The following is a 237,514-nucleotide window of genomic DNA, read 5'->3' as shown; positions in this document are numbered from 1 at the left end:
TGCCCATAGCCAACCTTGTCTTCATTTTCTGCTGTGGTTTAGGAGTCGGTATAGTAAGTTAAGGGTTGTTGGAAGTGCATTTTCACAGCTCCCGACTTCCACTTAAGAATAGATAATACAGGGGACTTTGCGAGCTGGTTTCTTTCCCTCTCACTTTCAGAAGGGCTTCGAGGTAGCCACCACTGAATTAGTTGAGAGACAAGGTACCCCTCCTGAGGAAATCTCAATTGCACAACCCCTACTATGCCCCAACTGAGCAGGAAGCAGTTAGAGCAGTGGTCAAACCTCCCTAACAGCACTTGGGTTTTCCTGTTGAGAGAGGGGACTGAGAGCCAGGACTAGTTGGATTTCCTAGGCTGACTAAGAATGCCTAAGCCTAGCTGGGAAGATGAGCGCATCCACCTTTAAACACGGAGTTTGCAACTTAGCTTACACCCGACCAATCAGGTAGTAAAGAGAGCTCACTAAAATGCTAATTAGGCAAAAACAGGAGGTAAAGAAATAGCCAATCATCTGTCGCCTGAGAGCACAACAGGAGGGACAATGATCAGGATATAAACCTATAGGCATTCGAACGAGCAACAGCTACCCTCTTTGGGTCCCCTCCCTTTGTAAGGGAGCTCTGTTTTCATTCTTAAATCTTGCAACTGCACACACTTCTGGTCAGTGTTTGTTACCGCTCAAGCTGAGCTTTCGCTCGCCGTCCACCACTGCTGTTTGCTGCTGTCGCAGACCAGCAGCTGACTGCCATCCCTCTGGATCCAGCAGGGCGTCCACTGTGCTCCTGATACAGCGAGGCACCCATTGCCGCTCCTGATCAGGCTAAAGGCTTGCCATTGTTCCTGCACAGCTAAGTGCCCAGGTTCGTCCTAATTGAGCTAAACACTAGTCACTGGGTTCCATGGTTCTCTTCCATGACTCACAGCTTCTAATAGAGCTATAACTCTCACCACATGGTCGAAGATTCCATTCCTTGGAATCTGTGAGGCCAAGAGCTCCAGGTCAGAGAACACAAGACTTGCCACCTTGGAAGTGGCCCACCACCATCTTGGGAACTCGGGGAGCAAGGACCTCCCAGTAACAGAGTGACCAGGGGGAGATTCTTCCTCTCAACAGCTAATGCACCAGGATCTCTTACACCCTACACTCCCTCACCTTGCTCTTCACGGTAGAACACATACCATATCTTAGCTGTACTCTATCAATTGCACATCTGAAGTAAATAGTGAAGTCTCCTTTGTTTCCAGTCATGGAGCAACAACTTGCTATGATACTGGCCTTCTGTAGCAGACTCTTCTTTATCTACCCAGGCACTCTAATGGAACTTTAATTCTAGCTAAAGTTATTTTCTCAGACTCTCTTGAAGCAAGGCGCAGCCATTTGACACACTTCTAGCCAGTGAGTTGAATGTTGAACTTACTGCTGAGGCTTCTAGGAAAGCGCTTAGATGGAAGGGCTCTGCGAATCAGAGCTCATCTTTGCCCTATACCTGTCTTGAAGAGCTACAGCACTGATAGTTCACTCATGAAACAACAAACAATGGCCTGCATGCCAAGGATGGCAGAGCAGAAAAGTGTAAAGAGGCTGGGCATTTAATGCCATTGTTGTGCCACCAGACAAGCCCTAGGCTACCTTCCCTAAGACTTCTTGTTTTGGGTCAAATTCCTGTTTAAGCCAGAAAGTTTTCACAACCTTCACCACCCATTCCTGCAGCTGTTGTCTCATGCTTGTGACTCAGACTTCCAGGAATCCTTTAGAAGTGATGTGGTGATCTCGTTTGGCACTATGCAATGTACATTATTAATGAAGCTACCCTAATAAATATTAAGACAGAATGTGCATTTCACAGTGATTCAAATACTCTTTAACACTCTAAAACAGAGTCCATCAGCGGTTTGCTAACACAGAGAAAAACATTTAAAATTGTAATAAAGGCTGGGCGCAATGGCTTGCCTCTAATCCCAGAACTTCGGGAGGCCAAGGCAGGTAGATTGCTTGAGCTCAGGACTTCAAGACCAGCCTGAGCAACATGGAGAAACCCCATCTCTACAAAAAATTCAAAAATCAGCCGGGTGTGGTGGTGCACGCCTGTGTTCCCAGCTACTCTGAAGGCTGAGGTGGGAGGATTGCTTGAACCCAGAAGGCAGAGGTTGCAGTGAGCTGAGACTGCATCCAGCCTGGGTCATAGAGTGAGACTCTGTCTCAAAAAAGAATAAAAAGTAAAAATAAAATTGTAATGAACATTGAAGAAATTGAAATATATGGGTACAAAGATGTTATAGTATCAGAAAAAATGACTTTTTTTTAACTTTATAGCCACTTGAATTAAGTTCCTAAAAATGCTTTTGATGCTGTTGAGCTTGGCCATGATAACAGTATGTAAATATCCCACTGTTGTTAAAATATGTATAAACAGGTATGTGTCCAGAGCAGTGTATGAAAGGGTGGTTCCCAGAATATTGATAGTGTTTAATGTGGAATTTGGGCTAGGAAAAATAATTACCAATGAGGAGATACAAGATAGCAGCAGTTAGGGAGAGGCCGTCCATGGAGCTGCTGATTTAAATCACCGTCCATTTTAGCAGATAAGAACTGGAAATGTCAAAGAATAATTGCCAGCTCAGTTACCATCTGTTACTAAAGATAGCCCCAGCCAGGTGCGATGGCTCACACCTGTAATCCCAACCCTTTGGGAGGCTGAGGCAAGTGGATCACCTGAGGTCAGAAATTTGAGACCAGCCTGGCCAACATGGTGAAACCTCATCTCTACTAAAAATACAAAAACTGAGCTAGGTGTGGTGGTGCATTCCTGTAATCCCAGCCACTAGGGAGACTGAGGCAGGAGAATTGCTTGAACCCGGGAGGCAGAGGTTGCAGTGAGCTGAGATTGTGCCACTGCACTCCAGCCTGGTCGACAAAGCAAGACTCAGCCTCAAAAAAAAAAAAAAAAAAAAAAAAAGGCCCGTAATGAGAACTCTCAAGAGTACCATGGTAATATAATATGGTAATAGATAATAAAACAGTCATGATCATTAATAATAAATAGAATACTTCTACTTCAACTGAGGAATGGAAAACTAAACATCATATGTTCTCATACATCCCTAAGCTATGAGGATGCAAAGGCATAAGAATGATACAATGGACTTTGGGGACTTGCAGGGAAAGGGTGAGAAGGGTGTAAGGGATAAAAGACTACAAATTGGGTTCAGTGTATACTGCTCAGGTGATGGGTGCACCAAAATCTTACAAATCACCGAAGAACTTATGTAACTAAATACCACCTGTTCCCCAAAAAACTATGGAAATTAAAAATTAAAAAATAAGTATAGTACTTCTCTGCTTTAGCCATATTAACTATTCAGCACACGTAAGTAAGCTTAGCAATTCAGTGATTTCTGACTGTTGGGTAGCTCTCTTTGTTAACAAATAAAATATAAATTTGAAGAAAGTTATTTGTAAATAATAATAATGGATTTCTGTGAATTAATGGGATGTTTGTTTACTTCCACTTCTTTGAGGTGTAAAAGAGAACAGCTAGAAAACACATATTGTGGCTGGGCATGGTGGCTCACACCTGTAATCCTAGCACTTTGGGAGGCTGAGGTGAGCAGATCACCTGAGGTCAGGAGTTCGAGACCAGCCTGGCCAACATGATGAAACCCCATCACTACTAAAAATACAAAAGTTAGCTGGGCATGGTGGCACGCACCTGTAGTCCCAGCTATTCAGGAGGCTGAGGCAGGAGAATCGCTTGAACCCAAGAGGCAGATGTGGCAGTGAGCCAAGATCACACCACTGTACTCCAGCTTGAGTGACAGAGTGACACCTCCGTCTTGGGGGGAAAAAAAACACACACACACATTGATTCATTCAGTGAGATTACAGGTTCCTTTAAAAATTCAAAGAAAGTGCTTGTCACTGAGCTTTTCTTACTGAAATTTGGAGTGCCTTCCAGGAAGCTAAAATACTTTTATGATGTTGAGTAGCATAGTTTGAGTTTGTTTGATAGCTCTCTTGGAAGGAAAGACTTCAAGTGATGATCTTGCAGTTTCAAGTTTCAGAGATGATGTTGGCCATCTGGCTTCTGATTCCATTCATTTCTACTTTCACCATACTTGTCATATTTTAAAAAGACTGTGTCACAAAGCATCTAATCAAATCTTAATCAAGTTTATTGTTTTTAAAAAATGAAAACCTACACTGGAAGCCTAAGAAAATTAGCTCATTTCAACACTCCACTTTAAAAATCATAAATGGTCCCAGATGTTTGATCACAAGCCATCTTGTAGGAAATGAAACAAAACCACTCATTAAATGCCAAATGGGTGTTTTGAATTATATGTCATCTAATGAATTCTTAGAACAGTCTTGAGAGATAGTGAGGACACTGAAGCTCAGAAAGGGTAAGTATCCTGCCCAAAATCACACAGTAAGTTCCAAATAGAGTTCTGTCTCCACTGTAATGCACACACTTTCCACTACACTGAACTTTATTACTTAAAGATAATCATGGGTAACAAGACATATTCAGGAGGAAAAGGCTTTCAGGAACATCTTAGAGGTTACCTAGATCAGTCTTCTAGGTACCTCCAGAATGAATCAGTCTTACCACATCTCTGAAGGGTGATTAGCCAATTGACTTAGCTCTTTCTAGAGAGATGGATCACCATAGTTTTTACTGCAACATGACAGGTTTTAAACAGCCATGGTAATTATAACTGAATTGAAATTTGCATTCCTATAATTTGTCATTGGGCCTACAATGATCAATCCAAAATGTGTTTACTGTTATTCCACATACCAGCCCTTCAAATAGACAACCATAAAATGCTCTTTATATCTTCTGCAGACTAAATAGCCTTAGATCCTTCAACAATTCTTTAGTTTCCAGATCTCTCAGACTAGTGACTCACCTTTGAACATACTAGTTTGGAAATTCCCCCATAAATTATGAACACAGTAAGCACAGTAGTTCATACATATTGTGATTTCTCTGTAATAGTCTTCATAAAGACACATCTATATTTCTATTAGTTTGTTAATAGAAATCTACCTAATCTGGTTTAGCAGTTGAGTTTCCTGCTTTTCAGGAACTCTATGTCTAGTCAGTATTTACAGTGAACATTTGGCTAAGGAAGAAACCTCTTGTTTCTCTGATGATTCAGTCTAATGACTTATTTAGGATAAAAATTGGAGAATATTGTAGCTAAATACCATCTCACTGAGGCTCTTTTAGGTGACCAGAGAAGTAGTAGGGGAAAGAGGGAAAATCATTTACATTGTTCACCCTTTGAGAATTTTTACCTAAGTGTATGTGTTAGTTGTCTATTGCTGTAAAACAAATTGCCTCCAAAACTGTGGGTCAGAAATTTGGGAGCAGCTTAACTGGGAGTTCTGGTTTGAGGCTCTCATGGCATTGTAGTCAAGATTTCAGGTGGCATTCAGTCATCTGAAGACTTGATTGGGACTGGAAGATCTACTTTCCAGACGTCTCACTCATAAGGCTGGCATGCTGGTGCTGGTTACTAGTGTGAAGTCTCAGTTCCTCCCCATGTGGGCCTCTCTGTAGAACTGCCTGAGCATCCTCAAAACATGGCAGCTGGATTCCCCCAGAATGAGAGAGCCAAAAGACCAATGCTTTTCATGACTTAATCTTGGAAATTACATGAATACTGTCACCTGCATTGTGTTCTTTAGTCACATAGACCAGCCCTGAGTCAGTTTGGGAGGAGAGTAAATATGGGCATGAATACTTGGAGATAAGGACTATTAGTCTCATATTGGAGGCCAACTAACCAAATGTACTTTATCAAAGCATGGCAGGTCTAATAGATATCTCTTTCCTTCCATATACTACTATCCAATTCCAAATCCCAATACCAGTGTTGCGATTGTTTCACATCTGCTTGCCCATCCACTGGCATTCAGCCTCTCTCTTTCTAAAGGCGTTTCACCAATTTCCTCCTCCAAATTTAGAACTATCTTAACATTATTCCATATTTCTCACATGTTTGTTGTTATTGCTAAAAAGGAAATATAGTTTAACAGTTTGGAAAAACATTTCCTACTACATTCAAATAAAGTTAAGAAAATATCACTAAATTGAAATGAACCTGGAGAAGAGTCATTGGCCTACCCCAGGGGTTCTTCATCTGGGTTCAGAGATAGATGGCCAACATGTGTATACCCCTGTACTGTCTATAGTACTGTGTGCATGTGTACACATGGCATTGATCTAAAGGAGAGCCCATAGCTTTTATCAGCTTCTCAAAGAGGCCATTCGTAATGCCTTTCAGAACCCCAATGAAATTCAGTCCTCACTGTGAGGTTTTTCCAGTTAAAGGAAATGTATTACATGAGCCAATTACCAGATTATGCCCTCAAGGCTCCAAATATACCCATCATTGTCTGCTTTGTGATAATATAGATAAGTCATAAAAAATTCTTTTCTGGCAGGCATGACATTAAGCTTTGTTAGTAGAGAACATTTGAGGGGACGCTAGAAAAAGGAATTTCTCTATCTGTACAGTGTAGTGTGCTTCTTTAGGCAGGTTCTTACAGTGCATGTGGCTTCTGTAGCACCCAGTTCCAGCAGAGACCAGTGGCCAACAGTGTGTAGCACCTCCCATGAACAACTGCTCCAGGAACCCTCTCAGGTAACTTTTCAGGCAACTGCTATGAAGAGCTTTCCCTTGGCACCCTTCAAGTGGCTTTGCAGTGGAGTTCCACTAGTACCACTAGTACCACTGGTATAACACCCTCCATTGAATGGCTTCCCCTCACACTCCTTGGCCAGCTTTGCATCCTCAGCAAATTCTCTGACATTCAATGAGCCTGAATCACTGAACTTTGTCAATGAGAGCCTCTCATCCCTAAGGGCAGTGGCTGATCCCTATATCTGCTATTCCTATGTTCTTTAGAATTTGCTTTCCTTCTCACTAGCCATCTCCTCCTTATTACTGTGTTCTCTGTTTTGTGATAATTCTTTTTTTTTTTTTTTTTTTTTTTTTTGAGACGGAGTCCTGTCACCCCCTGGCTGGAGTGCAGTGGCATGATCTCGGCTCACTGCAGCCTCTGCCTTCCAGGCTCCAGCGATTCTCCTGCCTCAGCCTCCGGGTAGCTGGGATTATAGGCACATGCCACCATGCCTGGCTAACTTTTGTATTTTTTAATAGAGACGTGGTTTCACCATGTTGGCCAGGCTGTCTCAAACTCCTGACCTCAAGTGATCCACCTGCCTCAGCATCCCAAAGCGCTGGGATTACAAGCATAAGCCACTGCGCCCAGCCTGTAAGTGATAATTCTTTATACTTAACCTTCCATGTTCAAAACGTGGTGTGGTTTCTCTTTTCTCTCTCTTAGTTGGACCCTGGTTGATACAGCATTGGTATCAGAGGTGGTCCCAGGAGATGGACAGTGAAGATAAAATTTAAGAATTGGTTTGGTCATTCCCTTTGGCTGAGCTCTTCCTCAGAGGGAAATTAGATGCTAGAAATCCATGGCATGCAGGGGCATTACAATTGATCAGACTACCATCTGTGGTTGATTGTGATGACATGCCAACTGAAGCAAGTGACTGCCTCAGCAGTTGATGCATTTCACAATTAGGGCAATGAAGATGATAATAAGGACAGTGATATGGGATAGATCCTTCTGAGTGCCCTTAAGCACTTGTAGATAGAAAATGAAATGTCTTTCAACTCTCAGCTCAAGTCACAGACTACGACCAGCACTACAAAGAACCTTTTAGTTCTTGCAAGCATAGGGGTGATACTGTTGAAAATCAAGCACCGAATTTCATTTTAAGGGTTGCTGAATTATAGTAACAGTTAAATTCACAGTCACATCACTATGTATGTGTATATGTATATGTAATATACACGTATACACATATGTGTATATATATTATAAGTCACTGATTGGAAAAGAATGGAGACCTGAAAATTGGAATGGGGCTATCTCCTTAGGCCCAGATGATGCTAACAATCTTGAAACTCCAAGTCACTCTAAGCTTTGCCTATTCGTGAAAGTAGCTTGCCCTCTGGAGGCTAACCTTTCTTTACCTGAAAACTCTGTGATAACCTCACTTGGGGCAGAGTCCTTAAAAGAGGATGTTCCTTCTCAAGACCTATCATAACCACTCGCTATCGCCGCTAGACCTATAACTACAGCTACATCTCAGCATGCCCCACAGGGACAGGTACACTCTCTGACCCAGGAAGAACTAGCTGACACTCCAAAAGAATTGTAAGACTTTGCTAATATATATTGGCAGAAATCCGGGGAATATGTGTGAGAGTGTATCCTAAGGGTGTTAGACCAAGGAAGGTAAAATATAGAGCCAGCTTGCTATGCTTGTACTTGCTAGAGATTCCAGATTTCATGTGTTAGCTCATGCAGCTGAAGGTGGCTCTTACAATTTATTGGTGTATTGACTGAAACTTGGACTCAAAGACAGCCTACATTTAATACAGCTGAGATGCCAGAGCTTTCCTGGCATCATGTGGAGAAAGCAATCCAAGGACTTAGGGAGATAGGAATGTTAAACTGTATCATGTGCTACCAGCACACCCTTCCCCCTCCACCATTCCATGAGAAGGCCCATAAGACACTCTCTTCACTAAGGTATTGAGAAGGCCATTAGTAAGGCGGAGCACCTGAATTTTTGTAAAGCTCTGTGGTTGCCCTTTGTAGACCAGGTGGGGTATAGGGATGCCATTTAAATGAACCTCCTAGTTGTGCCACTTGAGAGACAGCATTATGGAAGGCTGGGGATATGTTTTACAGGATGAAGTATATTCTTTGAATTCAAGACCATTGTATGCAGAGAGGCGTGCAGATTCAAGCTCGACTGCAAAAATTTTTAATGTCCATTATTTACATTAATATTTGTCTCAGTCACTATTATAGAGGACACGAAGGATAGCGAGATATACTTGCCTTCAACAAGTTTGCAATCTAGTAGGAGAAAATAAGACACACATGCAAGTGACTATAAAACAAAATAGAGTAAAGGAGGTATCCCAGGCCTTTGTGTACATCAGCCACCTTATGTCTCAGCCAAAAGTGGAAGAGGGAAGTAAGGAAAGGGTGTACAAGATTCTTCCTTTCCTCAGTCTTTTCCAACTTTTCCTCACATTTTCCCAGAGTATGCCTTCCTTAAAAACCTCATCTACTTTTTTTTTTTTTTTTGAGATGGAATCTTGCACTGTTGCCCAGGCTGGAGTGCAGTGGCGCTATCTCGGCTCACTGTAACCTCTGCCTCCCAGGTTCAAGTGTCTCCTTCCCTCAGTCTCCCAAGTAGCTTGGATTACAGGTGCCCGCCACCACACCTGGCTAAATTTTTTTTTTTTTTTTTTTTGTATTTTTAGTAAAGACAGGGTTTCACTATGTTGGTCAGGCTGGTCTTGAACTCCTGACCTCATGATCCGCCTGCCTTGGCCCCCAAAAGTGCTGGGATTACAGGCGTGAGCCACCACACCTGGCCAAAACCTCATCTACTGCCCTTCCTCAGGCCCAGCTGAGACTCCTTCAGTTTGGCCACCGGGAAAAGAGACCCAGCTGTGCCCCAGGAAATAAGATGGACCCCATATGACCAGGCGTACATATCTACCTCCTCTATATCAATGTCTGTGTCCCCACTGCCATTATTAACAACAACCTCATTCTTTTTCATCACACTCTGCACTGTCTTCTCCCATGTCACTTCCAGTATCTACAGCAACTTCTTTAAGTTGGTAGTGCCTTCCTAATTAATTTTGTTAAAGTTCTGAGACCAGATCTAGGATCAGCAGAATAACTGGTTAATTTGACTGACAAGGGTAAGGAATGGGTAATGACAGCTAAGTCAAGTACTTCAAATACTACATGCTAGAAACCCGTTTCATTCATTCATTCTAAGGATTTAGCACTCCAGAGTTACAAACTTTTATACTTCCTGTCTTATCTTGAAAAATTTCCAAAAACATGCATAACACATTTTAAATAGTTACATATTTGGTCAAGAGAAAAGGTCAAAGTTCTTGAGAAAAATCTTGGCTGAGTTCGCATTTTTTCTCCATCTTAGTTTTTTTGTGTATTTCCCTTCATGACTCCCTAGGGTTTGTAAAGTAGGTTGAATCTTTGAAAAAGCAAGCTAGCTTTGACTAAGAAAACTTGTTAAATTTCAGGCTTTAGAAAGTAATGGGACAGCTTCCTGAGTATAATGTTGGTAACATTCATTTTTAAAGAATGCAGGAGTTTATCTCCCTGAAGGGATTTATGTTTTACAACTTTGATATTGTCCAGTAGTAAAAATGCTCAGTTCTGTTGCAAGAATGTGTAATTAGGATAAAACAACTTAACATTAGTGGAGTTCCTATTACAGATGTGGAGTGTGCTAGGTGTTTTATGATGATCTCTTTGAATTCCTTTAAGATAAGCTCTGAGCCACCACTTTCAAACTTGTCCTATTCTGTCCTTAGACACTGTCTCTGTGCTTCCGTGTGAAATCTAATAATGCATTTACTATATTTTAATGACTTTTTTTTTTTTTTCGAGATTGAGTCTTGCTCTCTTGCCCAGGTTGGAGTGCAGTGGCATGATCTCGGCTCACTGCAACCTCCACCTCCCGGGTTCAAGCGATTCTCCTGCCTCAGTCTCCCAAGTAGCTGGGACTATAGGCATGTGCCACCACACCCAGCTACTTTTTGTATTTTTTTTAGAGATACGGTTTTGCCATTTTGGCCAGGCTAGTCTCAAACCCCTGATCTCAGGTGATCTGCCTGCCTTGGCCTCCCAAAGTGCTGGGATTACAGGGGTGAGCCACCACACCTGGCTTGTAATGACTTAAATCTGTCTCCCTCACTAGACTATGTGCTCCCTGAGGCTAGATATTGTGCCTCAGCCATTTCAACATCATTGTTGCCTAGCACAATCCTTTTTGCAGAGTAACAGTAAATATTACGGACTAAATTATAATACTTATTTTGCAGAGAGAAATGAGCTATAGGGAAGTTATCTGCCTAAGTTCTCCAGTTAGTAATCGATAGAGCTGTTGATACAAAAGCCCTTGACTTTTTCTTTCTTTCTTTTTTTTTTTTTTTTTTTTTTTTTTTTTTTTGAGACAAGGTCTCCCTCTGTCACTCAGGCTGGAGTGCAGTGGCGCGATCTCAGCTCATTTCAACTCCGCCTCCCGGGTTTAAGCAATTCTTGTGTCTCAGCCTCCCATCACAGCTGTGCACCACCACGCCTGGCTTTTTTTTTTTTTTTTTTTTGTAATTTTAGTAGAGATGGGGTTTCACCATTTGGCCAGCTGGTCTCAAACTCCTGGCCTCAAGCAGTCCACCCGCCTTGGCCTTCCAAAGTGCTGGGATTACAGACGTATAAGCTACCGCACCCGGCTGCCCTTGACTTTTATTGGCAGTGTTTCTATTTAACACCATCCTAGCTGCAGTTCTGTAGGATTTTGTGTGGTCACATCCTCTATCTTGTGAGCAATAATAGTAGTATGTCTGGGAGAGTCTGAGCCACATTGAGGAGATTTGGCAAAAAGAGTTAAGGAAAAAGCCACAGAAGCATCATGGATACAAAGTTTAGAAGTGATGGGGGGGACATCGGTCTTTACACATCTGTTAGGAATCTCATGCAGCTAAAAGCAGCATCCCTGATAAACTTGTTTGTTATCTACTCAGCAAAACAGAGAAAACCCATAGGAATTTCAGCATTGTACCTGTCTTATCTCTTGTACACATTCCTCTCTCATTTAATGATTGGCCGTACCAGAGGCCATTTTCCTGCTAACTCCTTCTCCGCCAAACTAAGTATTTTAATGTATTAGTTGTTGTTGCACATATGACTAAAATCTCCTATAATTATTATATATTTGTAGCTTTTCTCTTGTGTCTATGAAAGTCATTCTTTGGTTAACATAACCATCTTTTATTCACTTTCACCCAAAATTACAGTTCATAGCATACTTCAGGAAGGGAAAATGTTGAGGCATCCTCTTTATAAACCACCTAAATTTCTAAGGATGCCAGGGAATCAATGGTGGTAAATAAGCTTAAAGAAAGAAAAAAAGTCTCAGCTTAACTTGAGACTCAATTTTGCTCAGATTCATCTGAGAGATGACACTTTTTGATTCCCACCATTTATATATATTAGTTTCTTTTTCCCTTTCACTCTTCTCATTTTGTTTTGTTTTGTTTCTTTTGTGAGATGGAGTCTCATTCTGTCACCCAGGCTGGAGTGCAGTGTCGTGATCACAGCTTACTGCAGTCTCATCCTTCTGGGCTCAAGTGATCCTCCCACCTCAGCCTCCTGAGTAGCTGGGACTACAGGCACATGCCCCCACGCCCAGCTAATTTTTTTGTATTTTTTGAATTTTTTGTAGAGATGGGGTTTTGTCCTGTTGCCAAGGCTGGTCTTGAACTCCTGGGCTCAAGCCATCCACCCACCTCAGACCACAAAATGCTGGGTTACAGGCATAAGCCACCACACCCAGCCTAGTTTCCGGTCTTTTCATATTTCCTTTAGAAATCTCCATTTTTTATACATAATCTCATTTTTACTTATCATGAACAAAAACAAAAACCATTTTTAGATGACTGTTTTATAGGCTTTTAAAAATCAGCTATGGGCCAGGTGCAGTGGCTCACACTTGTAATCCCAGCACTTTGGGAGGCCAAGGCCAGCGGATCACCTGAGGTTGGGAGTTTGAGTCCAGCCTAACCAATATGGAGAAACCCCATCTCTACTAAAAATACAAAATTAGCCAGTTGTGGTGGCACATGCATGTAATCCCAGCTACTTGAGAGGCTGAGGAAGGAGAATCACTTGAACCCAGGAGGCGGAGGTTGCAGTGAGCTGAGATCATGCCATGGCACTCCAGCCTGGGCAACAAGAGCAAAACTCCATCTCAAATAAATAAATAAATAAATAAGAAATAAAATAAAGTCAGCTATGTAGTGCTTGCAGGAATGTAAATGAATACATTTCTGGGGAATAATTTGATAGACATATCAAACTCCTAAAAGAGGACTGTAATAAGAAGGGATGGGATGCATTCTGGAGTACCAATAATGTTCTGTTTCTTGACATGGTGGCTACATGGTTTTTCGCGTTATAACTGTTAAAAAGCATATATGTAAGTTCTATGTACTTTTCTGTATGTTATGTTGTATTTCACAATTCAAGAATTATTTTAAAATGTACATATGGTTATTCATTTTAAATAATTCTTCCTACATTTAAAAAGAGTGTAAGTGGCTATTTCAAAGCATTGATTATAATAGCAAATACAACAGCAAGGGTTTGGTTAAATAAACCATAGCATATCCAGATGATAGAATACTATGCATCTTTTTTTAAATGACATATAGATAAATATATGCTGAGATACAGGCTGTTCATAGCACAAAGGGGAAAAACAAATTGCACAAACTCTGTTCAGTAAGATCTTTTACTTAAAAAATTATACAATCGGCCATGTACTGTGGCTTACGCCTGTAATCCCACCGCTTTGGAAGGCCGAGGTGGGTGGATCACCTGAGGTCGGGAGTTCAAGACCAGCCTGACCAACATGGAGAAACCCTGTCTCTACTAAAAATACAAAATTAGCCGGGCGTGGTGGTGCATGCCTGTAATCCCAGCTACTCAGGAGGCCGAGGCAGGAGAATCACTTGAAGCCAGGAGGTGGAGGTTGCGGTGAGCCATGATCACACCATTGCACTCCAGCCTGGGCAACAAGAGCAAAACTCCATCTCAAAAAAAAAAAAAATACATATATATATATATATATATGTATTTTCCGTGCATTAAGAAGAATTTCTAGAACTATATAAACCAAAGTATGGAGTGAATTGTAGTGGGCATTTTATTTCCTTTTGTTTATATTTTCTACTTTTTCTAAGTGAACTCATTTTGCTATTTTGATAAGAAAAAAGCTATTTAAAAGAAATTTTAAGTTCATTTATTCCTTCATTCAGTAGCAAGTCTTGGGTGAAGTCAGGGAAACATTTTCAAGTTTAAATTTCAAGTTTCAAGTGTTAATTTCTATATAAAATCCTTTCCTAAATCAAAATTTGTTCTTCAATAAAAGGGATCTACCTTTATGTTTTGAAAAATTATGATTTTTAAAAATAAGTTAGGCAAGATTGAATATTTTTCTTTTATTGTATTTTTAAATGTTGCTTATTCACAAATCCTTCCATCCTTTAGATTAAGGCCTAATTTGTGAGTAATATTCAAGTCATTAATTTCACAATTACTATTACATTATTAAATTTCTATTTAGAGGTACTTAGCGCCATATTTTCAAAAGGAAATAGATACATCTAAAACAGGAAACGGAGGAAACGCAGCGTGAAATGTACCATTGCTGTGATTAACCACAGTAGCCACTGGGTGTCTCCACTGCTTCACACCAGTCACTATCTCTGATGGAAGTTTCCAACGAAAACAGGAGATGAAGAGCAAAGCTTTATTTACAGAATTCTTAATTAGGAACTGATGCAGCATTTACATGCCAGACATTTTATTTAGAAACATTTCTGCTCGTGTAGGCAATATTTTCTTGCGTTCTTTGATAACTGAGCATTTGATTTGCCAAGGAGAGGAAGGGAAACATTTATTATTTTTCTTAACATCCTATCATTTCCTATTCCAATTTTTCCTTTAAAAATTAAAGGAAACAAAAATTCTTCATTTGTGACATCTTGGCTATTTTCATAGCTACCATTTTCAGAGTTCTGTAATGAAATAACTTCAGTAAAACCAAGAAAATTTACCACTAGACAGGAATATGGTATGTTTTCCTTTTGGAAAAGTAGGAAACTACATTGCTGGTAGCTTTCTACCTCTGAGAAATGTCACTGTGTCCCAAAAGGGCTAGCGAATAGAAGAAAAAGACAGGAATCAGCTACAGAGTAGTAGAACTGGCCTCTGGGTAGGTAATCTTTAAAGTTAACTCTCCACCAGGCAGGGTGACTCATGCCTGTAATCCCAACATTTTGGGAGGCTGAGGTGTGCAGATAACTTGAGCTCAGGAGTTCCAGACCAGCCTGGGCAACATGTGAAACCCCATCTCTACTAAAAATACAAAAATGAGCCAGGTGCGGTGGTGCACACCTATAGTCCCAGCTATTCAAGAGGCTGAGGTGGGAGAATTGCTTGAGCCCAAGAGGTTGAAGTTGCAGTGATCATGCCACTGCACACCAGCCTGAGCGACAAAGCTTGTCTCAAAAAAAAAAAAAAAAAAAAAAAAAAAAAAAAAAAAAAAAAAAAAAAAAAAGCTAACCCTTCCTGGGATTGCAGATCTAAACCTTGGGACTGACTATAATTTAGAAACTTAACCTTAGTTTATATTTCTAGATGCCATTAAATTTGCAATTTGTTCATTTAGGGTATATTTTTTTCTTCATCTTGACTTCTTTTAGTTTAATTTTTCCACTCCAAACCTACTGCTTTCTTCTGTGTTCTCAGTTTCTTCTGCCATCTACCATTCTCACTTTTATCTTTTCTTTGCTGCCCCTTTTCGTTTGCTTGGTTGAGTAGATAACTCTTTTGAATGAAAGTCATTGTTTTTAAAAAATCCTACCTTAGCCCCAAATCATTCCATCAGAAGAGAGGAATTCTAGAAATTTAATATAAATTGTTCAAAGTTTAAGATGCTCCCTAAACACAAATACAATTGCATACTTCAGCTAGTATTCACTGTGATATAATAAATTAGCTATATAACTGATTTACTTATCTGCTTAAGGAAACTAATGAATGGTGGAATCAGAAGAAAAAACTTTGAATTCAAACAGCAGCGAAATTAGAGAGGACATATTTTTGATTCTACAAACTACAAATAGAGTAACTAAACACAGAACTTGGTGTAGGTGACAGAACTTCAAGTCGGAAAGTAGAATTTAAATATCAAGTTCACCTTATCAGGAAAACATATAGTCATGAGTTAAAGAATACACTGTTTTAAATAGTCAAATAAATGAGAAGGAATAAGTAATATAAGATTATGGATCCGAGATTTGACATTAATTTCATATCACGTACTTAATTCGCAGAGTTCTCTGCAGAAGGGGAAAGGATTAAGGAATCCCCTAGGTGATCAGGAAGAGAGTGGATCTCAGCTATCTTCTACCAAGTGAACACAGATCCACACAAAACCCTACATAGCCTTCTGCAATTTGTTATTTTTACCTAACATTTTGTTTTTAAGATTAAATGCTACATTTATTTTTTAAAATCTAGTAATGCTACATTTACCATCAGTTTTCATTCGCTTTAATTTAGACCCGAAGCTCAGTTTTCCCTACTTTTGCTTGTTCACTGGACAGTCTGGCCACATAAAAATTTACATCTACTGGAGAAAATGAAAGATTGCAGACAATTTCTTGAAATGCAGCTATGATTTTAATCTCATCTGTTTAGCATGAAGAAACAGATTACGAAAAAAGGCATATTTTCAGAATTTATTATATAGTTTTGAAAAATAAAGACATATGTATATTTATGTTCATTGCAACACTATTCACAATAGCAAAGACACGGAATCAACCTAAATGCCCGTCAACGGTAGACTCGATAAATAAAATGTGGTACATATACACTATGGAATCCTATGCAGCCATAAAAAAGAATGAGATCATATCTTTTGCAAGGATATGGATGGAGCTGGAGGCCATTATCTTAAGTAAACTAACACAGAACAAAACGCCAAATACACAGTGTTCCCACTTATAAGTGGGAGCTAAACAATAAGAACACATGGATACTAGGAAGGGAACAACAGACACTGGGGCCTACTTGACGGGGAAGTGGGGAGGAGGGAGAGAATCACAAAAGAATACTGATCAGGTACTATGTTTATTACCCAAGTGACAAAATTATTTGTACAAAAACCCCCCGTGACACACAGTCTACCTAGACAACAAACTTGCACATGTATCCCTGAACCTAAAATATAAGTTAAAAAAGAAAAAGCAAAATAGAAATAATCTAAGCTATTCAAGTAATGACCCAAAAGTTCTTCCATATGTTATGAAGACCAGTAAATGCATTACTAAGCAGTTAGGCTGAGATAAGGGTGAGAGAGAGAGAGGTTTGTTGCTAGGATTTAGTGGTCCTGTAGTCTAGTCCTGACTCTGCTGTCACAGTTCATTTAACTTCTTTGGGCTCTCAATTTTCTCATCTATAACATTAATCAGTTGGCCGGGCTCAGTGGCTAACGTCTTTAATCCCAGCACTTTGGGAGTCCGAGCGGGAGGTGGATCACCTAAGGTCAGGAGATCAAGACCAGCCTGGCCAACATGGTGAAACCCCATCTCAACCAAAACTACAAAAATTAGCCGGGCGTGGTGGCATGCGCCTGTAATCCCAGCTACTCAGGAGGCTGAGACAGGAGAATCGCTCGAACGTAGGAAGCGGAAGTTGCAGTGAGCCAGGATCACGCCACTGCACTCCAGCCTGGCAACAGAGTGAGAATCTGTCTCAATAAATAAAATAAAATAAAATAAATCGGTTGGACCAGATGTCCTTGATGCTAATTTTCAATGATCTGTGACCTCATACAATAAAAACTATAAAGACCAAAAATTTATTCTAGCTCACATGCTTTCATTTTCTGTATGAAACAAATTTTCACTATGATATGTTGGTGAAAAAAGTACATCGTGTATGAGTACCCATTTCTCAGGACATAGAGTATATTTAACTATTTAGCTTATATAGTCATGTAATTTTGCCTACATTGCACACTTTGTTCACATCTATAATTTATTTACTTCTGAGTCCTTGCTGATAGGCCCCTCCCCTGATTATGATATTGCTTTTGGGGTGAAATAGGATCCACTTCCATGATCTGTGCCATGGAGATTCAGGAGCACATTGTAGAAACTTCTCTATGTAGGTGAACGATAAGGACTACTGATGTAGGCATACTGTGTTAGAATCACCTGCAGATTATTTGGCAGTTTTAAAAATTATTCCTGGATCCTTCTGTTATAAGGATAGGGCCCTTTACTAAAGCTGCAAGCTGCAGAATCCTCCTCAATCTTTTAATTTTTTTAGCTTTTATTTTTTTAAGCTACTCGTGCTGGAATGGGAACCTCCTCAATCTTCGTCAGAAAAACAACAACAACAATTGAATTGTAGAGGTTTTTTAAATTCCTGATCACAGATACAAATAATTAGTGGTCTGGAAAGTAGTTAAGTGTAATAAAAAATATAATGTCCCTTATAACATTGAGAGCTTTATAGTAGCACAAAGGATGCCACACCCAACCCACCTCCCTCATCCTCCCACTATTACCAACCCTGGTCCACAATTTCAAAAGAGACGGCCTAAAATTCTTTTTAAGCCATCATTTACATTGAAGCCAATTTAAAAGTGTGATCAGGGATATAGACAACACATGTGCTAGAGCTATAAAATAAATTTTGGTGATTGCCCAGTCATTTAATATCTTTTTTTAACCAATATTCCCTTTCTAAAAACATAAATTTATATGAATAATGGATTATTTATAATGATTTGCCTGTGAATAACCCATTTCCCCTTCTTTGTCATGGAGGGAATAATCCTAATTTATTGCTGGGGGAGTTGTGGTATACTGTCTTATTTCAAAAAGAAACAATCTACTTTTGTGAAAAACCATCCTAGCATGTAACATTTTAGCACACTGTTACTCAAGATGTTTGCACTCATAGACACTAATTGTATGATGTCTTTGGGATGTGATAAAATTATGTTTAAAATTCATGTTAAAGCTATAGGTTTTTTTTTCTTTTCTGATCTACATATCAGCCTTACCTCCATGGACTTCACTAATTATATTTAAGGAATTAGAAAACTTCCTTCCTTAATTTTATTCTCATTAATTTTTCTAGGACATTTATCTATTAAATAAAATGGGTTGTTAAAGTATGTTAAGTGTGTAAGGCATGTAACCAGTCAAATGTCAAGGTTCTGAGTAGGTTGGATTTCACGATCAAGGATAATCTCTTAATATTCACAATCTCATTCTTACATATTCCCATCCCCCCAAAGTCTTTCATTTCACTTCTATTCATTCTTACTTACTCCTACTAATATCTCCATTTAGATTCTCTCATCTGATCTTTCCCATACCTCTTGCTCCACAGTAAGTTTTATTTTCCCCACTTACATTAATCACATCTACTCTGATCTGTGGGCATTTTTCACCTAAAACCCAGCAAAGGAAACATTGTCAACCTGTCAAAAAAAAAAAAAAAAAAAAAAGTGCTGTGATTGTGGAGGACAGATAAGCAGGTGGTAATAAAAGCATTCTAGTGAATCTGAACCAGGGAACCTGCTGGGCTGGCCTGACTCAGAGGTGGTAAGAGAAGGCAACAGGAGGCAGGAGGCAGCCCCATCACTGTCCGTTCCGAGAGCAGAAATGAGGTGGGTGCTCCCTACCTCAAGGTAGCAAGGGGGAAAATTCTCTAAGGAAGAGTCCCAGCAAGATCAAGTATCAGTGCCATGTCCAAGGGGTCAGAGAAATAACCAAAGTCAGTGTGGTAGGGCCATGAGTTTACCTTGTGGTTTGGCTTTATGTGGGTATATGGAAGTGCCAGCAGCTGAGCTGAGAACTGTCAAGAGAGGCAGAAAGCAGATGTGTCAGAGATTTAGGGCCTTAATGGAAGTGAAATGTGATGGCAGAAGACACCACAAGAGTTGCTGAGGCGTCAGTTAGGAAGTGAACTGCAGAACTGGCAGAGGCTGCTGGGCCTGTTGAGGCACCAGGAGTGACAAAGAAGACTGGCAGCTGTAGAGCATAGATCAGATTGGCCAGTACAACAGCAGAGGGCCATGCTGGGCTTTGACTTAGGAATCCTGGTGGAGGCAATGATGAGAGAGAAAAGATGAGACCAGTAGGTAAGCCAAGGTAGTTGTCAGGATAGGAGACAGGCAGGCCAGATGGCTGTTAACCATGTGGTGTGTCCCGACTTTCCAGCATCAATTTAATGGCCAAATTAAAATGTTTAAGTCAACTTAAGCCAAGGTCAATTTTAATCCTATGCTTTGCTGGTGACACAGAATCATTAACTGTATCAATAATGCCCACATTCAACTCATTCTACAATGGGGGCAATTGTAATTTTGGTCTGGTTATGTTTAACAAAATGGAAAGGAAGAAGGCACAACCAAGGAACTTTTTTTTTTCTTTTTTTTTTTTTTTTTTTTTTGATGGAGTCTCACTCTGTCGCCCAGGCTGGAGTACAGTGGTGAGATCTCGGCTCACTGCAGCCTCCACCTCCTGGGTTCAAGCAATTCTTCTGCCTCAGCCTTCCGAGTAGCTGGGATTACAGGTACGTGCTGCCACGTCCTGCTAATTTTTGTATTTTTAGTAGAGATGGGGTTTTATCATGTTGGCCAAGATGGTCTTGATCTCCTGACCTCAGGTGATCCGCCTGCCTCGGCATCCCAAAGTGTTGGAATTATAGGCGTGAGCCACCACGCCCAGCTGGAACTACTTTTTTAAATCGATGCACATTAATAAGATTTAGAAAGTCTTGCGATTTAACAGACAGTGTTGAGATTCATGTAACTTTATGTTGAGAATTCTCTTTCCAGGAATTATTTATTTCAATTAGTCACATTTTTATCTTCTACTGAAGTGTAAACTTAATTTAGTGTAAATAACTACCATTTGAATAGTAACATAATCTTTTTCTTTGTATAAAAAATACAAAAAGATTGTTTATGTGTGTGTACACATACGTGTCAAGACTAAAAATTAAGCACGGGGTAAAGGTCTTTGGCAAAGGACAAACAGTTGGCAAGTTCACAAATTAGAACTTAGAATTCCATCATGAAGTTGACTAAATTGTTAGTTTAAAGAAGATTGTGAGTGTCAGCACATAAAAAGGTAATCCTGTCTCAATTGTAGCTACAGATTGCAAGTCCTGTGTCAATTCAAATTTTTGCCAACAGATACTAATTACTTCACTGAAAGCAGATGTTTAGAAATGAAAGTGTAAACACAACCCCGGTTGATTAATATGCTTATTGTATTTCCTTGTTGTAAGTCTAGTGAATATTTGATTATCTTTAAACTGATCCATAGTATATTCAATAGTCTCATGAGAACATAATTTTTGTTGATGATTTGTCCAAAGTTTCCATCAATCCATCCTAGCAGCAGAGCCAAGTGTTAGAGTTATTGCTGCCTGAGTTATAACAGCTGCCCTGGGAATCTTGTCTGAACAACAAGTTAACTGCTGTTCCCAGTTATATCTGGTCTTTCCCACCCCCAAACATACACAAAAGATTTTTGTCATTCTTGGCATTGGACAGCAGAAGTGGTAAGACATGCCAGCAGAACTCTAAAGGCAGAATGTCCTTCCACCTGTTTTATGCTGTAAGACAAACTTCCAAGTGCGAGGCAGTGTGGAGGACTGTTTCCTTGAATGGCAACTGAATGCACCAGCGGGATCCTTGGCAGCAATGCCCAGGCACTGAAGCCGGGCATTCAGGAGAGCTAAATGGAGAAAAAAAACTTGAGCAAACTGCTTCCTGGAACACTGAGAACCTGAATGGGAAATTAAGAAGAACCAGATTCTTTCTATTCTTCCACCAGCCAAGGTCAGATTTCCAAACTCCTATTGATTCTAATCTTTCCCAAACAGTGCTGTGGCAATGTATGAAAGTAATAAAAATAATCCTTTTTCTGTTAAAAAAAAAATTGCTGTTACTTGCTGTTTTGTTATACTTTTGCTCGAGAACATTTCCCCCCATCTTAAAGCAGCAACTTCAGGATGGGGGAATCAAGCAAAACCATGGTGAAGAGATTTAAAGAGGACAAGTGACTTATTCTACATCTCAGGAGACAGTTCCTTAAGGTGAGAGGTGTTGGCTATGCCAGCTTGCTTATGGCCTCTTTTGATGTTATCTTAGCAAAAAGCTGGGGTGAATCTTCCCTAGTTTGGGAGACTTTGAGGCAGGGATAACTGCCACAGTAAAAGACCCATTAACAGTAAGGAGGATAAATGGATAGCAAAAAACCTAGGAGAATCCACAGGCCTTTGTTAATTTTACCCTATCTGCCTGGTGTTTCTGGAACTCTAGTTTCAAACTTAGAATACCCAGAATCCCAACAGCTGAGGAAAGTAATAACCAGTGTCTGGGGGCGAGGGTGGGGAGGGAAGCAAGGGTAGAAAGAGGATGAGAATTCTTCTAGTTATTTTCAGTTTTTACTGAAACTGAAACTTTAAGTTTTAGGAAACTTAAAGATAATTGTTTGTTTACTTAAAATACAACCTCAAGGATACTTTTAGTTAAAAAAAAATTTCTTGACTCCTTGATTTCCTCTTGGGAAGATTATTATTTAACAAAAATATGTAATATGTATTTATAAACAAAATCTTTCAGAACAGGATTCTGTGGAGGAAATAGTCTTAAAAGGACTTTTCAGCAGTGATAAGAAACACTGCTCTAAAGAAAATTGTTGGCTGGGCGCAGTGGCTCATGTCTGTAATCCCAGCACTCTGGGAGGCCGAGGAGGGTGGATCACCTGAGGTCAGGAGTTCGAGACCAGCTTGGCCAACATGGTGAAACCCTGTGTTTACTAAATACAAAAAAAGAAAAAAAATTAGCCGGGCATGATGGTGCATGCCTGTAATCCCGGCTACTTGGGAGGCTGAGGCAGGAGAATCACTTGAACCCGGGAGGCAGAGGTTGCAGTGAGCCAAGATCACACCATTGCACTCCAGCCTGGGCAACAGAAGCAAAACTGCATCTCAAAGATAAATAAATAAATAAATAAATTAATTAAATTGTTTAAGGGGTGTCATTTTCCAAATTGTTTTTATGAAAAATTTACAAACAGTGGCTAGTGTCCCACTGTACTATATATCTAATTCAATAAAAGTACTGAAGATTCAAAAAGATTGTTAGAGTGGTTGTGGGAAATTCCACAGTTGCTGTCACCAGCAGAGCCTTCCTTTACAGAGTGTCTCAGTGCCAGTATAACAAATCCCAGACACTGACTTTATTGGCCAGTGGTGCGAGGAAATAATAAACATTCAATAAAAATATTGCTTGAACCAGGAAGCCTCTTCATAGAGTTGTGGACTCTTCAGAGAGGTTTTACCAAAGTAGGGGCAGAATGTGCATACTGTCTTTCAGGGATTCAAGAAACATAGGCACCAATGTCTATTATTAGCCCTCCTGTCCTTCCATGAGCAAAACCAAAATTACTTATTTTTAATTGGCACAAAAGCACATTCAATCATTACATTATCAGACATTGCTCATGTACCTATCGTATGCCAGGCTGTGTGCTAAGAGCTGGGGATCTGAAGATGAATAAAACGTACACTGCCACAATCAGGATTGGCAACAACTGACCTAGGATTGGCAACAACTGACCTAGGTGGCTCACCTGCATTGCCTGCATAATAAGCCCGTTGGCACCTGAGGCCCCCAACCTTGTCCCCACAGGAGGGGTTCGCCCAAACTGCTCATGAGACCAGTTTCTCCCTTCCATGGATCCCAGTGCCTTCAGGTGCTGAACAGTTGACTTTCCCAGGCAACTCAGAGAGCCAGTGTCTAACCCCACACCTATGTTACTCAAGAAGTCTGATTATCCTCCCACTCACTAGGTTGTTCTCACTCTTGCCCTATAAGAAGGAGAGCAGCAAGGGGACAAGGAATGTCCACCCATGGTGTGTCCAACAGATAACTTTGGCCCATCTCTTATCTTTATTTGTTAATTCTTGCTTTGTCATTTTCCCCCAATAGAGTCCATGAGATTTCATGGAAATCATCACAAAATAACAAACCTTTTTGTGTGACAGGTGGTGATCATAAAAGGATCCATCTTATACAGTGCTTGCCATCTTCCACAATACTACTCACCACAATGCTGAAATCACCTGTTCCAGAACCAATCCTGTCCTTTGACAAGAAGAATTTAATTATCAGTTCTGGTGGGGACCGGCTGGAGAGGGAAAACACTTCAAGGACTCTGCCACCATTCCCAGATGGAGAGTGCAGAGTTTGTACCATGGAACTCCTTCTCTAACAGTTACTCTGTGGCAGTGCCTATTTTGAACCTCCCTTAACTTCTGATTGTATAGATGTTTGTTTCATTTGTTCATCTGTTTGTTCACTTAATCAGAGCTGTCTTAAGCCTTAAGAGAGATAGTGGACTAGAAAGTGCCTTGGAAAGGTACAAAGCTCAATCCAAGTAACATAACTTGAATATCAAAGATGTATTTACTATAGGTTACCAGTTCCGCTCTTGTTTGTTTGTTTGTTTTTAAACTAGGAACTTATGAAGCCTAAAATATAAAATGTATATACATGGATATGCTCTGAAGTGAGGTAGAGGGGTAGAAATCAACATTGTGATACTGTACTATAGCTTTGCAAGATGTTACCACTGGGGGAAAATGCTTGAAGCACACACAGGATATCTCTGTCTTATTTCTTACAACTGCATGTGAATCTACAGTTATCTCAAAATAAAAATTTAATTAACAATTAATTAACAAGTAACAGCATGAATTTCTTATCCTGTCATTTTCTTCCTGAAATTGCAGAATAGCCAAACAGAAACCTACCCATGACCATCATCTGAGGCTCTTTGGTGCCCATATTAGTGGACATAGGCAGGTGAATCAGGAGGCCTCCAGTTATGCATAATGGAAGATACTGACTCAACTGATATAAGCAAAGGAAAATACAGAGTATTATATAATGAGACATCTTGAGTAGGGTAGTCCTAGAGTCAGTTAATTCAGCAGCTTGATTCATAATCAAAGGCCCAAATTCTTTCCCACTTTCTACCCTGCCATCCTCAGCCTATCAGTTTCGTCCTCCAGCTGGCTCAAAGGTAGCTGCAAGGTGGCTGCTATCATGCCATGCAAAATGCAAATGCAAAAAGTATGCAGACACAAAACGTATCTCTTTTCATAAGTCTCATTTTAAGGGGAAGGAAACACCTGCAGGCCTTTCTGCCAGTCTCTTGACCCACTTACTTAATTGTAGAACAAGTCACAAACACCTCTTTAAGTGGATCACTTGGCCAGGAGGGAGAGATTGCCATTATTCTTAGATGGAGGAGAATGGGGGTGGGGGTTGTTATGCCTGAACATAATCAGTGCTCTGCTGGTGAGTAAGAGCAGAGATGGGGTGATTAATAGGCAACTCCTCCCCAAGGAGCCATGGTGAAGCTTCAGGCCAGCTCAGAAGGTGATGAAGATGGAAAGGCTCCACAGCAACCAGAACGACCAGAAGGAACACACTTTTAGAACTTGCTTCTGATTCCACACCACGAGGTCAATGGGTCCAGCATGCCACACTGGTGCAGGAACTTAGAACTAAGTAAGAAACAAGGGAGAGAGGCTGCTATAGCCGAAACCCAGAGAATGAACTTTCTCCCAGGAGGTTGCAAGGGCTGTCCTTGTAAAAGATCCTGTCCTGGGTTTAAAGGTTAGCAAATTTTCTGTTTTGTTTTGCTTTGACTGCATGAGGGTTGAGTTAAAGCGAAATAATGTTTAAGGGTTATTTTTTAAATACGATATTTTAAGTTTGTTTGTTTGTTTTTTCCTGATCGGTAGAGACAGGGTCTCACTGTGTTGCCCAGGCTGGTTTTGAACACCTGGGCTCCCAATCCTCCTGCCTCAGCCTCCCAAAGGGCTGGCATCACAGGCATGTGCCACCACACCCAACCCCTTAAAAGTCTTCTTACAAATAAGAACATGAACAGTTGCCTTTCAGATTATTTATTTCCTGGTCATCACAGATTTCTCTCTTTATTTACACAAAGGGGACAGGGGTCAGTCTGTGTTTTGGAAGATGTGCCCATATTTGGTCACATATTGGAGGAGTACAAAACTGCCCAAATAAGGGATATTTATTGCCTTCCTGACTGCAGACTCAAGGAGGCAGGAACTTTGATATTTTCTGCAATGCCTATCTGTATCCACATTGCCTGTAACATAGTATATGCTCAATAAATACGGATTGAACTAATTAAAAAATTTCATTCTCTACTCCTAAACTATAAAAACCTGGAAGGGTATATTCTTGCTGGATGGGAGCCTAAAGAAGACAGGAAGGGAGTTAAAGATCTCTCTCTCAGTCATTCTCTGTGTCCTTCATATGCCCACATGTATAGTCCTAAATGCCACTGTCTCTCAGTTGGCTTCTATCAGGACCCAAGCCCTGTAGAGACAGCAGCTTGCAGAGTCTCAATCCCAGGCAAGCAACGGGTGGGTCAGATGGAATCCCCCAGCACAGGGAAGGTCTTCCCCATCCATGTATTTGAGGAAGGAGAAAGTGGGACAGTCATTCACCAGTCTAAATCTTACTGCTAAAATTCGACCGAGTGCTACATCTCCAAACCTGGAGGGCCAAGATATCTGTCACACAGGCAGGCCAAAAATTGTTCTTCCAAGGGTGTGGACAGTGGAAGCCATATAAACACTGACCAATTAGTTCATCTACATTTTTAAAAGGTGCAGAAAATTGTTGTTCCTTTCCCCTGGAGGAACCTTACAAATGACCTTGACAAAAACCTCTCAAAACCTATAGAACCAAATTTTATTACAACGTTCTTTTTATTCCCTTGCTTCTATTTCCTCTTTTCTCTTCTTTTTCTATTTCTTTTCTCCCTTTCTTTTTCTTTCTCTTTCTTTACGTTTCTCCCTCTTTCTTCCTGCTTGTCGAGCTTTTCTTCCTCTTCCCCCTTTAAGGTGATACTTTGGAACTTGAAGTATATTATAATAATTATCTAAAGCAGTTGTTTTTTTGTTCATGGCTCCCTGACCCTTCACAAAAAAATAATTCTTCCATCCTAAATTGACTTTTATGATAGTTATCCAAAGATTTCAAGATCCAAATATGTACAAATCAAATACAATAAAAGGAAAAAATAATCATTTAAAGACTAACATTTAAGCATTTCAGCCTCTACTATTTTAAAATTAGAGTTCAACTTGATGCCATTTATATTTGAACTCCTAAAATTACAACCATCATCTGTGTTTTACAGGCTTCCTCTATCTATGCAGACATTTCCTGTTCTGTCTTCTCTTTCCCCAGAGACCCATTACAACTTGCTTATTGTTGGTTAGAGGTTATATATAGGGAAGAGGGGATCAAGGAGAAGTGGAGGAAAGGAGGAAGGCATGAGATATTGGCCCTAACCTAGATTGGTATGTTTATTCTCATCCAACTGGGTTGACTTTAGAATGAAAATATCTTCCCACTTAATTAATTTAAAATTAGTTATACAAATACGTTTTTCAAAACTCAGTACAATTATGTATGTCACACTTTTGCAGAACATCACCAATTCTCAAACCCCAGATCCACAGATCTGAGGTCAGCAATTCCAGCTAACCCTTATACAGTGCTTCCCATGTGTCAGACACTGTGCAAAGCTCTTCATGTGTATCGACTCATTTCATCCTTCAACAGCCCTACAAGGCAGGTATCTTAGTCAGCTTGGGCTGCCATAACAAAACACCATGGACTAGGTGGCTTAAACAACAATCATTTATTTTCTTACAGTTCCAGAGACTGGAAGTTCAAGACCAAGGTATAGTAGAGCTGGTGTCTGGTGAGGGCTCTCCTCATAGGTGGCAGACAGCTGCCTTCTCACTGTGTGCTCACCTGGCCTTTCCTCTGTGTTCCTCAGAGTGAGTGAGCTCTCTGGTGTCTCTTCTTATGAAGATACTAATTTATGGGATCAGGGCTCCATCTTTAACACCTCATTCAACCTTAATTACTTTCTTAGAGCCACCATATCCAAATACAGCTACACTGGGGGTTAGGGGTTCAACATATGCATTTTGGGGGACACAAACATTCAGTCCACAATGGTAGGTAATATTGGTCTCCCCATATTTCAGGTTAGGAAACTGAGGCCAGACTGGTTGAGTTTTGCCCAATGTCACACAAATAATAAGTGGCAACACTGGGACTTGAACTCCAGCATCCATACTCTTAACCACTATGCTGTGCTCTCTCTCATCACGAGTCATGACGATGATCATGTTTGATCATGTTAGATGATGTTAGATCATAACTCATCAACATCATCAACATCTAACAAATCCAACGCTTTGAGCCCATTATAGAATCATCAGAGCTTTGCCATGCTTTTTAGAAAAAATTTCCCTACAAGAATACAGTATCTCACTATTATTATATTAGAAATAGATTTCTATATTATCAAATTTAGAGAAAATAACTTATATTTACTATCAACTAGCTCTTAAAATGATTATACATCTTGATTAGTAAACAGACCTCCTTTATTTCTCTCTATATTTAAACTATTAAAACTCAACAATAAGAAAACAACTCCTTTGAATAGTGGGCCAAAGAGCTTGACAAGACACATCATCAAAGAAGATACGTAGATAGCAAATAAGCATATGAAAAGATGCTTCACATCATCTGTCATCAGGAAAATGTCAATTAAAACAACAATGAGATACCATTACACACACCTATAGGAATGGCCAAAATCCAGAATATGACAATCCCAAATGCTGCCAAGGGTGAGGAGCAACAGGAATTCTCATTCATTGCTGGTGGGAATGCAAAATGATACAGCCACTTTGGAAGACAGGTTGGCAGTTACTTATAAAACTAAGTTTCCATATCATAACACAAGTAGATATAAATATAACCAGTGGTAGGGTTTTTTTAGAGGCTGTGTTATCTTTTAAGAATTTAAAGCTTTTAACCCAAATTTCTACTCAGAAAGATGGAACATTGTAATTTGATGAGATTACCCTTAGAATTCTTGCCAGTCAATGACTGCTTTTACACCAACTTACAGATTGCGCTGTGTTCAAATACGTACTGACGGGAATTTGATGAACTGACTGGCAAAAGTCTTAGAATTTTTAATTAAAGGAGATGAAGGGAACAGTGCATCAGATAACAGCAAAAGTCTCAGCATCTGGATATCCAGGTCTGAATCTTGGCTCTGCTGTGTCCTTGAGCGAGCTGCTCAACCTGTCTACACCTCAGTTTCCTCATTCATAAAATGAAGCTATGGTAGCTTCTACCTTATGTGACAATTGACTGAGAGGCTCCATGTTGAGTATAAATTAAACAGTGCCTGGATAAGTACTCACTAAAGAATCGTGTTGGTTTTTTTTTTTTTTAAATTGTAAATTTCCAAAGAGAATGTGTGTGTGTATATATATATATATATATATATATATTTTTTTTTTTTTTTTTTTTTTGAGACCGAGTCTCGCTCTGTCACCCAGGCTGGAGCGCAGTGGCGCAATCTCCACTCACTGCAAGCTCCGCCTCCCGGGTGTACGCCATTCTCCTGCCTCAGCCTCCCAAGTAGCTGGGACTACAGGCGCCCGCCACCTCGCCCAGCTAATTTTTGTATTTTTAGTAGAGACGGGGTTTCACCGTGTTAGCCGGGATGGTCTTGATCTCCTGATCTTGTGATCTGCCCGTCTTGGCCTCCCAAAGTGCTGGGATTACAGGCGTGAGCCACCGCACCTGGCCTATGTTTTATATTTTTTTTAAAGTATTTTTATTCCCCAAAGCCCCTAACAGGAAGTGACACCATCATTGTTAAATGAGAAAATGATAAATGTTTTGAGAGGTCACCGTCCCACCCCAACTCATTATCAGTATTACTATTTTCACCAGGAAACAGTAGAAGTGACAGGAGGTGGACAGAGAAGTGTTGGGTAGAGAAGGGCAGAATTCCTGGCGAGGGCTCCACCCTCAGGCTTGTGCCCACAGACCTAAGTGAGAACAGGCACCCCGTTTTCATGCCCAAATGTTGCATTTTCCAAGACCACTCTGGCCCGCCACACCCCCATCCTGTGCCCATAAAATCCCCGAGACCCTAGTGGGCATGGACACAAGCAGTTGGATGTTGAGATGAGCAGAGGTGCAGAAGAGCACACCGACAGTCACCAGCAGACAACAGCAGGCCCTTAAGACAAGATGAGGCAGAAAATTCGGTCGGGGCAGTCAGAGGAGAGTCTGGCCGCTGGACAGCCTGACTCCAGGGGAAGACCACCTTCCCACTCCAACCCCCTTCTGGCTCCCCATCCACCTTGCTGAGAGCAACCTCCACCACTCAATAAAACCTTGCACCCATCTTCCAAAGCTTACGTGTTATCCGATTCTTTCTGGTACACTAGGGCAAGAACTGAGGATACAGAAAGCCCTCTGTCCTTTTGATAAGGCAGAGGGTCTAATTGAGCTGATTAACACCAGTTGGCCTGCAGATGACAAAACTGAAAGAGCACACAGTAATACACGCCCACTGGGGCTTCGGGAGCTGTAAAGACAACCCTAGGCACTGCTGTTAGGTCGGAACTCCATGGGTACCTTTTAACTAAAAGTTTCAGCATTTCTTTTCAGGGAGAACTCATGGCTGGAAATATGGAAGATGAACCAAGGTCTCGTCTTTAACACTCCACGCTCCTCTACTAAAGACGGAGAAAAATGTCAGTTGTTCGGAGCTCCCCACGACCTGCCTGTCTGCACGCTCCCCCTAGTGGTTTGAGCAGTGGAACACTGAACAGGCGAACCGCACATCTGTCGCATGTCCTGCGAGGGGGCTAAGGAAACTTTCTGTTTCAGAAGTTCTACTTTGAGGCAAAACCAGGCCTCACATGTGCAAGAACATTGCTAGACCTCAGGCCTTGTTCGTAAACCACAGCTACGTACCCCAGCCCTGCACGGGAAGTGGGGAGGAGCTCTTGTTTCTTCCCACAACAAACAGGTTCTTACCCGTTGGCAGCTCCTGTGAATTACATGACATCAACGTGTATGTAGGTTCTGTCTTTTGGGGAAAGACATTGTAACGTGGAGCTTTTCTCTTCAGAATCTACTTAAAACCAGATATTTCAGTTATTAGAGTGAATTAAAACTATTAAGTAGCATATAAAATATATTTTGACCAGTCGAACCTAATTGTAGACTGTTAGCATAGACACCCATCAGCACACTTACATGCTCGCAGACACAAGAGTATCTGTTTGTCTCTGTTGATATGGTTGGGAAGTTTTGCTTTGTGACCTGGGGAGTAGAACCAAGTGTTGCTGAGACAGCTGAGAACCAAGAGGAGGAGGTTGGAAGGATGGTATGGATTCTCTTCCTTCCTAGCTCTTTGGATTTGGTTTTAGACCCCAATGGTTAGATGCATACGAGCCAGAAAGTAGGGAAACTGTCCACAAAAAACCCTTTATGGTTCTCTGTTCCAAGCATCATTGCTTCAGCTCCCAGGTGACAAAGCGTAGCTCAGAGCTGAGAAGAGAGGCCATTTTCCCTGCTTGTGCATAAAACCCCCTCTGCTCTGACAACCTGAGGACTGGCTGGACTGGCAGGCCACTGCAAGATGCATGGCACTAGCTTCCTTTTCTTAGGTGAGAGTCACCTGGGGTATGGACAGTGGGTCCAGCACTGGGGAAAGCATGGCAACTGCCCTAACACACTCCTCCCAGAATCTACACACACTTCCAATGGACCGGCTTCCCCTCACCCCCACCAGGCAGCACAGGGCAGCACTGTGTTTTGAGCTTAATCAGCACTGCTTTCATGATGGGCTGTGACAGCACTGAGGATTTCCATGTGGCCCTGCAGAAAGGAGACCTGGAGGAACCAGAGCAGGAGAGAAAGGACCAGGTGGATTCATGCGGTTATGGCAGCTGGTTTATAAGCATGAATGACACACCCCATTGGAGACGCCTCCATAGCTGGAGGACACTGAGGTCAAGCTAAGAGCATGTTGTTACCTTTGTAATTTGGACATCAAAAGGAAATGTAACCTGATTTTATATGGTCTGGAGAGACCTAGACATGCTGTAATTAAACTATAATTGCAATTAATGGGCTACTTTATAAGTAATCTAATCTCATGAAAAAAATTGGTGGCTTACAATAAAATAAGGAGATTGGTGAAAATAAGGAGATTAATAAAAAAAGGGGATGACAGCCATAGCCAAAACATCTATAAATTTGTTAAACCGAGACTCAAGCAAAAAACATTTGAATTGAATTACGCAAAAAAGAGGAAAAATACAAGCTCTGGAAGAATGAAACCTGTGCCATGAGTACCTTTTAACCACAAGTTTCAGCATTTCTTTTCAAGGAGAACTTATGGCTGGAAATATGGATGGAAGATGAACCGAGGACTCATCCTGAACATTGTATGCTACTATGCTAAAGACTGAGAGAAGTGTCAGTTGCTCCTATCAAAGGAAGAGGGGGTTGATAGACATCAGCACCTTTGGCATCATTGTTGATTCCAGAGTGTCCTTAGCTTTTGAGCCACCTTCAAACGGCCTTGTCAACCACTGCAAGATGCATGCCACTGGCTTCCTCTTCTCAGGCGAGAGCCACCCGGGGTGCAGACAGTGAGTCCAGCATTGTGGGAGGCATGGCGACGGCCCTGACAGACTCCTCCCAGAATTTACACACACTTCCAATGGACTGGCGACCCCCACACCTCCACCAGTTTCCAATGAGAAACACCTTCTAAAGAACTCTCTCTTGTTAGAACAGCTTCCCTGAGCATAGGAACCAGGGAAGCAATCAACATCAGCTCAGCTTGACTGTCCCCCACTGCCTGTGCGTGTCTCTCCAGTAACTAAGCTGTTTTTACTCAGTTTTGGGTGTTAGCTGGTGAGTCATGGCCTCAAGGAAGCCTATACTGCCTAGATTAGGCCTGGTGTTGCCTTCTTTACTTCTTCATAATGAATAAAGGTTGACACAAATTGTGTATTTAATTACTGCAGATAACACAGGAGGGATCATGCCCATATTGTTCACTGATAGCCCTTCAAGGCCTAGCATAGTGCCTGGAACACAGTAAATAGTAACATTTATGAATGTCAGCAGCTCTGCAGAGCTTTCCCTACATGGCTTACAGCTTAGGCTAAAGCACTTAATATATTCCCCACTTCTGCTGTTAATATTTTTAACTAGTTATTTTTCATATTATATAAACAACATGTGAATACAAGTTCATTGTAAAAAACTCAAACTCATATAAAAGCTACAGTCTTTTACATGTAAATGATGCCACAATAAAGCTACTTTTTAAAAAGCCATGGTCCCCCTTCACAACTCCACACCAGCCCAGTCCCATTCCTTTCCCAGACATACGCTCCGCTCTTAACAGTTTCATGTGTAAACTTCTAGATCTTCTCCTGTGTGTTTTCATACATGTATATATCTTCATACATTATGTGCTTTCATACATGTGTATTCAGATGAATACTCAAGTATTTGTGGTTTTGTGCATATACATTTAGAGTGTTTTAGTCAGAGTGCAATCAGAAGGCAGAGCTGTGCTAGATATGACATTGCAAACAGAGGGAATTTAACACAGATGGTGGGGGAGTTCAGTGGCCAGAGAACAGCAGGAAGCCACTATCAACCCTTGGGCTGGAGGGACAGAGGGAGGAAGCGGAGTGACCAGAGCCCAGGAGCTTGGGTCAACTGGAAGAATCTGGGACCATGGCAACACTTCCAGCTAAATCGGGAGCAGTGGAGGAAGAGGCTATCTGGCAGTAGGTGGAGACATGGACGAGACCTATCAGACATCATGTAAAGCAGGGAGAAAGGGAGACATAACCTGGCTTCTTCTCACCCTCATTCTCCAGTGTCTGTCACTGGCTCTCTTTAGCCGGTCTGGAAATGAGCCTGGAAAAAGTAGTTCCCAAGGATACAAAGCCCAGATAGAGGATGGTCTGGAATGGATTTGAGAGCAAGCAGACAAAAGGCCGGCATATGAAGTTTAAAATAAAACACATAAATAGCATCACGGTATATGTAATGTTCTAAATTTATCACTTACCATTTTTACAGAGATAAAATCTGGTTAAAATGGCCATTGAGAGCAGGCTTGATCCACAGAACGAAAGGTACAGCAGGAGAGCACACAGGCAGATAGCAAGGAAAGACATACTACAGAAGGGCAGCCCCAGGGGCTGGGATGGGTGCAGGTCTTATTCCTTGGGAACCAGGCCTGATCTGCTCTGCAGAGTGGGAGGAGGGCAGGAGTATGAGCTGACCATTGCCCAGCAGTAGAATCAAAGACTCAGAGAGTTTAGAGTCTGAAGGAAACTTATGTCTCCCATTTCAACTCATGACTTCTATAGAATAAGGAAATGAAATGCCGAAAGTGATGGGCCTGGCAACCCAAAGGTATCTCAGCTAGTTTTTTTTGTGATTTTTGGTTTTTTGGTGCATGGTGGAGGAGGTGTTAGGGGACAGTTTAGCACCAATGCCTCCTCTTCCTGCTGTGAGTCACCGAGCAGCCTAGCAGAAAAGCTGTGAGGAGAAATGAGGAGCTCAAGCTCATCTATCCTGCTGGGGGTGGGGGCAGTGTTAGACACCTGACATGTCTTAAAAGTGGAGTCACCAAAGGACATCTTTTTCTTAGAAACTCCCCTAGCCTCCAGAGTCTGGTTTTAACTGTCTGCGGCATAATCTCAGAGCCTCCAGTAGGTCTCAGGGACTGTGCTCGATACAAAGATGAATGAGATAAGATAATGAACAAGAGATATGTTTCCAGGAGCTCTGAGCCTCACAGGGAATCAGAAGTGAATACAAGGAAGCATGATGTAACATGATAAATATAATAATACTTTGCACAGAAGAGGGGTGGATGATTGTGGGGGAGGCGAGAGCAGGGAACTGGGAAAAGAAAGTTTCACAAAGGTAACAGCAGGGAAGGTGTTGAAGGAGAAATAGGAACTTTTCAGAACACTAACCCTAATGTTAATAACTGAATTAGACCAACCTTCCCCAAAGACCACTATTATTCCTCAAGGATTTACACAGAAACTGTTCTTATCCCATTTACCTCTCATTACATAATGGGACTCCCCCACCCACCCACACACACACACACATATTTGAAAGTATATGATAGAGGAAATGAGTTCACTGCGCTATCAGCCATGATCAGCAGGGCCAGATTAAGACCTTCAGAGACTCTGGGCACTGCAAAGTTGATGGTGCTTCCATATGTAATTTAATGTAGGAAACAATGCCATCATGCACATGCCTATAAGGAAGTCCAGCAAAGTTCTGGTTTTTCCTACAAGGACACATTTTAGATGTTTTTGAAAATATCAAATAGCCAACTATTACCCACATAATGTTACTCTGATTCTTTTGGTGCCCCTGCTCTGCCAGTGCCCATGCCTGCTTATGGGTGACCCTGCACTGATGAGGCAGCCCCTTCCCACATCAGAAACCCCAGGTGAGGTTGGCCTCATAAGTTCATATTCCTATTCTTAACCAAATGGACTAAAGTTGTTCTTTCACTTCCCCATATATCACATGCATTATGACTTTGTTCTTTACCCCTTTCTGTCAACAAACACTCAACCTGCAACCCAGGAAGGCCATCTGAAGCTCTAGTGGTCTGGTTAACCATAAAGAAAGACTGGTGTGAGAAATGCTATTTTCTTATACTAAGCTCAGCTGCTTGTAGCAAGAGGAAGACAACATGACAGTGAGGTGATTATAAGCACAGATTTTAAAAACAGCCATGGCTTGGCCGGGCACAGTGGCTCACGCGTGTAATCCCAGCACTTTGGGAGGCTGAGGTGGGCAGATCATGAGGTCAGGAGTTCGAGTCCAGCCTGACCAACATGGTGAAACCCCATCTCTACTAAAAAAAAAATATGATAATTAGCCAGGCATGGTGGCATGCGCCTGTAATCCCAGCTACTCAGGAGGCTGAGGCAGGAGAATCTCTTGAAACCTGGGAGGCAGAGGTTGCAGTGAGCTGAGATTGCACCACTGCACTCCAGCCTGGGCGACAGAACAAAAGTCCGTCAAAAAAAAAAAAAAAAGAAAAAAAAACAGCCATGGCTGGGTTCAACATTTGCTCTTTCACTTAACCATACAATCTTGGGCAAGTTACTTTACACCTGTAAGTCCAAATTTTATCATCTACAAAATGTGCTTAATAATAGCACTGGCTGGGCACAGTGGATCACACCGGTAGTCCCAGCACTTTGGGAGGCCAAGGCAGGCGGATCACCTGAGGTCAGGAGTTCGAGACCAGCCTGGCCAACATGGTGAAACCTCATCTCTACTAAAAATACAAAAATTAGCCAGGGGTGGGGGCGGGTGCCTGTAATCCCAGCTATTCGGGAGGCCGAAGCAAGAGAATCACTGAACCCGGGAGGTAGAGGTTGCAGTGAGCCAAGATCACACCACTGCACTCCTGTCTGGGTGACAAAAGTGAAACTCTGTCTCAAAACAAAAAAACAAACAAACAAAAAAACATAAAACAGCACCTATCTCCCTACCTCATGGAGTCATTTGTTGAACAAATATTTAGTATACTCTTACTATGTGCCAGGCACTATCCTTGAACAGGGGATACAGCAGTGAGCAAATAAAATCTTTGCCCTAGAGCTTTCGTTCCAGTGGAAGAAGATAGACAACAAAAATAAATAGATATCATATATATATTTAATTATATATAATTATATATCATGTTACAAGGAAAGAGCTCGGCAGCATTGGGGAGGACTTTTATTTTAGATGGAGTGACCAACAGCCTGAGTGAGAAGGTGACTCTATGGACATGAAAGTGACAGGTAGACACCAGGCGGACAGCCTTCCAGGCAGAGGGAACAGTCTGCACAGAGGCCCTGAGGCAGAAGCAAACCTGAATGTTTGAGGAACAGTGAGTGTGGCTGGAGCCAACCGAAGGTGGAGCACAGTGGAGGGAAATGAGGTCAGAGAGTAGGAGACTGGCGGGTTTTGAGCACAGGAGTGGCATGGCATGACATACACTTTAATAGAATCTCTCTGGCTGCTGGGTTGAGAATACGCTTAGGAAGGTAAGGGTGGAAACAAAGAAACCAGTTAAGAAACGACTACCATGATCCAGGTGAGAGATGATGCGTGTGATGTCCTTATCTTGGCACCTGACATGAAACCAACTCTGGATAAGGATTCTCATTAGTGTTCTATTGTGACCTGAATCCACACATGCATAGCTAGCAAAGGAAGATCTCAGATTTGTTTTCTTTTCTGCATCTTTCTCAACCATCCATCTACTACCATCATCATCATTTTCCCTAATCTTCTTAAACCCCATCCTTAATATTCTTCCCCCTTTCTTCTCTCTCTGCCTCCTTCTCACTCTGTTGTCTTCCTTTTATTACTATAATGTTTTTAGAAGGGCACAGTTTTGAAGGTTTGTTTTGAATCTTGAAGAGACAGCAGCAAGCCTTTTGGCCTATGGATTCCAAGAGTCACATTCCAACAGATGATATCAGAAGGACAAGGAAGCAGGGAGGGATGACTTGCAGAAGGTGCCCAGTGAGATGTCTCTGCCATGAAGATTGTGCTGATACCACAAGCAAAGCATTTGTACCCCTCTCATCCACAAGAGGAGTCCCTCCAGGTATTTCAGATGATACCTGAAAGGATGATAAGGCAGGGAATCAGAGGCTGACTCCGCTAGTGGATGGACTGGGGGAGTGAAGATCAAAAGGCATTTTCAAGAAAAAAAATAAATTAGGAAGTACAGGGATAAGAGAGAAGCCACTACCAATAACTCCACACCTACAGCTCCAAAGCATGTGATTCAGAAGGATCCTTGTTGATAATGGCCATCACCTTGTGTCACAATATCAGGTGAGTTGTCACAGCGGAAAGCAGGGTTATGCCCAGAAGCCATTCTGACAATGGGACTACTAGAAATAACTATACACAGAAGTGTCTATGAACCACATAAATATATCCCACAAAAGTCAAACTAAATATGTCTCCAACTCAACTTCCCCTTGGCCAAAGCCCCAGGATACCCTTGGCCACTCTAATCCCCCTGACAAGATGATGAAAGGAAAGTCAGAGGCCTCGAGTAATTGTGATTTAAAATCCCTTTTGCCAATTTTACAAAAACCATCTGACCCAGTGTACACATTGCAAAGGCCCGTCCCAGGGCCTGGGAAGGGGTTCTGCAAAGGAGAACTGCAGAAACTTAACCTTCTCATAGAAAATCAGCCTTTGCCTAGAACAGAAGTAATTTACCTTCATGACCAGAGAGCTGATTCTATTATAGGAAGGGGATTTATTAGCCATTGTTTGTAGCAATAATGTTTTATTCAGCTAAGAACTTGCTAATAATATTACTAGATGATTAATTAATACAGTTTGAATTACTAGATAATAAGCCACTTTTTGTAACATTGACACTCTCGCTTCTGATTAACTCCCTTTTAGATCAGTCAGTCCCAAGCTTATTCATCCAACAAAAATTTATTGAAGGCATACTTTCTGCAGCCACTGTGCTAAACTCAAATGGTGGGGAAAGTAAACACAGATCCTGCCTCCATGAGACCCTCAGGGAGGAGATACATAAACAAATAATCAGACAAGTATATAGCCACTGGGCTAGACAGGAAAAGTTCAGGGTCCTATGACAGTAGGACAGGGGGTCCTAATCTAGTGGGGGTGACAGGAAAGACTGAGATCTGAAGGATTCATTTCTTCAACAATTATTTTTGAGTGCCTACCATTTGTCCAAACAGTGCTAAGGCCTGGAATAAGGTAAGCAAAAGCTGCAGAGTTCCTGTCTTCTGTCTTCCTAGAACCGGAGGAGACATTGTCAGAGAATCCGATTGCATCTATCTGTAAATTACAACCTAATAATGGCCTCCATGAAGAGGGATGCAGGTGCATATGTGAGGATATGTAAGGAGGGTTGGCACAGCAGGGACAGGCTTTCTAAAGGGGGCCACAGGGTTCTGAGAGCCACAGACAGAGTTAAATGGATGGGAAGAAGGTGGGAGGGCGTCTGGGAGCATTCCAAGCAAAAGGATCTGTGAGCAAGGGCCCGGGAGTGGGAGAGAGCGCGTAGGAGGAAGAAAAAGACAAAAAGAGCCCTGCGTGGCTGAGGTGGCTCCAGGTGAAAGTACAACTACATGGAGCTGGATAAATAAGAATGGGCTGGTGTGCCTCAAACTGATGGGAGCACCAGAAAGGTTCAGAGCAGTGGAGAGACATGGCCCAACTGGCATTTAAAGGGAACACTCTGGCTGCAGCAAGAATATTGGATTACAAGGGTTGCTTTGGCAGTAACTGCATCCTAATTACTTCCCTCTTTCTCACTTTCTTTTCCAGTGGCCACAGAGATTTAAATAAATGCATCCCAGATACAGAGTTAAAAGCATGCCAACAATGAGGGCTGTGTGGTTTGGAGAAGAGCGTAAGAGCACACTGCTTTCAGTCAGGCAGAGGCAGATTAGATTGCCTGCCACCTCCAGTGGGCTGGTGGCTCCAGACAGGTCACTCACCTTCTGTAAAACCCGTCTCCACCTAGTCTATAAAATGCAGAGAACGATGCCTACTCCACTGAATTGTATGAGCATTAGAAAGGGTGTGTGCAAATTACCTGACATTTGGCAGAATTCATTACCTGCCAGCTGTTATTGAAAGTAATTGCAATGTTGTCAAGCTAGTCAGAGGAAGATTTCTAACCAAAAGCTATACTAGCAAAAGCACTGAGAATAGAGTGCAATATCTCCTATTAAAAAACATATACGTGTGTATAATACATGTATGTAAATACTCAATATTTTTATAGATAGTGGTCTAATGAGATCTTCCAAATGCTAGTATTAGAAAACAACTTTATATTACTTATATGATTAAAATATATACATACACACAATAAAGTAGAAAAGTTTTCTCAATAAATTTTATGGTACAGGAATTGCCTTAGATTTGGGCTTTTCCTGTATGCTATCATGCCCTGGAGGAACTGAATTCATATCTTAGCCTGTCTATCTATCTCCAATATTAACTTCTCAAGAATGATTTTATGTATCTCTTTCTCCAGAGCCTACTATGGAGCCTGGCACTCAGTAGTAGATGCTCAGTAAATACTTGCAGAATGGAAAAATAGCTAAAGAACAAATGAATAAATTTATTAATCTGTCAACTGTATTTTATGAACCCAAATCAAGATACATCGTCTGTTATACTGAATATGAGTGTCTTAGAGGGAATTTGGCATGAAATATTTGAAATTCAGACTGTCCTAGAAAATTAGGACATACGATCAGCATACATCCTCAAATAGCTGAACATCTTTTAAAGGAGTTGCAACAAATAGCTATAACAGGTTCTACTGTGGGCTTGTGTTACACTTATTTTTGAACATAAGAATTGTTCCAAGTCCTATGTTCGTGGTGGAAGCAACAACCTAGAAGATTTTAAAGGAGTTCTGTTTAACCATGACACAAGGGCTCAGGATCAGCTTTTCTCTTATCTTGCTCACTACAATTAGTTGCCTTGATCAAACCTCTACTGGCACAAAAAGAGCAAGTGAAACAGCCATACATTTTGTTTGTTAAGCACAGCTGAGGCTAGCTCAACAGAGTGTCAATTCAAGGGAATAAAATATGCAGCAAAGTTGGGAGAATGGGAACAAAGAATCCAGTATGACAATTTACAGGAGGGCTAAACAAGCTTTCAAAACAGCATCACAAAGGTAAAAAGCCTCAATAATGTAGAAAAGAGATAAATTGGATAAGAAAGCTTGAGAGAAGTTGGAAGGACTAATTTAAAATCAATGAAGAAATTTAAGACTTTGTTTTAAAGGAACATTTTTTAAAGTCGGGTTTATTGAAATACAATTTATATACAACAAAATGTACCCTTTTAGTGCTATGAGTTTTGACCATTGCATACAGTTGCATAGTTGCCATCACAGTCAAGACACAGGAGAGTATACGTTTTCTAAAACTATATATGTGTATATTATCAGAATGTTTGATAATGAGATTATGTTACTTTTTAACTAGAAAAAATACTTACACTCTTATAAATACGTACTAAATACATACACACAAGGTCTGATTCCAAAGCCCATTCTCTTTGCTGAGCAAAGAGGAGGAAAGGTAGGGGACACAGTTTAGAAGGAAATAAAAGAAAGGCTCCTCTTAGCAACTGGGATCCATTCAGAAATGAGAAACCATGAATCAAATTTACCAAAAGACCCAGAGCACAGCCCTGCTGTCTCTAGAACTCATCACAGTCTAACATCTCAACCTTCAAATGGTTGTCGAGCACAGATATTCTTCCAAAGTGCTGAAGATGAGCCCTGGAGGCCTATCAAGCCCATTGAGACCACTCCAGACCCACAGACCATCCACATAAGCATCTTCCTGTCTCTTCCCACATCTCCAGAAAATCAGATAGGAACAAGCTAATCATTATTATGGGCAAGTGAGCGCATGGCAGTCTTTCACTGTACTGAGGAGGCAGGAACATGAATAATGAGGCCAAAGCCAAAGGGAACACAGATCAAAATACAGGTCACATTTGAATACAGAAGCAATCCATAGACAGAGATAAAATATTTGCAAATCATATGACAAAGAATTCATATATAGGATATGTAAAGGGCTCCTATATCTCAAAATTAACCAAAAAAAAAAAAAAATCAACCTGGATTGACTTTAACAAACGGTTCATTAAGGAAGATACATAAATGACCCATAACCACTTTAAAAGATGCTCAACATTGTTAATCATTAGGTAAATGCAAATTAAAGCCACAACATGATAACTACTGCCCACATGAATGGCTAAAATAAAGAAAACAACTGCACTAAATGTTGAGACAACACAGGACAACCTGAACTCTCATACACTGTTGGTGGTGCAACCACTTTGTGAAGAAGTCTGACAATTTCTTACGTGACTAAACACATACCTGCCCTGTGACCCAGCAATTCCTCTCCTAGGTAGATAGCCAAGAGTTACAAAAGCATTTCCACAAAGAGACTTACACAAAAACCATCATAGCAGGTTTAATTGCAAAACAAACTAAGGAATACTCATTTAATAGACTACTACTCAACAATATAAAGAAACAAATTCCGGTACATGTAATAGCGTGGATGAATCTTTAAAACATGCTGAGTGGAAGAAGGCATATAAAAGCATATACTGTGTGTAGGCCATGAGTGGTGGCTCATGCCTGTAATCCCAGCACTTTGGGAGGCCAAAGTGGGTGTATCACTTGAGGCTAGGAGTTCAAGACCAGCCTGGCCAACATGGCGAAACCCCATCTCTACTAAAAATACAAAAATTAGCCTGGTGTGGTGGCACATGCCAATAACCCCAGCTACACAGGAGGCTGAGGCAGGAGAATCTCTTCAACCTGGGAAGCAGAGGTTGCAGTGAGCCGAGTTCGCGCCACTGCACTCTAGCCTGGGTGACAGAGCAAGACTCTATCTCAAAAAAACAAAACAAAACAAAACAAACAAAACAAAAATACATATAGTGTGTGATTTCATTTATATTAAGTGCTAAAACTGGCAAAACTAATTTATGGTGGGGAAAAAATCAGAACAGTAGTTGCCTCTGAGATTATAGGGATGAGAGAAGGGACATGAGGAAACTTTCTGGAATGATAGTAATATTTATTCTATGTCCTGATGAAGATTTGTGTTACACAAATATTTCCATTAATCAAAAAAAAAATCATTGAATGGTACACTTAAGGTATGTGTACTTTGCTGTATGTCAGTTTTACCTCACTAAACAAAAAAGAACTGTACATAACCAAATATTGAACTCCGGTTAATAATATGCACACTAAAATGTTTAGGGGTGAAGTATATAGATGTTTGCTGCTCCCTTTGAAATATATTTTTAAAAAATAAGATGGGGCTGGGCACGGTGGCTCATGCCTTTAGTCTCAGCACTTTGGGAGGCTGAGGCAGGCAGATCACTTGAGGTCAGGAGTTCAAGATCAGCCTGGCCAACATGGTGAAACCCCATCTCTACCAAAAACACAAAAATTACCTGAGTGTGGTGGCAGACGCCTGTAATCCCAGCTACTTGGGAGGCTGAGGTAGGAGAATTGCTTGAACCTAGGAGGTGGAGGTTGCAGTGAGCCGAGATCGTGCCACTACACTCCAGCCTGGGCAACAGAGCAAGACTGCATCTCAAAAAAAGAAATAAAATAAGATAGGTTGATGATTGAAAAGAGGGATGGCTACATGGATAGTTATGTGAGAAAGCAAGTACAGAGAAAGGTTAATTGTAGAGACAGATGGTGGATATATGGGTTTTAACTATGAAATCATTTTATCTTTTCTGGATATTTAAAAAATTTATTTAAAAATGTTGGGAAAGATAGGTTAAGAGTTAGAAGAAAAGGAAAATGAAGATCAGATTTAAAAGGATGAAGCTGATATTATAACATAATGAAGAACTACAGATCTGCCTTTGAGTTTCCTAAGAGCCAAACAAAAAGGGGGCAGAGGAGGACAGAAGAGGAAGATGAAGAGAGAGGGGAGAGAGAGGAGGGAGAGAGAGTTCAGTTACATAATTAGCAATGCTCATGTGATTTTTAAAGTTGTTCTAGTGAAGCACCACTTTTCCTGATACTAAGTTTTCATGAAGAGGAGACTGGACATTGCCATTCTATTAAGAGACTTTACACATTAAACTAGCAAGAAATTAATTTTCTCTCTCACATAATGGACCACATTATGAGAAATGCAAATTAAAGCCACAATATGATACTACTGCCCACGTGAATGGCTAAAATAAAGGAAAGGCTGACAACACTAAATGTTGAGAGAACACAGAACAACCTGAACTCTGATACACTGTTGGTGGTGCAGCCACTTTGTAAAAATGTCTGACAATTTTTTATGTGACTTGAGGTAGTGCTCGGGATGGCACTGTGGCTCTGTTTAAGGGACCACAAGGGAAACAAGGTGATTGGAGCTCTAAAATTCCACAACATAAAAAATGCCTGGATGATTTTATCCAGGAAGAAAAAATTATATAAAAAGATAGAAAGAGCCTTAAAAATCTCTAAGAAACATATTCTATCCCTATCTCATTCATCTATGCCAATGTATCCTGCTAAATTCATTCCTCTCTGAACATATGCCATATGCTAGATACCATAGGGAATGATAATAATAGATTTTTATACAATATTTCAACAATTCTAAGATGTACGATTTTTTTTGCACATTTTGATATTTCTGAAATTGGGATAGGTCTTAAATCAATGACATGTCATAACTGGTAGAATTTTTTCCTTCTTAACGGTACATAAAATAATTGCACTTCTTAAAATCAATGATATCTTAGATTTATTAAAACACAATCTTTAGTGCTTCATAGTTCAAAGTATTTTCATCTTATTTGATCCTCAAAACAACATGCTTTGGTGACATGGGTAGTTACTCCTACTCTAAATCTAAAAATCGAAATTCAGAGAGACTAAGTGACCTCTCTGAGGTCCTCCTTAGAGACTTTATGATGAAGCCATAACTCTAATCTAAATCTACTGTTTTCTCCCAATATCCCACTGAAAACTCCATGGAAAAAAACACTTGTTTCATTCACTTCTGTGACATCAGAACATAGAACATTGCTTGGCATATGGTAGATATTTGATAAATATTTATTGAATCGATGTATTACATTATAGAGGTGAATGAAAGTCAGAAGGGAGAGCACTCTGTGGGTAGTAGTGAGCTGCGAAATTTATACAGAGGGTGAGTATCCCTCCATCTTTTCTCCGCTTTGATGAACATCTCATTTATTACTCAAATATCTTCTGTTCCATGATGCCTTCCTCAGGTTAAGCCAAACGTATTTGTTTCCTAATGACTTGAGAGGCAACCTAGTATAGTACGAAGCATACTGGTTTTTGCCTCAGAAGAAGTGGGTTTAGATTCCTTCTGACTTTAACCACCTACTAGCATAATACTTTGGAAGAGATTGGATAACTTTCCTGAGCCTCAATTTACTTATCTGCAAAATTGAGAATAAAATATAGCAGATTATATCATTGTGAGGCTTAAATGAGACCAGATATATGAACGCACCTGGCACACAGTAGGAGCTCAATAATATTGGTTCCTTTCTCTCCCCTCTGCCATGCTCCACTTGGACTTGGTAAACACTTCAACACATTTTTTCCCCAAGAGACTGCAAGTTTCTAAAAGAACTCTATGCAGATGAGGGTACTTAGTGAAAATAAATAAATAATGAAAGAACTCTGTTTGGTTCATATGCACCATTCCAGAGCTTAGGAGAGTGCCTGACACATTCTAAGTGCCCTTAAATATTTTCAGAGTTCATTCATTCACTTATTTCATCTTTATGTATCATGTGCCTACTACGTGCCAGGACCTCTCCCGGTTGCTGAGGATATTGCAATGAATAAAGCTAACAAAAAGCCTTGCCCCTCATGGAGACAGATGAACAAGACATGAATAAATAAACAATGTATAATGATAAGTGACATGGAGGAAAATAAAACAGGGAATGGAGATAGGAGGTATAGAGGCAGGCAGGGGTGACTTGTTGCAATATTAATTTGGATGTTAAAGAAAAGCCTCACTCGTGGTGACATTTGAGCAGAAATTTCAAGGAAGATTAGGGGAAAGCCATACAGATACAGATACATGGGTTAAATTTGAAGAGCAATTTAAATATTATAGAAAAAGCAATGAGAAAAAGGTAAATGGAACATTCCAAAACACGGGAACATTTGACCAAAACCTGATGGAATTATGTAGAAGGCTGACTTCGGCAATATTAAATGAAACAGTCTAGCTGGAGTGTCAGGACTTAGAATATCAGGAAGATATTTACATTTCATGTTATAGACAATGGTGAATCATTGAAGACTTTTGAGCAAGATGACGTGACAGGAAGCTTCATCTGGTAGAACAACGCATGCAAGAAGTATTAAAGGAAAAAGATAGCAGTTCTGTTTAAGAGATCTTGAATTTGACATCATAGTACATACACCATGGAATACTACTCAGCCATAAAATGGAATGAAATAACGACCTTCACAGCAACTTGGATGAAACTGGAGGCCATTATTCTAAGTGAAGTAACTCAGAAATGAAAAACAAAATATCTTATATTCTCACTTATAAGTGGCAGCTAAACTGTAAGGATGTAAAGGCATAAGAAAGATACAATGGACTTTGGGGACTCAGAGGAAGAGTTGGGGGGTAAGGGATAAAAGACCATATATTGGGTACAGTGTACACTGCTCAGGTGATGGGCAACCAAAATATCAGAAATCACCACTAAAGAACTTATACAAGTAACCAAAAATCACCTGTACCCCCAAACCTATTGAAATTTTTAAAAATATGCATATTTATTTATTTACTTATTTTCAAGATGGAGTTTTGCTCTTGTTGCCCAGACTGTATTGCAATGGTGCAATCTTGGCTCACTGCAACTTCCGCCTCCTGGGTTCAAGCAATTCTCGTGCCTCAGCCTCCCGAGTAGCTGGGATTATAGGCATGTGCCACCACGCCAGGCTAATTTTGTATTTTTAGTAGAGACGGGGTTTCACCATGTTGGTCAGGCCGGTCTTGAACTCCTGACCTTAGGTGATCCACCCGCCTCTCCCTCCCAAAGTGTTGGTATTACAGGTGTAAGCCACCGTGCTCTGCCAAGTATGCATATTTAAAAAATAAAAAAAGAACTGGGCAGACTTGCCTACCTGGTCACACAGCGTGCTGAATGCTTGCTGGCTTCCCCATGGAGCCTGCCCCAGGAAAAACGAAAATAAAAAATAACATAACCTGTTTGTCAGACAGAAATACAGGCCTAGAGTTAAGAGAGAGATGAGGGCTTGAGATTTGAGAAGCATAGCCCACCTAACTCCTGACAGATGATTACAGTCATCTTCTAAGGATTGCACTCTGTCTGTGAACAACAGACCTTGCTAGAATTTCATTTCTGGCCTAAGAACTCGTAGAGCATTCCCCTTAGGAATTTTCCAAGCTCAGGCCAAGACTAGACAATCAAAGTCAGCAGTAATGAGAATGATATGCAGGACCTGACAGGGAGATATGCCAGCAAATTAAGTCCTGTGTAGGAAAAATACCTTGAAAGGTGGGGCACAATGTATCTTGGGAAGCATAGGCTCAGGAGAAATCGGGAAGAACATATATCATGACAGATGCTTCAGCCTCGTGGGAGGGCTTTTGTTTAAAAGTGTGCTATGTAAAATGATATAGACATTCTACAAAAAGCAACATGCCAATGATTTATCTTGTCTACAAAAACATACAGACCCTCACATTTGATTTTCAATCCAACACTAATTGAAGTTATCAAAAAAAGAAACAAAATTATCTCTGTCATTTGGAATGACTTTTCATTTACCCACCAACAAGCAGGAAGGGGGTCTGTGAGTGCTCCAAAACTGAGTAGCGGGGTTTGTAAGCTGCAGGGAGAAAGGTTGCAGAAGCCAGATGCATCTTTATATAAGATTTTGGAGTCCTACTGATGTGTTTGTGACTTTATGACAGTGGAAATCTACCACTGAGAAAAGAGAAAAGAAAATGCCATTGAAATAAACTTGGTTCTCACCAACAAAGCCTGGAATTCCAGCCAGGTGTATTGTGTGCCTATAATTAGCTGTTGGCTCTTGGGAAGGAAAGGAACTAAAGGGATACAAAAAGAGAGGGCCTCCTTTACTTGAAATATCTTAGTACAAGGATCTTCAAATATTTTGCTTACATAACCCCCAAAAGAATGTTGTAAAGCGATGTAACTCCTCACATTTTTTAAGTTGACATCTAGCATTTTTCATCATAAGATAAAAATAAGATGATAGACTGCAATTGGGATAAATATTTCATGAAAGTATTTGATAAAAGACATTTTAACTTCACAATAAATAAAATACCCCAAATCTGAAGGAAATCATGTAAAAATTTTATGAGCCAGTTTTATCCAATGTTTCTCAAAAAACTTGCTTGTGTTGTAAGACATTCCAGTTGACTTTAAGAGAATCAGCATCACTAATTCATATTGTTCAGCTGTTCCAAATTCAGAGCTTTCCCCACAAAGACCAATTATTTCATTTCTAATGACAAGCTTCACCTGTAACAGAAATATGTATAGGTCAGGCAAATAAAGCAAGACCCATGGATGTAAGGCAACTTGATTAATAATAACTGAAGATGTCTCCATCAAACCAATATTTTGTGCTTGGTTTTTTTTTACTTCTATATGTATCCACAAAAAATAAAAACCTTTTCCTAAATAGCCCAAATAACACTGCCACACAACAAAAATATCTAATCCATATTAAAATGTCTCACATGTCCTTCATGGCTGGTTTTTCTAACCCAGGATAAATCCTGGGCCATATACTGCATCTGGTTGTTATATCCCATAAGTCTCTTTTAATCTAGAACATGCATTCTTAATGCGGGGTGGGGGGGGGGCGGTAATATTATCCCCCAGGGAGTGAAAACTGGTTCTTGAGGAATGAAAAAAAATGCACCCTTTTTTATGTACAAAGCACAGATATATGCATAGTACATAACCTGTATGTTTACAGTATACACACATACACCAATGGTATTTTCATGAATAATTAAGGGAAAAATGTCTAAAAAGATTCCTTTTAAATGTGTGGGGTGCAATAATGAAGAGAGGTTGAGAAACACTGGACTAGAAGAATCCCATCTTTCATGACACTTATGGATTGATGAGGCCCCCAAATCAACATTTCAATATATCCACTTGTTTGGTTTAAAGGGAAGTTTTCATAGCTTGGGGCAATATTCCTTTGTAAGATTTGGGATGAGAGAGGTGGCAGATGTGGAAATGTGCTGCTCAGTTCCCCCTGCAAGAAAGGCTCGCTCCTCAGCTGGGAGGAGTGTGGCTAGCGGACACCCTCCAGCTGTTACATTCCTCAGGATCTGCCTCAGCTTTCCAGCCAAGGCCATGCTCTTCTTGAGGCAGCCCCAGCCAATAACTAAAGGAAGCTGGTTACGTGGGCTTGGCCATTTCCACCCAACATGAGAACTTCTAAGAGGCAGTCTTGGCTCTGGAGCTCCTCCACTGAGCTGGCCGACTTTGTGGGGTCTGCATTACAGTCAGACGACCCTAGCTGCTTAACTCTGCTCTTTCCCTCATTTCCCAGATGTTACTCCCCAATAAAACACTGCGTTCCTAACTCTCTCTCTCTCAGCATCTTTTTCCTGGAGAACCAAACTGGTACAGTGAGGGCAAACATGGGCTTATAAGCCAGTGTTAGGAAACAGTAGACAGGAGACAGAAGATCTAGGAAATGATCTCCTTAAAATTATCTGTAGTCTTTAAGTCTTCACTTACCAAAAGTGTAGGGGATCAGTCAAGGTTCAATTAGAGAAGTAGAATACTAGGAGATAGATAGGTAGGTAGGTAGGTAGGTAGGTAGATAGATAGATAGATAGATAGATAGATAGATAGATAGATAGACAGATAGATAGACAGACAGACAGATAGACAGGTAGATATATATAGTAGGGTATTTATTATAGGGATTTGATCTTTTACTTAGTCCATGTGAGGCCATTGCATCTGTGTTTGGTGCTGAAGCCTGAAATCCTCAGATAAGGCATTTAGGAAAGAGAGATGTCTGTGAAGTTGGGGAAACAAAGGCAAACTGGAACCCACGAGGAGGGACTGGAATCTGCATTCGTATCCTACTGCCTTCAAGCTGCCAACTTCAATGGTCAGGTACTCTGTAGGAGAAGCTGGTGTCCTTCATCATGGAGCTAAGGACATGTTGGGTCTGGAAGTCAGAGAGGCTGGAGAAGCTGCAGGCGTGGCTACTGTTCCACATCACAACGCAAGTCAACAGGTAAGGAACAACATGAATGAGATGCAACAGCACCTGTGACCTGCACCAACCTTTCAGGTGTAAAAAATGTCTGTCTGCTACTTCGCTGCTTTAATTTTGGTTTCTAAATCTCACACAAGCCTGGGTATGGTGGCTCACGCCTATAATCTCAGCACTTCAGAAGCGTGAGGCAGAGAAGGGAATTTTGGGTGCCATAGTTTTAGTATAGCTGAGTTGATACACAAATCCACCCAACAGGGGTTTCTATATCCTGTTTAAGAATCACTGACTTGAATAACAAAGGGCTAGAGAGCCCTTCTGAAAGTTGTGCTTGGGAGTTTAGGATTAAATATATAGCCTTGTTGCATATCCTGAGAGTAAAGCCTTCAGTCTTACAGGTCTAGATTTGAGGGGCTGATGGCTGCTAACCTCTCTGAATTTCAAGGTCTTCATTCATAAAGGGGCTGATAATACCTACTGTGCAGGATTCTGTGAGGATTACATTGTGGCAGCACACGCAAAGTCCAGATACACAGTGCTTCTTAATAAATGGCAACTATTATTTCAAGGGTGTCTTAGAGCTTCCAGGTTAATGCAATCATGTTGAGAGTTCAGATCTGCTGAACTTTTAGAGGCTTATACAAGCCAAAGACTGGCTAAGCCAGAGGTTAGAACTCACAGAACCATCAGCTTACACCCCCTAAAACCAGAGTTCTCCATGTCCTTGAGTTGTGCCAGTAGGAGGAAAAGTCTGATAGTCCCAATTGGTTAGCCTTTGATTGATCAATGACATCAATAGCTGCAGGCCAAAGGCAGCAGTCAATAGGAAACCATGCCTTATGTTGCTATTGCAGTTCAGCATTTCCTAAAGGCAGATGCCTCCTTCCTGGTCCTTCATGCCTCAAAGAGTTGGAATCGACCTGATAATCACGGAGGCAAATAAAGTTGTGAAGGATGGATAAAGGCCATTTCTGTCCTGTCATAATTTGATTCTCTCCACCCCCTGCTCTCTTACTCCAATATGTAACTTAAGGGCCACAAATATATTTCATGGTTAAGAATGCACGTGGTCCTGAATTAGTCAAGACTATGGTTGCAAGAAACAGAAACCCAAGTTGAACCAGTTATAAACAAAGAAACAAATAAAGAAAGAAGTAGAAGGAAGGAAGGAAGGAGTAAGATTATGATTTTTTAAATATTTAAGTATTTATATTTTAATTTTGTTTTTTATTGATATATAACATGTACATATTTTGGGGGTACTATGACAATTTAAAACATTCATATGCCTTGTAAAGATAAAATCAGTGTAATTAAGATTCCCACCACCTTAAATATTTGTATTTTCTATGCTAGAAACATTCTAATTCTTCTCTTCTAGCTATATTGAAATATACAATAGATTATTGTAAACTATAGTCATACTACTGATCTGTCAAATACTAGGTCTTATTTCTTCTATCATACTGTATATACATACCCATTAATCAACCTCTCTTCACCCCTCTCCCCACTAAGGTTATGATTTGTTGTATATTTGGCACAAGTAATGGGTAGTTGTAGTTTAGGGGAAGTAGATCTTGTAGACCTTGGTAGGGATTGCAGGGACTTAGCAGTACAGTCAGATCTCTTTCTCTCTCTCTCTCTCTCTCTCTCATTCTCTCCTCTGCTTTTCTCTGGGCAGGGATGTATTCCTACATTCTTTCCTACTACAGATGAGCTTGCTCATCTTGCTATGGAGAGGAAGCGGAGCATGGTCCAGACAAGCACTGGTTTTGTCATCGCTATCTGGTAACATCAGAGAAGAAAGATTCCTTTTCCCAAAGTCTACATATAAATTCCCAGGGAAAGGCTCTTATTGGCTCAGTTTGATGTAGCCAAGTGGGTGGTGACTATGGTTAGTCAAGCCTGGATCTTGTACTTACCCCGTAGACTGAAGACTGGTTTGGCAGTCCACTAAAACCTCAAGGAGAAGAGGTAGAACCTTTCTCTCCAATGAAATAAGCTGTTGTGCTGGAAGACAGGTGGGAGAGGAGCTGCTGAACAGACACCATTGATAGGTGTCCATTACAGATCCTTCATGTCTCAAGATTTCGTTTTGTTTTCAACAGAAGTCTCTGAAAACAGAGGACTTTTACAATTGCAAAAGAAAAACTCTTTGTTGACAGAAAGAGGAGAACGTGTACAGATGACAGGAGCTGCGTAAATAGACTGTCATCAAAGTCTCTTGGAGAGTGCATCATCTCCTCGTGACTTCAGGTATTTAATCTCCATATGACTCTCATATATACTTCTCCCAGCCTCTAACCCTCAGGGGATAAGAGTAGCACCGACCTCACAGGGCTTCTGTGAGAACTATTTGAGTGAATGCAAGTAAAACACACAGTACAGAGCCTGATGCATAGAAAGCTTTTTTAAAATAAATATAAATAATTGTGTATATTCATGTACTACGCCAATCCTCAGGACACACGGAGGGCTATTTGCTGCAAATACCTGCAACACTCTGCCTAGGGTTATTTTTCTGGCACAGGGAGACCCATTTGGAGAGTTAGTGCCCCTCAAATAAATTCTCAATTGACAAGAATTAGTGGATAAATACTTCAACTTCCTGATCCCTAGGCGGGACTATTTTGAGATATCTTCTCTACTCTCTTCCAGTGTCTCCAGCATGACTGCTCTCCAACTCATTCCTTTGAGAACATGCCCTTTATTTTTTTGGTTTCCTTTCTTTTCCTGTCTTACTGCCCCACTCTCCTACCGGTGTTTCCTGAAATCACTTCCTCAATAAGTGGTGTGCACTTAAATCCTCATCGCAGGATCTGCCTATAGGGAACCTTAAACTAGGACAATAAAATATATGAAAGAATGTGCACTAGATTGCCTGCCAACATTATCCTATGACTGGTAGGATTGTAAGTTATTATCCTTTTTGTTATCTGTATTTTAAGCATTTCCACAACGAACACAGATACGAACTAATTGATTATTGAAACAATCTAAAATCTTAAACCGGATTTTTAATCTCTGCAGGACCCGACCAACTTTTTCTTCTACCTACTTCTAACTCTGTATTCACAACAAACAAGTCTTCTTACTTTTGGACCAAAAAAGTCCATTCCTATCTCCAGGCCTCTACACATACTTGACCTAGCATTTTCTATTACTTTTATCTCTTCCACAAGGCCTCCCCTGACTCACTCAGCCCATGATGCCAGTTTACGTTCATTTCTTCTACATATCATTTAATCAGAATTATCAGTTCTTCCCATACCCTGCACTACTTTAAAGAGATGTGTGTAAAGTACTTCTTTGCCATATGGGTCTCTCAAGTTTCTAGAATATTTGGATCAGCCATAGAAACACTTTCCACGTGAAAATGGCGTTACACCAATTCAAGATAAAATGCTCCCCCCAAAATTATTCAAGATAATATCTGAGCGGCATCTGCTGTTTCAGTCTGTAACAAAGAGTCTTTTTACAGGACAGCAGCAGTGGGGAGGAGAAATGGAGAGAAACAGAAGCTGCCTCTGATGCACTGATCCCACCACCCATAAATGATCTTTTCATGAGCCAATAAGGAGAGAAGGAAAGACAAAAAGCATTCTTGACTTAGGAATGGAATAGTTGCTCCTCCTCGGTGCCTGATTCAGTTATTTAGAATGGCTTTCTTATGGCTCGGCCTCTTGTGAATTATGAGTCTCTCTCTCTCTGTCTTCCCCCCCAGGCTTCATATTAAAGACAAGACACAGCTGCCAGGGCCTCCAGAGATTTCCCAGCAGTCTACTATGGTGAAATAAAATACCATGTTATGCTGGAAAACTAGCCTGTCCTTTCTGCACCATGGGCTGTGCTATTTTCATGGCCAAGATAAAAGATCCCAGGCCCTGGACACTTACTGCTTCTCTTGAGATTTGTGGCTTGATCTTCTAGATAGTACTCGATTTCGTGTGTGTATTCCAGCTTCCCTGCATGATATTGATAACTATCTTCTAAAGGGATTGGATATGTTTGCATAATATATGTATACTCTTCCTTCTTGAAATACTGTCTTGAAGGAGGGCATTTGGTTACCATTAAAGCAACTATTTTGCTTCCAAGTGGTGAGAAGTTCTGTGGCCCTGGTGCCACAGATGACTTGGGACTTTGACCGGGTTGTGATCATCCCTATAGGCATGTTTTGTGTCATTACTACCAGAAGGATTGCATTATACAAGTGGGCTGAGGTTTGTACATAATGATTGGTTGAACTGCTTCTGATGTTGCAATCTCAGCTTTATCTGCCTCAGAGTAAATGGAGCCAGCTGAAATAGCTCTGTAACCCTGCATGGAGATTTGGAGTATACTAGTGAAATGTTGGGAAGGTGTCAAATTGGAGACTATCTTTATTTATTTATTTATTTATTTATTTTTTTGAGACGGAGTCTCGCTCTGTCGCCCAGGCTGGAGTGCAGTGGCGCGATCTCCACTCACTGCAAGCTCCGCCTCCCGGGTTCACGCCATTCTCCTGCCTCAGCCTCCCGTGTAGCTTGGAGTACAGGCGCCCGCAACCGCGCCCGGCTAATTTTTTTTTTTTTTTTTTTTTTTTTTTTTTTTTGTATTTTTAGTAGAGACGGGGTTTCACAGTGTTAGCCAGGATGGTCTCGATTTCCTGACCTCATGATCCGCCCGTCTCGGCCTCCCAAAGTGCTGGGATTATAGGTGTGAGCCACCGCGCCCGGCCAAAATTGGAGACTTTTTTTAGTCAAATGGTTTACACCCTAGTAGAGATCAAGACAGAAGGCACACATGATGCTCCATCCTCATATTTTGATTTCAGTCTTCAAATAATAGGATAAATTTCAAATCCCAGCAGTCTTACATGAGCCTATAGTAAAGGAGAAGAAGAATCTCAGAAATTAAAAAGTTCTTCATACTGATGACAGGAGCTCTCCAAGTGTTAACAGACAGCCCTCCCCACATATTCCTTTCTTCCTCTCCCATTTTATCCTAATTATAAGCTAGCATATAGGATAAAGGAAGATACCTCTCCCTATTGGATATACCTGTGTCCAGAGATCTTTACTAAACTAAAATCATCAGAAACCAATTTCTAAGAATCCAATTTCTTTCTAACCTAACTATCTGCATGCTGTAAATGGGAGGGTAGGTAAGGATCTAATTAGTGATACAAATGTCATTTGTATATTCCATCAGAGAAACAGATCCCTTTGGGAGTACACAAATAAAATCCCAAAGAGTAGAATTTACCAACTGAAGGACAAAAAGAGTCTTGTTTACTTTGCTATTATGCAATAGGTAGGTGCTCAGTAAATATAGTTGGGTTGGATTATTAAATTGAAAACATCCATGCCCACTTTGAAGAAAATAATCTGAAAGGGAATTATCAAATGCCATGAATACGTAAATTATACCTTGAATGACTTATCTGCTTCTCAATTGTGAGGCCAAAATGCTTCCCAAGTATAACTCACTAATTTTTACAAGTTGTAATAGTCCCTGAAGGAAGAGAAATAGCAATTGCCATTATCCCATTTTACAGATATGAGAACTAAAGTACAAGCTGCTCAGCCAGGGATGGTGACTCTGTGAGTAAGAGTCAGAGTAGAATGATATAAGACTGGGACAGAGGGAGCAGAAATGCTGCCTAAATTTACTCTGGGGCTCGTATTCTATCTCCTTGCCTCCTTTGACCAGATAACAACTTAGGAACTCCTGGCATTGCACTCTCATACACCAGGAGAAGCTTCCCCTGCCCATCACAAGGGCAGCGGAAACAGCCAAATTGCAGGACTCATGTAGAGCAGGGACTCTGTTTTGTTTACCATGGTGGGCCTACCTTCACCCTCATTCCCCAGTGCCTACCTAATTCAGCACTTGCATTGGCCCTAGCAAACAAGGATCAAATGACAGGATGAATCAATGAAAGCCTTGTGACTCCCATTTTTGGTGTTCAACCCATTAAATCAATATTTCTTAAAACAAGCTGGTCATGGTGGCTCATGCCTATAATCCCAGGGACTCAGGAGGCTGAAGCAAGAGGATAGCTTGAGGCCAGGAGTTCGAGACCAGCCTCAGCAACATAGAGAGACCCTGTCTCTACAAAAATTAAAAAGAAAAACATCAGTCAATATAGTAGTCCCAGCTCCTCTGGAGGTTGAGTCAGGAGGATTGCTTGGGCCCAGGTGTTTGAGGCTGCCTTGAGTTATGATTGCTGCCCCACACTCCAGCCTGGGTGACAGAGGGAGAGGAAAGAAAGGAAGAAAGAAGGAAAGAAAGAAAGAGAGAGAGAGAGAGAAAGAAAGAGAAAAAAAATTTTAAAGACATTACAGTCTACCCCTTTAGAAGAGAAAATGTCCCACAGCATCACCTACCTGCAATCATTCCTGCAGAAATAGCAGAAAGACTCCATATTTCAAGGAATCACATGCATCTGGTTCTAGTGATGCTCCTTCCCAATAAAACAAATACTCCCTAAGTAGATAAATAAATAATCAAACACAAATAAATACCATATATGAGGAAAGGTCTTCCATATGTTTTGAAATAAGGAAGTTATAAAACAGCATGTTCTCTGGGCTAAGGGCTGTTAAATGTACTATCTCATTTGATCCTCATAAAAACCTTGTGAGGTAGATATTCTTTTTATTCCTTCTGTTTTTGAGGCGGGGTCTTGCTCTGTTGCCCAGGCTAGAGTGCAGTGGTGTGATCTTGGTTCACTGTAGCCTCGAACTCCTGAGCTCAAGCAATTCTCCCACCTCAGCCTCCTGAGTAGCTGGAACCAGTGGTGCACACCCGGCTTATTTTCGCATTTTTTCTGCAGAGATAGAATTTTGCCATGTTGCCCAGGGTGGTCTTGAACTCCTGAGCTCAAACAATCTACCCACCTCCGCCTCCCAAAGTGCTTGGATTATAGCCATAAGCCACTGCACCCGGCCTCTTTTTATTCTTATTTTACAGATAAGGAAACTGAGACTTAGGTTAAGTAACTTGCCTAGAATCACACAGCTTGAAAAATATTTAAAATGAAATCTGTTTGAATTCAGAACATGGTATTTTACTCTTCTCTCTGGTTCTTGCTCCCACTCTGGCTTCTTGTCTCCTTTCCCCTCCTCTCTTCCTTCTCCTTTTCCTCAATTTCTGTATCTCTCTATCTCTCCCCCTCTTTCCCCTTCTCTCTCTCTCCTTTACCATATAAGTTTATCTATGCATAGCTTTCTTCACATTCTCCCGGGTTTCCATAACCCACAAAACCTTCATTTCCAGGAAGCTTTGCCAATCCCAGACTCAAAGGCCAAGCAGGGTGTCTGATATTCCAGTTATGAGGCTATTGACTAAGGTCACTGCCCCACTACTGGGCATGTCCCACACTCACACATTCTGCCAAGTTGGGACTGTAAATGCATTTCATCACTTGGATATGAAAATGGCAATTACAAAAGCAGTATTTAGAAATGGTTTCCACTTAGATTTTGGTCAACTAGTTTGTATAAACATGTGCTATCAATATAAATAATTTGCATCAGAGAGGTACATGGCTTCTTCTGTAGAAACATTCTTCATGCTCCAGAAATTGTGTCATCAAAACATTATCCAGGTAGCAGTTGAACTTCCTTTGATTCAACATGTAGATATATACCTCATAACTAACATTTTGAGTAATGACTGTACAAGCATATGCCCAGTGGTTCACATCCATAATCTCATTTAACCAAGGCTTACAGGGTTAAATAACAGCCCAATTGTCACTTACTAAGTTGCAGAGCCAGTTCTCCAATAAAAGTGGGCCTCCTGTCAGGATCTAAGTTCTCAAACCTTCTGCTCTCAGTGACAAATATAGGGCCATCCCCGTGGAAGATAAAAATGAAATGGCTCAGTCAAGCAACATAGAATCCATTAGCAAACATTTTTTAAAAAGTTTTACAAACATAATGGTAAAGGATAGAATACAACCTAATAGTACCTTCTCATCCAACCAACAGATAAGAAGTAGTAATGATATCTTAGAGAGAGCAGACCTTTAATTTGTGAGGGATGCTTTTTAAGAGAACTTAGAGAAAAGAGGAAACCACAGAGCATATTCAGAGGCAGTCAACTCTCCAAACAATTACTTCTGTAGAGTCCAGTCAAGACTGAGTTGAGACTGATGGGGTAAAAGTCCAGAAAGTCAGTGGTGGGGGTGGGTTTAAAACTTGTATGTGCATCTGGAGATAAAGAGGTCAGAAGGGCTGAGGAAAGATTAGAGTTAATGACCCACATGAACTAGAAATCCTCTGTCAGTAAATAACCCCTGACACCAGGGGGTGGCTGCTACAATCAGAACAGCACAGACACTGAGAAGTCAAAAACTAACCATTAGTAAATACGATAGGGCTTTTGAAGGCCAAGACTCCTCCCTGCTGTATTTATTTATTTATTTATTTATTTATTGCTATAGATAATTTCCTTAATATATGATTGTTCTTAGGATAGTACACACTATTAACTTATAATCATTATTAGTTTGAGAGAGAAAAACACAAATTAAACATCACACATAAATTAAAGTCTGTTCTCTTTAAGAAATCATTACTACTCCTTATCTGTTGGCCTGAGAATGTAATATTAGGTTGTATTCTGTCCCTTATTCTTATATTTGTAAAATTTGTATACAAAAAGAGAAGATTCTCCCAAACTGTTTTCTTTAGACACACAACTGGAGGAGCGGGAAAGGAGTCAATGCCAGTAATTGATTGCCAATTTTTTTTTTTTTTAGACAGAGTCTCATTCTGTCATGCAATGGTGTAGTCTCAGCTCACTGCAACCTCTGCCTCCCAGGTTCCAGCAATTCTCCTGCCTCAGTCTCCCAAGTAGCTGGGATTACAGGCAGGCACCACTTCGCCTGGCTAATTTTTTAATTTTTCATAGACATGGGTTTCATTATGTTGGCCAGGCTGGTCTCGAACTCCTGACCTCAGGTGATCCACCCACCTTGGCCTCCCAAAGTACTGGGATTACAGGTGTTAGCCACCATGCCTGGCCTTGGTTGCCATTTTTGAAGGGTTGAAATCACTCTATCATGATCTAATCTCCAACAGTTTTTAAATGACCACAAACTCCAGTCACACTGGTGATGGAGAGGTCTCTCCACCAAAATTCTAATTTTAATAAATGTCTATCCATCTTTACTTTCAAACATTTTAAAAATGTGGGGGCCGAGCGTGGTGGCTCACGCCTGTAATCCCAACATTTTGGGAGGCCGAGGCAGGTGGATCACAAGGTCAGGAGTTCAAGACCAGCCTGGCCAAGACGGTGAAACCCCGTCTCTACTAAAAATACAAAAGTTAGCCTGTTATGGTGGCAGGCACCTATAATCCAGCTACTCAGGAGGCTGAGGCAGAGAACTGCTTGAACCCAGGAGGCAGAGGTTGCAGTGAGCCGAGATCGCGTCACTGCACTCTATTCTGGGCAACAGAGTGAGACTCCATCTCAAAAAAAAGAAAAAAAAAAGAAAAGAAAAGAAAAGAAAAAAAAATGGAAGAATGCAGAACCGGGGGTTCCGCAGCTTGGTGGAACAGTTGTAAGGCTTGACTCCTTTCGATAAGTGTTCATCAAACACTGATTTTTCCAAATGAGGAGACTTATTCTGCTCATTTGCTGCCTGCAGTCACATCTCCTAGGTGGGGTGCTGAATGGAATGATAAAAGCTATAATGCAAATATTTCTCAGAAAAAGAAGTTCATTTGTACTCTATTTGCCCTTTAAGGGTTATCTGATTTCAATCATCTTTTTCCAAAAAATCTTACTAGAACTTGCAAAGTTCTAATAGAAATTGGTATGGAGCAGTCAGGCAATGGTAAGTACAAGAGGGAAAAAATGAAGAGTCTTGACTTTGAGAAGTATTTACATACATTCCAGAGCATTCTAAACACATGAAGAATAAACTTAGCAGGGAAAGGCATTCCATGCCTAAAATTGTGTCTTTGAAACCAGGATCTGAGTGGAAGAAATAAGTTATGTTATTAATATATGGTGAGGAACAGAACAGAAATTGAAGGCTCAAATTAAGTGCTCATGGAAGATTCGTGAGAGAGAAGGGCAAATATACACCAAGTAGATACTTCTCCTAGGGACATGCTTTGCAATTTGAGCATTTTTGAGCTTGCAATGGAATTTTAAAGCCATCCAGAAACAACAGATGTTTGAACCCAAATGATCCAATGTCTTGATGCCAAAATTAGGGCTCTGATGAGGAACATTAGAGTTGGAGCATATGAAGGATAACTTCAGTAACTCCTCTAGGGCAACAGTTGAAAGATTTATTCTATGGCTTGGTGACCTACCCTTTTATCTGTGCCCATTTATATATGAAGTGATAAAAATCTCTGTCAAATGGGAGTATTAACAATCAAAATTCGAGTCTCTTTTCTAGGTCTGACTTCAATCTCTTCTCTCTCCTCTCTGAGCATTCAATCTCTAAACCGAATTATGAAATCAGAAGGAGGGTCCTTCTGAACATTATTTATTCCCAAACTTTTGCATATGAAAACCAATAATAGACCAATAATAGATTATGGCTGTACCTACCCAGCACAGAATTAACTAGCTAATTTAATAGTTGTAAGCAGCCAAGCTAGGTATTGTGAGCCAGCAAACAAAAACCAATCAACACCAACTCCCAACAACAATGAATAACCAAACTGCATTTTGCAAGCTACTTTTTTTTCCAGATTAAATCAGTAACTGATAAATGCTAAATCTCTGCTTTACTTGATTTTTTAATTTTTATTTTGAGACAGGGTCATGCTCTGTTAGCCAGGCTGAAGTGCAGTGGCATGATCATGGCTGACTGCAGCTTCTACCTCCTAGGCTCAAGCAATTCTACCACCTCAGCCTTCCAAATAGCTGGGACCACAGGTGTGTGCCACCATGCTTGGCCAATTTTTGTATTTTTTTTGTAGAGACAGGGTCTCCCTATGTTGCCCAGGCTGGTCTTGAACTCCTGGGCTCAAGCAATCTTCCTGCTTTGACCTCCCAAAGTGCTGGGATTACCGGTGTGAGCCACCATGTCTGGATTGCTTCACTTGATTTAAAATGACATGTCACTTAATCCTAAAACAAGAATGTTGTTTTTTCATTAGTTTGTTGGGTTTTTTTTTTCCTCCTGCCTCTCTGTTAAATAAGGAAATGCCATTTAGATACCAAATCGCTTTACTCAGTTTCCAAAGAAACTTCTTATATATCTCATTTACCATATAAACTTCCCTTCCTATGGCCAGGCACAGTGCCTCACACCTGTAATCCCAGCACTTTGAGAGGCCGAGGTAGAAGGATTGCTTGAGCCCAGGAGTTGAGGACCAGCCTGGGTAATATAGTGAGACCTCATCTCTAAAAATAAATAAATAAACACCAATGAAACTTCCCAGCCAGGTAGCAAGGTTTATTTGTTTCCAGAAAAATGAAAGCGTAAAGATATTTCTTAACTCAGCCACTCAAATGCTGTAAAATAGCACCTTTGAGGAGAAAGTGGCAGTATGATCGTGGTTCTAAAAGGCAGCCAGGAACTCAAATTGTAACTGCATTTTAAAAATAGCGTCGCAGCTATGATTACAATTTAGCTCCATAGCACGTAAGCGTGGTATGAACAGGAAATGGGAGTACATCTTCAGAGCCTGATAAGATTCACTAATGTAAGACATATGCTCCGTTTCTCAGCTTGCAAGCTAGGCCCAGCCAGAAAGAAGGAAAGCATATATGTTTATCTTTAACCTAACGATCAAATTTAAAAACCTTGGAAGATTTTTTGAATTGCTATTGAATTAAGCGATGAACTCGAGAAATGTGCAGCATAGATTCAATTGTGAATTTGAAAAATAAAGATTTGAAGTAACTTCCAAAGGAAAATTAATTGTTAGCTATGCATCACAAGCCTGGGTTATCTCAGGGCAGCCTCAACAAGGCAGAACTTGTCCTTAGAGAAATCACTGCTAATCAAGGGGACATTCCTAACAAAAGTATCTCCATTATCTATAAAAGGCCAAAGTTGAGTTCACCAAGGATGGTATGTTTTAAGAACATTCTACAGCATCAATAATTATTCAGAATTCTACTTAGAACAAGTAGAAATATGTCAGGATGCCTTTAATATGACTCATATTTTAGGAGGGAACTGATGGTTTATATGCCTCCAGATTTGTTTTAGAAAAAGTAGAAGATAGTGCAATGCGGTTCAACAGTGGACACACAGCAGTACGTTTATGCACAAACTAATCAAATCACCCAATTTTACAGTCCACATTAAAGACAACGGAAAGGAGCTAAATATCAGTGTCTATCATCAAATACAAATTGGATTTATAATCCTTTGATATAGATAATGGTAAAGAAAAGTTGACACATTTGGAAAATAACACCCCTCCCCCACTGCCCCCCACCAAAAGTATTATGATTTAGATTTCTAGTTTCTATTTCTTAGCCAAAAAAGTCTAGGTTTTTCTCGTTATTCAGAATAAGAATAAATTCACTCATTCCACAAATGTTTATTGAGGGTTTCCCTTGCATGAAGCACTGTTGTAATTGCCAGAGATATAGCAGTGGGAAAGACAGATAAGAAGCTTACATGCTAGTAGGAGAAGTCAGCTAATAAATAAATAAATAAGAGTTCTTCAAGGGTAATTAGTGCTGTGAAGGGAATGAAAGAGTGATGTGTAGAGAAAGACAGAAAAGGTGGGGACTATTTTAAATAGGATGGTCAAGGAAAGGCTTGTTTGAGCTGAGACCTGAAGAGAAAGAAGCCAAGTAAGTGAATATACCGGGGAATGCTCTGGAGTAGAGGCAAGAACTAGTGCAAAGTTCCTGAGGCAGTAACAGGCTTGACTTCTTCAAGGAACAAAAAAAAAAAAGGCAGCAAGGTGATAATTAATGAGGAGAGGGGAAAAGATCAGCTTGGAAAGGCAGGCAGGTACCAGATCACATGTGACCTGTTGTACCTTGATAACAGGTCAGGACTTTATACGAACAATAAAAAGCCATTGAAGAATTTATCAGTGAGGAACTTTGATCTGATTGATATATTATAATTAAAATAAAAATAATTTATTTTAATTACACATTTTTTTCAGGCATCTAAGAACTTATAGACAACAAGAAAAGGGATACCTTAAATTAGATTCGGTTAAAATCCCCATGGTACTCTTCTCAGTCCTATTCCCCTCCCTCTTTAAATGTATCTGCCTTTATGCTTGTAATTTTCTTGCATGTTTTTGTGCTTTTACCACATATATTCATACATATCTATAAACAATATGTAGCACTGCCTTGCATGTTTTTAAACTTTATATGAATGGTACCATACTGTGCATATTCTTCTGTACTTGCTTTTTTACCTTCAGTATTATGTTGCTGAGATTTATCCATGCTCATTAATCCTTAGCAACTATTTAGCATTTTCTTGGATTAACATGTCATGATTTCTCCATTCCTTGGTTGAAGGTCATTTATGTTGTTTTCAATGTTTTTGTTCATATCTCCTTGGGCAGGCAATGGAAAATAGACAAGAGTAGAAACACATAAGCCAGTTGGAAGACTATTCAGTAGCCCAGCAGAAAGCCAGTGGAGGCTAGGATTAAGAGAATAGCAATCGAGATGAAAAGAAATGGAGAAACTTGGTATATGTTTTGGAGATGCAGCTGATTGGACTTGCTGATGAATTTGATAGGCAGGAGGGCTTGCTGAGAGGTGAAAAATCAAGGATGAATACTAATTTTTGGCCTTGAGCAATTTTAAAGCCATCTAAAGGCTGAAATCTAGAACTCGAAAAGGTCTTTTATGATGTGGTATTTTAATTACTTAAGGTTAGTGAAAATCTTATCTTACTTATACTTGTGTCTCCTCTAGTGCTTTGCAATGTATAATATTAGGTACCCCATAAAATTTGTTGAACAAATAAGTGATTGAATTAATAATAGACTTTACAATTGGTTATCTACGGTGCATAGGAATTATATTTAGATTTAGTCATATGACAATCTTGAATATTATCAGAAGAAAATGAAATGATGCTAGATTTTATTAAAATAATGCAGGAATAAATCCATTTACCTTTGGGAGTTATTAATAAAGCAAGATTGGCTATATGTTAAACATTTTTGAAGCTGAGTAGTATATGAGAGTTGACTTTTTGTGAATGTTGGAAAATTACATGATAAAAAGTTTAAAAAGGCTGGGTGCGGTAGCTCATGCCTGTAATCCCAGCACTTCGAGAGACCGAGGTGGGTGGATTGCCTGAGCTCAGGAGTTCAAGACCACCCTGGGCAACATGGTGAAACCCCGTCTCTACTAAAATACAAAAAATTCTCTGGGTGCAGTGGTTGGTGCCTGTAGTCCCAGCTACTCGGGAAGCTGAGGCAGGAGGATCGCTTGAATTCAGGAGGTGGAGGTTGCAGTGAGCCAAGATTGTGCCACTGCACTCCAGCCTGGGCAACAGAGTGAGACTCCAGCTCAAAAAAAAAAGTTTAAAAAGAGATTTTAAAAAATTTAGCCATTTCCCCATCGAGAAGAGAACTGTCCCCTATTTGTCACTTCAAATATTAGGTTGGTGCAAATGTAATTGCAGTTTCTACCATTAAAAGTAATGTAAACATCCAAATAATAACCACTCTAAGGAAGCAGCTTTTCAGAGAATTTAGGAATTCCAGCCAAGTTCTTAACTTCTTGGGGCTTATAAACCCCTGAGAAAACATGATGAAACATATGAACACTGTTCCCGGAAAAAAAGCATGTATATACAAATTTGCATAAATATAGCCAGGTGTTTTTGACATTCTTTGAAGCTAGTGCCATAGACCAGATTAAGAAAAGAAGGTCAGTTAAAGACCTGCATAGAAGTTCTGATACTATTATATGAGTTCTTAGGTAATTTGTTAATGTGAAATTTTGTCACATTACTTTTTAAATTGTTTGATATTCTACTCCACAGTTGGTACTTACATTCCTACCCAGAGTTCGCAGTCAGACGATTGGGGTTTGAGCATTCCTTTTGCCACTTTTAAGCTATATGATCTTGGAAAGTCACTTAACCTTTCTGAGTCTCAGCTTCTTTGTCTGTAAGTTTGAAATAGTAATAAATACACTAAGTGCTATTGTGTGATTAAAATGAGCTAATATAGTTGAAAGTCCTTCACAAGATTTAAAGAGCACTGTAAATTGGTAGTCATATTTTATACCATTATGTGCCAGAAATTCTTCTAAACTTTATTTTTTGAGATGGAGTTTTGCTATTTTTTTTAACGAAAAAGTATTTTATTATTTTGCTGCAAAGCTGTTGCTTCACATGTAAAAATAGCACCAACAAATGCAGTATATTGCAAAATTAAGATAGTGTTGTTCTTCATCTGACACTGTACAAGCAACAAAAACTTTTTCACTCCCTGTTATTTCCAATGGAAAGATCATTAAGTATTTCAACCCAAATCCAGGTACGGATATACACAAGTTACAATATTATAGAAGGCTTAAGAATAACGATGTTATTTTTGAATTTTGTAATTTTTTTTAATACTTTAAGTTCTGGGATACATGTGCAGAACTTGCAGATTTGTTACATAGGTATACACGTACCATGGTGGTTTGCTGCACCCATCAACCCGACATCTACATTAGGTATTTCTCCTAATGCTACCCCTCCCCTAGGTCCCCACCCCAGGACAGACCCTGGTGTGTGATATTCCCCTCCCTGTGTCCATGTGTTCTCATTGTTTAACTCCCACTTATAAGTGAGAACATGCGGTGTTTGGTTTTCTGTTCCTGTGTTAGTTTGCTGAGAATATGGTTTCCAGCTTCATCCATGTCCCTGCAAAGGACATGAACTCATCACTTTTTATGGCTGCATAGCATTCCATGGTGTATATATGCCACATTTTCTTTATCCAGTCTATCATTGATGGGGATTTGCATTAGTTTCAAGTCTTTGCTATTGTGAACAGTGCTGCAATAAACATACATGTGCATGTGTCTCTATAGTAGAATGATTTATAAGTCTTTGGGTATATACCCAGTAATGGGATTGCTGGGTCAAATAGTATTTCTGGTTCTACATCCTTGAGGAATTGCCACACTGTCTTCCACAATGGTTTAACTAATTTACACTCTCACCAACAGTGTAAAAGCATTCCTGTTTCTCCACATCCTCTCCAGCATCTGTTGTTTCCTGACTTTTTAATGATTGCCTTTCTAACTGTCGTGAGATGGTATCTCCTTGTGGTTTTGATTTGCATTTCTCTAATAACCAGTGATGATGAGCTTTTTTTCATATGTTTGTTGGCCACATAAATGTCTTCTTTTGAGACGTGTCTGTTCATATCCTGTTTCCACTTTTTGATGGGGTTGTTTTTTTCTTGTAAATTTGTTTAAGTTCCTTGTAGATTCTGGACATTAGCCCTTTGTCAGATGGATAGATTGTAAATATTTTTTCCCATTCTGTAGGTTGCCTATGCACTTGGATGATAGTTTCTTTTGCTGTGCAGAAGCTCTTTAGTTTAATTAGATACCACTTGTCAATTTTGGCTTTTGTTACCATTGCTTTTGGTGTTTTAGTCATGAAGTCTTTGCCCATGCCTATGTCCTGAATGGTATTGCCTAGGTTTTTTCCAGGGTTTTTATGATTTTAGGTCTTATGTTTAAGTCTTGAATTAAATTTTGTATAAGGTATAAGGAAGGGGTCCAGTTTCAGTTTCCTGCATATGGCTAGCCAGTTTTCCCAGATCATTTATTAAACAGGGAATCCTTTCCCCATTTCTTGTTTTTGTCAGGTTTGTCAAAGATCAGATGGTAGTAGATGTGTGGTGTTATTTCTGAGGCCTCTGTTCTGTTCCATTGGTCTATATATCTGTTTTGGTACCAGTACCATGCGGTTTTGGTTACTGTAGCCTTGTAGTATAGTTTGAAGTCAGGTAGCATGATGCCTCCAGCTTTGTTCTTTTGGCTTAGGATTTTCTTGGCTATATGGGCTCTTTTTTTGGTTCCATATGAAATTTAAACTAGTTTTTTTCTAATTCTGTGGAGAAAGTCAACGGTAGCTTCATGGGGATAGCATTGAGCCTATAAATTACTTTGGGCAGTATGACCTTTTTCATAACATTGATTCTTCCTATTCATGAGCATGGAATGTTTTTCCATTTGTTTCTGTTCTCTCTGATTTCCTTGAGTAGTGGTTTCTAGTTCTTCTTGAAGCGGTTCTTCACATCCCTTGTAAGTTGTATTCCTAGGTATTTCAATCTCTTTGTAGCAATTGTGAATGGGAGTTCACTCATGATTTGGCTCTCTGTTTGTCTATTATTGGTGTATAGGAATGTTTGCAATTTTTGCACATTGATTTTGTATCCTGAGAATTTGCCGAAGTTGCTTATCAGCTTAAGGACATTTTGGACTGAGATAATGGGGTTTTCTAAATATACAATCATGCCATCTGCAAACATTATATAATTTTTATACCTAGTTTTTACCATGGATAATTTAATGAATTCTGAATACTAGAGCCTAGTATACAAAATCATAAGGTATTGTAAAAAAAGAATAATATTATGTTTATCTATAATCATTTGAAAGATAAAGGGCATTTTCTTTCATTACAAAATCATAAGGTATTGTAAAAAAAGAAGAATATTATGTTTATCTATAATCATTTGAAAGATAAAGGGCATTTTCTTTCATTAGTGTTAACAGTATTCTCCCATCGGTAATGCTAAAAGTTGCCAATTTAAGACAATTCTGCTGGGTTGCATAATTTATACTAGTTTATTTAGGGGTTCCATTATCACTCCTCAGTAGATTTCATGTATTCCTCATACACTTCTTCACTCATGAGTTCATCTAGTTCTGAAGAGTTACTCAGTGTCATCTTGATCAGCCAACCATCTTCATAACAAGATTTGTTGACAAGTCCTGGATTTTCTGCAAGAGCTTCATTAATTTAAGTTACTTCTCCTGAATAAAGAGAATAGATTTCACTAGCAGCTTTCACACTTTCCAAAGCACCAAACTCATCTTGTTTGTTCAATTTTGTCCCAACTTCAGGCAGACTACAGTAAACAACATCTCCCAAAGCTTCTTGTGCAAAATTATTGATTCCCACTGTTCCAATACCATTTTCTGTTGTTATCCATTAATGCTTCTCTGTGAATTCAGGAACCCAGAGCAGAACAGGTCCAGTGCGCAGCGTCCAGATGGCGCCCGCCCCCAGCTGCCAGGGCCTTGGCAGGCAGGGCGCGGCAGATGCCCTGAGCGCGTGCAGGCTGCAGAGCACAGCCCTCATGCTCCGTGCCGCTCATAGCGCCACGTTCACAGGAGTTTCACTCTTGGCGCCCAGGCTGGTGCAATAGCGCGATCTTAGCTCTCTGTAACCTCCGGCTCCCGGTTCAAGCGATTCTCCTGCCTCAGCCTCCCACGTAGCTGGGATTACAGGTGCCCGCCACCACGCCCAGCTAATTTTTGTATTTTTAGTAGAGATGGGGTTTCACCATGTTGGTCGGCTGGTCTCGAACTCTTGACCTCAGGTGATCCACCCGCCTCGGCCTCCCAAAGTGGTGAGATTACAAGCGTGAGCCACCGCGCCCGTCCTAAACTAAGTACTGTCATTAACTTCATTTTTACCCATTAGAAAATTGAGGTTGGGAGAAGTCAAGTAACTTGCTTGGTGTCACACAGCTAGTAAGTGGTGGAATTAGGATTTTAGCCCAAACATTCTGACTCTAGATTGTCTGCTCTTAATTCTTATGCTGTGAATTACATTATTATTCACTCAAAATATAACATCCCTCCACTGCCCCATGATATAATGTTTTGATCATCTGATTAATTCTACTAACCTAGCACAGTGAGGAAAACTTTAATTCAAGTGGCAGTCAAATTCTAAGAAAAAAAGGTATGCCACTTTCATCTGTTAAACCTTGTCTTGGTTTTTAAAACAATTTTTAATTAAAGTGTTTTACATTTAAATGTCATATTCTTAATATTTTTTCTTTCTTTTTTTTCTTTTCTTTGAGAGAGAGTCTTGCTGTGTCACCCAGGCTGGAGTGCAGTGGCACAATCTTGGCTTACTGCAACCTCTGCCTCCCAGGTTCAAGCAGTTCTCCTGCCTCAGCCTCCTGACTAGCTGGGATTATAGCTAATTAGACCACCAGCTAATTTTTGTATTTTTATTTTTATTTATTATTTGTTTTTTGAGATGGAGTCTCACTCTGTTGCCCAGGTTAGAGTGCAGTGGCACAGTCTCTGTTCACTCCAACCTCTGCCTCTCAAGTTTAAGAGATTCTCTTGCCTCAGCCTCCTGGGATTACATCACACCACCATTCCCTGCTAAGTTCAGAATTTTTAATAAAGACAAGGTTTTACCATGTTGGCCAGGCTGGTCTTGAACTCCTGACTTCAGGTGATCCAGCTGCCTCAGGCTCCCAAAGTGCTGGGATTACAGGTGTGAGCCACTGTGCCCAGCCTAGTTTTTGTATTTTTAGTAGAGATGGGGTTTTGCCATAATGGCTAGGCTGATCTTGAACTCCTGGCCTCAAGTGATCCTCCGGCCTCAGCCTCCCAAAGTTCTGGGATTACAGGTGTGAGCCACCATGCTCAGCCCTGTTTAACTTTTATATTGCAAAATTTTACTTTATTTAGGACTTTCTTTGGAGAAGTGCTTGTAGAGGCTGGGGCAGGGAAAACACAAGGTGAGTATGAGGCATCACGTGGTGCCAAAAAGTAAGAAGTGCTCAAAAAATAATGGGGGCATGTCAGGAAGACATAGGGGCCAACCAGAAAGAGCTCCCACTGGCCACAGCTGAAGCAATTTGAGCAAAAAGTAAATAACAATAGCATTGGATTATAATTCACATAATAAATATTTATGAATTCATACTGACATTAACAAATAATTGAATTTCTAAAAACTAATGGGACAAAAGAGACAGCCTACATAAAATTCCAATTAATAAATATTAATTGGAAAAAAATGAGGGAAATAGAAAATTAAAAACAGAACACCACACTAATATTTGTTGTTGCAGGCAAGATCCATTAATGAATGCTTAAAATCAGTGGAATAGAAGCAGGATATTTTCAATTTCAACATATCTTCCCCAAGATATTTATTAGTGATAAAGGTAAAAATAGTAACTTTGTAGTGGAGAAACCTGGCAAATAGCACCTTAACCAAGTGAAGGAGACTAGCATTACTGTAATAAGACATATTGGTATCATGAATCCCCGATCATGATGTTGTGAGAAGGGCCCATCATTTCTGTGTATGCTTGTCAAAAAAGGCATAAACTTGATTTAATCATGAGAAAACATCAGACACAGAAAACTGAAGAGCATTCTACAAAAACCTGACCAGTACTCTTCGAAAATGTGAAAGTCATGAATGTCAAAGAGACACCAAGTCTACATAGAGTCATAGTTGACAATACATAGTTGGCAACTAAAAGGACATAACAACTAAATGCAATGTGGGGCCGGGTGCAGTGGCTCATGCTTGTAATCCCAGCACTTTGGGAGTCCAAGGCAGGAGGATCACTTGAGGTCAGGGTTTGAGACCAGCCTGACTAACACGGCGAAACCCCGTCTCTACTAAAAATACAAAAATTGGCCAGGTGTGGTGGCGTGGGCCTGTAATCCAAGCTACTTGGGAGGCGGAGGTAGGAGAATCACTTGAACCCAGGAGGTGGAGGTTGCAGTGACCCAAGATCATGCAACTGCATTCCAGCCTGTGCGACAGAGAGAGACTCCATCTCAAAAATAAAAAAAGAAAGAAAAGAAAAACCAAAAATAAGTAAATAAATGAACACAATGTGGGATCCCAAACTGGATCCCAGAAAAGAAAAATGATGTTGGGAAAACCAGGGCAATACAAATAAAGTCTGTAGTTTAACTAATAATAGTATTATACCAATTTTAATTCATTAGTTTTGACAATTGTAATATGACAATTGTAAATGTAACATAAAATGTTAACATTACGGGAAGCTGGATGAAGTGTACATGGGAATTCTTAGTTCTATTTTTGTAACTTTTCTGTAAGTCTAAAATTATGTCAAAATAAAATGCTAAGAAGAAAAGTAAGCCCAGACCCTGCATTGTTTTAAAAAACTGTTTAAACAATCTAGTCCAATATTTTCCCAAACTCAGTCATTTGAATATAAATTTCAGGATTTTTGACAATCTATGTAATAATAGTAATATCAACAACAATCAACGTGTATTGAATTATCACAATATTTGACAAGGGAGGAAAATGAGGCACAAAAAAGTAAGCAACTTATTCAAGGTCACAGAACTAATAGGTGGTAGGACTAGGATTCAACCTTAGGTAATTTGATGTAGCATTCATCTTCATTTCTCCTCTATAGTATCTCTCACCTGTATCCTATGCCGCTACGATATGTATCATTATTTACTTGCTAACTTAAAATTAAACCCATTTTTAAACTTAAAAAACAATAATTAAGCAAAATAATAAGCTATGTTACAGGGTCCTCAGGACAGGAGTTTTTGTTTTATCCACTAATATTTTATTCACAAGTTCGTTGAACAGTGCCTGGCACACAGAAGGTACTCAACAAATATTTGTTGAGTGAATAAGTGAATAAATAACTTTATATCACACCTATAAGTAGCAAACCAGCATCATTTGCCAGAAATAGAAAGTTATCTTCTAAGTAAATATGATGAAAATAATATAATATTATTAAATGCAATTGCTTCCTGAAGGCTCTGGACCTGAGCCCAGTATCTCTATATTTAAAAAGTAATGTAAGTGTTAGAAGATATCAAAAGAGGTTACCAGTTCCAAACAGATGGATTCAAAGAGAACAATTTTCTGAGTAAACCAATTTTATTTGAAGTCATATCAGTATGCCACCTAAAATCATCATACAGAAGACTAGGGTAAGGCCCTATTCTTTAGGAAAGATGGCCTTCTTCTAAAGGGACCAGTTGAGTCAGGGTTCATATAATATTAGACAATTCAGTCTCTCTCAATCTTTTTCACTCCTCCTTAAATATCATCTTGTCTGTAATATCGTACTTCCTCGTTTTTACCTCTCTATTCCTACCACCAATCTCCTAGATAATTATTTGTCTCTGTTACACTCTTTGTGCATTTCTCTTTAATAGCACTTAAAACATAAATTTGTAAATTCATAATTATCTTTTCCTAAGTCTGTCTCCTTCACTTAAATTATAATTATATTGGGCATCAGAGAGTGTGTCATAGCATGTTTACATCTCCAGAGCTCATACCAGTATCTAACAAGATGAAAGGCCCATAATAAACTGTTGATTTATTAAATTAAGGAAATTACAGGAAAAGAGAGAACTGTGCAGTTTTCTTCTATCCTTGAAGCCATGATTTTGTCATTGCCTGCATTTGAGATGCTTATTCTTGAGATCATTCATAAGATCTTCCCAATACACATGAAGGTTCTACATGAAGATGAAAAGTACACACTGATCCTTTCCTTCAAAATACTTCAGAATTAATTTACTTCCTAGGGCAATTATAATACAGTATCTTTCTCCCTTTGGTAGAATAAATGCTTCGCCCAGGATGGGCACCTCCTTTGTAGATGTGACTGCAGCATTTTTGCAGCTTGCCGATAAAGCGGGATAGTGCTAAGCTCACTTTTTTATACCTGGGTGATGATCTCTGCTCTCCATAGAAAAAAATGATGGAACAATACAGGTCCTAGCTGACACGAGTAAGAAAGGTACAAGATAGTAAAGGAAACACATCACAGATCAACATTTTTACTAGAAACCAGAGCTGCAACCTTCCTCAGACATCTCTTAAGATGGCTAGTAACAGTTTCTTGGAAACAGTTTCTTGGAAAATAACCAATAACTATTGCATTTGAGAACAGGATTCAATATATGAATACAAGCCCTAATATAGAGGCACATGGCAAGCATCCCTAAGATACTGAGCTGAAATCATCTCCATATTGTGAAATTATTATTCAGAAAGCAATAGCTTTCATATATATATATAATATATATAAATATATTTATATAATATATAATTAAAAATATATATTTTTATATACATTTATATATACATTATATATATAAAATATAATATATAAATACCTAGAAAAATAGAATGGAAAAGAGTCTATTTATAATAAGTGTTAATAAATATAAAATACTTCATCTTCATTCATAATCAGAGAAATGTTATCAAAATTGTAAAACCACACAGATAACTAGTTTTCTTCTATCAGACAGGTGAAAATCTAAAAGTTTTACAACATGCCCTATTGGCAAAGCTGTCAAGAAACAGGCACTCTTATGCATGCAGCATAAACTGGCAAGATTCTTATGGAAGGTAATTTGGTAATAATATCAAAATTACAAATGCATTTACACTTTAACCTGCCAACGTCACTTCTGGGAATTTATCCTTTACACCTGCAACATGTGAAATTACATGTATACACTGTTATTTATTGCCTCACTGTTTGTAATAGCAAAGGATTGGGGAAAAAAGCCAAACATCCATCAAAAGGGCTTTTTTTGTACAAAATATATTTGTACAAAAATAAATTAGGCAGGCCTCAGTGGCTCACGCCTGTAATCCCAGCACTTTAGGAGGCTGAGGCAAGCGGATCGCCTGAGGTCAAGAGTTCGAGACCAGTCTGGCCAACATGGTGAAACCCCGTCTCTACAAAAATTACAAAAATTAGCTGGGCATGGTGGTGCATGCCTGTAGTCCCAGCTACTTGGGAGGCTGAGGCACAAGAATTGCTTGAACCTGGGAGGCAGAGGTTGTAGTCAGATAAGATTGTGCCACTGCATTCCACCCTGGGCGATAGAACAAGAATCTGTCTCAAACAAAAACAAAAACAAAAATAAATAAATAAAATAAATTGTATAAATCTCAGTTGAGAGAAACTTTACAAAATGTCTGACCAGTACTCCTCAAAACTGTCAAGGTCATCAAAAACAAGAAACTTCCACAGCCAAGAGGAATCTGAGACACGATGACTAAACATAGTATAATATTATGAAACAGGAAAAGATAAAACTAAGGATATCTGAATAAAGTATACACTTTAGGTAGTAATAATAAATCATTATTGGCTCAATAATTGTAACAAGTGTACCATACTAAAGTAAGATGTTAATAATAGGGGAATCTGTCTGCCTGGTGTATGAGAATTCTCTGTACTATCTTCACAATATTTTTGCAAATATAAAACTGCTCTTAAAAATGAAGGTTAGTAGGCCGGGCGCGGTGGCTCACGCCGGTAATCCCAACACTTTGGGAAGCCGAGGAGGATGGATCACCTGAGGTCAGGGGTTTGAGACTAGCCTGACCAATATGGTGAAACCCCATCTCTACTAAAAACACAAAAATTAGATGGTCATAGTGGCAGGCGCCTGTAGTCCCAGCTACTCTGGAGGCTGAGACAGGAGAATCGCTTGAACCCGGGAGGCAGAGGTTGGAGTGAGCCGAGATCGCGCCACTGCCCTCCAGCCTGGTGGACAGAGCAAGACTCTGCCAAAAAAAAAAATAAATAAAAAGGGTTATTAATAAAAATATATAAATTACAGGATAGCCATATAATAGAACAGTTCTATACAATACTCAAGAAAGAACAAAGAGGCTCTGAAGTAACAACAACAACAAAAAATCTTCAATGTTGTTAACTGAAAAAAACAGTTGTGTAAGGACTTTTATTTGTCTAAGGAAACCCTGAGGTCGGGTGCGGTGGCTCACGGCTGTAATCCCAACACTTTGGGAGGCCGAGGTGGGCGGATCATTTGAAGTTAGGAATTCTAGACCACCCTGGCCAACATGATGGAGCCCCTTCACTACTAAAAATACAAAAATTAGCAGGGCGTTGTGGTGGGAGCCTGCAATCCCAGCTACTCGGGGAGGCTGAGACAGGAGAATCATTTGAACCCGGGAGGTGGAGGTTGCAGTGAGCAGAGATGGTGCCAGTAGACTTTAGCCTGGGCTACAGAGCAAGACTCCGTCTCAAAAAAAAAAGAAAGAAAGAAAGAAAGAAACCCTGCAACCCTACATGCACACACACGCATCTAATAACAGTGGCCATCTGTTGAGGTAGAGTGATGAAGCAAAGTGGATGGAACACAGGGTGAGAAAACACACACACACACACACACTAACCGTGTAAATGCAATACCTATTTAATTAATTTTGTTAACTCTTGTCTATATGACTGTATAAATAAGCAGTGAGATGGACCCTGGGTAAAACGAGATCATAGTTGAGAAGCAAGCCTTTTCCTCAAATGCTACATCTTCCACTCTTGTATCTCTATGTATTCTTTTCTTTTCTTTCTTTCTTTTTTTTTTTTTTTTTTGGAGACAGAGTCTGGCTCTGTAGCCCAGGCTGGAATGCAGTGGCGCGATCTCGACCTCGGCTCACTGCAAGCTCCGCCTCCCGGGTTCACGCCATTCTCCTGCCTGAGACTCCAGAGTCGCTGGGACCGCAGGCGCCCGCCATCGCGCCCGGCTAATTTTTTGTATTTTTAGTAGAGACGGGGTTTCACCGTGGTCTCGATCTCCTGACCTTGTGACCCGCCCGCCTCGGCCTCCCAAAGTGCTGGGATTACAAGCGTGAGCCACCGCGCCCGGCTTTTTTTTTTTTTTTTTTAAGTGTAAAATGATTTGAGCCTGGCAAACCTGTATGAACTAATCTCCTACAACCAAAACTCCTAACTGCCTAAAAGATCATGCTACCCTTCCACAGTATCCTGTTTCCTTTTATGTAAAGTGAGGGTGGGCATAAATACAATTTTCTGTTCTGAAAAGCTCTTATTATCAAAGAAAGAGAGATAATTTATGGATAGAAAAAACAGGAGAGTAAGTACAGAATGGCAGATCTATAAGAAATTGTTCCAAATGAAAAGAAAGCTAAGAAAATTTGTATTTGAAAAAGATTAACAAAGTCAATCTCTGTCCTACCTCTACTGCAGTATTCCTCCCCTGAATATTTTAACAACAGATATATAACAGGGACAGAATAATTTGAAATCAGAAGTTACTCATTTAAAAAAAAACTAGTGATTTAAAGAGTAAAATTCATTTTGCCTTGATTCCAAAGAGCTGTTAGAAACACAACTCTCATGGAAGGACATTTAATTACATGAGCTTCACAATAACATGATCTTCAAATCAGGCCTACCTGCTAACTTTTGAGGGATCTGAGTCAAAAGCACATATTGAAGTCAACATCTCATGTTGACTTTAAAACTCTAAGTATTTTAAAGTTACAAACAAAGCAAAATAAACTGTTACATAAATACTTAAATCCTCCTGCCTGGACACCTTTATAAAACCCTGAAAGATTAGGTTTTAATTTAGATTTCTCAAACTCTTCAAAGTTCCATACCCTCTTATTCCCCAGTCCATGGCTATCTACCCTTGGGAGGGTGGAGGTGCAGAAGAAGTCATGGAAGTTGCTTGGGCCGTGTGAGCTGGGAATTCCTCCATCCTGGCTACCCCAAATGTGGTCTGATGAGGGCATACAGACTCTCTGAGTGAGTACCTCCCTTTAGCAACACAGACACCTTACCCCATGAAGAGGGGCAGGGCCCAAGAAAGGACCGAGTGGAAACCTCAAATGTTTGGGGTTCAGGCTCAGGGGACATTCTCACTCTGGCCTAAGGATTATACTGCTTCAGATACTTCTTGGTGATGAATCATTAGATGAGGGAATAGAGAGTAAAGCTTTCATTCTTCTGGATCTTTTGGAATATTACTTTTAAATGTAGATTTTTATTATGACATTAGTTGACAAATCAAAAGCTGTAATGATTTGTCTTTTGGATCGCCTCTCAGCCTTCTGGCTAAGATCAAGCGTGATTTGTCTTTTGGCATCATGCAGCATTAGAATTTTCTGAAATTCAAGGTCATATACAAAGTGAAGTGGAGTTGGTTGATTCTTATGATTATTTTGTGTGGTTTTTACATAATGTGCAATCCAAAAGATAATCTCTAGGGAGGAGTAATAGGAGTAGAGACAATGGAAAAGCAGACTTTTACCCTTCAGTTGATACCATTCTGAACTGTGGGATTTTCTTTATCATTTGGATATATCACACTTACATTAACACGACAAAAAATTAAAGATCTTTTAATAGTCCCTTATGCAAATATAGAAGTTTGAATGCTGAATTTAATGATTAGGCATAGGTCTTTTGGTCTCCAGATGAAACACTGCCAACTCAACATATTAGGTAATGTGATAAATACAGAAATGCTATTTTTTCTTAATGGCAACATTCACATTTGAAGCAAGCTGTCAGTAGCAAACAGCTTTGCTCGAGTTGCCTGGTTTAGCAGATGTCTTTGTTAGGAATGTGACAATTACCACCATTGTTTATTTCACTGAATATCAAGTAGTACAGAGGGAAGCCAAGTCCTCATCAATAGTGCACATGGTTAATTGCATCATGATAACTTCTCACATGCCTTACTCTTTGTTACTTGCTCTTGAAATTATGAAAAGACATATCTGATTCTGACTAAAAAGGTGAATGCAGTTCAAAGTCAATATCAGCTGAAACACAAAAATATGTAAACTACATGGGAATAAGCAAATTATTTTTTTCCAGCTACTTTACTTGCTGTATCAAAATAAGAGGTAACATTTACTGAGCATCGACTTTGTACCAGATAATTAGGAAACACTTTACATACATGATCTCTTTCAATTATAATCAGAAGCTTCCCTGATATTTGCATATATTCTTTCACATGCACTGTGTCTTCCTTTTAGCATGTTATTATTTGCTAGATTGCCAATGGCTTGTTTTGATATGATGAATATCATGACTTTTTGTCCACTAAATAATTCCTATTATGGAAGTTCCATTATAAGGAGAAAATATATTATAATAAAGACTACATTATTAAGGAAAACAAAATAAAAATCTTGCTCTCCAAAATAAGCTAAATTGATTCTTAATTCTATAAATTAAATCAAGTCAAAGCTTGATATAGAATTCAACAATTCAATAAACAATGAGACACCTACTGTGGGAGTGCTTCACATTCATTGGGTTGGATACAAAAATGAATTAGGCTGTGTCCCTCTCTTCCAAGATGTATGCTTTAATGGAGAAGAGAAACACACATGTGGGTGCCAAAACAGATTGTACTCAGTTCTGTGTTCCAGATATTAACCAAGCATTTGATAATGCAGGGTGACTCTTGTTCTGACTTTGGTGATGGAGACAGAGCATTTTGAAAGAGAATGATTTGAATGACGTCCCTGACCATGGGCCCTGAATTTTTCAGGGCCCCACTCTGGCCTTCTGGGGGTCTACAAAAGCTGATCTAGGAGGAAGGCCACCAGACAGAGGTAATAGTCTAAGAAAAGGCAACTGAGACCCTGGTCTGTTTGAGAGACTTGCCACAGACCAGGCTGCAAGAATGGAGTGGAGATAAGACGAGAGAGATGGATTCAGACCAAATCATGGAGATCTTTGACTACAGAGGAAAGGGGTAGGATATAAAAGTCTTTGAATTGGAAGTGTGACTTGGTCATATCTGAACCTTAGGAAGATGACACTAGCAGCAGTGTTCAAAAATGTGACATTCGAGGTGACAGAGAAAGATAACTACGTAAGCCAAAGAAAGACAGTTCCCTTTCTCTCTCTCTGTCTCTGTCTCTGTCTCTCTCTCTCTCTCTCTCTCTCTCTCTATCTCTCTCTTTGACAGAGTCTTGCTCTGTCACCCAGGCTGGAGTACTGTGGTGTGATCTCAGCTCACTGCAACCCGCCTCCCGGGTTCAAGCGATTCTCCTGTCTCAGCCTCCCGAGTAGCTGGGACTACAGGTGCATGCCACCACACCTGGTTAATTTTTGTATTTTTAGTAGAGATGGGGGTTTCACCATATTGGTGACGCTGGTCTCGAACTCCTGACCTTAGGTGATCTGCCCACCTCAGCCTCCCAAAGTGCTGGGATTACAGGTGTGGTGCACCGTGCCCGGCCAAGAAAGAGCTTTCTATAATATGAAGAAATCACTGTGAATGGTACAGTTATTTTGCTATTTTTTGCTAACTCGAGGAAGACAAACTGAAACCAGAGAGACTTTTTTAACATGCTATTGCAATAGTCCACAGAAGAGTTAATGAGTTTCTGAAGAAGGGAGTGAACAGAGAAGATGGATTTGAAAAATAATCGTGGAAGGAGATGCCATTGGATTTATTAGCCAAGATCAAAAACACACCAGTAAAAAGTGATGAATTGAATTTAGATCAGTTTAAAGTGTCTGCAATGCATCAACATGGAATGCTCAGCATCCAGTTAGAAATAAGGGTCTGATTAGAGGAAGACAGATGAGGGCTAAAGGGACAGAAGTAGGAGTCATTCTCACAAAGGTAAGAGGTAGAGCAATTGAACAATTGAGTCATAAGATAGGATGAGGTTACCAAGGGACTATTGAGAGTTAAAAGAGAGGACTGAACACTGAATCTTCAGAAAGCTTATATTTAACGGGCCTATTCTAAAGGGGGAGAAGAGGAATCCTGAAAGGAAACTACACAGAAGCAGTTCACGAAGCAGTAGGAGAAGAGAATGCAACATGAATTCCAGTGAAGATGAGGGTTCTAGTGAGAAAAGGGTGGTCCATGTTGTCAAATTCTGCTGAAAACAGAATTTGAGCAGAAGGTCTAAGAGGTTTTTGGCTCTTGAACTTTTCAGGGGCTGAAGGTGCTTAGGATTAAGTGGGAGAAGAAACCAAGATGGATGAAGTTTGTGGATAAAGAAGAAGGAGAGAGACAGAAATGCAAAGAATGGAAATTAGAGTCCAGGGAGAGTCTCCTTAGGGCAGGAGAGAAACAGTTTGCAGGTATTAAGGGGAGGACTGGAAGAGAGCAAGGCCTAGAAAATGTAAGGGGAAGAGATGATTGATAGAGCAAAGTCAAAGAGTACATGGGAAGGGAAGAGAGTAAAAGGGTAGATGAAAACACTGGCTTTAGAAGAAAATCACAGAAATTCTTCAGAAACTGGGGGAAGATAAAGTCAGCAGGTAATAATTTGGACAAAATGATATTTATAAGTTATTCTTATCAGATGACCTCCAGATTCTGATAAATTAGGTGGCAAAAGAGGTTAGAAGTAGATGTAGAAATCTGATGAGACTGCAGAGGAGTGAAACAACAGATAGAACTATTTTAAGAGTGAATGAATGAGAGGTGAGAAAAGGAATGTCCAGTGTTGTTGAGTTCCAAGACAAACTGGATAGTACAACTTTTAGAGCAGTCAGTCAGTCTGGTTATGGTATGTTCTCCAGAAATGTTCAGCTGCCAAGAAAAGGGTAAAGAAGATACAGATGGTTTCCTTAACTAGGGCTGGAAATTGGCAGAACAGGTATGACAGAACAACAGTGAGATGAGTCATTAGAATGCTGGCGAGGGCAAAGTGAGAAAAGTTGTCCTAGGGACTCATGAGGTGCCTTATGATGTCCTGTGAAATCAGGAAGACTAGCGGATGGGGAAGAGCAAAGGGACTGTATCTAAGGATGTGAAGAATGGGTCAGAAGGTATGAAGTTATAGGAGAGATAGAAAGATAGGGAGTGGTCAGAGGAAACTTTTCATGTTTGACAGTCTCAGATGTGGAGAAGTTGAGGGTGATGGTGAAAACTAAGGTATGGCTGGCTACACCAAAGAGGATCTGAGGCAGAATGAAAGTCACAAAGATCAAGTTAAGGAGCCAATAGTTCAGAAAGTTAGAAAGATTATCAACATGGATTTTGAATCCCCCAAAATACTGTAGTTGGTAGCTGAGATTTCTTTAATGTGATGAAAGCCACACATTAATATGATATTAAAACATGAGTCACTAGAAAAGTATCTGGAAGGGGGTCACTCAGCCTTGCTCCTTCAACAAATATATATCAGGTAATACAATGGGCTTAACATGAAACTACATTCAACAAGCATGATATGATGCATATGTTTTTAAACAATGGTTTAATTAATGTTTAGAGTTTAGTTCCCACTGTCAGAGTACAACTTAGCACCTCGTGGATGACTTTGCACTAAAAGTAGAAAATACAAATCAGTTACTATGAAGAAGGAAAGAAAAGGTAGAGAAGCTAAATCCAGTAATTAAGAAACATCACCATATATTTAAATAAATGGTTGGACCAAGTAAATAATAATAATGTTCAAGAAATTACTTGTATTCATCATGAAACTGCTAATTATTCCCTAATGTTTTGCCCTAAGACTATACATTTTCACACTCAAAGATTCTTTTTACAAACAGTCAATGAACCCAGAAATGCAAGCTTTCTCACCAACTTGCCTTCTAGATTGTCATAAGACTAGCTTGGTGGTGGCACATCTGGAGCCATCAAATGCAGGAACCACAACAAATGGGACTCACTGGTTCTTTGTACCACAGATGGGAACACAGACACAATTTTCTAAAGTTCTGAAAATAAATAAATTGTTTTTTTAGAGACAAGTACAGTGACTCTATTATATACACTCATCAGGAGATTGTGCAGAGTTTGGGATGTTGTAATCACTTAACTCAAAGAGGAATTGTTAGCCAGATGTCGAAAAATACATGTAAATGGGCTCTGGGAGTACATGTTATCTCTAAATTTTCCCAAAGAATGTTGACCTAGTTCTAGAACATTTATTTACATATGCTTTTCAAAGAATCCTCAAAGTAAACTGAGAAGCCCTATTTTGCATTACTTTGGTTAGTCCAATACAGATAAAACATTGATAAGTGTTGAAGCTGTGTGGTGGATATGAGGGTTTATTATACTCTTCTCTCTTTTGTATATGTTTGAAATGTTTCATAATAAAAGGTAAAAAATATATATAAAATGAGAGAGGAGACCGTCACCTTATGGGGCTTGTATAGCTGGTGGTAAATGAGACCCTTCTTTTCTTCTTCCTGTTGACACACTGTAACCTGTGAGAAGCTGCTTACTCAAGTTCCATTTCAAACAGAACAAATTAGAATGCACTGACCCTAAGATATGGATGGTATAACATCATTATTTTTCCTCATATTCCTTCATGCTTCATAAAATTCTTCCACGTGCTGTCATTTCATTTGCTCCCAAGGAACTTCTGTATTCACAGGCTTCTCCCAAATAGTTGTCCAACATCCATCCTGAATGCAACAGGTTTTAATCATTCATGAACCAATCTTTATTGAACGCCTAGTAAGTGCCATTATTTTAACATTATTTTATAAATTCCATGGCTAATTATTTTTGTATGACAAAAATATCATCTAACAGAAAGCATTTATTTCCTCAATAAACATCTATTAAGCACCTACTATCTGCAAAGTAGAAATCAAGGCCTTGGTTATAAAGCTTACTGGAAATTTCTGCAAGGAAGCAAAAATGGTTGAAGATTAGTGAGGTGAGGGCCTGGTACAGTGACTCATGCCTGTAATCCCAGCACTTTGGGAGGCCAAGGTGGGTGGATCATGAGTCAGGAGATTAAGACCATCCTGGTTAACACGGTGAAACCCCCGTCTCTACTAAAAATATAAAAAATTAGCCAGGCGTGGTGGCATGCACCTGTAGTCCCAGCTATTCAGGAGGCTGAGGGAGGAGAATCACTTGAACCCAGGAGGCGGAGGTTGCAGAGCCTGCCACTGCACTCCAGCCTGAGTGACAGAGATTCTGTCTCAAAAAAAAAAAAAAAGATTAATGAGGTGGCCCTTCTAGTGAATAAATGGGAGTATTTAAAAATGCACATCCCCATGCTGTTTTGCTTACTGTGGTCTTGTAGTATAGTTTGAAGTCAGGTAGCGTGATGCCTCCAGCTTTGTTCTTTATTGTCTTGGCAATGTGGGCTCTTTTTTGGTTCCATATGAACTTTAAAGTAGTTTTTTCCCATTCTGTGAAGAAAGTCATTGGTAGCTTGATGGGGATGCCACTGAATCTATAAATTACCTTGGGCAGTATGGCCATTTTCACAATATTGATTCTTCCTATCCAGGAGCATGGAATATTCTTCCATTTGTTTGTGTTCTCTTTTATTTCGTTGAGCAGTGGTTTGTAGTTCTCCTTGAAGAGGTCCTTCACATCCCTTGTAAGCTGGATTCCTAGGTATTTTATTCTCTTTGAAGCAATTGTGAATGGGAGTTCACTCGTGATTTGGCTCTCTGTTTGTCTGTTATTGGTGCATAGGAATGCTTGTGATTTTTGCACATTGATTTTGTATCCTGAGACTTTGCTAAAGTTGCTTATCAGCTTAAGGAGATTTTGGGCTGAGATGATGGCATTTTCTAAATATACCGTCGTGTCGTCTGCAAACAGAGAAAATTTGACTTCCTCATTTCCTAATCGAAAACCCTTTATTTCTTTCTCCTGCCTGATTGCCCTGGCCAGAACTTCCAACACTATGTTGAATAGGAGTAGTGAGAGAGGGCATCCCTGTCTTGTGCCAGTTTTCAAATTGAATGCTTCCAGTTTTTGCCCATTCAGTATGATATTGGCTGTGGGTTTGTCATAAATAGCTGTTATTATTTTGAGATTAGAAAGGTGATCATAAAAAGTCAAGAAACAACAGGTGCTGGAGAGGATGTGGAGAAATAGGAACACTTTTACAGTTAGTGGGAGTGTAAACTAGTTCAACCATTGTGGAATACAGTGTGGTGATTCCTCAAGGATCTAGAACTAGAAATACCATTTGACCCAGTGATCCCATTACTGGGTATATACCCAAAGGATTATAAGTCATGCTATATAAAGACATGTGCACATGTGTATTTATTGTGGCACTATTCACAATAGAAAAGACTTGGAACCAACCCAAATGTCCATCAATGATAGACTGGATTAAGAAAATGTGGCACATATACACCATGGAATACTATGCAGCCATAAAAAAGGATGAGTTCATGTCCTTTGTAGGGACATGGATGAAGCTGGAAACCATCATTCTGAGCAAACTATTGCAAGGACAGAAAACCAAACGCATGTTCTCACTTATAGGTGGGAAGTGAACAATGAGAACACTTGGACACAGGGTGGGGAACATCACACACTGGAGCCTGTGGTGGGGTAGGGGGAGGGGGGAGGGATAGCATTAGGAGAAATGCCTCATGTAAATGACGAGTTAATGGGTGCAGCACACCCACATGGCACATGTGCACATATGTATCAAGCCTGCACGTTGTGCCCATGTACCCAAGAACTTAAAGTATAATAAAAAAAAATTGTTTTCATTGTGTGAGGGATAAAATACTACAAATTGGGTTCAGTGTATATTGCTTGGGTGATGGGTGCACCAAAATCTCACAAATCACCACTAAAGAACTTACCATGTAACTCAATACCATCTGTTCCCCCAAAAACGTATGGAAATAAAATTTTTTTACAAATGCAGATTCCCAGGTCCTGCCAACAGAGATTTAAATTTGAGGTAGTCCCAGAAAAGGCTGAGAACCACTGGTCTAAGTCACTAAGTCTAAGGTGCCCAAGAGACTCTAGTCTGACTTAAGCTGGCCTTCAACTTGGAGTGTAGTTGGCAGGTGTAAGCAGGCAGGATATTTGTCTGAAGCTGCATCCTGGTGCCGGAAGGAATCTGAAAACAGGGTCCAAACCTAGAGAAAGAACTCAGCAGGATTTAGGCAAGGGGTCAGGACTCAGAGCTGCCAGGGTTTAGGTTTAAGGCAATGCTTTGGTTCTGGTGCAGTACTAAGCAAGGATCCTGAAAAGATCTGCTGTATATTTTGTCCCAGTTGTGTAGCAGGCACTGTGCAAAGCTCTTACTCACGTCATCTCATTGAATCCTTAAAATTAGCCCTGTGAGACAGGTTGATTTGCCCAAAGTCAAACAGCCAGTAAGAGGCTGAGTTGTGATTTGAGCTTAACTCTATTCTAACTGCAAAGCCCCTCTCTTTTTGCCCCTTCATGGTGCCTACAAGGACTGGGGCAAAGGGTCGTCAGGCTCACCCAGGACAATAGCAAGGGAGACCATTCGAGTATAAGGGGCTCTGCTCATGTAAGCCTTCAGGCCTCTGGCTATTTCCACACTCCCCTCACTAGTGGGTGAAATAAACTCCCAGTGACTGATAGGGTTCTCTTGATTTCCAGCATTATGTCTCAGGCAACATAAGAAAATTGGCAGGTTTCTCTTTGTGCCCACAGCCTTCCTGATTATACCTGTTTCTTCTCCAGTCCCTTAGGAGGGGCCTACTATCCTCATGCTCTTCACCTCCATTCTCATTCAGGAATACATGTCTGATGACAGATGAAAACATTGTGCTTTTGGGACCTATTGAGTTTGAACAAAGATGAGGTACTTACAAGAAAAAAAGTGATATCAAGAGCTGGAGATAGGAAAGATTTGGAAGATAAACTTAATTCCCAGACATCACACTTATAAACAGGCTATAGCACATTCAAACTGCTCCTATTGCTATCTGAAGAGAAATGATAAGATTTTGGGAGATGAGCTGATCAAGAGTTCTGCTGCTTCAGAGATTCTCTAGAAGTACTTTTCATACCACTGTACAGGCCTATGTATACAAAGTCCTCATTTTTCACAGGGAACAATAAGTATGTGTACACTTTTCACAAAGACAGTCATGAGTGCTCACAACCCATCAAAGCCTCTTTCTTTTGATAACTGAAGTGATAGACCCAGTCACTGCTTTATTAGTATTCCAAATACCAGCACCACCCTACCCTACAATAAACAGAGTCAACAAGAGTGGCTCTCCTGGTACTCTTCACCTCACCAACAATGAGAGCTCAAGACCATGGAATTTTCTTCTGCTTACCAGTGTATCACTTGTGAGTTCAAAATTGTCCTAGCAAATACTTCTGACTAATGGCTACCAGACACATTAATATATATTTTAAAAGTTACCAGTGGTAGTTTATTTGCTGAGGGAATACAGTAATGAACTTTGAATGATATAATAAGATAATGTCAAACTGGATGACAATTTTTCTTTCTTTTTTGAAATGGAGTCTTGCTCTATCACCCTGGAGTGCAGTGGCGTGATCTCAGCTCACTGCAACATCTGCCTCCCAGGTTCAAGTGATTCTCCTGCCTCCCAAGTAGTTGGGATTACAGGCACCCACCACTGCGCGGGGCTAATTTTTGTATTTTTAGTAGAGACAGGGTTTCACTATCTTGCCCAGGCTGGTGTTGAACTTCTGACCTCAAGATTCTGCCTGCCTTGGTCTCCCAAAGTGCTGGGATTACAGGTGTGAGCCATGGCACCTGGCCACGATATAATTTTTAAACATGAATTCAGACTATATACAGCTTTCTACAACTTGAGGTTTTTGACTTACCATGGACATCTTTTCAGGCCTGGTGTTATTTATATGATTGGACTGCAATTTATGATACAACTGTCCTATTAACAGACAATTAGGTTATTTACTATTTTTGCTGTTTCAATCAGTGCTATAGTCAGCATCCTTACATAAATATCTTTTGACGCCTGGCGCGGTGGTTCACACCAGTAATCCCAGCACTTTGGGAGACAGAGGTGGGCGGATCACTTGAGGTCAGGAGTTTGAGACCAGCCTGGACAACATGGTGACAACTCTATCTCTACTGAAAAAAAAAAAAAATACAAGAATTAGCTGGGCGCAGTGGCGGGGGCCTGTAATCCCATCTACTTGGGAGGCTGAGGCAGGAGAATTGCTTGAATCCAGGAGCGGAGGTTGCATGAGCCAAGATCGTGCCATTGTACTCCAGCCTGGGCAACAGAGCAAGGCTCCATCTCAAAAAACCAAAACATAACAAAAAAATCTTTTGATATATGTACTAGTTATTTTTCTAGGACAAACACCTAAAACAGGAATTGCTGAATCAAAAGGTATACATATTAACTAGACTTTGGTAGCTTGCATGGAGAATGGTATGGGATGAACTACATCCCTCAAAAATTTATATGTTGAAGTCCTAACCCCTAGTCCTCAAAATGGAACTGTATTTGTAGAGATAAGGCCTTTGAAAGGTAAATCAAAATGAAGCTGTTACGGTGTGCCCTAGTCCAATCTGACTGGTGTCTTAATAAGAAGGAATTTGGACACACAGAGGTACACACACAGTGGGAAGACTACGTGAGGACACAGTGACAAGGTGACCATCTGCAAGCCAAGGAGAGGGGCCTCAGGAGAAACTTAATTTGCTAACACCTCGATCCTGGACTTTTAGCCTCCAGAACTGTGAGAAAATTAATTTCTGGCATTTAAGCCACCCAGTTTGTGGTATTTTGTTATGACAGCCTGAGAAGACTAATAGAGGAATCACTATAAAGACCTGGGTCGACCCCCAGGTGATCCGCCCGCCTCAGCCTCTCAAAGTGCTGGGATTACAGGCGCGAGCCACTGGACTCGGCCTGGATGAAAATTTTTCTATATCCTGTATACACAACAGGATAAAGTAATTTATTTCTATATCGTATACACAATAGGAGAAAGGTAGCATGATAAGGCAGACCAAGTATCGGGCTTTGTTGCTTATTAGCTGTGCAACTTTTGCAAATTACTTAACTTCTCTGAGCTTTGTTTTCTACCATGAGAAAACAAAAGAGTAATACTTGCCCTGAGAAGTTTTTGTGAGGATAGGGCATAACATATGTGAATGTCTAACAATATCTGGGATTTAGAGAGTTGATGTGGGGCCCCTGTGGTGTGAGTGAGCTGTTCTAGACACTTGCTCTCTCCACTCGTGTCCTTTGTCCCTTCCTTCACTTCCCTCATCGCCCTTACCCTCCTTGTTTGTTGCAATTTCTTTAACACAGTGTTTATTATAAACCTTGAGGAATTTCAAGGATCTTTGGAGGTTTGTGAACGATTTGTTTTTTGATGTATCTTATTCTCGCATGGCAAGGCATTAAGATTACAGGAAGAAGTTATTAAGGTATTTTCCCATTCACTTATCCCCACTTGTCGTGATATAAACTATAAAACAATGAGAAGAAAATCAAGAATATCTTTCCCTTATTTCTTTCTTTGATTGATGGGAGTAAATAGCTCACCTTTAGTAGGTCATTTTAAGTATATTAGTCTTTAGATTAAGACAATTAAATCACCCTAGATCAACCTAGTGGCTAGGGTAAGTTAACACAGCCTTTGCAACTGAGCCTTAACATATTCCCTCTTCCTGACCCTGCCTCCTCCCTCAACTTTCACCATATCTGATGCATGTGCTTTTTTTGAGAAAAAGGTAGGCAGGAAACTTGAAATGACTTGAGGATCTACATACATTCCATTCTGCAGCCATCCTCAATTACCTTCACATACTTGATATCCTTTCGATTTACCAAAGAAATTATATACCTAAAATGGCACAGCTACAGTAGCTGGAATGATTGGTGTCAAGGTATAATATTGTTTTCTTCCTTCAGCAAATCATTTTTTTTATTATTACACTTTAAGTTCTAAGGTACATGTGCACAACGTGCAGGCTTGATACATAGGTATACATGTGCCATGTGGGTGTACTGCATCCATTAACTCATTTACATGAGGTATTTCTCCTAATGCTATCCCTCCCCCCACCCCTTCCCCACCACAGGCTCCAGTGTGTGATGTTCCCCACCCTGTGTCCAAGTGTTCTCATTGTTCACTTCCCACCTATAAGTGAGAACATGCGGTGTTTGGTTTTCTGTCCTTGTGATAGTTTGCTCAGAATGATGGTTTCCAGCTTCATCCATGTCCCTACAAAGGACATGAACTCATCCTTTTTTATGGCTGCATAGTATTCCATGGTGTATATGTGCCACATTTTCTTAATCCAGTCTATCACTGATGGACATTTGGGTTGGTTCCAAGTCTTTTCTATTGTGAATAGTGCCACAATAAACATACGTGTACATGTGTTCTTATAGTAGAATGATTTATAATCCTTTGGGTATATACCCAGTAATGGGATTGCTGGGTCAAATGGTAATTCTGATTCTAGATCCTTGAGGAATCACCACACTGTCTTCCACAATGGTTGTGCCAATTTACACTCTCACCAACAGTGTAAAAGCATTCCTATTTCTCCACATCCTCTCCAGCATCTGTTGTTTCCTGACTTTTTAATGATTGCCATTTTAACTGGCGTGAGATGGTATCTCATCGTGGTCTTGATTTGCATTTCTCTGATGACCAGTGATGATGAGCATTTTTTCATGTGTCTGCTGGCTGCATAGATGTCTTCTTTTGAGAAGTGTCTGTTCATATCCTTTGTCCACTTTTTGGTGGGGTTGTTTTTTTCTTGTAAATTTGTTAAAGTTCCTTGTAGATTCTGGATATTAGGCCTTTGTCAGATGGGTAGATTGCAAAAGTTTTCTCCCATTCTATAGGTTGCCTGTTTACTCTCATGGTAGTTTCTTTTGCCATGCAGAAGCTCTTTAGTTTAATTAGATCCCATTTGTCTATTTTGGCTTTTATTGCCATTGCTTTTAGTGTTTTAGTCATGAAGCCCTTGCCCTTGCCTATGTCCTGAATGGTATTGCCTAGGTTTTTTCTAGGGTTTTATCGTTTTAGGTCTAACATTTAAGTCTTCAATCCACCTTGAATTAATTTTTGTATAAGGTGTAAGGAAGGGATCCAGTTTCAGCTTTCTACATATGGCTAGCCAGTTTTCCCAGCACCATTTATGAAACAGGGAATCCTTTCCTTTCCCCATTTCTTGTTTTTGTCAGGTTTGTCAAAGATCAGATGGTTGTAGATGTGTGGTGTTATTTCTGAGGCCTCTGTTCTGTTCCATTGGTCTATATATCTGTTTTAGTGCCAGTACCATGCTGTTTTGATTACTGTAGCTTTGCAGTACAGTTTGAAGTCAGGTAGCATGACATCTCCAGCTTTGTTCTTTTTGCCTAGGATTGTCTTGGCAACGTGGGCTCTTTTTTGGTTCCATATGAACTTTAAAGTAGTTTTTTCCCATTCTGTGAAGAAAGTCATTGGTAGCTTGATGGGGATGCCACTGAATCTATAAATTACTTTGGGCAGTATGGCCATTTTCACAATATTGATTATTTGTATCCATGAGCGTGGAATATTCTTCCATTTGTTTGTGTCCTCTTTTTTTTTTTGTTGAGCAGTGGTTTGTAGTTCTCCTTGAAGAGGTCCTTCACATCCCTTGTAAGCTGGATTCCTAGGTATTTTATTCTCTTTGTAGCAATTGTGAATGGGAGTTCACTCGTGATTTGGCTGTTAGTCTGTTGATGGTGTATAGGAATGCTTGTGATTTTTGCACATTGATTTTGTATCCTGAGACTTTGCTGAAGTTGCTTATCAGCTTAAGGAGATTTTGGGCTGAGATGATGGGGTTTTCTAAAGATACAATCATGTCATATGCAAACAGAGACAATTTGACTTCCTCATTTCCTAATTGAATACCCTTTATTTCTTTCTCTTGCCTGACTGCCCTGGCCAGAACTTCCAATACTATATTGAATAGGAGTGGTGAGAGAGGGCATCCTTGTCTTGTGCTGATTTTCAAAGGGAATGCTTCCAGTGTCTGCCCATTCATTATGATATTGGCTGTGGGTTTGTCATAAATAGCTCTTATTATTTTGAGATACATTCCATCAATACCTAGTTTATTGAGAGTTCTTAGCATGAAGCACTGTTGAATTTTGTCGAAGGCCTTTTTTGCATCTATTGACATAATCATGTGTGCTGTTTATGTGATGGATTACGTTTATTGATTCCTTCATCAAATCATTTTACATGTAAAGTGAAAGATTGCTTTGCTGGAGATTGTTGTGTATTGGTGACAAAAGGAGAGAGGAAGAGAGAGAGTATCTGCCAGTGACTGAAGAGAAGGTTTTACTTTCATCATCTTTTCCTTCTCTTTTTTTCTTTTCAGAGTTCACCTTGATTGATTAAGCACCATAGGGGGCTGGGTGTGGTAGCTCACGCCTGTAATCCCAGCACTTTGGGAGGCCAAGGTGGGCGGATTGCCTGAGATCAGGAGTTCAAGACCACCCTGGGCAACATGGTGAAACTCCGTCTCCACTAAAAATACTAAAATTAGCCAGGTGTGGTGGTGGGCGCCTATAATCCCAGTTACTCGGGAGGCTGAGAATGGAGAATTGCTTGAACCTGGGAGGTGGAGGTTGCAGTGAGCCAGGATCACGTCACTGCACTTCAGCCTGGGTGACAGAGGAAGACTGTCTCAAAAAAAGAAATTGGAAAAAAAAAAAAAAAAAAGCGCACCATATGTCTGGGAAGGCTTGTGCATACTTTTCACTAATAGGTTAGTACCTATCTTGGGAAGCTAAGAGTCAGGCCTGCCTTTTGTCTAGAACTGATCAGAAGGGAGAGGGGCTAGAAGCAGCTGAACGGAAGCAAGAAAAGTAAAAAGTAAAGAGGGATTTGTTCTCTTGACCCAACCTGGCCAATGGCAGAGTTAGCCAAGCCTTTCATTTGTCTGTCATGCAGATGCTAAAAACAGAGAAGTCTCTGCCAGATTTGAAATCTGGGGGGAAATTGTGTAGGAACTGTTGTTTTTCCTTTTTTCTCACTGTGTTTGTGTGTGCATGCAATGGGAGCTGGAGATAAATTAAGGAGCAACTATGAAGATAATATAACAATTTCTTCCTATTTGCAATACTTAAGTTCCACTTTTTTTACTTTTTTTTGGTCCCTTTTTGGTGCTGTTTTTTCTACTCTATTTTCTAAACCACATATAAGCCTCCAAAATATATGCAATTATTTCCAATAAATATTTGAGTGCCTACTATGTGCAAGATATTATGCTAGGTTCTGCTTCGGAGAGCTAAGATTTAGTCTACTCCATGGTCTGCAGTCTCATAGCAAAAGTAACCCATGGTCATGCTTGCTCATAGATTTGCAAAAACAGCTAGATTTTACAAGAGAAAACATTTTAGTTGTCAGCATTCATTGATAGCATCTGCATGTCATGGACATTTAGCTCAAAGCAAAAATGTATTTTGAAATAATGAACAATTAAATGAACACTTTTATCAGAAACAAAAATTTCAGAAGAGTTTGCTCACTTGTGTGTCATAAATCGTGAAAGGGAAAGGGAATTATGTCCACACCATATGTGAACCACAGTTAGGCAGTAATATTATATCATCTGCAGTACAGCTGCTTCATTTAAATTCAAACTCTAACATTTATAGTTTCAATAGTTGTTATTGTGGGCTGTATACATGACATTAAAAAATCATATTTGAGGAAGTTCTTGAATTTGGTAGCTGATTTAGAATTATAAGGTCTCTTCCAACTCTAAGACATTAGAGTCTATTAGGACACAAATGTAGTCTTGGGAATAAGAACCTGAAGGGGAAATATCCAGAGTTCAACATCAGTGTTTAATGCTGCATTGCTACCATTTTGGATAATAAAAATGACAATTATTTTGGTTTTATAAAATCTGTTTATCTGTTTATAGTGTTTGGCTGGCAAGATGCTATCACTTACTGCCAAATTTCTAAAAGAAAATAAAAGAAAAAGGAGTATCAACCAAAACTCATAAATACATCATAATCATGATTCCGCGCATGAAAAAGAACACATCATGGATAACAATCACAAACACCATCATTTGCTCTTTTTTTAAAAAATGGATGCTTCAGTACCTCCCTAAAATAGGATCCAATCAATATCAAATGATTAGAGATACAGTACAGGAAAGAATTTCTGAGTTGTTGGGAGCCTCACGAAGGAGGGGAGTAATGACACATTATAATATTTTAATTATTGCTAAGCATTTGTCCTCTACCAGTCAGTCTCCACGGCAATCCAATGCAACTGCTTTGCTTAAAGCAAGGCACAGGCTAATTTGCTTCCTCTCCAAATTTCCTGTTTTCCTGGATATGAGGTCTCTGAAGTGCATCTTCAGGAAACAGTCACTCATCAGAGGTACGCTAGAAAGGACAACTTGGAGAGAGCAGGTTCTTATTGCTTGCTGAAATCATAGCCTGGTTCTAACCTCACGTTTCATCTACATAAAATTACTAAAGTTCAATTCAGTTCACTTTCAGGAGTCTCTTCTAGTGCAGGAGGCATTCAATTATTGCCAAAGTCAATATACTAAGTCTGGTTGTTGAAGGCAGCTGGTTTCCCGTAGAACCATGTGTCCCTGTTTCCTATTTCAGTTAGTTTCTGAGTCAATGGTAGGAAAATGCCAAAGGGAGTTGGCAACAATGGCCTTTTCCACTTATAATAGATTTTCTTTGATGTATTTTGGATTTTTCTCCAGTATTGTGTTTAGCGGTATTTCTACTGTGTAATCAGATTGGATAGCTCTACAACAAGGCACTGATTGGCAAGAGAATACCGAGGTAAATGGTTTCGTCTCTTCCTTTGGTCCCTGAGGCAACCGTGCTGCCAGTCTATTACCAGTGATACGGAGTCTTCAGAGGGAAGTGAGGCTCTTATCTGCATTAGAACTAAGGTTCCAGAAGAGCCCTGGAATTTGAAAATTCCTTGAGCCTCCAGTGATAAATTGAGATAAATCTGGCCCCCTGGGGCAGTCTGGATTCAAACATCCTATTTCTGCACTGCTTCCTCCTCCTTCCCTCCTTGGCTGGTGGGAAAAAGAAAAACTCTTCCTGAGGTGACTAATTTAAGAATGGGAGTTATTTGCTCTGCTTTTTTGCTGTTTGTTTAAATCTCTCGGGCTTCAAGCTGCATGATTCTCTCATTTTATTTTCTTTTGTTTTGTTATTATTACTATGTCTTTTGGCTTTTCTTCCTTTGTGGGGTGAAGTTTGATTTTTAAAAAGAAAAAGAAAGCTATGAGGCTTTATTTAAAAAAAAAAACAAAACTTTGTTCATTAGTTCTATAGCCTTGCAAGTGTCACTTGACTTCCTGTACCTTACAGATTCTTAATCTATAAAAGGGCATGTCAATATTCCCTTGAATTTACAGAACATTAACATTGTCAATTATTTTAGATTCTTTGATCTCAAGAGAACTTTCCTCTAATAACTATGCTATTTAATCATGAACTTAACATTAGAATGTACAATTTTCAAATATTCCAAAGTTAAATATAAAAATATTTAAACCATACCTACCTTGATTCCTGGTGTATTTCATGACACTTAAACAAGATTTTGTGAATGGCAGAATATTTCTCTTGTGTAATAGTTGTCTCTCAGTATCAGAGGGAGATTGGTTCCAGGACCTCCCATGAATGACAAAATCCTTGGATGCCCAACTCTATGAAATGGTGTAGTACTTGCATATAACTTATACACAACCTCTCTTACACTTTAAATCATCTCTAGATTACTTACAATACCTAATAAAATGTAAGTGCTATGTAAATGGCTGTTATACTATATTGTTTAAGGAACAATGAGAAGAATACGTCTGTACACGTTCGGTACAGACACAATTAAAAAAATTTTTTTCTGTGGTTGGTTGAATCCATGGGTGTGGAACCCACAGATACGGAGGGCTGGCTATATCTTGAATGAAGAGTTTTCATATTTTAAATCTGATTTTAAAAAATTAATTCATATGGAACTAAATTAGTTTCAACTTTTTTTTTTTTTTTTTTTTGAGACGGAGTCTTTCTCTGTCACCCAGACTGGAGTGCAGTGGCACAATCGGCTCACTGCAACCTCCGCCTCCTGGGTTCAAGCCATTTTCCTGCCTCAGCCTCTCCAGTAGCGGGATTATAGGCATGCACCACCACGCCCAGCTAATTTTTGCATTTCAGTAGAGACGGGGTTTCACCATGTTGGCCAGGCTGGTCTCAAACTCCTGAGCTCGTGATCCACCCGCCTCAGCCTCCAAAAGTGCTGGGATCACAGGCGTGAGCCACTGTGCCCAGCCCTAGTTGCAGCTTTTATGAACAAGTTACATATCTTTAATTTTCACGAGAAAAAAGTTTTAGTTAATGGCTCTTTCTTTTCCACATAATTTCTCAATCGTCTTCCAATATCTTTCAAAGGAGGAATATAAAGCACTCAAGGGCTTTTTGGATACTTGGATATTACTGTTAATAGCAAAATATTGTAGATTGCCTAACCTGGTTCATAAAACACACACCTGAAGTCTCAAGCTTCACCTCCACCACTCAACCTGACCATGTGTGCTAATTTTTGGTAATGTAGAAAACAGGACAGATCTGTTCTCTGAGAGGTGCCATCTCATTTTTACTGTTATGTTCTGAGTAGGCCCTCAAATTGAACCTTCATATAGACCTAATATCATTCCCTGGTCCTTCTTCTTGCATCAAAGGTAAAAAAGTACCTGAAAATTGTAACAACTATCTTACCCTCTCACCAGACTAATGTCCAGCAAATAAAGGATAGGATTCAGGACAATAGGGAAATAAATCTCTTCACCTGAGATCTCATGTATTGGAAAAGTATGAGTTCTCTGAACCTTGTCTCAGAGCCTTATAAAATGTTAAGACCTAAAAGGAAATAATTTCATTTCTTTGAACTTTGCTTTACTCAATTAAAAAGTGGGTTTAATACCTATTTCATAAAATTGTTATATGGATGAAATGAAATTAATGTTTGAAATGGCTGGCTATAAAAATTCTCAGCTTCAGGTTATTATAGGCAATCCTGGTTCTACTACCAGCTAGAATGTTGGTCCATATTTATCATAGATAATTACTAAAACAAGAATATTTGCATAACACTCCATAGTTGACAAAGCACATTGACCTCAAGAATACTTTCACTTTGCATATTCAAATATTAAATCTGGGCAATATTTTTACCTGTTCAGATATGAAGTCTGGGCATTTGGGAGGTACTTTTATTAAGAAACATTAAGCAGCTGTGTGCCGGAGTTTTGGCAAACTGACATTCACTAATTATTTAACACGTCTACATTGAGCTCACATATGTGCTAGTGCAGCAGTTCTCAAACTTTTGGTCTCAGTACTCCTTTACATTCTCAAACATTATCGAGAACCCCAAAGAGTGTTTCTTCATGTGAAATATATCTATTGATATTTACTGTATTAAAAATTAAAACTGTTTTAAAATATTACTTCATTAAAAAACCAATTCATTAAAATTCATCAAATAGCAATAAACCATTACATGATAATGTAAAAAATATATTTTGATGAAAAATAACTGTATCTTCCAAAACAACAACAAAGAAACCGTTTGGAGTGTCATTGCTTTACATTTTTGCAAACCCCTTTAATGTCTAGCTTAATAGAAGGTAGCTGGATTATTTTGTTTTTGCATTCAAGCTGTTGCAGTATCACACTTTGCAGTCTCTGGAAAATGACAGTGTGCTCACAAAAGAATGGGAACGAAAAAGGTAAAAAATACGTCTTATTTTTGTAATTAAGACATTGACCCCTTGGCATGTCTCAAGAGAATCCCTCTTGAGGTTTCCCCATTCCACACTTTAACCACTGTGCTAGTGCCTAGTATCCAATTATTACTCAAGAAGCAATTGTTGAATAAAGTAATGAATACTATATCCTGGGCCAGGTGCTGAGGTTACAGAAATGGACAAGACAAGAGATCCTGACTTTAAGGAGTTTAGACTTAGACTTGTCTCTCTTAAATGGAAGAGAGACAAGTATTTACAAACTCTGCTACTAGAACCACCATAGGAGTAAACACAAGATACTATGGGAGGTGAGAGGGTGCCTAGCCTAGTTTTTAGTGATCAAGGAAGACTTTTAGAGAAAATGGTGGTTAAGCTGAGACTTAAAGGAAAAGCCAGGTAAGGAATGAAAGTGTAAAAAGGAGCGTGAAGTGGGAGCAGTAGGGCTTACTAGGATTTAGAGTGAGCAAGGTATAGCAGATTAGCCAGAAATGAGGGAATGTGTCATGCAAGTTTCCTCAGGGAAAATTTTAAGACTTTAAACAGGGGACTGACATAGTTAAAGTTTAGAAAGGTCACTCTGGGTACAATGTGAAGGATGAGTTGCAGTATAACAGGCCAGAAAAGCTACTGCAAGGAGTTGAGGCAGGAGATAATATTGGCTTAAATAGAATAGTAATGAAGCGGAGAGAAATGGAAAATTAGAGTTGAGAAGGAAAAACTGATAGGACTTTCTAATGGCTGTAGGAGGTAAGAGAGAGAAAGGGGCTGAGTATTATACCCATATTTCTGGTTTACAAAATTGGGTTGATGATACCACTTAGAGATTAGAAACATAAAAGCTGGTAAAATAAAGAGTTTAGTTTGGGATATTTGAGATACCTTGGAACATCAGGACATATTTTGAAGGCAGTAAGACATGTAGATTTGCAGTCAGAAGAGAGAACTGGACTAGAAATTTGCATTAGGAGTTACTAGTATATATATGGTGGCTGAAGCCAGGGAGGTGAATGAAACCACATAAAGGAGAATGTAAAAAGTGAGACAGAAACAAACTGCACACAACTTTGGGGTTCATGGATATCTGACAGCCAGAAGGGGGTCCTGAAAGGTAAAATAAAGACACAGAGATCTAGGAGAAAAACTAGGAAAGTGTGGTTTCACAAATCAAGGCATATGAATGCAGAAGGCCAAGGGTTCTAGTATCAAATGCTGCAGAAAGGTCAAGGAAAATAAGACAAAGGGTCTACTAGATTGAACACAGAGGTTCTTGGTGACCTTGTTGAGAATTTCAGTGGAGTGGTAGTTGCAGAATCCAGAAGCTTGTTGAATAAAGAACCCATTGACTGCAATTCCTGGAAAGGCAGAAGGAGTGAGAATCTAGAGAATGAGCACAAAGAGATGGAATACAGGGAACTGGCAGAGATATGTGCCTCAGACAGGGGGGTACCTAATCTATTGTGACACTTGAAAGAATGAGTATGGAGGCATAAAGTTGTTGGAGTTCCTTTTTTTTTTTTTTTTCTGAGACGGAGCCTGGTTCTGTCACCTAGGCTGGAGCGCAGTGGCGCGATCTTGGCTCACTGCAACCTCCGCCTCCCTGGTTCAAGCAATTCTCTTGCCTCAGCCTCCTTAGTAGCTGGGATTACAGGCACCCACCACATCTGACTAATTTTTGTATTTTTAGTAGAGATGGGGTTTCATCATGTTGGCCAGACTGGTGTCGAACTCCTGACTTCAGGTGATGTGCCCACCTTGGCCCTTCCAAAGTTCTGGGCTTACAGGCATGAGCCATCATGCTCAGCCTGAGTTCCTCTTTGATGGTTTCTATTTTCTTCTATTCTCTTATTTGAGAATAAGTGAGGGGAATGGTTTGAAAAATAAGGAGAAAATCAGAAGTGGCTGTTGTGGAAAACAAGAGAGACACAACTAGGGGAACAAGCATTGCTTGGTAAAGTTGAAGGCCCACCTGAGTTTGGACACCGTAAACATGTGGTGGAAACCATCTATATGGTCTGTCCAGAATTCAGATCAGTTTTTTAAAACCAGTTTCTGAATCAGTAGGTTAAAGTCTAGGCTGTATTTTATTAACAAATATAGTAAACAGTGCAATAAAGAGATCATAAAATCAATACAATTATCTTTCCTCATGCACCACGTATAATTTCCATAACACACACGCGTATATACATTATAGAACACTGGCTATTAAACCTCCCAACAAAGAAAGTTCCTCAGAATATCATTATTTCATTGCCTGTAACACTCTGTATAATTTTCTTTTTTTTCTTTTCTTTTTTTTTTTTTTTAAGAGTTGCTCTTGTAGCCCAGGCTGGAGTGCAGTGGTGCTATCTGGGCTCACTGCAACCTTCGCCTCCTCGGTTCAAGTGATCCTCCTGCCTCAGCCTCCCGAGTAGCTGGGATTACAAGTATGTGCCACCACACCTGGCTAATTTTTTGTATTTTTAGTAGATGCGGGGTTTCACCATGTTAGCCAGGCTGGTCTCAAACTCCTGACCTCACGTGATCCGCCCACCTCGTCCTCCCAAAGTTCTGGGATTACAGGCGTGAGCCACCGCGCCTGGCCACTCCATGTAATTTTCGGTGAAAAACAGTGAAGCTATCATAGTGTGGGGTGGAGTTTGTAGGAGACCATGAACAAACCTCAGGCAAGGAATTTAATATTATTTATATTAAGAATTTATCCATTTTCATAGCACAAAATAACACAATTCACCTCTTTCATACCCATTAAGAGATCTTCCTCAAAGAAATATTATCAATAGAGATGGGAGGCAAAGATTTACTTCCTTTAAACTATTAGGTTATATTAATAAAAGTATTTGCTTTAATTTTATATTTTAAAATAATCTATATTTAGGCAATATTTACTAAGCATTGACTGAGCACCGTGTTCATGTATTAGTCTATTTAACTCTTATCAAAATCCTGTTAGATAAGTATTATCTCCCTTTACAGACAAGGAAACTGGATCACAGAAAAGTTTAAGTAACTTGTTCTTGGTTGCAAGCCTAATAAGTAGAGAGCTGGGATTTGAACTCAGGCAGTCTGACTCCGGGTTACCCTCCTTGCTACACTGCTTTCTTTCAAAAATAGAAATTTAACAACATTTCCCAAAGTAAAAGTTCATTTTAAGTTTCAGAAACTTAAAGCAATGATTGAACAGATAAGTTGCAACAGACTTCATAACCAGTTCAGTAAAAATGTAGACTTACGAAATGGCATAAATAACAAGATACAAATAAGTTGCTTCTGTAAGTTTCTTTTCTTAAAAAAAACTACTCGGAAATATTTCAAGTATATAGAACAGTAAAGGAAATAATTACAAGTGAACACCCATGTGCCCTCTACTTAGCTTAATGTTTTGCCACATTTTCAAGATACTTCTGGTAGAAAATAAACGTTACAGATACAAATGAACCCTTCTTGTTACATTCCCTTCTGTTCCTCTCTGGAAGTAACTAGTATTCTGAATTTGTTATCTATCATTTCCTTATACGATTTTTAGTTTGATCTTACCTTTTTGTAATTATTAAACTTTTATTTATGGTATGTCATATATACATCTTCCTGCAACTTGCCTTTTCCTTTCTTCCTCAATATTGGGTTAATGACTCTATCCATATGAAAAACGGTAGCTTTAGTTCACTGATTTTTTGTTTAGTTTATGTTCAATTCGTTCAACAATGACACTTATTCATCCATTCTATTAGTAGACATTTATTGTTCCACTAATATAAGCTATTCTGCTCTGAACTTTCTTGCACGTGCTCACAACTTAGAAATACACATACTTTTTTTTTTTTTAACATGCAGTTAAACAGGAACATACACATTTCTTTAACGTGTACTTAAACAGGAAAAGTAACACATGTGCATGAAGAATACAACCGAGAGCCATTACATTCAAGAAACGTACAAAAGACCACAGGTTATTCCGAGTGAAGAAAGGCTTTCACTAGAAGGCACTTGGGGGAAGGTTCCAATGACAGCGACATTCATCGCTACAGTAGAAACTCACACAATCGTAGCCCTTTATTACTCTTTTCTTATCCAGTAGTTTCCTGCGTCCGTTCATTTTCTCAACTGGAGCGTGAGCTCCAAGAGGACTGAATCGGGCCCCAACAAGGTGAGCCAATACGAAGGTGGCAGCAGAGTCCGCAATGGGGGCTACAGCGGCCGACCTCTGAGGCTGTGCCAGGCCACCAGAGTGACAGCGAGAGGGAAGGGTCGGGGAAACAGGGCCTAACCTCACTTTTCACACCGAAAGTCAAGGTAGCCGAGGAAACAGGGATGAATGGGGGCACAGACACCTGCCTCGAAATGTCTCCTCACTTTCACTCACAAAGCCGTCGGGTCAGTAGCTACAAGCCGAGGGGCGGATGCGGCCCCCGCCCTGTGGCACTTTCTCAGTCTGGTTCTTCCAGCCGCGCCTCTTTGCCTTACGCCAATTCCGTAAGGAGGGGCTGAGGCCAACCCGGCGGCTCCCGCAGCTCCAAAACTTGACGTGAAACAGCGCGGGGCAGAACTGACTGCGGCCATCTTTAATTCGGGCAAGACCCCACCCTCGCACCCCACCGACTAGTCCTTTTCAGCGTTACCAGGATTTTCGGCAACAAATGTAACGCGGTTAACCTTAGAAGCAGTGTTGAAGAAACACGCAAAGAGGCCTGAGTATCCATGACCTCAGTCGTGCGAAATCCGGCCAATTTAAACATGGCGGCTAAACCCGAACAGCTAAACGTTGCTGACGCCAATGAAGTCATGCTCGAAATGGAGCGAAGCGGCGGAGCTGGGGAGCGGGTAATCTCGCGAGATGGAAGCCAGCCTCCGCTCGGCCCGGAAGCCTCGTCTGAGGGGGCGGGGGACGGAGGAGGGAGCGGGAGTCGGGCGAGAGCCAGTGGAGGAGTCCGCCTCCTGTAGCGTGCGTAAGCAGGGCAGCGACGCCGGGCAGCTACGCCGCGAAATCGGCGTAGGCGCCTTTGGAGAATCGGCGGGCTGCGCTGCGCCGGGGCTGGTCGCGGAGGGGGGAGGGGATGTCGGTCAGTGCGAGATCCGCTGCTGCTGAGGAGAGGAGCGTCAACAGCAGCACCATGGGTGAGTCTCAGCTTCGGGCTGCCGCGACTCGGGGTCATCGGCTCGGAATGCCGGGAAGCCTTGCGGCCGCTGGACCGAGCTGGGGAACGCCCTGAGGCGAGGAGGAGGCAGCGGCGAGGGGAGCCGTGGTGGGGGCGACGGCGGGCCCGGGGCGCGGCAGCGGCGGGATCGGGGGGAGGGGAGGCGGCGGCGGTGACAGTTTGAATTGAACGTGAGGAGAGCCGAGGCGGCGGCATTTCCTGTGCCGCGGCGGGCCGGCCCCCTGGCCGGGGTGGAGAGCCGCGGCCTCCGCGGCCGGAGCAGCCTGAGCGCGGTGGTCTCAGCTCTGCCCTTGCTTCTCTCCGTCCCTTCGCCTTCCCTCAGCCTCCTCCCGTGCCCGCCGGCGCCCGCGGCCCCGCTCCTCCCGTCCCCGGCCGCATCCCCCTCGGCAGAAGTCCCCTCGTGGGGCAGTGGGCCTGGCGAGGAGGGTGGGGACGAATGTGAGCGCTCGGGCAAGGGTGCTGTGTGGGCCAGCCCGTGAGGGCGGCGGCGGGGAGGAAGAAGGATGCACCAGGCTGAGGCTGCGGTGGAGGCGGCGGCGGCGGCGGCTACAGCAGCAACTCCAGTGACCGCGTCGCCTCCCCGCTCCTCCTCCCGCCTCTCGGGGTTGCCTCTCTCCAGGCGCAGCCCGGAAGGCCGGTGGATGGCGGGCGAGTCTTGAGAACGGAGAATCGGTAGTTTGGTTTGGTACTTGGGCTTAATTTTTAGCAGTAGGGGAAAGAACGCCTGGGAAGGGCGCCCCCCGGAGGAGATAGAAAGGGTGGGAAGGGTCCCTGGAAAAGGGAGGGAGCGGAGATGTGGAGTGGCGAAGTTGAGGGAAATTAATTTTTGAAAATATTTCAGTATTCTCAGTTATTCTTTTAAGGAGCCCTTTCATTTCCTTTCCTCCCCCACATATTGGAAAAAGAACAGGCCATTTCATTCACATTTTCCACTCCTGAGTTCCATTTCAGCTGTCTGTATAGTAAGAAATAAGCAACCGAGATTTTTCTAGGACATTTCCATTTGCTAAGTTACTTTTGAAGAGTACACTGTTTCAGATTTGGGTTTTTACAGTCCTAGGAAAGAATTCGTGACGTCCAGGTGTTTTCTTAGTTACTGAAATAATAACTTACTACAATTCTTGAGAGTTTATTGCTAAATAGTTCAGCTTTAAGAATTCTTTCTTCTGGCTTTATTTTGATGAAAGAGAGTATCTTTCTTAGTGTCCCTGAGAATCTAAATGAACAGGTAATCTAAATCCCTAAGCATTTAACCTGTTTTACATATTTATGCACATGCAGGTGATGAGTATAGTCAGTTTTTCCCCCTAAAGTTTATGTGCAAACTTGGGGAGGAGAGTATTTTAGACTTCAGGTGTACAGGTAGGGATGAAATTTCTGGAATCCTGATAGACTGAAGGGAGGATATAAACAATGACCAAGTCAGTTATTGCTGCTTGGATTCTTTATTTCTTCAGACTGCAAGGGAATGAGTGAGGGGTGTTTGGGTGGTGGTTGGGGAGAGGGGGATTACAGCGGCAGGAGAGCAGTAAACAATCTTTCATCCCATTCAGCTCTTCAGTGGGTGGGACTAAAGGAGATAGAGTTGAGTGAAGCTATGAAATAAATGTGGAAGCTACATAGGTGATTTGCATGGTAGCATTGTCTTATTTTGTGATGGGACAACATGATGGAACCAGGTCTTCATAATACAATTATTAAAAATACCACATATTATACTACATCTTAGGCTTACAGAATTCAAGTTCACAACAAATAACAGCAAGTTATGTTAAGTTGGTTTTAATTAGTTCTTATCCTTTAGAAAGAAAGGATATTGTCTTTTTCTAATGTAGCTTAACAATTTTTGTTGCAGGCTGTGATTTGGAGATACTTGATGCATACATAATACATGAAAGATAGTGTTAAAAGATTATATTTCAAAAGTTTGTGGTAAAATTGGTTGTTCAGATTTGCACATTTTCCCATAGAAGTAATTTTAAGTAAATCCATGCCAGAAGTTCTGAACAAGTCTAAGGCAAGTTAGGAATCCTTACAGACCCTAGGAGAATTTAGAGGAATATGCTAGAGCAACAACAACAACAATAATAACAAAGCTTTGGGGAGAAGAGGAAGGAAGAAGAGTTACATCTCTGTCTTCTAAGGTCTCAGTAATGGAGAGTGATCAGATGAGGGGACCAGTCAGAATAAGGATAGTGGTAGAGCAGATTAGTTGCAGACTTTTAAAATTTGATGATATACATATTCATTGTAGACTGTATTCTGGAAATTGCCGATAGTGAATTCCTACCTGACTAAATTGCCTGCTGAGAAATGTGTTTCACATTTTGACTTCATAGGCTATCTTCAATTTTTGATTAGAAGTTGAGCATTTTAAATTAATGATTTATGTCTTTTACTAAGTTTTGAGAAAAAACTTTTTGTGTATTTCTTTTTCTGTACTAAGTTTGCATTGTAAAGACAAACTTTATTGTATAATAGAAACAATAAAAATTATGTTTTAAGGAGTAGAATTTTAAGGTAGTTTGATTATGGGTTTAGTTCGCTGGATGAGAGCATGCTGTTAAATGTAGACCATTGAACTCTACAGCAGTGTTTTGAAGACTGCAGGTTGTGACCCATTAGTGGACATTGCACTTAATATTTAGAGGGAGGTTACATTTTTTTCAGGTATTGTGTACTGGGTGGGCATCGTGGTCAAAATGTACAGTATGGATGAGTCAAATGTAAGGTCTTCGAACCTTATGTTAGAGGTTGGAGGTCTTGGTGTGAGGACTTTAAAATTAGAGACTGTTAGTCCGTGTGGCTTTTTCTTATTTTGGATTCATTTATCCTGTACTCCATGTAGCTAGCATGGTTAGAGAGATCTGAGGCCTACTTCTGTTTGAGAGGATGTTATCCCCCATAGCCAGAAACTATGGTGGCTTCCAAAAGAAAAGAGTAGCATTTAGTGACTCTGCTTTAGGCCTTGAGGATGAATCTTTTCTTTGTTTTTGTCTTCATGTGTCCTTTTGCATCATCGGAGATCAGGAGACTAAACTTTAAGCATGGGCTTGGGGAAGAGGGGCCAAAGAGACAACTTGGCTGGCATTGAGTGTTGAAGGCCGTAGGCCAGACACACACTAAATCCTTGTGACTTACTCTTGGTGCAGTCCAGCTATCCAGATGTAGGGATTACACACTGGGGTTTGAGTTCAAAATCTTAATAATGATTTAGAACATAGGCTTTGATGTTAGATATGGATGCAAATCTTGGCTTTGCTACTCACTAGATATATCAGTCAGAGTAGGTTAGATTATAATTTTAAAAACTACAGTTAGGCATTGTTAACAATAGGGTACATTGAGAAATCATAGAGTATACCTACACAAACCTAGATGGTAGAGCCTACTATACACCTGGGCTGTATCCTGTTGCTTCTAGGCTATGAGCTTGTACAGCTTGTTATTGTACTGACTACTGTAGACAATTATGACACATGGTAAGTGTTGTTTTTTTTTTTCTTTGAGACGGAATTTCGCTCTTGCTGCCCAGGCTGGAGTACAATGGCACAATCTTGGCTCACCGCAACCTGGGTTCAAGCAGTTCTCCTATCTCAGCCTCCTGAGTAGCTGGGATTACAGGTGCTTACCTGCCTCAGCCTCCCAAGTAGCAGGGGTTACAGGCACTTGCCACCAGGCTCAGCTAATTTTTGTATTTTTAGTAGAGATGGGGTTTTACCATGTTGGCCAGGCTGATCTGGAACTCTTGACCTCAAGTGATCCTCCTGCCTCGGCCTCCCAAAGTGCTGGGATTATAGGCGAGCCATCACGCCCGGCCAAATGTTTGTGCTTCTGAGCCTAGAAAAAAAGATATGCTGTACTATGAACTTATGACTGCTATGTCATCACAGGTGATACGATTTTTTTAAGCTCCGTTGTAATCTTATGGGACCACTGTCATACATGTTGTCCACTGTTGACCAAAACATTTTTAATGCAGTGCATGACTATACTGCAGATAAGAAAAGTGGAAATGGAATAAGAAAGATAAACTATAAGCCCCAATTTTTTATTACTAGTTTCAACAGACGTAAAATTATTCTGCTATTAAAATTTCCATTTTTATGCTCTAAATTTCTGTGTTTCTCTGACATAAACTGATAATTCACAGACTGCTCACTGGTCCACTTTACATAGCACTAGGTTAAACTATGCTGCAGCAACAGACTGTCATATTAAAGTTCATGTGCAGTATTATATTTTAGGCCAGTGTTAACTTTAAAAGATGCTATACTTTGAAAGCTGATAATTCGTAAGTATCCCCTGTGATTGGGGGAATTGCCTAAAGCTGCTCCTGCTTACATTATTTTGAAGTTTTCTAAGTCTTAGGTATTCATGTGTCATTTGCATTTTATTCAATGTTTATTTGCCTTATGTAAAATATAAAGATGATATTCTTCCTCCTTCCCCACTGACCTGGAGGTAAAAAATGGACTTTCCTAAAGTTATAACATGTTAATTCTGTTGTTTTGTTTAACTCTGGGTCACAACTGACTACTTCTGGTAGCTTTATTGGAGGTGAGGCTCCAGGTCAGAGTTTCTCATTTGAGGTTTTATCATTATTTGGGGGAGGGAAGGGCTGTCTTGTGCATGTACAGTATTTAGCAGCATCCCTCCTGTCATCATGCTAAGATGCCAGCAGCACATGCTCTCTCCGGTTGTGAAATGAAAAAAATGTCTACAAACATTGCCAAATGACACGTGGGGGAGCAGAATCATACTTGGTTGAGAACCACTGTACTGGAAGGAACAAGCTTCCTTAACTGTCTTACTTTTTACGTCTTCTTCCTGGAACTCCTGCCACTTAGCATTCTTAGTATTTCCTAAACTTGGGAATCAAAATTACCTAGAGTTTTTTTGTATTAAAAGTTTATCATTAATTTATATATTTTTGCAAAGCATGATCAGTAATTACTGGACATAGAACATTATGCTAGGTCACTGTTTTCCAAAGTATGATTGAAGGGCCAACCATGGCCTGGAGTTAAAAATGCAGATTAACTGGTTCCCACTAAAAGACCCACTGATTAGCAATCTCTGGGAGAGGGACCCAGGAATCTACATTTCCAAATGCTTTCCAACTTATCAAGTAACTTTATTATTGTATGCTTTCATAGAATAAAATACATGGATTTTAAGTATTTAGTTGAATGAATTGCTGATGTGCATACACACATCTTGTAGCCTTTATTCTAATCAAGATATAGAATATTTCCACCATCCCAGAGTTTCTTGTTCCTTGTTGGAGTTCTTCTTCTATTGCCCCAGGTAACCACTGATAGGATTTCTAATAGCCATGAATTTGTTGGTTTTTTTTTTTTTTTTTTTTTTTAACAGCTTTAGTGATATATGTATACAGTTGATTCATTTAAAGTGTTTTTTTCTGGGTAACTTTCTAAAGTCTCCCCATCCCCATAACTTCTTTATTATATAAGATTTCAAATAAAATTATCATCGTGGTGTTTTTCAAAGAATACAGATTCTCGTGGTGTTTCACACTGTGATAAACAGTAGGCCTGGGATGGGGCCCTGAAAATCTTTGGCTCTGATGACTATTTTCAGGAAAATCAAAACCATTTTCCACTAGTTTTGCTATTCTTTATAAAATATATTTGAAATATTCCTGCAGTGGTAATTTGAAACTTTTGTAAACTGTCCATTGATTTAACAAATATTTGACTCCAAAAAAGTATCGGACACTTTGACACCATGGCAATCAAGAAAGCTATGGTCATGGATGTTATGATGTTTCTGTTTTCATTTCTGAAATTGCTTTTTTTAAAAAAAAATTTTTTTTCTTGAAACGGAGTTTTGCTTTTGTTGCACAGGCTGGAGTGCAATGGCACGATCTCAGCCACCGCAGCCTCCGCCTCCCCGGTTCAAGTGATTCTCCTGCCTCAGCCTCCCGAGTAGCTGGGGTTACAGGCATGCGCCACCATGCCCAGCTAATTTTTTTTTTTTTTGAGATGGAGTCTCTGTCCCCCAGGCAGGAGTGCAGTGGTGCGATCTCGGCTCGCTCTAAGCTCTGCCTCCCGGGTTCATACCATTCTCCTGCTCAACCTCCCAGGTAGCTGCGACTACAGGCATCTGCCACCACGCCCGGCTAATTTTTTGTATTTTTAGTAGAGACAGGGTTTCACCGTGTTAGCCAGGATGGTCTGGATCTCCTGACCTAATGGTCCGCTCGCCTTGGCCTCCCAAAGTGCTGGGATTACAGGCGTGAGCCACTATGCCTGGTTGCTTTTTAAAAATTTTATTGGGAGTTTTTTGTTGTTTTGTTTTTTTGAGACGGAGTCTTGCTCTGTCACCCAGGCTAGTAGCATCATCCCGGCTCACTGCAACCTCTGCCTCCTGGGTTCAAGCGATTCTCCTTCTTCAGCCTCTTGAGTAGCTGGGATTACAGGCGCGTGCCACCACGCCTGGGTAATTTTTGTATTTTTAGCAGAGATGGGGTTTCACCATGTTGGTCAAGCTGGTCTCTCCTGACCTCGTGATCTGCCTGCCTTGGCTTCCAAAGTGCTGGGATTACAGGCGTGAGCCACCGCACCTGGCCTGGGTTTTTTTTTTTTTTTTTCCCAATAGATAGCATAATCACTTGGTTCAAAATTTAAAAGGTTAAACAGAGAGATACAGTGAAGTCTCTCCTTCTTTCTTTTACCCCCAGGTCACCCAGTTTCCTACTCCTCAGGCATTCTGTGTTAACAGTTTCTTGTATGTTCTTCCAAAGGTGTTTTTTGCATATGGAAGTTAAAAACATATATCCTTCCTGCCCCCACCCTTGGTAGCATAAGACACATTATTTCCCACGTTTCTTTCCAATTAGTGTAATTTGGGTTATTCCATGCAGTACATAAAGAGCATTCTTATTCTTTTATACAGCTATATAACTGTTATATGATATTCTGTTTGTGCTGCTCCAACAAAATACCTGTGACTGGGTAATTTATAAGGAACAGAAATCTATTTCTTACCATTCAGGAAGCTAGGAAGTCCAAGATCACAGTGCCCTCAGGTTTGGTGTTTCTGCTTCCAAGATGGCACCTTAAATGCTACTTCCTTTGGAGGGAACAAATGCTGTGCCCTAACATAGCAGAAGGAGCAAAAAGGTCAAGCAGCTCCCTTGCATCTCTTTTATAAGGTCATTCATCCTATTAATACGGTTACTAGTGATTAAGTATCAACATACAAATTTTGGGACAACACACCAAGACCATAGCATATGGATAGACCGTGATATGGGATATATTATGATTTGTTTAACATGTCTGACTCTGATAGACATTAATTTCCAGTGTTTTGGTATTACCAACTATGACATGATGAGTCACTTGGGATATTGATCTTTTCACATTTGTTAGTGTATCTAACAAATACACTAACAGTGTTAGTTTTTGAACTCTTTGAAGCAGGAGACTACCACTTAAAGGTTGTAGTATTGACATTGTCATTATATACATAACGTATTGATATTATATTACCATAACATTGATGTTAAATATTGGTAATATTGCTGTTAAGTCATTGGTTTAGAACGTCAATAATCAAGTTCATTCATTTAACAAATACACGTTTTGTACTTGCTCTGTGTTGGCCACTGGGGAAACTGAATTAAATGCTGTGGCAGTAGAAATAGAGGCATGGTGATTAAGAGTTTCGGGTCTAGAGTCAGACTTGGATTCATATCTCAATTCTAAAGCTTAACTGAACCTTTGGTAAATAACAGAACTTTTGTTTTTCCTTCTCTGTAAAGTGGGAATCATAAGGGTATCGGAGAAGTAAATGATATAGTATTTGAAAAAAAGCATGATGCCTGGCATATAATAAACACTGAGGTGTTAGTTTAAAGAAAGTTATCAGACTATATTGCAGTTGACTTTATTTTTCTGCCTCCACTGTGCTTAAAGTCTAGGACTGTGTTTTGTTCACCTTTGTATCCCTATAACTGGCTTGCATTTAGTAAAAAATTTGTGATATGATATAAAGGTATGTAGAACATACAGTGAAAGTTCAAAGCAGGATACCTTTTCCATGCTGGAGAAGGTGAATTTTTAAAAGTTGGTAGGAGTGATTAGGTAAAGGTGGTGAAGGAGTGAAGATAATTCTCACTTAAGAGTGAGAAATCCTGTTAGTATCAGGTTATGAAGTTAGAAAAGGTAAGTAGGCAACTGGTATTGCTGTGCTGAGAATTTAAAAATCTTTATTGAAGACTTTAAAAGAAAAGTAATCATAAGAATTGCAATGATAATTATCTCTGTTGAGAGTTGACAGGGCACCAGGTTGGAGCCATTAAATTGCGGGAGTTTAATCTAGCAGTTTAGGACTAAAAATCGGTCAGAAGCAGAGCAGTGGGAAAAGACATGAGGGGGGATGGTTGTGAGGTATTAGGGAAGATGTGGGTGGTGAGAAATGAGTCCAGAATATTTGAGCTTTCTGACTTGAGTGAATGGGTAGATGAGTAGATGCTATTTCTTGAAATAGGTAATTTGAAACATGAAATTGAGAGGCCTGGGGGACATCCAAGTGGACTTGTCTTGTAGGGTCTCAGTACTAGGAAGACATTTAGGATAGAAAATAAGCATTTTCCGATAATTGTAAATGTATTCATTTGTGCTTTGAATTTTTATGTTTAGTAAGTGAATTTGTGAACAGAGTTGAAGGAAACTAGAATAAAGTGATTTGTGTGAAATTTCCTTGTCCTTTAAAGTTAGACAGACTGAGGTCTCCAGTTTCTTAGGTAGTACTAAAATGTTTCCTTTTTTTTTTTTGAGACGGAGTCTTGCTCTGTCATCCAGGCTAGAGTGCAGTGGCGAGATCTCAGCTTATTATTGCCAGCTCCGCCTCGCGGCTTCACGCCATTCTCCTGCCTCAGTCTCCTGAGTAGCTAGGCCTACAGGCGCCTGCCACCACGCCCAGCTAATTTTTTGTATTTTTAGTAGAGACAGGGATGATCTTGATCTCCTGACCTTATGATCCACCTGCCTCAGCCTCCGAAAGTGCTGGGATTGCAGGCGTGAGCCACGGCACCTGGCCAAATGTTTACTTATTTAAAATTTCTTCTGGTACATTTCACAGCAGCAGTTGTTTCAGACTCAGGATTATGCTAGTGTTTTTTTGCAGGAGTGACATTTTGTATCCTTGTATATTCTTATTGTCCATTCAAATTGTAATGAGTTAATGAGTTCTTTTTTTTTTTTTTTTTTTTTTTTTGAGACAGAGGCTTGCTCTGTCACCCAGGCTGGAGTACAGTGGTGAGACCTCGGCTCACTGCAACCTCCACCTCCCTGGTTCAAGCAATTCTTCTGCCTCAGCCTCCTGAGTAGCTGGGATTACAGGCGCACGCCACCACGCCTGGATAATTTTTTTGTATTTTTAGTAGAGACGAGGTTTCTCCATGTTGGCCAGACTGGTCTCAAACTTCTGACCTGAGGCAATCTGCCCACCTTGGCCTCCCAAAGTGCTGGGATTACAGGCGAGAGCCACTTGCCCAGCCGAGTTCTTTCTTTTGAGGAAGATTTTTAGTATGTATTGTCCTTCAATTTTAGAGACTACAGTAATATTTTGAGTGAGATCATTATCTATGTAAGAGGAAGCAAAATTCTCATAGTAATTTTATCTTAGTTCTTTTCATTTATATATATATTTTTTAAAATAAAGAGAGTACCACCTTATTTAGTACATGTAGCATTTTGGGGTATGAAGTGATCTATACAAGGAAAAATTTTCCAGGAACTAATGTACTCTCAAATATTAACATTTAAAAATATTTCTAATAATAAAAGTTTATTATATAAACTTGGTTTCTTTTATGATTAATTTAAACAAATTAACCACGAGGGGAAAAATAAATTATTTCAGTCATTTGTATTCTTTCTAAATATATATACATATATATTTTAAGGTTATAATTAGGGGTGTGTTAGTGCTCCTAAACCCTGAACCATTATTGGAAACGTTTCTAATGCTTAACGCTTTTGGAGACTCTGTAACTCGCTAGGTGGGAGGTGGGGCTTAGAAGCTTGCTTATTAAGAGGCGGGCATGGTGGCAATGGTTCACATCTGTAGTCCCAGCACTCTGGGAGGTTGAGGCGGGCAGATCACTTGAGGTCAGGAGTTTGAGAGCAGCCTGGCCAACATGGTGAAACCCTGTTTCTACTAAAAATACAGAAATTAAGGCCGTGCACGGTGGCTCATGCCTGTAATCCCAGCACTTCAGGAGGCCGAGGTGGGTGGATCATGAGGTCAGGAGTTCAAGACCAGCCTGGCCAAGATTGTGAAACCCTGTCTCTACTAAAAATACAAAAATTAGCCTGGCGTGGTGGCGGGTGCCTATAATCCCAGCTACTCGGGAGGCTAAGGCAGGAGAATCGCTTGAATATCTCAAAAATAAACAAAAAACAAACAAAAAAATTAGCCAGACATGGTGGTTGGTGTCTGTAATCCCAGTTACTCAGGAGGCTGAGGCAGGAGAATTGCTTGAACCTAGGAGGCAGAGGTTACCGTGAGCCAGGGTAAAGCCACTGCACTCCAGCCTGGGTGACAGAATGAGACTCTGTCTCCAAAAAAAAAAAAAAAAATGTTTAGGGAGATGGCTAACTCAACTTCAACTATGGGTGAAAAAGATAACTAGAATGACTTAGCTGGCAAGTAGACCCACCAAAAATACTTAAGTTTGTGTTAGTGCATGGTGCTGTGCTGTTAGAGAGGTAATTACATAGACATAGGCCCCACGTCCCTTTCTCCCCATTTTTTTTGAAATTTTGGAATAGTTTTGGATTTGCTGAAAAGTTGAAATCCCTTTCTTTTTGAAAGCTAAACATTTGGTCAACACAGAGGAAATGCAGAGATAATACTACAGACATGCAAATATAGCAAGATATATGATATAAACGCACCATCAACATTAGTACTCGCCAGGGTTAAAGGAAATGTCAAAGGTATGGGGGTTTTATGCTTAATGGAAACATCTTTTATTTGAATCTGTGTTGAAAGTTTTGGGAGGCTCCATTGCTTTTTAATTGAAGGATGTGTATTATAGTTCTGGTTGGTTGGTAGTGGATTTCATTTAACAATTAGAATCTAGCTAAGGTGAACAAAGGACCTTTTTTTCCCCCATAGGGTAGTTTCCTCATTGTTCTTATGGCTTCCAGTCTCTTCCCACTTCATTTAATAAATAAATATTTTAAAATTACTATACCTAAAATACTACTTTTACAAAATAACTTACCTATTATAGTAAAATAAATATCTGTCTATTATTTATAGTATTGGCTTCTAGAGCTCTTGTTAAAAGTATTATTTCTTGGGCTCTGTTAGCAAGATTCTAATTCCCTACTTCTAGACTGAGGCGCAGATTTTTACTTTTTTTTTTTTTTGAGACGGAGTCTTGCTCTGTCAGCCAGGCTAGAGTGCAGTGGCCGGATCTCAGCTCACTGCAAGCTCCGCCTCCCGGGTTTATGCCATTCTCCTGCCTCAGCCTCCCGAAGAGCTGGGACTATAGGCGCCTGCCACCTCGCCTGGCTAGTTATTTTTTGTATTTTTTAGTAGAGACGGGGTTTCACCGTGTTAGCCAGGATGGTCTCGATCTCCTGACCTCGTGATCCGTCCGTCTCGGCCTCCCAAAGTGCTGGGATTACAGGCTTGAGCCACTGCGCCCGGCCTAGATTTCTATTTTTAATCAAAAGCTCCCCATATTCTTCTGATTATAGCCAGGTTTGGGAATGACTTTTCTGCCAGATATAAGTCCAGAGGCCTTAATAATAACTATCATCTGTAGCACAATCACTGTAACAACTGTAATTTATTGTACTTACTGTATGTGACGTGCCAAACCCTTTATATTGTTTTATATATACCTTACAACATTATCCCAATCTAAGGCTCAAAGGTTATGTAATTTACCCACCAGAACACAATTCTCAGAAAGGTTGTGTAATTTACCCACCAGAACACAAATAAGTTACAGCGGATACTGGAATTTAGATTTCTAGCTAGCTGCGCGTATACTGCCTTATGAATCTTTTTTACTTTTAGGCTATCATTTTAGCACCTCCTTGGTTTGACCTTTTCCTGCTTATAATGAGTAATGTTCAGTATTCCTTTTTTTTTTTTGGAAAGAGTCTCGCTCTGTCACCCATGCTGGAGTGCAGTGGCATGATCTCGGCTCGCTGTTGCAACCACCACCTCCTGGGTTCAAACAATTCTCATTCTCTCCTGGGTTCAGCTACTGGCCTCCCCAGTAACTGGGATTACAGGCGTGTGCCACCACACCTAGCTAATTTTTTTGTATTTTTGTAGGGATGGGGTTTTGTCATGTTGACCAAGCTGGTCTCAGACTCCTGAGCTCAGGTGATCTGCCTGCCTCAGCCTCCCAAAGTTCTGAGATTACGGGAGTGAGCCACTGCACTCGGTCAGTATTAGTATTCTTGCTTCTGCTTATGATGTTTGTACCTGCCTTGAAGTCCTATCATATGTTAAGGAAGGCCCATATCAAAACTACCTATTCTGAGAAGCTTTTACCAATCGTGACATGATGAGTAACTTGGGATATTGATCATTTCACATTTGGTAGTGTATCGGTGCTTTTGAACTCTTTGAAATAAGACACTACCAGTTAAAGTTGTAGTATTGACATTAAGTTCATTACATCAGTAATGTATTGATAATTATATTACTGTAACATTGATGTTAACTATTGGTAGTATTGCTGTTAAGTCATTAGTTTAGAACTTCAGCAATCAAGTTCTTTCATTTAACAAGTATGTGTTTTGTACCTGCTGTGTGCTGGTCACTGGGGAAACTGTTAAAAGTTGGAGAGTATTTTCTTTCATGCCTTTTCTGTAAACTTTAAAAAAAAAGCTGTAATGATAGTGGCACAACGTTTCATTTCTCTTTGGTAAATACTTGGGGTAAGTAATATAGTAGGTGTATGTTTAATTTTTACATTGCAAAATTATTTTACAATATATTATTAACATTTTACATTTTCACCCCCGGTGAATAAGAATTCAAGTTGTTCCACATGCTCACCAACACTTGGAATGGTCACTGCTTTTAATTTTACTCATTCTTATAGATTTGTAGTGATAACTTACTGTAATTTTAATTTGTATTTTCCTAATGACCAATGATGTTGAGGATCTCCTGTGCTTATTTGCCATCTGTTTGTCACCTTTGGTGGTCCATTGAAATCTTTGGTCCATTTTTAAATTGGGTTATTTGTCTTAATGAATTGTAAGGGTTCTTTTTATATTTAGGTACTAGTTTTTTGTTGGACTGTACAATTTCTCATTATACTTTTACCCACTAACTTTAGTATCTTGTCAATGATTCTTGCCTATGGCAGTTTTACTGTGCTGTTTGTGTTACTGGTGATTTTCTTTTTACATCATGCTACATTTTAAAGCTGGGATTCTATTGTGGTAAGGAAGAGCTGTTTTATTTATTCATCAGTTCAGTTATATATTAATTTTTTCATTGTTTTATTGTTCAATTGTCCATTGAGAGTCCTTTCAGGTGGCTCTCGTTTACCCTTTCAGTATGTCCCCATCATTTTTAGGGGTACTTCTTTACTTTCTAGTTTATCTTGTATTTTTTCTGCCTAAGCCTTGGAAGCAATCACTGTCCAAGGAGTCCAGCAGCCTTTTCTTGAGAATAATAATTAGAAAACAAGATCTGTGTGCCAGAGGTGCTCATTGCTATTGGAGTGTCCCTGCTTCTAGTAGATGTTTTGAGCAGACAGAGGTAGGCAGTGTATGAATTTATATATATACATCTGTATTTCTGTGTATGTGTGTAAAAATATATGCATATGTATACTAAAAGCCATGAATTTATACTGGTACATTGATTCCAGTCTATTAATGCGGAGTTCATTCTAGCTTTTCTCTTTTCCTTGTAACTCCTTTCTTCAACATTGAGAAACCTGGCTTTCATCTGCAATTTATTTACATACTTGGAAAAATCTATTGTACACATAGCTGTAACTTCAGAACTATGTAATATGCTTACTTGCTAGAGTATAATATTTGTGTGTGCTTTTTTGTCTAGCTTTATGCAATACCAATACTGTTAGTTAATATACTATACTAATATCTTACACTAATCAAAATACTTTTTTCCAAAGTTAGTTATGTTCTTTTCTGCTCCATCCCCTTCAGTGTCTTCATGTTATTCTTCTGAAATTGTTAGTTTTATTTGTTACTATTTCTTTTCACATCCTGACTGATTTTGTTTTTTTAATGGGGATACATGGAAAATTACCATGATGTTAATAGACTTAGTATTCCTCCCACCTTTCTTTTACCCTGTTCTCATTCTACTTTTTTTCTACCACTTCCCTACACATTGATAGAGGTGATGGATCTCATGAGTTTCTGATTGATTTTTTGTGAGTATTTTTTTGCACATATGAGAAGATATGTGTGAGAAAGGAGATGTAACAATTTATATGTGAAAGGTAGTGTACAGTACGTGCTTGTTTTTATCACAGATTTATTGAGATAATTTGCATGCCGTAAAATATACCCCTTGAAAGTGTGTAATTTTGTGGGTTTTCGTGTATTCAGGGTTGTGCAACCATTGTCACTGTCTACTTTTAGGACATTTTCATCAGGCCCAAATGAAACCTTGGAGCCATTAATGATCAGTCCCCATCCCTCCTCTTCTCTTGTCCTGGCAACCACTAATTTACTTTCCATTTCTATGGATTTGTCTGTCTTGTACATTTTATATAACTGGAATCATATAATGTGACTTTTGTGACTGGCATATTTCACTTAGCAGTGTTTTCAAGTTTTGTCTGTGTTGTAGCATGTCTCAGTAGTACTTCATTCCATTTTATTGCTGGATATTATTCTGTTGTATATATACTACCATATTTCATTTATCCATTCATTAGTTGATATTTGGGTTGTTTCTACTTTTTTACTATTATGGATAATGCTGCTGTGAATGTTTTGAGTACAAGCTTTTGTGTGGACCTATAGTTTTCAATTCTCTTGGATATATACCTAAGGATAGAATTGCTGGATCATAGTGTAACTCTAGTTTAACTCTATGAAGAACTGCCAAACTGCTGAAGCAGCTGCCCTATTTTGCATTTCTACCAGCAGTGTATGAGAGTTCCAATTTTTCCACATTCTTGTCCACACTTGTTATTGTTTGTCTTTTAAGACGATCCTACTGGGTGTGAGCTGGTATCATTGTGGTTTTAATTTGCATTTCCCTAATGATGTTGAACATCTTTTCATGTGCTTATTGGCAATTTGTACACCTTCTTTGCAGGAATGTCTGTTAAAATACTTTGCTGAGTTTTTAATGAAGTTGTCTTATTACTGTTCAGTTGTAAGAATTCTTTGTAGATTCTGGATATAAGTCCTTTATCATATAGAAGACTTGCAGGTAGTTCCTACAATTCCACATGTGTTTTTTTTCACTTTCCTGATAGTGTTCTGTGAAGTATAGGCATTTTTAATTTTGATGAAGTCCAATTTATCTACTTACTGCATGTGCTTTTCATGTCATAGTCAAGAAAGCATTTGTAATCCAAGGTCATGAAAATTTACCCCTATGTTTTCTAAGAGCTTTATAGTTTTAGACCTTTATGTTTCGCTTGTTGATCCATTTTGAGTTAACTTTTGTGTATGGTGTGAGATAGGAATCATTCTTTTGTATGTGGCTATCCAGTAGTTTCACTACTTATTGTTGAAAAAACTAGTCTTTTTCCGTTGTGTCGTCTTGACAACTTTCTGTGAAAACAATTGGCTATAGATGTAAGGGTGTTTTTGTGGATTCTCATTTGTTTCTTATTAATCTGTATACTCTTAATGGCAGTACCACACCGTTTTGATGACTAACTTTGCAGTAAGTTTTGAAATTAGGGAGTGTGAGTCTTTCAACTTTGTTCTGTTTCAAAATTGTTTTGGTTATCCTGGTTCCCTTGAATGTCCATCTGAACTATATGGTTAGTTTGCTAATTTCTACAAGTAGGCCAGCAAGGATATTGATAGCCATGGTGTTGAACTTGTATATCAGTTTGAAGAGTATTGCCGTCTTAACAATATTAAGTCTTCCACTCCATTAATGCAAAATATCTTCTGTTTATTTAGGTCTTCAGTTTTTGTGAACAACATTTTTATAGTTCTCATGTGTAAGACTTACATTTCCTTTTGTTAAATTTATTTATAGGTATTTTATTCTTGATGCTATCGCAAATGGAATTTTTTCTTAATTTTTTTATAGAAATGCAATTGATTTTTGTATATTGATCTTATATCATGCAACTTTATTATTTCCTGTAGTTTTTTTTGTGTGTGTGTGGATTCTTTTGGATTTTTTATTTATAAGATCATATCACCTGCAAATACTACTTACATTACTTTACAATCTAGATACACTCTATTTCTTTATTTTACCAAATGCCTTTTCTGGAAATTCCAGAACTGTGTTGATTAGAAGTGGCAATGATAGACATCTTTTGTCTTGTTCTTGATTTTAGAGTGAAAGCATTCAGTCTTTCATCATTATGGGTTTTCTGAGATGTGCTTTATGAGGTTGAGGTTCCCTTGTATGTCTAGTGTGTTAAGTGTGTTTATTGTTGAAAGATTGTTGAATTTTTATCAATTGTGTTTTCTGTGTCTACTGAGATGATTATGTGTTTGTTGTGTGTGGGTTTTAATTTAGTGTATTACATTGATTAATTTTCATATGTAAAACCAACATATTCATTCTGGGATATATCCCATTGGTTATGGTGTATAATCCCTTTTTATTGCTGGATTTGGTTTGCTAGTACTTTGTTGATTTTTTTTGCATCCATGTAAGATGTTGGTTGGTTGTTTTTACTTGATGTGTTTGGTTTTGGTATCAGAGTAAAACTGGCCTCATAAAATGAGTTGGGAAGTATTTCATCCTCTTCTATTTCTTCGACTAGTTTTTGAAGGATTGTACAACCTTTAAACATTTGGTAGAATTTACCAGTGAAGACATCTGGGCATGGGCTTTGTGGAAAGTTGTGTTTTTGCTTTTTTGGGGGGTGTGTGTATTAGTTATTTTTTATTACTAATCTGTTATAGGACTATTCAGATTTTCTGTTTCTTCTTAAGTCAGTTTTGGTAGTTTATGTCTTTGTAGAGATTTTTGCATTTCCTCTAGGTTATAATCTGATTTGTTGTCAGCATGGAATTAATTGTTCATAGGTTCCTTTTTATTTCTGAAAGATTGGTAGTGATTTCCCTTCTTTCATTTCTGATTTCAGTAATTTGAGTGTTCTGTTTTTTTTTTTTTTTCTTGGTCAGTTTAGCTAAGGTTTTGTCAATTTTGTTGATCTTTTCAGTGAACCAACTGTGATTTCATTAATGTTTCTATTGTGTATTTCATTTATTTCTGCTCAAATAATCATTTCCTTATTTTGTTTTCCCTGTTCTGGGTTTAATTTGTTCTTTTTCTAGTTTCTTGAGATGGAAGGTTATGATATGAAATCTTTCTTTTTAATATAGGCATTTACAGCTGTAAATTTCCTTCTAAGCACTGATTTAGCTGCATTCAATACATTTTGGTATGTCGTGTTTTTTGGTTTCCTTCGTCTCAAAGTATTTTCCAGTATCCCTTGTGGTTTAGTTTTTGACCTATTGATTATTAAAGAGTATAGTGTTTAATTTTAACAAACGTGTGAATTTTCCAAATTTCTCTCTGCAGTTGATTTCTGACTTCATTCTGTAGTGGATGAAGAATATACTTTGTATTTTTCAACCCATTTAAATTGAGACTTGTTTTGTGATCTATTCTGGAGAATATTCCATGTGCACTTGAGAAGAATGTGTTTTGCTGTTTTTGGGTGGAATGTTGTATAGCTATGTGTTAGGTCTAGTAGTTTTGTAGTGTTGTTGAGTCTTCTGCTTCTTTATCATCTGTCTAGTTGTTTTACCCATTATTGAAAGTAGGGTGTTGAAGGTCAGCTATTACTATTCAATTGTTTTATTTCTACCTTTCATTTTCTTAGCTTTGTGCAATTTGGGGACTCCTTTTTTAGATACATATATGCTTAATATTGTTCTATCTTCTCAATGGATTGGTCCTTCAATCAGTATAAAATATCCTTCTTTGTGGTAACAAGATTTGTCTTTTAAGTCTGTGTTTTCTGATATTAGTGTAGCTACTTCAGCTCTCTCTTGTTGTTTTCTGTCCTTTTTTTTCAACCTGTTTGTGTTTGTGATTCTAAAACATGTCTTAGGTAGGTACCATATAGTTGGGTCTTACTTTTAAAAATCCACGTAGCCATTCTTTACCTTTTGATTGGAGTCCTGTTATACCTGAAACAGCAAAATGCATTAATCTAGTTACATTTAATCTAAGTAGTGATATGATTTACACCTGTGATTTTGCTGTTTTCTACATCTCTTTTAAGACAGGGTCTCACTCTGTCAATCAGGCTGGAGTGCAGTGGCACCATCATAGCTCACTTGGTTGACAGTCTTTTTCTCTCAACATTTGGAATATGTTATCCTTTTGCTTTCTGGCCTCCATGGTTTCTGATAGGATGTCAGCTATTATTCTTATTTACAGTCTCTTATACATATAGTTGCTTCTCATAAGCTGCTTTCAGTATTCTATGTTTTTGGTTTTTGACAGTTTGATTATGATGTGCGGGTCTCTTTGATTTTGTCTTATTCAGTTTGTTGAGCTTTTGATGTTGAGACTAATGTTTTTCTTCAGATTTGGGAAGTTTTCAGTTCTGTTTCTTCAGATATACATTCTGCCCCTTCCTTCCTACACCCACCCCTTTTTTCCTTCCCTCCCCTACTTCATGTTTGATTTTGTTCTGTAGGTCTCTGGCTCTGTTCATTTTTCTTTCTTTACTTAAATTGGTTAATGTTATTTAACCTGTTTTCAGGTTTGGTGATTCTTTTTTCTGCAAGCTCCAATCTTTTGTTGAGCTTCTCTAGTGAATACTTTCATTTATTGTATTTTTCAACTCCAGGATTAAAAAAATTTTTTTGATATTCTCTATTTGATGAACATTGTTTTCATACTTGATAGTTTATTAGACTTTTCTTTAGTTCTTTGAATATATCTAAAATAGCAGGTTTAAAGTATTTGTTTAATGTCTGGGCTTTCTCAAGGACTGTTGCTTTTTTCTCCTGTATGTGGGCCATGCACTTTTGAGGTTTTTTTGCAAGGCTCATAATTTTCTCTTGAATACTAGACATTTTAAATATTTCAAATAATACAGTGTGGCAGCTCTGGAAATCAGATTCTCCCTTCCCTGCAGGGTTTGTTGTTGTTGCTCTTTGTTACTCTTTGTTATTTGCTTAGTTGCTTTTTGAACTAATTCTGTGAAGTTAATTTTTGCCATATGTTGTCACTGAAGTCTCTGCTTGGTTATCTTAGTAGTCACTTGTGAGTAGGCCTTTAGGAACTACCAGATACATCAAATAATGATAGCGCTTTGAAAGCGAGGCTATGAAGGCATTCCATGATTGTTCTGTTTTTTTTCCAGTTGCCACTAGTCTGCTGGTTTTTACTGTGATGGTGTGCTGTTGGTTTTCAAGGCTAGTGTAGAGGTAGAGAGATGAGAATGGGCAAGTTAAAATGCAAGAGCTGCTGTTTTTACCAAGGCTCAGTCCCTTTTCTTGAATAAGCATTACATGGAGACCTGCAAGCTTTTATTTAATTTCCAGAATTTTAAGTAAGTTGAGTTGAACAGTTTGTGTCATTTTTCTCCTTGCATTTAATGCAGCAGAATTTTCTCGAGTATTTACTCCACCAACTTTATTGATGTTCTCCTGTGACAAGTGTTTAAGAATGTTTTTCTAGTCAATATATCATTATCTGTCCATGCATATTTTTCTAAAATCTTACTTTTAATGGCTGCCTGGTATTTTAATACATGGAGGTACTGTAATATAATTTTAGTTTCACTTGTCTTTAGAACTCATCAAAAATTGTTACAATTTTTTACTATTATGAGCAGTGCTTTGTTGAATATTATTTTATCTTAATCATGTATGATTCTCAAGACTATCCATTTCTGGAAGTGGAATTTGTTGAATTTAAGAGAATAAAAACTTCAGTGTTTGGTCCACATGGTTAAATTGCTCTTTAGGTAAGTGGTTTAAGTTTATATTCTAAGTCTTGTAGGAGAGTGTTTCTTTTTCCACATTGTCACCCAGTACTGGGCACTAATACTCACGTTATTAATTTTATTTTTATTTTGAAATGGAGTCTCACTCTATCACCCAGGCTGGAGTGCAGTGGCACGATCTCAGCTCACTGCAGCCTCCACCTCCGGGGTTTAGATGATTCTCCTGCCTCAGCCTCCTGAGTAGCTGGGATTACAGTTGCGTGCCACCATGCCCAGCTAATTTTTGTATTTTTAGTAGAGACGGGGTTTCACCATGTTGGCCAGGATGGTCTCGAACTCCTGACTGACCTCAGATGATCCACCTGCCTCTTGGCCTCCCAAAGTGCTGGGATTACAGGCATGAGCTACCATGCCTGGCCTCATTTTATTTTTTTAATTTTTGGTGACAGCATCTCGCGCTGTTGCCCAGGCTGGAGTGCTGTAGCACTGTCCTGGCTCACTGCAACCTCTGCCTCCCAAGTTCAACCAATTCTTGTGCCTCAGCTTCCTGAGGAGCTGGGACTACCCGGCTAATTTTTTGTACTTTAGTAGAGACAGGATTTCACCATGTTACTCAGGGTAGTCTTGAACTCCTGAGCTCAGGCAGTCCTCCCACATCAGCCTCCCAAAGTGCTAGGATTACAGGAGTGAGCCAGCACACTCAGCCTAATATTCATTTTATTTTATTTTATTTTTTTAAGAGATGGGATTCTATCTAGAGGTGATGGGAGACAGTGACAGATCATCAGGCATTAGATTCTCATAAGGATTGTGCAACCTAGATCCCTTCAATGAACAGTTCACAATAGGGTTCACTCTCCAATGAGAATTTAATGCCGCCGCTGATCTGACAGGTGCCAGAGCTCAGGCGGTAATACAAGAGGCTGGAGATATAGATAAAGCTTCACTTGACTTGCCCGCCACTTACCTCTTCTTGTGCAGCCCAGTTCCTAACAGGCCACGGACTGCTACCAGTTGGGGTAGCAGTTGGGGACCCCTGTAGTACGATATTTATAATTACATGTGTGGTTACCTGATATTTCCATAATACAGCACTGGTCTAGACTGTAGGCCATTCTCCTTTAAAAAGAACCCTGCTTCCTTACAATTTTACTGTTTAGCAGCCGTGTTTTCTACCCCTTCTTAAAATTTTCAGCTACCACACCCCTGTTTTGTTCTAATATTAAAGATGACATCTAACACTCAATTTTTCAATTCTGTTCTAAGCTCCATCATCATTCTGGGACATTTTTAGGCCCATGTGTAAGACACATTCAATAAGTTAGCTTCAGTTTCTTGACTATTCTTGAGATATCCTTTTTTTTCTCTCTCTGTCTCATCTGAGAGCCATCCTTTTAATAGCCCTGTGGGGGAATGAGTGAGAAGAAAAAAATTTAAAAGTAAAGAAAAAATTAAAAAAAAAAAGAAGTAATAATCCTGTGGGGCTATCATCTGCAACTTACATTCCACTTCTAAAATCTTAATTGTATAGCCCATTGTAACCACAACTTACATATATTTATTTATTTTTTTGAGGTGGAGTTTTGCTCTTGTTGCCCAGGCTGGAGGGCAATGGCGTGGTCTTGGCTCACTGCAATCTCTGCCTCCCAGGTTCGAGGGATTCTCCTGCTTCAGCCTCCCAAGTAGCTGGGATTTCAGGCATGCCCCACCACGACTGGCTAATTTTGTGTTTTTAGTAGAGGTAGGGTTTCTCCATGTTGGTCAGGCTGATCTCGAACTCCTGACCTCAGGTGATCTGCCCACCTCGGCCTCCCAAAGTGCTGGGATTACAGGCACGAGCCACCGCGCCTAGCAACTTATTTTTTTTTACTATCTTCTGCACTTCCTGCCTTCCATCCTTGTTCCTCTCCATTTTCATTCACTGAATTGCTTCAACTGTATTTGTCAGCTCTCTTGATCTTGTACTTTTGTGTACCGTTCCTGCAAAGCAAGTTTCAAATGACTCCTACAGCTAATTTTATTTTACGCAAGTTATGGATTGCTGCTGGAGGAAAAGATCACATGGCTTCAGGGATACAGTCAAAGATTTGTGGTCTTCAGCCTTAACTAGGTGGACAAAATTGCTTGGATGGCTGCTATGTATTCCTAGTCTCTCTCTCTATTCTTAGGTTGCTGTTTCACATCTTTACCTCTTAAAATCCCCTACTTTCTTTTCTTTTTTTGGAATTTTCAAGTTGTTTTATCTCTGGTACTTAGGGAAAATCCTGTCCATCATTCCATAAATGTTATCTGTGTCCTACTTAACTTTGTCTACTACTTGGTGTTTTATATTACCATTCACACAAGTAGAACTATCTGCCTTTTTTTTTTTTTTAAAGTGCTTAAAACTCTTGACCTTGTATTTTCTGGCTTCTATCCTATTGTTCTTCTCTTCAAAGATAAGCATTAAAAAATAATTGCTTATACTCACTTCCTGTAGTTTTTTTTTCTGCTTATTTATTTCCAGTCTGCCTTCTTCCCCTATCTTTCCATTGATACAGCTTTGACAGTGGTTTCCAGTAACCATAAGTAGATTTTTCTGTATCCTTTGATTGACCACTCCAGAGCATTTCGTGTAGTTAACCACTTCTTGAGGGGGCTGCTGCAGTTGACCTCCTTTGAAATGCTTCTGTGAGCTCTTTGATTCTTTTCTCTCAGCTTTTCCTAGATTTGTTTAGGTGATTATGATGGGATGTTGGTGTTGCTTCTTGGCCTGCTTCCTACTCTGTATGCTGTATTTGGATTCATATCCATGGCCTTGATACCATTTAAATGTTGATTACTTAAGATATTAATTATCTGTCTAACCTTGATGTTTCTAGCATTTCTAACTTTTATATATACAACTACCTACTAGACCTTATCTTCCCAAAGTCCAGTTAGCACCTTAACTCAGGTGATTTCTACTTTTAACAATTGGTACTCACCATTCATCTTAATTGCTCAAGCCTAAATTAAGAAATCCAAATTTTATCACCGTTCTACAAGTTAGTTACAGAGATCTGTCATTTCATCTCTTTAATATCTAACCTAGCATTGTCCAATAGCAATTTGTTGCAAGCCATATATGTAATTAAGCTTTCATAATAGCCACATTTAAAAAGTAAAAATAAACAGGTGAAACTAACTTTAGTTTTATAGTTTATGTAATTGGTGTATCTAAAATTTTATTTCAACGTGCAATCAGTATAAAATTATTAATAAGATGTTTTTGATTCTTATTCTCATACTGTCTTTAAAATATGATATTTTGTACTTATAGCACGTCTTAATTCAGACTAGCTACATTTCAAGTACTCAGTAGCCACATGTAGCTAGTGGCTACCTTAATGGCTAATAGAGTTCTAACCTATATTTCTCTTTATCCTTACTGCCTCTTTCTTGGTTCAAGTCTTTATTTTTCCCCTGGGCAGCTGGAGCAGCTCTTGGGATTACTACCATTTTCTCCTCTAGTTCATCGTGAATATTCTTGTCAGTAGTAATTTTCTAAAGTATGAATGTGACTCTGCATGTGAATTGATGTGATTGTGCATTCCTCTTTGTATCTTTAATGCTCTTCCTAAGCTTTCAAGATGAAGTCTAAGTTCCTAAGTATGGCCAACAAAGTCCTTCCTCATCTGGCTTTTGCTTAACTTCCCTAAGCTGTAGCTCCTTGATCCTAAAAATGAGTTGTATTGAACTATTTGTAGTTCCTATAAGGAACCATACTCTCTTCTTGCTTTTGGGCCTTTGCAGTTAATAACTCAACTGACTGAGACCCATATTCTGCAGCTCCCACCCTCATCTCTCATCAAATTAAGGTCTACTAGTCAGCCCTTCAGTATCTAAAGGATCTGATCCCAAGATAGGATGAAACATCCTTCCTTGTTTGCTCTCATGTATCCTTCTGTGCTTTCCTATATGAGAGCATTTGTCACTGAATTATTTTAATTGTCCTCTAGCTTACCTCACCTCCCTATTAGATTCTTAGCTTCTTGAGCAGGGACCTTGTTTTTATTAGCTTTTATATTCCTAATTACTAGAACACACATACATGTCTGACTTATTTTAAGTATGTTGAATGAATGAGTGAAGGAATAAGGTCAGTAAGTCTAGGAAGTTAAGATCAGAGCAAAGAAAACTTGATTTAAATTTTAAGTTATCTCATTCTTGTATGTATTCATAGAGTTAAATATTAGAATCTTTTTAGCAGATTAACTGAGAATCCAGAATAGGATTAAGAAAATAAAAGTTGGTTCTGTCAGTACCCATTTGTTCATATCAGTAAAAAGAAGAGAGCTGGGGGCATGCTAAATAGGTAATGAACCTTTAAAATAGTTGAGGGATGAGGAACATAAAAACTGATATTTAGGACATGCCTATGTAATCTTGTAATATTTCAGTTTTCATTTTATATTAAATCTAGAATCTAGGCATTTTTAGACCAGTTATACTTAAAATATTTAAAACATTTAAATGGCAAATGAAGTTCTTTAACTTTTCCCTTAGGCTGTATGAGAGATGGTAGGAATTTGACTAAGCAAGTACCAGACACTTAATCTGTGTATGATAGAAGGCTTTTGTTAGGAATACTAAGGAGTTGAGAAGTAAACTTCTGCATTAATATCTTTTCCTTTTGTAGTCTGTAGTTGTTTTTCATATTTAGAATTACATACACTTTAGGAGAAACATACTTCATAAAACAATATGCTATATATATGTATATTTGTATATATATTATATATATAAATATATATATTTGTGTATATATATTTTATATATTTTAAAATCCAAAGGGAGGCGGATTGAACTTGAAGTTATTTAGAAAAGATAAATGGTAATTTTTGAAATGTAAAGTTCCTAATGTAAACCTTGGGTATTTGTAGCCTGATGTTTAAACTGCACATACTAAAAGGAGAAATAGAATTTGGGTGTATTAAGATAATTTGAGGTGTATTAAGATAATTTGAGGTGTACATTATAATCCCTAATCATTTTAGTTTTTTATTAAACATCTCATTTTGTAATGGTAGTGGGAAGTTGAAGGTTTATAGTTCCTTCTAGGATTGTGTTTTTCTTGAATTCTGATTTTTATTAGGCTTCCATTCTGTTACAACTCCCCTTGATCAATTTTTTGTTGTTACTAAAAAGCGTATTTAATAGTTTTCAAAATAAGTTGCTGCTTTTTTCTATTGGAAAATTTTTATCTATTGGTTTGTTGAAAATTAGCATTCAGAGCTTTAAAAATGGTAATGGGATTTTAGATAGCAAGATTTGGGTAACTTTGGAACAGGAACAAATGGCAAGAGAACGTAAAGAATTCTAAGAGTTTCAATAATCTATCTATTAGAACTTGTTTGAAACGTAGTGTTATTTGAATACATTTGTGCTGAACTTATTTAACCTTAGAAGGAAGTTACTGGATATTGTATTTAAGTTGATTTTTTTCATCAAACAGTGGAGTTACTGTAGTTTGATTTTTCTTAACTATGCTTTTAACATACAGATTTAACATCTAAAAGATTTTGTAAAGCATATCTAGCAGATATGCTTTTAGAAAAGATTATTTGATAAATGTTGCTTCTTACATGACTAATGTTTGAGATCAAGGAATACTTTAAAGACCCAGGGGTATTTTTGTAGAAGCTTGGATGAATATACTTTTATTTATATGTACTTAAAAATGCCACAATTGTATCGCTCACATCTATAATTAATATTTCCTTATCCAGAGATATTTCACACTGGCACTGTGAACATTTGTGCAGGAAAAGAATCAGTGGGTGATTAAGTCTTTTGAATTACAGACTATGGTTGATTTTAGAATGTAGGGTATGGAAAAATTCTTATAAGATAGGAAAAGTCTATATGTTTTAATCAACCAGTATTTATTTATTTATTTATTTATTTATTTATTTATTTATTTAGAGACAGTCTTGCTCTGTCGTCCAAGTTGGAGTGCAGTGGTGCTATCTTGGCTCACTGCAACCTTTGCCTCCCAGGTTCAAGCGATTCTCCTGCCTCAGCCTCCAGAGTAGCTGGGACAACAGGTGTGCGCCTCCATGCCTGGCTAATTTTTGTATTTTTAGTAGAGACAGGGTTTCACTATGTTGGCCAGGCAGGTCTCGAACTCCTGACTTCAAGAGACCTACCCGCCTTGGCCTCCCAAAATGCTGGGATTACAGGCGAGAGCCACCATGCCTGGCCAAATTATTAGTATATTTTCTGAATAGTATTTGTGCTAGGTAGCTTCAGAGCCGTATTTTTGTATCTGATAGGATACTTTTATACGAATTTTGGGATGATTTGTTTTTAGCAGTGCCAAACCAATGTTTTATCTTTGTACAGCATTTCTTCCTCAGAAGATGTTTTCCTGAAAGAGTAGTCATTCAGATTTTTAAAATATGTACTGTGTGTCATCACCTTGCTAAGAACATAGAGATGAATATGACATGGTTCTCTCCCTCTGGGAAATCAGTCATATGGGGGAGCTGACAAAGTGTTTAAAATAATTTTATTTAAAAAGTTAAAGTTATTTATTATGATAATTACATGCAAATAATTGTCTACTGTAAATCATCCTAGTTACTCCTCTTTGTCACCATGTTACGGAGACAACTTTTATTTTTTAAGTTACCAGTGACCTTATTTCCAAATTTTATCAGTATGTTTGTTTCTATTCTGGTATCTTTCTCTGTAGCATTCAGCATAGTTGAATGAATCCTCCATCCCTGAGATGATCTTGATTTTCTTCCTGTCTCCACTGGCTGATCTTTCTCTACCTAACCTCTCAATGTTAGAGCGCTCAGGGCTTTGTCTCGACCCCCCTTCCTTTTTTTTTTTTTTTTTTCTTTAAAGACTGGAGTTTCTCTCTTGTTGCCCAGGCTGGAGTGCAGTGGCACGATCTTGGCTCACTGCAACCTCTGCCTCCCAGGTTCAAGCGATTCTTGTGCCTCAGCCTCCCGAGTAGCTGGGACTACAGGCATGCACCACCAAGTCCAGCCCATTTTTGTATTTTTAGTAGAGAAGGGGTTTCACCATGTTGGCCAAGATGTTCTCGATCTCCTGACCTTGTGATCCACCCGCCTCGGTCTCCCAAAGTGCTGGGATTACAGGCATAAGCCACTGTGCCCGGCCGACCCCCTTCTTTTTATCTTCTTTCATCTGTCTTTGGGAATCCAATCCTTTTTCAATAGTATCTGTATGGCGATGATTCCTAAATCTATATTTTCAGCACCAACCAACCATGAGATTTCTCACTCTGTTGCCCAGGCTGGAGTGTAGTGCCATGATCACAGCTCACTGAGGCCTTAACCTCCTGGGCTAAAGCAGTCCTCTCGCCTTGGCCTCCCAAAGTTTGGAATTACAAGCATGAACCACTCTGGATGGCCGAGAACTATCTTTAAAACAATAATCAGGTCACTTGCCTGTGAAAAATCCTCCAGTGGCTTCTTATCATGCCTAAAATAACATCCATATACTTCCTACTTTGGCTAAGTCCCAAATGATCTGGCCCCTACTTCCCTCCCTGACCTCATTTCCTGTCACTCATCCCCTTGTCCACTACTTCACTTCGTTATAGTTAACGGAACTTCTTTTTTTTTTGGAGACAAAGTCTCGCTCTGTCGCCCAGGCTCGAGTGCAGTGGCACAATCTCGGCTCACTGCAACTTCCACCCCGCAGGTTCAGGCCATTCTCCTGCCTCAGCCTCCAGAGTAGCTGGGACTACAGGCATACGCTGCCATGCCCTGCTAATTTTTTGTAGTTTTTAGTAGAGGTGGAGTTTCACTGTGTTGCCCAGGCTGATCTCAAACTCCTGAGCTCAGGCAATCCGCCTACCTTGGCTTTCTTTTTACTCTTGGAAATACCAAGTTCATCCCCACTTTAGGGCCTACCCCTTTGCCTGGAATGGTTTCCCGCTTTTCACAATTTTAAAATAGTACTGTGTGCCAAAGACTGTTCTCGTTGCTGAGGATAAAGCAGTGAATAAGAGACAAGGGCAGACCCTGAGGCATTTTTGTTATACCTCTTATCTGATGGGTTCCTTGAAGGTGCAGTCTAAAATTCTGTATTCTTTGAAACTACTTCAGCTTGCTCTCAGTAGCTTCCTTTTTTGATGTACAATTTATGTAATTCATTCAATCTCTGCCTTGATGGAGCTTACATTGCGGGCAGGATGGAGGTCACAGTAAACAAGATGGGTAAAATGTGTGTTGGATGGTGGCAAGAGCTAAGGAGAAGCATACAGCAAGCAGCAATGTGCTGAGGAGTGGGGTCGTAATTTTAAATAAGGTGATTAGGGCAGGCCTCTTTGAAGGTGACATTTGAGTAATAAAAATAATCTGTGGCTGGGGCTCGGTGACTTACGCCTGTCATCCCAGCACTTTGGGAGGCCAAGGCGGGTGGATCATGAGGTCAGGAGTTCAAGACCAGTCTGGCCAAGATGGTGAAACTCCATCTCTACTAAAAATACAAAAATACAAAAATTAGCCAGGTGTGGTGGCACATGCCTGTAATCCCAGCTAGTTGGGAGGCTGAGGCAGGGAATTGCTTGAACCTGGAAGGCAGAGGTTGCAGTGAGCTGAGATCACGCCACTGCCTGCCAGCCTGGGTGACAGTGAAATTCCGTCTCAAAAAAAAAAACCAAAACTATTCCAAGTAAAAAAAGCAACAAGTACAAAAGCCATGAAATGAAAGTATGCAGTGTATGTTTGGGGAATAGTTAGGGATTCAGTGCTGGGGAAAGCGACGTGAGCAAGGGGAGGAAGAGTTGCAGGAGATGAGACCAGAAGTAAGAGTAGAGCCAGATCTTGCTAGACTTTGTTGGCTAGCGGCTTTCAGCATTCGTGCACGTTGGAACTACATGAGGAGCTTTAAAAAATACTCATGGATGGGTCTCACTTGCAGAGATTAATTTAATTGATCTGGAGGTGCAGCTGGGACATTCGGATTTTATAAAAGCTCCCCCACGTGATTCTAAGATGCTGTTAAGGTGGAAAAACACTGTAGACCATTATTGGGACTTCGGCTTTTACTTTTGAGGAGGTTTGGAAGTCATTGGATGGTTTTGTCATGGAATAATTTTGTAATTAACTTTAAAACTGGGGTTTTGTTTATGCTTTTATTTAACTATAAAACTGACTCCAATTGTTTGAAGTGGTTTGTGATATAACTCAGATTTGTCTCAGTATAAAAAGATACACTTTTCACAGTTTGGCCAAGGATTATCTATTTTATTTTCTATACTATTAGTTGCCTTTCAGTTTGCACAGTTCACATTTGTCTCCTCTTTCCATCTGTTTCTGCTTATCATCTTTAGCGTCCTTCCTTTTCCTATATCTAACTGTCTACATTTCTTTAAATTCTGGACTTCAGTTTAATTAATAGAACTTGAAATACAGCATTGTATAAAAAGATTTTAACCAAAACATTTGCATTTGTCTTATCTGAGCTGTCTTAATCCGGTGACTGACAAAGCAAAGTTGCGTGAAATTAACATTTTTTTCCTTCTTGTAATTTAAAACTTGGTTCCTGTATACCTTCCTGGAACTTTATACTTTTATATCTTTTCTACCATTTCTGTAAAACCTCAACTGCAGGGTGCAATAATGGACCTTATTTTCTATATTTCAGCAGGACAGCTGCTGAAAGTGGGTTTAAACTCACTGGCATTATATCCCACACAAAAAGTACTACTTTTTGACATGTTTAGAAAAAAGTCTGCCTTTAATTTCTTTGTAATTTACCTCTAATTTGTTGAGTTACATGTAAGTAACTTTTTTTTTTCCCCCCTGTCTTTTGCTGTGTTTCAATGGATTTGCCTCTCCTGTTTGGACCGAATATGTCATTACAATTCTTGGAATTCTTTGTTTACTGTGCCTCTGTGGATTTCTTCTGTTGGAATCTGGAACACTGGAATGATGGAAATGTGTTCTTTACAAAGTAGCTGTGAGTATACTACATAATTTATACAGAGATTTTTTTCAGTCTCAGTTAAATTTAACTTACAGTTGGATGAAATATGAGCCAAGGAAACCTTAGGTTTAATACATATTTCTAACTCCACTCATAGCAGACTTTCAGATATTTGACTTAAAGATATTAGATTCTGATTAGTCTCTTAATTATTATGTTTACAGTTAGCTCTTCATTTTAATGGGCTTAGTTTTTAAAATTTGGCTTAAGAATTAGTTTTATTAAATAAAAGCCAAATATTATGGATGGAATGTTTATCTACATGACTAGTAAACATTGTAGACTGCTGTTCTTTGTTAAATCCAAATGTATTGCATTGATGTTTTGATCTCATGAGTGCTTTTTAAATGAGAATTAAACGTGGCAGAAACTTTTAAGAGAATGTGTGCCTCTTTTTGCTATTGTTTTTTATGTTGAGATAAGACTACCTCCAAAGTAAAATTAACCAATAAGACTCTGCTTATTCAGATAGTCTTAACTATGGACAGTATTTCTCACATGTGGGTAAGTTAGAAGTCAGAGTTATTTACTACACCAATTTGGAAGTAGATTTCTTTGAATTACTCATGAAACTATTGTTGAGGTCATCTAGGAATAAAAAACCAATAGAAAAAATGAAGTTATAATTTACTTTAAAACTTGGATAAACCTGAAGATAAAGGCAGCAGGATCATGTGAAACCTTGAAGTGACAAAATTGGACCTGGCATAACAGCGTGAATGATACTGTAGCTGGTTGGCACTGATCACAAGAGCCTTCAAGAATTTATTTTTAAAAATTGCTTTAAATTCAACACTTTGATTTCATTTCATGAATAAGAAGACAAATTTCAAGAATCTCATACCTGTGGTAATTAGTGTGATCAAAGGAGATAATTAAAAAGGATTCTTAATATTGTATGAAGGGGATTTGAATTTTTTGGTTGTGAAAAATCCTGTGTTATTTTGCTTTTTTAGTTGGTTGGTCAGTCATCTTGTTACTAACTGCTGTCAATTAAAATCTTTGCTCTGAGGCAGGTTTTCTAAATTTTTATTTCATTCCCTTGGATTTTTGTAATTAACCATTATATTGTCAATCAACTCATGCTCAAATAATTTTGTCCATTTAAGAATTGATAGTTTTATTGATAATGCCATGGAATTAGTTTGATTTGCTGTGAATAATAGTATAATTTTCTAAAATAGGTTCATGAAGGGAATTTGAAATGTGTGACAGAATAGTATTGTTGATACATGAATAACTTGGCCCTTTTTGCTTTTGTCAGCAACAGAAGAACCTTGAAGGCTATGTGGGATTTGCCAATCTCCCAAATCAAGTATACAGAAAATCAGTGAAGAGAGGTTTTGAATTCACGCTTATGGTAGTGGGTAAGATATGATTCCTTATTAAAATGGAACTTTGGTTTAAGTTTTAAACCGTTAGTCAACTCTGAATGAATTTAAGAAAATACTAGCACAGATATCTATAGTGATCATATCTTTGTTATATTTTCTCTTAGGTGCATACATTTTAAAATTTAACTCGGTGGCATAATGGGATTTATGTCGTCTTGCCTCTTTTTTAAAGGTAGAAACTAAAAGTTGAGAAATGGTGGGTGATAGTGTTGGAGTGAAACTCTAGAGAAGTTATCTTCAATTGGTAGTGCTACAAAAGAAAATAGCATCTGGTGGTTATTACTCCCGGATAGTTTTGTTTTCTGGTTTATGTGCTATAGTGGAGTATCATGTAAGCATTTAACTTAATGTGCTCTGAATTTTGAAAAGTAAGGTAGGATAGAGGATCATAATAATGTAGTTGATTACCCTTGGAATTCGTTAATTGAATGTAAGCACTGGAATGAGTAAAATATGACTCTCCTCATCCTCTAATTCAGTTTCAGTTTTCTTTTGTGTTTCATTCCACGAACCACCTTACCCTGCCTGTATAGTCCATTTGAAAATACTGTTCAGGATAATTTTGACTGTAGGTTGGTAACATCATTATTATATATGAAGAAACATACTGTGCCTTTCCCATCTGTAAGATTAGTCATCTTCAATGACAATCTTATTCTTTTTTTTTTTTTAAATGACTACACAGTATTTTCACCTCATATAGGCTGACTTTAGAACCCAAGTTATGAATATTGTATAGTGTAACTTTGTTGTATTTATTTCTCTTATTTGTTTTAAGAAGGTGAATTGCAGGTTAGTGGATTAGCTATCCTTAACAAAGAAAATTGAGTTGATGCTAGACTTTTTAGGTAGTATACACTTTTGTTAATTATATTTCAACTCTAATATTTTGATGCTGAATTAGGTTAATTGAACTAGCTGTGAAATACTCCTTTATTGGGAGGTAGAATATTTTATGTACTGACCGCAATATTTTACCTGTTGGTCAGTTTTTGGCTCTTTGGAAGTTGTATACATTGTAAGAGTTCACAGTTAAAACATGGTACAAAATTTGCAAATTTGATACTTTATAGCATTGGTTACCTTGTCTATGTATCTCTTGTTGAGTAGAAGTGTAATATATCTAGCTTGCAAACTGCTGCTGTGGAATAGAGGTCGGTCTAGATAGAGGGATAAAATAATGCAGCGCGTACCTTTTCTTCAGCAGGTTGGTAACATCATCATTATATGAGAAACACTGTCTCTTACCTCTACATGTGTAATATTAATAATCTTAAGTGACAAACTGTAGACAAATAGAATTTTTTCACTTATGAGAAAACCTCCTAGGTCCATTAGGAGAACTGTAACAATTTAAAAATTTTTCCTTTGACATTAGAATTTTAGTTTAAAGAATAACTTTTCTAATCATACTTAGTAGGATAATGTCTGGTGATCAAGGCCAGAGAGTTGATTTAAAATCTCTGTGGCATTTTTCCAAATGAAAAAAATCAAATAGTCATCTGATGTTGATTTTTAGAGGAGATATTCAGTCTCTAGATGTATATTACTTATTAGCTTTTCTAATTAATCCCTTTGTGATTGCAGCTTTTCTTTTTTCTCTTCCTAATGATAAGACGTCAACTGAGGCCAAAAAAAAAATGGGTGTTAATATCCTTATTTTCAAGTGTTAATATCTTTACTCTGTTTTCCCACTGAGCCTTGAACATTGTTTAATTAACTACATTTGAATAGATATGTTGAGTGCAGGTATTAAATATTTTCATCTATATAGGTGTAGTGCCTAATACGTAGTCACTTACTAAGTATCTAATCACTTAGTATCTAATATGTTGATTTATTTTTCACATTTTAGGCTGACTCTAACAGCATCATTTGCAAATCATAGAAAGCTAAAACCAACCTTGCTTTAATATTCTTGACTTAAAAACTTTCAGCTATTCCTTATGAGCTAAATCCTCATTTTTGGGATCTAAACTCAGAATAAATTTGGCTCCCACATTACAACTCTTCGTTTACAACTTACACACTGATATCAACTGAGAATCTGTAACAGATTTTTTTATTGAACTCTTTGTACTTTGTCGGAAAACCTTTAATAATCTTGCTTCATAAGCAATGTTTATTGAGTTCTTGCTTGAGTGACTTATTTGTATCAAAGAAGCATGCTGTGTATTCCCATATTTTCTCTCTTAAAGGAGCTTCTGATTTATATGACAAGATAAACCACATAAAAATGGGGTCAGTAGAATCATACAAAAGTTTAAGGGTATAGAGCCATAGAAATTTAAGGGTGTAGGAGAGTTTGCCTTGGTTGGAGATTATTATTGCCTTCTTTTGAAAAGGGAGGCATTAGGACAAATTTTTGAAGGATAGAATTGGGGCCAAGATTGAGGAAGCAGTCCTGTTGGGGGAAATAATAGCCATCATTTACATAACTTTTTTACGTGTGAGGCAATGTTTTAAGTACTTTATGGACATTATCTACTAACTCACAATTCTTAGAACAGCCCTATGAAGTAGATATTGTTATCCCATTTTGGAGATGAAGAAACTGAGGCATAGAGAGATTAGGTTACTTGCCCATGGTTACATTGCTAGCAGATGGCAGAACCAAACCCATTCTACTGCTCAGTTAGTCTGATGTGTTCTTAACCACCATGCAGTGGCTTATCTGGGGATACTGGGTATAGTGCAGTGTTTATAAGAGTACATCCAATATGCCTTGAACTGAGATGAATTCAGTGAAAGAGAGGATGAATGAGAATGAGAAGTAGAGAACTTAAATAGTACAAGTAATTTTTCCTGTTATTCCACTAGAATGAGCGTCTGGCCTAGAGTGGGTGTGAAATGGGGGAGGTGCATTTGCTATTTTCCTAGTCATTATCAGCTTCCACATAGTTTGATAGTGTGAACTTCTCAGTTTGCTGAATGTTATAGTCTAGTGACAACAGGGCACCTAAATACAAATCGGTCACTTTTTATGTGCTCAAAGAAAGTTACCTATTTTAGTGGAGGAGGAAGATAGGTTGTTAGCTTATATGTAATTGTGCTTTATGGATGATATAAGGAATTTTTCAAGATTTTTTTCACAGCACACTGACTTTAGGATCTGACCCCTAAGATGTAACTTTATAATTAGAAATAAAGCTGGAAAGGTAGACTAGCCAGGATTTTGGAAACCCTGATTGGCAATTTGATGGGGAGATTAGAATTCTTGATTTTGAATCTTGAAAAATTTAGGCATATCAAATAATGAAGACATGTAGATCTCTATTCATTGAAGTTGTCTAACCTGTTTGGCTTAGAACTTGACTGTCATTAGTGTGCTCCCTAATTAGACTTAACTGTGATAGAGAATAAATTTTTAATTGTAATATCCTGTTTTTGCTAGAATTCTTCAAGGAGGCAGAACTCAGAAGACTGTAGTTTGCTTTATTTAACTTGAAATAGTTTTTAAAACAGGTGGTATTAAACCTATTATTCTGAATCCTAGGAAGATAGAATCCAAAATTCAGTCATTTCTGAACTTTGCAAAATTTTTGTGATTACAGAATTTTAAAAATTTAATGATATGTCAATAATGTGTTTGACCTATGCTATATGTCTTTTAGTGGCAGGTTGGCATTTCCATTTTTTTTTTCCAGCGGGAGAGAGCTTAGAACATGTTGGCTTAGCCATTTTTTGGGATTCAGAGTTTATCATAATTTTTTTCTTTGTATATGCCTTATCAGAGAAAGTTTACGAGTTATTTAGTTAGCGATAGGATATACAATGACTATCCTAGTTGTCATTTTCCTCCACTACCTGTTGATGTTTGAGTTGACAGAATAACATTTATATCAGTTTATCAGTTATTTGAAAAAATGGAAAGATAATATTGACTCAAAATTTTGTATCTAGGCTGTTGAGTATTTTGTGGTATTTTTAAGATATGTTAGCTCCTTGAAATGCTTTGAGTTATGATTTTAAGGTTTTTCCTTGAGCTCTGTATTTTTATTTTGCTTTTATTAATAGAAGTAACTTAACCGATAATGACTTCACAACATTGAGAATATCCTAAAATCCATTGATTTATACACTTTAAAATGGTGAATTTTATCTTAGAAAAAGTAATTCAAAGAGAAAGTTTAGAAGAAAAAAAATCACGTAATTCCACATGTCCACTATTTTAATTTTGTACATTCCTTCTAGCTGGTAAATCTGAATATTTTTAAAGCACTTAAAAATGAAGTTAATATATTTCATTGCAGAAATTGGAAAATGCAGAAGAGCAAAATGAAAATAAATATTGTCATCTGTCATCTATTGATCATAACTCTTAAGTATAGGAACATTTAGTATTCTTATGTGTATCTGTAATGTTCTATGATTGCCTTTTAAATGTGCAGTTAAATTGTGATTATCTTGTGATATCTTAACGTTCTTTCGTAACCTATCTATTGGTCAAATTGTAGACTTTAATGGCCTGTACAGGTTGGCTATATCATTCTTGGTTGTATTGTCAGGATAGTTAAAATTGTTAGCTAGTATTAATACTATAATAACATGGTTATAGTTATACGTTTGCTTGAATTTTTAGTTATTTTCTTAGAATAATAAAGCTTTGGAAGTTTGAATTGCTGTGTTAAGATTGATACATTGTTTTAAGGGTTTTGATACATAATACCAAATTGCTCTAAAACAGGTTGTGTACCATTTTGCACGCTCATCAAGTGTTGACAGCACCGTTTTCCCTGAATACTGCCAACACTGGATATTAATCTGATTCCTGAAACGTGGTATCTTATTTTCATCTGTATTTTATTGTTGCTAGTTATTTGATTTATTTATTTTTCGAGATGGAGTCTTGCTCTGTTGTCCAGGCTGGAGTGTGGTGGTGCAATCTCAGCTTACTGCAACCTCCACCTCCCAGGTTCAGGCAGTTTTCCTGCTTCAGCCTCCCTGGGACTACAGGTGTGCACCACCACCCTCAGCTAATTTTATATTTTTAATAGAGATAGGGTTTCACCGTCTTGGCCAGGCTGGTGTCGAACTCCTGACCTCAGGTGATCCACTCGCCTTGGCCTCCCAAAGTGATGGGATTACAGGTGTGAGCCACCGTGGCTGGCCATTGCCAGTTATTTTTTATGTTTATTTACCTTTGATATTCTTTTATAAATGGTGTGTTCCAGTTTATTTTTAAAAACTTTTTTTTTCTTAAGTTTAGGTAGGTAGGTACTCTGAGGGCATTATTATTATGTTGTTGTTGGTAGGCATTGACATTTTTTTCCAGAATTTTTTGTGTGTTGTGTTTTCTATTAGCTTGATTTTTATATTATCCAAACTTCCTTCCTTCCTTCCTTCCTTCCTTCCTTCCTTCCTTCCTTCCTTCCTTCCTTCCTTCCTTCCCTCCCTCCCTCCCTCCCTCCCTCCCTCCTTCCTTCCTTCCCTCCCTCCCTCCTTCCTTCCTTCCTTCCTTCCTTCCTTCCTTCCTTCCTTCCTTTCCTCCCTCCTTCCCTCCCTCCCTCCCTTCCCTCCCTCCCTCCCTCCCACCTACCCACCTACCAATCTACCTACCTACAGGATCTCACTTTGTCACCCAGGCTGGAGGAGTGCAGTGGCACAATCTTGGCTCACTGCAGTCTCTGCCTCCTGGGTTCAAGTCCTCCTCCCCCCTCAGCCTCCCAAGTAGCTGAGACTACAGTTGTGTGCCACCGTGCCCAGCTAATTTTTTGTTTTTGTATTTTTTTTTGTAGAGATGATGTTTCGCCATGTTGCCCGTGGCTGGTCTCGAACTCCTGGGCTCAAGCGATCCATCTGCCTTGGCCTCCCAGAGTGCTAGGATTACAGGTGTGAGCCATTATGTCTGACCTCAGTCTTTTTCTTTATGGTTTTCTTAATGTCTTCTTGCTTGATTCAAGGTTATTAGAAGTTCTACTACATATTAAGTATATTGAGTATACAGACTAAGTGACTAATTAAAGACTAACTTTAATTAATTTTTTATTTTGAAATCTTAAGTCCATATGTTTTTTTTGATCTGAGTTGTGAGGCAGGAATCTGATGTTTATTTTTCAAATGGTTAAGTAGCCCTACCAAAACCGTTTGTTACAAGCTTAATTTTTTAAAGTGTATATGCTTGGTATGTTCTCTTTCTTACCCTTTGGTTTAGTTCATTGATCTTCCCATATAAATACTACATTCTTGGAGTTATAAATTTACAGCAATTATGTAGTGTTTATTTACGTAGGAAGATTACCAGAGTTTATGTTAATTTAGGGAGATAAGCAAACAGTAAGTCAAATGATTACAAATTGTGCTATTTTCTGGAAAGAAATAAATATGGTGAGACTTATTTGGAGTCATCAAGGAGGACCTGCCTTTTTGAAAAGGATATTTTTTCATGCTAATTCCTGAATTACATGACAGTTAGGGAATACTAAAAAGAAAAAAAAAACTAAAGGAAAATAAAGACTTAGCAGCAAGAGATGATAATCATTAATATATGCTGTGTTTATCCTCCATATTTTACTTTTGACAACTGCATAATGTTTCCAGCTGTGGCTATCTGATATTTTGCCATTACTTTATCATTTGACATTTGAATGATTTGTTTTGTTTGATCTCATAATGCTTCAATAAAAATTTTACAGAATGGGAATTTTGGTCAACATTTTAATGATAATGCTTAATGACTATATGTGTAGTCTAATCTGAGACTGAATATACTATAAATTTTGTATTTTATGTTATGTTATGTTATGTTATTTTTGAGACGAAGTCTTGCTCTGTCGACCAGACTGGAGTGCAGGGTGCTGTCTCGGCTCACTGCAACCTCCGCCTCCTGGGTTCAAGCAGTTCTCTGCCGCAGCCTCCCCAGTAGCTGGGATTACAGGTGCCTGCTACCACGCTCAGCTAATTTTTGTATTTTTAGTAGAGATGGGGTTTCACCATCTTGGCCAGTCTGGTCATGAACTCCTGACCTTGTGATCCACTCGCCTCAGCCTCCCAAAGTGCTGGGATTACAGGCGTGAGCCACTGTGCCTGACCTGTAATTTATTTTTTTTACTGATGAACAACACTAGGTTTGTTTTTACCCCTACCCTTGTTACAAATAGCATGACAATGAAGATCTTTAAACAGAGTTTTGTTATATGTATGTTGGCAGTATCATTATTATTTATTTGTTAATAATTCCTGAAGTAGGATTATTAGATCAAAGTATTTGAACATTTTGTGGCTCTTGGCACATACTGGCAAATTGTTCTTTTCCTTTCTTTCCCTTTTCCCTTTTCCTTTTCCTTTTCTCCCCTTCCCCCTCTCCCTCCCCACTTCCATCTTCCTACTTACCCCTCTCTCCTTCCTCCCTCCTCCTCCTTCCTCCTCCCGCCTTCCCCTTCTCCTTCCCCTTCCCCTTCCATTTTCTTCTTTTGTTTCTGAAACAAGGTCTTGTTCTGGTGCCTAAGCTGGAGCCCAGTGGTGCAGAGCTCACTGCAGCCTTGAGCCCCTGGGCTCAAGTGATCGTCCCACCTCAGCCTCCCTAGTACCTGGGACCACAGGCACACACCGCTATGCCCAACTAATTAAAAAAAAAAAAATTGTTTTGTAGAGATGGGGTCTCACTGTGTTGCCCAGGCTAACCTTGAACTCCTGGCCTAAAGCAGTCCTCTCTCCTTGGCTTCCTAAAGTGCTGGGATTACAGGTGTGAGCCATCATGCCTGGCCAGCAAAATTGTTTTTTAAAAGTTTGTTCTACTAAAGATTATATATTAAGAAAAAAGGAAATTTTTTTTTTTTCCTGAATTTGAAGAGATTTATGGTATATTTGAAGGCTAGGCTATTCATTCCATGGATGTTATGACTGTTTTAGATGCTTGAGAGAGATTTTAAAGGTACATGAATACACTATAATAGTAGAGGAGGAAAATAATATACACATAACTATACCATGAATCATAATGTGTTAAGTGGCATAAGAAATGTGTAAACCAAATGCTATGGAAATTTAGAGAAAGGGGACTTTACGGCTAAAAAGCATGCCATTATCTTAATCATTTACTAATTCATGAGAAAAAATGGTACTTTTTTTTCAGTAATTTGTATATTCATGTTTTGTTCGCTTAATTCTTAATTTGAATTAATGGCTTAAATCCAGTGTCTTAATCATGGAACAGTGTAATTAGGAAAAAATACTTGTAAAATCAGTCTTACAGATTGTAGTCTATTAGCTGGGTGTAGTGGTGTGCACCTGTAATCCTAACTACTCAGGAGGCTGAGGCAGGAGAATTGCTTGAACCCGGGAGGCAGGGGTTGCAGTGAGCTGAGATCACACCACTACACTTCAGCCTGGGCAACAGAATGACTGAGATTCTTTTTCAAACGTAAAAAAAAAAAAAAAAAAAAAAAATTAGTTCTGTAACAAGAGCAGTATCTGGATTGATATGTGTAAGAAATGTAATCTTGATAATATCCCAGTTTTATTTGGCAGTCTTTAAAAAAGTCATCAGTGTGATTTTAAAAATATATATTAGCAAGTCACTGAATTATAATTCTTAATCTGTTTTTGCTTCTCATACATATACTATCCTAATATGGTCTTTGAAAATGATATAAGAAACTCCAGTGTTGAAAAACACAGCTATCTTTTCTTTTGACAGACCGAGAAGCCTAAGATGAACTTCATAGTATATAGGCTAAATTAGTAAAGAGAGGTAAGGATAGTCGTGTTTGTCAGAGACCTAGAGAAACTGTTCTCTTGGTTATGAATACACTCAAGATTGATTGGATAGATGGACTGAAGTAAAAATGTTATCACATTTGTTAATTTTAATTAGCCAGATGTTGGGACAGAAATGTGAAGGCTGCATAGTCTGTCAGTATTTTAAAAGAACTCAGTACTGAATGGAAGGCAAGGGCATGAAGGGAGCACATGTTAATGCAACTTCTTTACAGATGGAAATGTAATTCTCACATAGGAGACTCCTTTAGTATGTAGTTTTCATCTTGGCAAGGAAGACTGCTCTTTCTTTCTCCATAATGGGTAGTTTCTAAATCTTTCCTAGACTAGGTCATGGAGGCCAAATACTATTGTGGGTCAAGGGGGTCCATCCTTTTCTTAGGTGACTGTATCACATATGTCTGAAATATAATTTTAAATATGAGATAATAATAACACCTCCTGCCTAGCTATGACTGCAGTCTAGCACCAAAGGAGGTCAGAATTTCCCCCTTTATATTTAGTTCATCTTTCTGTTGAAAGCATTTGTAGATTGAGTGGTTTTTATATTATGAATCAGGTTTATTCTCTCCCAAGGTGGGGAGTTTTCAAGTGTTACATTTCTTAATACGCAGCAGGTGGATTTTGTCTGAAAGATAGTTTTATGCCAGGATATTGTACTTGTTTCACTATTGAACTACAGAACCTTAGAATTATTTTAAAGATTGGGAAGGTATGACCTGTCTGCCATGAAAGACCTTTGTACTGGTAAATTTGCCATCCTTGTTAATTTTACTCAAACTTTGTTTTTGGAAAAAAAAAAAAAAAACCAAAAAAACCCGCATTTTAAGTAATAATTTTCATGTATTTATATCTAGGTCTTGAGGTTTTTTTGGTCTGTTTTACTATATTGGAGTATATAGCCATTTAAAGCAGTGGCTAAGGTGCTGAAGTCTGTGGATCAAATTTTATTAGGGAAGGGGGATGCTGAATGGGTTCACTGACTTGCCAAACTTTCTGAAATATAATTGAGATTTTTATCATGTCTTTATATTCTGGAGACATTGCATATTTAGAATCTCAAAGAGGTTATCTACCTAAAATATTGAAAATTATAGGTACAAAGTATTTTATATAATTAGAAGTGTACGTCATTATTTACTGCACATGATTACTGTGCTGAAAATAATGTGTTGATTTTAAATTTTGAAACAATTCTAAACCAGAGTTACAAGTACAGTACATAAGTTTTTTCCTAGGATATTTGAGATGGATGCTCCTCTTTTGTCCCCCTACTTTAGTATATTTCTCTTCCTCAAGGATATTCTCCTATATAGCCATAATATACCATCAAAATCAGAAAGTAACAAGTGTATGTTATACACAGACACATACGTTTATATATATTTATGTGTGTGTATGTATTGAAAGTTGTAAGTGCACACTTACATCTCCAATTTCATTCCATCACTGTAAGGGTCCTAATTTTCATCTCTCCCATATTTGTATTTTCTTTCTGATGGTGAAATACCATTATCCTCCATATATGTACTTATTTGATCAATCCCCCTGGAATTAATCCATCACCTCCTTCAGGTTCTTCCCTTTCTTCTCTGAAAAATACTAGGGAAGAACCCGAGGGAGGTAATGGATTAGTTAATTGCAGGAGGAATTAGTGTAATTAAGGGGGAGGCAGTGGCCCTGCTTACCTCTCTTGTGCTGTGATGTCTTATGCCAGGCCATTCTTCTCATGTGGATGCCCCTCAACCTATTTAACTCAGACATCTCATGCTAGTCCATTCTTCTCATGCTCTGTTAGAAACTTTTCCTCATTTTGTAGGCTCTAATACCCTAATACCCTGTTCTGGGCCACTGTGGTTTTCTCTCCAGCATGGACATCTACCTCTTTCAGTCTCATGTAATGACTTTTGGACTGAATTTTTAGGAGGAAATGTGGAAAAGAAAGAGCTGAAGTAATTTTGTAGTGTTTAAGGCCAATATTTAACTGTGTTACAGAATTGGTATGTGAATAGAATCATTTTTTTGATGCCTAAAAATATAGAAAAATTAGCAAAATTGTAATTTTGGACTGCCATAGTAATGGAGATAAAAAGCTCTGGTAAAATTTAGCTTGGAAATTAAAATTATCTGCAAATGCGTACAAGTGTTGCAGAGTTATAATATTTACATGTATTTTGATAAACTAAATAGGATGTCCCCCAAATTTACTAACAGTTCAAATAAATAGGTTCCTATTTAGAAGCAAGAAAGTTTTAGACTTTGGGGCTTCTGTTTCTTGTACTGTCCAGAACTCTTAAGTAAGCAGATGATAAATACAAGGTAATTATGCATATCAAAGAATCAAATGTGAAGATTTGCAGTTCATTCTTAACTAACTCAAGTGTTTAATGATAGAAGGCTATAAATTGTTTATTATGTTACAGATGGAAATAATTACAACAATAACATAAAGGATGAGCTCTTCCATAGCATGCTTGTCCTGGTTCAGAGGGTAAATTTTAATTGAATGATTAGTAATTAAGTTTATGTACATCAGCAGTGTGAGTGCTAAGAATTACTGATCAAGCGGATGACATGAAAATGAAAATGATTACTTCTACCCTCAAAGGAATTTCCAGGGAAATCCACACTACTAATTACATTTAATTAAATAAATGGTATAGTAATGTACATTTAAAGTGCCATGTAGTCAGTTTTTATTTGGATTTATGTGGTAACTTTATCAGTCTGATAGGATCGATTAGAATCTTGAGACTAGTAACTCACTGTTGTGTTTAAATTTGGAATTTACAATTTATTTTGGCAATTTTGTAAAATTTTATTCATGTTTTTGATTTAACGTTTTTGTCACACCATGAAAATAAGCCTCTGTATTTAAACTAACTTTATATCTACAGTATAATAGTGCAGCAACTGTTACACTGAAAAGAATATCATACTTAGTCTAGTTGAAAACTTCAATTTCTGTCACAGACAAGCTGTATGACTGTGGACAGATCACTTTGAATCTCACTTTCCTTTTCACAACAAATATTTACTAGTCTTTTTATTTTTATTTTTTGGAGACGGAGTCTCACTCTGTTGCCCAGGCTAGAGTGCAATGGAGTGATCTCGGCTCACTGCAACCTCCGCTCCCCTGGGTTCAAGCAGTCTTCTCCTGCCTAAGCCTCCCAAGTAGCTGGGACTACAGGCGTACACCACCACACCAGGCTAATTTTTGTATTTTTGGTAGAGACAGGGTTTCACCATGTTGGTCAGGCTGATTTCCAACTCCTGACTACAAGTGATCCACTCACCTTAGCTGGGATTACAGGTATGAGCCATTGCTCCAAACCTTACCTAGTCTTTTATAATCCAAGCATTGTGTTGTGATTACAAAAAGTAAAGGAAGGCCAGGCTCATTCATGTGTGTAATCCCAGCACTTTGCAAGGCCCAGGCAGGAGGATTGCTTGAGCCTAGGAGTTCGAGACAAGCCTGGGCAATAGAGTGAGACCCATTTCTAAAAAGAAATATGAAAAATAAAAATAAAAGAGCTGTGGTAGGGTTCCTTAAGAACCTGTGGGTGTGGGATGGTGGTAGAGTGGAGATACTTACACAGGAACGCTGTGTACTGTGAGTGATTACCCCACCTCACAGAGGGCTTCAGATAATTGTGTATATGAATGTACTTAGTCTATATATTATATATGTAAAATGCCTAGCAAATCAGTAAATTGTTTAAATGTTAATTTTAAACATATTTTTATTCGTGCATTTTTATGAGTGAGTTTTAAGATCCAAAACAAGGAATGAAGAAAAGGGAAAGCAGGGATGGTAGACAATGATATGCAATTAATAAGCTAAATATTTGATTAATCCTTAGTTTGGACTTCTGTTTTGGTTGAACATTTTTGATTATAAGCATTCGGGGCAGATGTGTGCTCTTTGTAATTCAGTATAGATTGCTGGGCAAAGCTCTTTTCTGGTAAGAGTCAGATTTAAAAGATGGTTGAGAATTTATTCTTTTCCTTCTTTAAACATGGTTTAGCTGAGTAGCTTGGATTCTTAAAAACACAATATGACTTTTTACCTGTTATTCTGTGTAGGTTAATGTCGTGCTCAAGTTTTTTATGTGACATGACTATTTAGTCTGAAGGGTGCACTTGTTTTATAGTTGCTGAATATTAATGCTACTCCTTGCAAACCTTTTGAGTATCTTGTTTTCCCTTGACTGTGTCAGATATTTAATGTCAGCGATAGAATCTTAGGAATTGATTTTATTAAAAGTTAATAAACTTTAAAAACAGTTTTACTTTGAGATTTTGAGCCTGATTTTATATATGTGGATGTTTGCCTTTGTTGTTGAATCAACATGAATTATATATTTGTTTGAAATGTGGTTGGATATTTAGGTAACTACTGTTTTTTGATGTAACAGATATTCAGATATATGGCTTGAAATATTTTTCCTATAAAAACTAAGACTTATTACAAATTTTTTTTTATTAGAAAATAATATGAAGAAGTATATGGCATTTTAAGAGAGAGGACATCACCACTGTTAAATTTTGTTATATTTTCTGCGTCTTAGGCATAGCTGTAATACCATATTTACTTTGTATACTTTCTTCATCTCATGCTATGGCAAGCATTTCTCTATGTCAGATTTTTAAAAGCTAATTTTTAATGGCTGAATAATATTTGTATAGGTGTATCATAATACGCTTAGCCTACCTCCCATCATTGGACCTGGAAGGTCTCCCTCTGCCACCACACTCACACACTTTTTTTATTGTTAAAATATTATTGCAGTGTTTTTCTCTGTGTGTTTCATTCCCAGAAGTAGATGGCATGGTAAAGGATGTTAACTGAAAATGTCATACCAACTAATACAGTTTTGATAGGTGTGTGAATACTCGTATGTATTTCATCCTTGCCAATATTGAGTGGAAATCTCTTTTCCTGGAGTAGTTGTTTCTTTAGCAGGAGGGAAGCATTTGGGAGTATCTTCAGGGTGGCTGAACTTTGCAACCTCTTCAATAAATAACTTACCACTCTGTAATTTGCCCACCTGTATTACCCCACCCTCAAGCCCCAGACTTTAGGAAATGACATCAGGCCTATATCTAGAGAGTTCAGAGTTCTGTGAGGTACAGCATTCCTTCCAACGGGACCTAAAATTCCTAGAGTTGCAGAATTTTACTGATAAGACAAAGGAGGTCTCAGGAGTCCAGAGTTGCTTGGGGCTTGGCTCAGAATTCCAAGGAGGCCCATAACTCCATGAGGCCCAGAGTTCCTGGCTGGGGAACATTGGGAGGCCTGGGATACTGTGGCTTACACTCAAGCAGAAAGGTGAACACAGATCTTTATTAGCAAACACCAAATTTGACATTTAAAAGAGATTTCTGAGCAGCTGTGGACCTCGCCAAGACCATACAGATTCCACTGACTATTCCTGTACCTGTGCTCCAGCTGCGCAGGCTTGAAGGTTTGTGAAATAATGTCAGTACATTAGAGCAGCACCTCTGCACACCTATGGGAGTCTGCAGCTGTGACACATAGAAGTTGGCCATGTCCAGATTGGTGGCTCCGAAGTGGGCAGCCATGTGCACACAGTTGTGTAATGTGAAGCTCACCTGTCGACACACTGTAGCCAGCATGTTGCAGAGGTAACACTCCCGAAGGGCAGCTCGAGCCCACTGCTCCTGGGATTCCTGCAATTCTTGAACTATGGGACACTGTTGGATTTCAGGAACCTCTCACTTCAAGGGCCCCAGCGTCCATCAGGGGCAGTGCCACGACTGAAGCCATCAGGGCCCCAGGGTAACTGGAGCACAGGCACAGGAATAGTCAGTGGAGTCTGCATTGTCTTGGTGAGGTCTGCAGCTGCTCAGAAATCTCTTTTAAATGTCAGATTTGGTATTTGCTAATTTGGTATTAGACAAAGGTTTTACATTTTAATTTACCTTTGATTATTTATTTGAAATTTAAAAAAAAGTACTGTTCTTTATTCTGAAATTTTGTACTTGCAAAATACATTTTGCAAATTGAAAATAAATGAGTATTTATTTTTAAGAAATATCAGTGAGATATAATTCACATAATCACGGTATGATTCATATACTTCATCCCTGGTCCTTAGGGGATATGTTTTTGTATATGAGATTTATAAAAAGTAAGAACTTAAAAGAATCTATAGGTTATCTAATTCAAATAGTTAAAAACTACCCACTTCTGCTTTGAAAGCCACTTCTTAGAACCACTGTGTAGAACATGCTACCTGATCAAGAATAAATCAACACCTTGCTTCCCGTCTTCTATCCATTAGATAGCCAGGTAACATAAAATCTCTTTTCCTGATATTTCTCCTTTACTTACACTCTAGCATGCCCCGTGGCCAGCTATAAGTTGCCCTCTACTTTTGTAGAGCCCTTTGCTATGTTTCTGCAGAATCTACTTTTTCTGATTCATGTAATTCAAAACTAGCTCTATTTTCTTCCAAATTAAAACTCTTTCTTAATTAAGGCTGGCCCAAAATAGAAATTAGAGGGAAAGTCTGATTCCAGGATGTGAAAGACTAATAGTATTCACAAGAATACTTGAATTTTTTTTTTTTTTTTTTTTGAGACAGAGTCTCGCTCTGTTGCCCAGGCTGGAGTGCAGTGGCGCGATCTCAGCTTACTGCTAGTTCCGTCTTCTGGGTTCACGCCGTTCTCCTGCCTCAGTAGCTGGGACCACAGGCACCTGCCACCATGCCTGGCTTATTTTTTATTTTCAGTAGAGATGGGGTTTCACCGTGTTAGCCAGGATGGTGTCAATCTCCTGACCTCGTGATCTCATTTTTTTTTTTTGAGACAGAGTCTCGCTCTGTCACCCAGGTTGGAGTGCAGTGGGCGGATCTCAGCTCACTGCAAGCTCCGCCTCCCGGGTTTATGCCATTCTCCTGCCTCAGCCTCCCAAGTAGCTGGGACTACAGGCGCCTGCCACCTCGCCCAGCTAGATTTTTGTATTTTTTAGTAGAGACGGGGTTTCACCGTGTTAGCCAGGATGGTCTCGATCTCCTGACCTCGTGATCTGCCCGTCTCGGCCTCCCAAAGTGCTGGGATTACAGGCTTGAGCCACTGCGCCCGGCCGTTCCACCCATTTTTAAGGAGGAATGTGTATTGAATGATCAATTAGAATTTCAGGTAATGGGAAGAATTTAGAGGAACATTGAGGGACAGCTCATAGACAGTATTTAAACTGTCAATTTCAACTCTTTTCAGTTTAGCAAAAGAACTTACAGAAACTTGGTATATATCTTATGAAAGGTCAGGCAATATCTTTTACTACAAAAATGGGATAATCATTTTCTAAATAATCATGAAGAAAATGTTCTGAGTAGGCAGTAAGGATTTCTCTGGTAATATGATGATTTAAAAATGTAGTTGTCCACTTGAACTGGGTTGTATAAAGAATGCTTCTGTTTCTAAGTATAGCAAGAAAGATCATAACATACCTCGTTGCACCTCCCAGCCTCAGACATGTAGCAAGTGAAAGCTGTTTGAATTGGCAAATGAGGTAATTATTGAGTAGCTGGTTGGAATGTTTGCTACTAACTACACAGCAGAATTGTTAGTTCTTAGTACTGGTGCAATTATAGTAATTAGAATAAGTAAACTTCTTTTAAGATAATTGCAGGGCCACGTTATATAGAGCCTGTTTAACTTGCCTTTTAGTATTAGCATGGACATCAGTGTGTATGTTAAAAGATATCCTAATAGATTTTGCGGAGATGAAATTGTCTTATAGCAAATTCCAGATCAACATATGTATGGAATGTATCTAATGTCGTCTAGACCAGTGGCTCCCAGTTTTTTTGGCATCAGGGACTGGTTTTGTGGAAGACAATTTTTCTGCCAGGGTGTGTGTGTGTGTGGGAGGGGGGCAGGATGGTTTCAGGATGAAACTGATCATCAGGCATTATATTCTTATAAGGAGGACACAACCTAGATCCCTCACATGAGCAGTGTACAATAGGGCTTGCATTCCTTTGAGAATCTGATGTTGCCGCTGATCTCCTGCCGCTGACAGGAGGCAGAGCTCTGGCAGTAATGCTCACCACCACTCACCTCCTACTGTGTGGCCTGGTTCCTAACAGGCCACGGACTGGGGGTTGGGGATACCTGGTCTAGATTGTTCTTCACTGATTAAATCTTCACCAGATTAAGTTTATTAAAAAGTAAAACAAAGAATAGCACCCTCCCTTGGCAAAACATCTTGGTGTGGTATCTTTTCTTCATTTTACAGCCAGGTGTAAAGAAAAAATTAAATTTCCCATCCAGTACTTAATTTCTCACCATTTGGCTTCTCTCCTTAACACAAAACTACTTTTATTAAAGGTCAGTAAAAGGCCTTCTGGTTGTCTTTTTCTTTAACTTATTTGGCATTATTGACCATTTTTTCCTTGAAACTTTCTTCCTCACTTTTTGTGATATTGCCTCCTGGTTTACCTGGTTGTGTTGAAGCCTGCTTTATTAGGATCCTTTCCTATGGGCCATCTTTAAATGTTGATTTAATCTGGCATATTGCTGTATGTCATCCTTTATTTACTAGAATTTCTTAATTTTCTTTTTATGGACAGGACGACACGAACATAAGAATTTCTTAATTTCATCTACCTTTCAAATCATTTTGGGAAACTTCTTCAAAGTATTCCTGGAAACACTTGCCTAGATATTCTGGGCTTTGGGTCTAGGATGGAATATGATCATCCATTTCGAAATAGCTCCTGAGATGACACTAATATGTATTTTGGTTAAAAACTATAGTTTGTCGCTGTCTCACCTCTAGTTTTCATTTGAGGTGCTTTTTAAAATGTCAAGCCCTGTGCATTTAATTAATAAAGTAAGTATCTTGATCAAGGTCATATACTTGTATGTTAATGAACTAGGATTTGAATTTGTACAAAATTGATTTCAAAACCCAGTAGAAAAAGAAAGGAAGGAGTTAGAAGAACAAGGTAGAAAAGCTCCACAGTGTGATCACCAGCTCCTCTCAGACTTTTCTCTTGCCTCAACTCTAACATGGTAAAACATTCTGAAAGGACTTAAAGATTCTGTTTCTAAAAATCCTTTGCTTTCTTTTCCATACAATTGCTACAAAATGGTAGAAGTGGCTCCTGGTATCACAGATATCCCAGAAAGTTGAAATGCTTTTTGAAATGATACTCCATCTTTCAAAGCCTCATTAAAATGTGACCTCCTTTCCATACTGGTGTGATTCTCAGTTTCCTGAAATTCTGTTGCTTTGGGGTATCTCATTCATGGTTTTGATAAAATTCTGCCTTATTTGTTCATTGTTTGCATATCTTACCTCTTCTACCATACTGATATTTTTAAGATCAAGGACTACATCTTATCTTTGCATTCCTCATTCATTTATTTGATAAAAATTTAATAATCACTTATAAAGTGTCAGGTACTACTTTAGTCTCAGAAAATCTAGAGATTAATAAGAAATGGATACAAAGTTGAGGTGCTGAGTAAGACAAAGATAAGCAAGTATCTTTAAAGCAGGACTGCTCAGATTCCTTTATTATGAATACTGGGGGATCCCAATCCCAAAGACCTGAAGAAACCTGATGTTAGCTATTATAAACAAATATTATTGTGACTTTCTTCAAAACCTTATAAACAAATATTTGATGAATGTTTTATTTTTAGGCTTGAAATTTAACATTCTTGAATAGTGATAGAATATATGGCTTTCATGGGCAAGACCTCAAAGATAAGAAGGATATGGGTTATTTTAACCTGCTTATTAGGTTAAAGTACAGGTATTGTATTACTAACTGTAGTTACTCTTGTTTCATAATTTTCATAGAGTAACATCTTAAACTGTAAATATTATATTTTGTTTTAACAAGGACAAAAAATTTAAAATCCAGTTATTTCCCCTTAAACTGCAATAAAATGAGGGAATGATAATGACATTGTTGCAAAACATGTATAATGCATTTCAAAGTCAAAATAAATGTAAAATAGACATTAATTTGGAACATTCAAAAAAGTTTGTTTGGATTTATTAAAATACTAGTTTGAAGAAATATGAAATATTACGGATAGTCTTTTTCTCTTGAGTAATTTTTTTCTTAAGCCAGTATATATATTCTGAACTCTATTATTAAATGTTTTCTAAATAATGCAGAAGTACACTTGATTTGGGTTGTTTCCACAGATTTTGTGTTTAAGTAGAGTTTGATTTGGTAGGACTGATTATAGTTCTCTACTGTTTTGCATTAATGACACTATTTCCTTCCCTTCAGTAAAGCCAATGAACAAGGATCAATTGTAGTTATAAGTCACTTTGAGATTATTAGACAAGGCTGCTATATTTTGTCTTATAATTATAGGCCATTTGACATTTTGGTGTGGAAGTAAATATTACTCTACTAAATGTGAGTAGAAATTAATGTCCAAACTCAGGCATAGCCTCACTGCTTTCAACATTCCTTTTTATTTATTTTGAGGCCAGTACCCTTTAGTGTCAATAAATTGCCAACCTTACTCTTCTACTTTACTCTCCTGCATCCCTGTTTCAAATGTTTATTCCCTTCTTAAGGCTGTCTACTTCACCTTTGACCCTTATTCTTAGTAGTTGCACTAGGGTCCTTTCTTTTTCTGTGAGAAAACATGAATAGTAATAAAATACATTTCTTTGCAACTACCAATTATTGATATTCACGTGTCCACTGTGCCAAAGTATGATTCTAATGAGATCACTTATTTCTCACACCAACTCTGTGTTGTAGGTACTGCTTTTATCTGCATTTCAGAGAGGAGGGTACTGACACACAAAGTATAGGTTTGCCCAAGGTCACAAGGCGAATTTATTGATGGAACCGAGATAGATTTCAAGGAAATTTTAAGCTCTAATGGACTACTATAACCTTTGCCCCTAGACTTTTCCAAAGTTACACAACTACTTTCTTACAATTATTGGAACTTCTGAAAAAAAAAAATGAGATAACTTGGATTAAGGGTATGTGATACTTAAGGAAGCACAGAAAAATTTGGAATACACTTAATTTACACCTTCAGGGTACTTCTTAGGAAAAATTTCCAGGGAAGAATAATAGTATTACCAAACTATTTTCGTATTTGTCAGATGCTATATTTTACTCTGCTACCAAGTAAAAGGACTGCTTACTCGTTACAAAATAGCTTGTTTTTAGAGCTCCCATAGCAATGTCATACAGCCACAATGATTTGAGTAAGGTGACTTTGCTTATGGGAAATAAACTGTATTTTATCAGGCTTATTTGAATGACATTTTGGTAACCTCTGTGTTACGATAATAGAATCATTAAGACAATACGATAATCTACAAATACCTCATTTGTATGAGGTACTTGAGTCAATACAATAACCTACAAATACCTCATTTGTATGAGGTACTTGACTGAGTACTTTAGAAGAATATTCACTGAATCAGTGTTATTCTTGAAAGGACATAGATCTATTATTGTATCTTGTAAAAGGGTCTTTTTTCCCTCTTCCATAACCTACTAAAGAGGTTATAATTTAGTTTCAGGACAGATGTGCGATTTGATACTGAGGCAGATGTGGGATTTGATACTAGGGGTAGGTAGAAGTACTCAGTCTGACAAGATTAAAGGCTATTGAACTTAGTTTCTCTCTTCTTTCTCTTCTAAATTTTGAATTGCTTTATCCTTTACTTTTCCATGTGAAACTCATTGTGGTTAGTGCAATAAAAGCAGTGGCCCTGGTGCTCAAGCATGTAATCCCGGCCCTTTGAGAGGCCGAGGCGGGAGGATTGCTTGAATCCCGGTGTTTGAGACCAGCCTGGGCAACATAGTGAGACCTCATCTCTTAAAAAAATATTAGCTGGACATGGTGGCATGCACATGTAGTCTCAGCTAGTCGGGAGGCTGAGGTGGGAGAATCACTTGAGCCCAGCAGGCAGAAGTTGCAGTAAGCCATGATTGTGCCTCTCACTTCAACCTGCGCGACAGAGTGAGACTCTTCTTGGGGAAAAAAAAAAAACACTAAGTGGACCAGGACATAGAGGTCAAGAAGCATATTCCTTTCGCCTGCTCAGAGTCTGGGAAGTACAGTATGATAAAGGACATGAGATTTGCCATTCAGATTGAGCTGTAGCTCTGCTACTTGGTAGAGATATTTGTCATTGGCAAGTTACTTTCAGAGATTTTGTTTACTTAGCTGTAAAATTGTGTAAAGAATCTTATGTAGAGTTTTGTAATTATTGAAGTCATTGAATGCATGTAAAGTGCCTAGCTCAGTGTCTTTCTTATAGTTACTGAATAAAAATATTAAGTATTATTGTTAATGAAGATACCGGTAAAATATCACATGTCAAATAACCTGGTTAACCAGATTAGGAAGGTACTTGGGAATTCTGGGACAGAGTCTTTAATGGATAAATGAGAGTGGGTATTTAGAAAGGCAGTAGAACATACTGCCTAGTGTCAAATACTGACATTACCACTTATTAACTGTTTGGCACTAGCAAGTTATTTCACTTTTGTTTCTGTTTTTTTCACCTTAAAATGGTAATGATAATGATACAGATTGGGTATCCCTAATCCAAAAATCTGAAATCTCAAATACTCCAAAGTTTGAAACTTTGAGTGCTGACATGATGCTCAAAGGAAATGCTCACTGAACCAGTTTTTGGATTTTGGCTTTTCAGAATAGGGATGCTGAACTGATGAGCAATGCAAATATTCTAAAATTTGAAAAAGCCCCAAATCCAACACGCTTCTGGTCCCAAGCATTTTGGATAAGTGATACACAACCTGTAGCATCTATCTAATGGCGTTATAAAGGTTAACTAAGTCAATGCTTGTAAAATACTGGCACACAGAAGAATTTATAACTTCCTGGCTGTCACTGTCATTATTTTTTATGCATAGTAGTATCAGTGCTAGAGGATTTGGGGATTCAAAATTTGAAAAATGCCCCCCCAGGGGACATTTGTCAATGTCTGGAAGCATTTTTGGTTGCCACAGCTGGGGAGGAGGGATGCTAACTGACTTCTAATGGGTAAAGGCCAGGGATGCTGCCAAGCATCCTTGAATTAACAAGACACTTCTCACAATAAAGAATTATCCAATCCAAAATGTCGGTAGTGTCAAGATTGAGAATTCCTGTAGTACAGCTGTCTGGAGCTGTAGTTGCCAGCATCTGCAGTAACCTGTGCCTGATGCCTCCCTCTCATTTACTCTGTAGTCTCTTTACTGGACTTAATACTCATTTTTCTCTTAACTTTTAAAACCCAGTACTCCCAATCATTATATTTGCAGGTAGGCTGTTCTCAGGCATTCTTCTTGAATTCTTTGTAGCATAACATGTAGATAACATATCAACCCCTTTAAAGAATTAAAAGTTAAAATTAAATATTAATATAATTTATGGTTCTTGTAGAAAAACTGATACACAAAGAAGAAAAATTTAAATGTTTCATAACCTTTCCCATCTAGAAATAAACACTATTAGAAAGTTGGTATATTCCCTGTTGTTATTACCTTCCCCTCAGCTTCCCAAAGAAAGAAAAGTTTATAAAATATACATTTTATTTTTAAAAAACTAAATTCTAAAGATATTTAGTAAAAAGCAAGTTTCCTTTTTTCTCCCACCTTCATTTCCAGTCCTGTCTCTAGAGATAAGCATTAAATTGGTGCAAGTGTTTTGGCATTTTTTTATACTTTTATATACACCAGGCATTCCTATGTCAATTTTTTTTTGTGTGTAAACAGTACCATGCTGTAAGTACTGTTCTGTGAATGTTTTTTCCCTATCAGTGAATATACTGTGTGTATATATGTATATATATAATGAATATTCCTGTCAGTATATTCTTAGCAATTATGTGGTATTCTATAATACCTTTATCATGATTTATACAGTCAGCTATTAATGAAGATAGATGTTCATAGTTACACTGCTTAGGTTCCTTGGATTTCTAGGCACACATATAAATGCCTCTGTAATGTACATTTCTGAAAGTGAAATCCTGGGTCAAAAGGCATGTAGATTTAAATTTTGGTAGATTACCAAATTATTCTTCAGAAAATCTGTACCAGTTTACAGTTTCACCAAGAACCATCCTGATGGTTGACTTATTTTCTTAAGGCTTATTTTAAGCATGAGTTTTTCTTCCAAATACTTTAGTCAAATCTCCTAGATGTTTATGTGTAATACTCATTTTGTTTGTATTTGAGTAATTTTCACATAGGAAGAGTTAAGGAGAGATACCTAAGTAGATGGATGGATTGTGTTATTTTTTGTTAATTTTTAATTTCACTACATTCAGAGAATATGATCTGTAGGTTCCAGTATTTATTTTTCTGTGTAGCCTTACATAGAATCAGCTTATTTAGTATTCCATAGGTTTCAAAAATAAGTATTCCATAGGTTTCAAAAAAAAGAAATTTCTGTATGTATATTTGAAAATTAAGCATATTATTTAAATCATTTTTATTTTTTAAGCACTTGATTTATCCATATCCAAAAGACCTATAGTCTTTTAATGTGGAATTTGCTAACTTCCTATTGTTTCCAAGTTTTTGCCTGAAGCATTTTTTAACATTTTGTTGTTATTTATATTCTTACCTCTGTCATACCAGACTTTCATGTGTTTCTAATTTCCTTAAATGAATCACAGAAATAGTACAACTACTTATTGAGCACTTAATGTATACCAGGCACTGTGCTTAGATGTCACATATATTACCTAATTTATTCCTCATAGTTCATACTCTTATACTATTTGATATGTAAGAAAACAGAAAATGCAAGTATCTTGCTCACAATTACATAATTCCATTATATAATTGTGGAATTAATGGAATTATAATAATGGAATTATACAGTATGTATTCTTTTTAGATTAGCTTCTTTTGCTCACCAGTGTACATTGGTCTGTGTCTTTTCATGGCTTGGTAGCTAATTTCTTTTTGGTGCTGAGTGATACTCCATTTTCTGGATGTACCATAGTGTATTTATCTATTCAACTACCGAAGGACATTGTGGTTGCTTCCACGTCTTGGCAATTATAAATAAAGCTGCTGCAAATACCTGTGTGCAAGACTTTGTGTGGATCTAAGTTTTTAACTTAGCTGGGTAAACATCAAGAAGGACAATTGGATCACTGCCTTGTGTCCTTACTGCTCTTAAAGATCGGATTCTGTTCTTAAATACCAGATCTTTTCAGCTTTTTACTTCTTAGAATGGAGTGGCAACTTCCAAGCTCCTTATGTACAGAACCAGAAAAAGCAGACTGAGTTCTCAACTACTTTTTGGTACCCATTTTTTCTGCCTCCTTACCCTGAATGAAACTTGGCTCTTTGAGGATAATTTACCCCTATTGCATATAACTCAAGGAGGAGCTTTTGTTTCACCTTATGAGCCTCAAGGTGGGAGATGGTCTTGGTTACTTATTTCTCATCCAGGTTTGTGTTAAAACCTCTGTTTCTTTGGAATCTTCCAATTTATAAGGAAATAGAAATCACTTGAGTTCAGAATAAATTGTTCTAAAAATTAAATATAAAGTTCTCAGTTATAGGAAAAAATAATTAAGGCCTCTTTGATTTGGCTTTTCTAATTGAATTCGATTCTAGGGGAAGAAGTGTTTTGATTTTCCTGCTTCCTTGATTCTAAGATAAGATCTACTCTGAAACATAATCAAATTTGATTTGAGGGAGGTAAATAGTACAGTCAATTACATTTTGTTTATGAGACATTTGTTTTTAGAAATATTGGGGGGGCAAAATTGTATCTTAGAATTGAGGAAATTGAACAGTTCTCAATCTGTTATGAAAGGTTTACTTTGCCCAGAGCCAACTTAAAAAGAAAACTACAACTAACATAGAAATAACTCAAGAATAAATGTGTAGTTGAGAACTAGAGAAACACGTTACACAGGAGCAATGTTGAATTGGAATCAGAAATTATCTTTCTCTTGGCCAAATGATACCCTTTATTGTTTACAGTGTTTACTTTGATAGAGATCACCCAGTTAGTGTAGTTATGGTTCACATTATAACAGGAAACCTAATCATTTATCTTTAAATTGCAGTTTTCCCACACATTTGATAAGTTTTTAAACTTTCATAACCGTGGATAAAGTTTCTTGAAATACAAAACATCTTGGTTTTAATGCCACTTGGGAATTGAATTAGAAAGCTTTGGTCCATAATTTCAGTGTAAGTAGTCTAGGAATTGATGGAAGTTAATTTATTTATATCTCCCCTGATATGTTAAATATCTCATAGCTGAGTTCAGGGTATACAGTGTATTACTTCACATAGTCAATGTTAAGAATTTAAAAGATAAAGAAAAAAATCCAATGGGAAAAAGTATTATCTTAACTGAAAGTATAACTAGGTATTTGCTAATTTTTAAAGAGTATTAAAAAAGCAGAAAGTATTTAGAAATTTGACAGTAGAGAGTAGTATGAGGTGTACATACTGTTGAGAATAAAGGGAGAAACCTTCATCACTGTTTCCAAAAAGGAAAGTTACTCAAAAAAGGGGGGGGGGGTGGCAAATAGTCCAGTCCTTAATTAGGAAAGCCAGGAGCCACTTTTATTTCTTTTTTTTGAGACAGAGTCTTGCTCTGTCACCCAGGCTGGAGTGCAGTGGTGCCATCTCGGCTCACTGCAGCCTCCGCCTCCTGGTTTACGCAATTCTCTTGCTTCAGCCTCCTGAATAGCTGGGATTACAGGCATGTGCCACCACGACAGGGTAATTTTTTTGTATTTTTAGTAGAGACAGGGTTTTGCCATGTTGCCCAGGCCTGTCTTGAACTCCTAAGCCAAAGTGATCCCTCCGCCTCGGCCTCTCAAAATTCTGAGGTTATAGGCCTTAGACACCACACCCAGCCCCCACTTTTATTTCTGATTTTAGTAATTTGAGTCTCTCTCTTTTATTCTCAATCTAGTTTATGGGTTGTCAATTGTGTTTATTCTTTTGAAGAACTAACAATTGGTTTTGCTGATTTCTATTCTTTTTTTGGGACGGAGTCTAGCTCTGTTGCCAGGCTGGAGTGCAGTAGCGCGATCTCGGCTCACTGCAACCTCCGCCTCCCGAGTTCAAGCAGTTGTCCTACCCAAGCCTCCTGAGTAGCTGGGATTACAGGTACGCCCTGCCACGCCCAGCAAATTTTTGTATTTTTAGTAGAGACGTGGTTTCACCATGTTGGCCAGGATGGTCTCAGTCTCCTGACCTCATGATCTGCCCGCCTCAGCCTCCCAAAGTACTGGGATTACAGGCATGAGCCACCACGCCTGGCCGATTTCTATTCTTTTGTTTATTTATTTATTTGAAACAGAGTTTCGCTCTTCTTGCCCAGGCTGGAGTGCCATGGCACTATCTCGGCTCACTGCACCCTCTGCCTCCTGGGTTCAAGCGATTCTTCTGTCTCAGCCTCCCGAGTAGCTGGGACTACAGGCATGCGCCACTAAATCCGGCCCAGTTTTGTATTTTTAGTAGAGATGGGGTTTCACCATGTTGGTCAGGCTGGTCTTGAACTCTTGACCTCAGGTGATCCACCCGCCTCGGCCTCCCAAAATGCTGGGATTACAGGCGTGAGCCACCACGCCCGGCCCAATTTCTATTCTTAAAATCTGTTTTATTTATCTCTGCTCTCATTTTTATTTTTTTCTTGTTTTTGCTTGCTTTTAGTGTAGTTTGCTCTTCTTTTTCTAATTCGTTATGGTGTAAACATAGGTTGTTGTTTAAAATCTTCATTTTTATGTAAATGTTTACAACTATAAATTTCCTTCTTAGCACTGCTTTTTCTGCATTCCATAAGTTTTGGCATGTTGGGTTTTTATTTTTATTTTGTCTCAGGGTATATTTTAATTTCCCTCGTGAAATCTTCTTTGATCCATTGATTGATAAGAATGTGTTGTTTGATTTCCAAATATTTGTTAGTTTTCCTAGTTTCCTTCCATTACTGATTTTTAGTTTCATTTGATTATGATGGGAAAAAAATACTTTGCTTGATTTCAATTCTTTAAAATTTGTTAAGACTTGTTTCTTTTAGTCATTGCTGAAAAATGTTTTACATGCCCTTGAGAGAAATGTGTAGACCACTGTTGTTGGATGCAGTGTTTTGTCTGTGTTAGCTTCAATTGCTTTACAGTTTTGTTTGTATCCTCTATTTCCTTGTTTATTTTCTGTCTAGTTGTCCTGTCCATTATTGAAACTGGAGTATTGAAGTCTCCAACTATTATTATAGAACTGTCTGTTTCTCCCTTTAATTCTGCCAGTGTTTGCTTCACATAATTTAAAGTTCGGATGTTTGCTGTATATATATGTTTTTAATTGTTACATCATCTTGGCAAAGTGACCCATTTATCAACATTTAAAGTCCTTCTTTGTCTTTGATAATAGTTTTTGACTTGAGACTATTTTGTCTAATATTAGTATGGCTTCTCTACCTTTCTGGTTACTATTTGCATGAATTATCTTTTTCTAACCTTTTACTTTGAACCTATGTGTTTTCTTAGATCTACAATGTGTCTTTTATAGATACGCAGTTGAGTCATGTCATTTTATTTATTATGACACTCTGTGCCTTTAATTGGGGGAGTTTAATCAATTTACCTATAAATACTAATAAGGAAGAACTAACTTTTGCCATTTTGTTTTCTGTATGTCTTTTAGCTGTTTTGTCCTTCATTTCTTCCATTACTGCCTTTGTTTGTGTTTACTTGATTTTTTGTAGTGACACAATTTGATTCCCTTCTCTCTTTTTTTTCTTTTTGGTATATTTTATAGAAATTTTCTTTGGTTATTATAGGGATAATATATAATATCCTAAAGTTTTTACAATCTAATTTTTTGTACCAGTTTAACTTAAATCACGTTGAACAACTACACTTCCATTGCTCTGTCCCTCTCATGTTATTGATGTTGGAAGTTACAGTATTATACTTGATGTACCTATTAACACAGATTCATGATTTTTTAATGCATTTGCCTTTAAAAACTCATAGAAAATATAAGGTGAACTTGCAAACCAAAATTCTAATAATACTGGTCTTTATATTTGCTCTTGCATTTACCTTTACGGGATCTTTATATCTTTATATTGCTTTGAGTTACTGTCTAGAGTCTTTTTATTTCAACCTGAAGGACTACCTTCAGTATTTCTTGTAATATATGTGTAGTGATAATGAACCTCCCTCAGGTTTTGTTTATTGGGGAATGTCTTTATTTCTCCCTCATTTATAATGGTCACTTTTGCCAGATACAGAATTTGCATTTGACAGTTATTTTCTTGTAGCACTTTAAATGTATCGTTGCACTCCCTTCAGGCCTCCAAGGTTTCTGCCAGAAGGTTGGCTTATAGTCTTATTTGAGGATTCTAACTATGCAGTGAGTCGCTTCTCTTTTGCCACTTTCAAGATTCTGTCTTGGCTTTTGACAGTTTGATTGTAATTGTGTTGATATTGGTTGTGAGTTTTTCTTATTTGGAGTTTGTTGAGATCCTTGGATTTGTAGATTCATCGGTTTCATCACCTTTGGGGAGTTTTTTCCTTCATGTAATCTCTGTGTTCATTTCTCTTCCTCTGAAACATCCATTGGGTATATATTGGTCCAGTTGTTTTGTTTCATAATCTCTTGGGCTCTGTTTACTTTTCATCTTTTTTCTTTCTGCTCAGATTTGATAATTTCAATTGTCTTCAGGTTTACTGAGTTTTTTCTTTTGCCTACTCAGTTCTGCTATTGAACCCATATAGTGACATTTTCAATTCAATTATTGTATTTTTCAGCTCCACAATTTGTTTTTATAATTCCTCTTTATTGATATTCTCATTTTGCTTATTATTTTCCTGATTTGCATTCATTTTGGTTCATTTTTTTCTTTAGCTCTTTGGGCATAGTTAAGACAGCTACTTTCAAGTCTGTATAATAAGTCTAATATCTGTATTTCTTCAGGAATAGTTTCTGGAAATTTTTGTTCCTTTGGGCCATATTTTCCTATACCTTGTTGCATGCCTTGTGATGTTTTTTGAAAACTGAGTATTTGAAAGAGTCACCTCTCTCAGTTGCACACTGGCTATGTACTACTGGGGCATTTCTCTGCTGATGAGTTGAGCATGCCCTTAACCTAGTGATCACCCCAAGATGAAAGCTTAAGATCTTCTTTTCTGAGCATTTGTATTGCCTAGGCCTGTGGGTCGCTTTCTCATTTCCTCCTGTATACATGGCTGCTTTTGAATGTCTTAATTTCCTGAAGAGTCTCACCTGCATGCTCAGATGGTCTATTATATCTACCCACTGTAATCTTATGCCCCAAATATCTGTTGTGTCCTCTTGCAGCTTTCATGAGTGGTGTGCATTGCTTCTCTCTCCAAATGAGGTTCCGGTTAGGCAAAACAGGAATCAGTTCTTCTGGCAGACCAGAGAGGTTAAAATGTTACAAGTTAGGTCTGCACTCTTCCCGCCCATTTGAAGGGAATGAATTGGGAATTGGTTTGCTGCCTTCTTGAGACCCAGATAAACTGCAGAAGGGGTGGGACAAGATCACAGAAAAATGTCACAAAAGTTTTGCATATTTTTTTTCCTTAATTGGGCATTTGCTTCATCGCTATAGACTTTTGACTGTTTTTCACAGGTCCTGTAAGGTTAATTCTACGAGGTTTTGGTTGTTTTTGGTGTTTCTGTGAGGAAATGAGGCTTTGAGCTTTTTAATTTGCCGTTTTGCTGATGCCACTCAGTAATGCTTTTTAAATTATGAATATAATAGAATCATATTGAAGGAAGTTTACAGCACCCCGAAGTATAACAAACTAAGAAAAATCATCTACATTGTACTATCCCCAGAGTAGCCACTATTTACATTTTGGTGCGTTACCTTCAGACTTATTTTTCTTCCTCTCTCTTTTCCCTTTGTCCTGTGTCGTCTTGTTCCCCGACTCCTCACCACAAATAAAAAGGGTAAAAAAACTAAAAAAATCTCTAAACATAATTTATTGAGTACAGTGTTAATCTTTTAATGAGCATACTTTTTAATTTCCCAAAACATTATTGTATATACTAAAATTTTCATTTGTATTTCCAAAAGGAAATATTGTAGATATTTCTGATACCATCCAAATGCTTGGGTTTTATTCTAGTCTTTCTGCTTTCAAGGTATAAGAGTTAAGAAAGAATTGGGTGTGGCCAACCCATGTTACTTTCCTGTGACTTAGACATTTTTGGCATTTTTACATCTAGTAAAAAGTGGCATGCTTTCAGTCAAAGGGTAAGCCCAGACCATGTGGAAAGGATCTTATCTCTTTTGAGAGCTGATATAAAAAGAATTCCTCCTAGACGTATATTGTGACATCAGTTACTTAGGCTAAACATGCCTATTATTCTAAGTGAATTATTAACAATACATACTTTAACTCTATGCCATGTTAATTATCGTAATATGGTTTATAATTTATTTTAACCTTAGGTTATATATACCTTGAAGCCATTTATATTTTGGTATACTTGTAATAGTTACTATACACTAGACTATGTATATTAGACTAGAGATGGAGAGTCAAAAAAGAGTACGTGATCAGAGTACAAATCATGCCCTAGCTTCCTTCATGTCTACCTCCTACCTTGAGTAGAAGCAGTATAAAAAATAATTACCTAGGATTTTTTTGGATTCTGGTTTGGGAGAAGTAGTACCCTTATATTTAGACTGATGGGTGGCTAAATTAGAAAGTATTTTTTGTGATTTAGAATTTTATGTGGAGATGCTCATTGTGATTAATTATTCTTTGTATTAGCAGATTTTTGCTTTTTATGGCTGCATGATTTCTTGTTTTGGTCATTCATTATTGTCTATTAGTAAAGAAAAACTTTATTTCACTCAAGCAGCAATGTATAATCCAACTTGGATTTTTTAATAATGACTTTTTTCTTTGGGAATACATTACTGTTAAAAATGTAGATTATTAGATACATTACTTTTAATGAATATAAGTTGTATAATTAGAAGACTGAAAAGAATCCCTGGAAGCATGAGTCTAATTTGATAGTTAAGAAACTGAGGACAAGATACTTATTCTTTGTAGCATATTTTCTAATGTCATTTCATTGTTTCACCAAGAAGTACTTGCATAAAGCAAGTTCAATTATAGCATCTGTTGAATATTTAAGATTGGGTAAAGTGGGTGAATTTAACAGATATTTTCCCTTATTTCTTTTAGGTGAATCTGGATTGGGAAAGTCGACGTTAATCAACTCATTATTCCTCACAGATTTGTATTCTCCAGAGTATCCAGGTCCTTCTCATAGAATTAAAAAGACTGTACAGGTATGGATATTAGTATTGTTAATTGATGATAAGCTGGAATAATATTAATACAAAGCACATATCGTAACTTTTATGATGCTTCCTTAGAAGTAAGATACAAATTTGCCCTTATTCAGTGTAAGATAGTATATATGACTTCATAAAATTTTTTAAAAAGTACAGTTAATCAGAAGAATTATCTTGACTAGAACTTTCCAAATTTGTCCCGAGGACTCTCCTAGAGATGACATTGTGACATAGTAACCAATTCCCCTGGAGTTGTGCTATCTAGTATGGTAGTCATTTGCCACATGTTTAAATCAATTAAAATTAGTTAAATTAAAAATGCAATTTTTCATTTGCTCCAGATACATTTCAGGTGCTTAACAGCTCATGTGGCAAGTGGCTGCCATTTTTTTGCAGCACATATATGAAGATTTTCATCATTGCAGAAAATTGCATTGGATAGTGTAGAGAAAACATGATTTATAGAAAAGCTTTTGTTATTTAAATACAGTGTTCTATATTAGTCAATGGCATAATACCATATCATAGTTGAATGGCAATAGCAAATTCTGTAAGACTCCCAAGGTATATGTGATCTAATTTACTGCTTCTCAGTATTTGCTATGCATTCCAATCCTGGATATCCTGTTAAATTTAGTTCTTCTAGTAGGTCTGAGATGGGCTGCAATTTCTGCATTTCTAACAAGATCACAGGTGATGCTGATCCTGCTGGATGGTAGATCACACTTTATAGAGCAAGGGGCTGGATTCTAGATATGCACTTTTTATTAAATATTACAGCAACCTGTAGCCATGTGTGGCTATTAATCTTTGAAATGTGGGTAGTCTAAATTGTGATGTTCTGCAAATATAAAATATACCACAGATGTCTAACACTGAGCATGGAAAAAAAATCTCAATAATTTTTTATATTGATTGTATACTACAGTGATAATATTTTGGATGTATAAATAAAATAATCAATTTTATTTAACCTTTTTCATATTTTAAAAGTGGCTACTAAGAAAATTATAAATTATGATTGACATGGTATTTTTTTATTTATTTAACCTTTTTCCTATTTTAAAAGTGGCTACTTAAGAAAATTATAAATTATGTGATTGACATGGTGTTTTTGTTTGGCAGTACTGCTCTAAACTGTTGATTAAAAATATTGTTGTTGAGCTCTGCTTATGTGATATATAGGACACGAGCAGAGAGGAGGCAAGTGAACATTTCTGGCTGGAGTCAGCTTCATTGAGGCAGTGATGCTTTTAGCTGAATTCAAAGAAGTGGTAGTGATGATCCCAGTGCACAGGATGGAAGGACAGTCTATATATTCTGGGCAGTAACTCATATGTATCAAACTACAAGATGCAGTTTAGTAACTAGATCCCAAAGGAGTAATTTTGTGAAGTGAATTTCTTATTTCTCCTTTTCGATGTTTCTATTTTAGGATTTTGTTGTGTTTTGTTTTGTTTTGTTTTGGTAACCTTCATAGGGCTTGAGATTTAAAATTACCTGCAAAATTATGCTCTAAAAACTTGATCCTGCATGCTTGTTTGTCATAAATATTGGAAATTTTAATCCTAAGCAAGAAAACGAACTTTGAACTTTCTTAATTTGGGTATCTATTATGAATACCTTAATTTAGGTATTTATGAATTTAGAGATGCAAGGTAAAACTAACCACTACCCAAATTAATATGCAGTTCATTTCCAGAACCCTAGTTTCTTCCGTGTGCTCACTCTCATTCAGTATTACACCCCACAAAGATAAACACCTTAACTGACTGCTTTCTCCGTAGATAAATTTGCCTGTTCTTGAACGTTATATACATATACTTTTTTGTATCTGTTTTCTTTCAGTGAAGATTACGTCTGTATTATTTACTCATGTTGGGTGTAGTTCTTTTTCATCATAGTATGATACTCCATTGTGTGAATTTATCAGTATATCCTTTATTGTTTATTTTAGATAAGCCTTTGAGTTTTCAGTTTTTTACTAATAGGAACATTCTTGTGTATGTTTTGGTAGACTTAGGCGCTCATTGCTGTTGTGTGTGCATAAAGATATAAAGGTATTTGAGTTTATTTTCTTTGATTTCTAGTGAGGTTGAACATGTCTTTTGTACTCATTAACTGTTCACATTTCATTAAAGTGTTTTGATAATCTTAATATTTTCTGTCATTTTCTTACTGATTTATAGGAGTTTTAAAAATCTAATAATCCCCTACATTTTAGATATTGCAGACATTTTCTCGCCAGGCAAGCATCTGTTAAAGATGTGACATGCCCTCAATTTATTAGAATTCTTACATTGGCCTAGCTTCAGAATAAATTGTCTAAACTTATTTTACCTTCCTTTAAAATAACACTTCAAAAATATCCTCTTCTGTTGTGAATATCTTCCCAGAAACTCTCTTTATCTTGAAAACAAAGGGGTAATGGAGGTGAGAATATCTCTAGGAGGATTTTTAAGACAGAGGCATGTGTACCACTGTTAAATATCTTTTCTTTACCAAAAAGAAGACCTGTAACATTTGAGAACCAGATTGATCCTTACTAGAATCCTGTAGAAGTCCTCTTTCCTGACTGAACCATGGAGGTGTATTCCTTTGTGTACTGGGAACCAGTTGAAGATCATCTAAACTCTTTTGCCCATTACTCAGGAAAGAACATGCCATTATTACAGGGTCAGAGTCGTTCAAGAAGCCTGAATGTAGTTAGAAAATTAGAATGTAATCTTTTTAATAGTTGGCTGGCTCCTTACCAAGCCCAGTAGTCTAGCAGATGATCTGCCGTTGGAAGCTCGTAAACACTCACAGTAGAGGGGAGTGATCACCAGTATTGTATCTCAGTCCAGACATATTAGTCTGGTAAACATACAGTCCTGATTTTCAAAATACAAATGTTTATAAAAATGGGGAGAAAAACACTCTCCTGTTATGTAGCTGAATAAGGAGCAAGATTTTAATAAAGACCACGATCTCATATTCTCATCCCTGGGCGTTATCTGTTTATAAGAGACTTGTATCTTAAAGGAGATATTTATTCACATTCACAGTCTTGGAAGGAATGGGAAGCTGTGTACACTGAGCAGAGAGCTGATTTTTAGCCTCCTGTGTGTAAAATAGTGGTTCTGATTCAAGTGAAGTTTTCAGTATTAATAGAAGCTCATTAAGATTAATTCTTAACCTCTTATCTTGGACGTCAGAACCCTGAGTTATATCTGTGCATTTCCAGATGCAAGCTGACACCAGTCCTGGAATTCTTTATACCAGTGCTTCTCAAACTTGAGCGCACATCACAGTCACGTGGAAGGCTTGTTCAAACACAGATTGCTGAGTCCCTTTCTTCATGGTTTGCTGTATAGCAGGTTTGAGGCAGGGCACAAGTAATTTGTATTTGTTTAGTTCTCAGAATGTATTACTGCCAGTCTAGGTACTGCATTTTGAGAACCACTGCTCTACTGCAAACTGGTTTTATCCTGTGCCTGTCAGGGTGAAAGGAGGAAAGGGAAGTGCTTTGCCTTAGTTCTTTCAGAATGTTTCAAATGGAATGGAATGGTACCATATTACCTCCATTTTTTACTTACATATATATTTTTCTGAAAGATTAATGAAAATGAAGTAAAATAAAAAAATTGAACATGTGATAAGTTCTACTTCATGTTTCAGTCTCAAATATAGATACCCAGATTAACAAAATTTTTTGGAAATATATTGCTTACAATGTTGTATGTATACTAACAATTAAGCTTTATTTTATAATTTTGTTGCATTTGAAAATTTTTATATTTATTTATTTTTGAGATGGAGTCCTGCTCTTTCGTCCAGCTGGAGTGCAGTGGTGCAGTCTTGGTTCACTACAACCTCCACCTCTGAAGTTCAAGTGTTTCTCCTGTCTCAGCCTCCTGAGTACCTGGGATTACAGGCGTGTGCCACCATGCCTGGCTAATTTTTGTATTTTTAGTAGAGATGGGGTTTTACCATGTTGACCAGGCTGGTCTCGAACTCCTGACCTCAAGTGATCTGCCCGCCTCGACTTTCCAAAGTGCTGGGATTATAGACGTGAGCCACTATGCCTGGCCTGCATTTGAAAATTTTAAAATCATACTTTATGTCAGTGAAAGGGTATCATCTGTCCTTTCTTGGGAAGAAATTATCCTTTTTTCTGAGATGAAAGTCCATTTTAATTTTTTCTTAATGCATTCTATTAAGATAATTCTTTTGTGCAATGACACTGTTTAGAGTTTTTGAAGTTCTTAGTTGGAAACTTTATGCTGTTCCCCTTTGAAACTTTTTATTGGTCCATGAAGTGTTGTTGTTTTTATTTTTCTTTCGAGATGGAGTCTTGCCCTGTCGCCCAGGCTGGAGTGCTGTGGTGTGATCTCAGCTTACTGCAACCTCCACTTCTGAGCTCAAGCAGTTTTCCTGTCTTAGCCTCCTGGGTATCTGGATTTACAGGCGCGCGCTACACCCAGCTAATTTTTGTATTTTTAGTAGAGATGGGGTTTCACCATGTTGGCCAGGCTGGTCTCGAACTCTGGACCTCAACTGATCCTTCCACCTCAGCCTCCCAAAGCACTGGGATTACACGTGTGAGCCACCACGCCCAACTGGCCCCTGAAGTTTTGTAAATCACTATTTTAGATGAAGTGGTTGCAAAAGTTTTGAAAGTGAGAAAAGATGAAAGCAGTACGTACATCTCTAGGATAACATACTTGATAGACTCCTTGAAAAATTTTCACAGAGCCCAATCAGGAAACTTTCCTGTTGACATTTGGTCCAGTTTTGATAGATTTTGAGCCATTCACATAACATATTTGAATGCTTGTCTTATACTAAGTTTTGGGGCTACAATGATGATAAAACAAAAAGTTCTCAAAGATCTCACAATTGTGGGAAAAATATGGACAAACAATTATGACTTAGTGAGAAAGATGCTTTTGTAAGGTGCTGTAGAGGTGACCTTGGCAAGGTAAATTTAAATGAAGTGGTAGCAAGATGGCAGTGGGTTGAGAAGTGAGTAGTGAGTCAGTGAGGATGGGTGATGGCTATTAAGGAAGGGATGAAAAGGAGTGCCTAGGAGTGTGAGTATAGAGGACTCAGTGGTTTGATGATTTCCAAAAGAGACCTGAGAATGCTTATATCCTGTGGCAAGTCGTTCTCTAAGAAATGAGAGATTGAAGATAGAGGGGAAATAGTGTAAACAGTTGTCAAGATGAATCTGAAATGGAAATTAATCAGTTCCCTATAATAGATTGAGAAATTGCTTTAGGAAAAAGATATATTTCACACACACTGTACCATAAGGTACACTGCTGATTCATACAGACTGGGAATGGTCTCATTTTTAAGTGGAGATGTGAGGTACTGCACTGAGCATTGTGACAGACGTGGGCTTGGGAAGAGCTTTACTGGGAAATGGGAGAGGCATAAGACTAAGGAGCATATAAGAGGAATATTAGCAGGGAAATTCTTGTTGAGGTTGAAGGTCATGAATTTTATGGTGTAGGAATAGAAAGATGGGTTAATCCAGAATGGGATTTGAGTTGGAAAGGGAAAGAAAGAAAGGTTTTGGGAAGGAGGTTGATAATAGAAAATGAGAGGGTCAAGGGATTTGAGGTCTCACTGTAAGGAGACAGGGATATAAGAGATGAAGAGGTTCAGAATAGAAGGCCAAATTAGAATTTTGGGATCAACTTTCTTCTCAATAAAGTAGTTCTGGGTCTTGATGAGATGGAAGTATTCTTTAGGGATAACTGTTCTACTATTGGTCACTTCCTCTTTCACTTTCTTGTGGAACACGATTAAGATGATATTTGTCTTTTGAGTCAATAAATAAGCAAAATAGCTTTTGTGTTTGAGCTAAGTGGAGTGTCTCAGGCCATTCAAATCTCTTCAGAGTTTTGGCTATAATGCTACCTCTTGAGCAAGTGTAGGTAGAGGTAAGCTCTTGACAGAGAATTTTAACTCTCTCTTCAAAATGTTATGTTCTTAATTAAGTAACATTTTTTATTTACCTTAATAAGTGGCATGTAAACATTAAGTTAGAAAAGATTAGTTTATATGAAGCTGTATAGTAAACATTGTTTGACTTTTTTTCCTCAGATTGTAAAACTGAAAACTCAGTATACTGGAACTCTTGTATACTGTATACACTCAGCATTAGAAAATGAGTACCTTGGATTTCTGGAATCTCGAATGCCAAAAGAGGTCTCAGTAGATTAATTATACATAGATGATACGTAGACGATAGCTTTAGTTTTATTTATTTTTCAGGGAAAAACAGTTGAAAATGCCCTCGATTCATTCTTTTGGTACTAAATTATGCAGCTAATCTTAGAGAACCCTGAGTGATGCCATAAAATATGTTGATGTGACCTGCTTAAGGAAAGTGCATGGGAAAGTGACCATTTGGAATAGATTTGTTAAGAAAAGTTTGAAATTCTTGGACTTGAACTAATTCGTTTTCCATGGATCCCATGAGAATACTTGTAATACCAGATGATAGGATACAGTTGGATCCTGTGAATGGCACTAGTTTACAGTGATGTTTTCTGGATCTTTTCCATATGTCACTGACTTCTTTGTATTTGACCATGTATGGATACACAGAATTTCGTAGGCCAGAGAAGAAAAGAAGCTTTATAAACATTCCTTAAAGTGTATAAAATACAAATCTTCATTTGTCTTAGCAAGTCAGTAAGTTGTTGAACTGATTTTTTTTTTAAACAGGGAAATATCTTAAAATTTAAGCTGTTAAGTTAAAATGTGTAGTTGGTATACAGCATATTACTGAAGGTAGAATGGGCTTCGTTTGGTAATAAAGGAACCAGAAATAGTTTGAAGTAAAATTGGAGATGATTCATGTAGATTAACTATATTGCTGTATCACTTTCTAGTATATAGTACTATGTTATTTAAAGGAGTAAGTAGGTAAAGGACTGGTATGATTACTTTGGATATTTCTGCTTCAGCCACAGTTATCATGAATAAATGATCTGTCTTTATAAAGGAGATGGAGGTGAATTCAAGATATTGAGATGTTATATTTGACTGGGTTGTCCTTTGACTAGAAGATCACCAGATAAAATGTAAACCTCTTAAACCAGATGAGATGATACCATTAAAAATGTTTTTTGGCCCAGCACTTTGGGAGGCTGAAATGGGAAGATCGCTTGAACCCAGGAGTGAGGCTGCAGTAAGCTGTGATCTGCCATGCCCTCCAGCCTGAGCAACAGAATGAGACCCTGACTAAAAAAGAAAAATTTTTTTCCTTTGGTTCCCATGATCTCACACTGATGAATCTGATTGTTTTCTCTGAGTTAGTTTGCCTCCCTCATGTTATTAGGGTAACCTGATAATAGACATGTTATCTTAGTTATGTAGTATGTAACAGTGATCTCCTAAATGATGTGCATCAGTCATTGATACTGAGGATGATCAGAAAATACTACAACTCTTATTGATGTTTACTTTTGTAATCTACAGAAAAATGATAATACATATTAATACTTAATATTCAGATTGCCAATAGTATATATTTGGTGGGTAAATATCTTTTGGATCTGCAAAATTTTCACTGATAGTTTATATCAGGATCAAAGCAGTTTAAAGAACATTAATCTAAAAGATCAGACTTTGGCATCTCATTTCTCTAAAAGATAAGTCATGCATGTCCACATTTCAGGCAATTTTTTTCAGTTTTAGTAAGTTTTATCCCTGATAATAACAGAAAACTCTTGATTGCTGTAGACCTCTGCTGTGTATTCGGTAGTCACTAGCCACATGTGGCTATTTAATTCAAAGTAAATAAAATTAAATATCAGATCCTCATTTGCACTAGTCAGATTTCAAGGACTAAGTAGCCACATGGACAAGTGGAAGGTGGTGTTCAGTTGCTGTTCACAATAGTTGATACCCCAGAATTTGGAGATGCAGTGTGGATACACAATTCCATCATCTCAGAAAGTGTTACTGGATTGTGAGGCCGCAGACTTTTCTTGCTCAGCAATCTTAGTCTCCACATGTTAGTCTCTTCATGCATCAGGTAGCATCTATAAAACATGCCAAAAGGAAATAGGCTATCTCTAAAAGTGTCCCAAACTTTTTGTCTTGTAAATTAGCTTATCAGCATACTTGGAGCCTCTAGCCTTAATAAGGACTTGATATAAATGTGTATCAGGAGAAAGCCTATCTTTTTCTGGAGGAATTACTCCTTTTTCATTTGAATCCGTGTTTGCTTTATCTTGGGCTCCTGAAAACTGATACTTTGCATTTAACAGCAGCATATGCCCAGGATGAATGATAATACATCTTCTGATACAGAGCTTGAGGTTACAGAGTATCTTAAATTGTTCCAGGAACTGTTGTTATCATTTAAGTCCAATAGTAAGGTTTCACCCTACCAGAATACACTTTTTTTTTTTTTTAACTGTCTGGACTTTTGCTGATTACATTGTCCAGAATGTGGAGTATCACATTTGAGAAGAGGATTGGCTCCTAGCCATAACATAGATACAAGGGTAACTACATTCATGCTGAGAAAGATTAAGGAATGATAGTAAGTTCATTTGAGTGAGTGGTTGGGGCCAAACATGATAGAGAATAGTCCAGGAACACATTTACTGTAAATGGTAGATTAGATGATGTTCTCTGATTAATTATGTTTGAACTCTGTGAATTACTAAATCACTCAAACTGCTTATTTGTATTATTAGATGCACATTTAAGTTTATATAAGCATTACATATCTTTAGTGGTGATCACTATTTTATCAGTTCCTCTGTCTTTCTTTATACCAAGTATGAGTCGTAAACCCAGTGTGAATTTGCCAAGAGATTGGCATACTATTTGTATATATGCTTTTCTTTCGAATAATGTGGATTTCCAATGCCCACCATCATTGATTCTGAATAAAATGTGGGAGTACGTAGATTCGGTCTTTCTAACAGTTTCCCAGTTGGTTTTGATAAACTTGAACGTCCCTACCGTCACCCCTTGTAGGAAATCACTGGTGTAATGTATGATATTAACATCTTCACCAATTACTCTTATAGGTGGAACAATCTAAAGTTTTAATCAAAGAAGGTGGTGTTCAGTTGCTGCTCACAATAGTTGATACCCCAGGATTTGGAGATGCAGTGGATAATAGTAATTGGTAAGAAGGGTTTGTCCTCACAACTTTGCAGTGCATTTGGTTAAACTTTTTCTTCTTAACATTTTAAAACTTCTCATCTTAGCAAAGGTCACCAAACTTCAAGTGACATGACTTGGGTTTGTATACCAACTTTGCCACTTATCTGACAAAGTTGTTGAACTTCTTTGAACCCATTTACTTTTCTATAAAATGGAAATAATACCTATCATAAAATTGTTTTTAAGACATATTATAAAATAACATAGCTAAATAGAAGAATTCTCATTATTGTAAGAAATTTAAAACTGTTTGCTTTAATTTTATCCATTTGTATAAATTCTATCTCAATCCTAATTTAAACCTGATATTTAGACCTTCAGTTTTTCTGTAAGTCCTAAGTGAAGAAAACAACTATGAAATTTTAGTCTGAAGTGCTTATCTTAGTATTTTATAAATAATACTTTTATTTTTGTTTGAATTCACATTGTTTTTGAGGTAATTTTCTGTCAACTCTTAAAACTCATAAGTTCATCATGAAGTTTTTTTATTATTTAAAGTAATCTCATTTGAAATTTAAAACTGAATATAATTGTTTTCATATTATGAAGTGTGTTATTAATACACTTATTAGTGCAAAAATATGCTAATAATTTAGCTGTGTTTTGACAATAAATAGTTTATTTTCTTTCACTTGGAAAGTTTTAAAATAATAAAGATTTATTCAACATAATTTATATTTTTGAATCTTTATATGGAATAACTTGACATACCTTCTACTGGTAAATTCATTTTGCCCATTTGAAAATACTGATTATTGTCCTTTAACAGTCATCCGTTAATTCATATGTAGAATTGCAACTTGTTTGTTTATTTGCATTCTATAGCTGGCAGCCTGTTATCGACTACATTGATAGTAAATTTGAGGACTACTTAAATGCAGAATCACGAGTGAACAGACGTCAGATGCCTGATAACAGGGTGCAATGTTGTTTATACTTCATTGCTCCTTCAGGACATGGGTCAGTACCTTGATACTTCTAATTCCTTTTTTGTTGTTGTTGCTTACTGTTACCTTTATGTGCATAATTTAGTAATCTTTAAGTTTGTGAAGTACATACAACTATACCCATTATGAAGTACTAAATTTCATGTAGAAATGTCTTAGTTGAAAGCCTTTTTAAATCCTATATAAGCTAACAGTGATTTTACTCCTTAGTTTTTCATTCATAAGGATTTTCCCTTCTTCATGGAAATAAAGTATTGCCATCATGGTTTGAGGTCTCAATGTGGCAAATTTAGCTTTCATGTTAACCACTCTGCTACTCATTGAACTACCAATAAAGAGAAGCAGCCATACCGGTTAGATATATTCAGAATAAATCCAAAGATGCTATTTATTATATGTCTCATAAGAGATGGTTATCAAAAACACTTGCATGCCAGTGTTTCCTTGTGCCATTTCTTTCTACAATAAATCTATTTGGCTTCTGTTTCACTTTAACTGTCATAGACATGTTGTTTAGGTATCATATTGTTATTACTAAGCTTTTATTAGGATTTAAGACCTAAGAATCTAGACTTTAACCTGATCTGATTGTTCTGTTTGTTATAGTTAGCCTGTACTCCCTTTTTTTGTTCTTTGTAATTCCCCTGTCGTTTTGAGTACATATATGTGTCGTTGACAACTGCACATTTTTCCAGTTATTCTTCCTCAGTCTTTTCCTTTGGATAAGTAACTCAGCATGTATAATTTGGCCATCTGATGATTGTAACTCCACCATCTCTCCACCAAAAGAACTGTAGTAGCATCAGGCTAAATAGCATTAAGTTGTCTAACACTCACATTACAGTAGTGTAAACCAATTCCTTCAAGTATACCTTTCTCTTCTATTTTTGGCTTCTTGTTCTCTTTTATTTTTTTAAAGATAGGTCAGTGCCCATTATCACTCTCAATGGATAAGGGAGCCTTAATTACATACTTATATTTTTGCACTGTCAGATTGCAGTGGGGTAAAAATGTTTCTTCTTTTATGTCTAATATTCTTTTACAGTGTTCTCAGTTTACATATTTAAATCACTAAACTGACTCTTTGACTTAGGCTCAAAAAAAGTAATCTCAAAAGTACAATACACTGTATAACCTTTTATGAGTATTTGTGTAGCTACTTGAATTTATATTTTTAAATCATTCTCGTTTAACTTGTCAGGGCCTCTTCATGTAAGCCAGCAGAGTGAAATCTTAACTTGCAGTTAAGTCAATAAAATTTGTCAGCTTATAACCAATTTTATTATTTTAGATCTTCTGGACTCTGTCCAAGTTGAGTAATTCTCATGAAATTACATTCCTCCCATCCCCTTGGGGAAAATTTTATTTCTTAAAATTGCATGGGAAATGAGAGTTTTTTAAAAAGAATACATTTTTATATTCAAGTGATATGTAGTAGCTTTGTGCCGTTTCTTGTCACAAGGAGTAAGATGTTTAAAATTGCTGTTTCCTATATATAAAAATATACCTTTGAACAATTTCTCAGTTTATTTTTAGAAATGGAGCAAAGTTTTGCCCATTGGTACATGATATTGTGGATTAAGTGAAGGAATATGGCACGGAATTTTATGTATAGAGTTCCAGATATTCTGCTCACTACAGACTGAAATTCCATGCACTCTAATAGATGAATCAGAGCCTTTCCATCTTGTCTGGGTAGTCCCTAGGTTCCCTTTTTAGAGGGATTTGTTTTTACAGTAATTATAAATGGGTCCAACAGTGTACTTTCAGTGCCTCCTACCTCCCTCTACCAAGTATGAACTGCATGCATGGCTAATTTGTGATTTCAGCTATTATTGCCTCATGTGCATTGTTCAGTATTTTGTAATTGTTATTAAAATAAAAAACTGACTTGGAACATGAATTTTAAAATGGTGTTTTATCCTTCTAGCTTTGATTACCACTTTTAGAAAAATTGGTGTCATCCAGTGAGTTTTATACAGAAGGATTTTTTCTCTTACACATACATACATAAATACATACATACATACATACATACATACATACATACATACAAAAAAATTTGTCATTTGCCCTGTACTTGTTTATTATGCTGTAGACTTTGAGATTAAATAGTCTTTTCTCTTTAGTATGGGCTTATATTCTAGAAATGATAAAGGATTTTCTATTGCTTAAAAACAAGATTTGAAAACTAAATTTGTTGGTGAAGACACCAGCCAATATAAAACTAAATGGACAGAGGAAAAAATTCAACCAGAATGTAATATACATGTGAACTAAATGTTTTCTGTTGCTGACATTTTGTAGGCTTCTGAAATTTAATGGGACTTTTACAAGGTTTACCTTTTTTCCTAAAGTTTAATTTTTAAACTGACTTAAATGTTCTTTGACCCTTTGGTTATATTTAAGAAGTTGACTTCCCTAATTTCCTCGTCATGTTTATTTTTAAATATCTTTCTCTCTGAAAGTTGGGATATTATAATAAATATTCAGCAAGCATTGTTTTGTGTTTAAATACAAAATCTTTTTATGTGGATTTTAATACTTTATATTAAATGCCCTTAAGATTTATTACAATTTTAGATTAACTGAACTCTGCTTTTTTGTCACTGGATTAATAAGCAGGCTTGTATCTGACATAATAGCTTAGTAAGGTTGTGGCAATTTAAATTTGTCATGAGTATAAATTGAAAAACCATAACAATTTAGAAATCTGAGATTGAATATTTCATGGCATTTATATTTAGTGTTTTATGTAATGATTAATGAAAATAAGCAAAACTTAAATTTTTTTAAAAAATGGATAGGTTCAGGCCAGATACAGTGGCTTATGCCTGTAATCCCAGCACTTTGGGGACCAAGGCAGTAGGATTGCTTGAGGCCACAGACTAGGCAACATGGTGAGATCCCATCTCTACAAAAAATTAAAAAATCTGTTGGGGCTGGGCACAGTGACTCACGCCTGTAATCCTAGCACTTTGAGAGGCTGAGGCAGGTGGATCACCTGAGGTCAGGAGTTCAAGACCAGCCTGGCCAACATGGCGAAACCTCGTCTCTACTAAAAATGCAAAAATTAGCCGGGCTTGGTGGTGGATGCCTGTAATCCCAGCTACTTAGGAGGCTGAGGCAGGAGAATTGCTTGAACCTGGGACGCAGAGGTTGCAGTGAGCCAAGATTGTGCCACTGTACTCCAGACTGGGCAATAAGAATGAAACTAAAAAACAAACAAACAAACAAAAAATTAGTTGGGCATGGGGGTGCACTCCTTTAGTCCTAGCTACTCAGGAGTCAAAGTGGAAGTGAGGCTCTGGTGAGCTATGACTGCACCACTGCACTCCAGCCTGGGTGACAGAGCAAGACCCTGTCAAAAACATAAATAAAAATGGATAGGTTCTTTTAGTTAACACTAGTGAGGCAAGAACACAGTTTACAGATCATATAAACAGTGTTATTCCATCTACACACTTTTTTCATTGTGCTCCCTATTCTCTGAATGCCAGTGTCAATTTTCAGGGGATTTAAGACAAGGAGAATTAGAATAGGAGGCAGCTATCTTAATTCTCCATGTTTGCTTTCTCCCCCTCACTGTCTCTGTTTTTCTGCCTCTCAGCCCTTACTACCACAGGAAAATATATACAGTAATCTTTGTTAGTAAAAGGACTGGACTATCTTATTAGTCTTAGGGCCCTAATCCCCCCAATTTTAATATATATGTTTCTCTTTCTTCATTTTAAAATGTCAGTCAATTCAATTATTAGTCAATATTAGTTTATAAAATTATTAACAGAATGAGACCTTTATTTCATTTTTTTCTCATGTTTTTATAAAAGTTAAGGAATAGTACTTTAGAATGGTAGTCCTTTGCAAAATATTTCTAGTATCTTCATTTATTCTTGTGAAACATTGAATTTTAGTCCACGGTATATTCTAGATTTGAGGACTTTGGTTTGCATTTAGAATTACTAAAGGACATAAGGAAAATCACAGCAGCTTACTTTTTTTGTCAACAAATATTTGGGCACCTTCTCGAGTGTTAGATACCCTGCTGGGTGCTGAGGATACAGATGAATTGAGGTAAGGCCCTTACTGTAGAGGGTATTTCAGTGAGAAGACAGGAGAAACAAATACCGATGCTCCTCGACTTGGGACAGGGTAACATAAACCCATCATAAGTTGAAGATACGTTTAATACACCTTGCCTACTAAACATTATAGAGTAGCCTACATTTGGGCAAAATCTAACATAAAACCTATTTTGTAATAATGTGTTGAATATCTCATGTAATTTATTGAATACTGTACTGACAGTGAAAAAAACAATGGTTGTATGGTTTCTATTCTATGTGTATTGCTTGCACACGATCAGAAAGTTGAAAAATTGTTAAGTGGAACCGTAGTGAGGAACCATCTGTATGTAGGCAGGCAGTTACTGTACAGCATATTAAGTGTTGTGACCACATAGAAATATGCCTAGTCTTAGGTTAGAGAAGGATTCCCAGTGGAAATTGGATTGTAAGCCAGTGTCCTAAAGGATGAATAGGAATTAGCGAGGCCAAGGAGAAGAAGGATGAGAATGGAGGGTGTTCCAGCCAAGGTAGTAGCCTGCGGCCAGATGTCAAAGTATGGTGCTTTCAAGGAATTGTAAGAAATTCAAAAAGGCTGGCTCATTGGAAGTAGGAGGCAAAAGAAAGGCCAGGCATGCTAAGAGTTGAGGTTAGCTTGAGAGTCTATGTCTTCATAAGCTTTGTAGGCCGTTCTAGTTAAGGAATCTGGCCTTTAATAAGATTTTTGGTCAGGTCATAACTCAATAAGATTTGGATTTAGAAAGACCACTCTGACTTCAGTATGGATGGTTTGTAGTATAGTTATTCATTCCAAAGGTCTTGGTGGCCTAAAGTAATGGAAATGGAGATATACATACGTACATACATATATACATACACATACACGCACACACATACACATGTCTATACACATACTATATATATGGGAATAGGATTAGAGGAGGGGAGGAATCCTAGGTTTCACACTTGAGTAATTGGGAAGATTGTAGTGCCATTCACTGAGATAGGAAGCATAGAAGAGGGAAAATGGGGGTTCAGATGAGCTTTTGATTTTAAGGAGCCCATGGAACACCCAGGTATCATATCCACTGGGTAAACACAAATCTGGAACTTAACAGTGAGATATGAGCTGTATATGAAGATTTGGAAGTCAGTTGACCAATTGAAGATAATTGAAATCTATTGTAGTCATAATAATTGTACTGAATGTAGAGTAAGAAGAGAAAGCCTGGTATGAAATTCTAAAGAATGTACCTCTTAAGGGACTAACTTACTAAGAGGATCCTGAAAAGTATCGTAAGGAAGAAGAGGAGCTTGTGAGAGAATAAGTAATGGTAAGCACCATGATAGAAGTATTTAGTCATCTTCTTGAAAGTATGGAGGCAAACTGGAGGTAGCAGCCAGATTGTAATGAATAAAAGGGATGTTGAAGATTATCTTGTGAGCATCTTGTCAGAGAAAGATAGCTGGTAGCAAGAACTGAATGTGGAGTTGAAAGAGGGCTACCATTTTTCATTTTTAAAAAATCCTCCAGCTTGGGCAACCTGGTGAGACCTTGTGTCTACAAAAAATACAAAAATTAGGCATGGTGGTGTGCACCTGTAGTCCCAGCTACTCAGGAGGCTGAGGTGGGAGGATCTCCTGAGCCTGGGAGGTGGGTTACAGTGAGCTGAGATTATACCACTGCACTCCACCCAGAGCAACAGCGTGAGACCCCGTCTTAAAAAATTAAATAAAAAAATAAAATTTTAAAACCTTGTAAATTTTGAGTAATAAATATAGAGATAATTCTAGGACATTCTATTAGGAGCCTTTCTGGTTTTTCCAATTCCTCTTTAGGGCCAAAACCCTGTGACCAGGGTTCAAGGGCAGGAGTCAAAGCCTTAGCCACTCCAATGCTTCTTGAAGTCCTGTTCTACCTAACTTTTGCTGGCCTAATACATCTTCAGAGTGTTTCTGATAAGTAAGTAAAGTAGTTACATTGTATTTAACTAGCACTGGGGATGTGAAGAATCTTGTTCTCCCAAACTGATGAATTCAGTCATATTAAATACTGTGTATTTCAGACTTAAACCATTGGATATTGAGTTTATGAAGCGTTTGCATGAAAAAGTGAATATCATCCCACTTATTGCCAAAGCAGACACACTCACACCAGAGGAATGCCAACAGTTTAAAAAACAGGTGAGCAGGATGGGTTAACCCAGGTTTCTTATACCATTCTCATAATTTGCAGTTTTTACTATTTTTAGTATAATGTATTGCAATCCATTCCTCTTACTGCTTTACTGTATTGTCATTTATACTGTATTAAAAATAACTCTTGAATCTTCTGCCTTTGTCAGTTTTTAAATATGACTGTTTTAAGTGTTCTTTAATAATACCCCCACACAGACAATTTCTCCCCATACTCTTTAGAATTATTCTTTCCTCTCCCTTCCCCTCCCCTCTCCTCCCCTCCCCTCGAATTATTTTTTTAGAATGAATTCCCAGGAAGAGGATTATTCTTTCAAAGGCTATGATTGTTTTTTATGGGTCTTTATCTCCCCACTCCCCATTTTGTCATGGTGCTTTCCCAATAAAACAAATTTGTTTTCTAAAGTCTACATCTGGTTCACTGTGACTTTGCCAGCATTGTTATTTTTACTTTGAAAACTTTTTTGGAATGAAGTGGTACCTAATCATTTCTTTGTCTTTTCCTTTTACTTTCCAGAAAGGCTGAACATTTTAAAAACAAAACTGTTTTTTCCCCCTTTTTGTAAACATCTGTTCAAATCCTTTGTCTTTTTGACCAGTAGTACCTGGTATTACCCGTATTTATTGATATGGGTTCTTTTTATTCTGAGTATTTAGTTCTCTCTCATTTTCACAATATTTTTTCTGTTTTCTCTTTTGCTGCTTATATCCTAATTTTGTTTTCAGTGCACTTTATGGGATATTTATAGTTTAAGTTATTGTTCAAACCTATGACCCTAAGATTAAGAGTCTCATGCTGTATAAGCTAGCTGGAAGACCACTAAACTGTTTTTCTAGACTCATGTCTAGTTGTCTCAATAATACTGAGTTACACAGTCACACATATTTCTAATTTGTGTCTTGTTCATTATATATTACATTTTATGAAATATAGGGTCAATTCTGGAACCTTTCTCTATTGCAGTAGTCTTTATTTTTGGCCAGTAGTATATTGTTTAAACCACAGCACTTTGTATAACATTTAAAAATAGATTGTAATTATCTCTGTTGTCCATATAGTCCTACTGTAACAGAATATTTTGTTTTTCACCTTTTTCAATATGAATTTCAGAATACCTTGAAACCTGTTATAAAAAGCCTGTTAAAATTTACTTTGAAGTTGTGCTAAATTCATACTAATTTTCAGAAAGTTTTAGTACATTGTTTTTACTGTATCTAGTATTTTTCTGTTTTACACTTACCCATTCCCATTTTTATTTTGTAATGTGCTGTTTCTAAGTTTCAGATACTAGTATATAATGCATTTCTCTTCGTTTATTATGTATTTCGATTTGGATTTTTACTGATAAAAAAGATGAATATGAAGTGACCTCTTCTTTCAAATTGGTCACATTCTGGTGGTTGTACTGAGGTCATTTTAATATACAACCTCTGACTAAAACCATTGCTTTTAGTGCTAGCTACTATTATTCGTTTTTCTCTTCATCATGTATTTGCAATTCCTCGTTTATTCTTTTTTTTTTAATTTAGGTACATACCCTAATTGTAAAAGATACGTGGTCTTATTTTCTTTCAGTGACAATTTTACTTCTGTTTACTTCTGTCTAGTAGAGTAACCATGTAACATAGTTTGTTCAGGGTCCTTTTATAACTGCTGGGAACCTTTGCCATGAAAATTGCACCAAAATATAAGTATAGGTAGGGAAGATAGGTTTAGTATATTAGCCATTGGTTTGTTATGGGTTCAAATAAGGATAGGTAGTTGAAAATTATTTGGATGTCTGTATTCTGTTTAGAATTTGGCGTGATTTTGGACATGATAATTTAATTTGACTGATGTTATTAATAAGTTGTCTTCTTTAGTTTTCTTCATTTTCCTTATTAATTCTTGAGCTTCTTAATTTCTAAGGTGTGTTTTCTCCTTGTGTCCTTCCCTAATCTTATACCTGTTGCTCCTCAGTTTGTGTGTATATACATGTACATGCAAGAATTTTTCTGATGAATGTGCAGGGAGCAGTGCTGTACTTAGTTTTACCTTACTTTTGCCAGATTCTACTAAAAATTTTAGGTGAGTTTAGCCCTGTTTATTCAACTAAATAAGATACTTGGGAGTTTGTGTCTAAAGGAAGAATCTCAGTCATTGTAAGTAAATGACCTAAGGTCATTACTGTGGAAATCAATCAGAGAAATCCCTTTCTGGAGTTTTACATCTTTTTTGGAACTCTTTTGATATGATAGCTATATGACTTTAACACTTCTGAAGTAATTGGATTTGGTATTTATATATCAACTTTACAGTTAAAAAAAAAAAGACTAGCATAGTACTTTTAGATTACAACTTTGCATCATTAAAAACAGTAAAGGATCTGAAACCAAGGACCCTTATAGGAATCTAAGAAGCATGTAATAAACATAAGACTAACATACTAATTATGTATGGTGCTCTTTTGCTGGCTACTTCTTCCATTTTAGATAATGAAAGAAATCCAAGAACATAAAATTAAAATATATGAATTTCCAGAAACAGATGATGAAGAAGAAAATAAACTTGTTAAAAAGATAAAGGTAGGTTCATCCCTGTACATACACTAAAGTAATCTGAGGCCTTAAAAACATACTACAGCATCTGCAGGAAAGATCAAAAGTATTAGTGTTTTAAGTAGTTGGCTTACAAAATGCCTAGGGAGATTTAATGTTGAATTCAACTTTATAGTTAACTTTGAAGATTAGCTAGTGTATCTAATAAGGAATTGTATAAACTACCAAGGCGAATAACACAATTCTTATTTCAAATTGTTTTTAATTAAGTGGCTTTCATATTATGTAATTTTTTTCCCTCTTAAAAAACAAGTGATGAGAAAGGAGAGAATTCATTCTGTTATGTTTTAATTGCCAGACAAAAATGTATTTATTTTGTCTGTATAAAAGCCAACCAAAATTACAGCTAGATAGGAGGAATAAGTTCTAGCGTTCTGTAGCATTGTAGGGTGACTGTAGTTAACAGTAATTTAGTCTATATTTTCAGATAGCTAGAAGAGAGGATTATGAGTGTTCCCAATACAGAAAAATAAGTTTGTGTTGACAAATATGCTAATTACCCTGATTCGATCATTACATATTTGTATACAGGTATCAGAATACCATACTGTACCCCACAAATATGTACAATTATGTTTCAATTAAAAATAATAAAAACCAACCAAAAAGTAACAACATATTTTCTGTATTTTATCTCATGATTTTCTACATAGTTTGGCCCTAAAAATGGTGTACTGAATAATGGCATTATGTAGGCAAATATCTTGGAATAATGAAATTGTTATACATCGCCAGTGAAGAATTTCTGCAGTTGTATAAAATAGCTGCTTAGATATTTCCGGGAGCCACAAAATTGTGAAGGGCTATACATAGATGAATACAAATCCAGTCGCCAGGATTTGAAGTTCAGAAGTTAGAGCTTAGCAAATAGACTATTACCTGCTTTAGGTACTGTTGTAGTTGGTTTGTGATCAAGTATGCAGGCTAGTCATTAGCCCACTTTTTTTTCCCCAAATGCCAATGTATTTTTTACCTTTAATCCCCCCCAAGTATGAGACAACTTTCTTTAGTGATTTTTAGTAAATAATTTGACCAAGTATATGCTTGAATATTCTTAACATTAAAGAGAAAATTTAATTTTATTTATTGTTTACCTTGGTGGTAATACCATGTGATGGCAGTTTACCAAATATTTGTTAAATGGCCTTAAAAACTAATACAGAAACTATCAAAAGTAATTTTTTTTTTTTTGGCTAATCTGTTGAGTAATGTAACTTTCTTTATTCTTGAATTTGTGAGGACTACAGAGATGTATTTGAACAAGAATACTTTGTTTTCTAGGACCGTTTACCTCTTGCTGTGGTAGGTAGTAATACTATCATTGAAGTTAATGGCAAAAGGGTCAGAGGAAGGCAGTATCCTTGGGGTGTTGCTGAAGGTAAGATTTTCTTCAGTGAATGACTTTCTGTAAGATCTCAAAACTGATTAAAAATTTGTATTTATAGTAAGTAGTACAATATGCATATTGTATTGATATAGTCTAGATTTTCAAGGATAGTGCTGATTTCAGGTTCTTGCAGTCTCATTTTCCCTTAAATACGCTGATATTTTTCAAACCTGTATCCTACTGAGTCAGGCAAGTATGTGTTCAGTCCTAAAGTTGTAGTATAGGTTGAACATTCTAGAATATTCAAAATGTGAATTGCTTGGAAATCTAAAACGTTGGCCAGGTGTGGTGGCTCACGCCTATAATCCCAGCACTTTGGGATGCTGAGGCGGGTGGATCACCTGAGGTCGGGAGTTCGAGGCCAGCCTGACCAACACAGAGATACCCCGTCTCTACTAAAAATACAAAAATTAGCCGGACATGGTGGCGTGTGCCTGTAATCCCAGCTACTCGGGAGGCTGAGGCAGGAGAATCACTTGAACCCAGGAGACGGAGGTTGCAGTAAACTGAGAGCATGCCATTGTACTCCAGCCTGGGCAACAAGAGTGAAACTCCGTCTCAAAGGAAAAAAAAAAAGAAAGAAATCTAAAACGTTTTGAGCACTGACATGCTGCTCAAAGGAAGCACTCACTGGAGCATTCTGAATTTTGGATTTTTGGATTAAGGATGCTCGACCAGTAAGTATGACACAGATATTCCAAAATTCCAAAAAAATGCAAAACACTTCTGGTCCCAAGCATTTAAAATAAGAGGTACTCAACTTGCCCCTCCTTGGCTGTCCCTGACTGGCTTTCCTGTCTCATCATTAAGATTATTTCTGTTTTCTTATTTGAAAACATACCTAAAATTCAGGGGTTCTTTACCTGGGGCCCAAAGTTTGCTCCCAGGGAATCTAATGAACCTCCTGGAATCCAACATTTTGGAGAGAAGGCCAGTCACTTTTATCAGAATGTCAGATGGTCATGGACCCTCAAGAATGATTGAAGAAATTTGTAAGCCCAGTTAAAACTTCCACAGTCTTTCCTCAGTATAAAAGTTGCCCTTTTTGATACTGCATATTTAGAGTAAAAAAGTTTTCATTAATAAGAGATCCTCTTTACTAGTTTTGTAAGGAGTTTTTTGTTTTGTTTTTTAACTTGCTATCTTAAATTATTGAGGTTGTTAAGTAAGGAGTTTTAAATACCAATAAAATCTTAGTTATAACACCAAACCTCAGAAGTCCTTCCTCTTGGCAATAGGTTTATTGTATTGGTTTAATCTGATATTTAATCTTCTGTATTACAGTAAGCTGAAACCAAAATTTGAGACATGATTGTTTTATCTGTTTGTTGCTATTATTTTTGAACTTTGTTTTTTTTTTTTTTTTTTTTAAGAGACGAGGGCTTGCTATGTTGCCCAACTGGCCTCAAACTCCTGAGCTCAAAGTGATCCTCCCACGTTATGCTCCTCCCACATCACGTCACCATAAGCACACACCACTGCCCCTGGTTTATTTTGAACAGTTCTTTAATTTTTAGGATATTGTTTCAAGTTACTGTCCTTATTGGCAATTTTCCTATTAGTGACCCCTGTACCTTGTTCCCAGCTGGCTCCATCATGCCCAGGCAACTTTCAATTGCTGAGCTGAGGCTTTAGAACTTACATATCCCTTAAACATACGCACTGGAGAAACTGATTTGCGTCTCTCTTGTAGTTTACCCGTCTACTCCCAAGTAATATTCCTATTTCTGATACATTCTTTAAAAATAAAAGTAAAGAACCTTAAAGTTCTTGGCTCCCTTTTTCATTTTGCTTACCTTAAGATTTTTTCTAAAGTGATTCTCCCTTCACTCACCCCACTGAATTTTTTAAATGTATTATAGAATAAATATATTTTTTACCAATAATAAGAAAATACATGATTTCCCCTTTCAAAATTTCAAAGTTGTTTCTGGAGAGCTCATTTGTTAGATTTACATATCTATTTCTGAGGATTAAACTACGATAAGACAATAATAAAGTACACTTCTCTGTCATGCCCTTACATTAGTACTGTGTTAGTGTTAAATCTCAAAAAAATTGGTCTGTTTTGCATTTCCTCTCCTTGTTTTACTCCCCAAGTTCCTGTGAAATATTTTTTGAAGAGACTAGGTTTAGTGGAAATATAATAAATGTGGTCTATTTTTTTCTTACAGTTGAAAATGGTGAACATTGTGATTTTACAATCCTAAGAAATATGTTGATAAGGTAAGTGCAAGCAATGATGGAAATAGCTTAATATTTTCTTTCCGTAAGTAAGAATTGGACAGATTTGCTTTTTGCCTTCTATAAATATAGCTAATTTAAATTTCTATATTCAGTCTAGCAATGAAGTAAGCACTACATGTAGATGATTCTTTCTCCAAGGTTTTGAAGTCATGAGCAAGTTACGAAATAATTTGTTTAGGGATACATAGGAAAATTAGTCTCTTTACTTTATCGTTATACTTTGTGTTGAGGTTTATTACTGAAATAACTATGGAAAGTGAAATAGAAGAGGCTCTTTTTTCTTAATGTGAAGAACTTGTGAAAACTATATAAGGGAAGGCTAGTTTTTGAGTCAAAAGCTAGAATTTGAATGTTTAAAAGGTGCACATCCTGATAGCTGGTGAGTAGGCCACATTTTATGTACTGGAACACAGTGAACAAAACCCATCTTCCCACCAGGTGAGAAAAAGAAATCCCTAAATTGTGTCTTGCACACCTGCTGAAAGAGAAGGAAAGCCTATGGGAGCAAGACATTGAGGCCATCCTGATTAGAGGACCAGGACTAGTAAAGAGGATCTCTTACTAATGAATTAGAAAAGCAGCAGCAGAGAGGAAATCGTGAAGAAAAAGTGTAATAGGACTAGAGATGTTAGTAGACAAGGAACAGAAGGGGCATCAAAATGATCCTCAGTGTTTTCATGTTGAGACACACTCCTTCCTCTCCCTACCTCACTCCGCATTTCCCACTTCTGTCTCTTGCTTCTCTACGCCTTTACAACGTACTCTCTTTAACCTTCGGTTTTAGATGTCTGTCTGAAGTTGATATCCATTCATTTTCATACCCCTACTTTCCCAAAACAGAAGAATCTCTTTAGCTGTGTAAAGAAAGGTAGTAACATAAATATGGATAATAGTTGGAAATCATGGAATAACAAGAAGGTCATTCTCAAAGTGAGAAGTGAGGGGGAAAATTTAAGAGAGTCAAACTGCTACCTCAAGAAATACAGTAGAAATGAGAGTGAATTTTGAAATTGAATAAATTGGCATGTAATTGATCTTTATTTTCAAAAGAGCCAGTGTTCTTGGTAGGAAGTACATGATAGAGTTGATTCAGCAGTTGGGGTTGCCAGGCCTCACTTAGTGAAGAAGACCAAATGCACGAGAAGGTCATCCTCTGGGTTTTGAGAATACAAAACTTCAGGCTCTATTATGAATATTCCCTTCCTCTCCCATTCTTATAGTGTTACTTCAAAAGAATATATATTAATAATATAATCTGCTCTGACAGTATATAAGTAGAGAATGTTTAATAAATACAAATTACCATTGCATTCCTCTTGTTTAAATCCTCTATGGTACTTGCCCAGTGCTTGACATGGTGGCATTCTATAACTTTTTCTTACGTATTTTAAAAGTATACAATCAATAATTGCCTACAAAGCTAAAACACTGTAGAGAGGAAAGCTAGGTACTGAGTCAGAGACTACTTTGTTGAGATGGACTCTCAGTGTGTTGCCCAAGTAGGAATGCAGTGGCGCGATCTTTGCTCACTGCAACCTCCACCCAGGTTCAAGCAATTCTCCTGCCTCAACCTCCTGAGTAGCTGGGATTACAGGCATGCGCCACCACACCTGGCTAATTTTTGTATTTTTGGTAGAGACAGGGTTTCACCATGTTGGCCAGGCTGGTCTCAAATTCCTGACCTCAAGTGAGCCTCCTGCCTCGGCCTCCCACAGTGCTGGGATTACAGACGTGAGCCACCACACCTGCGCGGCTCAGAGGCTACTTGGAATACGCGAAGGTTCACAGCCTGGCAGCTAGTAAGGGGCCTCCCTAGTATAAGCATTACAGAGCAAATTGACCATGCCTGCAGGAAGATTTAATAGAGCAGAGCAGCAAGACTTTTATGCCTAAAAATTCTTAAGTTATTAAAAAGATGTATATTTAATTTAGCTCATGTCTTTACGACAAAGCCATCTAGTGGATATTTAATAATTACTTGAAGGAAGGAAATATAGTACCAATACCAATATTGCAGATGTCTATAAATCCCAAATAATTGAAATCTTGCAGGTCAAAGGAATAGTGATTGCTTCTAAGAAAGAGGCAAGTTCAAAGATGTTCTCTTGCTAATTGAGAGAACTGACTTACTCCAGGCAAACCAAGGAAGACGATGGAAAGGAAGAAAATTATACAGATATTTTCAGGGTGTAGAGATGGGTGTTTCAGAAATCAAATGGGGAAAGAAAACAAAAGGAGAACAGAAAGAGTTATGGTATCAGCAATGGGAAATGGAAGAGACAAATTCCTGAAACTGGGGAAAACTGTATTGCAAATTACCAAATTATTTTGAGAATGGAGGAGTGGGTTGAATCGTAAAATGAAAAAGCATATTTAATTAAATGGAAATAAAGACTTGTATAACCTGAAAAAATCAGAATTATGTAGTCGTACAGAAGACTATAGTGATTTTAGTGAAAGGGAAAATTATTATCTAAAATGTTAGATGACGCTAACAAAAATAACTTAACAATTAGTAAATTCACCTTACTTTTATTTTACACATTCACACAAACATTTCATATAAGTATTCTTCCTTAGGACCTTTAATGATTTTTCAGTGATGCAGTGATGATATGTGATACATAATAACTAAAATCAGGCCATGTGCAGTGGTTCACACCTGTAATCCCAGCACTTTGGGAGGCCAAGGTAAGAGAATTGCTTGAGCTCAGGAGTTCAAGACTGGCCTGGGCAACATGGTGAAACCTCGTCTCTACTAAAAATACAAAAAATAGTTGGGCATGGTGGTACACGCCTATAGTCCCAGCTACTCATGAGGCTGAGGTGGGAGGATGGTTTGATCCTGAAAGGCAGAGATTGTAGTGAGCCGAGATCGTACCACTGCATTCCATCCAGCCTGGGCGACAGAGCGAGACCCTGTATCAAAAGAAAAGAAAAATTAAATAAACATTGTTTTATATTGGCATAGGTGTTTGTTATTATTCTCAACTTAGAGAAACTGGTAACAAAAATTTATTCCAAAAAGTGTTTATCATATCTCAGCTTCAATCTTGAGTTACGAATTTTGTTAAAATTCCTATCTGCTATCTGCATTGGGGCATAAAAGGTAATGGCATGTTCCTTGTAAAGGGGAGCTTACAGTTGAAGAGGTATGATGTCACCTATGACATATACTTGTACCAAAAATGAATGACAACCAAGGAGAAAATGGTCATGGTTGGAATGCTTTGATGTCAAGGCTGGGAAAAAGGTTTCCAAAGTAGTTGAAGTCTTTGACGAGAGATTGACAAATTAGCATGAACTGTTCAGTGTCAACCACCAGATATGCCAGGAGTAGGGAGCTGCCTGACTTTCCTGAAGTGGAGTGGTAGAGCTTTAGAAGTAACTGTTGTGGCTATAAGAGAACGTGAATTTATTAAGGGACAGAGTCTGGGAGATGAGATTTTTGGAAAAACCAGACTTAGGACTAAGGAGAGTGAACTATCAGAGAGCTGCATGGAAATGTCAGTACGAAATGAATCAGAGTGATTGGATATCACATTTTATTCACAAAGGGGGAGATTCAAGAAGCTGGATTGTGAAGTAACAGTAAAGGTTTTCTGGATGTAAGGAATGATAAAAACAGTACAACGATATACTTTTTTCTTTTTTTTTTTCTTTTAAGACGGTGTCTCGCTCGTGTACTCAGGATGGAGTGCAATGCGTGATCTTGGCTCACTGCAACCTCCACCTCCTGGGTTCAAGCTATTCTCCTGCCTCAGCCTCCCAAGTAGCTGGGATTACAGGCACCTGCCACCACACCTGGCTGATTTTTGTATTTTTAGTAGAGATGGGGTTCCACCATGTTGGCCAGGCTGGTCTCGAACCCCTGAGCTCAGGCAATCCGCCTGCCCCAGCCTCTCAAAGTGTTGGGATTACAGGCGTGAGCCAGTGTGCTCAGCCAACAATACACTTTTTTGTTTGTCTCCCAGAAAGGAGTTTTAGTAAAGTGGTGAAAATGAATGATGGCAGATATAGGTAGTTTGAGATAAAATGGATGATGACAAGAGGGAGGACTGACAATAGAGTATTGCCACATCATGTATATCCAAGAACACTGCATTGGTAAAGGATATCCATAGAGCAGCTAAGGGTATCTTCAGTGTCTTGAATTATTAAATAATGATTACATCATCTCATATGTATTGTAGACTTACATGTATTGATTTTATATATGATAGAAATGTTGTAAGCAAAAATTTGTTTAACCAAAATACGTTTACTAGACAGTTTGAAGAAACAGAAAACTACTCTAAAATTTCCTTGTTTGAAAGCAACTTGATATGTGATCTGAAATTTATTATTATGTATTAATAAAAACTCATATATTACCTTAGTAATATTGCTAAAAGGCAGTTTCTTTTAGATTTTATAAGCTTCAGTAGTAGCTAATCTTGTCTAGTTTTTAAATAGGTAATACAAAGATGAATACTCTTTTCATAGAAAGGTCATCCTTCAGTAACTGCTTTGGGGGATTTATGGGTCTTAAAATCTCATTGGAATCTAAATTTGGTGTCAAGTTAGCTTATTTTTTGTTGGTCTACTTTGAGTGTAAATGAAAACAGATGAATGCCACCTTCCTTAACAATAGTCTTTTTCATTTTAAATCTGAAATGTTTGTTTTGGTAAAATTTTGAATTTATATTAAAGCTTTTTAAGCTTTTTTCCCCCTAGCTATTAATAGAAGCAAACTCTTGCTGTTTATTTATGACAGAACACACATGCAGGACTTGAAAGATGTTACTAATAATGTCCACTATGAGAACTACAGAAGCAGAAAACTTGCAGCTGTGACTTATAATGGAGTTGATAACAACAAGAATAAAGGGCAGCTGACTAAGTAAGTATGTATTTTTTTCGCCAAAAAAGGTATTATTTCTGTAGTCAATAATCATATTGTTTCATTTTCATTAAATTTCTCCTGGCTACTCAGTAGAAAATGTGGATAGTGTTCTCTATGCACAGCAGCATAAATTTATATTGTTTTGCTTTAATAGTAGAAGCTTTTTTTGAATGAACCATTTTGATAGCGTTTTCACTTACAGATTATGTGGAAAAAAAGGACAGGCTTTAACAAAAGGAATATTTAGATGAATTTATTCTTGGTTACCTTCTCTGTTCCTATTCCAGGGAGTGAATTAGCTGGAGTTGCGTTTTCTTCTTTTGGTTGTTAGAGTGGTATAAGTGACTACAAAGTGTGTAGCTTTGCCCTGTTGAGCTTATATCTCAAGCTGTGGTGGTTTCATGTTGGGGTCGAAAAAAGAGATGTGTGAGGAAGCTGGTAACCATGTCTGTGTCCTGCTTTTTAAAAATCTGTCATTATTGAAGATCATAATTACGTCATATGTCACTTAACAATGGGGATACCTTTCTGAGAAATGTGTCATTGGGCTATTTTGTCATTCTGTAAACAACATAGAGTACCTGCACAAACCTAGATGGTAGAGCCTTCTACACACCTAGGTTATGTGGTACAGCTATTGCTTGTAGGCTGTAAACTCATATAGCATGTTACTGTACTGAATGTTATAGACAGTTGTAACATAATGTTAAGTATTCGTGTATGTAAACATAGAAAAGGTGCAGTAAAAATACAATATAAAAGATTAAAAATGGTATATCTGTATAGGGCACTTGGTTTGAATGGAGTTTGCAGGACTGGAAGTTGCTCTGGATGAGTCAGTGAGTGAGTGGTGAGTGAATGTGCAGGCCTAGGACATTACTGTACACTACAGTGGACTTTATGAACACTGTACACTTAGGCTATACTACATTTATTTCTTAAATTTGTCTTCAATAATATTTTTTGCTGTAACTTTTTATTTTATAATAACTTAAATTTTAGAAAACTTTTTGATTCTTTTATAGTAACACTTAGCTTAAAACACAAACACATTGAACAGATGTATAAAAGTATTATCTTTGTAATCTTTATTCTATAAGCTTTTTTCTATTTTAGAAGTTCTTTCTTTTTTCACTTAAAACTTTTTGTTGTTGTTGTTAAAAACAAAGACATAAACTTACACATTAGCCTAGGCCTACTCAGGGTCAAGATCATCAAGATGCCACTGGGCAGTAGGAATTTTTTAGTTCCTATGGGCCACCATCATATATGCCATCCCTTGTTTACTGAAATGTCATTATGCAGTGCATAGCTGTATTGCAAAACCGTTTTAAATAATGTGCATTTGTAGCTAGGTGTTATCTACCATTAGAAGATAATCCTGAAGGATCAACTATATAAATAAGAAAGACAAGTTCTCAAAGTAGCTATAGTGTTTTCCGTAGTGGTTAATATGCCTTATAGTAGAATAGAAAAATGTCCCTTAAATATTTAAAATAAAAGATTCTGTTTGAGGTAAGCCTCAATATGTGAACAAAAGGAAGGCTTTTTATCTCTTTTTAGCAAAATGTTTATGAACTTTGGCATAAAAATGTAAGGATCCATCATAGTGAATATTCATAAAATCCTAATTCACTTTAAACTCATTATCATTAACGATGAACTTTTTAACTCATTAAAAGAAACATATACATAAAGCTACTGATAATTTTGTATGTTAAAATATACTACTAGTACATATTTTTTGTTAAATATATGTACTTATTCAATATGTTTTTTAAACATTTGTTATGTTGTAGATATAAGGAATTATTTATTTGTTCCCATGTCTCAAATATAAGGCTTTTTAAAGTAGTGCAGTATCATTAAGATCATTACAATATCATTAAGTATTTTTCTGCATATACAAAATTCTACTGTGTGAATACGTGAGTTAAACTATATCCCAGGTGAAAGCATAAATAGTGGAATTCTACTGGAAATAATATCTCTTAAAGAGAGGAATCATGACCATACTTTACCTGTGCATATAAAAAAAAGAAATGTTTGCATTGCTAAAAAGCAAATTGCCCCAGGAGCTAGCATAATATTTTATGCTAATAATAAATAGGAAAATAAACATTTTACAAGATCAAGCCAAATGGGGAATGGCTGTAATTGGAATAGATATTTGATATGATTTGATAAATTAGATTGTTACTACTTCATTGAATAACACATACTGAACCTGAAAGAAATCACTTGGAAGTTTTATCTATTGGTTGTATCTTGCATTGTCTTGAAAATGTTAGCAATTTCAAAAAGTATTTTTGTTAAATTTTTCTTTAAAAATCATTAACAACTTATGGTGCTTTAGCTGATGTAAGCTGCTTTTCCTCATAGGTCAGTACATATCCATGAATAACTGAAAAGAAAGACTAATGTTTAAATAAGTGAAGTAAGCAGGTGTGAGTTTAGGCTTATTTTAATGTTCTTTTGTATTGCTCTCATGCGACTCTCCATAGCAGTATATTCTTTGACAGTGGTTGTGGGGAGGGGTTGAGAGTTACAAGAATTTTGGAATGGAAGGTGAACCTATTGAAAATTTATAGTTAAACTGATCTTTGGCAATGTATGTTTCACAAAGTGCTAATCACACTTTGGTTTTAGAATATAAGCTAAACTTTTTAAAGATGTTAGACAGTGAATAGTAAAATACATTCATGTGCCACATAATGATGTTTCAGTCAATGACTGCATGTATGACAAGATCCCATAATATTGTGTCTGTATCATAGAGCCTAAGTGTGTAGTAGGTTATACTGTCTAGGGTTGTGTAAGTACACTCTGTGTTGTTGACACAATGACAAATGAATTTCTCAGAATGTATCCCCATTATTAAGCAGTGTGTAACTGTAGATCAGTTTATCTTATATTTAATTTTCTGAGATAGTTTTGGACAAACTGTAGAGTCTGTTGAAACATGAAATAAAAATTAAAAATATATGTGTAGCTGTCTGAAAATGTGTCTTTCTGTTATGTCAGTAGCCCTAGAACAATTCTGTTTTAGAGGGACTTAAAACAAGAATTAGATTGTGTGGTTTCAATCTGAAGAATAGCTGAACTTGTCCAGTCAGCTGTAATTTGTCTCAAGTTTAGATCTGGAGAAGTGGATGCCATTCTTAGCAGCTATCCAGTAATTACAACTGTTTCTGACAAAGAAAGTATGGAGCCATCCAAGTACTTACATCCTTAGAGAATGCATCTTGCATCCCTATATGGAGGGTGATGGGTGGTTGAAAGCCACAGAAAGGGTAACCTCTCAAATCAAAGAAAATTCAGCAAGGGTTTATAAAGGAAAGGGAAGAAGAATTGGTCATATCCAGATTGCTGATCTCTTAAAGGAGGTGATCCCCAGTAAGAGGAGGGCCATCTTTTTTTTTTTTTTTTTGCTAAACTTCCTTCTTGAAGTTTTATCTGCCTCCTTTTTCCTTGATCTTCTTTGTACCCCTTTACTTAAAATCACATTTTATTGGTAGCTCTTTTTCAGAACTGATGTCTATCATTGGTACCAATTGTGACAATAGATACCTTGCTCCAAGTTGGGGCACACCCTAGTCTCTCTCTGCCTTATGTTTATTTTTCTGTTCTCTATAGCCTTCTCCATCAGTCATTTTGGGAAAACTTTATAAGTAAATGACTGAAAATACAGGTTTCAAAGGCAGATTCTCAGAATTCTTGATACATGACAGAGTTTTCATTGATCTAAATAGAAATAAAGACAATTTGCTGAAAATTTCAGGTTTCCAAAAAATTAAACTTAGTTATATCTTTTACTCTTTATTCAAGTGTCCTTTCATGAAATTATAATGATAGTAGTTGGAAGTTTTGTTTATGTTTGGTTTTAATACTCTCACGTGGCAAAACAAAATGTTAGCAACCCTTATTACTCAAAATTTTTGGAAATTTTTATATTGATCTTTGAAATTACTGAAGTGAAATTCCTTTGGAAAATTTTGCATAGTGACCTACTGACCACTGGAGCAAAAGTATGTAAATCTACTTGCTTAATTGTTCTTTAGGAAAGACCACACACGTAATTTAAATGAAACATGGTTGTCTTTTGTTACACTCCAAGTGTGGGTCATGTGTAATGCAGCAAAGTAGAACTTGACTAGGTCATCCTTATGTGGTGGCTGTAATTCTCTTATTGGTCACATGAAGGGGTGTGGCTTGCAGGAATTTTAACCTTATAAAGACAACTCTAGAAGGAGCTAAGTCTTTGGGGATTTAGTTTCATATTCGGGTTATGTTGGAACCATTTTCTTTTTCTTGTTTTACTAAGTTTTTTTCATTTCTTTGGGTTTTTAATTTCGCTGATAGGTTTATAAGCTTTACTACTATATATGGGTGGATAAGAGTTTCCTGTTAAAAAGCAGGCGGGCAATGATATAAATTAAATGGTTTTTCCAGTCATTTAATAAAAGGTTTTACTTGGAAAAAAAATAGTAAATGTGAAGATAAAAAGTGATCTCCCTACATTTTCTACATTGTAAGCACAATTTTTTGTTTCGATTTTCTAAAAATTAATAAAGATGACTAGAAGTGAGGTGTTAATTTAAAAATTAAAAATTTGAAAGATCATTTTTATTGGTGAGAGACTTCAAAAAATTCATTTTAAATATGCATGAACATTTTTTCACAGTATTTGAGTATATTTGGTCAGATTATTTTTACAAGGCTAAAAACTTACAGTATCTTAACTGTCAAATAATTGCAAATTTCTTTTAGAAACACATTTAGCATATTTACAACTTTGAACAGACTTTCAGAAGATAAGTGCACAGCATATTTTTGTAGTGATTTAATGTAATGATTATGAACATAATTTGGGAAATAAATCAGCTTTAGTGAATTTTACTGTAAATTTTTTATTTAGGGCACATACCTTAATAATTTAATTGTGAAAGCTATGCATTTGACTTTAATTGCAGCTTTTAGCATGCTTTATTTTAAATGTGCTAAATCACTAATTTTTGTTCCTGTGGATATGATATAGTTGAAGGCATGTATGGCAGGGGATTTTACTATACAGGGATTTTTAATACTTAAATTTTGAATTTAAAAGAAGATTTTTTTTTTTTCTTCGAGATGGAGTCCTGCTCTGTCACCCAGGCTGGAGTACAGTGGCACGATCTTGGCTCACTGCAACCTCTGCCTCCTGGGTTCAAGCAATTCTCCTGCCTCAGCCTCCCAAGTAGCTGGAATTACAGGCATGTGCCACCACGCCCAGCTAATTTTTGTATTTTTAGTAGAGATGGGGTTTCACCATGTTGGCCAGGCTGTTCTGGAACTCCTGACTTTGTGATCTGCCCGCCTTGGCCTCCCAAACTGCTAGGATTGCAGGTGTGAGTCACTGTGCCTGGCCTAAAAGAAGATTTGAAATATCATTGCATGTTTTCTTGGCAGTCTCTCATTTTCCCCTTAGAATTATTTAAATAATAATTTAGGTGGCAAAATTACCTGCTCCTTCCCAAGGATAAAGATAAACATTTTATAGATGAGTTGTGTAGGTAGGAATAGATATTTCTGTCTGATTTCTAATTTAATATATTTACAATCATAATTATATTATTGGATAATCTTAAATTACTTAAATATACATATTCATTTACTTAAGGTTAGCAATTAAAGAATTGTTTTTAGATTATTTTCTAGAAACTAAAAAATATTTTTGGGGTGTTAGGGGACAGTGGGAATTTTATTTTCTAGAAACTAAAAAATATTTTTGGGGTGTTAGGGGACAGTGGGAATTAGAGACTCTGAAAATCTAACAGAAGCTTTGGACCCTTTCACCGGAAGAATGCTGGCAAACACAAACACACATTTGGTATGCTGTTTCAGGGCGGTCACTGACACTGGGTGTGCTCAAGAGATCAGAGGCAACTATATTAAAAACACTTGCCATTAATATGAGGAATATATTATTAAGCATCTCAACTTTTACAAAAAAAAAATGGTATTTACACTTGGAAATGTATTTCAGCTGACTCCACTTTTAAAATGCAGGTTCTTGTTCTAAGTTAGTATGTCTGGTTAGTTTCATTTTCAGAACTTTTGATTCATTGTTTAATTGGAAAAATATGTGGCAGGTTTGCATGTAGAAGTAAGTTTTCTTTTGGTGAAGAAATATCCTTGAGTTAACATTTTATTCTAATTTATGCAATTGCGAAAACAGATCATCTTAATCATAGCATTACATCACATCTTTGTTCTTCCTTTTTGTTAAGAAAAACTAGTAGCCAATATTCGGTCCTTTTTGTTTTGTTTCTAACATTTTCTGTCTAGCTCTCTTGCCTGCTTCCTTGATAGAAAAGACAGTTGCTGTGATGGTCAGAAATATTTAGCCTAATAAGGAGAAAAGTCACCATAATAAGAGTGTGTAAAATCAGGGTTAAAATGACTAGCCTTAAAGTTACGAGTGAAATCCAAGGTCTGGTTTTTGTTTTTAAGCCGTGAGTTAATTCTTTTTTAAAAAAAGTAGTGTATTGCAATAAAATTTACCCATTTAACATGTAAACCTCAATGGTCAAAGCCTGTTTTTATGGAGGCAAAACAAGCATGCTTTATTAACAAAGTCAAAGAAGTACTTATCTCTTTAATTTGTCCTAGGGTATTGAATAATTTTCAGAGATTCTCAAAGCAAAGAGCCCATTTTCTGCTCCTTTGCTAAAAGCACTAGGTACTTTGGCATTCTCTTGTGTCTCTGTGAGAAAGTATATTAGCCTTAACAAAGCCCACCTGTAAATATATATCAGTGTGAAAATTTTGAACACAACTCTTCAAGGAGATTTGAATCCATGGGACTTTAACGTCAACAGAGTGAACATTTTTTTTTTTTAATTTAACTATGCTTATGTCTATTTTTTGGCATTTAAAAATAATTATTAACAAAATATTTGCTCCTGATTATCTCTAAAGTATGTGTGTGTGTTTTAAATCACTGAAAGTCTTTAAAACTTAAGACTGAAATATTTGAGTTAAGTGGAATGAATTTTCAAGAGCATTGAAGTTATAAGGGACCTAGAAATATTCTGTATGCCTAAATAGTGCTCTAAGTATTGACTAGTAGTTGTTTCCAGCATCAGTTCAGTTACCAAAACAAATAATAATTTTTGTGTTCTTAGTAGCTGTCTTAGAAGAGATGGTAACACTTGAAATTTTGGTAAAAAAATTTTGGTAAAAATATTCTACATATGTTAACTTCATTACTTATTTTCTGTTTTTCATGTTAAAATGTTGTTTAAAGAACAAAATTAAATGATTTTCATCTAATGTTTTATTCTGTGAATGTATTTTGGGAATTTTTTTCCCATTTTCCTTCTACAGTTTATTTGGTATGTCATCCTTAAATTTGATATGCAGTAGGTTTAGAAAACATCTTTGATTTTTAGATTTTTTTCCATAATAAGTTTTATATATGAAATATCACGGAAATAAGTTCTAGGTTATAAATATATTAATAATGACATACATATATAGCATCTCATTTGTTTTCATCAGCTGTTTCATAGTTCTGTATTATAATTTTTATTCACAGACATTTAATGATTACCCTTAATATTCATGACAGGAGCCCTCTGGCACAAATGGAAGAAGAAAGAAGGGAGCATGTAGCTAAAATGAAGAAGATGGAGATGGAGATGGAGCAGGTGTTTGAGATGAAGGTCAAAGAAAAAGTTCAAAAACTGAAGGACTCTGAGGCTGAGGTAATCAGTCTAATATTCTATCTCTTAGCAGACATTGTGTTCCTTTTTAAGTAGTGTCTTCAGTAAAATTTATAGATAAAGTAACCTTTTATGCATGTTTTTTTCAAAATTAATACCCCAGTGTAACAAAATGGAGAAATTTCTAGAAGCAAGCACTGTGTTTATAATATATGCTTCAATATGTAAGTGCTTAGACATAGTATATTAGGTAGGACAGTGTAATAGAATACTTACAATGAATTATTAAAGTTATGATGAACAAGTTTGAGTTGTGAAAAAATAAAATTACAAACCATTCCATACAGGTGGCATAAGAACACTAAAGATGAGAGTTTGGGGGTGGATGTATGCACAAAAACTAGTGTTAGGATAATAATAATTGACCATACTTATTTGTGTATGAATGAAAAAGAGGGAAATAACCTTTATTGAACTAAAGATATGCCTGGATAAATTACACACAATTAAAGGAGAGAAAATTAGGGAATGTGATAATTTTTGTTAAGGTTGGGCTTTTCTTATTTATAATGTACATGTACAACATTGGGCAGGGTAATGACAAAACATCCCAGAAGACGTATCTACTATTTTGAAACCCTTCTAGATGTTGAGTTATACATTTAGTTTCTATTAATCAAAAAGACCTTGGAGACATTTCCTTCAATAGGTGGCAAGAAAGAAAGGATGGAGAAAAAGATAAACTGAACATAAGAATCCATAGAACAGTTAGTTTGATAGATGTCTGAGAATAGTAGAAAAAAACTATGGGTAATCCCAAAATAAATAAGTGATTTCAGTATGAAATTTTCTCCACATAAATTTGATATAATTAAAAATTATAAAATAGGCTGGGCATGGTGGCTTATGCCTGTAACGCCTGCGCTTTGAGAGGCTGAGGCAGGCAGATCACTTGAGTTCAGGAGTTTGAGACTAGCCTGACCAACATGGTGAAACCCTATCTCTATTAAAAATACAAAAATTAGCTGGGTGTGGTGGTGAGTACCTGTAATCCCAGCTACTTAGGAGGCTGAGGCTGGAAAATGGCTTGAACCTGGGGGGCAGAGGTTGTACTTAGCCGAGATCACGTCACTGCACTCCAACCTGGGTGACAGATCGAGACTTTGCCTCAAAAAAAAAAAAAAAAAAAAAAGGAAAAAAATCCTATAAAATAATAAATTATTTTAAAATATGTGAGATGAAGGCCAGGTGTGGTGGCTCACATCTGTAATCCCAGCAGTTTGGGAGACCAAAGAAGGATTGCTTGAGTCCAGGAGTTTGAGACCAGCCTAGGCAATATGACAAGACCCAATCTCTACAAAAAATTTTAAAAAATAGCTGGGCATGGTGGCATGCGCCTATGGTCCCAGCTATTCAGGAGGCTGAGACAGGAGAATTACTTGAGCCTGGGAGATCGAGGCTGTAGTGAACCATGATTGTGCTACTGTACCCCAGCCGGGGTGACAGAGCTAGACCTTGTTTCAAAATTATATATATACATAATTTATGGATGGATTTATATATATATATATATGGATGACAGTAATATAAAATATTTTTAAAACAATCTTTAATGATAAAATTTAGTAAGATCCCTGTGTTTTATGTGGCTTCACTGATATTTGTATCTAAGTATATTAAGAAGAGATTCAGATCTCTTCTGTTATATTCTTAGAGTTGATCGCATTGCTTTTGTAATTACTGCGTAAAATACGGAAACCTTTTTTGACTAAAGGCTTAACAAAAGTACTGTAATCCATTGAGTAAATAGAATGCATGGCATGAGAAAGTATTAAATAATTTCAAGGAAATGTTTTTATTCCACATTAATTTCTCTTGCATTATTGGGCTTTTCTTGTAATTTCTTGCTAAAATCTTTCACTGTTGTTATATTTGTTTTGAGTTTAATTTAGCCGGGATATGGAATAATTACTCCTGGTTTGAGACTGCTGAGCACTACAGGACTAGCATCCCTGGCACTGCCACTAAATGCTAATAGTAGTGCCCTCCTATCATTGGGCAAACCAAAATGTGCATGCACACACACTCCCAATCAAGAATCACTGTCTTAGCTGATTCTTATTGTATTATAAATGAATAATTAAAGTTCTTAACATGACATTTTGGAGGTTAATTTATCAGCCTGTTAAATATATGCATTGAATCTCTACCTCTTCAGTAATTCACATATAATTTGGAAAATCTATATCCAAAGAGGGGTTGAAAAACAGGAATAATCAAGAGTCTACTACATTATCTCCACACTTAGATTCCATTGAGAATCTAAAAGTAGTTTAACTTATATTTGAGGCAAATGTATTTTAGGACATGTTGCTAAGAGTAAATATTACAAATAAGTAATTGTGAATCTGTAGCCAAGGAACCCTTTGGGAATTTTCATGATTACTATGAATGGTGAAGATTGTTTTGAAGAACTATTCTTTGAAGGATGGAATGTTAACATTTAAAGGACCTGTGAAGAGCTCTGGGCCAAGGTTCCCACCTGATACTCTAAGCCATTAGAGAATTAGGCATGCTCATTCTAGATTCTTTGTCTTTTATGAAACCACATCTAGAGTGTATTTACCAACATCCCTGTGGTAATGAGTTTGCAAATCATCATGTATATGATACATGATATATATTATGTAAATATGATACATGTGAATACATAAATAGGTAAAGAAACCCTTTTAGCCTTGTTTAATACAGTTTCTCCTTAAATCCATTACGCTGGAAATACTTGTTTGGGGCACAACTAGCAGCACAGTACATCAGTCACAGCACCAAGCATCTTTCATTTATTGTGTTGTCTAGTGCACACCACAGCCCTACAAGGTAGATATTATTGCTCATCTCTCCTTTATAGATAAGAAGAAGGATAAATTAACAATATGCCAGCATTTGAACCCAGTTAATTTTTAAGTTTGCTGTTAATTGCTAGATAGGTTCACAGTCCTGTTTTTCACAACTTCAGAATGGAAAAAGCTCTGAAAACTGCAAAACCTAACATGAACTAAGTTTTAATCCTACATATTGTGAATATTTATATATTTTACTGAAACAAATAAAAAGTAATGTGTTTGATTATACTTGCTGCCCCAGATAGCCCAGAAGGTATTTTATAAATATAGTATGAACTCATTTCTAAACAGTGTTGTGGTTTTAATAACTGAAAAATGTTGAACTTCGAAAGGCGTCTGACCCCATGGGTTTCTTAAGAGTGAGATTGTGACCTATACCTTTATCTACATGCAGTTAACACAAAAGATAATTACTTACATGTAACATAAATGTAAGTTAAAGAATGATGAACACTGTAAGCCTACCACCTGGCTTAAAAAAATAGAATGTTATCAACTCATTTGAAGACCCTGTGTGCCTGTCCCCTATTGTATCCCTCTCTCTCATTCCCAGAGGTAACTACTATTCTGAATTGTGTATATGTGATTCCCTTGCATTTAAAAAAAAAATAACTAGAGACATTTTCTTACGTTCCTACTTTCTGACATTTGTTAGTAACTTGTTTGCTGTCATTGGGAAGATTTCACCTCAGATTTACTCATGTTTGCTTAAGTGTGTCTTAGGTGATTCTGTCTTGTAAGAATTGCATGAAATAATTGAAATAGGAATAAATCTGAAGTCACTTCGGGCTTGCAAAAAAGAAAAATTGTATGCAAAAGTATAATATATAATATATAATATGTATAATACATATAATGTTGTATATTAACATTATGTTAATGTTAACTCACCAATGTAGTAAAAATCTATAACAGAACATAATTCCTGGATAACCGAAGGTTTTGAATAGTCCTTGGGTATTTGGCATAGGAGGATTTAATCTGCTTTTTAAAATTTGTTGACTTTTCTTTTTTTTTTCAGAAATGGATTGACTTGCATCTAAATGAAATTATTTATCTAATGATCTCTTGGACTTTAAGGCCCTTTGTTTCTGCAGTTACTTTGCATGAGTGTTTACTACCTCTCAGTCAGCATTCTTTACAGCATTAATACACACAGGAGGAAGGACCACCTGCATTAGAATCACTGTAACTTGTTGAAAATCCACATTTCCAAACTGAACACCCAGATATTCTAATTCAGTACATCTGAGTGAGGTTCAGGATTCTGTGTGTTTAACAAACATCCCAGGTGATTTTCATGAAGACCAGTGTCTGAGAACCACTGCTTACAGGAATCAGAGTACTTTACTGGCATCTTTGAACTCTTAGGATCCTAAACTACCTGCTTTCTTTTCACTTGTCTTAGCTTTCTAAACTTGGAATTAGGAGGCTTATTCAAGTCCTGGTTCTTCCACTTTCTGGCTAGCAATCTTGGGCAAGTCATTTAAATTCTGCAACTGTTTCCTCATCTGTACAATGAGAACAATGATGTCTTCACTGCCCAGCCTCCAACATATTTGTGATTAAAGAAAAATGAGATAAGATAGTAATTTTCCATTATAAAGTACTCCATACTGTTAAGTTTGTTGTTTTTTTGTTTGTTTGTTTGTTTACTGTTTCCCAAGATTATTGTCTTGGGTCACTGGCCTTTTGGGTCCTAAAGTAGGAGGAGTCCTTAACAGTGCTTTCCAGGTAGTACTCTGAATTTACAATAGGGCTATTCAATGCTCATATTCTTATCCTTAGGGTGTCTGGATGAAACGTACTTCTGCTTCTGATTTCTTAGTTTTGTTTTATATACTGTGCTATGATTTAGCTCCAGCGGCGCCATGAACAAATGAAAAAGAATTTGGAAGCACAGCACAAAGAATTAGAGGAAAAACGTCGTCAGTTTGAGGATGAGAAAGCAAACTGGGAAGCTCAACAACGTATTTTAGAACAACAGAACTCTTCGAGGTAACTAATAGCAGATTACTAAGAAATGTGTGTATTAATGTTTTAAAGAATTGTTTTCCTACTTATTTAAAAAACATTAGAATAACACTTAAAAAGTCATCACCCATTATCATGCATTCCAAACACAATGGTTTTCATGGATAAATATTTTTATATGGATGGATACAGTCTGTGTCCATTAGCAGTATTTTTTCAGTACATCTTTCATGACTTAATCTTCGTAATTATGATTTAGCAGCTTCATAACATTCTCCCCAGTTAACTTACCTTAATTGGATTTCTTACCTCCTCCCCCCAATTGTTGGACATAAGGGTTGTTGTCAATTTTTGGCACACAAAGGGAACATTCTTCAAAATCTGTTACATATTTAGGAATACTTTTTAACTGTACTGGATTATGTTGTTACGATAAAATTCTTAAGACAAAATGTTAGATATTTAATTTCCATTACAGCTAATCAATTACTTTCTGTTAATTTATACAAAATTCAATGATATTTGAATTTTTGGTTTTCTTTTCCTTAATAGTTTCATTTAAAACTGAAAAGTGGCATTCCTATAAGGATTATATAGTTTATCCTCATTACTAAACATTTTCAGATTTGACATTTGTTCTACTATACTATACTACTGTTAACATTTTCCCCAAAGAAGAGGAAAATAGATTTGTAAAAGCAGTTGCACTGCAGAATGCAAATGACAGTGGGGGAAAAGAACACCCTGTTTAATGCTAGTTGATATTTTTTAGTTTGTGCTGTTTCATTTGGAAATAATTGTTCTTGTATATTAAAATTGGGTTTTGCCATATTTTTTACTATTTATCCTGGAGTTTTGTCAAATATTTGTCTAAGAAAATACTATTATAGATTAACATTGTCTTAGCTGTTTACTTCTAAGTCTTTTAATTTTTTTCAATGAAAAAGTATCTGAAAATCCCAACATTGTTGTAATTGGGTTAGCTGTTGTTATCATGTTTATCAAATGGTTACTCATCTTGATTATTTCCCTTTCATCATTTAGAACCTTGGAAAAGAACAAGAAGAAAGGGAAGATCTTTTAAACTCTCTATTGACCACCAGTTACGTATTAGTTGCCAATATGCCAGCTTGGACATCAGTGTTTGTTGGATCCGTTTGACCAATTTGCACCAGTTTTATCCATAATGATGGATTTAACAGCATGACAAAAATTATTATTTTTGTTGTTGTTCTTGATGGAGATTAAGATGCCTTGAATTGTCTAGGGTGTTGTGTACTTAGAAAGTAACAGCTCTAAGTACCTTTCCTACATTTTCTTTTTCTTTTTTTATTAAACAGATATCTTCAGTTTAATGCAAGAGAACATTTTACTGTTGTACAATCATGTTCTGGTGGTTTGATTGTTTACAGGATATTCCAAAATAAAAGGACTCTGGAAGGTTTTCATTGAGGATAAATTGCCATAATATGATGCAAACTATGCTTCTCTATGATAATTATAATACAAAGGTTCCATTCAGTGCAGCATATACAATAATGTAATTTAGTCTAACACAGTTGACCCTATTTTTGACACTTCCATTGTTTAAAAATACACATGGAAAAAAAAACCCTATATGCTTACAGTGCACCTAGAGCTTTTTTATAACAACCTCTTTTTGTTTGTTTGTTTTGGATTCTTTAAATATATATTATTCTCATTTAGTGCCCTCTTTAGCCAGAATCTCATTACTGCTTCATTTTTGTAATAACATTTAATTTAGATATTTTCCATATATTGGCCCAGCTAAAATAGAATATAGCATCTTTCATATGGTAGGAACCAACAAGGAAACTTTCCTTTAACTCCCTTTTTACACTTTATGGTAAGTAGCAGGGGGGAAAATGCATTTATAGATCATTTCTAGGCAAAATTGTGAAGCTAATGACCAACCTGTTTCTACCTATATGCAGTCTCTTTATTTTACTAGAAATGGGAATCATGGCCTCTTGAAGAGAAAAAAGTCACCATTCTGCATTTAGCTGTATTCATATATTGCATTTCTGTATTTTTTGTTTGTATTGTAAAAAATTCACATAATAAACGATGTTGTGATGTAATAGTGTGTGGGGTCTTAAATATCCTAGAGTCTATGTAGTAGACTAGAGTATGTTTGGGAAGAAACTTTTCAACTTGAGTTTGCCTCCTCTACGATGACATCTTTTATATGTTTGTCTCATTTAGAATGCATATGTGCTGGTTTTCTGATTTAAGAGATACCATATCTCTGTTCATTTCTATCTCTCATTTGTATGCTTATTTTTCTGAGATCAATTTTTTTTTTTTTTTTTCCCCAGACAGGGTCTTGCTTCATTGCCCAGGCTGGAGTGCAGTGGCACAAACATGACTCACTGCAGCCTCAACCCTCTGGACTCAAGCAGTCCTCCTGCCTCAGCCCCCTGAGTAGCTGGATTGGAGGCGTGCACCACGACGCCTGGCTAATTTTTCTATTTTTTGTAGAGATGGGGTTTCATTATGTTGCCCAGGCTGATCTCGAACTCTTAAGCTCAAGTGATCCACCCACCTCAACCTCCCAAAGTTCTGGGATTACAGGCATGAGCCATCATGCCCGGCCTCTGAGAACAATTTCTAACTCATTCAGATTAGGTATACTCTCAAGTTCCTGGAAACTGAAATTTTTTTAACTGGAAAGAGGGTAGTGTAATTTCTTTTCTCAAGGTCAAGTGACATAGATTTTAACATAATGCATAATTTAAGTAAGAAATTAAGTAAGTAATGTAGCCCAGTTTATTATTTTGAAATGTTTTACCCTGTTTACTTTTTTAAATTAAAGACCTAAGCAGAGGGAATAATTATAAGTCAATAGCAGAGAGATTGTTGTTTGGGTGTTTATTTTTTTCCGTTTTTGTGTTGAGAGATTGGGTTAACACCTCTAGCCAAAAATGTTTGGTTTTAGGGAGGCTAAGAACAACCTACTGAATTTGGAGAATGCAAAGGTAAAAAATGTATATAGACTGCCTGCCTAACTGGTTAAGCACTACTGCTTCTGGGAAATATTATTTCAAAATTCTATGTATTATTATAATAAATTTGTAAGACATTCATTATTCTACCATGCTAATGAAAACTTTCAGAAGTATTTATCCATGGCATGCCCAGGGTTTCACCTGAATCTGATATAGCATCTATATAACTTTACTTTTACTAGGACTTTTGATTTTTGACTCCAGGCTTAAGTATGTCAGAAGGCTCTTTTTGCTATTTGGCCTGTGGATTTCTGAGAGGATCATTCACAATACATGTAAAATTCAGGTAGGCCTAAGGAAAGGCCAGCTCTTAGGAAGCAAAATGGCAATGTCTGTTCTCCACTGTCAGAGGCATTATGTAATTGAAGTATCCTGTTAGCCACTGTCTTTTCGCCAGTTAAGTGGGGCTGAACAAGTAAGCACTAATACCGGTGAACCACTTGGGCACCTTGTGGATAGAGTTTTGCTGCCACCTAGTGGAATGGGATATCATTGCTTCCATAGCAGGTTCACAAGCAAGTTAAGTGGACACAGCTTGTTTCTGTGTAGCTCAGGCTGTAATCTTGAAAGCTGAGGAGATACCCATGCCTCTTGTACTCATTAGCTGGGTGTCACATTACCACCTGCACATTCTGACCCACCGCATCTTAATATGTTTTATCCTCTTGGAGGAACTAATCTAGGAGTAGAAGTCAGAATATGGTAGGTAAGGGGAAAAAAGGAAAGATGGCTTGATAGCTACGAATGCATCAGCAGCAAAATGTTGACTCAGAAAATTATCTAGATCACGGTCTCCAAACCTGATGCTGTTTCCTTACAGAAATATTTGTTGAGCATGTGTCCATAATTATATGTATTGATCGACGAAAATATGTGTCAACAAATGTACTGCTACACTAATGTGAAAATTATGAAACAAAATTTGAAAGAGTGAAATAAAAAGGTTTGCACTCTTTTGCCAAGCCCCAGTGAATTATTACTTTCTACCTTGGAGGCCATCGATCTAGGTAGTATGTGGATAGTTAATAGTTATTGTTGAATCACCAGGGAAGGTCCTAGTGAAGACCGCTGTAATGTCCTACTTGATTTGAAAGGAAAATTTGCCACATCAGTAAATCGCAGTCCTTTCTGATGATAAGCTTGCAAATGTAAGTCCTTGTACTTCATTCAGAATTTTACCTGCCCCTTTTGTAATAACTTCCCGTAGCTGTCCTGTTCCAGATGGTAACCTAAGTAGTTACATGTGTTATTTAATCCTTAATGATAACAATTGGATAAGTTATCTATTAGGATAACTTATTAATACATTAATAAATGAATAAGTTGCTAAACATTTTAAACCCTGCTTCCTCATCTGCAAAAGGATGAGGAAACTGAGGGTTTAAGATGTTTAGTAGCTTATTCAATAGGTGGTAACTGGCAGAACCAGAGTTTGAACTGGTCTTGGTTACATCAGGACCTGTGCTTAAATCTTAAGCCTTACAAGTACCTGGTCTGCTACACTGCCACATTTCTGAAGCATGATCTTCTACAGAGTTGTTAGCACAGAGCAGAAGCTCCCTGATTAAAGGGTCAGCTGGCCACCAGGCAGCCTGGAGAAGCAGAAAGCACCAACACGCTCATTGTCTCAGTTTAGACCCCAACTCTGAATTGGGCATGTAACTTCTCTGAATGTTTCCTCAGCTATAAATGGGCCCCATGCCTTCCTTGCTGGTTTGGAGTGAGGATTACATTGTGACTGCACACGTTAAGGTGTCCAGACCTCAAGAATGTGACAATCTGCTGGGGTCATGACAGACCAAAAAGTACTCAGTTTTAGTGATGGTTTATTTTTAGGAAATGTGCATAGTGCCATGATAAGTCTCTGGATCTGCTGCTTTGTGCACAGAGATAGTCTTCTGGAGTTAATTCCATGGCAATAAGGTAATTTTGGTCAAAAGAGGAAAGGTGTTAGTAATTGGAGTTATAAAATACATCATTCTTGTAAGTAATGCTGAGATGGTTTATCAGAGTCTCATGTTTAATGAAAACTTTTGCTGCTTTTCAAGCAAACTTGGTTCCCATAATTTGGGATTAATCCATAGAATGTTCAAAATTTAGTGTCAGCCATTTTCAGCAGAAAATAGGGGCTGACAATTTCCTGTGTTCTTTAGAAGACTTTGAAAGCTTCATGGGAAGAATGAAGACTATTCTTGGCCAGAACATTTGTCCCATGGGGTGCTGGACCCAGCCAAACAGCCTTGTATTGGCAAAGGAGGGTCAAGTGAAAGGAGACCTTGTTCTGTGCCAGGCTCTCAAAGGGTAGCCTGAAACCCTATTGGCCACACAGAACCTCTGTTTTAGATGCTGTTTGTGGACCTGCCGAAATCTAATGCCACTCAGGGCTTTCTGAAACCCTTTGGGGGTGGGAAGAGGCAGTAGCTGACACCTCTGAGAAGAGGTTTGTGAAGATGTGGCATAGATGAGGCTAGCAGAGGGGGGATAATCAGACACTACCAACAAACTTCCTTTTTATTCTCTTCGTTCTGTCTTTGAGGTGGGCCCTTTTGTACAAGTATGTTGCAAGGGAGCAGCATTTCACTGGGAGATTTGCATGTAAGTAGAGCACAGATTCCCCTGGGTGAGGGGCTGGCTCTCACCCAAGTTTGGGGATACCAAACTAACTTGTTCTGGCAAAGGCATACAACATTTTTAGCCCTCATTTAATTCTGTTGTCTTTGAATTTTTAATGATCTCTTTCATATTTAAATATATGCTCTACTCTAGTGTAGCACAGAAAAATTCCCTGTGTCTTGGATAAGCCAGTAGTTTTAAGCAACTTGGCAAATGGTGAGTGAAACAATGAGCACTCTGGTATGGACCGTGGTGTTAATGTGAACTTTTTTCCCGCGTTTCAGAATTTAGGGTATGTATCGGTGGGATATACTGGGAGCTGTCCAATTTTTTTTTTCATAGGGATAAATCTCAATGTGTTTATACAAATCTCTGGCTTACCCTGATAAAGTTAAAAAACAAAACTAAATGTTGTATACAATATTTCGGGAACACAGTTCTCTCACTCAGACACAAATGAAATCTTCCTTAGACCTTTGTATTGCTGGACAGAGGTGCCAGGAACTCAAATTGGCATTTTCTCTCTCAAATCTCCACCTCATTAGTGCCTAATTAGACCCCATCCCTAAGAGTCAGGTGCTTGAAAGATGGAATGGAGACCACTGATAAAAATTCACTTTCTGTAGTCGCCATTCAGGTATGATTGGCCTGATTATAGCTCATGTCCTGAAAAGGAGATAGATTTTTTTTCTCCCAACTTGTAAGGACTGATGAATTCATCCCACCAAATATGAATGTTTTAGACAGTATTGAAACTGGGAAAAATACCTGCCTGAAAAGGGAGAGAGAACTCACTTGGAAGTCTAAGGGAAGGAAACAAAATTGGAAAAGCGCAGCAACAAGTGTCTTGGAGTCCTTGCTATGTGCAAATACAGAGCGTTCACATAGATTCTGAACTAGAACTCATGAGAATGCTATGACATGGCCATTTCCACCTCTTTATAAAAACAAGCAAGCTAAAATTTCACTGTGTGATTCTGTAACATTTGTATTTGTTATCCATTGTTCCACAATAAATGCCCCTCAATCCTGGCAACAAAATTTAAACCACAACAATCTGTAATAGTAACCATTCGTTATCTTAGTTTCTGCAGGTTAGGAATTAAGTGGTTTAGCTGGGTGGTCTGGCAGGGTGCCTTGCAGTAAAGATGTTGGCTGAGGCTACAGTCAACTGTGGGCTTCAGTGGGAGTGGAGGATCTGCTTCCACGATGACTCACTGAAATCACTGGCAAGTTGATGTTAAGCCCCTTGCCACATGGACCTCTCCACAGGGCTGCTTGAGTGACCTTGTGACATGGTGGCTGGCTTCCTCCCAGAGCAAGTAGTCCAAGAGAGAACAAGGCATAAGCCACATGGCTTTTATGACCCAGCTCTGAGAGTCACACACATAATTTCCCAATATGCTATTGCTATTGCAGCTTCGTCCTGTTCAATACGTGAAGGGGCTGTACAAGAGCGGGTGTACTAGAAGGCAGCTGCCACAGTATTTTATGCATTTTCTGGGTAATAGGCATCTGTTCATTTTTACAAATAATGCTACCGTTAATATTTCTATATACATCTTGCCTAAATATGCAAGTGTTTCTGTAGGCTTCTGTACCAACATGAACAAAGCCAGCAAATACATCATTTTTAGGTTCATAAGCCTCTGTATAGATTTCCAGGATGCATCATGCAGGATGTTTTATTCCCCTGCCTCTTCCCCACTCAGACCAGATCTCTCTAAAAGCCACCTTACATCCCTTATAGTCACTTTACCAGAGAAGGAGATGGGATCTCTCCCTCTGCCTTAGAGTTTGGAAAGTCTCAGGAAAGAACTTTGACAGTCCCAGTAGGGAGAGTGGTACAGATGTGGTCACTGAGAACCACTGTGAGCCACACAGCACCTCTGATAGCCTGCAAATCTGCCTTCCTCCTAGGGACTAGATAAATGAGGTGCCAGTTCTGCAGCACATCTAGACCTTTGAATCAGACTCACCCATAACTCGTGCACCAGCTCCAGGCATAACAGGTGGGCCATCCTGGGGCTTTGGGTATGTTGCTGTCATCCCATACTCCTCTTCCCCACACGCAGGCAGGCCATCATGAGACTCCAGCTCTTTCCACCCCTCCTTGCTGCCCAACCTAGATGTAGGTTTACACTGGCCCCTACTCCATGGGTCATGCATACAAACCCTACATCCCAGCACGTGCTCCCCGTCATCCCAGTGCTGGCTTCCTGCTGGTACCCCCAACAGATTGCCAATGCCCCTTCCCCGGACTTTTGACTTCATATTTTGGCATACTTTCAGACAATTTACAAAAAAGGTTGCTAAAACACTTTTTGGTCTGAACTATTTTTGAGTCATTTGCAGCCTTGATGCCCCTTATACTAAATATTTGTGTGTATTTCCTAGAAACTCTCCTGTAATAACAGTAAACAATGATCAAAATGTGATGAAATTTAGTGAACTTTTAATAAGACTTAAAAACATGTATAGAGCTCTTAACTACCTTATCTTTAAGTATGTAATTCATATTTATATACTTTGCATTTTGCATTAAGTTCAAAGCCCCCAATTCAGGCTGTTGTGCTTGCATGTTCCTTCAAATGAATTCAAAGGGGGGTCACCTCGGTGTCCCTGGGTCTGGGCCCCTTTGGTGCCAGTGGATCCTGTGGGTTGATTGGATGAAATCAGCAGCAGAATTGACACTTGTTTAGGGTTCAGGCTCCCAGTTCACTTCTCCCTCCATTCTGTGGGACAGCCTTATTCTTTTCCATCCCTCCCTCCTTCCCTGAGCTCCAGGTCATTGAGGGCATGGGTGCAGGTGCCCACCCTGCACCAGACACGCGCGGGCACGATGTTCCTGCCCTCCAGGACCGCGCGACCTCAGAGAAACAGGCACGAAGCATTCTGAGAGGGACCCTTCTTGGCACAGGGTCACATCTGCAGAAAATCCGGTGTGTTCAAAATCAGTGTTCCCTTCTGAGGGCCCATTAAAGACCCAAACCTTCAGTCTTCTGTCCCCACGTCCAAAGCGGCGCTGGGCTCTAAGTGTTACCCGTCCCCGCTGAGACTTGCACTGGCCACCTCCGGGTGGACCCCAGGATTCCGGAGGCGGAGGAGGCGCGCCCAGGCCCGGCTGCTATCGGCGCGGGCTCCTTCTCACCCCCTGGCGGCCGCCGCTCTGCAGGGCCCGGGGCTCCCCGTGTGCGTAGCCGCTCCCTCGCCCCGCGCCTGTGGGTCCCTTCTCCGAAGAACCTCCGGTGTCTTAGGGTCGCCGGAGGCTGGAACCCACGGATTCACCCTCTGAGGGTCAGCGGCGGCCGAGGCTGTTGCCACAGAAGGTGGCAGCACCTCCTCGCGGGTCGCGGGGTGTGTGCTCCCTCAGGGGCTTCTGGAGCGCGACCCTGCGACTCATGCCATTCAGCAGTCAGATTTTATTTTGTTTCAGAAATACTTCAGGGCCGTCTAGTCTTTTTCTCTATTTAGGGAAGAGTTTTAAGAATGTTACAAAAGAAACAGACTCCTGAAACAGAACGTTACAGCTCAGCATGAAGAAAGCGTCCACAGAGTGTGCTTCCCCGGGGGTTAAACGTAGAATCTCTCCCTGTGGCCCGCAGTCCCGGGAGAGGAAGGCAGGGACCCCGTGGATAGTGGGGGCAGTGCCGCACTGTTTCCCGGGGCCGCAAGCAAACTCCCGTTAACAGGCTGAACGGTAAGCAAAATGTGGGTATTCCCTGCCATGCAATGCTCTTTAGCCTTAAAAAATGTGAGAGTCTGATGCGTGCTCCCAGGTGGGTGCACTGGGAAAAACTTACGCTAAAAGTGAAAGAAGCCAGACACGAAAGGACAAATACTGCATGAGTTCACAATGAAATATCTAGAATAGGCACATTCACAGGCACAGAAAATAGGTTACGGCTTACCCGGGGCTGGAGGGAGAGGAAAATAGAAAGTTATTGCTTAATAGGTACAGAGTTTCTGTTTAGGGAGATGTCATGCTTGCTACTGAATTGTAAGTTAAACATTGGTTACATGGCAAATTTTATATGATATATAGTTTTCCATAATTTAAAAAATAGTGAAAACCCATTACGTTTACTCCTCTACCTCCCATTCACCTCTCTTAGGCCAGGGGCAGTTGAATGACTTAACTGGAGTCGTGCAAATGGAAGGCACAGGATTTGAGCCCATTGCAAACCCACCAGGACCAGTGAGGCACAGCGTCCCTCTGAGCAGCCAGCAGGCACCTGGGCCTGGAGGGGCTGCACCCTCACACCCCCTCACATCCCTGGGAACACTGCAGGTTACTCATCAACTTCCTCATTCTTCTCCCTGTGCTTTCTTTGGCCTGGGCCTGGTCTGGGCCTTGGGGTGCTGGTCCCAAGCTTCCCAAAGCCAGGGAGTGACAAGGACTGTTCTAGAACCCCATCCTGCCTGTTCCCCGCCCAGGTCAGCACAACAAGAGGGAAACTCTGGTAGCTTCCCAGAGACCCCTCTCTCCTCCTTAGCAGGTGGGGGGCAGGAGTCAGGCCAACACGGTTCTCTCATCTCCAGGGACTTCCCCTGCTTCACTGCAGCCCCTCCCTGTGCCCCTTCCCTCTGAAATCACAAGCTCACTCTCCTCTCCCACCACTGGCCCTCACCCACTCCTGTCCTCAACTCAGGGCACCAGGCCCCGGATCCCCACGCTTGGCCTCACCTCTGCGCTCACCAGCTGTGTGCATTGCCCAACAGGCACATCAAATGCCGCTTAGGTTGCCAAAGCTTTGGGAGGCAAAAAGCTTGAAGTTTGATACTGTTTTAGAAAAAGACATCAAATCACTTATGGGAAACCAGGATTTGTTGACCTTCATTGCATCTGTGTAGAGTTTAAGCTGATTTTTCTTTTGAATTGGATAGGTGGGTGGTGGCTGCGCTCTTCTTGCAGGGCTGACAGCTGCTGTGCATGTTGTTCTGGCCCTGGCCAGCCTGCATGGGGGTCAGTCCCTTCTCCAGCTTCTCACTTACTCTTACCAGGGCCTGAACATCACAGGGAGGCCAGGGCCTGAGAAGAGCCAGAGAGAGGAGAAGGTGGGAGAGCGCTTCAGTCTCGAGTTTGCTGACTGTGGGATGGGGTGTGGGGCAGAGTGCAGGGCACGGATGGGAATGCTGGGGAGGGGTGGGCCTGGGCCAGGGAGAAGCTAGGGCTGTCGTCAGCACAGGGGATGACAGGTCACCCTAGAGGTTCCCATTTTGGGTAGTGGTCAAGGACAACAGACAGCATCAACGCCCTGATGGCTGCAGAGGGGGGAAGATACAGGCCTGTCCTCAGAGCATCAGCCTGGCCAGTGGAAATGGAGCACTGGATTAAGAGTCCAGCACTGGATTAAGCGCTGGATTAAGAGTCCAGCGACCTCATCATGTCCTTGGTGGATGTGGGACCTCGCTGGAGAAAGGCAGTGTCACCTTGGGTTTGACAGACACTCATGGAAGGACCTCCATGGGTTGTGACTGCACACACTAGGTTCACCATGCTTATTTTGACCACGTGGAGAGTCTGTTGATCCCAGCTATTCCGGAGGCTGGGGCAGGCGGATGGCTTGAGCCCAGCAATTCAAGTCCAGCCTGGGCAAGACCCTATCTCTCCAAAAATATAAATTAATAAAAATATGTCAAAACTTTCTGGTTATGGGAATGGGGGTGTGAGTGGAGGCCTGTGAGGCCGCTCCCTGTGCCCTGTCCCCTTCTGTCCATTTAGAGGAGTGTGTATGTGAGGAAGATGAGGCGGAAGAAGCAAGTATGGGCCCTGACTCCCCTATCCGGTGGGAGAGCTGGAGACATAACTTCCAGTGGGCACCAGGGGGCAGTGCAGCCCCAGCATCAGGCCCTTCCCACAGGGGAACCCTGGCTTCAGCAGCTTCAGAGGCAGTAAACTCCTGGGGCTAGATCAACGTTTTTGGATTTTAAGAAGTAAAAGACGTTTTGAGCGTCATGAACTTGGTGCAGGTCTTTGCAGTACCAGGTGGAAAAACCTAATCAGGGGAAAAAAAATCATGAGACCAGGTTCTGCTCTCCAGCTCTGATGAGAAGCAAGTTCTCCCTCCTCTCTTTGCCACAGTTTCTTTACTCGTCAGACTGAAACGGTGTCTTCCCCACCTACTGCTCAAAGATCTCTCGTGCCATTGATGTGAAACACTTTTCCCATGTTCAAGGTGGCTGGCCCAGTCATTGGCATCCCTGTGGCAAAGAAATGTACCGCTGTTATGCCTTTACAAATGGATTCATAAAGAGTCCGTTTTTTTTTTTTTTTGTCAGGCCAGGAGGGGTGGCTCAGGCCCGTAATCCCAGCACTTTGGGAGGCCAAGGCGGGAGGATCACTTGAGGTCAGGAGTTTGAGACCAACCTTGCCAACATGGTGAAACCCTGTCTCTACTAAAAATACAAAAATTAGCCTGGTGTGGTGGCACACACCTGTAATCCCAGCTACTTAGGAGGCTGAGGCACGAGAATCGCTTGAACCCAGGAGGCAGAGGTTGCAGTGACCCAGGACTGCACCACTGCATTCCAGCCTGGGCAATAGAGCGAGACTTGGTCTTAATAAAAAAAAAAAAAAAAAAAAAAAAAAAAAAAAAAAAAAAAAAAAAGTCTGTTTTTTAGAATTAATTTTCCATAGATGGAAACATGCAGCAGATGCGTGATGCTCTGGCTTCCATGGCCACAGATGGCCCGGAACAGTCACTAGCTAGTTTGGCCTCAAAAGAAGTGAAACCTGCAGAGAGTCAAAGTCATCAAACCTGGCCTGCAGGGGGCCTCAGCAGCGCCTGGGAGCCTCTCGGGTACGGGGGTGGGAGACAGTCTGTGGCTATCCACTGCTGGATGTCCACTGCTAAGGCCTTCCCTTTACTAGAAGGTTCTATGGCTAAAAAGCAACTATCCCCTCAAAGTGAAAGGAGGGAGAAGAAGGATATGAATTTCTGTCTTTTTCTAAAACCTGACAACATTTTCTGAAAGAGCTTGGGTCTGCCCAACCTGAGGAAGGCAGTGAGGCCCGCACAGGACAAGACAACCACAGGGTGAATTCCCAGAACCAGGTTTTGAGCACATCCCCTGGGAGGGGCAGGCAGTGCGTGCTGGAATAATCCAGTGAGGCCACGCTCGCTTACTGAGAGGAAGACTTTGCAGGTAGACGTGACTTTCTAATAGAGCATCAGATTCTAAAAGTCTCTTCTGCCCAGATAATTTATATGAATCTCAACCATGTGCATCAGGTAGGTGCCAGTTCTCACTCGATCCTGAGAAAGTTCCCTAACTTGTGTTTTTAAGAGTCAAATTTCTTATTTGGAGAACGCAGACGATTGTCTCTACCTCATGGCATTTTGGTGAAGATAAAATGAGATTATATCTACCAAGTGCCTAGCAGAGCATGTAGGATGCAGTATAAGCTCAATAAATGTTAGTGTGGCAGGTTGCTAGGTGAGCGACTGTGAAATTTTGGTTGTTTAGTTCAGGGGTTTTTGTTTAAGTGCTTCTGGTCATCCTTGTTGGGTGGGGGCAGACGAGTGGGTTTGTGGTTTATTAGGGAAAAATGAAAGGTATTTTCCTTCCAGGAAAAGAGCCAGACTTTCCTGTTCAAGGTCTTGACCCCTGTTCCAGCCCCACTTATAGCCCAAAGTAGGAATGAAGATGGCCTTGGGGTTTTAAGGCTGACCCTGTCATGGCAAAAAGAGGCAGAATGGACGTGTTGTGTTGTGGAGACTTGAAAAGAGGCGGCAGCCTGAGGCTGTCATGTGTCTCTTGAGGACTGGAGAGAACTAGCCTTCCCCTCGGCAGGACCTCTGAAGAGAGGACGGCTGTTGCGTACTGTAGGGCCTGCGCAGGCCCAGTGGGGAGGGCGGGGGTGGCCTGGAGCCCTCCTCCTTGGCACTGCCCTACCAGATGCAGAGGGGAGGCCCAGGAGTGTGTGCTGTGGGTGAGGCTGCAGCACTGCCCAGGTGGTGTGCAACTTTCCTGCCAGATGTGGGGAGCGGCCCTGACCTGGGACCCCAGATCTGGACCCCTGGAGAAACTTTTCAGGGCCATGTAACCCCAGCCCCCACCCAAGGTTCTTGTGGAATCCATAGGAGGAGTCCTCACGTGCCTGATTTTAAATACATGCCAGTCTTAGTGGGTAGGAGAAGGAATCAGTTCAAAATAAACCAGAGGACACCACATTTGACATGACTGGCCCCTTGGGGAGAACATGGATAACACTGGCCTAGGTCTTGGGATCTCAGCAAGTCAGCACCAGACATAACTGCCCAAGTGATTTTCATATTGTGGTTTTGATGTTCTTGATATCAAATGGGCAGAGGCCTGAGGAGTCACAAACTACACACACACACACACACACACACACACACCAGCAGCAGCAGCAGAAGCAGAAGCAGCAGCAACAAGTAAGAAGTAGAATGAGCCAGGACTAAAGCCGAGTAAAATGCAAATATACACACAGTGACACCAGGCAGCTGTGAGGACACCCACATCTAGGGATACATCTCAAACATACTGGTGAGGAGATGGGTATGGGAGCTAAAGGAATCATAAGCAAAAAAAAAAAAGCCAGAAGAGGTGTCACATGCCCTGTCAGTGATGATAGTGTCCTGAAGCTGGGAGGATGACAAGCACAGTTCTCTGCAGAGGTGGCCCACAGAGGTGAGAGCCAGGCAAAAATGGTGGGCAGAAGCCCCAGAGGGTCTGCCCAGATGCCATGAAACCTACAAGCAATGCCATGAGGCTGCGGGGAACTCGTTAGGCACACGGAAGGATTTCCAGGCCTGTGTCTGCCCTTCTGTCCATGTTGAGTTACCAGTGTTGACTCACACCCTGGCACCTGGAGGGATTTGTGTGGGTCGCCTGGCAAGCACGTAGGTTCCTGTAAATACAAGCAGCCTAGGTCTGACAGGAATTCCTTACTGCTTTCCTTCAGAACTGATATTAGAAGTAAATTGTTCTCTTTGAAGTGTTCAACCCTAACATGTCCCACTGGGAAAACTCTCTTTTTCTGTGGCCAAAGAGTATCAGGCTTTGTGGATTCTACAGAAGAACCAGAATCGAGGGCCAGACCTCACCCTGGGCAGCCCTGCCATGTCTTTAAGTGATGGGGCTTGCCTGTGGACTGTCCTTGTTGGAAAGATGGGGGATAGCTTTAGTGCTGGCCACCGTTGCTGGTGACACACAACCTTATCCAAGGAAGTACATTAAGAACTCAGTGCTTGCGGCCCTCAAAGAGATCCCAGTCTCTTTTTGGAGGAACTGGTTAAACCTGTTATGATCTAATCAGACAATGTAATATTTTGCCCCTATGAAAAATCCTGCTTTTGAAGCCTTCTTATTGACACTGGAAAATGTAAATGTTACGTCTGCTGAAACAATCTTTAGCGAGTGCCTTTGCCCAGAACATGAACTGATCAGGGCCAAGCAGAAGCACAAACAAGTCGCATAAGAACCTGCTGGGAAGAACTCTGGCAGTAAAAACTGTTTTCCATACCATAGCTGACTGGTTTGCTTTTCAGACCTTGTGAGCCAGAGGAGATGTTCCCAGAATCACACAGCGCGGGAGGCTTGGTCCTGGAAAACTGCCAGGTGGTCAGCAGTCAGTGATGAGGGATGTGATCACAGCGGCGTTTCCCAGCCTGGCCTCGTGCAGGGGCCACGCCTTCCCACGTCCTCACACACCCTGGTCCCAAAGTCATCTTGGAAGCACAGTGTCTGAACCCTTATCTAAGGATTAAAGAATAGCAGAAAAACCAGACATTTAGAGGTATTTAGACATTTAAAAGAGCCCAAGAAATCCAGGCGGTCTGTGTGACCTTCATTTTCTCCCATGAGAGAGATGCAGGGACTTGGGTGCTGTGCTGTGCGCAAGGCCATGGGACAGCCCCCCCACCCCACAGGAGTAGGGGTGCTCTGTGTGCAGCTGCACTCAGCCTCTCCACCGCCTCCTGTGCCAGGACACCGTCATTTGACGGGGCTAAGATTTTGTTTTTAATGTTCATAAAGCCCCTTAATCCTGAGAACGGCTTGACTGTGCATTGAGTTCCTGAGAACAGGACTAAAATATCTATACAATATGAGTCCAATTATATTTATGGCTAAGCGTCCAAATATACCTAGAAAAAAACTTAGAAGGAAATGGGCCAACATATTAACAGCTTCCCTCCCACCTTCCCCCACACACAACTGTGATGGTTTTAAGAGAAGTTAAAATGTTTCCTTAAAACCGCTTTATTGAGATATAATTGGTACTGAACTTTGCTTTAAGCAAACAAAAAATGAACATTAAGATTTATTTTTTAAGATTTAGGGTATACGAAAATGAAATAAAAGGCATCCAGATTGTAAAAGATGAAGAAAAACTTTATTTGCAGATGATATGATCTTATATATAGAAAATCCTAAGGAATCCATGAAAAAACTATTAGAACTAATAACCAAGTTCAGCAAAATTGCAGTATACAATGACAATTTATATACAAATCAATTGTATTTATTTTTATTTTTATTTTTGAGACGAATTCTCGCTGTCGCCCAGGCTAGAGTGCAGTGGCACGATCTCAGCTCACTGCAATCTCCACCTCCCAGGTTCAAGTGATTCTCCTGTCTCAGCCTCCCGTGTAGCTGGGACTACAGGTGCCCGCCACCACACCTGGCTAATTTTTGTATTTTTAGTAGAGACAGGGTTTCACCATGTTGGTCAGGCTGGTCTTGAACTCCTTACCTCAGGTGATCTACCCACCTTGGTCCCCCAAAGTATTGGGATTACAGGCATGAGCCACTGTGCCCAGCCAAATCAATTCTATTTCTATACACTGGCAATGAACAATCCAAAAATGAAATTAACAAAACAATTCCATTTATTAATATAATAAAAAAGAATAAAATATTTAGGAATTTAATAAAAGAAGTACAAAACTTATACTCTATAAACTATAAAACACTGTTGAAAAATGTTAGACAATGTAAAAAAAATGGACAGATATCTCATGTTCATGGATCAGAAGACCAAATATTGTCAGATGGCAATACTCCCCAAACTGATCTACAGATTTAACAGAATCTCTGTCAGCACACGCCACTACGCCCTGTCCCCCAGCTGGCTTCTTTGCAAAAATGGGCAAATTAATTCTAATATTCACATAGAAACTCAAAAGACCTAGAATAGCCAAAATGATACAGAAAAAGAAGAACAAAATTGGAGGACTCAAACTTCTGATTTCAAAACCTATAAATCTACAGTAATCAAGACAGTGTGGTACTGGCATTAAGATAGACATATAGATCAGTAGAATAGAACCAAACATCCAGAAATTCTTACATTTACAGTCAACTGATGTCCAACAAAAGTGCCAAAATAATTCAAATAGAGAAAGAGGAGTCTTTTCAACAAATGGCGCTGGGACTAGATATCCACATGCAAAAGAATGAACTTGGACTCATAATTTACTAAAAATGGATCAAAGACCTAAATTTGAGACATAAAAAACTCTTAGAAGAAAACACAGGGGTGAATCTTCATTACCTTGAATTTGGCAATGGTTTGTGAGATATGACACCAAAAGTATGAACAACAAAAGAAAAAAATAAATAGAAATTCATCAAAATTTAAAATTCTGTGCTACAGAGGACGCTATCCAGAAAGCGAAAGACAACACACACAATGGAAGAAAATATTTGCAAATCGTATATTTGTTAAGGGACTTGTATTCTAGAATAGATAGAACTCTTAAAACTCAACAATAAGACAAATAACCCAATTAAAAAGTGGGAAAAGAATCTCAATAGACATTTGTCCAAATATTAACCACATGAAAAGAGGTTCAACACAACTGTCGAAGAAATGCAAATCAAAACCACAATGAGATACTATTTTACATCCACTGTATTAGTCCATTTTCATGTTGTTGATAAAGACATACCTGAGACTGGACAATTTACAAAAGAAAGAGGTTTAATGACTTACAGTCCACATGACTGGGGAGGCCTCACAATCATGGAAGAAGGCAAGGAGGAGCAAGTCACATCTTAGGTGGATGGTTGCAGGCAAAGAGAGAGATTGGGCAGGGAAACTCTCCCTTATATACCATCAGATCTTGTAAGACTTATTCGCTATCATGAGAACAGCATGGGAAAGACCTGCCCCCCGTGATTAAATTATCTCCCACCAGGTCCCTCCCACAACACATGAAAATTCAAGATGAGATGTGGGTGGGGACACAGCTAAACCATATCATCCACTATGATGGCTTTCATCAAAAAAGCAGGTAACAAGTGTTAGTGAGAATGTGGAGGAAGCAGAAGTTCCACACGCTGCTGGTGGGAATGTAGAATGGTGGATCTACTTTGGAATACAGTCTGGTAGTTCCTTCAAAAGGTAAACACAGGGTTATCATTTGACCCGGCAATTCCACTTGTTAAAAATAAACTGAGGGCCGGGGCGCAGTGGCTCATGCCTGTAATCCCGGTACTTTGGGAGGCTAAGGCATTGCTTGAGCTCAGGAGTTCGAGACCAGTCTGGGTGACATGGCGAAACCCTGTCTCTACAAAAATACAAAAATTAACCAGACATAGTGGCACGCACCTGTGGTACTAGGTACTCCTCCCACCCAGGAGGCTGAGGTGGGAGTATTGCTTGAGCCTGGGAGGCAGAGGCTGCAGTGAGCTGAGATCATGCCACTGTACTCCATCTTGGGTGACTGAGTGAAACCCTGTCTAAATAAATAAATAAATACTCAGGCACATGAAAATTTTAATAAGTTTATTCGAGCATTCAGTGATTCATGAATTCAGCAGTACCAGAACACAAGCAGTTCAGTGATGGCGCGCAAGAGGAAACTTTTATGAGGTGTTCGTGGAAGCAAGACCATGAAAATATTTGATTGGTTAAGGTGGAAAGTCCTTAGTTAGAGGTTAGTTGGTGGCTTCTGATTGGTTAAGCTTTAGTTTCATTTACTGTTTACATTGAATTGGGTTTTGGTTTCCTTACATAGGAACCCAATGTGCTGGAGCTGTCTCAACCTAAGAGCCTCCCAATTAACTATTTTAACACATTCCTAAGTGTATACCCAAGAGAACTGAAAGCATGTGTTTACACATAAACTTGCCTATGAATGTTTATAACTGCATTATTCATAATAGCCTAAAGGTGGAAAGAACCTAGTGTCCATCAACCGGCTAAACAAAAGGTAATATGTCAATACAATGGCATCTTGTTTGTCATAAAAAGGAATGAAGCACTCATACATGCCACAACATGGATGGCAGTTAAAAACATGATGCAAAATGAAAGAAGCCAGTCACAAAAGACCACATATTCTATGATTCCATATATAGGAAATGTCCAGAACAGACAAATCTATGAAGATGGAAAGAAGATTAGTGGTTGCCTAGGACTGGGAGGTAGGGTGAGGAGATTGGGGAGTGATAGTTAAAGAATGCAAAGTTTCTTTGGGGGATTATAAAAATTTACTAAAATTAATTGTGATGGTCACACAGTTCTGTAAACATACTAAGAACCATTGAATTGCACACTTAAAATTGATGAATTGTAAAGTATGTGATATCTCAATAAAACTGTTAAAAAAAATTTAGGTGCTAATTACTTTGGAGAAGAGTCATTACTTTAAAATAATTCACAACACTATTTTCTTAACTATCAAACTTAAAAAAATGCATTTAAAACTGTGGTTCAGTTCCAAGGAGGTAAAACATCTCTATGAGGAAAACTAAAAAACACTGCTGAAAGAAATCATAGATGACATAAACAAAGGGAAACACATTCCATGCTCATGATGGGGAGAATCAACATTGTGAAAATGACCATACTGCCCAAAGCAATCTACAGATTAATGCAATTCCATCAAAATACCATCATCATTATTCACAGAACTAGAAAAAAAAAATCCTAAAATGCATATGGCACCAAAAAAGAGCCCACATAGCCAAAGCAATACTAAGCAGAAAGAACAAACCTGGAAGCATCACACTACCTGACTTCAAATTGTGCTACAGTTGGTGGCTCACGCCTGTAATCGTACCACTTTGGGAGGCCAAGGTGGGTGGATCACTTGAGGTCAGGAGTTCAAGACCAACCTGGCCAATATGATGAAACCCCATCTCTACTAAAAATACAACAATTAGCTGGGCATGGTAGCACGCTCCTGTAATCCCAGCTATTTGGGAGGCTGAGGCAGGAGAATCACTTGAACCCAGAAGGCGGAGGTTGCAGTGAGCCGAGATCGCACTCCAGCCTGGGCAACAGAGTGAGACGCCGTCTCAAAAACAAACAAACAAACAAACTCATTCCACTTCTGGTCTGCTTTATGCTTCTCCTGAGACATTGACAGGAAGTTGCCAAGTCTATATAAACAATGAACCAAATATATTTGTCCAGACATGTAGGGAAGAGGTGAACCACAGGGCTGGGCCTGCCTTGGGAGTCCAGCACAACGAATTCATGGCTCGTGAGTGTTTTGTAAGAAAGAAGATCAGCCATGGTCCAGAACTGCAGCATGGGAAGACAAGCCATTCAGACTTATGAATAATCACTGCTCACTGGCTTATCATCACATCCACTCTAGAACACAGGACTCCTCAGGGATGTAGTTTAAGTTCCCTATAATTGGGGTCAAAGGTCACACCTTTACAACGGGGAGACTTCTATTCCCCCTTCATCGAACCTGAGTGGATTTTACTTGTTTGTATTTTTAGAAAAAGAAGCAAAACTGTATATTCAGCCTTAAATTTAATCTTAAATTTCTTTATGCCCAGCTTGTTGGCAGATGCTTCTTCATGAGACTGTTTTAGATATTTGCATATATCGCACACATATATACACATATCTGACATTCCATTCACAGTGTGACATTTTCCATCAGTGCTTTTCCTGGGCACTGATGAATTCACAATTGCACTTAAGGGAATAGATAAAATTCTGAATCCCGGATTGGCCTGAATTCACATTAAGACAGCCATGATAAGTCTGTGAGCATAATAAATGTCTTCTGCATCTTAGAATTCCAGAGACCTGGATTCTTATAATAGACTCCCTCTCCCACTACCATTTACCAGCAACCAGAGTCCTCAGCTAGAATGAAGGCTGATCATACCTGCACAGCCATCCTCACAGATCTGGGGAGGTCATGAATGTGAAAGTGCATTGTGAGCTGCACAGACTTGGGTTTGAAGTTTGTTTCCACCTTTTCTTTTTTTTTTTTCCTTTTGAGACAGAGTTTTGCTCTTGTCACCCAGGCTGGAGTGCAGTGGCACAATCTTGGCTCACTGCAACCTCTGCCTCCCGGGTTGAAGCAATTCTCCTGCCCCAGCCTCCTGAGTAGCTGGGACTACAGGCACATGCCACCACACCCGGCTAATTTTTGTATTTTTAGTAGAGACAGGGTTTTGCCATGTCGGCCAGGCTGGTCTTGAACTCCTGACCTTAGGTGATCCACCCATTTTGGCCTCCCAAAGTGCTGGGATTACAGGCATGAGCTGCTGCACCTGGCTGTTTCCACCATTTATTGATGAGGGGACCTTGGAAATTTTACTTCGCCTCTTTGATCCTTAGATCTTTTATCTGTAAAGATGGACACTAGTATCTGCCCACAGATGAGCTATACAGATTAAATGGGATCAATGTATTTAAACAGCATGAGGTAAGTGCTCAATAAATGGTTATTTTATTACTATAGTTATTGCTATTACACTGGCGTTTATAGCAGTTCCATCAATGCTATCACCAGTTTTGTCAGCCTCATCCATATGCTTGGAACAACAAAGAAGATATTTTTGGAGTACAGGATGAGAAAGTTTGGAAAAATATGGAGAAGGATGCATAATGGATATGGGGAAAGTTAGGAGGAAATGGTCTTTCTGAAGTGAAGGGGTGTGGAGAGTGGAAAACTGGGGCCAAGAAGTCAGGAGGAGCCAGACAGTGAATGCCTCTGAAAGTTGGATTAGTCCTGAAAGCGTCAGCCTCTGTGACTGGTTTTAGTGCTGGCCAGAATGATTGGAGCCCACTCTGGTGACCCAGACCCTGGTGCCAGGTCCTCACAGCAGCAGAGCTTCTGAGCAAATAGGGCAGTGGGCAGGGCCCACGGTAGAGAGGGGTCCCAGTTGGGTCTCTTCACCTTGCCAAAGGCTCTCATGGTCAGCCCCAGGGGTCACTGGCTCCCTGTGGCCATAGCACTAGCTGGACTCAGTTGGGCATCAGGCCCTCAGGCATGGTCTAATACCCTGACTATGTTTTTATTTTGAAATCATTTTCTTTTAAGTAATAAGTGATTATTAGTGTGGAAAATCCAGAAAATTCTCCAAATGGCAAAAAAGAAAATAAAAACAGCAATTTCATGTTTTAGTTTTTAAAAAACATGACTTTTTGCATCTACACAGTTTTAAAAAATAGTTTTGTAATACACTGACTTTTTGCATCTACACAGTTTTAAAAAATAGTTTTGTAATACACTGACTTTTTGCATCTACACAGTTTTAAAATTTTGTAATACACTTTTTTCATTATGGTAGAGTGTAAACATTTTCTCAAGCCTTAAATATTCCTGTATAATCACACTATAATCGATCACATAGGCAAAATGAGTTAATATATGTATAGCTCTTAAATCAATGAGTGGCATATGGTAAGCACTCAGTATATCTTAGCAATTATTATACTAGGGATATGTATTTAAGCCACATGTAAAATTAATCAGCCCTTTATTATTAGACTTGAGGATGGTTTTCACTTTTTCATTTATATAGTAATGCTCCAGTGTGCATCTGTGTGAACAAATGTGTACTCACGTCTCTGATGACTTCCTCAGGATGTATTCCTAGTACAATGGCTGGGTCACAGAATATGCAATTTCTTTGATTATCAATACAGGTTCCTAAGTACCATTACTATTTATATGTGCTCTCAGATATTAAAAAAAAATTTTTTTTTCTCTCCCGATGAGGCTGGGTTTGGAATTGGTTTCCCTCCTGAGAGAGAGGAGTTCTGCAGCTGAAAAAAAAAAAAAAAATATGACTCCTCCATTTTATGACAGCAGCTGCAAGGTGTGAGCCCAGAGGCTTAAAGAAAAGCTCAGAACAGCTCTGCTATGTAACCAGTTATGAGGTTTTGGGTAAGGTAACTGACTTTTCTGCATCTCAATTTCTTGACCTGTAGAATGGTTTTAACAACACCTGCATCCCTTAAAGTTGATGAGAGGATTAAATGAGAATTCTAAATTTCTTCCAGCGGTGTTCAGCACATAGGGTTCCTACATGACAGTACTCATTAGTAGACACAGCAGCTGTACAATCACAGTACAGTAGCACAACAGCAATAGCTGTACCAGCCAGAATTGAAAAGCCCAGCCACAACGCTTACCACCACCTCCTCTAACGGCTCTAGCCAAATGCAGACAATATCGGGGTGCTTTGGGCTGGCCCTTCCCCCCAACCTCAGCAATCTGGACAAGAATACGAGTCTTCGTCTTTCCCTCACCTCTTCCGCCGGTCACAGTGGGAGACATCCAAAACCTCACAAGTTTACCCCTCCCCTCTAGCCATGGAAGTGACAGAGACCCAAGCCTGGGCAGCCTGAGGCCTACCTCACCCTTGGCAAGCCAGGAATCGGTCCTGATCTGCCGGCAGTGGGCCTGATCTGCCAAAAGTGAGCCTAATCCATGAGAAGCCAGCACTATACTGTATTCTGGAAATGAGGTGATTCTCCAGAAAGAGGCGTGACCTAGCGGAAGTGGGCGTAACCCACGGGAAGTAAGCTTGACCCTGTCGGAAGCTGACTTGGCCAGCCAGAAGTGAGGATGAGGCTTAGCTGGCAAGGCTGGGATGAGAGGGCCTAATCCTTCTCAGGGGCCTCCTGCTTTCTGCCAGATGCAGTGCAGTTTCTTACCTTTCTTTTTTGAAAATAGATTTTTTTTTTTTTTCTTGAGATGGACTTTCACTCTTGTTGCCCAGGCTGGAGTGCAATGGCGCTATCTTGGCTTGCTGCAACCTCTGCCTCCCGGGTTCAAGTGATTCTCCTCCCTCAGCCTCCTGAGTAGCTGGGATTACAGGTGTGTACCACCTTGCCTGGCTAATTTTTGTATTTTTAGTAGAGACAGGGTTTTGCCGTGTTGGCCAGGCTGGTCTCGAACTCCTGACCTCAGGTGATCTGCCCACCCTGGCCTCCCAAAGTGCTGGGATTACAGGCGTGAGCTCCTTTGCCCCTAAATACTTTAGTATGTATTTCCCAAGAACAAGGATATTCTCTTTACTAACCACAATGTAGTCAAGAAATTTAACAGTGATATAATACTATTATCTATAGTCCGTTTTCCACTTTTGTCAATTTCCCCAATAATGTCCTTTATAGTAATTTTCTCTTGATCCTAAGATCCAATCTAACATCTTGTATCGCATTTGATTGTCATATCACTTTAGTTTTCTTCAGTCTGGAATACTATGAGTTTTAATCATGAGTAAATGTTGAAACTTAATAAATGTGTTTTCCTGCATCTATTAAAATGATAATAAAATTTTTTCCTCTAATTTGTTAATGTGAATTACCTTAATTGATTTTTCTAATGTTAAATGAACTTTGCATTTCTTGAATTGATCCCAAGTTAATCATTATGTATTAATGTTTTAAAATATTGCTGGACTTACCTTTCTAAACTTGGTTCAGAATTTTTGCATCTACTGATAATTTCATGAGTGGGATTGGCCTGTAATTTACTTTCTCATTATTTTTCAGGTTTTGGTGTCTGATTTATATTCATTTCATAAAAATGAATAGAGTGTGTAATATCTTTTGTACTCTTAAATCATTTCTGTAAGATTATATGTTTCTTTACTTGGCTAGTAAACCAGGTAGATTGTGGAACTATCTTAAGCTGGTGATTCAATTTATTTATTTTATATAATAATAATAATAATATCTTCTTGTTTTTATTTAATTTTTATAAGGGAAAAGCTCAAACATGTTCAAAATAGAAAGAATAATATAATGAACCCATGTACTCATTAGTCATCTTTACCGATGATCAACACATGGCCCATTAAATTTTGTCTCTAACCTCATATACTTCCTCCTCCTTTTTACTGGATTATTTTAAAGCAAATCTAAGTTAGTGTATCATTTCATTTTAAAAGTATTTTGGTGTGTTATGATTTTTAATTAACAAAATTTAAATTTTCATTTAGAAGTAACTTTAGCCTTTGAAAAAGTTGCAAAAGTAGTGTGACAATTTTCTGTGTAACTTTCACTCAACTTCCCAAGATGTCAACATCTTACATAACCATAGTACATTAATGAAAACCAGAAAATTAACATTCTTATAATACTATTAACTACTCTATAGACCTTATTCAGATGTCACCAACTGTCCAACTAATGTTCTTTTCAATTCCAGGATCAATTTCAAGATTCTACATTTAGTTGCATTTAGTTGTCATTTTTCTTTAGTCTCCTGAAAGCTGGTACAGTTCCTCAGTCTTTTCTTGTCTTCCATGACTAGGCGCATTTGAAGAGCATGGCCAGTTATTTTGCAGAATCTCCCTCAATCTGGATTTGTCTGATGTTCCCTCATTATTAGATTGAAGTTATGCATTTTTGGCAAGAATACTGCAGAAATAATGTTGCACCCTTCTCAGGGCAGCATATCAGCAGGCACAAGGTATCATTATGTCTCATCACTACCAATGTGAATGCTGATCAGTTGGCTAGAGTGGTATGGTAGGCAGAATAATATCCCCAAAGATGTCCATGTCCTTATCCTCAGAACCTGTGAATAGGCTACTTTACATGGCAAAAGGGATCCTGCAGATGTGATTAAGTTAAAGATCTTGAGATGGGGAGTGGTATAGGCAATGTTCGTGTCCCTCCCCACTCCTCCCTCTGGCAAATTCATGAAATCTTAACCGTCAATGTGATGGTATTAGGAGGTGGAGGCTTTGGAATGTTATTAGGTCATGAGGATAGAACTCATAAATGGGATTGGTGCTTTTATAAAAGAGACCCGAGAGAGCTTTCTTGCCACTCCACCATGTAAGAACACAGCCAGAGGAGAGCTGTCTGTGAACCAAGAAGCAGGCCCTCAGCAGACACTGAGTCTGCCAGCACCTGGATCTTGGACTTCCAGACTCCAGAAGTGTGAGAAAGAAATTTCTATGGTTTATAAGCTACCCAGCCAATAGGACTTTGCTATAGTAGCCCAAACAGACTAACATTGGGAGATTATCCTGGATTATCCAGGCAGGCCCAACATATTCAGGAGAGTTCCTATACGTGAAAAGGAGGCAGACAAGTCTGAGTCAGAGAAGGAGGTGTGATGATGGAAGCAGAGGTCAAAGTGATGTGGGGCCATAAGCCAAGGAATGCAATCAGCCTCTAAAAGCCCCAAAAGATAGGAACCAGATTCTCCCTGGGTATTCCACAAGGAATGCAGCGTGGCTGACACCTTGCTTTTAGTCCAGAGAGATTCATTTTTGGCTTTTGACCTCCAGAACTGCAAGACACTACATTTGTGTTGTTTTAAGCCACTAAAATTCTTCTGGTAATTTGATACCACAGCAAGAGGATACTAATACAAGTAGTGACTGTAGATTTCTCTGTAAAATTATTTTTCCCTTTGCACTTGTGGAAAGATATTGTGAGACCATGTACATATCCTATTTCTTTTTACTTTTATTCACTGAATTTAGAATCTACTAATGATTGTTGCCTGCAGCAACTATTATTATGGTGTTTGCCACATGGTAATTTTCTATTTCCGTCAATCCTTCTGTCTTATTAACTGGGATTCTACTGCAGTATCTCAAGGACTCAGTTTGTTTGTTTGTTTGTTTTTTAAACCACAATACTCTTGTTATAGCTAAAAATTAACAGTAACTCCTCAATAACCTCAAATATTCAGTCGGTGTTCAAATTCCCCAGATTGTTCTGATAAGATTTTTTAATTGTAGATTTGTCTTAAGCAGGTACTACACAGACAGGGTTGGCACACTGCATTTGATTGATATGTCTCCTAATTCTTCCAATCAAAAGGTTTCCTCTTTTTATTTCCTTTGTCAACATTATCTGTTGAAGAATCATGATATGCTCTAGAGAACTTCTCACATTCTGGATTTTTCTGTTGGTATCCTGTAACTTGTTCCTGGTTCCCTCGTATTTCCTGTAATTTAGTAATTCGGTTTAGGGTATTGATCAGATTCCAGTTCAATTTTTTGGCAAAAACTGTAATTAGTATTGTATAATCACAATTGTACATGCCAGGTGCGTATAATTGTCTAATTGTTGCTCTTTTGTGATATGCAGTTTAATTGGGGGTTCAGATGTTGTCAGCCTGATCCTCCATTATAAAATTCTGCCATCAACTTTTGCCAAATGGTTTCAGGAGCCAGTGAAACTCATTGACTCAATCATTTTCCAACATAGTAATTCTATTTGTTTCTTTATTTGTATTTTTAGAGAAAGAAAGAATATATGTATTGGTTAGTGAAATCAGTCAGAAAACTAACAGAGGCTTAAGCAAATAAAGGATTTTTTTTTTTTTTTTTTGAGACAGAGTCTCGCTGTGTCGCCCAGGCTGGAGTGCAGTGGCACGATCTTGGCTCACTGCAAGCTCCACCTCCCGGGTTCACGCCATTCTCCTGCCTCAGCCTCCCAAGTAGCTGGGACTATAGGCACCCGCCACCACACCCAGCTAATTTTTTGTATTTTTAGTAGAGATGGGGTTTCATCATGTTAGTCAGGACGGTCTTGATCTCCTGGCCTCGTGATCCACCCACCTCAGCCTCCCAGTATCCCAGCCCGCGGGATAGTCAGAGCAGGCCCTGGAGGAGGGGGTGGGAATTTGGGGAACAAGAGACACGAGAAATGGAGACAAGACAGTGCTCTGATCAAGTCTCGTTTAATGGCGGTAATGCACTGCCTTATATACACTTGGAAGGGAAGGGGTTGGGCTAAGGCGGAAATGATCTCATCGCCGAGGGCGTGGCCAGGTTAGTTTCGGTTTCTCCAGTCGGATGTCATGTTGCACTTGCGCTATTAAGTAACAATTTTCCCGGGCGCAGGAAAAGTGAGTGAAGAAGAAGCAGGAAGAGCGCCATCTTTAATGAGGTATTAGTACAGGGGAAAAAAGGCAAAGATAGGGAGAAGGTATAGGGTGGAAATGAATATAGCTCAGGCGTTTAATCCTCAATTATTATTCGCTATGGCCGGGGCGTGCAGCTCCAGACATCCCAGAGTGCTGGGATTACAGCCGTGAGCCACTGCGCCCGGCCAGGATGATTTTTCTCACTTAAGAAGGTTGGAGTTAGGCAGTGCAGGGTTGGTGCAGGGACTTGATGTGAAAGGAGTGAAGGATATGCTATCCCCCAATACACTCAATTGGCATATTGATTATTTTGAGTTGAAAACATTGAGAAATTGTAGTTTCAGAAAGGGCAAGCTGACCTATCTCTTCCTGCATGTAGCAAGCTATAAAGATTCCTCTGGGCCGGGCGCGGTGGCTCACGCCTGTAATCCCAACACTTTGGGAGGCCGAGACGGGCGGATCACGAGGTCAGGACATCGAGACCATCCTGGCTAACACGGTGAAACTCCATCTCTACTAAAAATACAAAAATTAGCCGGGTGTGGTGGCGACCGCCTCTAGTCCCAGCTACTCGGGAGGCTGAGGCAGGAGAATGGCGTGAACTCGGGAGGCGGAGCTTGTAGTGAGCCGAGATCGCGCCACTGCACTCCAGCCTGGGCGACAGAGACTCCGTCTCAAAAAAAAAAAAAGATTCCTCTGGGAGGAGTACCCTCTCCATACCAGGGTGAGAAAATAGCCCTTATCACCAGAGACTTGGAATTGAATGCTGCAATAAACCTGAATAAACATACTTAACAAAGCAACCTTTATCTTCCATGTAATGTATACTCCCTCATATATATCTCCTAGTGACTTCCCTAGACCGTTTTGCTGCCCTAGCCACATTTTCTTTGTTCTGTCATTTCTTCTAAAATTTATTGCTTTTTAAAAAAAATGTATAAAAGCATCTGGCTTTGGCCACTTCTTCAGACTTCACTGTCTTGTGAAGTCCCCATAGACATGTAGTAAAACTAATAAACTTTGTATACTTTTCTCTTGTTAATATGCCTGATGTCAATATGGTTTCTGGATCCAGGTAAAGAGCTCATTAATAGCTAAAAGGAGGATTGGAGGTGGTCTCTAGCTCTCCTACAATGTCATCAAAACCATGTGTATCTTTCATGTTTTCTGCTTCACAGTCACAAAATGGCTGCATAGTTCCTGGCGTCACATACTCACTCAAGACAAGAAGAAAGATGTAGAGGTGGCCTGGGTTGCTTTCATTCTTGTTATTAGGAACATAAAAGTTTTTCTTGAAGTCCTTCATAGCTGCAAGAAAGACTGTGAAAGTGAGTTCTTAGATTTGTCTTTATAAAGGAAAGTAACAAATGTGAAGGGGCTTGGGAATGGATGGGAGCAAGTGAAACAATGTCACAACACTGGAGTCAGTGTAGGAAGATTCTTGGGAACTAACTTAAGGAGTACAGACTTCCTTCTGTAGAATATGAGGAACCATTAAAGAGTTTGGTCCAGGGGCCAACATACCCAGCACAAGGTTGTAGAGACTGAACCCAGCAGGGCCGAAGGTGGACTGGGGCAGTTGGGCCTCAAGGGAAGGGCTCAGTCAAGAGGTGACTGGAGCTGTCCACAATTTACACAAGGAATTTGTGCCTTATGACTATTAAAAATTATTATTTCCATTAGTTTTGTAAAAAGGAGAGACGACAACCTCTAAAGCCCAGAATTTCTTTGTTGTTTCATTTAAAATCTGTTAAGGAATTAAGAATAGTGATATAGTTTGGATATTTGTCCCCTGCAAATCTCATGTTGAAATTTGATCACTTGGAGGTGGGAGCTGAAGAGGTGTTTGGGTCATGGGATCCATGATCTGCCCACCTTGGCCTCCCAAAGTGGTGCCATTCTTGAGGGATTGAGTGAACTCTTGCTCTCAGTTCCCTCAAGATCTGGTTGTTAAAGAGTCTGGCACCTCCCTCCTCCCTGTCTTTCCTCCTCTCTCGTCACATGATGCCATCTCTTCTTCCCCTTCCACCATGAGTGGGAGCTTCCTGAGGCCCTCACCGGAAGCAGATGCTGGTGCTATGCTTCCTGTAAAGCCTGGCAGAACCATGAGACAATTAAACCTCTTTATAAATTGCCCGGCCTCAGGTATTCCTTTACAACAATGCAAAATGGACTAAGACAAAGTGTATGCTGCTATACAACAATGTAAATGTACCTAATATCACTGAGCTGTATTCTTAAAAGTGGTTATGATGGTAAATTTTGGCCAGGCACGGTGGCTCATGCCTGTAATCCCAACACTTTGGGAGGCTGAGGCGGGAGGATCACTTGGCTAGGAGTTCAAGACCAGCCTGGCCAACACAGTGAAACCCCTGTCTCTACTAAAAATACAAAAAGTAGCTGGGCATAGGGGCACATGCCTATAATCAGCTACTCGAAAAGCTGAGGCATGAAAATTGCTTGAACCTGGGAGGTGGAGGTTGTAGTGAGCTGAGATCACACCACTGCACTTCAGCCTGTGCAGAGTAAGACTTCATCTCAAAACAACAACAACAACAACAAAAAGATGGTAAAGTTTATGTTATGTGCATTTTACCACAATTTTTAAAAATTTGTTTTTAAATATATTGGGAGAAAAGGCTCAGGGAATAATTCATCACTAAATGAGGGGACAGGGTAGCAGTAAAAAAAAGAGATAGAGTATCTGACAGGGGCCACATTTAGCCCCCTTTGGGGACAAGAGGAAATGAGGAAGAGAGGGCATAGAAATAGCACTGGCCTTGTAGTTACTTGGATTTAAAGTATGGTTCTGAATTTGAACTATTCTGTAACCTTCATGAGCTTCAGTAACATTTTCTGTACAGTTGGGATAATAGCACCATTTTCTGCCTGTCACAGGGAGGATGTAAGGAATAAAACCAGACAATGAAATCAAACAAGTAATACATGCTGAGTGTCCCCATTTTGTAAACTTTACCTCTCCATGTTCCAAACAGGTTCAATTTGCTGCCAAGTTAAGCTCCTGCTATGAACCAACCAGCTCTGACCTACCAGTAGAATTTCATCTCAAGGCACAGGACATTTGCTATCAAACCATAGAGTGAGGAGGTAGACCAGGGAGGAAGCAGCATCTGTGTGGCATGTTTCCTTTCTCCTCCCACTTGCAGGCACTTGGTAATGCAATCTGAGTGTTCCAAAAGGTCACACACTGCCTAGGCCGTGTCAGTGGTGGCTGCTCCTCGCTACAGTTGGAAAATTGATATTTAATAGATTTAGTAGTTTTTCATTACTTTTAAGAGTCTGATAATGGAAACGTTAAATAAATGTAACCTATATGAGTGTAAATACAAAAGAATTGTGTGCCTCTTTTGCATGTGGAGTTTAAGAACAAGAGCTTCATTACTGCTGGGTCTGATATCAACATTGCCTGCTTACAAGGATCTTGACACTACACAGGATGGATGGCTTTTGGTAACATGGAAACTGGTCATCCTGTTTATGGGTGGTGATTTTTCTGCCCTCCTTTCATCCCCTTTTCTCAGACAGTTCTACTAGTGAACATATTCACCAAAGTAGAGGAAGGGAGAGAAGATGAAAAATCATGTAGATGTTACAAGTGCTATCTCCAGCAAGGCTTAGATAAGAGGATTGAGATCATTGCACACCATCTACAAATGTCAAATATTTGTATTATTCAGATCCCCATTATGGCGGAAAACTGCTGAGTTATCTCCATCCCTAATCTTTATCTAGAAGGATGGTGTTTCTCACTGTATGTACGTGGGACTGCTAATGGCCCATGTGGATGAGCCAGGAGTTAGTCTGTTACAGTATTAATGATTATGACTTAGTTTCTTGGCTTCAATAGGTAATTCATTCATCATTGCTTGACTCTATAAGACCAGTCCTTCATCACTGGGTGCACACACAAGTGTCTGTTCCACAGTGTTCCCAGGAGGCTCAAAGACCCCTGATTCCATATTTTGCCTTCAGATATCTGGGTTAGGGCCTACTTTTCATGACTGCTTTGGGCTTTCTGTAACTAAAGAGCTTAATCTTTGGTTCTCGAACCTTCTTGGATTTTGGTGGCCTCCAAAATGTGAGTTGTGGGGGTTTCTCTATCAACCCTGACTCCACAGTTCCTTGTAGACTCAGCCAGGTTTCCATCTGCCCCATCTCCCCCAGCAGCCAGTGGGAGAGGGTCTGACACCTGTGTGTTTATGAGAAAGTGGCATCATCTCAGTGCCTCGCAGAGAGCTATGCCAGGAAGCTCCTTATTGCAAAGCTGTGGTGTTTTTAACTCATACGGTGTAACCTAGATATCAACCGGGGTCTCAGGACCTTTTGAGAGTTAGATAAGATTGATTCAAACATTTTCCCATTGATTGTAGAAGTACAGAGCTTTGGCAAGATTTCTCTGAATTCCTGGAGGTTTTTTAGTATCAACTCTTCTCTGAATTAGTTTCTTTGCCAAGTTTTGTTCTCCTCTCTACATCTGGCGGCTGTTCTTCATTTCTACTGTTCCTTTGATCCAACCCAGGGTCACAAAGCTTTCTTCTGCTTTCTCAGTCCCTCCAACATAATGAAGAAAACAAATAGGTGCATGTAGCAGAAATTTGCTGCAACTATTTAAAATTTGTGTCTGTGCTATGGAATTCTCACCCTTGCAGCCCCTCGCATGGCACCCCCAGCCCTTTCTCTACTGCTGACTCTTCGCTCTTCCCTTCCCTTCACTTTTTAAAAAATTTTCTCCTCCCTCTCAGAAACAAATAACCACAATTTACAACAGTTCCACTCCCTTTATCATTATTGCTATTTTTAGCTTTCCATATGCATCTATAGAGTCTCACTTTCTGACCTCAAACAAATACAGCTATTTCATGGAGCAGCGTCGTGGTTAAGGGAGCAAACTGCTTGGGTTCCAGTCCCTGTGCTACTTCATCCTACTTGTGTGACCCTGGACAAGTCACGTCACCTCTCTGTGCCTCAGTTTTCCATTCCGTAAAAAACAAACAAAAAATCATCATAGGATTGTAATGTGGATTAAATGAGTTAATAATATATACACCATGAGTGGGTGAATGGGTAAACAAATTGTGCTATGTCCATACAGTGGAATATTATTCAGCCACAAAAAGTAAACACAATACAGGTATCAGCTATACCATGTATGAACCTTGAAAACATGACATTAAGTGAAAAAGGCCAGACACAAAAGGTACATATTGTATGATTCTTTGTATAAGAAATATCCAGAATAGGCAATTCCATAAAGATAAAAAACAGGTTAGTGGTTGTCAGGGAATGGGAGGGCGGAATGGGAAGTGACCATCTAATGGGTGTGGAATGTTCTGGGGTGATGGAAAAGTTTTGAAACTCAAGAGAGGTGATGATTGCTTGACATTGTGAATGCCTTAAATGTCACTGAATTGCACACTTTAAAACGGCTAACTGTAAGTCACGTGAATTTCATCTTAAATAAATAAATAAATGTAAAGCATTTTGTGTACTTCATGGCATATAATAAACAATCAAAGTATTATTACAACCTATCACCCCCTCCAGCCAGCATAGAAGACTGTTAATCTCAGCTGTTTTCAAGACAAGGAAAAAAAAAATCACTAACCAGTAGGCAGTTCGAAGGAGTCTCACACCCCATGGAGAGGATTTCCTTGAGGCCTGTCTGTTACATATAACTGCTAAGAAAATACATTTTCATCTTGTTGCAAAGAGAACAAATAAGAATGTGAGTTATAGAATAAAATCAGCAGTTCTTGGTAAGTCTCTAGTTCATTAATATGATTCTGGTATTGTAAGTTGGAAAACTACTGCATTGTTTAGATGTTTCTGGCATCTATAGCCTTCTTTTCTTTTTAATTTTTATTCTTATTTTTAGAGACAGGGTTTCGCTCTCTTGCCCAGGCTAGAGTGCAGTGGTGTGATCACGCGTCACCACAGCCTCAACTTCCCAAGGCTAAAGCTGTCCTCCTGACTCAGCCTCCTGAGTAGCTGGGACCCCAGGTGTATGGCAACATACCCAGATAATTTTTGTATTTTTTTGTAGAGACAGGGTCTTGCTATGTTGCCCAGGCTGGTCTCTAACTCCTGGGC

At 38.6% G+C, this 237,514-nt stretch overlaps 2 protein-coding genes, 1 long non-coding RNA gene and 2 pseudogenes across 5 annotated transcripts; 2 read left to right on the top strand and 3 right to left on the bottom strand.

The window, feature by feature from the left end:
- The first annotated feature begins 21,289 nt into the window (after positions 1-21,289).
- Positions 21,290-24,500, top strand: LOC114676936 (uncharacterized). The gene is made up of 2 exons (XR_013415404.1): positions 21,290-21,852; positions 23,809-24,500. It is a non-coding gene; the product is annotated as an uncharacterized LOC114676936 (long non-coding RNA).
- A 42,928-nt stretch (positions 24,501-67,428) lies between these two features.
- On the bottom strand, positions 67,429-100,443 carry LOC714305 (glycine cleavage system H protein, mitochondrial pseudogene; annotated as a pseudogene).
- Positions 100,444-100,772: 329 nt separating this feature from the next.
- Positions 100,773-205,781, top strand: SEPTIN7 (septin 7). Of its 3 annotated transcripts, NM_001258100.2 has the most exon segments (14): positions 100,773-100,998; positions 131,123-131,127; positions 132,419-132,521; positions 163,474-163,580; positions 172,634-172,734; positions 173,598-173,732; positions 179,850-179,967; positions 182,452-182,544; positions 183,859-183,955; positions 186,139-186,190; positions 190,968-191,093; positions 198,709-198,844; positions 203,564-203,703; positions 204,724-205,781. In NM_001258100.2, coding segments are annotated over 14 exon segments (1,314 nt in total). In that variant the 5' UTR covers positions 100,773-100,937; the 3' UTR covers positions 204,764-205,781.
- LOC106997456 (gem-associated protein 7-like) lies at positions 146,587-147,233 on the bottom strand (annotated as a pseudogene).
- Positions 175,462-179,128, bottom strand: LOC144340111 (putative uncharacterized protein PRO1854). The gene is made up of 3 exons (XM_077997895.1): positions 179,058-179,128; positions 175,746-175,811; positions 175,462-175,714 (listed from the first exon to the last, which is right to left on the bottom strand). Exons 1-3 carry the CDS (start codon positions 179,126-179,128, stop codon positions 175,573-175,575), a joined length of 279 nt encoding a protein of 92 aa, XP_077854021.1. The 3' UTR covers positions 175,462-175,572.
- Positions 205,782-237,514: the final 31,733 nt, after the last annotated feature.

The sequence above is a fragment of the Macaca mulatta genome, chromosome 3, assembly GCF_049350105.2.
Source record: "Macaca mulatta isolate MMU2019108-1 chromosome 3, T2T-MMU8v2.0, whole genome shotgun sequence".
In the NCBI taxonomy this organism is placed as follows: Eukaryota; Metazoa; Chordata; class Mammalia; order Primates; family Cercopithecidae; genus Macaca; species Macaca mulatta.
The sequence above is the reverse complement of the archived record's forward strand: the minus strand, read 5'-3'. Positions and strand labels throughout refer to the sequence as shown.

Coding starts and splice junctions, on each gene's coding strand:
- SEPTIN7 (XM_028844762.2), top strand. CDS start 100,938: ATGTCGGTCAGTGCGAGATCCGCTGCTGCTGAGGAGAGGAGCGTCAAC. Junction 100,999..163,473: donor CGTCAACAGCAGCACCATGG/GTGAGTCTCAGC, acceptor TATTTCTTTTAG/GTGAATCTGGATTGGGAAAG. Junction 203,704..204,723: donor GAACAACAGAACTCTTCGAG/GTAACTAATAGC, acceptor TTCATCATTTAG/AACCTTGGAAAAGAACAAGA.
- LOC144340111 (XM_077997895.1), bottom strand. CDS start 179,128: ATGGTGCTTACCATTACTTATTCTCTCACAAGCTCCTCTTCTTCCTTA. Junction 175,812..179,057: donor TACTTTTCAGGATCCTCTTA/GTAAGTTAGTCC, acceptor CAAAGTCTACAG/CATAATAAACAAGTACAGGG. Junction 175,715..175,745: donor GTATGTATGTATGTATGTAT/GTATGTATGTAT, acceptor TGTATGTGTAAG/AGAAAAAATCCTTCTGTATA.